Source organism: Acomys minous, assembly GCF_964271855.1.
Source record: "Acomys minous genome assembly, chromosome: 20".
NCBI lineage: Eukaryota > Metazoa > Chordata > Mammalia > Rodentia > Muridae > Acomys > Acomys minous.
The window spans coordinates 18,252,044-18,515,827 of record NC_140502.1 but is presented as its reverse complement, the minus strand read 5'-3'; the positions used below and the strand labels follow the sequence as shown (position 1 = coordinate 18,515,827).

Genomic DNA, 263,784 nt, shown 5'->3' with positions numbered 1-263,784 from the left:
TGTTCTCAGACAATAGAAACTGAGCAGGGTCTTGGGAGAGAGTTCCAGGTTAGTAGGGACAGCATGGATACCAGTCTCCTAGGTAAGGTCATGGCTCAGGAAAACAAATTTTCTGAGTGTTGAGTGTGTGTCATGATATTGCCTCCTGGCGATCAATGGGAGAACTGAAACCTCATGTCTATGCCAACAGCAGCAATGGTCCACAAGTGAAATGTGACCTGCCCTGGCCCTTTCAGCACAGGTTGGATGTATATCCTGTCATCCTGCCTACTGTGCACTCCAGAACTCCTGTTTCCATCGACTGTAGGGTTGATTTAGATAAGTTTCCAGATTTTTCTTGGAAGCCCTGGACTAAAGGTAGAATAAGAGTTCATACAGAGGAGGAGCCTTTTGCTCAGATAATTTCAGAGAAAACTTCTAGAACATTGACTCTGTATTAAAAGGATAGCAGACTTACAGAGGGTCTGTACCCTCACTTGCTGGCTCATCCCTACTTTCTAAATCATTCCTAGTTTTTGCCTACTTGGTGCTTAGGGATCTGCTCTTGACTACAGAAAACATTGATTCAAATGGATGTGTCTTCTGCTCTTCCTTACACACTGATCTAGGTCTCTTTTTGTTGCTGTGATAAAAAGCCCTGAGGAACAGCACCTAAAGAGAGAGGAAAGACCACATTTCCCTTCTGAGTCTGGGTCAATTTGTAGTACTGAAAGCAGTCAAGACAGAAAACAGGATACTGGCTGGCTCATCCACTGGCTGGATCTCTGGCTCATGATTAGCTAGCTAGTTTTCTTACATAACTAGGGACAATCTTCCTAAGGATAGTGCTGCCCACAGTGGCTTGGTCCCTCTTTCATCATTAAGACATTCCCTCACAAACATGTCCACAGCCCAACCTCCTACGCGAGTCAAAACTCTTCTCCCAAGGCAACTCTGGGATGTGTCAACTAGGCTAACTATAAGACTGTTTCAGACTGTTAAGTCATCCTTGTCCACTGGGAGACTCCAAAAGAAGGTCCCCATTCTCCAAGTAAATGTCCCTTTCTGTTTCCTGAAGTCATCACAAGCACTGGTGTCGACATCCTTCACAGCTCCACTCTCAGAGTTAGGACCCAGCTCACAGCATCTCTCCTGGGTTTCACTTTTCCCATTTCCATACTGCTAAGCTCAAAGTACCCTGATGCCCTTCACTGACATTGTGAGGAATAGTTGAAACAGCATCACCAAAACCCTGCTTTCATCCTGACTCAGGACAAGCTTCCCAGGAACATACATCACCTCACTCTTCAAGCTCCAATTGAATCAGGGCAGAAGCTGTAAGCATTTGGGGTAAAAGAGCATGAGCAAGGTTCAAGGCTCTGATTGGTCCTTCTGTGTCTTCAAGAATGAAATTGTGAATGCAAATAGAGGGCAGGGGAGGCATTAATGAGTGACTGAAAGAAAAACCTGCTTGAGCTAAAGTACATGGTTCACAAACGGTGGGTCTTCCTACTTGGAAAAATACCCCCACTCATATTTAAGACCAATAGAAGGTTAACCAGAAGAAATTAGAGATACAGTGAGAGATGAAAGAAATGGGGCTGGAGTTTCATGAGAGTATTTGGAATTTTTTTTGCCCATGAGAATCAGTTGGTAATTTACTTTTCTATTCATAAGGCTTTGCCTCAAAGCTCAGTTCTAATATTTTAGAGTTCCACTTACCAGGACTACATTTCTTGGCTGTGGTCCCATTGAGAGCAGTGACTGAGTTAGAGACTAGGCAGATATAGGTTTCTCTATTATTAGGAGAGCTGTTCGGGATAAAGAACTCTTAGGACTATGACAGGGACTCGCCATTGGTAAGCTAAGTGTACTGTGTAGCTGGATGAGAGACTGCAGGTCAGGAGAGGTTGAAGTTTGCCCGTAGATGGAAATGAATATCTGAGGAGGATATAACCAGGGTCTCTGGATCATCTAGAGCAAACAGAATAAAGCCACATTGGAGTCAGAATGGTGAAGGCGAAATCCTGGTGTGTAGAAGGCTATGGTATCTGTGCTACAACCTCCGTTCAGTATAGTTATTTATTGATACATATATATCTGTACACCACAAGCATACCTGGTATCCACAGAAGTCAGATGGGATCATTGTATAGATCCCCTGAATCTCAAGTTAAAGATGGTGGTGAGCTGCTGTGTGTGTACTGGGAACTGAACTTGGGTCTTATATAAGAACATCCAGTACTCTTAATCATTGAGCCTTCACACCAGCCCTCCAAGGTAGATGTTTTCAGAGGCAGATATGACTGGTAACGGGTACAGAGAAAGAATTTGGTAGAACTATGGCAAGAAGGGACATGTGAGTTTGGCATATCTGGGGTAAGGATTTAGGACACTAACTTCCTCCATATGAGACCATTGCTTCTAATACTCAAGGTCTAAGGCCAATCCATGCAGGATTACCTCTCCAAAATGCACAAAATTGTGAGATGAGAGGCAGACAGTAAAGTTGTTTGAAATCAGTGACTCCCTAGGCAGAGAGTCCCTGTGTTAGAGACAGGATCTCCTGAAGGAGGAGGACTAAGCAAAGCACTGACCCTTACTTTCCAGGAGTAGAGACATCAGCACACCAGAGAACACATGATTTCCTGTCTAGTATATGACCTTTGGATTTCTGGAATTCTGCTGAAATATTCCATACTGAGGTGGCTTAGTTCTGGAGTCAAATCTCATCGCGTGTTTGTTCTCATTTCTGGACCAAATGTCCTGTCAATCTGCTGACCACCATGATTAACATCAGCTTCTCTCCATTCCAGACATGTGAGAAGGCCTCCAGGGTGGAAACACTGAATACGTGACAGCAGACAGACAGCTTCTGCTTTTTCACAGGTACCACTGTGACCAATCAAGCCTGATGTGTTCACTGTATTGGCTGTATCTCATTTCCCTAATGATATTACATGGCTGGGGTGTGTGAAGAAAGGAGACTTCCTCTCCACTAAGTGTCACTTCTCTTTTTAAATTTTGTTTAATTATTTTATTCAGATTATATCTCAATTGTTCTCCCATCCATTCCTCCCTCCCTCCTGCTTTCACCCTATTCCCCTCCCCCATGTCTGTGACCAAAGGGGACTTCTGCCGCCAGTATATGGTTGTAGGCCATCATGTCTCATCTTGGTAGTCTGCTTATTCTTTCTCTGAGTGCCACCAGGCCTCCCCTCTATGAGGAAGTGGTCAAGTATGGGACATCAGAGTTAATATCTAAGCCTGTCGCCATTCTCCACTCAACTGTGGAGAATGTCCTGTCCATTGGCGAGATCTGAGTATGGGTTTGATATTTACTCCATGTATTGTTCTTTGTTGTTGCAGTAGTTTGAGCAGACCTCCTAGTCCCAGATCTGCCCATCAAGATGTTCTTCTTGTAGACTGGGACTTATCATTGAAAAGACGTAGGTTAGAGGCTGTGTGGTAGGGGAGATGGAAGTTTGCCACCAGATGAAAATGGATATCTGAGGAGGACATAACCAGAGTCGCTGGACCATCTGGAGCCAACAGAATAAAGCTACACATGATGTCAGAAGGGAGAAGGGGAAATGCTGGTCTGTAGAAGGCTACATCCTTTGGTAAGTAGAGTTATTCTTGGCTGCATAGGTAACTGTCCATCACTTGCTGGCCTGGTGTCAACAGATGACAAATAGGGACATTGGATCCCCTGAACCTCAACTTGAAGATAGTGGTTGCCTGCTATGTGTGTGCTGGGAACTGAACTTGAGTCTTCTATAAGAGCATCTAGTGCTCTTAACCTCTTTGCCATCTAGCCAGCCCTCCCAGGTAGATCTTTTCAAAGACAGATCTCACTGGTAAAGGGCAGAGAGCTATAACTTGCTCGAACAATGGTAGGAAAGGACATATGAGTTTGGCAACTCTGGGATAAGGATTTAGGACACTAACGTTTTACACATGAGACCATTGTTTTCAATACCCAGGATCTAAGGCCAATCCATGCAGGATTACCTCTCCAAAATACACAGTAGGGTAAGATGAGAGGCAGACAGTTAAGTTGTTTGAAATCATCACCTCCTTGAAAAGAGAGTCCCTGGATAGATACAGGATCTATTAAGGAGGAGGACAAAGCAAAAGCAAAGCCCTATAACCTACTCTCCAGGAGTAGTGACATCAGCACACAGAGAACACATGATTTCGTGTCTAGACCATGACTTTTGGATTCTTGGAATTCTGCAGAAGTGCTCCATACTGAGCTGTCTTATTTCTGGCGTCAAATCTAACTCTGTTTTTCTCACTTCCGGGACCAGATGTACCCTCAAGCTGCTGATTAACACCAGCTTCTCTCCACTCCAGACCCCTAGAAGGCATCAAATGTGGAAACAATGAATACCTGACTGCAGACAGACAGCTTGTTCTCTTTTTCACATCTGCTACTGTAGCCTGTCAAGTCTGATGTGATCCCTGTTTTGGCTGTATCTCCATTCCCCAATGATACTACACAGCTGTGGTGTATGAGGAAAGTAGATTTTCTCTGCAATAAGTGTTAATGCTTTTTTTTAAAGAAGCTACCCTGCCTGTATCAAACCAGGTGGCAGTGGGGAGATCAGAGCACTAGGACATAGTCTGGTGGCTACAAGGCACCTGCCAAGAGCAGACAGCTCACTCCCACAGAACAATTCAGTTGGCAGTGATAGACATCAGATGTGTATGTACCCAGGTATACTCTAGTGGTGACCATGGAGATTCTGTGGTAACTGCCTTGCCAGAAGTCAAATCCTGAACCTTTCTCATGCTCTTTTACCCCAAATGTTCGCAGCTCCTGACTTGTCTCAGTTTGTGATTGGCCTACACTCTGATTCAATTGTTATCAGAAGGCGGTGGTGATATATGTGCCTGGGAATCTTGTGCTGAGTTAGGATGAAAGCAGGTTTTGGTGATGCTGTTTCAGTTACTGCTCACAAAGTCAGTGGTGGACATCAGGGTGTCCATGAGCTTAGGACCGAGGCAGTGGAAAAAGTGAAACCCAGGGTAGATGCCATGAACTGTGTCTTAATTCTGAGGGTCCATCTGTGAAGTGCTGTCGACAGCAGTGCTTGTGATGAGTGCTAGGAACAGAGAGTGATATTTCTTTTGCAGTCTAGCAGTAGACAAAGAGAACTTAACAGAATGAAACAGTGTGGTAGGGAGCCAAGTCGACACATCCCAGAGTTGCTTAGGGGAAAAGTGTTTCAACTGAATAACTTCTTTATGCTGTTGGGCTGTGGACACATCTGTGAGGGATTGTCTTAATTGATGCAGGAAGGGCAAGGCCACTAGAAACAGCACTATCCATAGTAGATTGTCCCTGTTTATGTAAGAAAGATAGCTAGGTAATCATGAGCCTGAGATCAAGCCAGTGGATGAGCCAGTCAGACTCCCATTTACTGTCTTGATTGCTTTCAGTGGTACAAAATGACTCTGACCCAGACCCAGAAGGGAAAAGGATTCTTTACTTTCACCTGGCGTGCTGTTCCTTAGGGTGTTTTTTTTAAATCACAGCAACAAAAAGAGACCTAGAACAGTGTGTGTGGAAGTGCAGAGGACACATACATTTAAATCAATGGTCTATGTAGTCATGAGCAGACTCCCTAAGAATCCTGTGGGCAAAGAAAAGGAACTATTTAGACACTAGAGCTATGCGAGCAAGTGAAGGTATAGACCTGCTCTGTTGAATACCTAGTCAATGTCCTAGAACTTTTCTTTGAAATTTTCTGAGCAAAAAGCTCCTCCTCTGTATGAACTCCTACTCTACCTTTAGTCCAGGACTTCCCAGGAAAAATCTGGAACCTTGTCTCTATCCACCCTACACTAGATGGAAACAGGAACTCTGGAGTGCTGTCTATAGGGAAGAGCAGTGGACACAGCCATTTGAATCAATACTCTATGTAGTCATGACCAAATCCCCTAAGGAGATGGTGGGCAAACAGAAGGAATGATTTAGACACTAGCAATGAGCCAGCAAGTACAGACTTTCTCTTAGACACCTATTGTTTGAATACATACTGAATGTTCTAGAAAATCTCCTTGAAATTTTCTGAGCACAAGGCTCCTCCTCTGGATCAAGTCTTATTTCACCTTTAGTCCAGGGATTCCCAGGAAAAACCTGGAATCTTGTCTAGATGCACCCAACATTAGATGGAAACAGGAGCTCTGGAGTGCACAGTAGGCTGGATGACAGGCCATACCTCCAACCTGTGAAGAAAGGATCATGGCAGGACACATTTGACTTGTGGGCCATCTCTGCTGTTGGACTAGACATGAGGTTGCTGTTTTCCCATTGATCTTCAGGAGGCAATATCAGGACACACACTCAACACTCAGAACATTGTTTCCCTGAGCCATGTCCTTGCCTAGGAGACTGGTATCCATCCTTTCCCTGCTTATGTAGAGCTCCTTCCCAAGATACTGCTCAATTCATTTTGTTTGAGAACACCACTGTCTGGCGAATCTTAATGTTCCCCTTCCCTGCATCTTCCATAGGGAAATACAGGATTTATGCAGAAATATGATTTATACCAAGGCCAGAGGTGACCCAGAAAGATTAGAAACAACCTTAGCTCTCGCAACACACCGGTCAGCATACACAAAATGATGGATGACTGCTTTGAAACACTCCATAGGAAGAAGGAGCCCACAGTCCTTTCCAGGACACACTGACAACTTTTTCCTCAACACTAAGGATGTGAAACTCCTCACACAAACGCTCCTGGGTTTCTCTCCTGGATCAGGAGATTGGGGACATTAGTGTTAAAGGATTGATAATCATCCCTGGTCATCACTCAGCTGGTCTCTTTCAAGCCCTCGGAGGCATGTTTCATCTTCCTGCTGGGAAATCCCACATTCCCAGAGCAATGGGGACCCAAGGCAGACTGGGTGCTCTGCTTTGTCTGTGTGTCACAGTGACACACAGACATGACAGAGTCTCCCTCTTTGATATTGACAGACCCAAGTCCAGAACTTGGCAGATGTCAGCCCCGGGATGAGCTGTTGTTCTCTGAGGTCACAGGGATGCTTATCAGCCTTGTTGCTCAATGTGTTGCTTGGGGGGAAAAGGTAAAGAGAAAATATGAGAAGCATGCCGAGGCAGCACCAAAAGTAGAAGGGACATAGCAGCTCCTTAGACATAGGCCCCACCCCTCGCAGTCGGTTGGATTCTGTGAAGTGCTCCTTCCTGAGAAGACAAATAGCTCAGAGAGAAGACAGACATCAGAGACTGCGAGCCTTGCTGGAGCTGAAGCTCTTCTCCCCAGAGTACGTCACAATGAGAAGTCAGATGATGGTGTCCCCAATGCTTTCATTCAAAGAGTGGCAGGGGCTCCTTCTCATGGGTAAGTGTCGCCAGTCGCTGACTTTGTGTCAGTGGAGGGGAACTTAGAGTGAAGCTTGAATCTTCTTAAGAGGACAGGACTCAGGGTTTCTGCTTGAAATAATAGGACAAAAAGAGAACGATTGAATCAGCCTCCTGAAGCTTTCTGGTGACAGGCAGGGATGAGTAGAGAAGAGCCCCAATGTTCCCTACTCAAACCAAATCACAGTAGCTGCTCTTTTCCGTAGACCAATGCTCCCAACCATGACCAGGTGACTCTTCAAATAGAAATCAGACAGGAGTGTTGAGCAAAACGTCTCAGTGTGTGGAGGCCATGACAACCTGAATTCAGTCTTCAGCTCCCACACATTAGATGAGTGAACAGACTCACAGATTCTTTTCTCTGTCCTTTACACTGTTGCTGTGGTATGCACTCTCATGTGCATGTGCTGAGACATGAGCGAGCCTTCACAAATCCACACATACAATACATAAGTAATATGAAAATATTTATATTCCCTTTGAGTATAACTGTTTGTTCTTAGCTACAAACCTGGGAACTTTGTAGATTAACACATGGGCACATCCTTCCTTCCTTTCTTCCTTTCTTCCTTCCTTCTGTCCTTCCTTCCTTGCTTCCTACCCTCCTTCTGCCATTCATGTCCCAGTCTTTTCCAGGAAGTTAACCATCTTAATATGGCAGACTAACCCCTGTCCTCTCATAGCCCTGGTCATAGTGGACCAGAAATTAGAGAACCTGCAAGATGATATTAGGGGTTTCCTGGTACCACAAATGGAAAATAAAAAAGTCAGAAAGTGAAGACCGTCTAGGAAAAGAGATTGGAGAAGCATCCTCACACCAAATATAGGGACAGTGAAGGTGAGCCAGGCAGACACTTGAGAAGAGAATTTCTAAGAGAGGTAAGTACATACTGAGAGACTCTGAAGGAATGGAGGTGATATTCCTGACTTCCATTAAGGTGGGTAGGTACACCACTACCCACACACTTGCATGTTGATCACACCCACTCAATAGTAATTGTTTCTCTCTCTTTCCTTCTAGCCTCCCTGGTAACATGCTGGCACCTGTCTACCACTACCTACGTCAACATTGAATTACTGCCACGCAAAGTGTTTGAGGGAGAAAACGTCCTTCTACTTCCTAAAAATCTGCCAAACAATCTTAAATCCTTTGTCTGGTTCAAAGGAATGGTAGAAAGGGGCCATGAGATTGCACTGTATGTGGTGAATGATAAAGGAAGTGTCACAGGGCCTGAACACAGTGGCAGAGAGACAATCTACAGTGATGGATCCCTGCAGATCCGCAAGGTCACCCAGAAGGACATAGGATTCTACATTCTACAAACATATAATATGCAAGAAAAAATTGTATCAACATCATCTGTATACCTCTACATGTACAGTAAGTGATTCACCCTGGATGCTGGGTGGGGTTTATTTTACCAGATACCCACATTGCCAAGGGAATCATGTTCATTTCTCTCCTTTATGTCTTTCCTTTGGGAAAGACCTAGACCGAGGTCCAAGGCATTTCAGAAAGGCCCAGGAACCAAATGGGCAGACACATCACACAGCTGAGAAAGTGGTAGCATCATCTGGAAGCCCTGCATGGGATGGTGGAAGCCAGAGCCCTCTTGCAGGGACTCAGGTCACCTCCTCACACACACCCACGGTGTGAGAGGCTCCTAATGCATCTGCTCCTGGGCCTTTTTTCTGTGTCATAACGCTGACTGGTGCTTGTAGTGAGAATGGGCCAGTCTTCTCCCCCACTCATTACTCAGCTGGTTCTTTTGGATCCCTCACAGGCATTTATGAAACATGCTTGTGGAAAGCAAACTCCAGGTTTCCAGAGCATTGAGAACCCAGGTCAGACTTGGTTCACAGCTGGTTTTCTGTGTCACACAGCAAATGCTGAGGGTCCCTCGTTGTTGTTGCTGACAGACCAAGGCCAGGACACACCAGGCAGATGGATTCTCAGCAGTTTGTAGCTCATTGTGTGGACTCTACGACTGAATAGTAAAGACAGAAGGGAGAGAAAAGGCAAGAAGTATGGAGAGTGTTGCATGGTCTGAGACTTCATTCATTCACTCATTCTTTCATTCATTTGTTTGTTTTCCACAGGTGTTGAAATTTGTTTTGAGAAGTGATTTTTAATTAATTTGTTTATTTAATCTCTTTACAGCCAGATCCCAGCCCCATTCCTACTCACCTCCCAGTCACACCCTCATTTCCCTACACTCCCCTCTTTCCTATTTATTTATTATGTATACAATGTTATATCTGCATGTACAACTGTGTACCAGAGGAGGTCACCTGATCTTATTATAGATGGTTGTGAGCTACAATGTGGTTGCTAGGATTGAACTCCTGACCTTTGGAAGAGCATCCAGTGCCATTAGCCTCAGAGCCATCTCTCCATCCCCTCTTTTCCTTTTTGTCAGAAAATGGGAGGACCCCACAGGGGAATAATCCACTCAAGCACTTTAAATGGCAGCCAGATTAAACACATCCTCTCCAAATTTTGTTTCACAAGGCAACACCGCTAGGGGAATGGGATGGAAAGGCAAGCCACAGAGTCAGAGACTGCCTCTATACTCACTGTTAAGGAAATCAAATGTCCACACTGCACATCAGCCATATGGGCTCAGAGTGCATCCATTTTTATGTTGAGGTCTTTGATCCACTTGGACTTGAGTTTTGTGCATGGTGATAGATTTGGCTCCATTTGCAGTCTTCCGCATTCTAACATACAGTTAGAACAGCACCATTTGTTGAAGATTCTTCCTTTTTTCCATTGTATGTTTTTTGGCTTCTTTGTCAAAAGTGAGGTGTCAATTGGTGTGTGGGTTTTTTTCTGGGTCTTTGATTTAATTCAATTGATAGATGTGTCTGTTTTCATGCCAGTAACATGCAGTTTTTATTATTACCCCTTTTTCAAACCACTTGATATCAAGGATGGTAATATCTTCTAAAGAACTTTTATTGTGCAGGATTGTTCTAGCTATCCTGGGGTTTTTTTTCCATGTGAAGTTGAGAATTTCTCTTTTGAGGTTACAAAGAATTGTGTTGGTATTTTGATGGGAATTGGACTGAATATATAGATTGCCCTTGGTTAGAAGACCATTTTTACTATGTTAATCCTACCAGTACATGAGCATCAGAGATGTTTTCATTTTCTGATATCTTCTTCAAATTCTTTCTTCTACGATTTCAAGGTATTGTCATACAGATTTGTCACTTGCTTAGTTTGAGTTACACTAAGATATTTAATATTTTTCCTTTCTATTGTGAAGGGGTTTTCCAAGTTTCTTTCTCAGATATTTGTCATTTATATACAAGAGGGCTACCGATTTTTTGAGTTAAGTTTGCATCCAGCCACTTTGCTGAAGGTGTTTATCAGCTGTAGGGGTTCTGTGGTAAAATTGTGGGGGTCACTTATGTACACTTTCATATCATCTGTGAATAGTGATACATTGACTTTTTATCTTTCCCTATCCCCTTGATCTCCTTTAGTTATCTACATCTCTAGCTAAAACATTCAGTGCTACATTGAATAGATATGGAGAGTGTGGGCAGACTTGTCTTGTCCCTGCTTATAGTGGGATTGCTTTGAGTTTCTCTCCATTTAATTTAGTGTTAGTTATTAGCTTGTTGTATATTTTCTTTATTGTGTTTATGTGTGCTCTTTGTATCTCTGATCTTTTTAAAACTTTTATCGTGAAGCTGTGTTGGATTTTGTCAAAGGTTTTTCAACATCTAATGAGATGACTATGTGATTTTTACTTTTAGTTTGTTTATATAGTGGATGGCATTGATAGATTTTCATATGTTAAATCCCCCTGCCTCCCTGGGATGAAGCTTTATTGATCATGGTAGATAATATCTTTGGTGTGTTCTTGGGTTTGTTTTGTGAATATTTTATTGAGTAGTTTTGCATCAATGGTCATGGAAGATATTGGTCTGGAATTTTCTGTCTTATTTGAATCCTTGTGTGGTTCTAACTTCATAGAATGAACTTGGAAATGTTCCATCTGTTTCTATCTTGTGCAATATTTTGAGGATTAATTTTTTGAAAATCTGAAAGAATTCTGCTCTTAAAACATCTGGCCCTGCCCTTTTATTTTGGTTAGGAGATATTTTAAACACTACTTCTATTACTTTAGGTGTTATAGGACTATTTAAATATTTTACCTGATCTTTATTTCACTTTGGTAAGTGGTATCCATCTAAAAATGTGTCCATTTTGTTCAGATTTTCCAATTTTGTGAATTATGGGTTTGTCACATATGACCTAAGGATTCTCTGTATTTCCTCCGTGTCTGTTGTATGTCCCTTTCATTTCTTTCTTAATTACATTTTTAATTAATTTGTTCATATTACATCTCGATTGTTAGCCTTCCCATTTCCTCCCATTCTTCCCTCCCTCCCACTTCCCCCTTCTCCCCTCCCCCATGTCTTTGATTGAGGGAGACCTCCTCCCCCTGTATATGCTCTTAGAATATTGAGTCTCTTCTTGGTAACTTGCTATTCCTTCCTCTGAGGGCCGCCAGACCTCATCCCCTTTCATTTCTGATTTTATTCATTTAGATGCTGTCTCTTTGCCTCTTAATCAGTTGGGCTAAGTGCCTATCTATCTTGTTGAAATTATCAAGGAAACATCTCTTTTTATTGTTGATTCTTTGCATTGTTCTCTTTGATTCTATTTTACTGAATCAGCCATGAGTTTGATTATTTGCTTCCATCTACCCCTCTTGGTTGTGGTTTTTCTTTTGTTTTTTTCTGGAGCTTCAGGTGGGATGTTAAGTCACTAGTGTGGGATCTCTCCACTGACTTTATGAAGGTGCTTAGTGCTATGAGCTTTCCTGTTATGGCTCCATTTACTGTATCCCATAGATTTGGGTGTGCTACGCCCTCATTTTCATTGAATTCTAGAACTTCTTTAATTTCTTTCTTTTTTCTTTCCCAACTAATGGTTGTTGAGCATACACTTATACAGTTTCCATGGTCTTTTAGGCTTTTTGTTGTTTCTGTTGTTGTTAAAGTCCAGATTTTTATCCATGATGGTCTGAGAAGATGCACGGAGTTATTTCAAGTTTTTGTATCAGTTGAAGTTTGTTTTGTGATCATGTATATTCTGAATTTTGATGAAGGTTCCAGGGGCTGCTGAAATGAGTGTTGAAGTCTCCTACTATTAATGAGTGGGGTTCATTGTGTGATTTAGGATTTAATAATGTTTCTTTTGAGAGTGTGTGTGCCCTTGCATTTGGGGCATAGATGTTCAGAACTGAGACATTATCTTGGTGGATTTTTTCTTTGACAAGTATGAAGTGTCCTTTCCTATCTCTTTGATTAATATTGATTGAATGTCTATTACGTTATATAGGAGAATGGGTATTCCATCTTCCTTCTTGGGTAAATTTGCTTGGAAATTTTTCCCAGCCCTTTACCCTGATATAATGTTTATTTTTGTAGCTGAGGTGTGTTTCTAATATGCAGAGCAAAGATGAATCTGGTTTTCTCACCCATTCTCTTAGCCCATGTCTTTTTATTGGGGAATTGAATCCAGTGATGTTGAGAGGTATTAATGACCAATGATTGTTAATTCATGTTACTTTGATGTTGCTGGTGTGAGTGTGAGTGTCTTTGTGTGCCCCCCTTATTTTGTTTTTGCTGATATAAAATTATATTCTTTCTGTGTTTTCTTGAGTACAGTTAATCTCCTTAGATTGGTTTTGTTGTTGTTGTTGGTGGTGGTGGTGGTGGTGGTGGTGGTGGTGGTGGTTTTGTTTTCTTGTTTTTTGGAGTTTTTTGTTGTTGTCTTGTTTTGTTCTGGTTATTTTTGGAGGGGTTGTTTTTGGTTTTGTGGGTTTTTTTGTTTTTGTTTTTATTTTTGTTTTTGCTTCTAGTATTTTCTGTAGGGCTGTATTTGTGGTAGATATTTTTTAAATTTGGTTTTCCCATGGACTATCTTGGTTCTCCATCTACGGTGAATAAAAGGTTTACTGGATATAGTACTCTGGGCTATGATCTGTGTTTGTTAGGGTCTACATGATATCTGAGCAGGCCCTCCTGGCTCTTAGAGTCTCTGTTGAGAAGTCTGGTGCAATTCTAATAGTCTGCCTATGCGTGTTATTTTTGCCCTTATCCCGTGTGGCTTTTAATCTTCATTCTTTGTTATGTATATTTAGTGTTTTGATAATTAAGTGTTGAGGAATTTGATTTTTTCATTTTCTTTTTGCTTTTTGGTTTTTTGTTTTTTCAAGATAGGGTTTCTCTGTGTGGCCTTGGCTGTCCAGTGCTCACTTTGTAAAGCAGGCTGTCCTTGAACTCACATGATCCACCTGACTCTGCTTCTCCGAGTGATGAGACTGCAGGCATGTGCCACCACACCCAGTGAGGATTGTATTTTTGGTCCAATATCTTTAGTGATATGTAAGCTTTTTGTATGTTAATAAGTATTTCTTCTTTAGGTTATGAAATTTTCCATCTGTGATTTTGTTGAAGACGTTTACTGGGCCTTTTTGCTGGCCATCTCATTCATTTATTTGTATTATTCTTATGTTTGGTCTTTTCATGTGTCCAACATTTCTGCATGTTTTCTAATAGAAACTTTATAGACCTAGCATTTTCTTTTACTGATGTATCAATTTCTTCTATCAAATCTTCTGTGCCTAATATTCTCTCTCCCATCTCTTGTATTCTGTTGGTGATGCTTGTCTCTGTAGTTCTTGTTCTCTTTCCCAGGTTTCCACTTCTACGATTGCCTCAGTTTGTGTGTGTGGTTTTGTTATTGTTGTTGTTGTTTGGTTTTTCTGTTTGTTCATTTTTTGGTTTTTGTTTTTGCTTTTATGTTCATTTTCATGTTTTAGAGAGATATATTCATTTCCTTCTCCTGTTTGATTATAATTTCCTGAATTTCTTAAAGGGTTTTATTCATTTCCTGCTTAAAGGCCTCCATCATTTTCTTTTTTATGTAAAAACAAAGAGCCTTTATTCCAGCATGCTGAGGTTGACCACTCAAACAAAATGGCAATGGCCCCGAGGGAAATGTATCATTTTCATAAGATTAGATTGAAGGAGGTTTTCTTGCTCTTTTGTTGTCTTAGAATATCCATCGCTTGTTTTAGTAGGATAACTGGGTACAGGTGATGACATACTGCAGTGAATTTTCTTGAGTGTGATCTTATTCTGGCCTTTAGCCATTCGGCTTTCACTGGTGTTGGCAGGCTTGGTGGAACCTGATGACAGGAGGCCTCTGGGATTGCAGGTAGATCTGGAAATCTGTGATGGATGCAGGCCTCTGGTAGTCCCACAAGACAGTGGCTATGGTTTTGGGAATACCTAATGACTGCCACCCTTGGAAATGAAGGCTGAGCTGGGTCTTGGTAAAATGGCATGCTGATACTTATTTGTATTGCAAGACACCATGATTTGTTCCTTTTCATCTACTTAATGGTCAGTAGAATGCCTGACTTTTTAAGAGCAGCACTTATAAAAGGTATACAGGTCAGTTCTCATAATAACCTAGTCATAGTTGGCTTAAAGTAAATGAAGGTAAAAGGTGAAGTGCTGTGTTGATAAAAACACAAGAGGAACAGAAAAACAATAAGAGTTAGAGAGTGAAGTTCCAGATCTTGTAGGGAGGGAAGTTTTGGAGGAATCACCTAATATCAATCTACATAGAGTATAAGCAGGGAAATGAGAGCACTAAGGTAGAGCTATATTGATACACAAGTGAGCTCTATGTACATGAAACACCAAGTGCAGGGACACTGAGTTAATGGAAGTAATTTGCAGACCTCCATGAAGTAGGGTAGGTAGATGATCACCCACACAGCCTGGCTAAGCAATGAACACATCTCAGGACACAGAGCTCGATCTTAACCAAATACAAAAGTTCTAAGATCAATCTCTAATTTTTCCTTCTAGATAACATTTTGACACTTGGATGCCCTCTCACCTCTGCTCAGCCCAGCATTGAATTAGTGCCTCCCTATGTTGCTAAAGGAGGAAATGTTCTTCTACGCGTTCACAACCTCCCAGAGAAGATTCTAGAAATGTCCTGGTACAGGGGGATAGCTGTGTTGCTCCACAAAGAGGTTTCTCGATACATGATAGCCAAGAATTCAAGTGTGGAGGGACCTGCATGCAGTGGTAGAGAGACCATGTACAGCAATGGATCCTTACTAATCCACAATGTTACTGGGAATGACACTGGATACTATACCCTACAAACTTTGAATGCAGATGTGAAACATGAAGTGACACATGTACAACTCCTGGTGGGTGGTAAGTGATTGTCTGTGATCAGTCAGTGATGGGTGGCATGTAGACAAATAGAACTGTCACACATGCCAAGTGAGCTCTCTTCCCTCTGCACTTTTCTGATGCAACTTTCATAGATTACAGAGAGAGAGAGAGAGAGAGAGAGAGAGAGAGAGGTAGGAAATGGTTTCTTAGTCAAGGAGCATCAGATTCATTCTAGTTTCTTGAGGTTCTCACCATGAACATCGTATTGAAGAAGACCCTGTTGGCTACAGGCAGATTTTGTGTTCTATCAAAGAAGTGAGCACCAGCAAGCTCTGGCTCCAGATCTCTGTTCTAGCTGGGACTACAAGTGATCCTGAAATGTGTTTTGCCAGGGGTGGAGTCTTACTTTTGCACTCGACAGGGAACAATGATTTGCAGCCATCCATATTTCATGGGAAACGAAATAGTGCACTGAATTGAGAGCCTTTACTGAGCAAGAAAACCTGGACACCTCCTGAGACTTGGCATGAACAGCAGAGGTGACCAGGCCACCAGGCCATTAGTCAATTGTTTATATCAGCTTATGAGACCTCACAGGAAGTTCAGGGTACCCAATGGGAAGAACAGAGGACATAGGTCCTGCTGACAAGTGCTTGTTCTCTGACATTCAGCCATGGAAATTCTCTCCTGTAGCCAAAGAGTAAGAGGGACTACTAGTCTTGACAGCTCCCAGAGATAAGTGTCAGTCATCCTATTGATCAACAGGGAGCAGAATTAGCTCACGGTCAAACACTGAGAATCTCATTTACTGGAGAAGATGAAAGAAATGTTTTCCATTTCTGTCCCAACAGACATGGAACTCTCTCCCAGAAGGACAGTTTGACCTACTTGCGGTTTCCTATAGCACAGAAAACTACTAGGGGACCCTGTTCAAGATTACTCCCCTGTAGCATCTTGAGTTGGGAACAGAGTGATGACAGTGGAATTGCCAATCTAAGGACAGAGGCATGCCTAAAAATTAGGGTGGGTGTGTACAGATCTAAACAATGTCTCAGCCAACAAAGGATGCTGGAATTCAGGGTCCTCACTGAAATCCTTCACTGCAGAGTGAGCTCACTCTTCTCCAGGCCTCAGGTGACCTTCTGCTGTACACGCAGAACAAGAATCTCCTGATACAAAAACTGATACTGAATGTTTGTCCTGGAGCAGACCCTGAATGGTACCACTAGTGATAATAGATAAGTGTCCCATCCCTGGTGTCACCCAGCTGGTCTATTTCTAGCCCTCACAGATATCTCTGCCACCTTCTGGCTATGGATATATTTCAACTTCCGAGATTTGAGGACATGGGGATTATTTGGTGCCCAATGGAGTTTCTGTGTCACCAAGGATGCATAGGGAGCACGAAGTGCCCTTCTTGGTTGTGATAGAGCCAAGGCCAGCCAAAGCAGGGGTCAGCACTGGGGGGGAGTTGCTGGATTCTAGCTCACATTGGTGCTTGTCAGGCTATTGCTCACTGTTTAGACTGGAGATTGAAATATGAAGAGAGTGAGAGATGCACCTGACAACACTGAGGGGAGAAGACAGCAGTGCCTCATCCAAGCACCCTACCCACAGCTATGTGACTCTCTGAGGGACTTTTGCCTCAGTGCAGACTTGGGTCAGAAGGAGGCAGGACCACAGAGATGCTGAAGCAGAAGCTCCTCTATATTGTGTGAGGTTGGCAAATGCAACAGAGACTGTGGGGATGTCACTCTTACACCATAAATGGGGTACTATGGGCAAGGGCTAGTACCCTAAGTGAAGAGAGAATTCCCTGACAGTGTGTGGTAAGGCACCGCTCAGGCCCTGGCTAGAGTCTCCAGGGAGGGCAAGAGTCTGAAGGAATTCAAAGTGTCTGCCTGCCCCTGAGTGGAGTTGACAAAGAGGTTGACAGATGTTCAGCAGCATCAAGATCTCAGTGGAAAGGAAATGGTAAATGGGTCCACAAAAGCTAGATTGTTCTATACTCAAAGTCAATCACATGGTCCACTATATTCTCAAGAGTGCTGTTGCCATGTTGAAGTGGCTCAGGAAAAAAAAATTGGCCTGGATAGGACAGTGAAGTGTCTCAAAAAGGAAAGGCATATCTGCCAGGCCAGAGGATCTGAGGTAAGTGCTCAGCTCCTTCATCTTCAGAGAGAACTCTCTGCCTCCTCAAGGTTGTTCCTTGCAACACACAGAACTACTATGGCATGCACCCACCCATATACACATCTATGCAGAAATGCATGTGGTTCACTCCTGCATGTATTCATATACATTTGTAATAGATATCAATGTAAAAGAATTCACAAAGCTGAGTCTTTTCATAAGTAAAATCCTGCACAAACTGGACCTTAGGACCATCAGTTTCTCATTAATTTCGTTCATTCTCTCATTCATTCCTCAGGAGTATCTGAGATTTTTCTAGGCAACATTTTTTTCCCACAAAAATATTTAAGAATAAGAATGTTCCTCACAAGACTCTATTCTGTGTAGACTGGAAGATAAACCTGTGGAGGAAGCTAGAAGATGAAGTCATGTGGGTACTGTAGCCAATAAAGGAAAACAACTACTACTACTACTACTACTACTACTACTACTACTACTACTACTACTACTACTATTACTATTACTACACGATTCAGAGAGCCCAGGGACAAAGTCTATGGGGAAGGAAGTCAGGGAGGCATCACCCCACCACCAATTTACACTGAGTGTGAACAGGGATCAAAATGCAGTAGGCCAGGGCCATATTGACACCTGAGGAGAGAGTGCCATACAGATTAAAGGACAAGTGCAGGTATTTTGCTGACGTCCACTGGGTAGGACAGGACCCTCACCTACGCACCTCTGCAGACCAGTGGAAACGTCTGCTCAGATCACAGGGCCCTATCTTTGCTGAATAAAAACATCCCAATATTGATGGATGTATCTGTTCCCTCCTAGCCTCCTTTTTGCCTTGTGGACACTCTCCCACCTCTACTCAGTTAAGCATTGAAGCGGTGCCACCCAGTGTTGGTGAAGGGGGAAGTGTTCTTCTACTTGTTCATAATCTCCCAAGGAATCTTCAAATGCTTTTCTGGTACAAAGGGGTGGTTGTGTCCAAGAACCAAGAGCTTTCTCGGTATATAATATCCAATGATTCATGTATGGAGGGACCTGCACACAGCGGTAGAGAGACATTGTACAGCAATGGGTCCCTGCTGATCCACAATGTCACCGGGATTGACACTGGATTCTACACCCTGCGCACTCTGGGCACAGATCTGAAAGAGCAAGTGAGGCATGTGCAACTCCATGTGGATGGTAAGTGATTGTCTGTGATCAGTCAATGCTGGGTGGGGCTCTGAAACACAGGGCTGTGTCTTCTGGCCTTGGAATGCTGTCTCATGTTAAGATGTGAGGACTTAGAGCCAGACACACATGATGGAAGCAAATGGGCATAGATCAGACTCCATTGTCTGGTTCTCTCCTGCATCAATTAATATCTTCAAGGAAAGGAACTCAGCCTAGAATTTCAGACACCATCCAGGCTTTTGGGAATCTCAATGCACGTTTTGCTATGAAAGACCCTGTTGGCATCAGGCAGGGACTGGTTGGAGAAAATTACGGCATACTAAGAGTATAGTGACTAGGAAACCCTGCTTGACTCATCCACCCTAGGTTCAATTTCTAGTAACTATAGAAGGGCATTTTTCCAGGGCTGGACTATTAGTTATTTCTTCTCGGTGCTGACAGTGGACAATGGTGTTGGCTATCCATGTCAGACTGCTGTGTTTATGTCTCCAAACGTGACGGTCATAAATAAAACCTATGAATTGTCTCAGAGAGCATGGAGGAGTGCTGTTTATTGTCTTGCTCCTCGTTATATACTTAACCTTGATTCCTATAGCCCCAGCAACCTTTAGGATAGGAGTGGAACTTCTTGCACTGAACTGGACCCTCCCATATCAATTAGTGGTGGCATTATTAATTGATGCTCCATCTTTCTTTTTTTTCCTTTTTTTCTCCTTTATTAATTTATTCTTGTTACATTTCAATGGTGATCCCATCCTTTGTATCCTCCCATTCTTCTCTCCCTCCCATTTTCCCCTATTCCCCTCCCCTATGACTGTTCCTGAGGGGTATTGTCTCCCCCTGTGTATGCTCATAGGTTATTAAGTCTCTTCTTGGTAACCTGCTGTCCTTCCTCTGAGTGCCACCAGGTCTCCCCCTCCAGGGGACATGGTCAAAGGTGAGGCACCAGAGTATGTGAGAAAGTAATATCCCACTCTCCACTCTACTGTGGAGAGTGTTCTGTCCATTGTCTAGATCTGTGTAGGGGTTTAAGGTTTACCGCCTGTATTGTCCTTGGCTGTTGCCTTAGTTTGAGCGGGACCCCTGAGCCCAAATCTGCCTATCATAATGTTCTACTTGTAGGCTTCTAGGACCCTCTGGATCCTTCTAGTTTGCTTCATCTTTCAAATCTACTCTTTTTCTTTCAAATTTTGGTATTTCTAGACATATTCTCTGTGTACCCTTGGGTTTACTTCACTCACTTTGTAGAGCAGTCTGGCCTCAAACTCTCAGAGTTCTACCTCGCTTTGCCTCCCTGAGTGCTGGCATTAAAATGGGTGTCTCTTTGCCTCACTTCAGATCTTCTCTTGCTTGTGTGAAGCCCTCATAATGCCCTGTCAGAATAGTTCCTGAGCTTTTTCCAAGACTTGAGCCTGCCACACAAACCAGACTGCTCCCTGCACTCACCCATCCCGATCTGTGTTCTGTAGTGCAGAGCAGCCAGAACACCTAGAAAGTGGAGTCACGGATTGACTGGATGCACAAAACAAACCAAACAAAAGTGAGAGAATGAACATGGGTCTATGGAGGAAAATTCTAGGGAGTCATAATCTCAACCTACAGTGTGCATGAATGTGTGCAGTGTCTGGCAGCCATGGAGACACCTGAGGAGAGAAATCAATGCAGAAGAGATGACACATTCCAGGTCACTCAGGGAATGAAGGATGTCATGTTGCTGACTTCCTCCATGGGAGATAGATTCATCTACACTTGTATCTCTAGGCTGAGTAATGAGTCAATCCATCAGGTCAGGATGGAGCTTGCCATCTTTCCACCAAATGCAATGATTCCATGTGATTTGTTTTTCTCCTTTCCCTTCCAGCCTCGCTTTCTACTTGCTGTAACCCTCTCACCTCTGCCCCACTTGTGATCAATCAAGTGCCACAGAGTGTTGATAAAGGAGGAAGCGTTCTCCTTCAGGTTCATAATCTGCCAGAAGATCTGCATGCATTTTCCTGGTACAAATCTGCATATAGAAGCCCGCTTTTAAAAATTGTACTATACACTTCATCCATGAAATCCATCATGAGGGGCCCTGCACATGGCAGAAGAATGACAGTGTACACCAACGGATCGCTGCTCTTCCAGGATGTCACTGAGAATGATGCAGGATTCTACACACTAGAAATTGTAAACAAAGGGTTCAAAGTTACAACAACACATGCACAACTTCATATAAGTAAGTGGTTTCTAGGGTATGGGTAAGCTGTATCCACTTTTATACAGTGAACTCTAAGGTCTCAGCACTGCCTGTTCTCTCTCTCTCTCTCTCTCTCTCTCTCTCTCTCTCTCTCTCTCTCTCTTTCTCTCTCTCCCTCTCTGCACCACATCTCCACACTGAGGACTGGGCACGTACTGCAGGACACACATGAGGTGGACCAACAGCATTAGATCAACACCCCTTACCTGTCCTGGGGAAAACCTAGGCCAAGAATGTCAGGCTCAGCCCACACACTTGGGTCCTTCACTGTGCCCATGGACTTGAAAAAGTCTTTGGGAGTCAGGCAGGCCCTAGCTGAGGAAGGCCCAGGGTCCTTGCAAAGAGCAAATCTCTATACCTGGCTTGACTTCAGATGACAGTGAAGCTTTATCTCACTGCTTGGTCTTGCTTCCTATCGGAGCTGACATAGGACAAGCCTTTATTGACTTGTGGAACCAGCCAGCACACTTCCATGAGAGCCATGGTAACAGTAGGTCCTCTGGTCATATTCTCCTGTGACTCAGTAGGGAGATTAGGTGGACAGGTGCCCACGCTATTAACTTACTGTTTTGACGGACTCATGAGACTGCACAGGAGGGTCAGGTTCTCCAAGGGCTGAGATAAAAGGCAAAAGTCCACCTTGCAAGTGATTGTTTTAGGGGCCAGCTCTGGAAATCTCTCTTGCAGGCAGCTGGTAACAGAGGTGCTGATCCAGACAGCTCCCTGACACAAGGTGCAGTCCCCCCTGTAATCACTAGGGGGCTATAGAAGGACACACAATCACCACCTAGAAAATTATTGCCAGGATCCAGGAGATTAATTGTAGCCTGGCTTCCACTCCCATACCTACAAACCTGACCCAAACTTCTCAGACTTATTGGCTGCTCTTGGGATTCTAAACAGTACTACCCTGTCAGAGAATCCTGTGTAGTCACACTTCTCTCCTAGCATCTCCCATGGGGAAATGTAGATAGAGGACATCTGCATCCCAGGAGGGGAATGGGCTGACCCAATGCATGGCTCAGCAAGAACAAGAAGATGGAGGGTTCCCATGAAAGTATTTCAAGGCAGATACAGTCAGTGTCCTCTCTTCAGGACTCAGGTCACCTCCTGCTTCACACCCACAAGCACAATTCCTGGACTCATGAAGCTCCTGGGCTTCATGACAATGCACTCTGACTGGTAAGAACAGCTTTTTCCCTTTGTCATTGCATCACTTGGCTGGTCTCTTTCCAGCCATGTCACCTTCCTGCAGGTCCCTCAGAATGCAGGGCAGACTAGGTGCCCTCTCAGGTTTCTGTGTTATAAAGGACATGTTAGAAGAACACAGAGATGGCAGCCCTCTGGTGAGCTGTTGTTTTCCTAGGGCACAGAGATGGCTATCAGCCTTCTTGCTTGTGTGTGATCCTGAAGATTGAAAGATCTCTCTCTCTCTCTCTCTCTCTCTCTCTCTCTCTCTCTCTCTCTCTCTCTCTCTCTCTCTCTCTCTCTCTCCATCATCAACTTAATTATCCATTCTATTTATCTATCTATCTACCTATCATTTATTTATCCATCTGTCAAATGGGACAACAGACAGAAATATGTGTAGCAGGGACAGAGATGGGTCTAGGACACCAGCCTTGACAACTGTCAGCATTACCCTAGTAAGGGCTCCTGCCTGGCAGGAGGCTCATAGCAGGGATAGGAAGACAGTAGAGCTTTGGAATAGGGGTAGGTCAAATGCTGTTCTTCACAGATGGGGGGTGCAGAGCAATCAATAGGTGCCTAAACGATGCATTATGTACTTCTTTGCAAAGGGCATTGCTTCTGGTAGTGGATTCTGTTGACCCACCCAACCCGGACAACATTGCCAAATGGTAGGAGAGGAGGGAGGGAGCTCAGAGATTGGGAGAATGATAGAAAACTCTTTTAAGCTGTTCTCTGAAAACCACCTAGGTGCCATGATAAGCACCCACACATCACGCAGGATTGCATAAACATTTTTTTAATTTTTAAATTTTATTTTATTAATTTACTCTTATTACATCTCAATGGTTATCTGATTCCTTGTATTTTCCCATTCCTCCTTCCCTCCTATTTTCCCCTGACTCCCCTCCACTATGACTGTGACTGAGGGGGACTTCCTCCCCCTTTATATGCTCATAGGGTATCAAGTCTCTCCTTGGTAGCCTGCTATCCTTCCAAACCTTAAAAAACACATATATTCATACACACACACACACACACACACACACACACACACACACACACACACACACAAACACTACCCACAAATTAAATAGTGAATGTGAGCTGGAAGTTTAAGCAGTGTCAGTATTTCCAGATATGAGAACTTCATTAATACCTGGACTTGCAAAAACAGGGACTTTTATACACCACCCACTTTTTTGTGTGTTTTGAGGCAGGGAATTCTCTTTGTAGCCCTGGCTGTCCATGATAGCCTTGAACTTGCAAAGACCTGCCTGCCTCTGCCTCCTGAGTGTTGTGATTACAGGTGTGTGCCACCATGCCCTCTGACCACCCACATGTATCTGAGCCTGTCCAAGCTCTGGACCATCCAGAAACATCGAACTAGTTTTTCCTAACAAGCCACTAGCTTTAGTGGACTGGAAGACAGAGAATAAATCCCTCAATGAAGTGACGTCAGAGTTGGTTGGAACAAGGAAAGCAGAAGGTTGAAGAGATCAAAAGGTGAAGCCTGGGGGTCTGTAGAGGAATAAGAGGTCAGGGAAGGCGCACCTCCCACAATTCCCTAGTGTGAGCAGGCATGTGAAGACACTGAAGGTAGACACTTCATGAGGAGAGATTTCAATATAGAGGAAAGTGACAGGATCAGCTGCATCAAAATGTTATTTGTTTACTTCATCTTATTAGACAGACAGTCCCAACCACTTCCTCTGAGTGACGGATCTAGGCTTTCAGGACCCAGGGCCCATCTTTTCACCAACGATAAAAGTCTCAATATTGATAAAAATCTATGTCTTTTCCCTTCTATCCTCCTTTCAGACTGCATTCACCCTTCCACCACTGGCCAGCTCATTATCGAACTGGTGCCTCTCAACATTGTTGATGGGAGCAACGCTCTCCTGATTGTTCATAATATGCCAGAGAAAATTCGAGCCTTTTACTGGTACAAATGGGTAGGAACTCTCTACAAAAATTTAATTTCAGGGGATGAAATAACCACAAGTAAGAGAATATTGGGACCTGCATATAGCAGTAGAGAGACGGTGTACCCCAATGGTTCACTGCTACTGCAAAATGTAACCCAGGAGGACACTGGATTCTACACCCTACGAACCTTAAATATGCAGTATGAAGATGAAGAGACACATGCGCAAATCCACATATACAGTAAGTGATTCTCTGTGGCAACTGTGTGCTGGTGGGGTTGATTTCCCTTTGCACAAACACGACTGTCAAGTATGGATTATGCCTTCCTCCTCTCTACTTTGTGTCTCTACATTGGTGTTTGAGCACTCATTACAGGACTCACAATGAGTAGAAATATTGAAATAGATAAGAATACCTCACCTGACTCCATCTGCAGAAGAGGGTGTGTGTTGGGTAACTCATCCAAAGGGTTCCAGTTAGCCTCATACTCTATGGGCTCTCACCACAAACATGGCCCTGGGAAAGCTTCTATAGGAGTCAGGAAGGGACTAGAGGTGAGAACCATGGTTTCATTATTATTAAGTAACTATCAGGAAGTCATGGGGCCAGGTCTCTGTCCCAGTCTCAACTCTAATTGTGCCTAGTGATCGCCACTTAAGAGCTAGAATTGGACTTCCTGTTAGAGCTGACAGGGAACAAGGCTTTATTGACTGTCCTAGTCCCATAGAGTGTGGTTGCAGTTGTGGACTGCCCAGACAGCTGTAGTTAGGTAGGTCACCTGGGTATCTCTTTTTCTTTACTCTCAGTGGAGAGGTAACAGGTAGTAAGCTGACTGATCTGATGGGCTTAGGAGACTTATAGGAAAGACATGTTCTCAAGGAGAGGGACAGAGGAGACCGTTCTCCAGGAAGCTCCTTGTACTTACAGGTTCAGCCAAGGGAATTCATTTCTGCAGGTAAATGGTAATGGATGTTGCTAATTTGAGCAGCCGCCCCCATTCCAAGGTCAGGCTTTTGCTCATATCTAAGTATAACTCATGGACACAGCAATGATTGTGTACCATGTGTCCAAGTACAGGGAACTGGGGCACATCACTCTCTGTGTCAGAATCAGGGTCACATAGGCTGTGGGAGGCAGGTCCAAGGCATAAGAAATTTGTCTGTTGTCAGAGTCCCAAAGTCTCCACCCTGGAAGCTCTTTTAGGTGTCTGTTTACTATAGAGCGGCTGGTTGACCTCTCTGAAGGATAACTGTCATTTGGTCCCCTCCTCTGTTTCTTCACAGAGCCTGTGACACAGCCCTTTATTCAAGTCACCAACACCACAGTCAGAGTACAGAGCTCTGTCGTACTCACTTGTGTCTCACTCGATACTGGAATCTCCATCCAGTGGTTCTTCAATGACCAGAATCTTCAGCTCACAGAGAGGATGACGCTGTCCCCGACAAAGTGCCAGCTCACCATAGATCCTGTGAAGATGGAGGATGCTGGAGAGTATCAGTGTGAGGCCTCGAACCCAGTCAGTTTTATGACCAGTTTCCGAGTCACCCTGGATGTTGTGAATGAGTGATTCCTCCTCTAATCCTACAGCAGATTTGGGGTGTTTCTTTGTCAATTAGACACAACAATTGGAAAAAAAACGTACATCGTAGAAATTGTTAGGTACAAATCAGATATAGTCAGCATGTTAAGTAACACCTGTAATGCTGGGATAAACACGTACAACAACCAGCCAGGACATAAAGAAAGATTCAGTTTCCTAAGGGGGAAAATACATCAATATAGTAGAGACTTGCAAAGGCATTAAGAATCTAGCTTGTCGAACAAACATATAGCCAACCCTCAGAATTTATGAGAACTCATTTCAGGAGCTCCAAATTTCTGTTTGTTCTGAGTCCCCTGTTAACATGCTACAATGTTTTCATAGAGATAAACACACTTTATATACTTAAGCATATTCTGTGAATAACTGATTCACACAGGACTGATGCTCCAAAGACACCAGTCATCCGTGTGAGGTGAGGAAGAGTGACACTGGGAAGGTACTGTTCATCTTTTCCACTGGACATAACTAGAACCTAAGTGGTTTGGATGCACAGTTTGTTTGACTCACAGATATAAAATCGATCACGAACGCAGGACTGGACTCTATTTATTCTGGCGGTGGCTTTCACAATGTGAAGTTGTACAAAATTCTTTCCCCTGTTAACAATTTTTGAGACACATATGGGATTTTCCCCTTTGGTCATATCTATCTGGGCAATTAAGTGGCACAAAGTACACTCATATTGTCACTTGCCATCCACATTGTCCACTCTCAAATCCTTTTTAAACCCATCACTGTGTAAATCCATCTACTTCCATCTCTACGTATGTAACAAAACAGGGCTTCTAATTGTGGTCAATATAAGTTTACTGAAGTACAACTCAGAAGGGTGTGTTTGCTCATGAGTTCCAGAAACTTCTGTAGAATCTTTAAGACAGTCTACAAAAAAGTTCATGTCATATATACATATATTTTACAGCTCATCAACTGGCTGCCTTACATTTCTTTAAGTTGCCTAATAGTTCTGTCTAATACTCATAAGGGAATACTAAAAAGAAGTGGCAACAGTAGCATCCAAGTGTCAATCCTCTCTTAGAAAGAATACAGTCACTTGTCCCCACCAAGTACTGAGTTGGATGTAGGTTTCAATGTGCACTCCTACTGAACTGGAATATTCTTCTATCCCTCATTATTGCTTTAATCATTAAAATATTCACTTTACCTGGTGGTAGTGGCACACAACTTTAACTTCAGCATTCTTGAGGCAGAGGCAGGCAGATCACTGAGTTTGAGGTTAGGCTGCTCTACAAGCAAACTGCAGGACAGACAGCACTACAAGGGAAAAACCCTGTCTTGGAAAACCAACGAACCAATGAAACGAACAAACAAAAAGATAATATAATAATGACACTGATTTGTTGCACCTGGACTGATGAGCCAGGAGTTTGATAGGTGCGATAGCCACCACACCTGGATTTTGCCCCTATTTTCTACAGGTTACATTAGCAGTATTCATCTGAACCTCAAGAAATCTCTCTACAAAATCCACAGATACAAGAGAAGGAATGTTAAAACCATGGCCACAAAGTGTCTCTGGTGAAAGCCTGACCTGACACTTAACATTTGTAGATCATTTCTAGGTTCATGTTTTATCCTTAAGGAATCAGTGGTTCATGTCAGTTATCATGAACCACATGAACAGAATGGCTCATTTTATTATTCAGTTGGAGAACTGAACTGAAAGAAGAGGTTTATGGTCACACGTCAAGTCCTGAGGACGGGCTCTGAGAACAGGCTTCTCAGTGAGGCGATACGTTAACTCTCAGCACCATCTATTTGTAATATCCACCGAGGGTGCTTTCTAATATTGAGCAGTCGAGGTCAGTGCATCTTGAAGGGACACAACACTCTTTGCTGCAATGTGGTCCTAGGTCTATTTACCATCAACAAGCTCTGTAGCTCAGCTCACACATGACAAAGTCTGTGTTTCTCCCATGTGGCACTTGAAGTCTGAGTATCTCTGAACACACAGGTCCCCTGCATCTATCTGAGATTTGCCTCCTTGGACATTTACTGTGGACTCAGTTTGGCAAGGCCAGAGTTCAACACTAGTGAAAAGAACCTTACAAGTATCAGAGGTACCATACAGGGCAATCACTACTGTGTTGTCTGTACAGCATTGTTACATAGAACCATAAGCAACAACTTCTGTCCAGTGGAAAGTGAGCATTTGGTAGCATTAATAGGTGAACATGAGAGTCATGAGATAATCTATGCTGTGGTAAATAAGAGCTTCTCAGAAGGTGATAGACTGAGTATGTCTGAGAGAAACAGGACTCTGCCTTTCCTCAGTATCATTAGGACTGACTCAGATCATTACAAGTATGTAATCCAGAATCCAATGAGCACAACACAGCATGATCTAGTCAACAAATGATAGTTTAGGTTCCACCATGGGTACAACGTTGTAAGTTCTCAGGGCCAGAGACAGTCTGCTCTGTTCCTTTTAGTTTCAAGACAGAGAACAACCTATATGAACACCAATGTTAGCCATGTGAAGGGAACTTGCTCACACACATCCAGCAAAGTGCATCTTGGAGTGAAGATTGACATAGAGGGAATTTTCTTGTCTGAATAAGCTGAGAGTTAGCTACTGTGATGGAGAACTGTGACATCTCAGGTTCAGTTAATACACGTGAGTATAGTTGAGGGTTGTCAGTATGTATGATGTTCTAGCACTGGAATCCATCTGTGTGCTTGGCACAGAAGCACCTGTTTATTCAGTAGACCCTAAGCCATGGTTGGATGGTATTTTTAGAGTTCTACACGGCTTTAATATCAACTGTAGCCTTTGAAGTACAGTAACATTGTCTCTGGTGGGTCCACATTTGGTTTTTTTCTGTTTACTCCATTAATATAACCCTAACTCTTCTTATATGAGCCCCCTGTGAATTTAGCTTATTTTTATACTGCAGTGATAAAACACCATGGTCACGCCAACCTACAGTGAAAATAATTTATTAGGTTTTATGGTTTACCAGGGCAGGGCAGCATGGCAGTAAAATACAAGCATTGTGGTATGAGCAGCAAGGTAGGGTTGTCAGCTCTTGAACTACAGGCACAATGCAGATAGACTGATTTGGAAAGGCTTCATAGGTTTTTAGTCTCAAGGCTTGTCCAAGTGGCCATCTTCTTGCAGAAGTCATCCTAAAACTCACCAAACATCACCACCAGCTATGGACCTAGTGTAAATATGGCCAAGACCTACGGGGTACATTTCTCATTTGAACCACCACAAGGAAAAATATCATCCAGTTTCTATGCAGTCTCTAACTGATCTGCCAAACTGTCTTGCCTTGTCAATGTGAACCTTCATCCAGCCTCACCAGGACTCTTTATCCTCAACATCATTTCTAAAAATGGCACCTAATGCATAACTCTGCCACTGGTCACAGTAAGATGATAGACAAGAAAATCATAGTCCTTTTTTTTCTAATAGAATCCTGAAGTGTCAGCACCAATATTGGATTTTAAAATATTTTGAACTTCTGAAAGATAAAGTGGTTAGTTCTTAGCTTGTTTCTGAGTATCAGCAAATCCCCAGTCTCTCCAACCTTGCTTCCCTGATTTCTACTGTCCAACTATGAACCCAGCCTGGAATGTGACTACAATGTCTGCCAGCCTTGTCCAGTCTCATGTAGTCCAAAGGACTTTCCACAGGGGACAAAGCGTCTTTAAGGGAAAGTTGATTTCTTTTTCTCTCAAATTCATGACTTCTTGACTCCATCATTAGATTTCTACAACAGTCCCTATATAGCGGAGCTACCAGGGTTTTAAAACATACTCACATTTCCTGTATCTCACATGAGAGGAGAAAACACCCCATGAATACGGACTAGCATTTCAGAGCTCTTCTCCCTCCCAGATCTGTCTCACATGGTGACTGGCTCTATGCAGTGGGTGAAGAATGTCTCTGACAGGTCTATTATAGGTCAAATTAAGACCCATCCCCAATGACTTGATAATACTATTTAATTGATTCATTTTCTTCTTCCTTTAAAACTATTTACTTGTTTTAACATTTAATTGTTTCGTTGTGAGTTACACATTGTGATTCCCAGCCCACCTCACCTCTGCAACTATTCATATCTTCCTTCCACCCTTGCAACATCCACACAAATATAAAACAAAACAAAATTACTGCTTCTGCTGTTTTCCTGGAGGCCATGCCAGCAGCAGGGATTCAAGGTATGACCCTGCCCCAAGTCTTCCAACTCTTCTTAAAAGCAGACATAACCACCCCAAACTGAACCCTTTCTTTGGGCGCCAAATGCTGGCCCATATCTTGGACAGAAATACTCTGTTTTTGTGGAGGCCACTCTGGTTCTAGGGACCAGAAAAGCAGCATTGCCATGCTAAGCCCCAGACGTCACACAGGCCACAAAAAGCCCAATGTATAAACTCTACATGAAGTTAAGATTAGTTTATGACCCGAAGCACAGTCCACTTATGCCAGAAAATCATAGAAAAAACCAAAACCAAGGGAAAATACCCAAACTCCAGCCATCCAATAAAGAGAAACTCAGCTATCAGCACCTAGACATATAATAACCCCAAAATGATATGACTAGAAGCCAGCCTAAGAACACAATAAACAGCAGCCAGAGCAAAATGGCACCATTAGACTCCAGCTACAGCAAGAGCTGGATATTCAAACTCAGCTGAAACACAAAGAATGGCATTAAGCCAAACATTATGAAGATGATAAAGGCCTTTAAAGAGGAAATTGTGAATCCCTTAAAAATACAGGAAAACACAAGCAGGTGAAATAAATGAATAACTGTCCAAGCCCTAAAAACAGAAATAGAAACAATAAAAATGCACAAACTGAGGGAACCCTGAAGATGAAAAATCTAGGCAAGTGAACTGGGACTACAGACACATGTGTCAATAACAGAGAGATGGAAGAGAATCTCAAGCATAGAAGATATAATAGAAGAAAATGATACTCTGGTCAAAGAGAATATTATTGTTAAAATGTTCCTGACATGAAACATCCAGGATATCCAGGGCACTATGAAAAGCCCAAACCTAAGAATAATAGGAATATGAGAAGATTTCCAGCACAAAGGCCCAAAATAATTTCAACAAAATCATATAAGAAAATGTCCCTAACTTAAATATATGTCTATAAATGTAAAAGATGCTTACATAACAAAAGTAGATTGGACCAAAAAAGAAACTCCCCATACCACACAATAACTGAAACAATAAACACACAACTAAGAAAGAATATTAAAAACAGCAAGGCAAATGGGCAAGTAAAAATAAGATTCATACCTGACTTCTCAGAAGAGACTCTAAAAGACAGAAGTTCCTGGGCAAATGTCTTGCAGACTCCAAGGAGCCATAGATGACACCCCATACTACTGTATCCGGAGACTTTTTCAATCACCACAGATGGAGAAAACAGGATATTCTAACAAAAAAAATAAACGATATCTATCCGCAAATCCAGCCACACAGAAGACACTAGAAGGAAAATTCCACCCAAGGAGGTTAACTACAACCAAGAAAACACAGGAAATATGTAATTTCACAGCAGATAAATGAACAGAATAAAACACACACACACACACACACACACACACACACCACCACCACCACCACCACCACCACCACCACCACCACTACCCATATCAAAGTAACAGGAATTAACAATCAGTGGTCATTACTATCTCTGAATATCAGTGGACTCAATTCCCTAATAAAAAGGCATAGTCTAACAGAAGGGATGAAGAAATAGGATCCCTCCTTCTGCAGCACACAAGAAAAACACTTCAGTAACAAAGATAACATTACCTCAGAAAAAAAGCTAGAAAGTTGTTTTCCCATCAATTGAACCTAAGAAGCAAGATGGTGTAGTTATTATGATATCTAATAAAATATATTGTCACCCAATATTAATCAAAAGAGATGAAGATAAAACTACTTACTCATCAAAGGAAAATCTCCTCAAATTGACATCTCAATTCTTACTATCCCTAGAAATGGTCATAATGAATGAATTAACTGAGAATCAGAAAGACTCAAATGGTATATACTCACTTATAACTGGACACTAGCCCAAGGGACATGTCCCATGAAATTTTTCACCTACCAGGAAAATGGAATAGATGTGAAGACATCTTATTGGGACTCTAGGTGAGAAAAGTATGGGAGAATGGTGAAATATAAGGATCCAGAGGGTCCTAGAAACCTACAAGAAGAACCTTATGACAGGCAGATCTAGGTCCAGTGGTTCTGCTCAAACTATGGCACCAACCAAGGACAATATGTGCAGTAAACATCGAACCCCTACCCAAATCTAGCCAATGGGCAGGACATTCTCCACAGTAGTGTAAAGAATGGGGTCTGACTTTCACATGAACTCTGATGCCCCATATTTGACCACGTCCCCTTGATGTGTAGGCCGGGAGGCACTCAGAGGAAGGATAGCAGGCTACCAAGAAGAGACTTGATACTCTATGATCATATACAGTGGGAGGAGGTCCCCTCAGTCACAGTCATAGGGGAAGGGAATAGGGTGAAAGCAGAAGGGAGGGAGGAACGGGAGGATACAAGGGATGGGATAACAATTGAGAGGTAACATGAATGAATTGATTTCATCAACCCTTTGCTTCATACACTTTTTATACCTTTATGTGTTTTAGTAGGGGTTTTGTTCATTTATTTATGCTCTGACATTATTCTTTCCTCTAAGCTTGCATTTCTACAAGGCCTTAAGATACATTAGGTTACTTGTTTTAGAATCTCCCTTCCTTGCTAACATAGGCATATGGAATTGTAAATGTACCTCTTAGGATGGCCTTCATTATATCCCATAGCTCTTGACTTTTTGTGTTCATTTCACCCAATTATAGGACCTTTTAAATTTTATCTTAATTTTTTCTGAGCAATTGAGTACTCATGAATGTGATGTGTACTTTCCATGTGTCTTTATGCTTTCTGTTGCCTCTCTGGCTATTGATTTCTGTCTTTACTCCTTTATACTACAATAGGATACAAGACATTATATCTAATTACTCATATTTGTTGATGCTTCATGAGTGCTCTAATGTTAGGCCTACACCAAGACCTATGGTCAGCTTTGAAGAATATGTACCCCATACTTTTGGGTAAAATGTCCTGGAGATTTATGTTATCTGTTTTGTCTATCTTTCCATTTAACTCCAATGCAACATCATTACCTTTTTGACTGTGTGACTACTCTTTTGGTCAGAGTATCAAAAGAGATCGTCTCAACAACTCACACATATTTCTAGAAAAGGGGTAAGTGAACCTAAATTTTGGAAGCAGAATCAGCAACCATACATCATCTCTCCACCACCTGTCTGCATTGCTAATTGTAGGGTCCATCATAACCCCTGAAAATGTGGGGATAATGTGGAAAAATGTGATATCTGGGTTAGAGAAGTAGAAATCAAGCATCACTGACTATGGGAGTATTGCGAGCACAGCAAGAAAGGCTGATCCTCAGAGACGCTTATAAACACCTGTGCTGTATCCATAGTATCAAAGATTCTGGTGTAACAGGTTTTTCTGACAGAAATTACAGTTTGATATGTTTTGTTGAGGTTTATTTATTTATATTTTAAATTGTGAATATTTTTTCTACGTGTATACCTATGCATTATAATCCTGCCTAGAGGAAAACTTTTTCCCACTGCCCAGGAGAGGTACAAGCAGCCCTCCCCTGAGTATTGCAGCCACTGAGGGATATAGACAGCTCCACCATTCTCAAGTCCCTGGGGCTAGATCTTTCAACTGCCATAAATGGGATGAGGATGTCTCACCCTCATCTGTGAAACCACAGGTCCAACTTTCCTTCACTCACACCCCTGAGGCCACCTTACTTGCAACTCCCACATCCAGTTCCAGCTCTACTGTACTTCCCAATCAAGAAGCATGTCTATCTCTCCTCTGTGCTGTACCTGGTGGGAGTCATTCACAGCTCTCATGCTCTGATGACCACACCAGCTTTCCCACCTGCCACTGGTGGTGAAGATAAAAGGGAAGAAAGAGGATCTCTTTGTTGCCAATACTACAACAGATGGGAGGCAGAACTGGTGGTCCCATACTCATTCTCTAGGGACACCTCACCACCAACACACACATACAGCACCAGCTCTACTGCGCTGCCAAGATGCAGAGCAGGACCCGCTTTCCTGAGTGCTGAAGGAAGTGCAAGGCAGGGAAAGCTCTTCTGCTCTATTATCTCCAGGCCGGCTCTTCTGCCTGTCATAAGTGACAAAGGAAAAGGAGGGCATCTCTCCCTCATCCATGTCACCACACAACAGCTGAGTTGCAGTGGTAGCTCTCCCCTATTCTTGGGTCAAGCTCACACATGCCACTGCCACCAGGGTCAGCTCTATACTGCTGCCCAGGTAAGGCTTAGGGCTTGAAATCCAGCATGCTGCAGCAGGTGAGGGCCAGGACCAGCTCTCTTGCTCTCTTGACTCCAGGACCCCAGGGTTTCCCACCTACCACAGGTCATGAGGGGTGAAGGAGAAAGTGGATATCTCTCCTCACCCATACCACCACACAGGAAATAAGTGGTAGCCCCAGCTGGTCTATGCTAGTATCCTTAGGGTCGACTCACCTGCAAACCCCACAAAGTGCAGGGTCCATTCTCCCAAGTACTGCACCTGGCTACACACAGGAACAACTCTCCTGAAATTTTGCCCCTAGAGTACACCACTTCTGCACAGCCCTCAAAAACCAACATAATTCTTGGTGGCAGACCAGACCAGGGACATCTGCCTTCCTTTTCTTTGTAACAGCCCCCTGCTGCTGCAGGATCAGGGACCAAGACATGACCCCCATGTGCAGTACAGGCCAGGACCCAAACACGGTCCCAGGTGACACCACTAGATACTCACATCAGGCTGTTTCTCTCTATCTAAGTCTCTAGTTTTGCCTCTCTTAATTGTGTCTTCATCCTTCTGTTTCTCTGTCTCTTCCATTTCTCCACCGTTTCTCCACTAAGTGGATCCAGGGTCTCTGAGTGTCTGGGATCATATCAGGAGTGGCCTTAGTAGTGTTATGTCCCACTGCATGGGCAGCAGGTAAGGGTCATCTCAGACAACATTTTCCCGGCCTCAAGGTCTATGGGCCACTGGACTGATGGTCATATTAGGCTAGAACCTTGCTCAGCCAACCCAAGTCACACAATGCAAAGATATTCTGTCTCAGGCTCACTCTATCTGGGCACAAAGTCCTAGATAGGGTTCTTCTAGTCTCCAGCCTTCCCCCTATCCTGGGAACTTTCCAGGGCCTGAAAAGTAATGGACTTGGCTGCCTCAGGCTACTTTCCTATCTGGGGCCCAGCATAGAACTGGTGATCATCTCAGGCTTGCTTCTTCATGGAATGTTAGGCTACAAATCTTTCAGATGTTAACAGGTCAGAGCACTGAGCATAGAGATAGCCTCACTGCTCTCTGCTTTACTTTGTCTTCTTCCTTTCCAGTTTGCGTCCCCTTTATCTCCTTTAGTTGCCCTAAAACTACAAATACTATACTAAATAGACATGAACAGAGTAGACAGCTTTGTCTTGTTCTTGAATAAATTGAATTCCTTCAAGTTTCTCTTCTTTGAAATTGATGGTGGCTATTGGCTTGCTATAACTTGCTTTTATTATGTTTTGGTATGCCCCTTGTATTCCTGATCTCTCAAACACTTTTATCATGAAGAGGGGTTGAATTTTTCTTAAAGAGTTTTTAGTTTGCTTGCTTGCTTTTTGGTTTTGTGTCTGTTTGTTTGTTTGTTTGTTTGTTTGTTTTAGCATCTAAGATGATCGTGTGGGTTTTCCCTGTCAGTTTGTTTATTTTGTGGGTTACACTGATGGATTTTCATATATTTAGTCATGCCTGCATCTCTGGAAGGAAGTCTACTTGATCATGGTGGGTGATGTTTACGATTATATTCTTTTATTTTGTTTGCTAGTGTTTCATTGAATATTATTGTATCAATGTTTATAAAGAAATGAGTTTGAAATTCTCCTTCATTACTCCATCTTTGTATGGTTTAGTGACAGTCACATCGTGACTGTGGCCTCATAAAATGAATTTAGCAATGGGCCTTCTGTTTCTAATTTGTGGGGTAATTTGAGGAACATTATTATAGGCTCTTGTATGAAACTATGTAGAATTTTGTTCTAAAACCATGTGGCCCAGGGTTTTGGCAGGAGATTTAAATGACTGCTTCTGATCCTGGGGGCTTATTTGACTACGTAAATAGTTTATATGATCTTGATATAACTTTGGTAAGTGGTATCTATCAAGAAAATTTAGATTTTCTAATTTTGTGGAGTACATGTTTTTGAAGGAAGACCTAATGATTCTTTGGATTTCCTTGGCGTCCTGCTGTTATGCTCCCCTTTTCATTTCTGCCTTTGTTCATTTGGATACTGTCTCTCTGCCTTTTATTTAGCTTGCCTAAGGGTTTGTCAATCTTGGTTATTTTCTCAAAGAAGCAGCTCTTGGTTTTGTTGATTCTTTGTATTGTATTCTTTTTGTTCCCATTTTATAGATTTCAGCCCTAAGTTTGATTATTTTCTGCCACCTATGCCTCTAGGGTATGTCTGATTCTTTATGTTCTATAGCTATCAGGTGTGCCGTTTAGTCAGTAGAATGTGATCTCGCTTATTTCTTTATGAAGGCACTTAGTCCAATGAACTTTCCTATTATTACTGCTTTCACTGTACCCACAAGCTTGTGTATATTGTGCCTTTGTTTTCCCTGAATTCTAGAAAGTCATTAATTTCATTTTTATTTCCCCATTGATCTGGTGATCATTTGTTAGAGAATTGTTCAGTTTCCATGAGCTTATAGGCTTTCTGTTCTTTCTGTTGCTATTGAAGTCCAGGTTTACTCCATGGTGGTCTGATAAGATACAGGGGATTATTTTCATTTCCTTGTATCATTTGCTTTGAGACAAGAGTATAATCAAGGTTGGAGAAGGGTCCATGAGGTGCTGAGAAGGTGTATTCTTTTGCGTTTGGGTGAAATGATCTGTAGGTAGCTGTTAGGTCCTATTTGAGTCATCAGATCCATTAGTTCCATCGTATCCCTGTTTGATATCTGTCTTGATAACCCGTCAATTGGCGAGAGTGAGGTGTTGAAGTCTTCCACTATTAATGAGTAGGGATTGATATGTAATTTAAGCTTTACTAATGTTTCTTTTGTGAATGTTAGTACCCTTGTACTTGGGGCAGGGATATTCAGAATTGAGATGTCATATGGAGGAGAATTTCCTTTGATGAGTATGTAGTTTTCTCCTTCATCTCTTTTGGTTAATTTTGGTTGACAGCATATTTTATTAGATATCATAATAACTACACCATCTTGCTTCTAAGGGACATTTGCTGGGAAAATCATTTTCCAGCCTTTTTTTCCTAAGGTAATGTTACCTTTGTTACTGAGGTGTTTTACTTGTGTGCTGCAGAAGGATGGATTCTACTACTTCATTGCTTCTATTACCTGTGCCTTTTTATTGGGGAATTGAGCCCACTGACAAAGAGAAATAGTAATGACCACTGATTGCTTCTTCATGTTACTTTGATAGTGGTGGGGGGTGGGGGGTGGGGGGTGTGTGTGTGTTTCTGTGTGTGTGTGTGTTTCCATTTTTTGTTTATCTGCTGTGAAATTACTTATTTTTTGTGTATTCTTGGTTGTAGCTCACCTCCTTGGGTGGAGTTTTCTTTCTACTGTCTTCTGTGGGGTTGGATTTGTGGATAGATCTGTTTAATTTTGGTTTTGCCTTGGAATATCCTGTTTTCTCCAACTGTAGTGATTGAAAGTGACACTCAGTATAGAAGTCTGGGGTGTATCTGTGGTTCCTTAGAGTCTGCAAGACATTTGCCCAGGAACTTCTGGTATTTAGAGTCTCTTCTGAGAAGTCAGGTATAATTCTTATAGCTCACCTTAATTTTACTTGCCCTTCTGCCTTGCTGCTTTTAATATTCTTTCTTAGATGTGTGTTTATTGTTTCAGTTATTGTGTGGTATGGGGAGTTTCTTTTTTGGTCCAATCTACTTTTTGTTCTGTGAGCATCTTTTACATTTATAGGCATATATTTAAGTTAGGGACATTTTCTTATATGATTTTGTTGAAATTATTTTGGGCCTTTGTGCTGAAAATCTTCTCATATTCCTATTATTCTTAGGTTTGGGCTTTTCATAGTGCCATGAATATCCTGGATGTTTCATGTCAGGAACATTTTAACAATAATATTCTCTTTGACCAGAGTATCTTTTCTTCTATTATATCTTCTATGCCTGAGATTCTCTTCCATCTCTCTGTTATTGACACATGTGTCTGTAGTCCCAGTTCACTTGCCTAGATTTTTCATCTTCAGAGTTCCCTCAGTTTGTGCATTTTTATTGTTTCTATTTCTGCTTTTAGGGCTTGGACAGCTATTCGTTTATTTCACCTGTCTGTGTGTTCCTGTATTTTTAAGGGATTCACCATTTGCTCTTTAAAGGCCTCTATCATCTTCATAATGTTTGGCTTAAGGCCATTCTTTGTGTTTCAGCTGAGTTTGAATATCCAGCTCTTGCTGTAGCTGGAGTCTAATGGTGCCATTTTGCTCTGGCTGTTGTTTATTGTGTTCTCAGGCTGGCCTCTAGTCATATCATTTTGGGGTTATTATATCTCTAGGTGCTGATATCTGAGTTTCTCTTTATTGGATGGGTGGAGTTTGGGTATTTTCCCTTGGTCTCGGTTTTTTCTATGGTCTTCTGGCCTACATGGACTGTGTTTCTGGTCATCATCTAATCTTAACTTCAAGTAGAGTATACACATTGGGCTTTTTATGGCCTGTGTGACCTCTGAGGCTTAGCATGACATTTTTTGCTTTTCTGGTGCCTAGAACCAGAGTGGCCTCCACAAAAACAGTATTTCTGCCCAAGATATGGGACATAAATTGGACCCCAATAAAAGGGTGCAGTTTGGAGCTGGTTGGGTCTGCTTTTAAGAAGAGTTGGAAGGCTTGGGGCAGGTTCATACCTGGAATCCCTGGTGCTAGCATGGCCTCTGGGAAAGTAGCAGAGGGTGGGATTTTGTTTTGTTTTGTGTTTTTGTGGATGTTGCAAGGGTGGAAGGAAGATATGGATAGTTGGAGAAGGAAGTTGGGCTGAGGATCACAATATGTAATTCACAAGAACAAATTAAAAGTTAAAACAAGTAAATAGTTTTAAAGGAAGAAGAAAATGAATCAATTAAGTAGTATTATCAAGTCATTGGGGGTGGGTCTTAGTCTGACCTATAATAGACCTGTCAGAGACATTCTTCACCCACTGCATGAAGCCAGTCACCATGTGAGACTGATCTGGGAGGGAGAAGAGCTCTGAAATGCTAGTCCCTATCCATGGGGTGTTTTCTCCTCTCATGTGAGATACAGGAAATGTGAGTATGTTTTAAAACCCTGGTAGCTCCGCTATATAGGGACTGTTGTAAAAATCTAATGATGGAGGCAAGAAGTCATGAATTTGAGAGAAAAAGAAATTAACTTTCCCTTAAAGACGCTTTGTCCCCTGTGGAAAGTCCTTTGGACTACATGAGACTGGACAAGGCTGGCAGACATTGTAGTCACATTGCAGGCTGGGTTCATAGTTGGACAGTAGAAATCAGGGAAGCAAGGTTGGAGAGACTGGGGATTTGCTGATACTCAGAAACAAGCTAAGAACTAACCACTTTATCTTTCAGAAGTTCAAAATATTTTAAAATCCAATATTGGTGCTGACACTTCAGGATTCTATTAGAAAAAAAAAAGGACTATGATTTTCTTGTCTATCATCTTACTGTGACCAGTGGCAGAGTTATGCATTAGGTGCCATTTTTAGAAATGATGTTGAGGATAAAGAGTCCTGGTGAGGCTGGATGAGGGTTCACATTGGCAAGGCAAGACAGTTTGGCAGATCAGTTAGAGACTTCATAGAAACTGGATGATATTTTCCCTTGTGGTGGTTCAAATGAGAAATGTACCCCGTAGGTCTTGGTCATATTTACACTAGGTCCATAGCTGGTGGTGATGTTTGGTGAGTTTTAGGATGACTTCTGCAAGAAGATGGCCACTTGGACAAGCCTTGAGACTAAAAAACTATGAAGCCTTTCCAAATCAGTCTATCTGCATTGTGCCTGTAGTTCAAGAGCTGACAACCCCACCTTCCTGCTCATAGCACAATGCTTGTATCTTACTGCCATGCTGCCCTGCCCTGGTGGACCATAAACCCTAATAAATTAATTTCTCTGTAGGTTGGCGTGACCATGGTGTTTTATCACTGCAGTATAAAAATAAGCTAAATTCACAGGGGGCTCATATAAAAAGAGTTAGGGTTATGTTAATGGAGTAAACAGAAAAAAAAACTAAATGTGGACTCACCAGAGACAATGTTACTGTACTTCAAAGGCTACAGTTGATATTAAAGCCGTGTAGAACTCTAAAAATACCATCCAACCAGCTACTGAATAAACAGGTGCTTCTGTGCCAAGCACTCAGCTGGATTCCAGTGCTAGAACATCATACATACTGACAACTCTCAACTCTACTCACGTGTGTTAACTGAACATGAGATGTCACATTTCTCCATCACAGCAGCTAACTTTGAGCTTATTTAGACAAGAAAATTCTCTCTATGTCATTCTTGGCTCCAAGATGCACTTTGCTGGATGTGTGTGAGCAAGTGCCCTTCACATGGCTAACATTGGTGTTCATATAGGTTGTTCTCTGTCATGAAACTAAAAGGAACAGATCAGACTGTCTCTGGCCCTGAGAACTTACAACGTTGTACCTATGATGGAACCTAAACTACTATTTTTTAACTAGATCATGCTGTGTTGTGCTCATTGGATTCTGGATTACATACTTGAAATGATCTGAGTCAGTCCTAATGATACTGAGGAAAGGCAGACTCCTGTTTCTCTCAGACATACTCAGTCTATCACCTTCTGAGAAGCTCTTATTTACCACAGCATAGATTATCTCATGACTCTCACGTTCACCTATTAATGCTACCAAATGCTCACTTTCCACTGGACAGAAGTTGTTGCTTACGGTTGTATGTAACAATGCTGTACAGACAACACAGTGGTGATTGCCCTGTATGGTACCTCTGATACTTGTAAGGGTCTTTTCACTAGTGTTGAACTCTGGCCTTGCCAAACTGAGTCCACAGTAAATGTCCAAGGAGGCAAATCTCAGATAGATGCAGGGGACCTGTGTGTTCAGAGATACTCAGACTTCAAGTGCCACATGGGAGAAACACAGACTTTGTCATGTGTGAGCTGAGCTACAGAGTTCGTTGATGGTAAATAGACCTAGGATCACATTGCAGCAAAGAGTGTTGTGTCCCTTCAAGATGCACTGACCTTGACTGCTCAATATTAGAAAGCACCCTCCGTTGATATTACAAATAGATGGTGCTGAAAGTTAACATATCGCATCATTGTGAAGCCTCAGAGCCAGTCCTCAGGACTTGATGTGTGACTAGGAACCTCTTCTTTCCGTTCAGTTCTCCAACTGAATAATAAAATGAGCCATTCTATTCATGTGGTTCATGATGACTGACATGACCCACTGATTCCTTAAGGATAAAACATGAACCTAGGAATGATCTACAAGTGTTAAATGACAGGTCAGGCTTTCACCAGAGCCGCTTTGTGGCCATGGTTTTAACATTCCTTCTCTTGTATCTGTGGATCTTGTAGAGAGATTTCTTGAGGTTCAGATAAATGCTGCTAATGTAACCTGTAGAAAATAGGGGCAAAATCCAGGTGTGGTGGCTATCGCACCTATCAAACACCTGGCTCACCAGTCCAGGTGCAACAAATTATTATCTTTTTTGTTTTTTTGTTTGTGTGTTTGATTGGTTGCTTGGTTCATTGGTTTTTCAGACAGGGTTTCCCTCTTGTAGCCCTGGCTGTCCTGCAGTTTGCTTGTAGAGCAGCCTAACCTCAAACTCACAGTGATCTACCTGCCTCTGCCTCAAGAATGGCTGACGTTAAAGTTGTGTGCCGCTACGACCAGGTAAAGTGAATATTTTAATGATGAAAGCAGTAACTAGGGATAGAAGTCTATGCCAGTTCGGTAGGAGTGCACATGGAAACCAACATGCAATTTGGTTGGTGGGGACAAGTGACTGTATTCTCTCTAAGAGAGGATTGACACTTGGATGCTGCTGTGGCCGTATCTGTTCAGTATTCCTTTATGAATGTTAGACAGAACTAATAGGCAACTTAAAGAAATGTAAGGCAGCCAGTTGATCAGCTGTAAAATATATGTATATATGACATGAACTTCTTTGTAGACAGTCTTAAAGATTCTACAGAAGTTTCTGGAACTCATGAACAAACACACCCTTCTGAGTTGTACTTCAGTAAACTTATATTGACCACAATTAGAAGTCCTGTTTTGTTACATACGTAGAGACGGAAGTAGATGGATTTACACAGTGATGGGTTTAAAAAGGATTTGAGAGTGGACAACGTGGATGGCAAGTGACAATATGAGTGTACTTTGTGCCACTTAATTGCCCAGATAGATATGACCAAAGGGGAAAATCCCATATGTGTCTCAAAAATTGTTAACAGGAAAAAGAATTTTGTACAACTTCACATTGTGAAAGCCACCGCCAGAATAAATAGAGTCCAGTCCTGCGTTCGTGATCGATTTTATATCTGTGAATCAAACAAACTGTGCATCCAAACCACTTAGGTTCTAGTTATGTCCAGTGGAAAGGATGAACAGTACCTTCCCCGTGTCACTCTTCCTCACCTCACATGGATGACTGGTGGCTTGCCAGCATCAGTCCTGTGTGAATAAGTTATTCACAGAAAATGCTTAAGCATATAAAATGTGTTTATCTCTATGAAAACATTGCACCATGTTAACAGGGGACTCAGAATGAACAGAAGTTTGGAGCTCCTGAAATGAGTTCTCATAGATTCTGAGGGTTGGCTGTATGTTTGATTGACAAGCTAAGTCCTTAATGCCTTTGCAAGTCTCTTTACTATGTTGATGTATTTTCCCCTTTGGAAACTGAATCTGTCTTTGTGTCCTGGCTGGTTGTTGAACATGTTTATCCCAGGATTACATGTGTTACTCAACATGCTGACTATATCTGAGTTGTACCTAACAATTTCTACGATGTAACTTTTTTCCAATTTTTGTACCAAATTGACAAAGAAACACCCCCAATCTGCTGTAGGATTAGAGGAGGAATCACTCATTCACAACATCCAGGGTGACTCGGAAACTGGTCATAAAACTGACTGGGTTGGAGACCTCACACTGATAGTTGCCAGCATCCTCCATCCTCACAGGATCTATGGTGAGCTGGCACTTTGTCGGGGACAGTGTCATCCTCTCTGTGAGCTGAAGATTCTGGTCATTGAAGAACCACTGGATGGAGATTCCAGTATCGAGTGAGACACAAGTGAGGACGACAGAGCTATGTACTCTGACTGTGGTGTTGGTGATCTGAATAAAAGGCTGTATCACAGGCCCTGTGAAGAAACAGAGGAGGGGACCAAATGACATTATTCCTTCAGAGAGCTCAACCAGCCTTCTGTAGTATACAGACACCTAAAAAAAGCCTCCAGGGTGGAGACATTGAGACTGTGACAACAGACACATTTCTTCTGCTTTGGATTTGCCACCCATGACCTGTGGGACTCTGACACAGTCTGATGTGCCTTAGTTTTCCTATACTTGGACTTGTGGTACATAATCACCACTGTGTCTATGAATTGCACTTAGATATGAGCAAGAGGCTGACCTTGGATGGGGGAAGATGCTCAAATAAGGAACATCTGTTACCCTCTAGCTGCAGAAGAGTGTTACCTGGGCTGGACCCATGAGGACAAGGAGCTTCCTGGAGAAGTGTCTCCTCTGTCCCTCTCCTTGAGAACATGTCCTTCCTATAAGTCTCCTAATTCCATCAGAGCAGTTGGCTTATGACCCTGTTACCTCTCCACTGAGAACCAAGAAAAAAGAGATACCCAGGTGATCTACATAACTACAGCTGTCTTGGCACTCCTCAGCTACTCCCACACTCTATGGGATTTGGGCAGTCAACAAAGCCCTTTTCCCTGACAGCTGTAACATGAACTCCAATTCTAGCCCTGAGGAGAGATGCTCCTTTGGGACATCTAGGATTGAGTCTGGGACAGAGACCTGGACTCTTGACTTCCTGATATTCACCTCATAATGACACCATGGTTCTCTCATCGAGTCCCTGCCTGACGTCTGTAGAATACTTCTCAGAGCCACCTTTATTGTGAGAGCCCCAAAGTTCTGAGGTTAACTGGCACCCTTAAGATGAGTTACCCAACATACATCCTCCTATGCAGATGGAGTCAGGTGAGGGATTCTTATCTATTTCTGTATTTCTACTCAATGTGAGTCCTGCAATGAGTGCTCAAACTCCTATGTAGAGACACAAAGTAGAGGTGAGGTATGCATAGTCCACACTTGGGAGTCCTCTGTGTATAAAAGGAAATCAACCCCACCAGCACCCAGATGTCACAGAGAATCACTTACTGTATATGTGGAGCCGTGCGTGTGTCTCCTGAATGTATGACTTCGAATTTAAAATTATTAGGGTGTAGAATTCAGGATCTTCCTTTGTAACATTGCGCAGTAGCAGCGACCCATTGGGGTACACAGTCTCTCTACGGTCATATGTACGGCCCAGCATATTTGTATTCATGGTTACTTCATGCCGTGAAAGTAAATTTTTTTTGAGAGTGGTTTCTCCTTTGTACCAGTAAAAAGATTGAAGTTTCTCTGGCATATTATGAACAAGCAGGAGAGAGTTGCTCCCATCAACAATGTTGGGAGGCACCGGTTCGATAATGAGCTGGCCAGTAGTGGAAGGGTGAATGCAGTCTAAAGGGAGGACAGAAGGAAAAAGCATAGGTTTTATCAATATTGAGACTTTTATCGTTGGTGAAAAGATGGGCCCTGTGTCCTGAATGCCTAGATTCATCACTCAGAGGAGGTGGTTGGGAGTGTCTGTACAATTAGAGGAAGTAAGAAAATAAAAATTTGATGCAACTGATCATGTCATTTCCTCTATGTTGAAATCTATCCTCTTGAAGTTTCTGCCCTCAATGTCCTCACATTCCTGTTCACACTAGGAAAATGTGGGAGAGGGCGCCTTCCCTGACCTCTTATTCTTCTACAGACCCCCAGGCTTCACCTTTTGATCTCTTCAATCTTCTGCTTTCCTTGTTCCAACCAACCCCGGACTTCACTTCAATGAGGGATTTATTCTCTGTCTTCCAGTCCACTAAAGCTAGGGTCTTGTTAGAAAAAAACTAGTTTGATATTTCTGGAAGGTCCAGAGCTTGGATGGGCTCAGATACATGTGGGTGGTGAGGGGGAATGGTGGTGCACACCTTTAATCCCAGCACTCAGGAGGCAGAGGCAGGTAGGTCTCTGTGAGTTCAAGTCCATCATGGATAGATAGGGCTACAAAGAGAATCCCTGCCTCAAAACACACAAAAAAGTGGGTGGTGAATGAAAGTCCCTTGGCCATGCAAGTCCAGGTGTTAATGAAATTCTCGTATCTGGAAATACTGACACTGCTTAAACTTCCAGCTCACATTAACTATTTCATTTGTGGGGAGTGGGTGTGTGGGTGTGAGCAAATAGGAGTATATGTCTTTGGAAAGGTTTATGCAATCCTGAGTGATGTGTGGGTGCTCATCACGGCACCTAGGTGGAGGTCAGAGAACAATTTAAAAGAGATTTTTCTATCCATCCCCCAGGCTCTGAGATCCCCTCCTCCTCTCCTATCATCTGGCAATGTTGTTCGGGTTGGGGGGGGTCAACAGAATCCACTACCATAATCTGTGCCCTTTGCAAATAAGTACATAATAAGTCCTTTAAGCACTTATTGCTTGCTCTTCCCTCCCTCTGTGAAGAATAGCGTTTGACCTAACCCTATCCCCAAGCTCTACTGTCTTCCTCTTTCTGAGATGAGCCTCTTGCCAGGCAGGAGCCATTCCCATGGTAATGTTGACTGTTGTCGAGGATGGTGTCCTAGACCCTTCTCCGTCCCTTCCACATATATTTCTTCCTGGTGTCCCATTTGGCAGATAGTTAGATAAGTGATAGATAGATAGATAGATAGATAGATAGATAGATAGATGATAGATAGATAGATAAATAGATAGATAGATAGATAGATAAGCAGATAGATACAATAGATAGTTAAGTAGATGAGTGAGTGAGAGAGAGAGAGAGAGAGAGAGAGAGAGAGAGAGAGAGAGAGATGTTTCAGTCCTCCAGATCACACACAAGCAAGAAGGCTGATGGCCATAGAAAAACAACAGCTCAGCAGAGGGCTGCCATCTCTGTGTTCTTCTAACATGTCCTTTATAACACAGAAACCTGAGAGGGCACCTAGTCTGCCCTGTGTTCTGCGGGGCCTGCAGGAAGGTGACATGGCTGGAAAGAGACCAGCCAAGTGATGCAATAGCAAAGGGAAAAAGCTGTTCTTACCAGTCAGAGTGCATTGTCATGAAGCCCAGGAGCTTCATGAGTCCAGGAATTGTGCTTGTGGGTGTGAAGCAGGGAGTGATCTGAGTCCTGAAGAGAGGACACTGACTGTATCTGCCTTGAAATACTTTCATGGGGACCCTCCATCTTCCTGTGCTTGCTAAGCCATGCATTGGGTCAGCGCATGCCCCTCCTGGGATGTAGATGTTCTCTGTCTACATTTCTCCATGGGAGGTGCCAGGAGAGACGTGTGACTACACAGGAACCTCTGGTAGGTTAGTACTGTCTGGAATCCCAGGAGCAGCCAGTAGGTCTGAGAATACTGAGCCTGAGACGTCAGGTCTGTAGGTGTAAGAGTGGAAGCCAGGCTACAATTAATCTCCTGGCTTCTGAAAATAATTTTCTAGATGGTGATTGTGTGTCCTTCTAAGGCCACCTGGTGATTACAGGTGGAACTGCACCTCTGTTACCAGCTGCCTGCAGGAGAGATTTCCAGAGCTGGCCCCTAAAACAATCACTTGCAAGGAGGACTTTTGCCTTTTATCACACCCCTTGGAGAACCTGACCTTCCTGTGGGTCTCAAAAGTCCGTCAAGACTGTAAATTATGGCCTGGGTCCCTGAGCACCTGTCCACCTAATCTCCCTGCTGAGTCCCTGGAGAAGGTGACCAGACTGCCTACTGTTACCATGGCTCTCATGACAGTGTTCTGGCTGGTTCCACAGGCCAATAAAGGCTTGTCCTATGTCATCTCTAATAGGAAGCAGGACCAAGCAGTGAGATAAAGCTTCATTGTCATCTGGAGTCAAGCCAGGTATAGAGATTTGCTCTTTGTGAGGTACCCGAGGCTTCCACAGCTAGGGTCTGCCTGTCTCCCATAGACTTTTTCAAGTCCATGGGAACAGTGAGGGACTAAAATGTGTGGTTTGAATCTGATATTCTTGCCCTGAGTGTACCACAGGACAGGTGAGGGGTCTTTATCTAATGCTGTTGGTCTACCCCATGTGTGTCCTGTAGTAAGTGCCAAATTCCCAGTGAGGAGAAGCGGTGCAGAGAGAGAGAGAGACAGAGAGAGAGAGAGAGACACAGAGAGAGAGAGAGACAGACAGAGACAGAGAGACTGAGACAGAGAGACGAGGGTAAAAGAGACAGACAGAGAGAAACAGAGAGAGAGCAGGCAGTGCCAAGACCTCACAGTTCACTGTATAAAACAGGATACAACATACCCATACCCTAGAAGCTACTTACTTATATGAAGTTGTGCATGTATTATTGTAACTTTGAACCCTCTGTCTACAATTTCTAGTGTGTAGAATCCTGCATCATTCTCAGTGACATCCTGGAAGAGCAGGGATCCGTTAGCGTACACTGTCATTCCTTTGCTTTGCGCAGGGCCTCTCATGATGGAATTCATGGATGAGGTGTATAGCACAATTTTTAAAAGCGGGCTTCTATATGCAGATTTGTACCAGGAAAATGCATGCAGGTCTTGTGGCAGATTATGAACCTGGAGGAGAACGCTTTCCCCTTTAGCAACATTCTGTGGCACTTGGTTGATCACAAGTGGGGCAGAGGTGAGAGGGTTACAGCAAGTAGAAAGCGAGGCTGGAAGGGAAAGGAGAAAAACACATCATATGGAATCATTGCATTTGGTGGAAAGATGGCAAGCTCCATCCTGACCTGATAGATTGACTGATCACTCAGCCTAGAGATACAAGTGTGGATGAATCTATCTCACATGGAGAAAGTCAGCAACATGACATCCTTCATTCCCTGAGTGACCTGAAATGTGTCATCTCTTCTGCATGGATCTCTCTCCTCAGGTGTCTCCATGGCTGCCAGATACTGCACACATTCATGCACACTGTAGTCATGCACCCTGTAGGTTGTGATTATGAGTCCTCTGAATTTTCCTCCACAAACCCATCGTCATTCTCTGACTTTTGTTTGGTTTCCTTTGTGCCTCCAGTCAGCCCCTGACTCAACCTTCTAGGTGTTCTGGCTGCTCTGCTCTATATCACATAGGGCAGGATGGGTGAATACAGGGAGCAGTCTCGTTTGCATGGCAGGCTCAAGTCTTGGAAAAGGCTCAGGAACTATTCTGACTGGTTTAATGGGAGCTTCACACAAGCAAGAGTGGATCTGAAGCTAGGCAAAGTGACACACACTTGTAATGCCAGCACTCAGGGAGGCAAAGCCAGGCAGATCTCTGTGAGTTTGAGGCCAGCCTACTCTACAAAGTAAGAGAAGGAAAGCCAAGGCTACACAGAAAAATTGTCTAGAAATACCAAAATTTAAAAGAAACACAGTAGATTTGAAAGATGGAGCATCAATTAAAATTGCCACTGTGGACTGATATGGGAGGGTCCAGTCCACTGCAAGAAGTTCCACTCCTATCCTAAGGGATGCTGGGGCTACAAGAATCAAGGCTAAGCATGTAATGAGGAGTAAACCAGTAAGCAGCACTCCTCCATGCTCTCTGAAACACTTCATAGATTTTAGTTATGACCCTCATGTTTGGAGAATATAAACACAACAGTCTGACATGAACAGCCAACACCACTGTCCTCTGTCAGTACCAAGAGGTGTTAACTAATAGTCCAGCCCTGGCAAAATGCTCCCTAGACTCACTAGAAATTGAACCTAGGGTGGATGAGTACAGCCAAGGTTTCATAGTCACTACCATTATTAGGATGCCATAGTTTTCTCCAACCAGCCCCTGCCTAATGCCCACAGGGCTTTCTTAGCAAAACATGCATTGAGATTCCCACAAGCCTGGATGGTGTCTGAAATTCTAGGCTGAGTTCATTTCCTTGAAGATATTAATTGATGGAGGAGAGAGCCAGACAATGGAGTCTGATCTATGCCCATTTGTCTCCATCATGTGTGTCTTGCTCTAAGTCCTCACATCTTAACATGAAAACAGTATTCCAAGGCCAGAAGACACACCACTGTGCTTCAGAGCCTCACCCACCATTGGCTTATCATAGACAATCACTTACCATCCACATGGAGTTGCACATGCCTCACTTGCTCTTTCAGATCTGTGTCCAGAGTGCGAAGGGTGTAGAATCCAGTGTCATTCCAGATGACATTGTGGATCAGCAGGGACCCATTGCTGTACAATGTCTCTCTACCACTGTGCGCAGGTCCCTCCATACATGAATTATTGGCTATTACATACCAAGAAACCTCTTGGTTCTTGAACACAACCACCCCTTTGTACCAGAAAAGCATTTGAAGATTCCTTGGGAGATTGTGAACGAGTAGAAGAACACTTCGCCCTTCAGCAACATGGGGTGGCACTGATTCAATGCTGAACGGAGTAGAGGTGGGAGACTGTCCACAGGGCAAGAAGGAGGCTAGAAGGAAACAGATCCATCCATCAATATTGGGACGTTTTTATTCAGCAAAGATGGGGCCCTGTGTCCTGTACAGATGTGTCCATTGCTCTGCAGAGGTGCGTAGGTGAGGGTCCTGTCCTACCCGGTGGAGGTCAGCACAATACCTGCATTTGTCATTTAATCTGTATGGCGCTCTCTCGTCAGGTGTCAACATGGCCCTGGCTCACTGCATTTTGATCCCTGTTCACACGCAGTGTAAATTGGTAGTGGGGTGATGCCTCACTGACTTCCTTCCCCATAGACTTTGTCCCCGGGCTCTCTGAATCTTGTAGTAGTAGTAGAAGTAGTAGTAGTAGTAGTAGTAGAAGTAGTAGAAGTGGTTGTTGTTTTCATTTAATGGCTACAGTACCCACATGACTTCATCTTCTAGCTTCCTCCACAGGTTTATCTTCCAGTCTACACAGAATAGAGTCTTGTGAGGGACATTCTCATTCTTAAATATTTTTGTGGGAAAAAATATTGCCTAGAAAAAACTCAGATACTCCTGAGGAATGAATGTGAGAATGAACGAAAATTAATGAGAAACTGATGGTCCTAAGGTCCAGCTTGTGCAGGATTTTACTTATGAAAAGACTCAGCTTTGAGATTTATTTGATTTAATTCTTTAACTTAATTCTTTTACATTGATATCTATTACAAATGTATATGAATACATGCAGGAGTGAACCACATGCATTTCTGCATAGATGTGTATATGGGTGGGTGCATGCCATAGTAGTTCTGTGTGTTGCAAGGAACAACCTTGAGGAGGCAGAGAGTTCTCTCTGAACATGAAGGAGCTGAGCATTTACCTCAGGCCCTCTGGCCTGGCAGATATGCCTTTCCTTTTTGAGACACTTCACTGTCCTATCCAGGCCAAATTTTTTTCCTGAGCCACTCCAACATAGCAACAGCACTCTTGAGAATATAATGGACCATGTGATTGACTTTGAGTATAGAACAATCTAGCTTTTGTGGACACCTTTTACCATTTCCTTTCCACTGAGATCTTGCTGCTGCTGAACATCTGTCAACCTCTTTGTCAACTCCACTCAGGGGCAAGCAGACACTTCGAATTCCTTCAGACTCTTGCCCTCCCTGGAGACTCTAGCCAGGGCGTGAGCGTTGCCTTACCACACACTGTGAGGGAATTCTCTCTTCACTTAGAGTACTAGCCCTTCCCCTAGTTCCCAATTTATGGAGGAACAGTGACACCCCAACAGCCTCGGGTGTATGTGCCAACTTCACACAATATAGGGGAGCTTCTGCTTCAGCATCTCTGTGGTCTTCCCTCCTGACCTGAGTCTACACTGAGGCAAAAGTCCCTCACAGAGTCACATAGCTTTGGGTGTGGTGCTTGGTTGAGACACTGCTGTCTTCTCCCCTCAGTGTTGCCAGGTGCATCTCTCACTCTCACTCTCTTTATGTTTCAGTCTCCAGTCTAAACAGTGAGCAATAGGCTGATAAGCACCACTATGAGCTAGAATCCAACATCTCACCCCAGGGCTGACCCCTGCTTTGGCTGGCCTTGACTCTCTCACAACCAAGAAGGGCACTTCGTGCTCCCTATGCATCCTTGGTGACACAGAAACTCCATTGGGTACCAAGTAATCCCCATGTCCTCAAATCTGGGAAGGTGAAATTTATCCATCGTCAGAAGGTGGCAGAGATGTCTGTGAGGGCTCAAAAGGGACCAACAGGGTGACAACGGGGATAGGACATTTATCTTTTATCACTAGTGTTACCATTCAGGGTCTGCTCCAGGACAAACATTCAGGAACAGTTTTTGTATCAGGAGATCCATGTTCTGTGTGTGCAGCAGGTCCCCTAAGGCATGGAGAGCAGTGAGCTCACTCTGCAGTGGAGCAGTTCAGTGAGGACCATGAATTCCAGCCTTCTTTTTTGGCCGAGACATTGTTTAGGTCTGCTCATACCAATCCTGACTTTTTAGGGATGCCTCTGTCCTTAGATTGGCAATTCAACTGTCCTCACTCTGTCCCCAACTCAAGATGCTAGAGGGGAAAAATGTAGAACAGGGTCGCCTAGTAGTTTTCTGGGCTAAAGGAAAGAGCAAGTACATCAAACTGTCCTTCTGGGAGACACTTCTATGTCTGTTGGGATAGAAAGGGAAACCATTTCTTTCATCTTCTCCAGTAAATGAGATTCTCAGTGTTTGACCGTGAGCTACTACTACTCCCTCTTGATCAATAGGATGACTGACACTTATGTCTGGGAGCTGTCAAGACTAGCAGAGCCTGTTACTCTTTGACTACAAGAGAGAATTTCCATGGCTGGACGTCAGAGGACAAGCACTTGTCAGCAGGACCTATGTCATCTGTTCTTCCCCTTGGGTACGCTGAACTTCCTGTGAGGTTCCATAAGCTGATATGGACAATTGGCTCATGGCCTGGTGACCTGGTCAGCTCTGTTGTTCATGCCAAGTCTCAGGCCGTGCCCAGGTGATATTGCTCAGTGAATGCTCTCTAATTAGTGCACTATTTGGTTTCCCATGAAATATGGATGGCTGCAAACCATTGTTCCCTGTCGACTGAAACAGTAAAACTCCAGCCCTGGCAAAATACATTTCAGGATCACTTATAGTCCAAGCTAGAACAGAGATCTGGAGCCAGTGCATCCTGGTGCTCACTTCTCTGTTAGGACACAAAATCTGCCTGTAGCCAACAGGGTCTTTCTCAATACCATGTTCACAGTGAGAACATAAAGAAACTGGAATGAATCTGATGCTCCTTGAATAAGTAACCATTTCCTATCATACTTTCTCTCTCTCTCTCTCTCTCTCTCTCTCTCTCTCTCTCTCTCTCTCTCTCTGTAATCTATGATAGTTGGATCAGAAAAGTAGTCTAATCTATGTCACCTTTCTCCACCATGCGTGTACAGCACTAAGTGCTCAAACTCCAACATGGACACAGTATAGAGGAAGAGAGGTCATTTGCCAGCTGTGACAGCCCTGTGTGTCTAAGCCCCACGCAGCACTGACTGATCACAGACAATCACTTACCACCCACAAGGAGTTGTACATGCACCACTTCCTCTTTCTGATCTGTACTCAGAGTTCGTAGGGTATAGTATCCAGTGTCATTCCCAATAACATTTTGGATTAGCAAGGATCCATTGCTGTACATGGTCTCTCTACCACGATGTGCAGGTCCCTTCACACTTAAATTCTTGGCTATTATGTATCGAGAAACCACTCTGCCACTCAACACAGCTACCCCCCTGTACCAGAATATTACTTGAATCTTCTCTGGGAGGTTGTGAACGCGTAGAAGAACATTTCCTCCTTTAGCAACATAGGGAGGCACTAATTCAATGCTGGGCTGAGCAGAGGTGGGAGGGCATACAAGTGTCAAATTGAAACCTGGAAGGCAAGAAAGAGATTGATCTTAGAACTTTGTATTTGGTTAAGAGGGGCGCTGTATCCTGAGATATGTTCATTCCTCAGGCAAGCTGTGTGGGTGATAGGCTCCCTACCATACTTTATGGAGGTCTCCAAATTACTTCCATAAACTCAGTGTCCCTGCACTTCGTGTTTCATGTACATAAAGCTCTCACTTGTATATCAGTATAGCTCTAGCTTAATACTCTCATTTCCCTGCTTATACTCTATGTAGATTGATATTGGGTGATTCCTGCACTACTTCCCTCCCTACCAGATCTGGAACTTCATTCTCTAACTCTTATTGTTGTTTTATCCTCTTGTAGTTTTTATCAATACTACACTTCACCTTTTACCTTCATTATTTTAAGCCAACTATGATTAGGTTATTATGAGAATGGAGATCTCTATACATTTTTTAAATGCTGCTCTTAAAAAGCCAGGCATTCTACCGACCATTAAGTAGATGAAAAGGAACAGAACATGATATCTTACAATACAAAAAATTATCAGCATGCCATTTTACCAAGACACAGCTCAACCTTCATTTCCAGGGGTGGCAGCCATTAGGTACTACCAAGGCCATAGACACTGCCACTACCAGAGGCCTGCATCCATCACAGACTTCCAGATCTACCTGCAATTCCAGAGGCCTACTGCCATCAGGTTCCACCAAGCCTGCCAACACCAGTGAAAGCCAGATGGCTAAAGGCCAGAATAAGATCACACTCAACAAAATTCAGTGCAATATGTCATCACTATAACCCAGTTATCCTACTAAAACAAGCAATGGGTATCATAACACAACAAAAGAGCAAGAAAACCTCCTTAATTCTAATCTTATGAAAAATATGGAGGCCTTTAAACAGGAAGTAAATAAATCCCTCAAAATTTTTCAGAAAAATATAATCAAACAGATAAAAGAAATGAATGAATCCTTTAAAGAAATACAGGAAAAATACAAGTAAACAGAAGAAAGAAATGAATATATCTCTCTAAAGCATGAAAATTAACATAGAAGCAAAAAAATGCACACACACAAACTGAGGCAACCCTAGAAATGGAAACCTAGAAAAGAAAACAAGAACTACAGACACAAGCATCACCAACAGAATACAAGAGATGGGAGAGAGAATATTAGGCATAGAAGAAATTGATACATCAGTAAAAGAAAATGCTAGGTCTATAAAGTTTCTATAAGAAAACATGCAGGAAATGTTGGACACCATGAAAAGACCAAACATAAGAATAATACAAATAGATGAATGAGATGGCCAGCAAAAAGGCCCAATAAACATCTTCAACAAAATCACAGATGAAAATTGTCATGACCTAAAGAAAGATATACTTACAAACATGCAAGAAGCTTACATATCACCAAAGATATTGGCCCAAAAATACAATACTCAGTGGGTGTGGTGGCACATGCCTGCAATCTCAGCACTCAGAGATGCAAAGGCAGGTGGATCACTGTGAGTTCAAGGACAGCCTGCTCTACAAAGTGAGCCCAGGACAGCCATGGCTAAACAGAGAAACCCTCTCTTGAAAAAACCAGAAACCAAAACCAAAAAGAAAATGAAAAAATAAAATCCCTCAACACATAATTATCAAAACACTAAATATGCATAACAAAGAATGAAGATTAAAAGCCACACGGGATAAGGGCAAAAATAACACACAAAGACAGACTATTAGAATTGCACCAGACTTCTCAATAGAGGCTCTAAGAGCCAGAAGGGCCTTCTCAGATATCATGTGGACCCTAACAGAACACAGATAATAGCCCAGACTACTATATCCAGTAAACCTTTCATTCACCATAGATGGAGAACCAAGATATTCCATGGCAAAACCAAATTGAAAAAAATCTTTCCACAAATACAGCCCTATAGAAAATATTAGAAGCAAAAAAAAACCCTACCACTACCACCAACACCACCAAAAAAAACCAATCTAAGGAGATTAACTGTACTCAAGAAAATGCAGGAAAAATATAATTTTATATCAGCAAAAACAAAAGAAGGGGGCACACAAAGACACTCACACTCACACCAGCAACATCAAAATAACATGAATTAACAATCATTGATCATTAATACCTCTCAACATCACTGGATTCAATTCCCCAATAAAAAGACATGGGCTAAGAGAATGACTTAGAAAACAAGATCCATCCTTTTTCTGCATAGAAGAAACACACCTCAGCAACAAAGATAAACATTACATCAGAATAAAGGGCTGGGAAAATTTTCCAAGCAAATTTACACAAGACGCAAGATGGAATAGCCATTCTACTATATAACATAATAGACTTTCAATCAATATTAATCAAAATAGATGGGAAAGGACACTTCATACTCACCAAAGGTAAAATCTACCAAGATAATGTCTCAATTCTGAACATCTATCCCCCAAATGCAAGGGCACACACATTCTCAAAAGGAACATTATTAAAGCCTAAGTCACACAATGAACGTCATATCTCATTAGATGTTGAAAAATCTAAGACAAAATCCAACACACCTTCATGATAAAAGCCTTAACGAGATCAGAGATACAAAGAGCATACCTAAACACAATAAAGAAAACATACAACAAGCTAATAACTAACACTAAATTAAATGGAGAGAAACTCAAACCAATCCCACTATAAGCAGGGACACGACACATCTGCCCACACTCTCCATATCTATTAAACATAGCACTGAATGTTTTAGCTAGAGCTGTAGACAACTAAAGAAGATCAAGGGGACAGAATTTGGAAAGAAAAAAGTCAACGTATCACTATTCACAGATGATATGAAAGTATACATAAGTGACCCCCAAAATTTTACCACAGAACCCCTACAGCTGATAAACACCTTCAGCAAAGTGACTGGATGCAAATTTGACTAAAAAAATCAGTAGCCACCCTGTGTATAAATGACAAATATCTGAGAAAGAAACAAAAAAAATCCTTCACAATAGAAAGGAAAAATATTAAATATCTTAGTGTAACTCAAACCAAGCAAGTGACAAATCTGTATGACAATACCTTGAAATCCTGGAAAAAAGAAATTGAAGAAGATATAAGAGAATGCAAAAATACTCATGTACTGGTAGTATTAAAATAGTAAAAATGGTCTTCTAACCAAAGGCAATCTATATATTTAATATAATTGCCATCAAAATACCAACACAATTCTTTGTAGACCTCAAAAGAGAAATTCTCAACTTCATATAAAAAAAATAAAAAAAACTCAGGATAGCTAAAACAATCCTGCACAATAAAAGATCTTTAGGAGATATCACTATCCTTGATTTCAAGTGGTTTGACAAAGGAAAAATAATAAAAACTGCATGTTACTGGCATGAAAACAGACACATCTATCAATTGAATTAAATCAAAGACCCAGAAAAAAACCCACGCACCAATTGACACCTCACTTTTGACAAAGTAACAAAAAACATACAATGGAAAAAAGAAAGAATCTTCACACAGGGTGCCGTTCTAACTGGATGTTGGCATTTGGAGACTGCAAATAGAGCCATATCTATCACTGTGCACAAAACTCCAGTATGAGTGGATCAAACACCTCAACATAAAAACAAATGCACGAAATGTATTATAAGAAGAAATGGAGGTTAGCATCGAACTCCTTAGCACAAGAGACAACAGTCTGAACAGAACACGAACAGCTTAGGCACTAATATCAACAATAAATAAATGGAACCTCTTAAAACTGAAAAGATTCTGCATTGCAAAGGACATTGTCAATAGGAAAAACTGACAGCCTACACAATCAAAAAACATCTTTACCAACCCTACAGAAGGCTAATATCTAAAATATATAAATAATTCAAGAAATTAAACACCAACATACAAAAAACCCCAATTTAAGAATGGGGTACAAAGGCCAGGCACCTTTAATCCCAGTATTCAGGAGGCATATGCCATTGGATTGTGGTGAGTTTGAGGCCAGCCTGGTCTACATAGGGAATGCAGGACAGCCAGAGCTCCATAGACAAACCCATTCCCGAAAAACTGGGTAGGGCAGGATAGTGTAGGCTCACAGGAATCTATGGCCCTTGCTGATAATTCTACCACTGAGGGCTAAGGAGTCTAAAGTGGCCACCTGCTGTAGCCAGGTGGGACTTACAATGGAGGGAGGGGGACACCAGCCCATTCATAAAATCTTTGACCCAAAATTTGTCTTACCTTCACGAAGTGTAGGGGTAAAGGTGTAGAGATTGAGGGAATGGCAAACCAATGACTGGCCCATTTTGCAATCTACCCTATGGGAGAGAACCAACCCCTGACACTATTAATGACACCCTCCTATGTTTGCAGACAGGAGACTAGAATAAGTGTCTTCTGAGAGGCTTCATCCAACTTCTGATGGGAACATATGCAGAGACTCACAGACAAAGAATTTGCACAGCTCAAGGAGTTTTGTGGAAGAGTGGGAAGAAGGATGGAGTGAGCTGGATGGGAAATGGACACCACAAAAAGACCTACAGAGTCAACTACTGTGGGCCCATGGGAGCTCAGAGAGACTGAACCACCAAACATAGAGCATGCATGGGCTGGAGCTAGACCCCTTACATATATATGGCTGATGTGCAGCATGGTCAACATGTGGCTTCTCTAGAGTGAGTGTGGAGGCAGTCTCTGACTCTGTGACTTGCCATTGCATCCCATTCCCCTCGCTGTATAGCCTTGTGAAACAAAATTTGAAGAGGATGTGCTTAATCTGGCTAAAACTTGAAGTGCCTGAGTGGGTTATTCCCCCTTTGGGGTCCTCCCATTTTCTGATAAAAAGGAAAGAGGGGATGGAGAGATAGCTCTGAGGTTAAGAGCACTGGCTGCTCTTCCAAAGGTCCTGAGTTCAATTCCTAGCAACCACATGGTAGCTCACAACCATCTATAATATGATCAGGTGCCCTCCTATGGCACACAGTTGTACATGCAGACATAACATTGTATACATAATAAATAGTAAAGGGGGGATTGTAGTGTGTGACTGGGAGGTGAGGAGGAAAGCAGATAGGATCTTGCTGTAAAGAGATTAAATAAACACATTAATGAAAAATATCACTTCTCAAAACAAATTGCAACACCTGTGGAAAATAAATGAATGAATGAAAGAATGAGTGAATGAATGAAGTCTCAGACCATGCAACACTCCCCATGCTTCCTGCTGTTCCTCTCCCTTCTGTCTTTACTATTCAGTCATAGAGTCCACACAATGAGCTACAAACTGCTGATTATCAATGTGCCCTCTGGTGTGTCCTGGCCTTAGTCTGTCAGCAACAATGAGGGACCCTCAGCATTTGCTGTGTGACACAGAAAACCAGCTGTGAACTAAGTCTGACCTGTGTTCTCAATGCTCTGGAAACAGGGAATTTGCTTTCAGCAAGCATGTTTCATAAATGCCTGTGAGGTATCCAAAACAACCAGCTGAGTGATGAGTGGGGGAGAAGACTGTCCCATTCGCGCTACAAGCACCAGTCAGTGTTATGACAGAGAATAAACGCCCAGGAGCAGATGTATCAGGAGTCTCTTCCACCCTGGGTGTGTGTGAGGAGGTGACCTGAATCCCTGAAAGAGGGCTCTGGCCTCCACCATCCCATGCATGGAATCAAGATGATGCTACCACTTTCTCAGCTGTGTGATGTGTCTGCCCACGTGGTTCTTAGGCCTTTCTGAGATGCCTTGGACCTCTGTCTAGGTCTTACAAAAGGAAATACATAAAGGGGAGGAATGAACACGATTCCCTTGGCAATGTGTGTGCCTGGTAGAATAAACCTCACCCAGCATCCAGGGTGAATCACTTACTGTACACGTAGAGGTATATGCGTGATACTGTTTCAATTTTTTCTCTCATATTATACGTTCGTAGATAGTAGAATCCTGTGTCCCTCTGGGTGACGTTGCAGATCTGCAGAGATCCATCACTGTAGATTGTCTCTCTGCCACTGTGTTCAGGCCCTGTCACAGTTTCTTTATCACTCACTGCATACAGTGCAATCTCATGGCTCTTTTCTGCTATCCCTCTGAACCAGACAAAGGATTTAAGATTCTTTCGCATATATTTAGCAAGTAGAAGGACATTTTCTCCCTCAAACACTTTGTGTGGCACTAATTCGATCTTGGTATGGGCAGTGGTAGACAGGTGCCAGCATGTTACAAAGGAGGCTAGAAGGAAAGAAAGAGAAACAATTACTATTGAGCAGGTGTGATCATCACTCAAGTGTGTGGATAGTGGTGTACCTACCCACCTTAATGGAAGTCAGGAATATCACCACCATTCCCACAGAGCCTCTCGGTATGCATTTACCTCTCTTAGAAATTCTCTGCTCTGGTGTCTGCCTGGTTCACCCACCCTTCACTATCCCTATATTTGGTGTGAGGATGCTTCACCAACCTCTTTCTCTAGAAAGTCCTCACTTTCTGACTTTTTCTTTATCCATTTGTGATACCAGGAAATCCATTATATCATCTTGCAGATACTCTAATTTCTGGTCCACTATGACCAGGGCTATGAGAGGACAGGGGTTAGTCTGCCATATTAGGATGGTTAACTTCCTGGAAAAGACCTGAACATGAATGGCAGAAGGAAAGAAGGAAGCAAGGAAACAAAGAAGGAAGGAAGGAAGGTAGGAAGGAAGGAAGGAAGGGTGTGCCTATGGATTAATCTACTAAGTTCCCAGGTTTGTAGCAAAAAGCAAATAGTTATACTCAATGAGAATTTAAATATTCTTACATTACTTATGTATTGTATGTGTGGGTTTGTCAAGGCTCGCTCATGTCTCAGCATGTGCACATGAGAGTGCATACCACAGCAACAGTGTAAAGGACAGAGAAAAGAATCTGTGAGTCTGTTCACTCATCTAATGTGTGGAAGCTGAAGACTGAATTCAGGTTGTCATGGCCTCCACACACTGAGACGTTTTGCTCAACACTCCTGTTTGATTTCTAATTGATCATGGTTGGGAGCTTCGGTCTACAGGAAAGAGCAGCCACTGTGACTTGGTTTGAATAGAGAACATTGGGGCTCTTCTCTACTCATCACTACTTGTCCCCAAAGAGCTTCAGGAGGCTGAATCGATTGCTCTCTTTTTGTCCTATTATTTCACAGAAACCCTGAGTCCTGTCCTCTTGAGAAGACTCACGCCTCACTCTAAGTTCCCTTCCACAGACACAAATTCAGCGATTGGTGACACTTACCCATCAGCAGGAGCCCCTGCCACTCTTTGAATGAAAGCATTGGGGACACCATCATCTGACTTCTCACTATGACGTACTCTGGGGAGAAGAGCTTCAGCTCCAGCAAGGCGACCAGCCTCTGCTGTCTGTCTTCTCTCTGAGCTGTTTGTCTTCTCAGGAAGGAGCACTTCACAGAATCCAACAGACTGTGAGGAGTGGGGTCTATGTCTAAGGAGCTCCTATATCCCTTCCACTTTCAGTGCTGCCTCCGCATCCTTCTCATATTTTCTCTTTACCTTTTTCCCCCAAGCAACACATTGAGCAACAAGGCTGATAAGCATCCCTGTGACCTCAGAGAACAACAGCTCATCCCGGGGCTGACATCTGCCAAGTTCTGGACTTGGGTCTGTCAATATCAAAGAGGGAGACTCTGTCATGTCTGTGTGTCACTGTGACACACAGTGTGTCTGTGTGTCACTGTGACACACACTGTGACACACAGACAAAGCAGAGCACCCAGTCTGCCTTGGGTCCCCATTGCTCTGGGAATGTGGGATTTCCCAGCAGGAAGATGAAACATGCCTCCGAGGGCTTGAAAGAGACCAGCTGAGTGATGACCAGGGATGATTATCAATCCTTTAACACTAATGTCCCCAATCTCCTGATCCAGGAGAGAAACCCAGGAGCATTTGTGTGAGGAGTTTCACATCCTTAGTGTTGAGGAAAAAGTTGTCAGTGTGTCCTGGAAAGGACTGTGGGTTCCTTCTTCCTATGGAGTGTTTCAAAGCAGTCATCCATCATTTTGTGTATGCTGACCGGTGTGTTGTGAGAGCTAAGGTTGTTTCTAATCTTTCTGGGTCACCTCTGGCCTTGGTATAAATCATATTTCTGCATAAATCCTGTATTTCCCTATGGAAGATGCAGGGAAGGGGAACATTAAGATTCGCCAGACAGTGGTGTTCTCAAACAAAATGAATTGAGCAGTATCTTGGGAAGGAGCTCTACATAAGCAGGGAAAGGATGGATACCAGTCTCCTAGGCAAGGACATGGCTCAGGGAAACAATGTTCTGAGTGTTGAGTGTGTGTCCTGATATTGCCTCCTGAAGATCAATGGGAAAACAGCAACCTCATGTCTAGTCCAACAGCAGAGATGGCCCACAAGTCAAATGTGTCCTGCCATGATCCTTTCTTCACAGGTTGGAGGTATGGCCTGTCATCCGGCCTACTGTGCACTCCAGAGCTCCTGCTTCCATCTAATGTTGGGTGCATCTAGACAAGATTCCAGGTTTTTCCTGGGAATCCCTGGACTAAAGGTGAAATAAGACTTGATCCAGAGGAGGAGCCTTGTGCTCAGAAAATTTCAAGGAGATTTTCTAGAACATTCAGTATGTATTCAAACGATAGGTGTCTAAGAGAAAGTCTTTACTTGCTGGCTCATCGCTAGTGTCTAAATCATTCCTTCTGTTTGCCCACCATCTCCTTAGGGGATTTGGTCTTGACTACATAGAGTATTGATTCAAATGGCTGTGTCCACTGCTCTTCCCTACAGACTGTTCTACGTCTCTTTTTATTGCTGTGATTAAAAACAACCCTAAGGATCAGCACCTCAAGAGAGAGTAAATGACATAAGAGACTCAGTGAAATCTCTTTTCCCCGAAAACAACTCTGGGATGTGTGAACAAGGCTAACTATAAGGCTGTTTCAGAATGTTAGTCATCCTTGTCCAGTAGGAAATGCCAAAAGAAGGTCCCCATTCTCCAAGTAAATATCCTCTCTGTTTCCTGCAGTAATCACAAGCATTGGTGTCCACCACCCTTCACAGATGAACACTCAGCGATAGGACACACTTCATGGAATCTCTCCAGGGTTTCCCTTCTCCCACTTCCCTGGTGCTGAGCTCATGGACAACATGATGTCCACCACTGACATTGTGAAAAGTAACTGAAACAGCATAACTGAAGCCCTGCTTTCATCCTGACTCAGGAGAAGCTTCCCAGGCACGTACATCACCTCCTTTTTCCAGCACCAATTGAATCAGAGAAGAAGCCAATGCCCAGCCGAGACAAGTCAGGACCTGTGAGCATTGTGGTAAAAGAGCGTGAGCAAGGTTCAAGGCTCTAATTGGTCCTTCTGTGTCTTGAAGAACAAAAATCAGGAAATCAAATAGATGGGACAGGAAAACATGAATGAGTGACTGAAAGAAAAACCTACTTGAGCTAAATTACATTGTTCCAAAAGGGTGGGTCCTCCTACTTGGAAAAATGCATGCACTCATACTGAAGACCAATCCAATTTTAACCAGAAGAAATCAGAGATGGAGAGAAGAAAGAAATGGAGCTGAAATCTCACAAGAGTATTTGGAATTTTTTTTTTTTGCCTGTGAGCATGAGTTGGTAATTTGCTTCTATACTCATAAGGCATCTCCCCAAAGCTCAGTGCGAGTATTTCAGAGATCCATATACCAGAATTTTGACTGTGGTCCCATTGAGGACAGGGACAGAATTAGAGACTAGGCAGATATAGGTTCTGCTGCTGTTATTAGAGATGTTTGCGATAAAGAACCCTAGGGAGCATGACTGGGACTTTCACTGGGTAAGCCAAGAGTAATGTGGAGGTGAGTGAGAGGCTGCATGTCAGGAGACATTGAAGTTTGGCCCGAGATGGAAATGGATATCTGAGGAGGATATAAGTAGGGTCTCTAGACCATCTGGAATAAACAGAATTAAGCCACATGTGATGTCAGATTGGGAAGGGGAAATACTGGTCTCTAGAAGGCTATATTAACTGTACTTCAACCTGAGGTAAGTATAGTTATTCTTGGACGCATACAAAACTGTCCACCACAAGCATGCCTGGTATCCACAGAAGCCAGAAGGGGGCATTGGATCCCCTGAACCTCAAGTTAAAGATGGTGGTGAACTGCTTTGTGTGTGTGCTGGGAATTGAACTTGGGTCTTCTATAAGAGCACACAGTGGTCCTAATCATTGAACCATGTCACCAGCCCTCCTGGGTAGATGTTTTAGAGGCAGCTCTGACTGGTAAGGGGAAAGAGCAAGAATTTGCTGGAACTATGCCAGTAAGGGACATGTTAATTTGGCAGATCTGGGCTAGGGATTTAGGGCACTAACTTTCTCCATATGAGACCACTGTTTCTAATACCCAGGATTAAGGCCAATGCATGCAGTATTACCTCTCCAAAATATACAGTAGTATAAAAAGAGAGGCAGACAGCAAATTTGTTTGAAGTAAGTGACTCGCTGTGCAGTCAATCCCTGTGATAGATACAGGATCTCTCTATAGGAGGAGGACAAAAGAAAGGCCTGTCACTTACTCTGCAGGGGTAGTTACATCAGCACACAGGAGAACACATGGTTTTCTGTCTACTAAATGACCTTTGGATTCATAGAATTCTGCAGAAATGCCTCATACTAAGGTGGCTTGGTTCTGTAGTCAAATCTAACTGTTTGTTCTCCCTTCCTGGACCAGATGTCGTGACAAGCTGCTGATCACCAAGATTAACATCAGCTTCTCTCCATTCCAGACGCTTGAGAAGGCCTCCAGGGGGGAGACACTGATTACCTGACTGCAGACAGACAGCTTGTTCTTCTTCACATCTGCTGACTGTGGTGGACTGATGAACCTCATGTCATCACTGTTTTGACTATATCTCAGTTCCCCAAGGATACTACACAGCTGTGGGTGTGAGGAAAGTTGATTTTTACCTGGCCTGCCAGTACCAACGCAGGTGGCAATGGGGAGATCAGGGCACCTATCCCTAGTCAGGTGGCTACAGAGGCACCTGAAAACACCAGGCAGCTCACTCTCTCAGATCAACACTACAGTAGGCAGAGATAAACAGCACAAGTCTAAGGCACCTACGCAGGCTCTAGTGGTACCCATGGAGATTCTGTGGTGACTCCCTGGCCAGAAGTCTAATACTGGAGTCTAGAAATGGATTCTTTATGGAGTAAGGAGGTCCTTTTTTCCACACTTCTACAGATCAGTGTAAAGAGCCTTTCTGAGATATCTGTAGGTGAAGTAGATGGTGCTCACAGCAATATTTCTTGAGAAACAAGGACTTAAGCACCTTCGGCAGTACGGAGGGGTTTTGAGGATGAATGTGTCTCATTAGCTGAGAGTTAGGACACTGACAACCTTATATTCACAGGGGGGTAATAACTGGTGGCAAGATTACACCTGGGGGTTGTGTCATGTGTTCCTGAGTAAGTCATGGGAACAAGGAGAGACATGGCCCTACTTCTTCTGTTCTCAGGAGGAGATTTTAAATCTCATATTTCAGATTGCCAGGGCCAATCATGTGAAGACATGAATCCAACAGACAAGTATAAGCAACAGAATCCAAAAGAAGGAGGAGAGAATCTCGGGGCATGAAGATACAATAAAAGAAACTGATATATCTCTCAAAGAAAATAGTAAAACAGAAAATTTTGTGACTCAAACCATCCAAGAAATCAAGGACACCATGAGAAGACTTAACCTCAGGATTTTAGGAGGAGAAGAAGAGGAGAATGCAATGTTCCAAGGACCAGAAAATGTTTTCAAGAATATCATAGAGGAAAATTTCCATGTCTAAAGAAAGAGATACCCTTTGAGGAAAGTTTATTTCTGCTTACTCAAATTCATGACTTCTCATCTCTTTCATTAATTTTTACCACAGTCCCTATATAGAGGAGCCACCAGGGTTTTTGAAACATACTTACATTTCCTGTATCTCACATGAGAGGAGAAAACACCCCATGGATAGGGACTAGCATTTCAGAGCTCTTCTCCCTCCCAGGTCAGTCTCACATGGTGACCAGCTCTATGCTGTGGGTGAAGAATGTCTTTGACAGGTCTATTATATGTCGGGAAAGATCCTTCCCCAATGACTTTATAATACTACTTAATTGATTATTTTTCTTCTTCTTTTTAAACTATTGATTTATTTTAACTTTTTATTGAGTTTTTGTGAATTTCACATTGTAAACCCCAACCCAACTCATCTCTCCAACTATTCATATCTTCCTTCCACCCTTGCAGCATCCAAATAAAAACAAAACAAAACAACCTCAACTCCTGCTGCTTCCATGCAGGCTATGCCAGCACCAGGGATTCCAGGGATGACCTGTCCCAAGCCTTCCAACTCTTCTTAAATGCACAAACAACCAGCACCAAATTGTACCCCTTTCTTAGGCTACAAATTGTGGCCCATATCTCTCGCAAGATCACTCTGCTTTTATGGAGGCTACTCTGGTTCTAGGGACCACAAAGGCAACTTTACCACCCTCAGCCCCCAGACATCACACTGGCCACAATAAGCCCAGTACATACACTGTACTGGAACTGAAGACTACTTGATGACCAGAACCAGAGTCTACTTAGGCCAGAAGACCAGAGAAAAAACAGAAACCAAGGGAAAATATCCAAAAGCCATACATCCAATAAAGAGAAACTCAGAAATCAGCACCTAAAGCTACAACTCCAAACTGTCATGACTAGAGGCCAGCATAAGAACACTATGAACAACAGCCAGGGCAAAATGGCACCATTAGCCTCCAGCTACAGCAAGACCTGGATATTCCAACTCAGCTGAAACACAAAGAATGACCTTAAACATTATGAAGATGATAGAAACCATTAAAGAGGAAATGATAAATCCCTTAAAATTCCAAGAAAATACAAACAAGTGAAATAAATGAATAACTATTCAAGACCTGAAAATGGAAAGAGAAACAATAAGAAAGCACAAACTGAGGGAAGCCTGAAGATGAAAAATCTAGGAAAGGGAACTGAAACTACAGACACATAAGTCGCCAACAGAGAGACGGAAGGGAGAACCTCAGTCATAGAAGATATAATGGAAGAAAATGATAGACTGGCCAAAGAAAATATTATTGTTAAAATATTCCTGACATGAAACATCCAGGATATCCAGGGAACTATGAAATGACCAAACCTAAGAATAATAGGAATATGAGAAGATTTGCAGCTCAAAGGCTCAAAAGTATTTTCAACAAAATGATATAAGAAAATGTCCTTAACTTAAATTTATACCTATAAATGTAAAGGATGCTTACAGAATACTAAGTAGATTGGACCAAAAAAGAAACTCCCCATGCCACACAATAACTGAATCACTAAACACACACAACTAAGAAAGAATACTAAAAGCAGCAAGGGAAAAAGTAAGTAAAATAAAGGTGAGCTATATGAGTCATACCTGACTTCTCAGCAGAGACTCTAAAAGCCAAAAGTGCCTGGGCAGATGTCTTGCAGCCTCCAAGAAACCACAGATGGCACTCAGACTAGTATACCTAGAAGCATTTTCAATCACCATAGGTAAAGAAAACAGGATTTTCCAAGACAAAACCAAAATTAAACAATATCTATCCACAAATCCAGCACCACAGAAAACACTAGAAGGAAAACTCCACCCAAGGAGGTTAAGTTAACCCAGAAGCAGAAAGACTCAAATGGTATATACTCACTTATAACTGCACACTAGCCTGAGGGGCATGTCCCATGAAAGTCTTCACTTACCAGGAAAGTGAGATTGAGGTGAGAACATCCTATTGGGACTCTAGGTGAGAGAAGTATGGCATAACGTGAAAAATAGAAGGATACAGAGGGCCCTAAAAACCTACAAGAAGAACACTATGATAGGCAGATCTAGGCCCAAGGGTTCTGCTCAAACTATGGCACCAACCAAGGACAATATGTGCAGTAAACATCGAACCCCTACCCAGATCGAGCCAAGAGACAGGACATTCTATACAGTTGAGTGGAGAGTGGAGATTGACTTTCACACAAACTCTGGTGCCCTGTATTTGACCATATCCCCTTCATCGGTACGCCCGGTGGTACTCAGAGGAAAGATAGCAGACTACCAAGAAGAGACTTGATAACCTAGGATCATATACAGTGGGAGGAGGTCCCCCTCAGTCACAGTCATAGGGGAGGGGAATAGGGTAAAAGTGAGAGGGAGGGAGGAATGGGAGGATGCATGGGATGGGATAGAAAATGAGATGTAATAGGAATTATTTTTAATTTTCAATAAAAATGTGTTTAAAAAAAGTGAGAGGGATGGAGAAATGGGAGGATACAAGGGAAGGGATAACAATTGAGATGTATTATGTAATGAGCAACCTCTTGCCTCTCGAACACAACCACCCATTTGTACCAGAAAATTACTCGAAGATTGCTTGGGAGATTGTGAACAAGCAGATGAGCACTTCCACCTTCAGAAACATGGGGTTGGCACTGACTCAATGCTGAGCTGAGTAGAGGTGGGAAGGGGTCCACATGTCAAAAAGGAAGCTAGAAGGGAAGAGAGACATCCATCAATATTGGGACTTTTGTATTTGGTTAAGATGGAGCCGTCTGTCCTGGGCGAATATGCACTATGCTCTGCAAAGGTGTGTGAGCGAGGGTCTTCCAGTCCTACATGGTGAAGATGAGCACAATACCTACACTTGTCATTTTATCTAGGTGACACTCTATCCTCAAGTGTCAATATGGCCCTAGCCACAGCACTTTCATCCCTGTTCACGATCAGTGTAAATTGGTGGTGGGGTGATGCCTCATTGACTTTTTTGCCCATAGACTTTGTGTCTGGGCTCTCTGAATTTTGCTGTTGTTGGTGGTGGTGATGCTGTTGCTGTTGTTGTTGTTGTGTTTCTTTAGTGGCTAAAGACCTCACCTGACTTCATTTTCTAGCTTCTCTTCCACTCTATTTGGAATAGGGTGTATTGAGGATCAGTATCTGTTTTAAATTTCTTGTGGAAAAAAGTGGTGCCTAGAAAAAAACTCAGATACCTCTGAGGAATGAATGAGAGAATGAATGGAAATTCATGAGAAACTGATGTTCCTAAATGCCAGCTTGTCAAGGGCTTTATTTATGAAAAGACTCAGCTGTGGGATGGGTGAATACCCCACTTTGACTTAATTCTTTTCCTTTTATATCTATTACATATGTGTGTGAATGTATGCAGGTGTGAACCACATGCATTTCTGCAAATATGTGTACATGGGGGTGCATGCCATAGTATCTATGTGTGTGGCAAAGGACAACCTTGAGGAGTAAGAGGGCTCTCACCTTCTATCGTGAGGGAGCTGAGGATTTACCTCAGGTCCTCTGGCCAGGCAGAAATTGCCTTCACTTATTGTGACACCTCACTGGCCTATCCAGGCCAATTTTTTTTCTGAGTCACTCCATTATAGTTGGGAACAGCACTCTCCAGTATGTAGTGGCCAATGTGATTGACTTTGAGTAGAGAACAATCTGATTTTTTGTGTACACCCCTTACCATTGTCTGTTTACAGAGAACTTCCTGCTGCTGAACCCTTGTCTACCTCTGTGTCAACTCCACTCATAGGCAAGCAAACACCTTGAACTTTTTCAGATTCTTTTCCTCCCTGTAGACTCCATCCAGGGCCTGATTTCTGCCCTGCCACATACTATCATGAAATTCTCTCCTCAATTACGGTACCAACCATTGCCCTTGGAGAGAGTAACAGTGGAGTTTCCATAGACTCTGATACAAGTATCATCCTCACATAATATGGAGGAGCATCTGTGTCAGCATCTCTCTGGTCCTAACTCCCTGTGAGCTGTGTTTGCAGTGAGGTACAAGCACCTCACTCAGTCACTTGGGCTGTGGGAAAGGTGCTTGTCTGAGGCACTGCTGTCTTCTCCCCTCAGTGTTGCCAGGTACTTCTCTTCTTCTCATTCCCCTTATGATTCAGATTCTAAAATACACAGGGAGCAACAGGCTGATAAGCACCACTGTGCCAGAGCCTAATGCCTCGCCTCTGAGTGGACCTCTGCCTCGTGCTGACCTCAGCTCTCTCACCACCAAGAAGGGGACCCTGTGCTCCCTATGCATTCTTAGTGACACAGAAATTTCACTGGACAAGTGATCCCCATGTCCTCAATTCTGGGAAGGTAGAATGTATGCACAGACAGAAGGTGGCAGAGATGTCTGTGAGGGCTGAAAAGAGACCAGCTGGGTGACAGCAGAAATAGAACACTCATCAGTAATCACTAGTGTTAGCATTCAGGGTCTGCTAAAAGACAAACATTCTGGATCAGTTAGTTGTATCGGGAGATCCATGTTCTGCATATGCAACAGAAGGTCACCTCAGCCCTGGAGAAGTTTGGGCTCACTCTGCTGTAGAGGATTTCAGTAAGGAACTTGAGTTGCAGCCTCCTGTGTTGGCTGAGATATTGTTCAGATCTGCTCCCATTCACCCTGCCTTTTTAGTGAAGACTCCTTCCTTTGCTCAGCAGTTACCCTGTCATCACTCTATCCCCAACGCAAGATGATAGAGGGGAGAATGTTGAATAGGGTCCACTAGTGCTTTTCTGGGCTACCAGAAACAGCCAGTGGATCAAACTGACCTTGTGGGAGGGACCTCCAGGATTGTTGGGACAGAAATACAAACAATTTCTTTCATCTTCTCCAGGAAACCAGCATCTCAGTGTCTGATTGTGAGATAATACTGCCACCTGGTGATCAATAGGATGGCTGACTGATGCTTAGGTTGGAGAGCTGTCACCAACAGCAGAGCCTGTTACTGTTTGGCTACCAATGAGAATTCCCTGGCCTGGACCTCCGAGGACAAGCACTTGCCAGGAAGACCTTTGCCCTTTGTTCCTCCCTTTGGGTACCTTGAACTTCCTATGAGGTCTCATAAGCCGATGTGGACGGTTGGCTCATGGCCTGGTGACCTGCTCAGCTCTGCTGTCCGTGCTGCATCTCAGGAGATGCCCAGGTGACCTTGCTCAGCTGAGGCTCTCAAATCAGTGCACTGGTTGGTTTCCTGTGAAATATGGATGGCCAAAAAACCATTGTTCCTTTCAGCTGCAACATTAATTCTCCAGCCCTTGCAAAAATACTTTTCAGGATCACTTGTAGTCCAAGCTAGAACAGAAGTCTGGAGCCATGAATTCCTGGTGCTCACTTCTCTGTGAAGATACAAAATCTGTCTGATGCCAATAGGGTCTTTCTCATGCCATGTTCATGGTGAGAACCTCAAGAAACTAGACTGAGTCCAATGCCCCTTGACTAAGAGCCCCTTTCCTACCCCGCCCCCCTCTAATCTCTGAAAGGGGAATCAGGGCAGGAGTCTAATGTGTTACCTATCTTCAGAATGTGTGGCCAGCACTAAGACCTCAAACTCCAACATGGAAACACAGTACAGAGGAATGGAAGTCACTTGTCAGGCATTATTGTACTGTGTGTCTAAGCCCCACCCAACACTGACTGATTACACACAATTACTTACCATCAACTATGGTTTGGACATGTACCACTTCCTATTTCAGATCTGTGCTCAGAGTTCATAGAGTATAGAATCCAGTGTCCTTTCTGGTAATATTGTGGATCAGCAAGGATCCATCGCTGTACACAGTCTCTCTACCACTGTATGCAGGTCCCTCCACACTTGCCTTCTTGGCTATTACATACTGAGAAATCTCTTCATTCTTGAACACAGCTACCCCCTTGTACCAGAAAAGAGCTTGAAGCTTCTCTGGGAGATTGTGAACACGTAGAAGAACGTTCCCTACTTTAGCACCATAGGGAATCACTAATTCAATACTGGGCTGAACAGAGGTGGGAGGGCATCCACACTTCAAAGGGGAAGCTAGAAGGAAAGATATTCGGTTAAGATGGAGCCCTGTGTCCTGAGATGTGTTCATTCCTCACACAAACTGTGTGAGTGAGCATCTCCGTGCCCTACTTTATGGTGGTCAGCAAATTACCTCCATAAACTCAGTTTTCCTGCACGTGGCGTTTCGTGTCCATGGAGCTCTCACTTGGGTATCACTATAGCTCTAGCTCAGTGTCCTCATTTCCCTGCTCACACTCCATGTAGATTGATAATTGGTGATTCCTCCACTACTTCATCCCTACGAGATCTGGAACTTCACTCTCTAACTCTTTTTGTTCTTTGTCTGTTCCACTTGTACTGCCTGTCAACACCTGACTTCACCTTTTAGGTTCATTTTTCTTCAAGTCCACTATGACTAGGTTATTGTGAGAACGTGGATCTGTATAATTTTTAATGGTGCCCTTAAAACTTCAGGCTTTCTACAGGGCTTTAAAGAGATGAAAAGGAAAAACAGATCATCTCTTGCAGAACTTTCATTGTTGGCATGCCATTTTACCAGGACCCAGCTCTACTTTCAATCCCAGGGGTGGCAGCCATTAAGGCCTACCAAGACAGTAGCCACCAGGGAACACCAGAGGCCTGAAGCCAACACAGAATCTCAGATCTACCTGCAATCCAGAGGCATACTGCCATCAGGTTCCACCACACTAACACCAGTGAAAGCCACACAGCTAAAGGCCAGTGTAAGAACACACTCAACAAAATCCAGAGCATGTCACCACCAGTTATCCTAATAACAAGTCGTGAATATCCAAAAACAGCAAAACAGTTAGAAAAATTGCTTAAACATAATCTTATGAAGAAAATAGAAGCCTTTAAACAAGAAAAAAATAAACCCCTCAAAGGAATTCAGGAAAATATAGTCAAACAGGTGAAGGAAATGAAAGAATTCCTGAAAGATATAAAGGAAAAATACAAACAGGAGAATGAAATGAATACAACTGACAAACATGAAAATGAAAGTAAAAGCAATAAAGAAAACACAAACTGGGGCAATCCTAGAAATGGAAACCTAGGAAAGAGAACTAGAACCACAGACACAAGCATCACCAACAGAATACAAGAGATGGGAGAGAAAATATTAGGCATAGAAGATTTGATAGAAGAAAGTGATATATTGTTCAAAGAAATGGCTAGGTCTAAAAATTTTTAATGCAAAACATTTGGACATTTTGGACACCATGGAAAGACCAAACATAAGAATAATACAAATAACCTAGAATAACTATCTTCTGAAAGGCTTCATCCAGTACTGGAAGGAAACATATGCAGAGACCCACAGACAAACAATAGGCTCAGCTCGGGGAGTTTTGTGGAATAGTGGGAAGAGAAACAGAGTGAAATGGATGGGTCAAGGACACCACAAGAAGACCTACAGAGTCAATTAATCTAGACTCATGGAGACTCACATAGACTGAACCACCAACCAAAGAGTATGCATGGGATAGACCTAGACCCCTTACACATATGCAGCTGATATGCAGTGCAGTCAACATGTGAGTTCCCTAACAGTGAGTGTAGGGCTGTCTCTGACTCAGTTGCTTCTCTTTGGATCCCATTTCTCTAGCTGTGCTGCCTTGTCAGGATACAATGGGATAGGATGTTCTTAGTCAGGCTGCCATTTGAAGTGCCTGGGTGTGTTATTGCCCCGTGAGGTCCTGTCCTTTTCTGATAAAAAGAAAATGAGATGCTGGAGAGATGGCTCAGAGGGTAAGTGCACTGGCTGCTCTACCAAACGTTCTGAGTTCAATTCCCAGCAACCCTGTGGTGGCTCACATCCATCTGTAATAAGATCTGGTGCCCACCCCTGGTGTACAGGGGTACATGCAAACACAACATTGTATACACAATAAATAAATAAATAAATAGGAGGATCCAAGATGGCGGCGAGCAGTGTGGACCATGTTTGAAAGCTCCAGTGAACAATTCAGGGAATTGCACAGATTTCTGAGCCAGGAACACCAAGGTCCCCACACCACAGCAGAAGAAGTGCTCCAAGGTTCGGAGGGACCAGGGTGCGGAGGGCCTGCCTGCCCCTGCACACGGGAGGAGCAAGAACTTTCACAGATCAGAGCGGCGGCGGTGGGGGACGCAGTGCCATCAGCGGTTCCAGCAGCGTCACCAGCTCCAGCGGCGCCAGCGGCAGTGGCTGAGGTTTGCAGCTCAGAGCCTTCCAGTGGAGGCGATTAGCGTGGTGGAAGGTGGGAGTTGCTGCGGGAGAGGGGACTCTGGACAGGATTTGGGTCGCGTGGTGCCTTGAGATCCAGGCTGGACTCAGCGGATGGTTCGGCCCCGGAGTCCTGGGTTCACTCAGTGAGCTGTGCTGTGAAGAGGCTGGCTCCGCTCGGCGGGCAATTCTGCCTAAGGCGCAGCTCCCCTGCTGTGACACAGGCTAGGCAGAGTGCCTGCTTCCACCCTGGGCTCCGGCTCAGCGCAGACTCAGTTTTCCTGCTGTGACACGAGCAGAGCGGAGCACTCAGTTATACTCTGGGTGCTTGCCCAGCGCAGACGCAGTTTTCCTGCTGAGGCACGAGCGGGGCAGAGCGCTCAGTTATACTCTGGGTGCTTGCCCAGCTCGGTCTCAGTTCTCCTGCTGTGGCAGACGGTTCAGGCCCTGAGAAACTAGCTGAGCCCGACGCGTGGCTCGGGCCCAGTATCCCTGCCTGGGCTTGGCAGGGGACCCAAAAGGTTGTGGATACCTTGGCCTGACCCAACGATCATTCAGAGACCCAGAACGATTGCAGGACCCACGTCAAAGGGGAGCTGAGGATCACTGGCGGTGAGAGCACAAAGCTACAGGGCTAACCTCCTGCCATCCACACCAGTGAAGTTTCAGGGCTTACAGCCTATGGAAATCGTGAGAAAACAAGTGAATCTTTCATCAGACTCCCTCCACTCAACGCGGGAAGTCACCCAACAAAAACAGATGGCAAGATGTCTAAGGGACAGCGTAAAAGCATTCGCAAAAATCCCCAAAACAATATGGCGTCTCCAGTTCCCAGCTATCCCAAAGAAAACAACCCAGAGAACTCAAATACAACGGAAACACAAGAAAATGACCTCAAATCCTTGGTAATGAGGATGTTAGTGGAGGAAACTAATAAAATTCGAAATCAGATGCAGGAAGAAGCAGCGAAGCAGGTATGAGACATAAAAGAAGCACATAGAGTGGAACTGGAAAATTTTCAGGAAAATATAAACAACCAGATGATAGAAATTAAAAAATCTGTTCAAGATATTAAAATGAAAATGGATTCAATGATAAATACACAGACAGAAGAAAAACGAGAACGCGAGGCCTCAGAGAAGAAGGCGAATGACACAGTGCTGAGCTTTTCCAACAGAATCCAAGAGATGGAAGAACGAATCTCAAGTCTAGAAGATAGAATATCAGATCTTGAAGCATCCAATAAAGAAAATGCCAAATCTGGAAAACTCCTGACACAAAACATCCAAGAAATTAAGGACACCATGAAAAGAAGAAATCTGAGGATAATAGGCATTGAAGAAAGAGAAGATATCAGACTCCAAGACCCAGAAACTCTTCTCAGCAAAATCATAGAAGAAAATTTCCCCAATCTAAAGAAAGAGATGCCTATAAACATACAAGAGGCATACAGAACACCAAATAGAATTGACCAGAAAAGAAAAACTGCCCGTCACATAATAATCAAAACACAAAACATACAGAACAAAGAAAAATATTAAAAGCTGCAAGGGAAAAGGGCCAAATAACATTTAATGGCAAACCTATCAGAATTACACCCGACTTCTCCGCAGAGACCATCAAAGCCAGAAGGGCCTGGACAGAGATCCTGCAAAGCCTAAGAGACCACAGATGCCAGGCCAGACTACTTTACCCAGCAAAACTATCAATAACCATTGATGGAGAAAACAAAATATTCCATGACAAAACCAAATTCAAACAGTACCTATCCACAAATCCAGCTTCACAGAAGGTACTAGAAGGAAAACTCCATCCCAAAGGGTCAAGCTACAACCAAAACTACTCAGGAAATAGATAACTATACCATGGCAAAAACACAACTACACAAACGCTCGACTGCAACCAACATCAAAATTAAGACTCTTAAAAGTAACTGGTCGTTAATATCTCTCAATATCAATGGTCTCAATTCTCCAATAAAAAGACACAGACTAACTGAATGGATGCATAAACAGGATCCAACATTCTTCTGCATTCAAGAAACACATCTCACCCATAATGATAGGCATTACCTCAGGATAAAAGGTTGGAAAAAATATTCCAAGCAAATGGACACAAGAAGCAAGCAGGCGTAGCCATTTTAATATCGAACAAAATAGATTTTCAACCAAGATTAATCAAAAGGGATGAGGATGGACACTTCTTACTCATCAAAGGTAAAGTCAACCGAGATGACATCACAATTCTGAACATCTATGCTCCCAATATTAGGGCTCCCACATTTGTAAAAGATCTGCTAAAAAGGCTTAAACCACACATCGATCCCCACACAATAATAGTGGGAGACTTCAACACCCCACTCTCACTGAAGGACAAGTCATCGAAACAGAAACTAAGCCGAGAAATAACATCAGTAACCAATGCCATGGGTCAAATGGATCTAACAGATATCTATAGAACCTTTCACCCAAACAAGAAAGAATATACCTTCTTCTCTGCACCCCATGGAACCTTCTCCAAAATTGATCATATCGTAGTTCACAAAGAAAGCCTCAACAGATACAAGAGGATTGAAATCATACCTTGTATCCTATCAGATCATCATGGGCTTAGGCTGCAATTCAACAACAACAGAAATAACAAAAAGCCTACACGTATGTGGAAACTAAACAACTCTCTGCTAAATGACACCGGGGTCAGGGAAGAAATAAAGAAAGAAATCAAGGGGTTTCTGAAATTCAATGAAAATGAAGGAACAACATACCCAAACTTGTGGGATACATTGAAAGCAGTGCTAAGAGGAAAATTCATAGCACTAAGTGCCTTTAAAAAGAAATTGGAAGCATCGCACATAAACACCTTAACGACACAACTGGAAGCCCTAGAAAAAAAAGAAGCAGAAACACCCAAAAGGAGTAGACGTCTGGAAAAATCAAACTCAAGGGTGAAATTAACAAATTAGAAACTAAGAAAATGGTCCAAAGAATCAACAATACCAAGAGCTGGTTCTTTGAGAAAGTCAACAAGATAGACAGACCATTAGCCAAACTAACTAAAAGGCAGAGAGACAGTATTGAAATCAACAAAATCAGAAATGAAAAGGGAGACATAACAACAGACACTGAAGAAATACAAAGAATCATAATATCCTACTTTGAAGGCATATATGCCACAAAATTTGAAAATCTAAGGGAAATGGATGATTTTCTTGATCAATTTCACTTGCCAAAGTTGAGTGAAGAACAGATAAACAAACTAAATAGTCCCATTTCCCCTACAGAAATTGAAGTAATCATTGATAGTCTCCCAACCAAAAAAAGCCCAGGGCCAGATGGCTTCAGTGCAGAATTCTACCACACCTTCAAAGGCGAGCTAATACCAATACTCTTCAAGCTATTCCAAAAGATAGAAAGGGATGGAACATTACCAAACTCATTCTATGAGGCCATAGTCTCATTGATACCTAAACCACACAAAGACTCAACAAAGAAAGAGAATCTCAGACCAATTTCTCTGATGAACATCGATGCAAAAATACTAAATAAAATACTAGCAAAACGAATACAAGAGCACATCAAAGATATCATTCATCATGACCAAGTAGGCTTCATTCCAGGCATGCAGGGATGGTTTAATATACGGAAATCCATCAATGTAATCCACCACATAAACAAACTGAAAATAAAAAACCACATGATCATCTCTTTGGATGCAGAGAAAGCATTTGTAAAATCCAACACCCATTCATGTTTAAAGTTTTAGAGAGATCGGGAATACAAGGCACTTTCCTCAACATAATAAAGGCTATATATAGGAAGCCAATAGCCAAAATCAAAGTAAATGGTGAGATACTCAAGGAAATTCCTCTAAAATCAGGAACAAGACAAGGCTGCCCACTCTCTCCATATCTCTTCAATATAGTACTCGAAGTTCTAGCCAGAGCAATAAGACAACATAAGGAGATCAAGGGTATTCAAATGGGAAAGGAGGAAGTCAAATTATCCCTATTTGCAGATGATATGATAGTCTACATAAGTGACCCTCAAAATTCCACCAGAGAACTCCTACAGCTGATAAACACCTTCAGCAAATTGGCTGGATACAAAATTAACTCCAAAAAGTCTGTAGCCTTCCTATACACAAATGACAAGCTTGCAGAGGAAGAAATTAGGAAAACTACACCCTTCACATTAGCCACAAGCAATATAAAGTACTTAGGAGTTACTCTTACTAAGCAAGTGAAGGACTTGTTTGAAAAAAATTTCATAATCCTAAAGAAAGAGATTGAAGATGACATGAGAAGATGGAAGGATCTACCTTGCTCATGGATAGGGAGAATTAACATAATAAAAATGGCCATCCTACCAAAAGCAATCTACAGATTCAATGCAATCCCTATCAAATTACATACACAATTTTTTAAAGACATTGAAAGTTCAATTCTGAACTTCATATGGAAAAACAAAAAACCCAGAATAGCTAAAACAATCTTGTACAATAAAAGGTGCTCTGGAGGAGTCTCCATACCTGATCTCAAACTGTACTATAAAGCAATAGTAATTAAAACAGCATGGTACTGGCACAGCAACAGGCTGGTTGATCAGTGGAATCGAATCGAAGACCCAGATATGAATCCACACACTTATGGTCATTTGATTTTTGACAAAGAAGCCAAATCCATTCGATGGAAAAGGGATAGCATCTTCAACAAATGGTACTGGTCTAATTGGATGTCTATGTGTAAAAAATGCAACTGGACCCATATTTGTCACCTTGTACAAAACTCAAATCCAAGTGGATTAAAGACCTTAACATAAAACCAGAGACACTAAGTCACTTAGAAGAAAAAGTGGGGAAGAGCCTGGAACATATTGGCACAGGAGACAACTTCCTGAACAGAACACCAACAGCCCAGCCATTAATGTCAACAATTAATACATGGGACCTCATGAGGCTGAGAAGCTTCTGTAAGGCAGGTGACACTGTAAAGAGAACAAAGCGACAGTCTACAGACTGGGAAAAGATCTTCACCAACCCCACATCTGACAAAGGTCTAATATCCAAAATATATAAAGAACTCAAGAAATTAAATACCACCAAACCAAATATTCCAATTGAGAAATGGGGCATGGAACTAAAAAGAGAATTCTCAACAGAGGAATATCAAATGGCTGAGAAACACTTAAAGAAATGCTCAACCTCCCTAATCATCAGGGAAATGCAAATCAAAACAACGCTGAGATTCCATCTTACACCCATCAGGATGGCTAAGATCAAAAATTCAAGCGGCACCACATGCTGGCGAGGATGTGGGGAGAGAGGAACACTCCTTCATTGCTGGTGGGAATGCAAACTAGTACAACCACTTTGGAAATCTATCTGGTGCTATCTCAGAAAAATGGGAATAGGGCTTCCTCAAGACCCAGCTATTCCACTCCTTGGAATATATCCAGAAGATGCTCCAGCACACAACAAGAAAATTTGCTCAACCATGTTCATAGCAGCCTTATTCATAATAGCCAGAACATGGAAACAGCCTAAGTGTCCCTCAATAGAAGAATGGATAAAGAAACTGTGGTACATATACACTATGGAATACTATTCAGCTATTAAAAACAAGGAATTCCCAAAATTTGTGGATAAATGGATTGAGCTAGAAATGATCATAATGAGTGAGTTAACCCAGAAGCAGAAAGACTCAAATGGTATATACTCACTTATATCTGCATATTAGCCCAAGGGGCATGTCCCACGAAAGCCTTCACTTACCAGGAAACTGAGACAGAGGAGAGGACATTCTAGTGGGACTCTAGATGAGAGAATCATGGGAGAATGGCAAAGTAGAAGGATCCAGAGGGTCCTAGAAGCCTACAAGTAGAACATTATGATAGGCAGATTTGGGCATAGGGGTCCCGCTCAAACTAAGGCACCAGCCAAGGACAATACAGGCGGTAAACCTTAAACTCCTACCCAGATCTAGCCAATGGACGGAACACTCTCCACAGTAGAGTGGAGAGTGGGATATTACTTTCTCACATACTCTGGTGCCTCACCTTTGACCATGTCCCCTGGACGGGGAGACCTGGTGGCACTCAGAGGAAGGACAGCAGGTTACCAAGAAGAGACTTGATACCCTATGAACATATAGAGGGGGAGGTAATCCCCCTCAGGAACAGTCATAGGGAAGGGGAGTAAGGGGAAAATGGGAGGGAGGGAAGAACGGGAGGATACAAGGGAGGGGATAACCATTGAGATGTAACAAGAATAAATTAATAAAAAAAAGAATTAATGGATGGTGGGCTTATGTCAAATATAAAAGAAAAATAAAGGGAGGAAAGGAAGAATTAAACAAGTGTCAGAAAGATTGACTTCCATAGAAAGGTAAGTTTGACATAGCAGGTAGAAAGAAGTAACTTCTGATCTATTAATTCTATGACAAACTGAAACAGAATCAAGCTCAAACAGAGTCATCCTGTCTAGCATTTCTGTAACCGCAAGGCTTTACCACGCCAATCTCAAGGAAAAGACACTGAGTTAAAAGAAAACTTATTTTAGTGTTTTTGTTTGTTTGTTTTTAGTTCTCATGAGATTTGCTGTTTGCTTGCTTTGTTTCTTTTAGTTCAGTATACTTATGCAATCAAGGAAGACTTTAGAAAAATGTCCTTTAAAAGCCTGTGTAATTGGGGACTGGAGAGATGGCTCAGAGGTTAAGAGCACTGTCTGCTCTTCCAGAGGTCCTGAGTTCAATTCCCAGCACCCACATGGTGGCTCACAACCATCTATAATGAGATCTGGTTCTCTCTTCTGGCCTGCAGGCATACACGCAGGCAAAACACTGTATACATAATAAATCTTAAGAAAGAAAAAAAGGTCTGTGTAATCAATAATTAAAGTTTTTGAGGAAATGATTCTGTGTATAAATAAAGCCTGTGAGAGACCCAGGTTGTCAGAGTTAAGTCAAGCCATAAAAAAAAAAAAAGAAAAAAAAAGAAAAATGGGAATAGGGCTTCCTCAAGACCCAGCTATTCCACTCCTTGGAATATACCCAGAAGATGCTCCAGCACACAGCAAGAAAATTTGCTCAACCATGTTCATAGCAGCCTTATTCATAATAGCCAGAACATGGAAACAGCCTAAGTGTCCCTCAATAGAAGAATGGATAAAGAAACTGTGGTACGTATACACTATGGAGTACTATTCAGCTATTAAAAACAAGGAATTCCCGAAATTTGTGGATAAATGGATTGAGCTAGAAATGATCATAATGAGTGAGTTAACCCAGAAGCAGAAAGACTCAAATGGTATATATTCACTTATATCTGCATATTAGCCCAAGGGGCAGGTCCCACGAAAGACTTCACTTACCAGAAAACTGAGACAGAGGGGAGGACATTCTAGTGGGACTCTAGATGAGAGAATCATGGGAGAATGGCAAAGTAGAAGGATCCAGAGGGTCCTAGAAGCCTACAAGTAAAACATTATGATAGGCAGATTTGGGCACAGGGGTCCCGCTCTAACTAAGGCACCAGCCAAGGACAATACAGGCGGTAAACCTTAAACCCCTACCCAGATCTAGCCAATGGACAGAATATTCTTTACAGTAGAGTGGAGAGTGGGATATTACTTTCTCACATACTCTGGTGCCTCACCTTTGACCATGTCCCCTGGACGGGGAGACCTGGTGGCACTCAGAGGAAGGACAGCAGGTTACCAAGAAGAGACTTGATACCCTATGATCATATAGAGGGGGAGGTAATCCCCTTCAGGAACAGTCATAGGGAAGGGGAATAAGGAGAAATTGGGAGGGAGGGAAGAATGGGAGGATACAAGGGATGGGATGACCATTGAGATGTAACAAGAATAAATTAATAAAGGAGGAAAAATAAATAAATAAATAAATAAATAAATAAATAAATAAATAAATAAATAAATAAAAAAAAAGGAAAGGGTGATTGAAGTGGCCATAAGAGTGGGACTGGAAGGAGAGGAGGAAGGGAGCTAGGATCTGGCTGTAGAGATTAAATAAACAGATTAATGAAAAATATCACCTTTCAAAACAATTTTCAATACCTGTGGACAATGAATGAATGAATGCATGGATGGATGAATGAGTGAGTGACATCTCAGGAACATGCAGCACTCTCAACGCTACATGCTGTACCTCTCCCTTCTGTCTTTACTTTCCCGTCCTAGAGACCACACAATGAGCTACCAACTGATGAGCATCCATGATCCCTGAGATAATAGCCATTAAACCTGGGATTCCTTCTGCTGTGTACTGGACTTGGTTTGATAGCAACAGTGAGGGAGCCTCTGAATTCCCTTTGTGACACAGAAACCCAGCTGTGCACTCAGTCTGACCTGTATTCTCAATGCCCTGGAAACACGGAGTTTGTTCTCAACAAGCATGTGGGAAAATGCCTATGAGGGACCCAAAAGAACCAGCTGAGTGCTGAGTACAGAAAAGGACAAACTCATTCTCACTGCAGTCACCAGTCAGGGTTCTGCACAGAAGAAATGCCCAGAAACACATGTGTCTGGAGCCTCTAACCCTCTGGGTATGCTAGAGGAGGTGACCTGAGTCCCTTAAAGAGGGCTCAGGGCTCCACCATCCCATGCAGGGCTTCAAGACGGTGACCTCACATTCACAGTTGTGTGATGGGTCTGTCTATGTGCTCCCTGGGACTTTATGAGATGTCTTGGACCTCTCTCTAGGTAATTCCCTTAGGTTAACCCCTCTTCTCCAAAGGAAATACACAAAGAGGGGAAATGAACATGATTCCTTGCCAATATGTGTGTCTAGTGGAATCAACGCCACCCACCAGCCATGGTGAATCACTTAGAGTAGACGAGGAGGTATATGGGTGCTACTGATACAAGTTCTGCTTGCCTATTATAGCCTTCTAGAATATAGTATCCTGTGTCCTTCCGGGTGACCTTGTGGATCTGCAAAGATCCATCACTGTAGATTGTCTCTCTGTCACTGTGTGCACGCCCTGTCATATTTCCTTTAGCATTCGCTGCATGCAGTGAAATCTCATGACTCTTTCCTGTTATCTCTTTGAAGCAGCCAAAGGATGTATGAGTGTCTGCAAAATTTTTAACATGGAAAATGACATTTGCTCCTTCAAAAGAAGGAAATGGAATGAAAGTAATGGTCATGTGGGTAGTGGTTGTTGGGTGCCAAGAGCTTAAAAGGGAGGCTAAAAGGGAGGAGAGAGAAACAATCAATATTGAGTGGGTGTGAACATCATTCAAGTGTGTGGGTAGAGGTGTAACTGCCCACCTTAATGGAAGTGAGCAATATCACCACCATTCCCTCAGAGTCTCTCACTGTGTACTTACCTCTCTTAGAAATTCTCTGCTCAAGTGTCTGCCTGGCCTGCCCTTCAGTGTCCCTATATTTGATGTAAGGGTGATTCACCAACCTCGTTCTCTAGGAAGTCTTCAATATATGAATTTTTTTCTTTTTCCTTTGGGGTACCAGGCAACCCCTGATATCACCTTGCAGGTACTCTGAAATCTGGCCCACTATGACCAGGGCTATGTGAGGACAAGGCTTAGTCTGCCATATTAGGATGATTATATTCCTGGAAAAGACTTGGACATGAATGGATGGAGGGAGGAAGGAAGAAAGTAACAAACAAAAAATGAAATTAAGGAAGGAACAAAGGAACGAAGGTAGGAAATAAGTGTGTGTCCATGGGTTAATCTACATAGTTGCCAGGTTTGTAGCTAACAACAAAAATTATATTCAAGGGTAAATTAAATATTCTCATATTTCTTATGTATTGTATGTGTGGGTTTGTGAAGGCTCACATCTCAGTATATCACATGGGAGTACATGCCACAGCAAATATGTAAAGGGCTAAAAGGAGCCTGCATGAGTCTGTTCTCTCATCTAAAGTGTGGGAGCTGAAGACTGAATTCAGGTTGGCATAATCTCCACACACTGAGCCATTTCGCTGGACATTGCAGTTTGATTTTGATTTGGAGGGTCGCCCAGTCATGATTGGGAACATCAGTCTTCAGAAAAGAGCAGCCAACATGATTTGGTTTGAGTAAAGAACATTGGGGCTCTTTTCTCCTCATCACTACCTGTCCCTAGAGAGCTTTAGGAATCTGAATCGATTCCCTCACTGTATCTTTTGCCCTATAATGTCAAGAAGAAATCCCAAATCTCATCTTGGGCTCCTGTCCTCTTTAGACAACTCAAGACTGACTTGTAATTCCACTCCACCCACACACAGTCAGGGATTGGGGACACTTACCCGTGAGCAGGAGCCCCTGCCAGTTCTCTTTGAAAGAAAGCATGGAGGAAACTGCCACGGACTACTCACTGTGACGTCCTCTGAGGAGAAGAGCTTCAGCTTCTGCAAGGCCCACAGACTCTGCTGTCCTTCTGATCCCTGAAATGATTGATTTTTCAGGCAGAAGCACTTCACAGAAATCCACTGACTGTGAGTGGTGGAGTCTGTGTCTAAGGAGCTATTCTTTCCTTTCCACTCTCAGTGCTGCTTCTGCATCCCTCTCCACTTTTCTCTTTGCCTTTCTCCCCTAAGCAACACGTTGTACACAAAGTTGATAAGCATCCCCCTGACCCCAGGGAACAACAGCTCATCCCAGACCAAACATCTACTGTTTCCTGGCCTTGGGTCTGTCAGTATCAATGTGGGAGACTTTATAATGTCTCTGGGTCTCTGTGACACAAAGACAAAGCCAAGAACCCAGTCTTCCCTGTGTCCCCATTTCTCTGGGAATGTGGTATTTCCCAGGAAGAAGGTGACATAAATGCCTCTGAGGGCTTGGAAGAGATGAGCTCAGTGATGACCAAAATTGAAGAACAATTCTTTTTCACTAATGTCACCAGGCAAATTCCTGATCCAGGAGAGAGGCACAGCAACATTTTTGTGAGGAGTTTCACTTCCTCAGTCTTGGAGAAGAGGTTGTCAGTGTGTCATGGAAAGGACAGTGAGATTCTTCTTCCTATGTAGGGTTTCAGGGCAGCCTTGCAGCACTGTGTTGGCTGAGCTGTGTGTTGGGAGACCCCAGGTTCTCTCTAATATTTCGGAGTCTAAATCATCTACATGATTCCCCTGAATAAATCATGTATTGCCCTTGGAAGATGCCAGGAAGAGAGGACTTTAATGTTCCTCAGACAGGGGTATTCTCAGAAAAAAGAAAGTGAACTGGATCTTGGGCGGGAGCTCCACATTAGGAGGGACAGGATGGATACTAGTCTCCTAGGCAAGGTCATGGCTCAGGGAAAAAATTTTCTCAGTGTTGAGTGTGTGTCCTGATATTTCCCTCTGGAAATCCCTGGGAGAACTGCAATCTCATGTCTAGGCCAACAGCAGGGATGGCCCACAAGTCCAATGTGACCTGCCCTTGTCCTTTCAGCACAGGTGGAATGTACAACCTCTCATCCTGTCTACTGTGCACTCCAGAGTTCCTGTTTCCATCTAGTGTAGGGTGGATAGAGACAAGGTTCCAGATTTTTCCTGGGAAGTCCAGGACTAAAGGTAGAGTAGGAGTTTATACAGAGGAGGAGCTTTTTGCTCAGAAAATTTCAAAGAAAAGTTCTAGGATATTGACTAGGTATTCAACAGAGCGGGTCTATACCTTCACTTGCTGGCATAGCTCTAGTGTCTACATAGTTCCTTTTCTTTGCCCACAGGATTCTTAGGGATTCTGCTCTTGACTACATAGACCATTGATTCAAATGTATGTGTCCTCTGCACTTCCACACACACTGTTCTAGGTCTCTTTTTGTTGCTGTGATTTTTAAAAAACACCCTAAAGAACAGCTCGCCAGGTGAAAGCAAAGAATCCATTTCCCTTCTGGGTCTGGGTCAGAGTCATTTTGTACCACTGAAAGCAATCAAGACAGTAAATGGGAGTCTGACTGGTTCATCCACTGGCTGGATCTCAGGCTAATTATTACCTAGCTATCTTTCTTATAAACAGGGACAATCTACTATGGATAGTGCTGTTTCTAGTGGCCTTGCCCTTCCTGCATCAATTAAGACAATCCCTCACAGCCCAACAGCATAAAGAAGTTATTCAGTTGAAACTCTTTTGCCCTAAGCAACTCTGGGATGTGTCGACTTGGCTCCCTACCACACTGTTTCATACTGTTAAGTTCTCTTTGTCCACTGCAAGACTGCAAAAGAAATATCACTCTCTGTTCCTAGCACTCCTCACAAGCACTGCTGTCCACAGCACTTCACAGATGGACCCTCAGAATTAAGACACAGTTCATGGCATCTACCCCGGGTTTCACTTTTTCCACTGCCTCGATCCAAAGCTCATGGACACCCTGATGTCCACCACTGACTTCATGAGCAGTACCTGAAACAGCATCACCAAAACCTGCTTTCATCCTGACTCAGCACAAGATTCCCAGGCACAAATATCATCTCCGCCTTCTGATAACATTTGAATCAGAGTGTAAGCCAATCACAAACTGAGACAAGTCAGGAGCTGTGAACTTTTGGGGTAAAAGAGCATGAGAAAGGTTCAGGATTTGACTTCTGGAAAGGCAGTTACCACAGAATCTCCATGGTCACCACTAGAGTATACCTGGGTGCATACGCATCTGCTGTCTATCACTGCCAACTGAATTGTTCTGTGGGAGTGAGCTGTCTGCTCTTGGCAGGTGCCTTGTAGCCACCAGACTATGTCCTAGTGCTCTGATCTCCCCACTGCCACCTGGTTTGATACAGGCAGGCTAGCTTCTTTTTTAAAAAAGCATTAACACTTATTGCAGAGAAAATCTACTTTCCTCATACCCCACAGCTGTGTAGTATCATTGGGGAATGGAGATACAATCAAAACAGGGATCACATCAGACTTGACAGGCTACAGTAGCAGATGTGAAAAAGAGAACAAGCTGTCTGTCTTCAGTCAGGTATTCATTGTCTCCACATTTGATGCCTTCTAGGGGTCTGGAGTGGAGAGAAGCTGGTGTTAATCAGCAGCTTGAGGGTACATCTGGTCCCGGAAGTGAGAAAAACAGAGTTAGATTTGACGCCAGAAATAAGACAGCTCAGTATTGAGCACTTCTGCAGAATTCCAAGAATCCAAAAGTCATGGTCTAGACACGAAATCATGTGTTCTCTGTGTGCTGATGTCACTACTCCTGAAGAGTAGGTTATAGGACTTTGCTTTTGCTTTGTCCTCCTCCTTAATAGATCCTGTATCTATCCAGGGACTCTCTTTTCAAGGAGGTGATGGTTTCAAACAACTTAACTGTCTGCCTCTCATCTTACCCTACTGTGTATTTTGGAGAGGTAATCCTGCATGGATTGGCCTTAGATCCTGGGTATTGAAAACAATGGTCTCATATGTAAAACGTTAGTGTCCTAAATCCTTATCCCAGAGCTGCCAAACTCATATGTCCTTTCCTACCATTGTTCCAGCAAGTTATAGCTCTGTGCCCTTTACCAGTGAGATCTGTCTTTGAAAAGATCTACCTGGGAGGGCTGGAGAGATGGCAAAGAGGTTAAGAGCACTAGATGCTCTTATAGAAGACTCAAGTTCAGTTCCCAGCACACACATAGCAGGTAACCACTATCTTTAAGTTGAGGTTCAGGGGATCCAATGTCCCTATTTGTCATCTGTTGACACCAGGCCGGTAAGTGATGGACAGTTACCTATGCAGCCAAGAATAACTCTACTTACCGAAGGATGTAGCCTTCTACCATAGCCTTCTACAGACCAGCATTTCCCCTTCTCCCTTCTGACATCATCTGTAGCTTTATTCTGTTGGCTCCAGATGACCCTGAGACCCTGGTTATGTCCTCCTCAGATATCCATTTTCATCTAGTGGCAAACTTCCATCTCCCCTACCACACAGCCTCTAACCTACCTCTTTTCAATGATAAGTCCCAGTCTACAAGAAGAACAGCATGATGGGCATATCTGGGACAAGGAGGTCTGCTCAAACTACTGCAACAACAAAGAACAATACATGGAGTAAATATCAAACCCATACTCAGATGTCGCCAATGGACAGGACATTCTCCACAGTTGAGTGGAGAATGGCGACAGGCTTAGATATTAACTCTGCTGTCCCATACTTGACCACTTCCTCATAGAGGGGAGGCCTCGTTGCACTCAGAGAAAGAATTAGCAGACTACCAAGATGAGACATGATGGCCTACAACCATATACTGACGGCAGAAGTCCCCTTTGGTCACAGACATGGGGGAGGGGAATAGGGTGAAAGCAGGAGCGAGGGAGGAATGGATGGGAGAACAATTGAGATATAATCTGAATAAAATAATTAAACAAAATTTAAAAAGAGAAGTAACACTTAGTGGAGAGGAAGTCTCCTTTCTTCACACACCCCAGCCATGTAATATCATTAGGGAAATGAGATACAGCCAATACAGTGAACACATCAGGCTTGAATGGTCACAGTGGTACATGTGAAAAAGCAGAAGCTGTCTGTCTGCAGTCACGTATTCAGTGTCTCCACCCTGGAGGCCTTCTCACATGTCTGGAATGGAGAGAAGCTGATGTTAATCGCGGTGGTCAGCAGATTGACAGGACATCTGGTCCAGAAATGAGAACAAACACGCGATTAGGTTTGACTCCAGAACTAAGCCACCTCAGTATGGAATATTTCAGCAGAATTCCAGAAATCCAAAGGTCATATACTAGACAGGATATCATGTGTTCTCTGGTGTGCTGATGTCTCTACTTCTGGAAAGTAAGGGTCAGTGCTTTGCTTAGTCCTCCTCCTTCAGTAGATCCTGTCTCTAACACAGGGACTCTCTGCCTAGGGAGTCACTGATTTCTGCCTCTTTACTGTCTGCCTCTCATGTCACAATATTGTGCATTTTGGAGAGGTAATCCTGCATGGATTGGCCTTAGACCTTGAGTATTAGAAGCAATGGTCTCATATGGAGGAAGTTAGTGTCCTAAATCCTTACCCCAGATATGCCAAACTCACATGTCCCTTCTTGCCATAGTTCTACCAAATTCTTTCTCTGTACCCGTTACCAGTCATATCTGCCTCTGAAAACATCTACCTTGGAGGGCTGGTGTGAAGGCTCAATGATTAAGAGTACTGGATGTTCTTATATAAGACCCAAGTTCAGTTCCCAGTACACACACAGCAGCTCAACACCATCTTTAACTTGAGATTCAGGGGATCTATACAATGGTCACAGCTGACTTCTGTGGATACCAGGTATGCTTGTGGTGTACAGATACATATGTATCAATAAATAACTATACTTAACGGAGGTTGTAGCACAGATACCATAGCCTTCTACACACCAGAATTTCCCCTTCACCATTCTGACTCCACATGTGGCTTTATTCTGTTTGCTCTAGATGATCCAGAGACCCTGGTTATATCGTCCTCAGATATTCATTTCCATCTACGGGCAAACTTCAACCTCTCCTGACATGCAGTCTCTCATCCAGCTACACAGTACACTTAGCTTACCAATGGCGACTCCCTGTCATAGTCCTAAGAGTTCTTTATCCCGAACAGCTCTCCTAATAATAGAGAAACCTATATCTGCCTAGTCTCTAACTCAGTCACTGCTCTCCATGGGACCACAGCCAAGAAATGTAGTCCTGGTAAGTGGAACTCTAAAATATTAGAACTGACCTTTGAGGCAAAGCCTTATGAATAGAAAAGTAAATTACCAACTGATGCTCATGGGCAAAAAAAAATTCCAAATACTCTCATGAAACTCCAGCCCCATTTCTTTCATCTCTCACTGTATCTCTAATTTCTTCTGGTTAACCTTCTATTGGTCTTAAATATGAGTGGGGGTATTTTTCCAAGTAGGAAGACCCACCGTTTGTGAACCATGTACTTTAGCTCAAGTAGGTTTTTCTTTCAGTCACTCATTAATGCCTTCCTGTCCCCTCTATTTGCGTTCACAATTTCATTCTTGAAGACACAGAAGGACCAATCAGAGCCTTGAACCTTGCTCATGCTCTTTTACCCCAAATGCTTACAGCTTCTGCCCTGATTCAATTGGAGCCTGAAGAGTGAGGTGATGTATGTTCCTGGGAAGCTTGTCCTGAGTCAGGATGAAAGCAGGGTTTTGGTGATGCTGTTTCAACTACTCCTCACAATGTCAGTGAAGGGCATCAGGGTTCTTTGAGCTTAGCAGTATGGAAATGGGAAAAGTGAAACCCAGGAGAGATGCTGTGAGCTGGGTCCTAACTCTGAGAGTGGAGCTGTGAAGGGTGTGGACACCAGTGCTTGTGATGACTTCAGGAAACAGAAAGGGACATTTACTTGGAGAATGGGGACCTTCTTTTGGAGTCTCCCAGTGGACAAGGATGACTTAACAGTCTGAAACAGTCTTATAGTTAGCCTACTTGACACATCCCAGAGTTGCCTTGGGAGAAAAGAGTTTTGACACGCTTAGGAGGTTGGGCCGTGGACATGTTTGTGAGGGATTATCTTAATTGATGAAGGAGGGACCAAGCCACTGTGGGCAGCACTATCCTTAGGAAGATTGTCCATAGTTATGTCAGAAAATTAGCTAGCTAATCATGAGCCAGAGATCCAGCCAGTGGATGAGCCAGCCAGTATCCTGTTTTCTTTCTTGACTGCTTTCAGTACTACAAATTGACCCAGACCCAGAAGGGAAATGTAGTCTTTGCTCTCTCTTTAGGTGCTGTTCCTCAGGGATTTTTATCACAGCAACAAAAAGAGACCTAGATCAGTGTGTAAGGAAGAGCAGAGGACACATCCATTTGAATCAATGTTTTCTGTAGTCAAGAGCAGATCCCTAAGCACCAAGTAGGCAAAAACTAGGAATGATTTAGAAAGTAGGGATGAGCCAGCAAGTGAAGGTACAGACCCTCTGTAAGTCTGCTATCCTTTTAATACAGAGTCAATGTTCTAGAACTTTTCTCTGAAATTATCTGAGCAAAAGGCTCCTCCTCTGTATCAACTCTTATTCTACCTTTAGTCCAGGGCTTCCAAGAAAATTCTGGAAACTTGTCTAAATCAACTCTACAGTAGATGGAAACAGGAGTTCTGGAGAGCACAGTAGGCAGGATGACAGGATATACATCCAACCTGTGCTGAAAGGACCAGGGCAGGTCACATTTCACCTGTGGACCATTGCTGCTGTTGGCATAGACATGAGGTTTCAGTTCTCCCATTGATCACCAGGAGGCAATATCATGACACACACTCAACACTCAGAAACATTGTTTCCCTGAGCCATGACCTTACCTAGGAGACTGGTATCCATGCTGTCCCTACTAACCTGGAACTCTCTCCCTAGACCCTGCTCAGTTTCTATTGTCTGAGAACACCCCTGTCTCAGGAGCCCTGAAGTCCCCTCTTTCCCAGTATCTTACATAGGGGAATACAGGATTAATGCAGGGAAATAATTTAGACCAGGACAGAGTTGATCAAGAAAATTAGAGAGAACGTAGGCACTCTCAACACATATCCTCACCCAACACAATGTGGGAAGGCTGCCTTGACACCCTCTATAGGAAGAGGGAGCCCACAGTCCTTTCAAGGACACACTGACGACTTCTTCCCCAACACTGAGGAAGTGAAACTCCTCACACAAACGATCCTGGGCTTCTCTCCTGGATCAGGAATTTGACTGGTGACATCAGTGATAAAGGATTGATCTTCATCCTTGGCCATCACTCATCTGGTCTCTTCCAAGCCCTCAGAGGCATCTCTGTCACCGTCCTGATGGGAAATCCCATATTACCAGAGAAATGGGACCCACGGCAGACTGTTTGCTCCGCTTTCTCTCTGCGTCACAAGGACACAAAAACATGATAGAGTCTCACTTTTTTGGTTGACAGACCCAAGGCCAGGACATGGCAGATATCAGGCCTGGGATGAGCTGTTGTTTTCTGAGGTCACAGGGATGCTTATCAGCCTTGTTGCTCAATGTGTTGCTTGGGGGAGAAACTTAAAGAGAAAAGTTGAGAAGGATGCTGGGGCAGCACTGAGAGTGGAAGGGACAGAGCAGCTCCCTGGACAAAGACCCCACCACTCACAGTCCCAGTCTGTGGGATTCTGTGAAGTGCTCCTGCCTGAGAAGACAATCAGCTCAGAGGGAGGAAAGACAGCAGAGCCTGGGAGCCTTGCTGGATCTTAAGCTCTTCTCCTCAGAGGGCATCACAGTGAGAAGTCTGATGGCAGTGTCCTCTGTGCTTTCCTTCAAAGAGTGTAACCCCTGGCACGGACTCCTACTTACTGGTAAGTGTCCCCAATCCCTGACTGTGTGTGGGTGGAAGAGAATTTAGAGTCAGGCTTGAGTCTTCTAAAGATGACAGGAACCCTAGATGAGACTCAGGGCTTCTCCTTCAAGTTATAGGGCAAAAAGTGCAGATTCAGCCTCCTGAAGCTCTCCAGGGACAGGTAGTGATGAGGAGAGAAGAGCCCCAATGTTCCCTACTCAAACCAAGTCACGGTGGCTGCTCTGTTCTGAAGACTGATGTTCCAAACCATGACTGGGTGACTCTTCAAATAGAAATCAAACAGGAGTGTCCATCAAAATGGCTCAGTGTGTGGAGCCCATGACAACCTGAATTCAGTTGTCTTCAGCTCCCACGAGGCAGATGAGAGAACAGATTCATGCAGGCTCTTCTCTTCCCTTTACACTCTTGTAGTGGCATATACTTTCATGTGCACACACTAAGACATGAGCCTTCACAAACCCACACATACAATAAATAAGAAATACAGGAATATTTAAATTGCCATTGAGTATAATTGTTTGTTGTTTGCTACAAACATGGGACTATGTAGATTAACCCATGAACACACCCTTCCTTCCTTCCTTTCTTTCTCCCTTCTTTCCTTCCTCCCTTTCTTCCTTCCTTCCTTCCTTTCTCCATTCATGCCCAAGTCTTTTTCAGGAAGTTAATCATCTTAATATGGCAGACTAACCCCTGTCCTCACATAGCCCTGGTCATAGTGGACCAGAAGTCAGAGTATCTGCAAGATGATGTAAGGGGCTGCCTGGTACCTCAAAGGGAAAGGAGAAAGTCAGAACGTGAGGACATTCTAGAGAAAGAGGTCAGTGAAGCATCCTCACACCAAATATAAAGACACTGTAGGGCGAGCCAGGCAAACACTTGAGCAGAGAATTTCTAAGAGAGGTAAGTACACAGTGAGAGACTCTGAGGGAATGGTGGTCATACTGCTCACTTCTATTAAGGTGGGTAGGTGCACCCCTACCCAAACACTTGAGTGATGATCACACCCACACAATATTGATTGATTTTTCTCTCTCTTTCCCTTTAGCCTCCCTTTTAACATGTTGGCACCTGTCTACCACTACCAATGTCACCATTAAATTAGTGCCACAGCACGTATTTGAAGGAGAAGATGTCCTTCTCCTTCCTAAAAATCTGCCAGACAATCTTCTAGCCTTTGTCTGGTTCAAAGAGATAATAAAAAAGAGCCACGTGATTGCACTATATGCAGGGAACGTTGAAGGAAATATGACAGGACGTGCAGACAGTGGCAGAGAAACAATCTACACTGATGGATCTCTGCAGATCCGCAATGTCACCCAGAAGGACACAGGATTCTACATTCTTAAAACCTATAATTGTCAAGTAGAAACTGCATCAACAACATCCGTATACCTCCAAGTGTACAGTAAGTGATTCACTCTAGCTGCTGGGGCGGGGGAATTGATTCCATCAGACACACACATTGCCAAGGTATCATGTTCACTTCCTCCCTTTATGTATTTTCTTTGGGAACGAGGAAATTCCTAAGGGAATTACCTAGACAGAGGTCCAAGGCACTTCCGAAAGGCTCAGTGAACATATGTGCAGACCCATCACACAGCTGAGAGAGTGGTAGCATCGTCTTGAAGCCCTGCATGCGATGGTGGAGCTCAGAGACCTCTTTCAGGGACTCAGGTCACCTCCTCTCACACACCCGGGGTATGAGAGGCTCCTGATACATCTGCTTCTGGGCCTCTGTTCTGTGTCAGAACCCTGACTGGTGATTGCAGTGAGAATGGGTCAGTCCTCTCCCCTACTCATCACTCAGCTGGTTCTTTTGGATCCCTCACAGGCATTTTTGCCACATGCTTGCTGAGAGCAAACTCCATGTTTCCAGACCGTTGAAACACAGGTCAGACTGGATGCACAGCTGGTTTTCTGTTTCACACAGGAAATGCTGAGGGTCTCTAATTGTTGCTGACAGACCAAGCCCAGGACACAGCAGAGGGCAGTCCTGCATTGAACGGGGGTTCTCTCAGGGCACATGGATGCTCAGCAGTTTGTAGCTCACCATGTGGACTCAAGGACTGAAGAGTAAAGAAAGAAGGGAGAGGGACAGCAGGAAGCATGGAAAGTGCTGCATGGTCTGAGATTTCATTCATTCATTCATTCATTTTCCATAGGTGTTGAAATTTGTTTTGAGAGGTGATACTTTTCATTAATTTGTTTATTTAACCTCTTTACAGCCGGATCACAGTCCCCTTTCTCCTCACCTCCCAGTCCCACCCTCATGCCCCCCCTAGATTCCCCTTTCCTATTTATTTATGTATTTATTTATTATGTATACAATGTTATGTCTGCATATACAACTGTGTACCAGAAGAGGGCACCTGATCTTATTATACATGGTAGTGAGCCACCATGTCGTTGCTGGGAATTGAACTCAGAACCTTTGGAAGAGCAGCCAGTGCTCTTAACCTCTGAGCTATCTCTCCATCCCCTTTTTCCTTCTTATCAGAAAACAGGAGGACCCCAAAAGGGAATAACCAACTCAGGCACTTCAAATGGCAACCAGATTAAGCACATCCTCTCCCACTTTCACCTCACAAAGCTGCACAGCTAGGGGAATGGGATCCAAAGGCAAGCCACAGAGTCAGAGACAGCCTCCACGTTCATTGTTAGGGAAGCCACATGTTGACCACACTGCACATTGACCACGTATGTGTAAGGGGCCTAGTTCCAGCCCATGCATGCTCTATGGTTGGTGGTTCAGTCTCTCTGAGACCCCACGGACTCAGATCATTGACTCTGTAGGTCTTCTTGTGGTGTAGTTGAACCAACCAGCTCTATTCTTCTTCCCATTCTTCCCCCCCCCCAAATCTCACTGAGCTCTGCCTATTGTTTATCTGTGAGTCTCTGCATATGTTTCCATCAGAGGCTGGATGAAGCCTCTCAGAAGACATGTATTCTAGGTGCCTGCCTGCCAGCATAGGAGGGTGTCATTAATAGTGTCAGGGGTTGGCTCTTTCCTACAGGGTGGATCTCACATTGGGCCAGTCATTGGTTTGCCATTCCTTCGATCTCTACTCCTTTACCCCTGCACTTCATGTAGGTAAGAAAAATTTTGTGTCAAAGGTTTTATGGGTGGGCTGGTGTCCCCCTCTCTCCACTGTAAGTCCCACCTGGCTACAGGAGATGGCCACTTTAGGCTCTATAATCCTCAGTGCTAGTAGTCTCAGCAAAGGCCATAGATACCTGGGACATCCCATGTCCCAGGAAGCCCCCATTTCTGCTCTCTCTCCCAGTCCTCCTCCTACTCTCTGAACACATTATTCCCCTCCATTACACTTCTCACCCCCTCATCCACACAGTTCCCTCCCCTATATACTTCAGATGTTTATTTTATTGCATGTTCTGAGTGAAATTCAGCATCTTCCCTAGGGATCATCATGCTTTTTTCTGTCTGTGGATAGTATCATGGTTATCCTGTACTTTATGGCTAATATCCACTTACAAGTGAGCACATTCCATGCACTTCTTTCTGGATTTGGGTGACCTCACTCAGGATGATCGTTTCTAGTTTCATGAATTCACCTCCAAATAGCATGATATCTTTCTTTTGAATAGGTGGGTGGTATTGCATTGTGTAAGTATACATTTTCTTTATACATTCTTCAGTGGAGAAACATCTAGGTTGTTTCCAGTTTCTGGTTATTATCAATAAATCTGTTATGAATGTAGTTCAGCAAGTGCACTTGTGGTATGGTGGAGCAGCTTTTGGTATATACCCAGGAATAGGGTAGCTGGGTCTTGGTGTAGACCTATTCCCAATTTTCTGAGAAAATGCCTTATTGATTTTCACCATGATTGTATAAGTTAGCACTTGCACTAACAATGCAGGAGTGTACCCCTTGTTCAACGTCTTCACCAGCATGTCCTGTCCCTTGAATTTTTATCCTGGCTGTTCTGACAGGTGTAAGATGGATTCTTGGAATTGTTTTGATTTGTGTTTCCCTGATAACTGAAGATATTGAACCATTTTTTAAAAAGTGCTTCTCATCCATTAGGGATCCCTCTGTTTAGAAACTTCTGTTTAGCTGTGTAACACCCCCTTTTTTGGCTTTTTGAGACATTGTTTCTCTATGGAGCTCTGGCTGTTCTTTATAAACCAGGCCGGTCTTGAACTCACAGTGATCCACCAGCCTATGCCTCCTGAATACTGGGATTACAGGGGTGTTTCATTATGCCTGGCCTTTGTACTCCATTTTTAAATTGGGTTTTTTGGTTTCTTGGTGTTTAATTTCTTGAATTCTTTATATATTTTGGATATTAGACTTCTGTCAGATGTAGGGTTGGGGAAAAGCTTTTCTCTTTCTGTAGGCTGCCATTTTTTTCTATTGACAGTGTCCTTTGCCTGTAAAAGATTTACAGTTTCATGAAGTTCCATTTATTAATTGTTGCTCTTGGTGCCTAAGCTATTGATGTTCTGTTGAGATAGCTGTCTCTTCTACTATAAGTTCAATGATATTGCCCACTTCCTCTTGCAATAGATTTAGTGTACCTGTTCTTATGTTGAGGTCTTTGATCCCCTTGGAAGTGAGTTTTTTGCAGGGTGATAGGTATAGGTCAATCTGCAGTCTTCTGCATGAAGACATCCAGTTAGAACAGCACCATTTGTTGAAGATTCTTTCTTTTTTCCATTGTATGATTTTGGCTTCTTGGTAAAAAGTTAGGTGTCAATTGGTGTCTGGGTTTACCTCTGGGTTTCCTTGTGACCATCTCTATTCTCAATTTTGAAGAAGGTTTTTGAGATGCTGTGCTGAGTGTTGAGGTTTCCTTCTATTAAAGTGTGGGGTTCCTTGTGTGATTTAAGCTTTATTAATGTTTGTTTTAAGAATGTGTGTGCCTTTGCGTTTGGGGTATAGATGTTCAGAATTGTGACATTTTCTTGGTGAGTTTTTCCTTTGATGAGTAAGAAATGTCCCTTCCTATCTCTTTTGATTAATATTGCCTGAAAGTATATTATCTTATATAGTAGAATGGCTATTCAAGCTTGCTTCTTGGGTACATTTGCTTTGAAAACTTTTTTCAAGCCCTTTATTCTGAGATAATGTTTATGTTTGTTGCTGAGGTGCTGTTTTTGTACTCAGAAAAAGGATGGATCCTGTTTTCTAAGCCACACTGCTACCCATGTCTTCTTATTGGGAAATTGAATCCATTGATGTTAGGTGGTATTAATGACCAATGATTTTTAATTCCAGATACTTTGATGTTGGTGGTGTGAATGTGTATGTTTTTCTTTGCTCTTCTTATTCTGTTTTTGCTGGTGTGGAATTATTTATTTCCTGTGGGGATTTTCTTGGTGTAGTTAATCTACTTAGATTGGATTTTTTTTGCCTCTAGTATTTTTTGTAGGGCTGTATTTGTGGATAGATATTTTTAAATTTGATTTTGCCATGGAATATCTTGTTTTCTCCATCTATAGTAAATTAAGGTTGTGCTGGATATAGTAGTCTGGGCTAGTATCTGGGCTCTGTTAGTGTCTTCATGGTATCTGAGCAGGCCCTGCTGGCTCTTAGAGTCTCTGTTGAGAAGTCTGGTATAATTCTAATACTCTGCCTTTATGTGTCACTTTGCTTTTATCCCTTGTGGCTTTTAACATTTATTCTTTTTATGTAGATTTAGTGTTTGGATTATTATGTGTTGAGGGATTTTATTTATTCATTAATTTATTTTTGTTTTTGGTTTTTCATTTTTTCAAGACAGGGTTTCTCTGTGTAGCATTGACTTTCCTGGGCTTGCTTTGTAGAGCAGGCTGGCCTCAAACTCACTGTAATGCACCTTCCTCTGCTTCCCTGAGTACTGACTGCAGGCACGCATCACCACACCCAATGGGGATGTTATTTGTAGTCCAATATGTCTCATGATCTATAAGCTTCTTGTATGTTTATAGGTATTTCTTTCTTTAGGTTAGGAAATTTTTCTTCTGTGATTTTGTTGAAGATGATTTCTGGGCTTTTAAGCTGGGAATGTCATTCTTCTCTTTGTATTATTCTTACGTTTGGTCTTTTCATGGTGTCCCAAATTCCCTGCATGTTTTCTATTAGAATTTTATAGACTTAGCACTTTCTTCGACTGATGTATCAGTTTCTTCTATCATATATTCTAATCCGAATATCCTATCTCCCATCTCTTGTATTCAGTTGGTGATGCTTGTGTCTGTAGTTCTTGTTCTCTTTCCTAGGTTTCGATTTCTAGGATTGCCTCAGTTTGTGTTTCCTTTATTGCTTCTATGTTCATTTTCATGTTTTTGACAGTTTTATTCATTTCCTTCTCCTGTTTGCTTGTTTTTTTAATTTCTTTAAGGGATTTATTCATTTCCTTCACCTGTTTGATTATATTTCCTGAGTTTCTTTGAGGGATTTATTCATTTCCTATTTAAAGGCCTCTATCATTTTCACAAGATTAGATTTAAGGAAGTTTTCTTGCTCTTTTACTGTGTTAGGATATCCATGGCTTGTTTTCATAGGATAAAAGGGTTCTGTTGGTGACATATTGCTCTCGTTTTGTTGAGTGTGTTCTTACACTGACCTTTCATCATCTGGCTTTCTCTAGTGTTGGCAGCTCTGGTGGATCATGATAGCAGTAGGCCTCTGGGTTTGCAGGTAGGTCTGTGAGTCTGTGATGGCTGCAGGCCTCTGGTAGTCCATTGTGGCTACTGTCTTTGTAGTCAATAATGGCTGCCATGCCTGGAATTGAAGGTACTGATGGGGCCAGGAAAATTGAATGTTGATAATTGAAACTTCTGCAAGAAATTATGTTTTCCTTCCTTTTCATCTCCTTAATGGCAGGTAGAATGCCTGAATTTTTAAGAGCAGTATTTTTTAAAGTATACAGATCTCAGTTCTCACAATAACCTAGTCATAGTTAGCTTAACGTAAATGAAGCTAAACGTAAAGTAGGTGTTGAAGAAACTACAAGTGGAACAGAACAACAACAAAAAAAATTAGAGAGTGACGTTCCTGATCTTGTAGGGAAGGGAATAGTGGAGTAATCACCCAATATCAATCTACATGGAGTGTGACCAGGGAAATGAGGGCACTGAGCTAGAGCTATACTAATACCCAAGTGAGAGCTCCATGTTCACAAAATGCCAAGTGCAGCCACACTGAATTTATGGAAGTAATTTGCTGACCTCCATAATGTAGGGTAGGAAGACGCTCACCCACACAGCTTGGCTGAGGAATGAACACATCTCAGGACACAGGGATCCATCTTAACCAAATACAAAAGATCTAAATGGATCTCTATCTTTCCTTCTAGCTTCCCTTTCGACATGTGGACGCCCTCCCACCTCTGCTCAGCCCACCATTGAATTAGTGCCTCCTAATGTTGCTAAAGGAGGAAACGTTCTTCTACTGGTTCACAACCTCCCAGAGAAGCTTCAAGCCCTTTTCTGGTACAAGGGGGTAGCGGTGTTCAAGAACGAAGAGGTTTCTCGGTATGTAATAGCAAAGAATGAAAGTGTGGATGGACCTGCACACAGCGGTAGAGAGACCATGTACAGCAATGGATCCTTGCTGATCCATAATGTCACCCAGAAGGACACTGGATACTATACTCTACGAACTCTGAGCACAGATATGAAAGACGAAGTGGTACATGTACAACTCCTGGTGGGTGGTAAGTGATTGTTTATGATTAGTCAAAAATGCTGGGTGGGGCTTAGACACACAGGACTGTCATGCATGGCATGTGACCTCTCTGCCTCTGTACTGTGTCCCTTTGTTAGATTTTGAGCACTTAGTGCTGTACATGCATGGTATAGAAATTAGACATAGATTAGACTCTTTTTCTAATTCCAATTTCATAGATGACAGAGAAAGAGAGACAGACAGACAGAGACAGAGAGAGATAGGTACAGGGGGAGAGAGAGATGAGAGAGAAAGGATGATAGGAAAGGATTGCTTAGTCAATTAGCATTGGACTCAGTCTAGTTTCTAGAGGTTCTCATCATGAACATGGTATTGAGAAAGACCCTATTGACAACAGGCAGATTTGTGTTCTAACAGAGAAGTGAACACCAGGAAGTCCTGGCTCCAAACCTCTGTTCTAGCTTGGACTACAAGTGATCCTGAAAATATTTTGCAAGTGCTGGAGTCTTGCTGTTGCAGCTGACAGAGAACCATGGTTGTTGTCCATCCATATTACTTGGGACACCAGCAGGTGCACTGAATTGAGAGACTCAGATAAGCAAAGTCAACTGGGCACCTCCTGAGACTTGGCATGAACAGCAGGCCATGAGCCAACTGTCCGCATCGACTTATGAGACCTCATAGGAAGTTCAAAATACCCAAAGGGAGGAACAAAGGACAAAGGTCTTCCTGGCAAGTACTTGTCCTCTGAGCTGCAGCCAAGGGAATTCTCTCCTGTCACCAAATATTAACAGGCTCTGTTAGTCATGACAGATCCCAGACATGAGCTTCAGGCATCCTATTAATCACTGGGGACAGTAAGAGTGCACAGTCAAACACTGAGAAGCTGGCTTCCTGGAGAAGATGAAAGAAATGGTTTCCATTTCTGTCCCAACAGACATGGAGGTCCCTCTCATAACGAATGTTTAAGTTACTGGCTGTTTCCTGTATTCCAGAAAAGTACTAGGGGACCCTGTTTAACATCGCTCCCCTCTAGCATCTAGAGTTGGGGAGAGAGTGATGACAAGGGAATTGCCAAAGGACTGAGGCATCCCTAAAAAGTCAGGGTGGATATAGGCAGACCTGAACAACATCTCAGACAACACAGGAGGCTGCAACTCAGGTTCTTCACTGAAATCTTCCACAGCAAAATGAGCTCACTCCTCTCCAGGCCTCAGGTGACCTTCTGGCGAACACAGAACATGAATCTCTTGGTACAACTAACTGATTCTGAATGTCTGTCCTGGGTCACACCCTGAATGGTTAAACTAGTGATAATTGGTAACTGTCCTATTCCTGGTGTCATCCTCCTGGTCCATTCCCAGCCCTCACAGACATCTCTGCCATCTTTTGGCTATGTACAAATCCCACATTGCCAGACCTGAGGACATGGGGGTCACTTTGTGCCCAATGGAGTTTCTGTGTCACCAAGGATGCATAGGGAGCACAGGGTCCCCTTCTTGAATGTGAGAGAGACAAGGCTAGTACAAACCAGAGGTCAGTCCTGGAGCGAGATGTTGGATTCTGGCTCACAGGGGTGCTTAGCAGCCAATTGCTCACTGTGCAGTCTGGAGACTGAAACATAAAGAGAAGGAAAGGGAGAGAATCATCTGGCAACACTGAAGGGTGGAGACAACAGTGCCTCAGACAAGCACCCCATCTACAGCCATGTGACTCTGGGAGAGATTTTGGTCTCAGTGCAGATTCATCTGAGAAAGAGGCAGGACCACAGAGATGCTGAAGCAGAAGCTCCTCTACATTGTGCAAGGATGGCACGTGCACCAGACTGTGGAGCCTCCAATGTTCCACCATACAAGGGGCACGGTGGCCAAGGGCTGGTACCCTAAGTGAGGAGAAAAACTCCATGAGAGTGTGTGGCAGGGCACAGCTCAGACTCGGCCAGAGTCTCCAGGGAGGACAAGAGTCTGAAGGACTTCAAAGTGTCTGCTTACCCCTGAATGGGGTTGACACAGAGGTGGACAGAGGTTCAGCAGCAGGAAGTTCTCAGTGAACAGGAAACGGTAAAGGGTGTGCACAAAAGCCAGATTGTTCTCTACTCAAAGTCAATCACATTGGCCACTATATTTTACAGAGTGCTATTCCCAACTATGATGGAGTGACTCAGAAAAAAATTGACCATTATAGGCCAGTGGGATGTTTCAAATAGTGAAGGCAAATCTGCCAGGCCAGAGGACCTGAGGTAAATTCTCAGCTCCCATGTGATAGGACGACAGAACTCTCTGACTCCTCAAGGTTGTCCTCTGCCACACAGAGAGGTACTATGGTATACACCCACCAATATGTAGGTCTATGCAGAAATGCATGTAGTTCATTCCTGCATGTATCCACACACATATGTAATAGATATAAAAGTAAAAGAATTAAGTGAAAGTGAGGTATTCACTCATCCCAAAGCTGAGTCCTTTCATAAGTAAAACCCTTGACCAGCTGGACTTTAGGACCATCAGTCTCTCATTAATTTTCATTCATTCTCTCATTCATTCCTCAGAGGTATCTGAGTTTTTTTCTAGGCACAATTTTTTTCACAAGAATATTTAAGTCAGAAAATGATTCTCACAAGACTCTATTCCAAGCAGACTGGAAGAGAAGCCAGTGGTGGATGATAAACTATGAAGTCATGTGGCTGCCATTAAAGGAAAACAACAAGATTCAGAGTGCACAGGCACAAAGTCCAAGGGGAAGGAAGTCAGTGAGGCATCCCCCTTCCACCAATGTACACTGAGTGTGAACAGGGATCAAAGCACAGTGAGCCAGGGCTGTGTTGACACCTGAGGAGAGAGCACCATACAGATTAAATGACAAGTGCGAGTATTTTGCTGACCTCCACGAAGTAGGACAGGACCCTCACCCACACACCTCTGCAGAGCAATGGACACAACTGCTCAGGACCCTGGGCCCCATCTTAGTGGAATTAAAAGGTCCCAATATTGATGGATGTCGCATTTCCTTCCTAGCCTCCTTTTTGCCCTGTGGAAGCTCGCCCACCTCTGCTCAGTTCAGTATTGAATCGGTGCCACCCCGTGTTGCTGAAGGGCGAAGTGTTCTTCTACTTGTTCACAATCTCCCAAGCAATCTTAGAATGCTTTTCTGGTACAAAGGGGTGGTTGTGTTCAAGGACCAAGAGGTTTCTCGGTATGTAACAGCCAATAATTCAAGTGTGGTGGGACCTGCACACAGTGGTAGAGAGACAGTGTACAGCAATGGGTCTCTGCTGATCCAAAATGTCACCTGGAATGACACTGGATTTTACACCCTGCGCACACTGAGCACAGATCTGGAAGTTCAAGTGAGGCATGTGCAACTCCGTGTGGATGGTAAGTGATTGTCTGTGGTCAGTCAGTGGTGGGTGGGGCTGTGAAACACAGTGCTGTGATTTCTGGTCTTGGAATGCTGTCTCATGTTTAGATGTAAGGACTTAGAGGAAGACACACATGGTGGAGACAAATGGGCATAGATCAGACTCTACTAATGTATCATGTAAGGTTTTATGGAAAGTAACTCAGCCTAGGATGTCAGACACCACCCAGTCTTGTGGGGATCTCCAGGCTGCTTTGCTAAGAAAGATCCAGTGGGCATAAGGTAGGGGCTGGTTGGGGGAAACTATGGCATCCTAAGAGAGGTGGCCACCAGGAAACCTTGGCTGTACTCAAACACCATAGTTTCAATTTCTAGTTATTCTGGGGAGCGTTTTGTCAGGGCTGGACTATTAGTTAATATCGCTAATCACTGACAGAGGACAATAGTTTTGGTTGTCCATGTCAGACTGGTGTGGTTATAGTCTCCAAAAGTGAGAGTCATAAATCAAATCTATGAACTGTTGCAGAGAGTGTGGAGTGCTGCTTACTGGCTTGCTCCTCATTACTTGTTTAGCCTTGTTTCTTGTAGTCCCAGCATCTCTTAGGACTGGAGTGGAACTCCTTGCAATGAACTGCACCCTCCCATATCAATCAGTAGTGGCATTTTTAAAATTTGTGTTCCATCTTTCATATCTACTCCTTGTCTTTTAAATTTGGGTATTTCTAGACAGGTTCTCTGTGTAGCCTTGGAGTTCCTGCCCTCACTTTATAGACCAGGCAGACCTCAAACTCATAGATATCTGCCTGGTTCTGCCTTCCTTAGGGTTGGGATTACAAGTGTGGTGTATGTCACTTTGCCTAGTTTCAGATCTACCGTTGCTTGTGTGAAGCTCTCAAAAAGCCAGCCAGAATAGTTTCTTAGCATTTTCCAAGACTTGAGTCAGCTGGGAAAGCCAGACTGCTCCCTGCCTTCACTGATTCCTAGACCTGTGAGCTGCAAGGCAGAGCAGCAAGAACACCTAGAAGGTTGAGTCAGGGGTTGACTGAAGCCACAAAGGAAACTGAACAAAAGTCAGAGAATAAAAATGGGTCTGTGGAGAAAGAAATTAAAAGTAGGCAGAATCTCAACGTACAGTGTGCATGAATGTGTGCAGTGTCTGCCAGCCATGGAGAAACGTCAGGAGAGAGATTCATGCAGTGGAGATGACACATTGCAGGGCACTGAGGGAATGGAAGATGTCATGTTGCTGATCTCCACCATGTGAGATAGACTCATCCACACTTGTATCTCTTGGCTGAGTGATGAGACAACCCATCTGGTCAGTATGGGGGTCGCCATCTTTCCACCAAATACAAAGATCACATCTAATGTATTTCTCTCCTTTCTCTTCCAGCCTCCCTTTCTACATGCTGTAACACTCTCACCTCTTCCCCACTCATGATTCGTCAAGTGCCACAGACTGTTGGTAAAGGGGAAAATGTTCTTCTCCACATTCATAATCTGCCACAAGATCTGCGAGCCTTTTCCTGGTACAAAGCTGCCTATAGAAACCAGCATTTAAAAATTGCACAATACAGCACAGCCACAAATTACATCATCAGGGGGCCTGCACACAGCAGAAAAATGACAGTGTACACCAATGGATCCCTGCTACTCCAGAATGTCACTGAGAAAGATACAGGATTCTACACACTAGAAACTGTAAACAGTGGATTCAAAATTGCAACAACACACACGCAACTTCAAATAAGTAAGTGATTTCTAGGGTATGGGTATGTTGTATCCTGCTTTATCCAGTGAACTGTGAGGTCTGGACACTGCCTGCTCTTGATAGATAGATAGATAGATAGATAGATAGATAGATAGATAGATAGATAGATACATAGATAGATAGATACATAGATAGATAGATACATAGATACATAGATACATAGATACATAGATACATAGATACATAGATACATAGATATAGATACAGATAATATAGATATAGATATATAGATATGGATAGATAGATAGATAGATACATAGATACATAGATACATAGATACATAGATACATAGATACATAGGTAATGTTGTTATTGTGTCTCCACACTAGGAATTGGGCACTTACGACAGGACACACATGGGGTAGACCAACAGCATTAGATCAGGACCCGTAACTTGTCCTGGGGTAAACTGAGCTCCAGGATGTTAGACTCAGCCCACACACTTGGCTCCCTCACTGGGCCCATGGACCTGAGGAAGTCTCTGGGAGTCAGGCAGGCCCTGGCTGAGGAAGCCCTGGGTTCCTCACAGAGACCAAATCTCTATCCCTGGCAGAACTCCAGATGATATTAGAAGCTTTATGTCACTGCTTGGTCTTGCCTTCTTATTCGAGCTGACAGGGGAAAAGGATTTGTTGGCCTCTGGAACCAGCCAGCACACTGCCATGAGAACCATGGGTATGGTAGGTCCTCTGGTCATCTTCTCCAGTGACTCATCAGGGAGAATAGCTGGAAAGGAGTTCCCACCATTAGCTATCTATCCTGATGGACTCAGGAGACCCCACAGGAAGGTCGGGGTCCCCAAGAGCCAGAGTAAAAGTGACAAGTCCTCCTTGCAAGTACTTCTTCTAGGGGTACGGCTCTGGAATTCTCTCCTGCAAGCACTTTGTAACAGAGGTGTTCATCTGGACAGCTCCCAGACCCAAGGTGCAGTTCCCCCCAGTAATCACTAGAGGGCTATAGAAGGACACATACTCACCACCCAGAAAATAATTTCCAGGAGCCAGGAGATTAACTATAGCCTGGTTTCCACTCCCATCCCTACCATCTCACAAAAAGGGGCTGCTCCTGGGTTTCTAAGCAGCACTACCCTGCCAGAGGATCCTGTGTAGTCACATGTCTCTCCTGGCACCTTCCATGGGAATATCTAGACAAAGGACATGTGCTTCCCAGGAAGGGCATGGGCTGACCCAACGCATGGCTCAGCAAGCACAGGAAGATGGAGGGTCCCCCTCAAAGTCTCCCTAGGCACATAGAGTCAGTGTTCTCTCTTCAGGACTCAGGTCACCTCCTGCTTCACACGCACAAGCACAATTCCTGGACTCAGGAAGCTCCTGAGATTCATGACAATGCACTCTGAATGGTTCCTCCAGTGATAATGGCTCTGTCCCTTTCCCATGGCATCACTTGGCTGGTCTCTTTCCAGTCATGTCACCTTCTGAAAGGACCCTACAGATCCTTGAGAACAAAGGACAAACTAAGTGCTCAGGTAGGATTCTGTTATAAAGGACATATTAGAACACAGAAAGGGCAGCCCTCAGGTGAGCTGTTGCTGTCAAAAGGCACAGAGATGACCATCAGCCTTGTTGTATGCGTGTGTTCTGGAGGACTGAAATCTCTCTCTCTCTCTCTCTCTCTCTCTCTCTCTCTCTCTCTCTCTCTCTCTCTCTCTCTCTCTCTCTCTCTCCTTACCTATCTTATCTATCTCTATATCATCTATCTGTCTGTCATCTATCTATTATCTATCTGTCTTTGTATCTATCTATCTATCTATCTATTTATCTATCTATCTATCTATTATCTATCTATCTTCCAGATTTGAACCAGGAAGAAATATGTGTGGAAGGTACAGAGATGGGTCTAGGACATCATCCTTGACAACAGTCAGCATTACCCTGGGAAGGCCTCCTGTGTGTGAAGAGGCTGAGCTCAGAGGGAGGAAGAGACAGAGCTTGGTGATAGGGCTAGATCAAATGTTGTTCTCCAAAGATGGAGGGCACAGCAAGCATCAGGGGACATGAATCCCCATTCTGTAATTCCTTGCAAAGGGTACAGTGTCTGGTAGTGTCTCCTGCTGAACCACCCCACTGACAACACTGCTGGATGTTAGGAGAGGAGGAAGAGGTGAGCTCAGAGCCTGGGGGAAGGATAGGGAAAGCTCACGTAAGTTGTACTCTGATATCAATATAGGGGCTGTGACAAGCACACCGGTTTCATACACATTCACAAACACATATACTAATACACACCTGCCCCCACACAGCCACACCCCTGAAATGAATAGGTTAATGTGAGATGGAGGTTTAAGCAGTATTTATACTTCCAGATATGAGAATTTCATTAACATCTGGACTTGCAAGGCCCAGGGACGTTCATTCACCACTCACTTTTTTTGGTTTTTTGAGGCACAGTTTCTCTTTGTAGCCTTGGCTATCCGTGATGGCCTTGATATTACAGAGACCAACCTGACTCTCCCTCCTGAGTGCTGGGATTAAAGGTGTGCACCACCATGCCTTCTCACCACCCACATGTATCTGAGCCCATTCAACCTCTGGACCTTCCAGAACCATAAAACTAGTTTTCCTAACAAGACCCTAGCTCTAGTGGACTGTAAGACAGAGAATAAATCCCTCACTGACATGAAGGGAGTGGTTGGTTGGAACAAGGAAAGGAGAATATTTAAGAGGTCAAAAGAAGAAGCCTGGGGGACCGAAGAGGAATAAGACATCAGGGAAGGAACCCCTTTCAGTATTTTCCTAGAGTAAGCAGGCATGTGAGGACACTGAGGGTAGAAACAACAGGAGGAGCAATATCCACATAGAGGAAGTGATATGATCAGGTACATCAAATTGTTATTTGCTTACTTCCTCTGAGTGGACAGACACTCCCAACCTCCTCTGAGTGATAGATTTAGGCTTTCAGGGCCATCTTTTCACCAATGATAAAAGACTCAATATTAATAAAATCTCTGTCTTTTCCCTTCTACCCTCCCTTTTAGCCTGCATTCACCCTTCCTTCACTGGGCAGCTCATTATCGAACCGGTGCCTCTCAACATTGTTGATGGGAGCAACGCTCTCCTACTTGTTCATAATATCCCAGAGAAACTTCGATCCTTTTCCTGGTACAAAGGGGTAGCCATTCTCCACAAAAATTTAATTTCATGGAATGAAATAACCACCAATAGAAGTATGCTGGGGCCTGCATACAGTGGTAGAGAGACAGTGTACCCCAATGGGTCACTGCTACTACACAATGTCACCCAGAAGGACATTGGATTATACACCCTACGGACCTTAAATGTTCAGCTTGAAACTCAGGACACATACGGACAGCTCCACATATACAGTAAGTGACCCTCAGTGATGTCTGGTTGCGGGTGGGGTTGATTTCCTTGTACACACACAGGGCTGTCAAGTGTGGACTATGCCTGCCTCCCTTCTACTTTGTGTCTCTACATTGCAGTTTGAGCACTCATTGTAGGGCACACACTGAGTAGAAATACTGAAATATATAAGAATACCTCACCTGACTCCATCTACAGAGGAAGATCTGTGTTGGGTAATTCAGCCCAAGAGTGCCAGTTAGCCTCAGACACTTGGGGCTCTCACCATAAACTTGGCCCTGAGAAAAAGTCTGCAGATGTCAGGTAGCAACCAGATAAGAGAACTATGGCTGCCTTATTGTGAGGTGAACATCAGGAAGTCAAGGGTCCAGGTCTCTGTCACAGATTCAACTCTACTTGTCCCAAGTAAACATCTCTTCAGAGCTAGAATTGAACTTCCTGTTAGAGATGATAGGGAACAGGGCTTTACTGACTGTCCAAGTCTCATAGAGTGTGGGAGCAGATGTGCACCACCATGGCAGCTGCAGTAATGTAGGCCATCTGGGCATCTCTGTTTCTTGAGTCCCAGTGGAAAGGTAACAGATCATAAGCCAACTGTTCTGATGGGCTTAAGTGACTTTGGAAAGGACATGTTCTCAAGGAGAGGGACAGAGAAGATGGTTCTTCAGAAGCTCACTGCCCTCATGGGTCGAGCCCAGTGAACTCTCTTCTGCAGCTAAATGGTAACAGATGTTGCTTGTTTGAGCAGCTGCTCCCATCCCAAGGTCAGGCTGTTGCTCATATCTAACTGTGATTCATGTACACAGCAATGATTATGAACCATGTGTTCAAGTATAGGAAAATTGAGACACATCAGACATTGTCAGAATCAGAGTCACACAGGCTGTGGGTGGAAAGCTCAAAGCAGAAGAAATTTGTCTGTTGTCACAGTCCCAATGTCTCCACCATGGAGGCTCTTTGAGGTGTCTGTGGACTACAGAGGGTCTGATGAGCTCTCTGAAGGATGATTGTCATTTGCTCCCCTCCTCTCTTTCTCCATAGAGCCCGTGACACAGCCCTGTGTTCATGTCACCAACACAACAATCAGAGTCCAGAGCTCTGTCACCCTCACTTGTCTCTCAGTCGACACTGGAATCTCCACTCAGTGGTTCTTCAATAACCAGAATCTGCAGCTCACAGAGAGGATGGCGCTGTCCCCGACAAAGTGCCAGCTCACCATAGATCCTGTGAGGATGGAGGATGCTGGAGAGTATCAGTGTGAGGTCTCCAACCCAGTCAGTTTGCAGACCAGTCTCCCACTCAGCCTGGCTGTTATAAACGAGTGACCCCTCTGCTCATCCCATAGCAGATTGTGGACATTTCTTTATCAATTGGATACAAAAATTGGAAAAGGTTACATATATAAGCCATCCCTGAAGGCCTGGAATGAAGGCTACCTGGTCATCTTGAATGATATCTTTGATATATTCTTATATTCATTTTGCAAGTATTTTTGTGTCTATGTTCATAAGAGAAATTGGTCTGAAGTTCTCCTTTTTGGTTGGGTCTTTGTGAGGTTTAAGTATCAATGTGATTGTGGCCTCAAAGAAAGAATTTGGTAATGTTCCATTCATTTCTCTCTTTTGGAGTAGTTTGAAGAGTATTGGTATTAGCTCCTCTTTGAAGGTTTGGTAGAATTCGTTAGTCATCAGAGAAATGCAAATCAAAATGACTCTGAGATTCCATCTTACACCCATCAGATTGACTAAGATCAAAAATTCAAATGACATGAAACAGAAACTAAGTTGTATTTTTGTGATTAATTGCCTTATTGACTATGAGATAATTCCTTTTCTGATATAAAGAGCTTTGTCTCATACAGGCGGTAAACCTTAAACCCCTACACAGATCTAGACAATGGACAGAACACTCTCCACAGTAAAGTGGAGAGTGTGATATTGCTTTCTCACATACTCTGGTGCCTCACCTTTGACCATGTCCCCTGGAGGGGGAGACCTGGTGCCACTCAGAGGAAAGACAGCAGGTTACCAAGAAGAGACTTGATACCCTATGAACATATACAGGGGGAGGTAATCCCCCTCAGGAACCGTCATAGGGGAGGGGAATAAGGGGAAAATGGGAGGGAGGGAAGAATGGGAGGATACAAGGGATGGGATAACCATTGAGATGTAACAAGAATAAATTAATAAAGGAGAAAAAATGAAAAAAATTCAAATGACATCACATGCTGGCAAGGATGTGGAGAAAGAAGAACACTCCTTCATTGATGGTGGCAATACAAACTAGTACAACCACTTTGGAAATCTATCTGGTGCTATCTCAGAAAACTGGGAATAAGGCTTCCTAAAGATCCAGCTATTCCACTCCTTGGAATGTACCGAGAAGATGCTCAAGTACACAACAAAGACATATGCTCAACCATGTTCGTAGCGGCCTTATTCATAATAGCCAGAACATGGAAACAGCCTAAGTGTCCCTCAGTAGAAGACTGGATAAAGAAACTGTGGTACTTTTACACTATGGAATACTACTCAGTTCTTAAAAACCGGTGTCACTCAGAGGAAAGATAGCAAGCTACCAAGAAGGTTCTTGATATGCTAGAATCATATACAGTGGGAGGAGGTCCCCCTCAATCACAGTCATAGGGGAGGGGAATAGGCTAAAAGTGGGAGGGATGGAAAAATGGGAGGATATAAGGGATGGGATAACAATTGAGATGTAATATGAATGAATTAATAAGGAAATGCTAAAAAATGAAAAAAATCTATAATTTTCTTTTTTACTGTGTATCGTTCTGGGTTTGCTATCAATATGATGCTAGCTTTGGAGAAAGGTTGTGTAAGTTACAGAATAACTGGAGAATAATTGAGTTTTGTTCTTTTCAAAGATATGCTAGAGGACCAACGAGATGGCATAGTAGTTAAGAGCAAGGGCAGTATAATTTGATTCCCAACAGACAAATGGTGGTTCACAACTATCTGTAACTCTAGATCCAGAACACAAAACACCCTTTTCTGATATCTACAAGCTCCAGCCATGAAAGTGGTACAAGACATAAATGCAAGCCCAAGACATGTATAGGTCAAGAAAACAAATTTTTTTAAACTAAGTAAAAATATGGAAAAATTCTGTATGATTCCACTATCTTGTACTTTGTTCTCCGATTTTCTTCAGAAATTTTTATATTCTATGTGTACTGTAGTTTATATGTGTGCACCACATATATGTAGATCAGAATATGGTCTCAGATTCATTTGGAACTGAAGTTACAGATGATTTGTCAGCTGCCACGTAAACCCTGGGAATGAAACTCAGGTGTTCTTGAAGAGCACCAAGTGCTCTTAAATGTTGAGCCATCTCTCCAGAAGCTGAAACATTTTATTACTGTTTCAATCTCATTTCTTGTCATGTACATGCCCAATCATGTACCATAACAGGGTTTTTGGAAATCCATCCATTTATTTCATATGTCCTGAATTGATGAAATGTGAATTTCTTAGGTATGACCTCTTGGGTTTCAGGATTTGATGATGTACCTTTTCACCTCTAATCTCAATATTTTGCATCTACTAGCACTTCCTTTTGGTTAATTTAGTTAAGAATTTGTTAGTCTTATCCATTTTAAAAACCACTTACTTCATATGCTCTTTATATCATTATGTATTGTATTGGTGTCCATTTATTTATGCCCTGACGTTGTTCTTTCCTGTACTAGTTTGCATTTCTACAAGGTCTTAAGAGACATTAAGTTACTTGTTTAGAATCGCACTTTCTTTGTAACATAGGCATTGGGAGTTGCAAACGTACCTCTTAGGATAGCTTTCATTATATCCCATAGCTTTTGACATTTTGTGATTCACTTCGTCCAATTAAAGGACCTTTTACATTGTATCTTAATTTTCTTCTGAGCTATTGAGTACTCATGGATGTGCTGTTTACTCTCCGTGTGTCTTTATATTTTCTGCTGTTTCTCTTGCTGTTAATTTCTGTCTTTACTCCATTGCACTACAATAGGATATGAGATTTTATATCAAATTACTCATAATTGTTGAAGCTTGCTCTGTCCTCTAATGTTATACCTAGACAAGACGTATGTATGCTTTGAAGATTATGTACCCCATACTGTTTGAGTAAAATATCCTGGAGATGCATGTTATCTATTTCATCTATGTTTCCATTTAACTCTATTGGAACCTCATTAACTTTTTATGTGTGTGACCACTAAAAGAGCACTAAAAGAGATCATCTCAAAAACTCACAGACATTTCTAGACAAGGGATAAAGGAACCTAAAGTTGGGAAGTGGAATGAGCACCATACATTGTTTCTCCACCATGAATCTGCATTGCTAATTGTAGGGTCCTTCATAACCCATGAAAATGTGGGTAGAATATGAAAAACAATATGACATCTGGATTAGAGAAGTAGAAATCAAGCATCCCTGGCGATGGGAGAATTGAAAGCACAGCAAAAAAGGCTGAACTTCAGAGATGCTCATAAACTCCTGTGCTACCTCCATAGTATGAAGAATCTCTGTGGAACAGGTTTTCTGTCAGAAATTACTGTTTGACACGTTTTGTTGAGATTTATTTTTATTTTTTTTAAGATTTATTTCTTTATTATTCATGCAGTGTTCTGCCTACATGTGAACTTGCATACCAGAAGAGGGCACCAGATCTCAGTATAGGTGGTTGTGAGCCAACTTGTGATTGCTGGGAATTGAACTTAGGACCTTTGGAAGAGCAGACAGGGCTCTTAACCACTGAGCCATCTCTCCAGCCCTATTTATTTATATTTTAAAAGTGAAGATGTTTTTTCTATATCTATACCTATGTATTACAAGCATTCCTAGGGGAAAGCTCTACACTACTGCCCAGGAGAGGTATAAGGACCGCTCTCCTGAGTATTGTAGCCTGTGAGGGACATGGACAGTTCTCCCACTCTCATATCCCTGGAGCCATAAATTTCACCTGACATAAATGGGATGAGATATCTCTCCCTCATCTGTGCCACCACAGGTCCAGCTCTCCTTCACTCACATCCCTGAGGCTAGCTTACCTGCAACTCCCACATCCAGGTCCAACTCTATTGTGCTTCCCAAACAAAAGACAGGGCTAGCTCTCCCTAGTGATGCAGCAGGTGAGGGGCAGGGACATCTCTCCTGTTCTGATGACCAGGCCACCTGTCCTGCCTACCACTGGCGGTGAAGACAAATAGGAGGTGAGAGGATCTCTCTATTACTAATACCACCACACAGCAGACAAGAAGCTGTATTAGTTCTCCCACATTCATGATCTTGGGGCAGCTCACCCACAACCCACACACTTATGGCACCAGCTCTATTGTGCTCCCAAGATTAAGACAGGGCCTGCTCTTCTCAGTGCTCCAAAAGGTGAGTGAAAGGGACAGTGCTCCTTCTCTGATGACGTAGGGTATAGCTCCTATGCCTGCCATAGGTTGCAAGGGGCAAGGAGGGAATATCTTGCTTACACATGTCACCATTCAACAGAAAGGTTGCAGGGCCCCCTCTCCCATGTTCTTGGGGCAGTCTCAAACATGCCACTAGGTGAGGTGCAGGGCTTGCTCTCCAGATTGCTGCAGCTGGTGAGGTGCAGAACCAGCTCTCCTCCTCTCTTGACTCCAGGGCCCCAGGGTCTCCCACCTGCCACAGGTCATGAGGGATGAGAAGGGAAGATAGTATCTCTCTCTCACCTACAGCACTGCACAGGAGACAAGTGGTAACCCCAGCTGGTCTATGCTACTATTCTTAGGGTCAGCTCACCTGCAAACCCACAATGTGCAGTGCCCATTTTCCCAAGTACTGCACCTGACTACAGACAGGAACAGCTCTCTTGAGATCATGCCCCGGAACCAGATCTCCCAAACTGCCAATGGGAGGGGTGGGCCACTTCTGCACAGCCTTCAAACATCAACATGTTTCTGGGTAGCAGCCCAAACCAGGAAAATCTGCCTGGGATTTGTTTGTAACAGACCCCTGCTGCTGTGGGGCCAAGGACCCAGACATGATCCCCAATGACAGTACAGGTGAGGACCCCACCTTGGTCCCAGGTGGCATCACTGGATACTCATATCAGGCTGTTTCTCACTACCCAAGTCTCTAGTTTTGCCTCTCTTCATTGTGTAACATCCCTCTCTTTCTCTATCTCTTCCATTTCTCCACCACTTCTCTATTAAGTGGAGCTATGGTCTCTGCATGTCTGGGGTCATCTCAGGTGTGGTCTTAGCAGTGCTATGCCCCACTGCTATGGCACTAGGTAGAGGTCATCTCAGGGAAGATCTGCCCTGCGCCCAGGTCTGCAGGGCACTGGACTTGTGGTCAACTTAGTGTAGCTCCATGTCCAGGCCTGCTAGCAATGGTGTGGTGGTCATCTAGTGCTTGTTCCTTCCTCAGCCCACCCAAGTGACCCCATACGAGGATATTCTGTCTCAGGCTCACTCCTACCTGGGCCCGACATCATAGGTGGGGTTTCTCTAGTCTCCAACATTCTCCCTATCCTGGGAGCTTGCCTGGGCCTGTGAAGTAATGGAATTGGTTGCCTCAGGCTAGTTTCCTATCTGGGGCCCCTGGCATAGAACTGTTGATCATCTTACACTTGCTTCTTCATGGAATGTTAGGCTACTGATCATTCAGATGTTCACAGGTCAGAGCACTCAGCACAGAGATAGCCTCGATGCTCTGTTTTACTTTGACTTCTTCCTTTCCAGCTTGCATCTCCATTATCTCCTTTAGCTGTCTTACTGCTTCACCTCAAACTACAAGGACTATATGAAATAGATAGGAAGAGAGTGGACAGCTTTGTCTTGTTCCTGATTTCAATTGAATTCCTTCAAGTGTCTCTCCAAGCTATTGGCTTGCTCTAACTTGTTTTTATTATGTTTAGATATGCACCATGTATCTCTGATCTCTCCAAAACTTTTTATCATGAAGAGGTGTTTGGTTTTGTCAAAAGTTTTTTCAGCATCTAATGAGATGCTTATATGAGTTTTCCCAGCCAGTTTGTTTATATTGTGGGTTACAGTGATGGGTTTTCATATACTTAACCATGTCTGCATCTCTAGGAGGAAGCCTACATAATCATGGTGAGTGATGTTTATGATTATATTCTTTTACTTGATTTGTAAGTATTTTATTGAATATTGTTGCATCAGTGTTTATAAGGAAATGGGTCTGAAATTCTCTTTCATTACTCATTCTTTATATGGTTTAATGACAGCTACATATGTGGCCACATAAAATGAATTTAGCAATGTTCCTTCTCTTTCTATTTTGTGGAATAATTTGAGTTGCCTTTGAGATGGATTTTACATCTGTGCATCAAACAAACTGTGCATTGAAACCATTTAGATGCAAGTTATGTCCAGTGGAAAAGATGGACAATACCTTCCGCTGTCAGTCTTCCTCCTCTCACATAGATGATTGGTGTCTAGGCAGCATCACTCTTATGTGAATCAGTTATTCACAGAATATATTTAATCACATAAAATGTGTTTATCTCTATTAAAACATTGCAGTATGTTAACAGGGGACTCAGAAAATCCAGAAATTTGGAACTCCTGTAATGAATTCTAATAGATTCTGAGAGATGGATATATGTTTGTCTCACAATCTTAGTTCTTAATGCCTTTGCATGTCTGCTTACTATGTTGATGTATTTATCTCCCTTTGGAAACTGAATCTCTTTATCCTGGCTGATTGTTGTACATGTTTATCCCAGAATTACACTTGTGACTCAACATGCTGACTGTACCTGAGTGGTATCTAAAGTTTTCTACCATGTAATTTTTTCCTTTTTTTGTATCCAATTGATAAACAAGTGACCCCACTTTGCTGTAAGATGAGAGAACGGGTCACTCATTCATAACAGACAGGCTGACAGGGAGACTGGCCTTCAAACTGACTGGGTTGGAGATCTCACACTTATATTTTCCAGAATCTTCCATCGTGACAGGATCAATGCTAAGCCGGCACTTTGTTGGGGACAGTGTCATCCTCTCTGTGAGCTGTAGCTCCTGGTTATTGAAGAACCACTGAGTTGAGACTCCAGGGTCAGCTGAGAGACAAGTCAAGACCACGGAGCTCGGTACTCTGACTGTGGTGTTGGTGACATGAATAAAGGGCTGTGTCACAGGCTCTGTGAAGAAACAGAGGAGAGGAACAAATGACAGTCTTCAGAGAATCAGCCAACCCCTCAGTAGTCAACAGACACCTCTACGGTGGAGACATTGGGACTATGACAACAGACAAATTTCCTCTGCTTTGAACCTGCCACCCACGGCCTGTTGGACCCTGATTCTGACACAGAGTCTGATGTGTCTTAATTTCCCTATACTTGGGCATGTGGTGCATAATCATTGATGTGTCCATGAGTTATACCTAAATATGAGCAATAGCCTGACCTTGGGATGGGGGGAGGTGCTCAAATCAGCAATATTTATTACCATTTACCTTCAGAACAGAGTTTCCTGGGCAGAGTTTCCAGGAAGGACAAGGAGCTTCCTGGAGAACTGTCTCCTCTGTCCCTCTCTTTGAGAACATGTCCTTCCTGTAAGTGTCCTAAGCCCATCACAACAGTTGGCTTATGACCTGTTACCACTCCACTGACACTCAAGAAAAAGAGATACCCAGCTGACCTACATAACTACAGCTGTCTGGACAGTGCACATCTGCTCCCACAACTTTATGGGACTTGGACAGTCAACAAAGCACTGTTCCCTGTCAGCTCTAACATGAAGTCCAATTTTAGCCCTGAGAAGGTGCTTGCTAGGGACAACTAGACTTGAGTCTGGAACAGAGACCCAGACCCTTGACTTCATGATATTCACATCACAATAATGAAACCAGGGTTCTCTCAGCTTGTCCCTGCCTGACATCTGCAGTTTCTTTCTCAGGTCCGTGTTTATTGTGAGAGCCTCACCCATGGGCTGAGTTACCCAACACACATCCTCCTCTGCATATGGATTCAGGTGAGGGTTTCTTTTCTGTTTTAGTATTTCTACTCAGTATGTATCCTACAGTGAGTGGTCAAACTCCAATGTAGAGACATAAAGTAGAGGGGAGGCAGGCACAGTCCACACTTGACAGTCCTGTGTGTATAAAGGAAAATCAACCCCACCAGCACCCAGATGACACAGAGAATCACTTACTGTATGTGTGAAGCTGCACGTGTGCCTCCTGAGTTTCAAACTGCATATTTAAGGTTCGTAGGGTGTAGAATCCAGTGTCCTCATGTGTGACATTGTGCAGTAACAGTGACCCGTTGGGGTACACTGTCTCTCTACCACTGTGTGCAGGTCCCAGCATACTTCTATTCGTGGTTATTTCATTCCATGAAATTTTATGTTTGTTGACAATGGCTACCCCTTTGTACCAGGAAAAGGATCGAAGTTTCTCTGGCATATTATGAACAAGTAGGAGAGCGTTGCTCCCTTCAATAATGTTGAGAGGCACCAGTTCAATAATGAGTTGGCCAGTAGTGGAAGGGTGAATACAGGCTGAAAGGGAGTCTAAAAGAGAAAAGGATTAGATTTTTATCAATATTGAGACATTTATCATTGGTGCGAAGATGGGCACTAGGTCCTGAAAGCCTAAATCCATCACTCAGAGGAGGTGGGTGGGGGTTTCTGTCCAATCAGAGGAAGTAAGCAGATAACAATTTGGTGCACCTGATCATGTCACTTCCGCTATGTTGAAATCTCTCCTTATGTTGTTTCTACCCTCAGTGTCCTCACATGCCTGCTCACATTAGTAAAATGTGGGAGGGGTTCCTTCACTGTCCTCTAATTCCTCTAGAGACCCCCCAGCTTCTCCTTTTGACCTCTTTAAACTTCTCCTTTCCTTGTGACAACCAACCCCTGACTTCACTTCAATGAGAGATTTTATTATCTGTCTTCCAGCCCATGAGAACTAGGGTCTGTTAGGAAAAAACCAGTTTTATGTTTCTGGAAGGTCCAGAGCTCAAATGGGTTCATATACATGTGGATGGTGAGCCAGACACAGTTGTGCATATCTTTCATTCCAGCACTCAATAAGCATAGGCAGGTGGGTCTCTGTGACTACAAGGCCAGCATGGACAGCCAAGGATACAAAGACAATCCCTGTCTCAAAAAAAAGTGAGTGGTGAGTGAATGTTCCTGGCCTTGCAAGATCAGATGTTAATGAAATTCTCATATGGGAGCTACCAACACTGGATAAACCTCCACCTTGCATTAACTTATGCATCTGTAAGGAATAAGTGTGAGTATGAGTACGTGTGTCTGTGCAGGTGTGCGCCATCCTCTGTGTATTGGTGGGTGCTTGTCACAGCACCTAGACTGAGGTCAGAGCACAACTTAAGGGAGATTTCCTTACCTTTCCCCCCCCTTAGGAGACTCGAGCCAAACCCTGAACACCCTCCCCGTCTGCCACAGTCAGGCAGTATTGTCCTGGAATGTGTGTTCAGCAGAAGCCACTACTGGAAGCTTCACCCTTTGCAAGAAAATATATAATGGGGCTCCATGGTCCCTGCTGCAGGCTCTGCCCTCCCTCTGTGGAGAACAGCATTTGATCCAGCCTTATCCCCGAGCCCTGCTATCTTCCTCCCTCTGAACTGACCCTCTTAACAGCAGGAGCCATTCCCAGGCTAATGCTGACTGTTGCCAGGTATGGTATCCTAGACCCTCTTCTGCCCTTCCACACATATTTCTGCCTGGTGTCCCATTTGATTGATAGATACATAGATAGATAGATAGATAGATAGATAGATAGATAGATAGATGAGAGAGAGAGAGAGAGAGAGAGAGAGAGAGAGAGAGAGAGAGGGATGTTTCAGTCCTCTGGACCACAAAAACCAAAAAGGCTGATTGTCATCTTTGTGCCATAGGACAACAGCAGCTCATCCAAGGGCTTCCCTGTGTGTGTTCTCCTAACATGTCCCTTATAACACAGAATCCTACATAAGCACCTAGTCTTCCCTGTGTTATCAAGGGTCAGAGAAGGTAGAATTCAGTACCTGCAGGAAGGTGACATGCAGCAAAGTGATGCCTTTGGAAAGGGACAGAGATGTTCACACTGAGGTCCCCAGGCAGACTGCATTGCCTTGAAGCCCAGGAGCTTCATAAGTCCAGGAATTGAGGATGTGGGTGTGAAGCAGGAGATGGCCTGAGTCCTCAAGAGAGGACACTGACTCTATCTGTCTAGGGAGACATTCAGGGGGACCCTCCATTTTCCTGTGCAGCATGAGCCATGCATTGGTTCTGCCCATACCCTTCCCAGGATTCAGATGTCCTCCGTCTACATTTCCAAATGAGAGTGGCCAGGAGACAAGTGTGACTACACAGGATCCTCTGGCATGGTAGTACTGCTTAGAAACCCAGGAGCAGCCAGTAGGTCAGATCTGTAGGGATGGGAGTGAAAGCCAGGTTGCAGTTAATCTCCTGGCTTCTGGAAATAATTTTCTAGGTTGTGAGTGTGTGTCCTTCTATAGCCACCTAGTGATTACTGTGGGAATTGCACCTAGGGTCTGAGAGTTGCCCAGATCAGCATCTCTGCTACCAGCTGCCTGCAGGAGATATTTGCAGAGATAGACCCCAGGGAACAATCGCTTGCAGGGAGGACGTGTGACTTTGATGCCTCTTCTTAGAAACCCTGACCTTCCTATAGGCTTTCATGAGTCCATCAGGACAGTTAGTTGATGGTCTGGGCACCTGTCCAGCTATTCTCCCTGCTGAGTCACTGGAGAAGATTACCAGAGGACCAACCCTAACCATGGCTCTCACGGCAGTACATTGGCTCTTTTTATAAGCCAATAAAGCTGTGTCCTATGTCAGCTCTAATAGGAAGTCAAGACCAAATAGTGACATAAAGCATCTAATGTCATCTGAAGTCAAGCCAGGGACAGAAATTTGATCCTTGTGAGAACAACAAGGCTTCTTCAGCCTGGGCTTGCCTGACTCCCAGAGACTTTCTCAGGTCCATGGGCATAATGAGGGATCCAAATGTGCAAGTTGTGCATAATATCCTTGGGCTAAGTTTACCCCAGGACAAGTGAGGGGTCCTGATATAATGTGGTTGGTCTGCCCCATGTGTGTCCTATAGTAAGTGCCCAATCCTCAGTGTGGAGACACAGTGGGGATGGAGAGAGAGAGGGAGAGAGAGAGAGAGAGAGAGAGAGAGAGAGAGAGAGAGAGAGAGAGAGAGAGAGCACGCACAGCCCAGACCTCAGAGTTCAGTGTATAATGCAGGATACACATATCTATACTATGGAAGCCACTTACTTATATGAAGTCGTGCATGTGTTTTTGCAATTTTGAACCCTCTGTTTAAAGTTTCTAGTGTGTAGAATCCTGCATCATTCTCAGTAGCATTCTGGAGCAGGAGGGATCCGTTGGTGTACACCGTCATTCTTCTGCTGAGTGCAGGGCCCCTGATGATGGAATTCGTGAAAATGCTGTATTCTGCAATTTTTCGAAGCTGGCTTCTATATGCAGATTTGTACCAGTAAAAGGCTTGCAGATCTCGTGGCAGATTATGAACGTGGAAAAGAATGCTTTCCCCTTTAGCAACATTCTGTGGCACTTGATCAATCATGAGTGGGGCAGAGGTGAGATGGTTACAGCAGGTAGAAAGGGAGCCTGGAAGGAAAAGGAGAAAAACACATCACATGGGATCATTGTGTTTGGTGGAAAGATGGTGACCTGTGTCCAGAGCAGATGAATTGAGTCATCACTCATCCTAGTGTGGATGTGTCTGTCTCACATGGGGGAGGTCAGCAACATGACATCCTACATCCTTTATTCCCTCAGTGCCCTGGAATGTGTCATCTCCCCTGCAAGGAGGTCTATGCTCAGGTGTCTCTATGGCTGCCAGACACTTTACACATTCATGCACACTGTAGGTTGAGGTTATGCCTCCTCAGAATATTCCCTGCAGACCCCACATCTTCATTCTCTAACCATTTATTCATTTTCCACTGAGGCTCCAGTCAACCCCTGACACCACCTTCTAGATGTTCTTGCTGCTCTGCCCTGCACCCCACAGGTCTAAGGGGGAGGTAAGGGCAGAAAGCATTCTGGTCTTCTTGGAAGGCTCGATTCTTGGAAAAGGCTCAGGACCTATGCTGGCTGGCTTTACGAGAGCTTCACACAAGCTGGGTGAAGTGGTGCATGCCTGTAATCCAGCACTCATGGAAGCAGAGTCAGGCAGAAATTTGAGGCAAATCTGGACCACAAAGCGAGTCCTTGACAGCCAGGGATACACAGAGAAATCCTGTCTAGGAAAACCAAAATTTAAAAGAAAAACAGTAGATTTGAAAGATGGACCTTCAATTAAAAATGCCACTACTGATTGATATGGGAGGGTCCAGTCCACTGCAAGAAGTTTCACTCCTATCCTAAGGGATGCTGGGACTACAAGAATCAAGAATCAAAGTTAAACATGTAATGAGGAGCAAGCCAGTAAGCAGCACTCCTCCATGCTCTCTGCAACAGTTCCTAGATTTGATTTATGACTCTCACGTTTGGAGAATATAAGCACACCATTCCGACATGGACAGCCAAAACCGTTGTCCACCATCAGCACTGAGAGGTATTAACTAATAGTCCAGCCCTGGCAAAATTCTCCCTAGAGTCACTAGTAATTGAACTTAGGGTGGATTAGTACAGTCAGAACTTCCTGGTGCCCACCTCTCTTTGTTTCCCCCAACCAGCCCTTGCCTGATGCCCAAAGGGTCATTCTTAGAAAAATAGGCATTGAGATCCCCACAAAACTAGACAGTGTCTGACATCCTAGGCTGGGTTACTTTCCATGAAAACCTTATCTGATGCAGGAGGGAGCCAGACAATGGAGTCTGACCTGTGTCCATTTGTCTCCACCATGTGTGTCTTGCTCTAAGTGCTCAAATCTCACAATGTGGACAATATTCAAAGAGCAGAAGACACAGTACTGTGTGTCTGATCACCATCCAGCACGGAACGATCACAGACAATCACTTACCATCCACATGGAGTTGCACATGTGCCACTTCATCTTTCAGATCTGTTCTCAGAGTGCGCAGGGTGTAGAATCCAGTGTCATTCCAGGTGACATTGTGGATCAGCAGGGACCCATTGCTGTACACTGTCTCCCTACCGCTGTGTGCAGGTCCCTCCACACTTGAATTCATGGCTATTATATACTTAGAAACCTCTTGGTTCTTGAACACAACCACCCCTTTGTACCAGAAAAGCATTCGAAGATTCTTTGGGAGATTGTGAACAAGTAGAAGAACACTTCCCCCTTCAGCAACACGGGGTGGCACTGATTCAATGCTGAGCTGAGTAGAGGTGAGATGTCCACAGGGCGAAAACGAGGCTAGAAGGGAAGAGAGACACCCATCACTACTAGGACCTTTGTATTTGGCTATGATAGGGCCCTGTGTCTTGACCACCTGTGCCCATTGCTCTGCCGAGGTGTGTGAGTGAGAGTACTGTCCTACATGGTAGGGGCCAGCACAATACCTGCATTTTATCTGTATGATACTCCTCAGGTGTCAACATGGCCCTGGCTCACTGCACTTTGATTCCTGTTCACACTCAGTGTAAATTGATGCCTTACTGACTTCGTTCCCCACAGACTGTGTATCTTGGCTCTCTGGATCCTTTAGTGGCTCCAGTTCTGACCTGACCTCATCTTCTAGCTTCCTCCACTGGATTCTCTTCCAAACTACCTGGAATAGGGTCTTGTGAGAATCAGTATCTGTCTTAAAATTTTTTGTGGAAAAAAATGGTGTCTAGGAAAACTCAGATACCTCTGAGGAATGAATGAAGGAATGAGGCAAATTAATGAGAAACTGATGGTCCTGAGGTCCAGCTTGTCCAGGGTTTTATTTATGAAAAGACCCAGCTTTCAGATGGATGAATACCTCACTTTGACCTAATTCTTTTACTTTTAGATCTATTACATATGTATGTGAATGCATAATACTGGCATTTCTGCTTAGATGTATATATAGGCAGGTGCATGGCACAGTATCTATGTGTGTGGCAAAGGAAACCCTTGAGGATTAAGAGGGCTCTCTCCTTCTACCATAGGGGAGCTGAGGATTTATCTCAGGTCCTCTGACCTGGCAGAAATTGCCTTCACTTATTGAGACACCTCACTGGCCTATCCCATCCAAATTGTTTATTTTCTGAGTTGCTCCTGTCTACATTATAGTACATCACTGTCTAGATTATAGTAACCAATGTGATTGACTTTGAGGAGAGAATAATCTGGCTTTTGTGTCCACCTCTTGCTGTTTCCTGTTCACTGAGAACTTCCTGCTACTGAATTGCTGTCTACCTCAGTGTCAACTTCACCCAGGGTCAAGCAGACACCTTGAACTCCTTCAGACTCTTGTCCTCCCTGGAGACTCCAGCCAGGGTCTGACACCACCCTCCCACACACTCTCAGGAAATTCTCTATTCGCTTATGGGACCATCCCTTACCCATGGTGCCCCTTGGAAGGAGGAGCAGTGGGAGTTCCACAGTCTCTGATGCATGTGCCATCATCACACAATATAAAGGAGCTTCTGCTTCACCATCTCTGTGCTCCTACCTCCCTCTGCTCTGAGTCTACACTGAGGCAAAAGTCTCTCCAAGAATCACATGGCTGTGGGTGGCGTGCCTGTCTGAGGCACTGCTTTATCCTACCCTTCGTGTTGCCAAGTACTTCTCTCCCTCACACTCTCTTGATCTTTCAGTCTTTAGACTACACAGTGAATAACATGCTGATAAGCACCCCTGTGACCCGGAGTACAATAGCCCGCCCCAAGTCTGATCTCTGCTTCATCCTGTCCTAGGCTCTGTCACCATCAAAGAAGGGTACCCTGTGCTCCATATGCATCCGTGGTGACACAGAAACTTCACTGGGCACCAAGTTTCCCCATGACCTCAATTCTGTGAAGGTAGAATTAATGCATAGCCAGGAGATGACAGAGATGTTTGTCAAGGCTACAAAGAGACCAGCTGGGTGACACCAGGGATAAGACACTCATCTATTATCACTAATGTTGCCATTCAGAGTCTGATCTAGAAAAACATTCAGGAGCAGTAAAGTTGTATCAGGAGATCCATGTTGTGCGTGTGCAGCAGAAGGTCATCTGAGGCCTGGAGAGGAGTGAGCTCACTCTGAGGTGGAGGAGTTCAGTGAGGAACCTGAATTCCAGCCTCATTTGTTGGCTGAGATGTTGTTCAGGTCTTCACACATCCACCCTGACTTTGTAAGGATGACTCTTTCCTTTGTTTGGCAATTCCCCTGTCATCACTCTATCCCCAACTCAAGATGCTAGAGGGGAGAATGTTGAACATGGTCCCCTAGTACTTTTCTGGGCTACAGGAAACAGCAAGTAGGTCAAACTGACCTCGAGGGAGGGATTTCCAGGTTTGTTGGGACACAAATGGAAACCATTTCTTTCATCTACTCCAGAAAACCAGAAACTCAGTGTTTGACTATGAGATAATACTGCCCACTGGTGACTAATAGGATGACTGATGCTTATGTCTGGGAGGTGTTAAGACCAGCAGAGCCTGTTACCATTTTGATACAGAAAAGAATTCCTTGGGCTGGACCTCAGAGGACAAGCACTTGCCAGGAGAACCTATACCCTCTATTCCTCCCCTTGTGTGCCATGAAATTCCTTCAGGTCTCATAAGCCTATGTGGACGTTTGGCTTATGGCCTGGTGACCTGGTTAGCTCTGCAGTCCATGTTGAGTCTTGGGAGGTACCCAGGTGACCTTGCTCAGCTGAGGCTCTCAAATTAGTGCACTAGTTGGTTTCCCATGAAAGATGGGTGGGCCAAAAACCATTGTTCTCTGTCAGCTGCAATAGTAAGACTCCAGCCCTGGCTAAATATTTTCAGGATCATTTATACTGCAATCAGGAACAGAGATCTGCAGCCAGGGCATCCTAGTTCTCACTTCTCTGTGAGGATACAAAATCTGCCTGTAGCCAACAGGGTCTTTCTCATACCATGTTCATGGTGAGAACCTCAAGAAACTAGACTGAGTCCAATGCTCCTTGACTAAGAACCCCTTTCCTATCATACTTTCCCTCTCTCTCTCTCTCTCTCTCTCTCTCTCTCTCTCTCTCTCTCTCTAATCTATATCACCTTTTCCACCATATGTATATAGCACTAAGTGCTCAAACTCCAACATGGAGACACAGTACAGAAAAAGGGGGGTCACTTGCCAGGCATGACAGTCATGTGTGTCTAAGCTCCACCCAGCACTGACTGATCACAGACAATCACTTACCGTCCACCAGAAGTTGCACATGCACCACTTCCTCTTTCATATCTGTGCTCAGAGTTCGTAGGGTATAGAATCCAGTGTCCTTCAAGGTAACTCTGTGTATCAACAAGGATCCATTGCTGTACATGGTCTCTCTACCACTGTGTGCAGGTCCCTCCACACTTGAATTTCTGGCTATTATGTACCGAGAAACCTCTTTGTCCTTGAACACAGCTACACCTTTATACCAGAAAAGGGCTTGAAGCTTCTCTGGGAGGTTGTGAACACGTAAAAGAACACTTCCTCCTTTAGCAACATTGGGAGGCATTAATTCAATACTGGGCTGAGCAGAGGTGGGAGGGCATCCACACGTCAAAGGGGAAGCTAGAAGGAAAGAGAGAGATCCATCTTAGAACTTTATTATTTGGTTAAGATGTAGCTCTGTGTCCTGAGTTTTGTTCATTCCTCAGTGATGTTGTGTGGGTGAGCATCTCCCTATCCACTTTAGGGAGGTCAACAAACTACCTCCATAAACTCAGTGTCCCTGCACTTCTCATTTCATGTACATGGAGATCTCACTAGGGTATCAATATACCTCTAGCTCAGTGTCCTCATGGTGAAGGAAATGAATAAATCCCTTAAAGAAATACAGGAAAAAATACAAGCAAACAGGAGAAGGAAATAAATAAAACTGTCAAAAAAAACCTTGAAAATGAACATAGAAGCAATAATGAGAACACAAACTGAGGCAATCCTAGAAATGGAAAGCTAGGAAAGAGAACAAGAACTACAGACACAAGCATCACCAACAGAATACAAGAGATGGGAGAGAGAATGTTAGGATTAGAAGATACAGAAGAAAGTGATACATTGTTCAAAGAAAATGCTAGGTCTAAAAATTTCTAAGATAAAACATCCAGGAAATATTGGGCACCATGAAAAGAACAAACAAAAGAATAATACAAATAAAAGAATGAGATTTCAAGCTCAAAGGACCAGAAAATATTTTCAACAAAATTACAGAAAAAAATTCCTAACCTAAAAAAAGAGATACCTATAAACATACAAGAAGCTTATAGATCACCAAACACATTAGATCAAAAAATAAAATCCCCCCTAAGTGTGGCGGCACATGGCTGCAATCTCAGCACTCACAGAGGCAGCAGCAGGTGGATCACAATGAGTTCAAGGCCACCCTGCTCTACAAAGCGAGCCCAGGAAAGCCAATGCTACACAAAGAAACCCTGTCTTGGAAAAAACAAAAACCAAAACCAAAAACTAAGTAAATAAATAAAATTCCCCCAACACATATTAATTAAAACTCTAACTCTACATAACAAAGAATGTATATTAAAGGCCACAAGGGATAAGGACAAAGTAACATATAAAGGCAGACTATTAGAATTATGCCAGACTTCTCAACAGAGACTCCAAGAGCAAGAAGATATCATGTAGACCCTAAGAGAGCACAGATACTAGCCCAGACTACTATATCCAGAAAAAACTTCATTCACCATAGATGGAGAAACAAGATATTCCATTGCAAAACCAAATTTCGAAAAAAAATCTATTCGCAAATCCAGCCCTACAGAAAATACTAGAGGAAAAAAAAGCTATCTAAACAGATTAACTACACTCAAGAAACACAGGAAATAAATAATTCCACACCAGTAAAATTTAAAAAAAGAGAGGCACATAAAAACATACACACTCACACCACCAACATCAAAGTAACATGAACTAATAATCATTGGTCATTAATACCTCTCAACATCACTGCATTCAATTCCCCAATAAAAAGACATGGGCTAACAGATGGCTAAGAAAACAGGATTCATCCTTTTTTGAATATGAGAAAATCACTTCAGCAACAAAAATAAATAATACCTAAGAATAAAGGGCTGGAAAAAATGTTTTCCAAGCAAATGCACCCAAGAACCAAGCTGAAGTAGTCATTCTACTATACAACATAACAGACTTTCAAGCAATATTAATCAAAAGAGATAGGAAAGGACACTTCATATTCATCAAAGGAAAATCCACCAAGATGATGTTTCAATTCCAAACATCTATGCCCCAAATGCAAGGGGATCCATATTGTTAAAAGAAATATATTACAGCTAAATTGCACATTGAACCCCACACATTAATAGCAGGAGACTACAACATTCTTCATAGCATCTCAAAAACCTTCTCGAAAATTGAGGCTATAGATATGGTCACAAAGCAACTCCTTGCATCTTATCAGACCACCGTGGATTAAAGCTGGACTTCAACAAGAGAAGGCCTAAAAACCCATGGAAACTAGGCAACTGTCTGCTCAATAATCACTGAGTGTGGCAAGAAAGAAAGTAAGAAGTTAAGGAACTTCGAGAATTCAATGAAAAATAGGACACAGCATGCTGAAAATTCTTTGACAAAATCCAATATTCCTAAATGATAAAAGGCTTAGAGAGATGAGGGATACAAGGAGCATACCTAAACAACAAGCCAATAACTAACATCAAATTTTTTTGTTTTTTGTTTTAAAATAATAAGGTATATGTGTGGATGAACAGGTACCCAGTGCCCTAAAGTCACAGCCACTTTGTCTTTCTAGTTTTATAATCTTTTTTAAAATTCTTGCCTCTTTTTTAATACTTTTATTTTTAACACATGTATAAAACAAACTACATATAGCAGGGAGAACCATGTGACAATCACGAGAATAATGAGTTCTATACAACTAACATCAAATTAAATGGAGAAAAACTTAAAGCAATCCCACTGTAACCAGGGACAAGTCTGCCCACACTCTCCATATCTATTCAACATAGCACGTAAAGTTCTAACTAGAGCAATAAACAACTAATGGACATTGAAGGGATACAAATTGAAAATGAAGAAGTCAAAGTATCACTATTCACAGATGATATGAAAGTCTACATGCGTGACTCCAAAAATTCTACCACAGAACTCCTACAGCTAATAGACACCTTCACCAAAGTGGCTGGATACAAACTTAACTCAAAAAATCAGTAGCCCTCCTTATACAAATGATAAATGGGCTGAGAAAGGAGCTGGGCAAAGAACACCTTTCACAATAGCTAGGGAAATATATAAAATATATTGGTGTAACTCTAAACATATGGGAGTGAAAAACCCATATGACAAAACCTTCTAGTCTTGGAAGAAAGAAATTGAAGAAGATGTCAGAAAAATGCAAAAATCTTATGTAAAAATTGCCATCTTACCAAAAGCACAATATATATAATACACTACCCACCAAAATACCAACACAATTCTTTGTAGACCTGAAAAGGGAAATTCTCAACTTCGTATGGAAAAAAAACCAAGATAGCTAAAACAATCCTGTACAATAAAAGATCTTCTGAAGGTGTCACCATCCTTGATTTCAAGTGGTTTGACAAAGGAATAGTAAAAAAAAAAAACCAATATGGTATTGGCATGATAAGAGACACGTATATCAATTGAATCATATCAAAGACCCAGAAGTAAACCCACACACCAACTGACACCTGACTTTTTACAAAGAACACCGAAAACATACAATGGAAAAAAGAATCTTCAACAAATGATGCTATTCTAACTGGATGTCAGCATATAGAAGACTGTAAATTAGACCCATATCTATCACCTTGCATAAAACTCAAGTCCAAGTTGATCAAAGACCTCAACATGAAAACAGCTACACTAAATCTATTAGAAAAGGAAGTGGGTCATATCATTGAACTCATGACTACAAGAGACAACTAACTGTCTGGACAGAACATCAACAGCTTAGGCACTAAGATCAACAATTAATAAATGGGACCTCACGAAACTGAACAGGTTCTGCAAGGCAAAGGACACTGTCAATAGGGAAAAAAATGACAGCCTGCAGGATGAGAAATGATCTTCACCAACCCTACGTCTGACAGATGGCTAATATCCAAATACAAAAAAAGAAATCAAGAAATTAAACACCAACAAACCAAAAAAAACACATTTAAAAGTGGGATACAAAGCAAAACAGGACTTTCAACAGAGGAATACCTAATGCTTGAGAAGCACTCTAAGTCCCACCTGGCTACAGGAGCTGGCCCCTTCAGGCACCTTAACCCTCAGTTGTAGAAGTTTCAGCAAGGACCAGAGATTCCTGGGAGCCTTCCCTGACCCAGAGATGCCCTCGTTTCTGTTCTCTCTCCCACTCCTCCTCCCACTCTCTGCACACCTGATTACCACCCAGTTACCCTCCTGACCCATTCTTCCACACAGTTTCCTCCCGTATCTACTTCAGATGTCAATTTTATTGCCTGTTCTGAGTGAGATTCAGCATCTTCTCTAGGGCCCTTCATGTTTTTTGGGTCTGTGGATACTATCATGGTTATCCTGAACTTTATGGCTAATATCCGCTTACAAGTGAGCACATTCCATGCATATCTTTCTGGATGTGGGTTACCACACACAGGATGATCTTTTCTAGTTCCATGTATTTGCCCACAAATAGCATGACATCTTTGTTTTGTAATAGCTGAGTAGTATTACACTGTGTAAATGTACTACATTTTCTTTATCCATTCTTCAGTGGAGAAATATCTAGGTTGTTTACTGTTTCTGACTATTATGAATAAAGCTGTTGTGAACATAGTTGAGCAAGTGAACTTGTGGTATGGTGGAGCATCTTTTGGGTATATGCCCAGGAATTGCATAGCTAGGTCTTGATGTAAACCTATTCCCACTTTTCTGAGAAAGTGGCATATGATTTCCATAGTGGTTGTACAGTTTGCACTTGTACTAACAGTGGAGGAATGCCCCTTGCTCCACATCATGCATGTCCATGGATTTATTTAAGAAATGCATCCATTTGAGGTCATCAGACAATGAAGCAAATGCCTATCAGCTGAGCTATCTCACTCATAAGCACCAGCTTGGTTCTTGTTTGGGATGTCACAGCTGAGAGCATCAGTCTTCAGAATATTGTGCTCAGCTGATTAACTTTGGGTAGGAACACTCTCTCCCTCCACCTAACTTTTTCCCCTGACTTTCATGGACTTTGGTAGGTCTCTAGTCAAAACACTGCTCCTCACCATCACACCTATCCATGCTGCCAGCTGTCCCTCTCACTTCTACCTTTACTCCTTAGTCCTAGAGACCACATGATAAGCTACAAACTGATGAGCATCCATAAGCCCAGAGATAACAGCAGTTCAACCTGGGACAGCTCTCTACTGTGTCCTGGACTTGGTCTGTAATCAACAATGAGGGAGCCTCAGCATTCCCTGTGTGACACAGAAAAAAAGCTGTGCACTGAGTCTGACCTGTGTTCTCAGTGCTCTGAAAATATGCAGTTTGCTCTCAGCAAGCATGTGGCAAAATTTCCTGTGATGTATCAAAAAGAACCAATGAGTTATGAGTAGGGAAGAGGACAGACCCATTCTCACGGCAAGCACCAGTCAGGATTCTGACACAGAACAAAGGCCCAGAAGCAGATGTATCAGGAGCCTCTCACACCCTCGGTGTGTGGGAGGAGGTGATCTGAGTCCCTGAATGAGAGATCTGGGCTCCATCATCCCATGCAGGGCTTCTAGACAATGCTACCACTTTCTCAGTTGTGTGTTGGGTCTGCCCATGTGTTCCCTGGGCATTCCTGAAATGCCTTGGACCTCTGTCTAGGTAATTCCCTTAGGATAACCCCTCTTTCCAAAGGAAAAACATAAAGGGGGAAATGAAATCATCCCTTGGCAATGTGTGTGTCTAGTGGATTCAACCCCACCTAGCAGCCACTTACTGTACACGTGGAGGTATATGGATGTTGTTGATACTGGTTCTGCTTGCCTATTATAGGTTTTAAGAATGTAGGATCCTATATCCTTCTGGGTGACATTGCAGATCTGCAGAGATCCATCACTGTAGATTGTTTCTCTGCCACTGTGTGCACGCCCCATCACACTTCTTTTAGTGTTCACTGCATACACTGCAATCATGTGGCTCTTTTCTGTCATCCCTTTGAACCAGACAAAGGCGAGAAGATTGTCTGGCAGATTGTTAGCAAAGAGAAGGACATTTTCTCCTTCAAAAACGTACGGAGGCACTACTTTAATGGTGACGTTGGTAGTGGTAGACAGGTGCCAGCAGGTTAAAAGTGACGCTAAAAGGAAAGAGAGAAACAATCAATATTGAGCCAGTGTGAACACCACTCAAATGTGTGGTTAGGGGTGTACCTACCCACCTTAATGGAAGTCATCATTCTCACCACTATTCCCTCAGAGTCTCTCACTGCGTACTTACCTCTCTTAGAAATTCTCTGTTCAACTGTGTTTCTGGCTCGCCCTTCAGTGTCCCTATATTTGGTGTGAGGATTCCTCACTGACCTCTTTCTCTTGAAGTTCTTCACTTTCTGACTTTTATCTTTTCCCTTTGAGGTACCAGGCAACCCCTGACATCATCTTGCAGGTACTCTGACTTCTGGTCCACTATGACCAGGGCTATGTGAGGACAGGGGTTAGTCTGCCATATTAGGATGATTAACTTCCTGGAATAGACTTGGAGATGAATGGAGGAAGGAAGGAAGGAAGGAAGGAAGGAAGAAAGGAAGGAAGAAAGGAAAGAAGGAAGAAGGAAGGAAGAGTGTGTCCATGGATTAACCTACAAAGTTCCCAGGTTTGTAGATAACAACAAATAGTAATACTCAATGGTAATTTAAATATTCTTATATTTCTTATTTATTGTATGTGTGGGTTTCTGAAGGCTCATGTCTCAGTGTGTGCACATGAGAGTGCATACCACAGCAACAGGGTAAAGGGCAGAGAAAAGAATCTGTGAGTCTATTCACGAATCTAATATGTGGGAGCTGAAAACTGGATTCAGGTTGTCATGGCCTCCACACACTGAGCCATTTTGCTGGACACTCCTGCTTGATTTCTTTTTGGAGAGTCACCTGGTCATGCATGGGAACATCAGTCTTCAGAACAGAGCAGCCACTGTGGTGTGGTTTGAGTAGAAAACATTGGGGCTCTTCTCTCCTCATCACTACTTGTCCCCAGAGAGCTTCCGGAGGCTGAATGGATTCCCTCTCTGTACCTTTTCCCTATAACATCAAGCAGAAACCTGGAGTCTCAACCTGGGCTCCTGTCATCATTTGAAGAGTCAAGCCTCCCTCTGAGTTCCCACAAACCCACACACAGTCAGGGAGTGGGGACACTTACCCATGAGCAGGAGCCTCTTCCAGGAGTTACACTCTTTGAAGGGAAGCACAGAGGACTCCACCATTGCTCTTCTCACTGTGACGTCTTCTGAGGAGAAGAGCTTCAGCTCCAGCAAGACTCCCAACCTCTGCTGTCCTTCTGCCCTCTGAGCTGTTTGTCTTCTCAGGCAGGAGCACTTCACAGACTGTGAGTGGTGGAGTCTGTGTCCAAGGAGCCGCTCTGTCCCTTCAACTCTCAGTGCTGCCCCTGCATCCCTCTCCACTTTTCTCTTAGCCTTTCTCCCCCAAGCAATACATTGTACACAAAGTTGATAAGCATCCCCCTGACCTCAGGGAACAACAGCCCATCCCAGACCTGACATCTACTGTTTCCTGGCCTTGGGTGTGTCAGCATCAATGTGGGAGACTTTATAATGCCTGTGGGTCTCTGTGACACAAAGACAAAGCCAAGAGCCCACTCTTCCCTGTGTCCCTATTTCTCTGGGAATGTGGGATTTCCCAGCAAGAAGGTGACATAAATGCCTCTGAGGGCTTGGAAGAGATGAGCTCAGTGATGACCAAAGATGAAGAACAATTCTTTATCACTAATGTCACTAGGTAAATTCCTGATCCAGGAGAGAGGCCCAGCAGCATTTTTGTGAGGAATTTCAATTCCTCAGTCTTGGAGAAGAGGTTGTCAGTGTGTCATGGAAAGGACAGTGAGATTCTTCTTCCTATGTAGGGTTTCAAGGCAGCATTGCAGCACTGTGTTGGCTGAGCTGTGTGTTGGGAGACCCCAGGTTCTCCCTAATCTTTCGGAGTCTAAATCATCTAAATGATTCCCCTGAATAAATCCTGTATTACCCTTGAAAGATGCCAGGAAGGGAGGACTTTAATGTTCCTCAGACAGGTGTATTCTCAGAAAAAAGAAACTGAGCAAGATCTTGGGAGGGATATCCACGTTAGGAGGGACAGGATGGATACTAGTCTCCTAGGCAAGGTCATGCCTCAGAAAAACAATTTTCTGAGTGTTGAGTGTGTGTCCTGATATTGCCCCCTGGAGAGCCCTGGGAGAACTGCAATCTCATGTCTAGGCCAACAGCAGGGATGGCCCACGAGTCAAATGTGACCTGCCCTGGTCCTTTAAGCACAGCTGGGCTGTACGACGTGTCATACTGCCTACTGTGCACTCCAGAGCTCCAGTTTCCATCTACTGTAGGGTGGATATAGACAAAGTTCCAGATTTATCCTGGGAAGTCCTGGACTAAAGATAGAGTAAGAGTTCATACAGAGGAGAAGCTTTTTGCTCAGAAATTTTCAAAGAAAAGTTCTAGGGCATTAACTATGTATTCAAAGGAGTGGGTTCACTTCACTTGCTGACACATCGCTAGTGTCTAAATAGTTACTTCTCTTTGCCCACAGGATTCTTAGGGAGTCTGCTCTTGACTACATAGACAATTGATTCAAATGTATGTGTCCTCTGCACTTCCACACACACTGTTTGAGGTCTCTTTAAAAAACACCCTAAGGAACAGCACACCAAGTGAAAGTAAAGAATCCATTTCCCTTCTGGGTCTGGGTCATTTTGTACCACTGAAAACAATCAAGACAGTAAATGGGATTCTGACTGGCTCATCCACTGGCTGGATCTTGGGCTCATGATTACCTAGCTATCTTTCTTAAATAAACAGGGACAATCTACTGTGGATAGTGCTGTTTCTAGTGTCCTTGCTCTTCCTGCATCAAGTAAAACAATCCCTCACAGAAGTGTCCACAGTGCAACATCATAAGGAAGTTATTCAGTTGAAAGTCTTTTCCCCCAAGCAACTTTGGGATGTGTCAACATGGCTCCCTACCACACAGTTTCATACTGTTAAGTCCTCTTTGTCCACTGCAAGACTACAAAAGAAATATCACTCTCTGTTCCTAGCACTCATCACAAGCACTGCTGTCCACAGCACTTCACAGATGGACCCTCAGAATTAAGACACAGTTCATGGCATCTACCCTGGGTTTCACTTTTTCCACTGCCACGATCCTAAGCTCATGGACACCCTGATGTCCACCACTGACTTTGGGAGCAGTAACTGAAACAGCATCACCAAAACCTGCTTTCATTCTGACTCAGCACAGGATTCCCAGGCATATACATCACCTCCGCCTTCTGATAACAATTGAATCAGAGTGTAAGCCAATCACCAACTGAGACAAGTCAGGAGCTGCGAACATTTGGGGTAAAAGAGCATGAGCAAGGTTCACGTCTCGAATTAGTCCTTCTGTGTCTTGAAGAGCAAAAAATCATGAAAGCAAATAGAAAGAATAGGAAGTCATGAATGAATGACTGAAAGAAAAACCTACTTGACCTAAAGCACATTCCTCCCACTGGGTGGATCATCCTGCTTGGAAAAATGCCCCGACTCATATTGAAAACCAAGGTTAACCATGAGATATCAGAGATACAGGGAGAGAAGAAATAAATGGAGCTGGAATCTCATGAGAGTATTTGGAATTTTATATGCCTATGAGCATGGATTGGTAATTTAGTTCTTTATCTATTCATAAGGCTTCACACCAAAGCTCAGTGATGGTATTTCAGAGATCCACTTACCAGGACTGTAATTTCATGACTGTGGTCCCATTGAGGCTCGTGACAGAGTTAGAGACGAGGTAGATATAGGGTCTGCTATTATTAGTAGAGATGACTGGGATAAAGAGACTGGCTGGAGAACTGTGGAAAGAAGAACCTCCTTTCTCCATGAAGAATGCATCGCTGGGCTTCAGGATTTGACTTCTGGCAAGGCAGTTACCACAGAATCTCCATGGTCACCACTAGAGCATACCTGGGTGCATACGCATCTGCTGTCTATCACTGCCAACAGAATTGTTGATCTGTGGGAGTGAGCTGTCTGCTCTTGGCAGGTGCCTCTGTAACCACCTGACCAGGTCCTAGTGCTCTGATCTCCCCACTGCCACCTGGTTTGATACAGGAAGGCTAGCTTTGTTTTTTAAAAAAGCATTAACACTTATTGCAGAGAAAATCTACTTTCCTCATACCCACAGCTGTGTAGTATCATTGGGGAATGGAGATACAGCCAAAACAGGGATCATATCAGACTTGACAGGCCACAGTAGCAGATGTGAAAAAAAGAATAAGCTGTCTGTCTGCAGTCAGGTATTCATTGTCTCCACCCTGGATGCCTTCTAGGGGTCTGGAGTGGAGAGAAGCTGGTGTTAATCCGCAGCTTGAGGGTACATCTGGTCCTGGAAGTGAGAAAAAACAGAGTTAGATTTGACGCCAGAAATAAGATAGATCAGTACGGGCATTTCTGCAGAATTCCAGGAATGTAAAAGTCATGGTCTAGACACGAAATCATGTGTTCTCTGTGTGCTGATGTCACTACTCCTGGAGAGTAGGTTATAGGGCTTTGCTTTTGCTTTGTCCTCCTCCTACAGTAGATCCTGTATCTATCCAGGGACTCTCTTTTTAAGGAGTCACTGATTTCAAACAACTTAACTGTCTGCCTCTCATCTTACCCTACTGTGTATTTTGGAGAGGTAATCCAGCATGGATTGGCCTTAGATCCTGGGAATTGAAAACAATGGTCTCATATGTAAAACGTTAGTGTCCTAAATCCTTATCCCAGAGCTGCCAAACTCACATGTCCTTTCCTACCAAAGTTCCAGCAAGTTATGGCTCTGTGCCCTTTACCAGTGAGATCTGCCTTTGAAAAGATCTACCTGGGAGGGCTGGAGAGATGGCAAAGAGATTAGGAGCACTAGATGCTCATATAGAAGACCCAAGTTCAGTTCCCAGCACACACATAGAAGGTAACCACGATCTTTAACTTGAGGTTCAGGGGATCCAATGTCCCTATTTGTCATCTGTACACACAAGGCATGCTTGTGGACATATACCTATGCAGCCAAGAATAACTCTACTTACCTAAGGATGTAGCACAGATACCATAGCCTTGTACAGACCAGGATTTCCCCTTCTCCCCTCTGACATCATGTGTAGCTTTATTCTGTTGGCTCCAGATGGCCCAGCGACCCTGGTTATGTCCTCCTCAGATATCCATTTTCATCTAGTGGCAAACTTCCATCTCCCCTACCACACAGCCTCTAACCTACGTCTTTTCAATGGTAAGTCCCAGTCTACAAGAAGAACATCATGATGGGCAGATCTGAGACCAGGGGTTCTGATCAAACTACTGCACCACCAAGAACAATGCATGGAGTAAATATGGAACCCATACTCAGATCTAGCCAATGGACAGGACATTCTCCACAGTTGAGGGGAGAATGGGGACTGACTTGGATATGAACTCTAGGCCCCATACTTGACCACTTCCTCATGGAGGGGAGGCCTGGTGGCACTCAGAGAAAGAATAATCAGACTACCAAGATGAGACTTGATGGCCTACAGCCATATACTGGGGGCAGAAGTCCCCCTTGGTCACACACATACGGGAGGGGAATAGGGTGAAAGCAGGGGGGAGGGAGGAATAGAAGGATACAAGGGATGGGATAACAATTTAGATATAATTTGAATTAATTAATTAAATAAATTTCAAAAAGAGAAGTAACACTTACTGGAGAAGAAGTCTCCTTTTTCTTCACACACCCCAGCCATGTAATACCACTAGGGAAAAGAGACAGCCAATACAGTGACCACATCAGGCTTGATTGATTCTGTTTGCTCTAGATGATCCAGAGACCCTGGTTATACCCTCCTCAGATATTCATTTCCATCCACAGGCACACTTCAACCTCTCCTGACATGCAGTCTCTCATCCAGCTACACAGTACTCTTAGCTTACCAATGGTGAGTCCCTGTCATACTCCGAAGAGTTCTTTATCCCGAACTGCTCTCCTAATAATAGAGAAACCTATATCTGCCTAGTCTCTAACTCAGTCACTCCTCTCAATAGGACCACAGTCAAGAAATATAGTCCTAGTAAGTGGAACTCTAAAATATTAGAAATGAGTTTTGAGGCAAAGCCTTACGAATAGAAAAGTAAATTACCAACTGATGCTCATGGACAAAAAAAAATTCCAAATACTCTCATGAAACTCCAGCCCCATTTCTTTCATCTCTCACTGTATCTCTAATTTCTTCTGGTTAACCTTCTATTGGTCTTTAATATGAGTGGGGGTATTTTTCCAAGTAGGAAGACTCACCCTTTAAGAACAATGTACTTTAGCTCAAGTAGGTTTTTCTTTCAGTCACTCATTCATGCCTTCCTGTCCCCTCCATTTGCATTCACAATTTCATTCTTGAAGACACAGAAGGACCAATCAGAGCCTTGAACCTTGCTCATGCTCTTTTACCCCCAAATGCTTACAGCTCCTGACTCATCTCAGGTGTTGATTGGCTTCTGCCCTGATTCAATTGGAGCCTGAAGAGGGAGGTGATGTATGTGCCTGAGAAGTTTGTCCTGAGTCAGGATGAAAGCAGGGTTTTGGTGATGCTGTTTCAGCTACTTCTCACAATGTTAGTGACAGGCATCAGGCTATCTATGAGCTTAGCAGTAGGGAAGTGGGAAAAGTGAAACCCAGGAGAGATACCGTGAGCTGAGTCCTCACTCTGAGAGTGCAGCTGTGAAGGGCTGTGGACACCAGTGCTTGTGATGACTTCAGGGAACAGAGAGGGACATTTACTTGGAGAATGGGGACCTTCTTTTGAAGTCTCCCAGTGGACAAGGATGACTTAACAGTCTGAAACAGTCTTATAGTTAGCCTAGTTGACACATCCCAGAGTCACCTTGGGAGAAAAGAGTTTCAACTCGCGTAGGAGGTTGGGCCGTGGACATATTTGTGAGGGATTGTCTGAATTGATGAAGGAAGGACCAAGCCACTGTGGGCAGCACTATCCTTAGGAAGATTGTCCCTAGTTATGTAAGAAAACTAGCTAGCTAATCATGAGCCAGAGATCCAGCCAGTGGATGAGCCAGCCAGTATCCTGTTTTCTGTCGTGATTGCTTTCAGTGCTACAAATTGACCCAGACCCAGAAGGGAAATGGAGCCTTTCCTCTCTCTTTAGGTGCTGTTCCTCAAGGTTTTTTATCACAGCAACAAAAAGAGACCTAGAACAGTGTGTAAGGAAGAGCAGAGGACACATCCATTTGAATCAATGTTCTCTGTAGTCAAGAGCAGACCCCTAAGCACCTGGTAGGCAAAAAGTAGGAATGATTTAGAAAGTAGGGATGAGCCAGCAAATGAAGGTACAGACCCTCTGTAAGTCTGCTATCCTTTTTTTTTCTTTTCTTTTTTTTTACATTTATTTTTTTTATTAATTTATTCTTATTACATCTCAGTTGTTAGCCCATCCCATGTATCCTCCCATTCCTCCCTTCTTCCCACTTCCCCCCTACTCCCCCCCTCCCCTAATTCTGTGTCTGAGGGGGACCTCCTCCCCCTGAATATGCTCATACGGTATCAAGTCTCTCCTTGGTGACCTATTATCTTTCCTCTGAGTGCCACCAGGCATCTCCATCCAAGGGATGTTCAAATATGGGGCACCAGAGTTTGTGTGAAAGTTAGATCTCCTTCTCCACTCAACAGTGGAGAATGTCCATCGGCTAGTCTGGGTAAGGGTTCAAAGTTTACTGCCTATTTTTTCCTTGGCTGTTGCACAGTTTGCGGAGGACCCCAGGGCCCAGACTCGCCTGTAGTTTTCCAGGACCCGCTGGATCCTTCTATTTCCTCTTTCTTCCAGGCTTCTCACACCTAAAGTTTCAATAGGATGTCCTCCCTTCTTACCCACTATCCTGGTAGGTACAGTTTTTCATGGGGGCGTACACCTTGGACTAGTGTCTCGATATAAGTGAGTATATACCATTTAGCTCTTTTTGCTTCTGTGTGAACTCACTCATTATGACAATTTCTAGTACAATCCATTTGTCCACAAATTTTGGAAATTCCTTGTTTTTAATAGCTGAGTAGTATTCCATAGTGTAAATGTACCACAGTTTCTTTATCCATTCTTCTATTGAGGGACACGTAGGTTGTTTCCAAGTTCTGGCTATTATGAATAAGGCAGCTAGGAACATGGTTGAGCATATGTCCCTGTTGTGTGGTAGTGCATCCTCTGGGTATATTCCAAGGAGTGGAATAGCTGGGTCTTGAGGAAGCCCTATTCCCATTTTTCTGAGAAAGCACCAGATAGATTTCCAAAGTGGTTGTACTAGTTTGCATTCCCACCAGCAATGCAGGAGTGTTCCTCTTTCTCCACACCCTCGCCAGCATGAGGTGTCAGTTGAGTTATTGATCTTAGCCATTCTGATGGGTGTAAGATGGAATCTCAGTGTCGTTTTGATTTGCATTTCTCTGATGACTAAGGAGGTCGAGCATTTCTTTAAGTGTTTCTCAGCCATTTCATATTCCTCTGTTGAGAATTCTCTGTTTAGCTCTGCGCCCCATTTCTCTATTGGGTTATTTGGTTTGGTGGTGTTTAATTTCTTGAGTTCTTTATATATTTTGGATATTAGACCTTTGTCAGATGAAGAGTTGGTGAAGATCTTTTCCCAGTAGGCTGTCACGTTGTTCCCTTGACAGTGTCACCTGCCTTACAGAAGCTTCTCAGCCTCATGAGGTCCTATTTATTAATTGTTGATGTTAAGGCCTGGGCTGTTAGTGTTCTGTTCAGGAAGTTGTCTCCTGTGCCTATGAGTTCCAGACTCTTCCCCACTTTTTCCTCTAACTGGGTTAATGTCTGTGGTTTTAGGTTGAGGTCTTTAATCCACTTGGACTTGAGTTTTGTTCATGGTGACAAAGAGGGGTCTAATTTCATTTTTCTACATGTAGACATCCAGTTAGACCAGCACCATTTGTTGAAGATGCTGTCGTTTTTCCATTGAATGGATTTGGCTTCTTTGTCGAAAATCAAGTGAGCAAATGTGTGTGGATTCATCTCTGGGTCTTCAGTTCGATTCCATTGATCCACTAGCCTATTGCTGTGCCAGTACCATGCTGTTTTAATTACTATTGCTCTATAGTACAACTTGAGATCAGGTATGGAGATTCCTCCAGAGGATTTTTTATTGTATAGGATTGTTTTTGCTATTCTGGGCTTTTTGTTTCTCCATATGAAGTTGAGAATTGTTCTTTCAATATCTTCAAAATATTTAGTAGGTATTCTGATAGGGATTGCATTGAATCTGTAAATTGCTTTTGGTAAGATGGCCATTTTTACTATGTTGATTCTTCCAATCCACGAACAAGGTAGATCCCGCCATCTTCTGATGTCATTTTCTATCTCTTTCTTCAGAGGTTTAAAGTTTTTTTCAAATAAATCCTTCACTTGCTTGGTTAGGGTTATTCCTAGATATTTTATATTGCTTGTGGCTATCGTGAAGGGAGTAATTTTTCTAATTTCTTCCTCTGCCTGTTTGTCATTTGTATATAGGAAAGCTACTGACTTTTTTGAGTTTATTTTGTATCCTGCCAATTTGCTGAAGGTGTTTATCAGCTGTAGGAGTTCTCTGGTGGAATTTTGGGGGTCACTTATATACACTATCATATCATCTGCAAATAGGGATAATTTTACTTCTTCCTTTCCCATTTGGATCCCCTTGATCTCCTTTTGATGTCTTATTGCTCTGGCTAGAACTTCAAGAACTATATTAAAGAGATATGGGGAAAGTGGGCAGCCTTGTCTGGTCCCCGATTTTAGAGGGATTTCCTTGAGTATCTCTCCATTTAATTTAATGTTGGCTATTGGTTTGCTGTATATAGCCTTTATTGTGTTTAGAAAAGTGCCTTGTATTCCCGATCTCTCCAGAACTTTAAACATAAATGGGTGTTGGATTTTTTCAAATGCTTTTTCTGCATCTAAAGAGATGATCATATGGTTTTTCTCTTTCAGTTTGTTTATATGGTGGATTACATTGATGGATTTCCGTATGTTAAACCATCCCTGCCTTCCTGGAATGAAGCCTACCTGGTCATGGTGAATGATGTCTTTGATATGCTGTTGTATTCGCTTTGCGAGTATTTTGTTGAGTATTTTTGCATCAATGTTCATAAGAGAAATTGGTCTGAAATTCTCTTTTTTGTTGGGTCTTTGTGGGGTTTAGGTATCAATGTGACTGTGGCCTCATAGAAGGAGTTTGGTAATATTCCGTCCATTTCTATCTTTCGGAATAGCTTGAATAGTATCTGTATTAGCTCCTTTTTTAAGGACTGGTAGAATTCTGCGCTGAAACCATCTGGCCCTGGGCTTTTTTTTGGTTGGAAGACTATCAATGGTTGCTTCTATTTCTATAGATGAAATAGGGCTATTTAATTTGTTTATCTGGTCTTGGTTCAATTTTGGTAAATGGAATCGGTCAAGAAATTTGTCCATTTCCCTTAAATTTTCAAATTTTGTGGCATAAATGTCTTTGAAGTAGGTCCTTACGATTCTTTGTATTTCTTCGGTGTCTGTTGTTATGTCTCCCTTTTCATTTCTGATTTTGTTAATTTGGATAGCGTTTCTTTGTCTTTTAGTTAGATTGGCTAACGGTTTGTCTATCTTGTTAATTTTCTCAAAGAACCAGCTCTTGGCTTTGTTGATTCTTTGGATTGTTCTCTTTGTTTCTAATTTATTGATTTCAGCCCTGAGTTTGATTATTTCCAGGCGTCTACTCCTCTTGGGTGTTTCTGCTTCTTTTTTTTCTAGGGCTTCCAGATGTGTTGTTAAGTTGTTTATGTGGGATGATTCCATTTTCTTTTTAAAGGCACTTAGTGCTATGAATTTTCCTCTTAGCACTGCTTTCAATGTGTCCCACAAATTTGGGTATGTTGTTCCATTATTTTCATTGAATTTCAGGAAGTCTTTTATTTCTTCCCTTATTTCTTCCGTGATCCATGTGTCATTAAGTAGAAAGTTGTTTAGTTTCCACGTGTTGGTATGCTTTTTGTTATTTCTATTGTTGTTGAAGTCCAGCCTTAGACCATGGTGATCTGATAAGATACAAGGTATTATTTCAATCTTCTTGTATCTGTTGAGGTTTGCTTCGTGACCAACTATGTGATCAATTTTAGAGAACATTCCATGGGGTGCTGAGAAAAAGGTATACTCCTTTGCATTTGGGTGGAAAGTTCTGTAGATATCTGTTAGATCCATTTGATTCATGACATTGGTTAATGAGGTTATTTCCCGGCTTAGTTTTGAAATCAAAGCCCTATCCTTGAGCGAAAGTGGGGTGTTGAAGTCTCCCACTATTAATGTGTGGGTATCGATGAATGGGGCAAGCTTTGTTAATAACTCTTTTACAAATGTCGGAGCCCTTGTATTCGGAGCATAGATGTTCAAAATCGTGATGTCTTCCTGGTTGACTTTACCTTTGACAAGTATGAAGTGACCATCCTTGTCTCTTTTGACTAATTTTGGTTGAAAGTCTATTTTATTAGATATTAGAATAGCTACCCCAGCTTGTTTCTTGTGACCATTTGCTTGGAATATTTTTCCCCAACCTTTTACTCTGAGGCAATGTCTGTCCTTGTGGTTGAGATGTGTTTCTTGAATGCAGAAGAATGTTGGGTTGTGTTTATGCATCCACTCTGTTAGTCTGTGTCTTTTTATTGGAGAGTTGAGACCATTGATGTTGAGAGATATTAATGACCAGTGATTGGTAAGTCCCTTCATCTTTGGTATTTATAACAATCGAGTTTTTGTGAAGTTGTGATTTTGCAATGGTGTAGTTATTTATTTCTTATGTATTTTTGGTTGTAGTTTGACCAGTTGGGGTGGAGTTTTCCTTCTAGTAACTCCTGTAAAGCCGGATTTGTTGCTAGGTACTGTGTGAATTTGTTTTTGTCATGGAATATCTTGTCTTCACCTCCAATGGTTATTGATAATTTTGCTGGATATAGTAGTCTTGCCTGGTATCTGTGTTCTCTTAGGGTTTACAGAACCTCTGTCCAGGCCCTTCTGGCTTTCATGGTCTCTGCTGAGAAGTCAGGAGTGATTCTGATAGGTTTGCCTTCATATGTTGCTCGTCCTTTTTCTCTTGCCACTTTTAATATTTTTTCCTTGTTCTATATATTTTGTGTTGTTATTATTATGTGGCAGGAAGATTTTCTTTTTGGGTCTATTCTATTTGGTGTTCTGTAGGCCTCTTGTATGCTCGTATGCATCTCCTTCTGCAAATTGGGGAAATTTTCCTCTATTATTCGATCAAAGATATTTTCTGGGCTGTGGAGTCAGTTGCCTTCTCTTTCCTCTATCCCTATTATTCTCAAGTTTCATCTTTTCATGTTGTCTTTTATTTCATGAACGCTTTGTGTCAGGAACTTTTCAGATTTAGCATTATCCTGGATGATTGTTTCCAATTGTGCGATTGTATCTTCAAGTCCTGATATTCGTTCTTCCATTTCTTGCAATCTGTTAGATAAGGCCACCTCTGAGATGTTTGCTTTCTTTTCTGATGCTTCTCGATCACGTTTTTCTTCCGTGTGTTCTTTGATGATATCTTCCATTTTTATCTTCAGGTCTTGAACTGTTTTAATAATTTCCTTCATCTGGTTATTTGTGTTTTTCTGAAATTCTTCAAATGCCTCTTTATATGACTCTTTTAAGTCATCAGCCCTCTTGCTTGCTTCCTCCTGCATTTGCTTACAGATTTTATTTGTTTCTTCCATTATCATCTTACTTACTAAGGATTTGAGGTGGTTTTCATGTATATCCATTGTTGTTGGGTTCTCCAGGTTGTTTTCATTAGGATTGCTGGGATCTGGAGATGCCATCCTGTTTTGGTTTTTGTTAGCATTCTTTCGTTGTCCCCTTGTCATTTTGGTGACTCTAATGTTGGGAGGTGGTTTGTAGTGACCTTCCCTGTTTGGGAGTGGATAGTTGATGTCTGATTATAGGTAGGGTGCCCTTACCTGTGGGGAACAGGGAGTACTTCCCTGGACCAGGCTGGTGATTCAGATTCTACTCCTGGAGATTTTTCTCAACACTTTAGGCTCCAGGCTGAGTCATGCAAAGTAGGTTTCTGTTTGGGCCTTTTCCCCTTACTGCTGTATCTCAAGTCAGAAGTATTGGGATCTAGAGTAAGGTCAGCACACAAGCTCTCTGGTTGTGTAGGTTGATCCCAGCTGTCTGTCTTTCCTGTTGCTTTGTAGCCAAGACCCCAGGTGGATCAGATCTTCTGGGTTGTAGCTGTTTTTAGCTCTGCCTCTACACTCTGTAGGAGCGTCCAGCCTTTCCCATGAATTTGGGAGTTCTTGCTGGGTCTGCAGGAGCTGACACAGCTAGGATCTGCCTGTTGGAGATTACAGGATCTGTGCCTGGTGGGCCTGAAACCATATGGTTTCAGGCCACTGGCAGTATCTGAGGAGGTAGCAGTTTCCACACCCCTGTATGCCAGGCCACTCCCAGCTTGCTATAAATTAGCAGTTACACCCTGCACGCATGAGCCACAGCTCCCTATATTGTGTGACACAGCTAGGTTCCGTTGTTCGGGGAGTGCCCAGTCAGAGCCAGCAGCTCGTCCCCGTGACTGGCGACAAAGGACGCTTAGACCGCTCCCAGACGCTTTAAGGCAGCAGTTATTCCCTGCCAGCAAGACCCACAGCTCCCGATAACGTGGGCGGTCCTAACGAGGGTGCGCAAGAATGACTCCTGCTAGTTCTGTTGTTCGGGGAGAGCCCAGTCAGAGCCAGCAGCTCGTCCCCGCGGCTGGCGACAAATCTCCTGTATTTTCCCTTTCTGCTAGAGAAAGGCAGAGTGTGTCGCCTTAGGGCAGCAGTTATTCCCTGCCAGCAAGACCCACGGCTCCTGATAACCTGGGTGGATCTGTCGCAGGCCCACAGAGATGGACCCAGTTAGTTCAGTTGTTTGGGGAGTGCCGGCAGCCGGGCCACGCAGCTGGTGCCAAAGGCGGTTCAGACCGCTGGCGGGAATCTCCTGCCAGAATACTGCCAGTTCCCTTTAGGGCAGTAGTTAGTCCCTGCAAGCGTAACCCTCGGCTCCCTATAACGTGGGCGGACCCACTGGGCTGTGGGAGCAGACCGTAACGGTTTCTAACTGCCCCAGTTTGCAGGGTCAATCCTTTGGGTCTGGCTTCAGCTTCAGTGCAGGACGCAGACGCGGTCCATGAGCTATAAGCCAGTTCTAGTTGTTTTTGGTGAGACTCGCCACCTGTGTTTCCACCCAGGTTAGGCAGGTGCCCTCTACAGTTTGGCGTGGTGTGGATGTAGAGGTTCAATGGTAGTTTCACCCTATTCGCTGAGACTCCTCAGGCTTGGGGCCCCGGAAAATCTCCTCCCCAAATGGTGAATTTGGGTTTTATGTGCTGGCTACAGCTTGATTGTGGATTCCATTTCAGAGTTTGGGGAGTGCGTTTAGCCCTTGGGGCTGTTGCTTGTCCCAGGGTTGGACCCCCTGGTGGTCTGTGGAGTTTGGGGCCCCACTCACCTACAGTTCTCAAAATCCAGCAGTCTGTGGTTCCATTCAAGTTCCTGGTCTCCTCGGAGAAGATCAGCTATGGTGCCTACTGGTCGATGCCATCTTGGAATCCTGCTATCCTTTTAATACAGAGTCAATGTTCTAGAACTTTTCTCTGAAATTATCTCCTCTGTATCAACTCTTATTCCACCTTTAGTCCAGGGCTTCCAAGAAAAACCTGGAAGCTTGTCTAACTCTGCCATACGGTAGATGGAAACAAGAGTTCTGGAGTGCACAGTAGGCAGGATGACAGGCCGTACATCCAACCTGTGCTGAAAGGACCACGGCAGGTCACATTTGACTTGTGGGCCAACCCTGCTGTTGGCATAGACATGAGGGTTCAGTTCTCCCATTGATCTCCAGGAGTCAATATCAGGACACACACTGAACTCTCAGAAAAATTGTTTCCCTGAGCCCTGTCTTGCCTAAGAGACTGGTATCCATGCTGTCCCGACTAAGCTGGACCTACTTCCCAAGATCCTGCTCAGTTTCTGTTGTCTGAGAACACCCCTGTCTCAGGAATTTAAAGTCCCCTCTTTCCCAGTATCTTCCATAGGGGAATACAGGATTAATTCAGGAAAATAATTTAGACCAGGAAAGAGTTGACCAGAAAAAAAAGGGAACCTATGCACCCTCAACACACAGCTCACCCAACAAAATGCTGGAAAACTGCCTTGACACCCTCCATAGGAAGAGGGAGCCCACAGTCCCTTCAAGGACACACTAACAACTTCTTCCCCAACACTGAGGAAGTGAAATACACACAGAGAGAGAAAGAGAGAGATACATAGATACATAGATAATCTTAGCATTGTGTCTCCACACTAGGATTTGGGCACTTACGACAGGACACACACGGGGTAGACCAACAGCATTAGATCAGGACCCCTCACTTGTCCTGGGGTAAACTGAGCTCCAGGATGTTAGACTCAGCCCACACACTTGGCTCCCTCACTGTGCCCATGGACCTGAGGAAGTCTCTGGGAGTCAGGCAGGCCCTGGTTGAGGAAGCCCTGGGTTCCAGATGGCATTAGAAGCTTATCTCACTGCTTGGTCTTGCGTTCTCATTAAAGATGACATGGGACAAGGATTTATTGGCCTCTGGAACCGGCCAGCACACAGCCATGAGAACCATGGTTAGGGTTGGTCCTCTGGTCATCTTCTTCAGTGACTCAGCAGGGAGAATAGCTGGAAAGGTGTTCCCACCATTAGCTATCTGTCCTGATGGACTCAGGAGATCCCACAGGAAGGTCGGAGTCCCTAAGGGCTGGAATAAAAGTCACAAGTCCTCCTTGCAAGTACTTGTTCTAGGGGTCCAGCTCTGGAATTCTCTCCTGCAAGCACCTTGTAACAGAGGTGCTCATCTGGACAGCTCCCAGACCCAAGGTGCAGTTTCCCCAGCAATCACTAGGTGGCTATAGAAGGACACACACTCACCACCCAGAAAATTATTTCCAGGAGCCAGGAGATTAACTGTAGCCTGACTTCCACTCCCATCCCTACAGACCTGAGGTCTCTGGCCCAACCTTCTCAGATCTACCGGCTGCTCCTGGGTTTCTAAGCAGCACTACCCTGCCAGAGAATCCTGTGTAGATACACCTCTCTCCTGGCACCTTCCATGAGGAAATGTAGACAGAGGACATCTGCATCCCAGGAAGGGCATGGGCTGACCCAACGCATGGCTCAGCAAGCACAGGAAGATGGAGGGTCCCCCTCAAAGTCTCCCTAGGCAGATAGAGTCAGTGTTCTCTCTTCAGGACTCAGGACACCTTCTGCTTCACACGCACAAGCACAATTCCTGGACTCATGAAGCTCCTGGGATTCATGACAATGCACTCTGACTGGTTCCTCCAGTGATAATGGCTCTGTCCCTTTCCCATGGCATCACTTGGCTTGTCTCTTTCCAGTCATGTCACCATCTGGCAAGACCCTGCAGATCCTTGAGAACACAGGACAAACTAAGTGCTCAGGTAGGATTCTTTTATAAAGGACATGTTAGAACACAGAAAGGGTAGCCCTCAGGTGAACTGTTGCTGTCAAAAGGCACAGAGATGACCATCAGCCTTGTTGCATGCATGTGGTCTGAAGGACTGAAACATTTCTCTCTCTCTCTCTCTCTCTCTCTCTCTCTCTCTCTCTCTCTCTCCTTACCTATCTTATCTATCTCTATATCATCTATCTGTTATCTATCTATCTATGTATCTATCTATCTATCTTCCAAATTGGAACCAGGCAGAAATATGAGAGGAAGGTACAGAGATGGGTCTAGGACATCATCCTTGACAACAGTCAGCATTACCCTGGGAAGGCCTCCTGTGTGTGAGGAGGCTGAGCTCAGAGGGAGGAAGACAGCAGAGCTTGGGGATAGGGCTAGATAAAATGCTCTTCAACACAAATGGAGGGCTGAGCAAGCATCAGGGCCCATGGGGACCCATTCTGTATTTCCTTGCAAAGGGTACAGTGTCTGGTAGTGTCTCCTGCTAAACCACCCACTGACAACACTGCTGGATGGTAGGGGAGCAGGGGGGAGCTCAGAGCCTGGGGGAAGGATAAGGAAAGCTCGCTTAAGTTGTACTCTGATATCAATATAGGTGCTGTGACAAGCACACAGGTTTGCATACACATTCACCAACACATATACTCACACACCTGCCCCCACACACCTACTCCCCTGAAATGAATAGGTTAATGTGAGATGGAGGTTTAAGCAGTATTTATACTTCCAGATATGAGAATTTCATTAACATCTGGACTTGCAAGGCCCAGGGACGTTCATTCACCACTCCCTTTTTTTGGTTTTTTGAGGCACAGTTTCTCTTTGTAGCCTTGGCTATCTGTGATGGCCTTGATCTTACAGAGACCTACCTGCCTCTGCCCCCTGAGTGCTGGGATTAAAGGTGTGCACCACCATGCCTTCTCACTACCCACAAGTATCTGAGCCTATCCAACCTCTGGACCTTCCAGAACCATAAAACTAGTTTTTCCTAACAACACCCTAGCTCTAGTGGACTGTAAGACAGAGAATAAAACCCTCACTGACATGAAGTGAGTGGTTGGTTGGAACAAGGAAAGGAGAATATTTAAGAGGTCAAAAGAAGAAGCCTGGGGGACTGTAGAGGAATAAGAGGTCAGGGAAGGCACCCACTCCTGTATTTTCCTACAGTAAGCAGGCATGTGAGGACACTGAGGGTAGAAACAAGAGGAGGAGCAGTTTCAACATAGAGGAAGTTATATGATCAGGTGCATCTTACTTCCTCTGAGCTGACAGACACTTCCAACCTCCTCTGAGCGATAGATTTAGGCTTTCAGGGCCATCTTTTCACCAATGATAAAAGTCTCAATATTGATAAAACTCTGTCTTTTCCCTTCTACCCTCCCTTTTAGCCTGCATTCACCCTTCCGTCACTGGGCAGCTCATTATCGAACCGGTGCCTCTCAACATTGTTGATGGAAGCAACACGCTCCTACTTGTTCATACTATGCCAGAGAAACTTCGATCCTTTTCCTGGTACAAAGGGGTAGCCATTCTCCACAAAAATTTAATTTCATGGAGTGAAATAACCACGAATAGAAGTATGCTGGGGCCTGCATACAGTGGTAGAGAGACAGTGTACCCCAATGGGTCACTGCTACTACACAATGTCACCCAGAAGGACATTGGATTATACACCCTATGGACCTTAAATATGCAGCTTGATAATCAGGATACTTACGGACAGCTCCACATATACAGTAAGTGACTCTCAGTGATGTCTGGGTGCTGGTGGGGATGATTTTTCTGTACACACACAGGGCTGTCAAGTGTGGACTATGCCTGCCTCCCCTTTACTTTCTGTCTCTACATTGCAGTTTGAGCACTCATTCTAGGGCACACACTGAGGAGAAATATTGAAATATATAAGTATATCTCACCTGACTCCATCTACAGTGGAAGATCTGTGTTAGGTAATTCAGCCCAAGAGTGCCAGTTAGCCTCAGACACTTAGGGCTATCACCATAAACTTGGCCCTGAGAAAAAGTCTGCAGATGTCAGGTAGCAACTAGATGAGAGAACTATGGCTTCCTTATTGTGAGGTGAACATCAGGAAGTCAAGGGTCCAGGTCTCTGTCACAGATTCAACTCTACTTGTCCCAAGTAAACATCTCTTCCGAGCTACAATTGAACTTCCTGTTAGAGATGATAGGGAACAGGGCTTTACGGACTGTCCATGTCTCATAGAGTGTGGGAGAAGATGTGCACCACCATGACAGGTGCAGTGATGTAGGCCATCTGAGCATCTTTGTTTCTTGAGTCTCAGTGGAGAGGTAACAGGTCATAAGCCAACTGTTCTGATGGGCTTAAGAGACTTATGGGAAGGACATGTTCTCAAGGAGAGGGACAGAGAAGATGGTTCTCCGGAAGCTCACTGTCCTCATGGCTCCAGCCCAGTGAACTCTCTTCTGCAGGTAAATGGTAACAGATGTTGCTTATTTGAGCAGCTGCTCCCATCCCAAGGTCAGGCTGTTGCTCATATCTAAGTGTGACTCATGGACACAGCAATGATTATGTGCCATGTGTTCAAGTATAGGAAAATGGAGACACATCAGACTCTGTCAGAATCAGAGTCACACCGGCTGTGAGTGGAAAGTTCAAAGCAGAAGAAACTTGTCTGTTGTCACAGTCCCAATGTCTCCACCATGGAGGCTCGTTGAGGTGTCTGTTGGCTACAGAGGGTCTGGTGGAGCTCTCTGAAGGATGATTGTCATTTGCTCCCCTCCTCTGTTTCTTCATAGAGCCCGTGACACAACCCTGTGTTCATGTCATCAACACCACAATCAGAGTCCAGAGCTCTGTCATCCTCACTTGTCTCTCAGTCGACACTGGAATCAACACTCAGTGGTTCTTCAATAACCAGAATCTGCAGCTCACAGAGAGGATGGCACTGTCCCCGACAAAGTGCCAGCTCACCATAGATCCTGTGAGGATGGAGGATGCTGGAGATTATCAGTGTGAGGTCTCCAACCCAGTCAGTTTGCAGACCAGTGTCCCACTCACCCTGGCTGTTATGAATGAGTGACCCCTCTTCTCATCCCATAGCAGATTGTGGACATTTCTTTATCAATTGGATACAAAAATTGGAAAAGGTTACATATATAAACCATCCCTGAATGCCTGGAATGAAGCCTACCTGGTCATTTTGAATGATATCTTTGATATGTCTTTTGTTCATTTTGCAGCTATTTTTGTGTCTATGTTCATAAGAGAAATTGGTCTGAAGTTCTCCTTTTTTGTTGGGTCTTTGTGAGGTTTAAGTATCAACGTGATTGTGGCCTCAAAGAAAGAATTTGGTAATGTTCCATTCATTTCTCTCTTTTGGAGTAGTTTGAAGAGTATTGAGATTAGCTCCTCTTTGAAGGTCTGTTAGAATTCGTTAGTCATCAGAGAAATGCAAATAAAAATGGCTCTGAGATTCCATCTTACACCCCTCAGATTGGCTAAGATCAAAAATTCAAATGACATCACATGCGGAAAGGATGTGGAGAAAGAGGAACACTCCTTCATTGATGGTGGTAATGCAAACTAGTACAACTGCTTTGGAAATCTGTCTGGTGCTATCTCAGAAAACTGGGAATAAGGCTTCCTCAAGATCCAACTATTCCACTCCTTGGAATGTACCCAGAAGATGCTCAAGTACACAACAAAGACATATGCTCAACCATGTTCATAGCGGCCTTATTCATAATAGCCAGAACATGGAAACAGCCTAACTGTCCCTCAGTAGAAGACTGGATAAAGAAACTGTGGTACATTTACACTATGGAATACTACTCAGTTCTTAAAAACCGGTGGCACTGAGAGGAAAGATAGCAGGCTACCAAGAAGAGACTTGATACCCTAGGATCATATACAGTGGAAGGAGGTCCCCCTCAGTCACAGTCATAGGGGAGGGGAATAGGGTAAAAGTGGGAGGGATGGAGAAATGGCAGGATGCAAGGGATGGGAGAACAATTGAGATGAAATATGAATGAATTAATAAAGAAATGCTAAAAAATGAAAAAATCTATAATTTTCTTTTTTACTGTGTATCTTTCTGGATTTGCTATCAGTATGATGCTAGCTTTGGAGAAAGGTTGTCTAAGTTATAGAATAACTGGAGAATAATTGGATTTTGTTCTTTTCAAATATATAATAGAGGACCAATGAGATGGCTAAGTAATTAAGAGCAAGGGCAGTATAATTTGATTCCCAACAGACAAATGGTGGCTCACAACTATCTGTAACTCTAGATACAGAACACAAAACACCCTTTTCTGATATCTACAAGCTCCAGACATGAAAGTGGTACAAGATATAAATGCAAGGCCAAGACAAGTATGGGTCAAGAACACAAATTTTGTTAAACTAAGTAAAGATAGGGAAAAATTCTGTGATGATTCCATTGTCTTGTACTTTGTTCTCTGATTTCTTTCAGAAATTTTTATATTTTATGTGTCTGTAGTTTATATGTGTGCACCACATATATGTAGGTCAGAATATGGTCTCAGATTCATTTGGAACTGAAGTTACAGATGATTTGTCAGCTGCCACGTAAACCCTGGGAATCAAACCCAGGTGTTCTTGAAGAGCACCAAGTGCTCTTAAGTGTTGAGCCATCTCTCCAGAAGCTGAAACATTTTATTACTGTTTCAATCTCATTTCTTGTTGTGTATATGCCCAATCATGTACCGTAACATGGTTTTTGAAAATCCATCCATTTATTTCATATGTCCTGAATTGATGAAATGTGAATTTCTTAGGTATGACCTCTTGGGTTTCAGGATTTGATGATGTATCTTTTCACCTCTAATCTCAATATTTTGCATCTACTAGCACTTCCTTTTGGTTAATTTAGTTAAGAATTTGTTAATCTTATCCATTTTAAAAACCACTTACTTCATATGCTCTTTATATCATTATGTATTGTAGTAGGTGTCCATTTATTTATGCCCTGATGTTGTTCTTTCCTGTACTAGTTTGCATTTCTACAAGGTCTTAAGAGACATTAAGTTACTTGTTTAGAATCGCACTTTCTTTGTAACATAGGCATTGGGAGTTGCAAACGTACCTCTTAGGATGCCCTTCATTATATCCCATAGCTTTTGACATTTTGTGATTCACTTCATCCAATTAAAGGACCTTTTACATTGTATCTTAATTTTCTTCTGAGCTATTGAGTACTCATAAATGTGCTCTTTACTCTCCGTATTTTCTTTATATTTTCTGTTGTTTCTCTTGCTGTTAATTTCTGTCTTTACCCCCATTGCACTACAATAGAATATGAGATTTTATATAAAATTACTCATAATTGTTGAAGCTTTCTCTGTCCTCTAATGTTATACCTAGACAAGACGTATGGTATGCTTTGAAGATTATGTACCCCATACTGTTTGAGTAAAATATCCTGGAGGTACATGTCATCTATTTCATCTGTGTTTCCATTTAACTCTATTGGAACCTCATTAACTTTTTGTCTGTGTGACTACTCTATTGGTCAGAGCACTAAAAGAGATCATCTCAAAAACTCACAGACATTTCTAGACAAGGGGTAAAGGAACCTAAAGTTGGGAAGTGGAATCAGCACCATATATTATTGCTCCACCATGAATCTGCATTGCTAATCGTAGGGTTCTTCATAACCCATGAAAATGTCGGTAGAATATGAAAACAATATGATATCTGGATTAGAGAAGTAGAAATCAAGCATCCTTGGCGATGGGAGAATTGAAAGCACAGCAAAAGAGGCTGAACTTCAGAGATGCTCATAAACTCCTGTGCTGCCTCCATAGTATGAAGAATCCCTGTGGAACAGGTTTTCTGTCAGAAATGACTGTTTGACATGTTTTGTTGAGATTTATTTATATTTTATTTTTTAAGATTCATTTCTTTATTATTAATACAGTGTTCTGCCTACATGTGAACTTGCACACCAGAAGAGGGCACCAGATCTCAGGATAGGTGGTTGTCAGCTAACATGTGATTGCTGGGAACTGAATTTAGGACGTTTGGAAGAGCAGACAGGGCTCTTAACCATTGAGCCATCTCTCCAGCCCTATTTATTTATATTTTAAAGGTGAAGATGTTTTTCTATATCTATACCTATGTATTACAAGCATTCCTAGGGGAAAGCTCTACACTACTGCCCAGGAGAAGTATAAGGACCGCTCTCCTGAGTATTGTAGCCAGTGAGGGATCTCTCTCTCTCACCCACAGCACTGCACAGGAGACAAGTTGTAACCCCAGCTGGTCTATGCTACTATTCTTAGGATCAGCTCACCTGTAAACCCACAATGTGCATGGCCCATTTTCCCAAGTACTGCACCTGACTACAGACAGGAACAGCTCTCTTGAGATCATGCCCCGGAACCAGATCTCCCAAACTGCCAATGGGAGGGGTGGGCCCCTTTGCACAGCCTTCAAACATCAACATGTTTCTGGGTAGCAGACCAGACCAGGAAAATCTGCCTGGGATTTGTTTGTAACAGACCCCTACTGCTGCAGGGCCAAGGACCCAGACATGATCCCCACTCACAGTACAGGTGAGGACCCCACCATGGTCCCAGGTAGCATCACTGGATACTCACATCAGGCTGTTTCTCACTACCCAAGTCTCTAGTTTTGCCTCTCTTCATTGTGTCAACGTCCTTCTCTTTCTCTATCTCTTCCATTTCTCCACCACTTCTCCATTAAGTGGAGCTATGGTCTCTGCATGTCTGGGGTCATCTCAGGTGTGGTCTTAGCAGTGCTATGCCCCACTGCTATGGCACCAGGTAGAGGTCATCTCAGGCAAGATCTGCCCTGCTTCCAGGTCTGCAGGGCACTGGACTTGTGATCAACTTAGTGTAGCTCCATGTCCAGGCCTGCTAGCAATGGTGTGGTGGTCATCTAGTGCTTGTTCCTTCCTCGGCCCACCCAAGTGACACCATGCGAGGATATTCTGTCTCAGACTCACTCCTACCTCCGCCCAACATCATAGGTGGGGTTTGTCTAGTCTCCACCTTCTCCCTATCGTGGGAGCTTGCCTGGGCCTGGGAAGTAATGGACTTGGTTGCCTCAGGCTAGTTTCCTATCTGGGGCCCCTGACATAAAACTGGTGATCATCTCACACTTGCTTCCTTATGGAATGCTAGGCTACTAACGTTCAGATGTTCACAGGTCAGAGCACTCAGCACAGAGATAGCCTCGATGCTCTCTGTTTTACTTTGACTTCTTCCTTTCCAAGCTGCATCTCCGTTATCTCCTTTAGCTGTCTTATTGCTTCACATCAAACTACAAGGACTATATGAAATAGATAGGAAGAGAGTGGACAGCTTTATCTTGTTCCTGAATTTAATTGAATTCCTTCAATTTGATGTTGGCTATTGGCTCCCTGTGGCTAGCTTTTACTATGTTTAGGTATGCCCCATGTATCCCTGATTTCTCCAACACTTTTTATCATGAAGAGGTGTTGGATTTTTGTCAAAGGCATATTTGTCATCTAACAAGATGATCATGTAGGTTTTCTTTGTCAGTTTATTTATATTACATTAATGGATTTGCATATATTTACCATGCCTACCTCTCTAGTAGGAAGCCTATGTGATCATGGGGGGTGATGTTTATGATTGTGCTCTTTTAATTATTTTGGAAGTATTTTACTGAGTATTATTGCATCAGTATTTATAAGGAAATTGGTCTGTAATTCTCTTTCATTACTTATTATTTCGGTGGTTTGGTCACAGTCACATACTGTCTATGGCCTCATAAAAATCATTTAGCGGGGCTGGAGATATGGCTCAGTGGTTAAGAGCACTGGTTGCTCTTCCAAAGATCCTGAGTTCAAACCCCAGCACCCACATGTTTGGCTCACAACCATCTGTATTATGATCCAATGCCCTCTTCTGATGTACATGAAGACAGTGTACTCATATACATAATATATATATAAATATTTTTAAAATAAAAAATAAAAATTTCTCAATGTTCCTTCTGTTTCTACTATATGTGATAATTTGGGGGACCTTTGCGACAGATTTTACGTCTGTGCCTCAAACAAACTGTGCATCAAAACCACTTAGATGCAAGTTATGTCCAGTGGGAAAGATGGACAGTACCCTCCCCTGTCACTCTTCCTCACTTCACATGGATGACTGGTGTCTAAAAACCATCAGTCTTATGTGAATCAGTTATACACAGAATATATTTAATCATATAAAACGTGTTTATCTCTTTGAAAATATTACACCATGTTAACAGGGGACTCAGAACATCCAGAAGTTTGTAGCTCCTGAATTGAGTTCATATACATTCTGAAGGTTGGTTATATGTGTGTCCAACAACCTTAGTCCTTGAGGCCTTTGCATGTCTCTATACTATATTGATGTATTTGTCTCCCTTTGGAAATGGCTTCTCTCTTTACTTCCTGGCTGGTTGTTGTACATGTTTGTGCCAGTATTGCACCTGTGAATCAACATGCTGGCTGTACCTGAGTGGTACATAACAATTTCTACCACGTAACTTTTTCCCATTTTTTATATCAAATGATAAAGAAATGCCCCCACTCTGCTGTAGGATGAGAGGAGGGGTCATGATCTGATGACAGCCAGGAAGATTGGAGGACTGCTCCTCGAAAAGATTGGGTTGGAGATCTCGCACATATATTTTCCAGAATCCTCCATCCTGACAGGATCAATCTTGAGCCAGCACCTTCTTGGGGACAGTGTCATCCTCTCTGTGAGGTGTAGCTCCTGGTCGTTGAAGAACCACTCAGTGGAGACTTCATTGTGAGCTGAGAGACAAGTGAGGACCACGGAGCTCTGTACTCTGACTATGGAATTTGGAACCCAAAGATAGGGCTGTATCAGAGGCTCTGAAAGGAAACAAAGGAGGGGACCAAATGACAGTCGTCCTTCAGAGGGCTCAACCAGCCACTCTGTAGTCAACAGACACCTTTAAAAAGCCTCCATGGTGGAGACTTTGGGACTGTGAGAACAGACAAATTTCTTCTGGTTTGAACCTGCCACCCATGGCTTGTGCAGGCCTGAATCTGACAAAGCCTGATGTGCCTCAGTTTCCCTATACTTGGACATACAATGCATAATTATTGCTGTGTCCGTGAGTTACACTTAGATATGAACAACAGCCTGACCTTTGGATGGGGCAGCTGTTAACATCAACAATATCTGTTACCATTTACCTGCAGAAGACAGTTCCCTGGGCTGGATCCATGAGGACAGTGAGCTTCCTGGAGAACTGTCTCCTCTGTGCCTCCCCCGGAGAACATGTCCTTCCTGTAAGTCTCCTAAGCTCATCAGAACAGTTGGCTTATGACCTGTAAACTGTCCACTGAGACTCAAGAAAAAGAAATGCCCAGGTGACCCACATAACTGTACCTGTCATGGTGGTGCACAGCTGCTCCCACACTCTATGGGACTTGGACAGTCAATAATGCCCTGTTCCCCATCAGCTCTAACAGGAAGTCCAATTCTAGCTCTGAGGAGATGCTCACTGGGGACAACTAGAGTTCAGTCTGGGACAGAGACCTGAACTCTTGACTTCCTGAGGTTCAACTCACAATACTGAAACCATGGTTTTATCAGCCAGTCCCTGCCTGAAGCCCACAGAATCTTTCTCGGGACCATGTTTATGGCATGAGCACCAAGAGTCTGAGGCTAACTGGCACCCTTGGCCTGAGTTACCCAACACACATCCTCCTCTGCAGATGGACTCAGGTGAGAGAGTCTTCTCTATTTCAGTATTTCTACTCGATGTGTGTCCTACAATTAGTGCTCAAACTCCAATGTAGAGAGGAGGCAGGCATAGTCTACACTTCACAGTCCTGTGTGTGTAAAGGGAAATGAACCCCACCAACACCCAGATGACACAGAAAATCACTTACTGTATATGTGGAGTTGCGCATGTGTCTCCTGAGTTTCAAGCTGCATATTTGAGGTTCGTAGGGTGTATAATCTAGTGTCCTCCTGGGTGACATTGTGCAGTAGCAGTGACCCGTTGGGGTACAGTGTCTCTCTGCCGCTGTATGCAGGTCCCAGCATTCTTCTATTTGTGGTGATTTCACTCCCGTAAATTAAACTTTTGTAGAGAGTGCCTACCCATTTGTACCAGTAAAAGGCTTGAAGTTTCTCTGGCATATTATGAACAATCAGGAGAACATTGCTCCCATCAACAATGTTGGAAGGCATCGGTTCGATAATGAATTGGCCAGTGGTGGAAGGGTGAATGCAACCTAAAATGGAGAATAGAAGGGAAAAGACAGATTTGATCAATATTGAGACATTTATCATTGGTGAAAAAATGGGCCCTGGGTCCTGAAAGCCTAGATCCGTCACTTGGAGGATGTGGGTGTGAATGTTTATCCAGTCAGAGGAAGTAAGCAAATGACAATTTGATGCACCTGATTATGTCATTTCCTTTATTTTGAAATCTTTCCCCATGTTGTTTCTTCCCTCAGTGTCCTCACATGCCTGCTCACACTAGGAAAATGGGGGAATAGGTGACTTCCCTGCCCTCTAATTCCTCTGCACAACCCTAGGCTTCACCTTTTGACCTCTTAAATATTATCCTTTCCTTGGTCCAACAAATCCCCAACTTCAATTCAATGAAAATTTTGTTATCTGTCTTCTAGTCCACTAGAGAAACGGTCTAGTTAGGAAAAACTAATCTTATGTTTCCAGAGATTGAATGGGCTCAGATATATGTGAGTAGTGAGAGGGCATGGTGTTGCATATCTTTAATCTTAGCACTCAGTAAGCAGAGGCAGGTGGGTCTCTGTGAGTTCGAGGCCATCATGGACAGCCAGGGCTACAAAGAGAAACCATGCCAAAAAAGGGGGCGTGGAAAGTGGTGGTGAATGAAAGTCCATGGGCATTGCAAGTCCAGGTGTTAATGAAATTCTCATATTTGGAGCTACCAACACTGGTTAAACCTCCATCTCACATGAACTTATATATTTGTAGGGAGTGGGTGGGTGGGTATAAGTATGTGTGTTTGTGCAAGTGTGTACCATCCTGTGTGTATTGGTGGGCGCATGTCACAGCACCTAGATGGAGGTCAGAGAACAACTTAAGGGATCTTTCCCTATTCTTCCCCCTTAGGAGACTCCAGCCAGATTTTGAGCCACCTCCCCCTCCAACACAGTCATGCAGTGTTCTCCAGGGACACAAGGGGTCATCAAGAGCTCTACCCTTTGCAAGGATGTACACAATGGGGCTCCTGTTGCCTGTTCTGCCCTCCCTCTGTGGGGAAAAACATTTGAGCCAGCCCTGCCCACAAGCTCTCGCTCCCTCTGAGTTCAGCCTCCTCACAGGCAGGAGCCTTTTCTATTGTAATACGGACTGTTGTCAACGATGGGGTCCTAGGCCTTCCTCTGTCCCTTCCACACATATTTCAGCCTGTGCCCCATTTAGCAGATAGATAGGTAGATAGATAGATAGATAGATAGATAGATAGATAGATAGATAGATAAACAGATAAATAGACAGATAAATAGACAGACAGATAAATAGGAGAGAGAAGGAGAGAGAGAGAGAGAGAGAGAGAGAGAGAGAGAGAGAGAGAGAGAGAGAGAGAGAGAGAAGGCACAGCCCAGACCTCAGAGTTCAGTGTATAATGCAAGATACAACATACCCATACTATGGAAGCCACTTACTTATATCAAGTCGTGTATGTATTGTGGTAATTTTGAACTCTCTGTTTAAAGTTTCTAGTGTGTAGAATCCTGCATCTTTCTCACTGATACGATGGAGAAACAGGGATCCGTTATTGTACACAGTCATTCTTGTACTATGTTTAGGGCCCCTGATGATGGAATTCGTGGCTCTGCTGTATTCTGCAATTTTTTGAAGTTGGTTTCCATGTATATATTTGTACCAGGAAAAGGCTCGCAGATCTTGTGGCAGATTATAAACGTGAAGAACAACGTTTTCCCCTTCAGCAACATTCTGTGGCACTTGATCAATCATGATTGGGGCAGAGGTGAGATGGTTACAGCAGGTAGAAAGAGGCTGGAAGGGAAAGGAGAAAAACACATCACATGGGATCATTGTATTTGGTGGAAAGATGGCCACCTCCATCCTGACCAGATGGATTGACTCATCACTCAGCCTGGAGATACAAGTGTGGATGAGTCGATCTCACATGGTGGAGGTCAGCAACATGAAGTCCTCCATTCCCTCAGTGCCGTGAATGTGTCATCTCCACTGCATGAATCTCTCTCCTCAGGTGTCTCCATGGCTGCCAGACACTGCACACATTCATGCACACTGTAGGTTGGGGTTATGCCTCCTCTGAATTTTTCTCTACAGACCCATCTTCATTCTCTGAAATTTTTTTCCTGTTTCCCTTGTGCCTCCGGTAACCCCTGATTCCACCTTCTAGATGTTATTGCTGCTCTGCCCTGCAGCTCACAGTTTGGGATGGGTGAAGGCAGAGAGTAGTCTCATTTGTGGCAGGTTTGTCTTTAAAAAGGCTCAGGAACTACGGTGGCTGGACTTCCGGAAGCTTCACACAAGCAAGAGTAGCTCTGAAGCTGGGCAAATTGACACACACCTGTAATCCCAGCACTCAGGGAGGCAGAGCCAAGCAGATCTCTGGGAGTTCGAGGCCAGCCTCGTCCACCAAGTGAGTCCAGGACATCCAGGGATACACAGAGAAACCCTCTTAGAGAAAACAAAGTTTAAAAGAAAAAGAGTAGATTTGAAAGATGGTGCATCAATTAAAAATGCAACTACTGATTGATATGGGTGGGTACAGTTCACTGCAAGGAGTTCCACTCTTATCCTGAGGGATGTTGGGGGCTATAAAAAACAAGTCCAATCATGTAATGAGGAGCAAGCCACTAAGCACCATTCCTCCACGCTCTCTGAAACAGTTCATAGATTCTATTATGTCCAACCTCAGTGGAGTAAATAAACACAACACTCTGATATGGAGAGCCAACACCATTGTTCTCTGTCAGCACCAAGAGGTAATAACTAACAGTCCAGCCCTGGCAAAATGCTCCCCTACTCCCTAGACTCACTAGAAGTTGAACCTAGGGTGGGTTAGTACAGCCAGGGATTCATGGTGCTCATCTCTCTCTCTCTCTGTTTTGCACAACCAGGCCTGGCCTGATGCTCACAAGGTCTTTCTTAACAAAACATGCATTGAGATCACCACAGGACTGGATTGTGTCTGACATCATAAGCTGAGTTACTTTCCATGAAGATCTTACCTCATGCTGGAGGGATCCAGACAACGGAGTCAGATCTATGGCCATTTGTCTCCACCATGTGTATCTTGCACTCCGTGATCAAACCTCACCATAGGGACAATATTAAATGACCAGAAGACACATTACTGTATTTCCTAGCCCATCCCTTGCACTGACTGATCACATACAATCACTTACCATCCATCTGGAGTTGCACAGACGCCACTTGTTCTCTCAGATTTCTGCTGTGAAGGCGTAGGGTGTAGAATCCGATGTGATTCCAGGTGACATTGTGGATCAGCAGGGACCCATTGCTGTACAGTGTCTCTCTGCCGCTGTGTGCAGGTCCTCTCTTACTTGAATTGCTGTTTATTGTGTAATGAGCAACCTCTTGCCTCTGGAACACAACCACCCCTTTGTACCAGAAAATTACTCGAACATTCCTTGGGAGATTGTGAACAAGTAGGAGAGCACTTCCACCTTCAGAAACACGAGGTGGCACTGATTCAATGCTGAGTTGAGTAGAGGGGGGAAGGGGTCCACATGTCAGATAGGAAGCTAGAAGGGAAGAGAGACAGCCATCAATATTGGGACTTTAGTATTTGGTTAAGATGAAGCCGTCTGTCCTGGGCAGATATGTCCATTGCTCAGCAAAGGTGTGTGAGCGAGGGTCTTCTTGTCCTACATGGTGGAGGTCAGCACAATACCTGTACTTGTCATTTTATCTGGGTGACACTCTCTCCTCAGGTGTCAACATGGCCCTGGCCACAGCATTTTGATCCCTGTTCACACTCACTGTATATTGGTGGTGGCGTGATGACTCATTGACTTCTTTGCCACTAGACCTTGTGTCTGGGCTCTCTGAATCATGTTGTTGTTGTTGTTGTTGTTGCTGTTGTTGTTGTTGTTGCTGTTGTTGTTGTTGTGGTTGTTGTGTTTCTTTAGTGGCTAAAGACCTCACCTGACTTCATTTTCTAGCTTCTCTTCCACTCTATTTGGAATAGGGTGTATTGAGGATCAGTATCTGTCTTAAATTTCTTGTGGAAAAAAGTGGTGCCTAGAAATAACTCAGATACCTCTGAGGAATGAATGAGAGAATGAATGGAAATTCATGAGAAACTGAACTCCAGCTTGTCAAGGGCTTTACTTATGAAAAGACTCAGCTTTGGGATGGGTGAATACCCTAGCTTGATTTAATTCTTTTAATTTTATATCTATTACATATGTGTCTGAATGCATGCAAGTGTGAACCACATGCATTTCTGCAGAGATGTGTATATGGGGGTGCATGCCATGGTATCTATGTGTGTGGCAAAGGACAACCTTGAGGAGTCAGAGGGCTCTCTCCTTCTATCATGAGGGAGCTGAGGATTGACCTCAGGTCCTCTGGCCTGGCAGAAATTGCCTTCACTTACAGAGACACCTCACTGGCTTATCCAGACCAATTTTTTTTCTGAGTCACTCCACCATAGTTAGGAACAGCACTCTCCAGTATATAGTGGCCAATGTGATTGACTTTGAGTAGAGAACAATCTGGCTTTTGTGCACACCCCTTACAATGGTCTGTTCATGGAGAACTTCGTGCTGCTGAACCCTTGTCTATTTCTGTGTCAACTCCACTCATGGGCAAGCAAACACCTTGAACTCTTTCAGACTCCTTTCCTCCCTGTAGACTCCAGTCAGGGCCTGATTTCGGCACTGCCACACACTATCATGAAATTCTCTCTTCATTTAGGGGACCAACCATTGCCCTTGAAGAGAGTAACAGTGGGGTATCCATGGACTCTGATACAAGTACCATCCTCCAAAATATGGAGGAGTATCTGCGTCAGCATCTCTCTGGTCCTTACTCCCTCTGAGCTGTGTTTGCACTGAGGTAAAAGCACCTCAGTGAGTCACTTGGGCTGTGGGCAAGGTGCTTGTCTGAGGCTCTGCTGTCTTCTCTCCTCAGTGTTGCCAGGTTCTTCTCTTCTTCTCATTCCCCTTATGATTCAGATTCTAAAATACACATGGAGCAACAGGCGGATAAGCACCACTGTGAGCCAGAGCCCAATACCTCCCCTCTGAGTGGACCTCTGCCTCGTGCTGACCTTGGCTCTCTCACCATTGAGAAGGGGACCCTGTGCTCCCTATGCATCCTTAGTGACACAGAAACTTCATTGGACACCAAGTGATCCCCATGTCCTCAATTCTGGGAAGGTAGAATGTATGCACAGCCAGAAGGTGGCAGAGATGTCTGTGAGGGCTAGAAAGGGACCAGCTGGGTGACACCAGGAATAGAACACTCTTCAGTAATCACTAGTGTTAGCATTCAGGGTCTGCTCCAAGACAAACATTCAGGATCAGTTACTTGTATCGGGAGATCCATGTTCTGCGTGTGCAACAGAAGGTCACCTCAGCCCTGGAGAAGTTTGGGCTCACTCTGCTGTGGCGGATTTCACTGAGGAACCTGAGTTGAAGCCTCCTGTGTGGGCTGAGATGTTCAGATCTGCTCCCATCCACCCTGCCTTTTTAGGGAAGACTCCTTCCTTTGCTCAGCAATTTCCCTGTCATCACTCTATCCCCAACTCAAGATGATAGAGAGGAGAATGTTGAATAGGGTCCACTAGTACTTTTCTGGGTTACCAGAAACAGACAGGTCAAACTGACCTTCTGGGAGGGACCTCCAGGACTGTGGTGACAGAAATGGAAACAGTTTCTTTCATCTTCTCTGGGAAACTAGCATCTCAGTGTCTGATTGTGAGATAATACTGCCACCTGGTGATCAATAGGATGGCTGACTAATGCTTATGTTAGACAGCTGTCATGGCCAGCAGAGCCTGTTACTGTATGGCCACCAATGAGAATTCCCTGGCCTGGACATCCGAGGACAAGCACTTGCCAGAAAGACCTTTGCCCTTTGTTCCTCCTTTTGGGTAAGTTGAACTTCCTATGAGGTCTCATAAGCTGATGTGGACAGTTGGCTCATGGCCTGGTGACCTGCTCAGCTCTGCTGTTCATGCCATGTCTCAGGAGATGCCCAGGTGACCTTGCTCAGCTGAGGCTCTCAAATCAGTGCACTGGTTGATTTCCCATGAAATATAGATGGCCAAAAAAACATTGATCTTTGTCAGCTGCAACATTATCTCGCCAGGCCTTGCAAAAATACTTTTCAAGATCACTTTCAGTCCAAGCTAAAACAGAGGGCTGGAGTCACGGATTCATGGAGCTCACATCTCTGTGAAGATACAAAATCTGTCTGATGCCAATAGGGTCTTTCTCAAACCATGTTCATGGTGAGAACCTCAAGAAACTAGACTGAGTCCAATACTCCTTGACTAAGTTACCCTTTCCTAACAAATTATCTCTATCTCCCTCTCTCTCACTCTCTCTCTCTCTGTCTCTCTGTCTCTCTGTCTCTCTGTCTCTGTCTGTCTCTCTATCTATCTATCTATCTCTCATCTGTGAAAGGGGAATTAGGGCAGTAGTCTAATTTGTGTCACCAATCTTGAGTGTGTCCAGCACTAAGACCTCTGACGCCAACATGGAAAAACAATACAGAGGAACGGAGGTCACTTGTCAGGCGTTACAGTCCTGTGTGTCTAAGCCCCCCGCCCCAGTGCTGACGGGTTACACAAAATCACTTACCATCCACTAACAGTTGGACATGTGCCACTTCCTCTTTCTGATCTGTGCTCAAAGTTCGTAGAGTATAGAATCCAGTGTCCTTCCTGGTAACATTGTGGATCAGCAAGGACCCATCGCTGTACACAGTCTCTCTACCACTGTGTGCAGGTCCCTCCACACTTTCCTTCTCGGCTATTACATACTGAGAAATCTCTTCATTCTTGAACACAGCTACCCCCTTGTACCAGAAAACGGCTCGAAGCTTCTCTGGGAGGTTGTCAACACGTAGAAGAACGTTTCCTCCTTTAGCACCGTAGGGAGGCACTAATTCAATACTAGGCTTAACAGAGGTGGGAGGGCGTCCACACATCGAAGGGGAAGCTAGAAGGAAAGATAGAGATCCATCTTCATGCCTTGGTATTTGTTTAAGATGGAGACCTGTGTCCTGAGATGTGTTCATTCCTCAAGCAAACTGTGTGAGTGAGCATCTCCATGCCCTACATTAGGGTGGTCAGCAAATTACCTCTATAAACTCAATGTCCCTGTGCTTGGAGTTTTGTGTACATGAAGCTCTCACTTGGGCATTACTATAGCTCTAGCTCAGTGCCCTCATTCCCTGCTCACATACCATGTAGATTGATAATTGGTGATTCTTCCACTACTTCCCTCCCTACGAGATCTGGAACTTCACTCTCTAACTCTTTTTGTTCTTTGTCTGTTCCACTTGTACTTCCTGTCAACACCTGACTTCACCTTTTAGATTCATTTTACTTCAAGTCCACTATGACTAGGTTATTTTGAGAACTTGGATCTGTATAATTTTTTAATGGTGCCCTTAAAACTTCAGGCATTCTACAGGGCTTTAAGGAGATGAAAATGAAAAACAGATCATCTCTTGCAGAACTTTCATTATTGGCATGCCATTTTACCCAGCTCTACCTTCAATCCAAGGGGTGGCAACCATTAAGGACAACCAAGACAGTAGCCACCAGGGAACACCAGAGGCCTGAAGCCAACACAGAATCTCAGATCTACCTGCAATCCAGAGGCATACTGCCATCAGGTTCCAACATGCCAACACGAGTGAAAGCCACACAGCTAAAGGCCAGTGTAAGAACACACTCAACAAATTCCAGAGCATGTCACCACCAGTTATCCTACTAAAACAAGTTGTGGATATCCAAAAACAGCAAAACAGTAAGAACACTTGCTTAAACATAATCTTATGAAGAAAATAGAAGCCTTTAAAAAAGAAATAAATAGATCCCTCAAAGAAATTCAGGAAAATATAGTCAAACAGGTGAAGGGAATGAATAAATTCCTTGAAGAAATAAAGGAAAAATACAAATAGGAGAATGAAATGAATAAAACTGACAAACATGAAAATGAAAATAGAAACAATAAAGAAAATACAAACTGAGGCAATCCAAAAAAACAGAAACCTAGGAAAGAGAACAAGTACAACAGACACAAGCATCACCAACAGAATACAAGAGATGGGAGAGAGAATATTAGGCATAGAAGATTTGAAAGGAAAAAGTGATATGTTGGTCAAAGAAATGGCTAGGTCTAAAATTTTTTTAATGCAGAACATTTGGGAATTTTGGACACCATGAAAAGACCAGGTGGAAGGTGGAGCGTCTGATGTGAGGTTGGAAGAGCTGGTAACTTAAGAGTTTAGGAAATAAGCCACCCCAGAAGTCATCAGATTGGCAAGTTATTGATCTCCTTCAGTGTTGTCTCATAGCCAGAGCATGCAAACTACAGCATCGTCCAGAAGAGGTTTAGAGTCTTGATTGTGAACTGTGTCGATGCTTCAGTGTTTCTGGTGAAGTTCATAATTGGGTCTTTATCTCAGTTACTCTCTAATGCTGTAATAAAACACCATGGCCAAATAACGAAGATGGCGGCAAGCAGTGCGGACCGTGTTTGGGAGCTCCAGTGAACAAGTCAGGGAATTGCACAGATTTCTGAGCCAGGAACACCAAGGTCCCCACAACACGGCAGCAGGAGTGATCCACGGTTCGGAGGGATAAGGGTGCGGAGGACCTGTGTGCCCCTGCACACGGGCAGAGCACGGATTTTCTTGGATCAGAGCAGCAGTGGCAGAGACAGCAGTGTCACCAGGGGCACCAACGGCGGTGGCTGAGGTTTGCAGCTCAGAGCCTTCCAATGGAGGCGATTGGTGTGGTGGATGGTGGGAGTTGCTTCAGGAGAGGGGACTCTGGACAGGATTTGGGTCGCGTGGTGCCTTGACAGTTCAGTCCCAGAGTCCCGGATTCACTCAGTGTGCTGAGCTGTGGAGACACTGGCTCAGCACAGCAAGCAATTCTGCCCAAGGCACTACCTCAGTGCAGCCACAGCTCCCCTGCTATGACACAGGCTGAGCTGAGTGCTCAGTTCCACTCTAGGCATCAGCTCAGCGCAGCCGCAGTTCCCCTGCTGTGATGCAGGCTGCGCCGAGCATTCAGTTCCACCCTAGGCACCAGCTCAGCACAGCCGCAGTACTCCTGCTATGACGCAGGCTGGGCAGAGCACTCAATTCCACCCTAGGCGCTAACTCAGTGCAGCTGCAGTTCTCCTGCTGTGACGCAGGCTAGGTGGAGCACTCAGTTCCACCCTAGGCACCAGCTCAGTGCAGCCACAGTTCTCCTGCTGTGATGCAGGCTGGGCGGTGTGCTCAGTTCCACCGGGGGCAACAGCTCAGCGCTGCTGTGGCAGACGGTTCAGGACCTGAGAATCTAGCTGACCTCAATGTGTGGTTCAGGCCCAGTGTCCCTGGCTGGACATGGCAAGGGACCCGGAAGGCTGTGGATACCTTGGCCTGACGCAATGCTCATTCAGAGACCCAGAACAATTGCAGGATCCACAGCAAAGGGGAGCTGAGGATCACTGGCTGTGAGAGCCCAAAACGATGGGGTTAACCTCCTGCCACACAACAGTGAAGTATCAGAGCTTCCAGCCTAAGGAAATCATGAGAAAACAAGTGAATCTATCATCAGACTCCCTCCAACCAACTCTGGAACCAAACAAAAACAGAGATGGCAAGATGTCTAAAGGACAGCATAAAAGCATACGCAAAAAAACACAAAACAACATGGCATCTCCAGTTTCCAGCTATCCCAAAGAAAAAACGCAGAGAATGCAAATACAGTAGAAACACAAGAAAATGACCTCAAATCCTTGGTAATGAGGATGTTAGTGGAGGAAACAAATAAAATTCAAAATCAGATGCAGGAAGACACAGCCAAACAGATGCGAGACATAAAAGAAGCACATAGAGTGGAACTGGAAAATTTTCAGGAAAATGTAAATGACCAGATGAAAGAAATAAATAAAACGGTTCAAGATCTGAAGCGACAATAGAAGAAACTCAGGAATGTACAAAAAATCAGATGAAAGACATCAAAAAATCTGTTCAAGATATGAAGATGAAAATGGATTCAATGATAAACACACAGACAGAAGAAAAACAAGAATGTGAGATCTCAGAGAAGAAGGCAAATGACACAGTGCGGAGCTTTTCTAACAGAATCCAAGAGATGGAAGAACGAATCTCAGGTCTAGAAGATACAATCACAGATCTTGAAGCAACTATTAAAGAAAATACTAAATCTGAAAAACTCCAGACACAAAACATCCAAGAAATTAAGGACACCATGAAAAGAAGAAATCTGAGGATAATAGGCATTGAAGAAAGAGAAGATATCAGACTCCAAGGCCCAGAATATATTCTCAACAAAATCATAGAAGAAAATTACTCCAATCTAAAGAAAGAGATGCCTATAAACATACAAGAGGCATACAGAACACCAAATAGAATTGACCAGAAAAGAAAAACTGCCCGTCACATAATAATCAAAACACAAAACATACAGAACAAAGAAAAAATATTAAAAGCAGCACGGGAAAAGGGCCAAATAACATTTAATAGCAAACCTATCAGAATTACACCCGACTTCTCAGCAAAGACCATCAAAGCCAGAAGGGCCTGGACAGACATCCTGCAAACCCTAAAAGACCACAGATGCTAGGCCAGACTACTTTACCCAGCAAAACTATCAATAACCATTGATGGAGAAAACAAAATATTCCATGACAAAACCAAATTCAAACAGTACCTATCCACAAATCCAGCTTTACAGAAGGTACTAGAAGGAAGACTCCATCCCAAAGCTACAACCAAAACTACTCAGGAAATAGAAAACTATACCATGGCAAAAACACAACTACACAAACACTCGATTGGAACCAACATCAAAATTAAGACTCTTAACAGTCACTGGTCATTAATATCTCTCAACATCAATGGTCTCATTTCTTCAATAAATAGACACAGACTAACTGAATGGGTGCATAAACAAGATCCAATATTCTTCTGCATTCAAGAAACACATCTCACCCATAAGGATAGGCATTACCTCAGGATAAAAGGTTGGAAAAAATATTCCAAGCAAATGGACACAAGAAGCAAGCAGGTGTAACCATTTTAATATCAAACAAAATAGACTTTCAACCAAAATTAATCAAAAGGGATGAGGACGGACACTTCATACTCATCAAAGGTAAAATCAACCAAGATGACATCACAATTCTGAACATCTATGCTCCCAAGACAAGGACACCCACATTTGTAAAAGATCTGCTAAAAAGGCTTAAACCACACATCGATCCCCACACAAGAATAGTGGGAGACTTCAACACCCCACTCTCACTGAAGGACAAGTCATTGAAACAGAAACAAAGCCAAGAAATAACATCATTAACCAATGCCATGGGTCATATGGATCTAACAGATATCTATAGAACCTTGCACCCAAGCAAGAAAGAATATACCTTCTTCTCTGTACCCCATGGAACCTTCTCCAAAATTGATCACATCGTAGTTCACAAAGAAAGCCTCAACAGATGCAAGAGGATTGAAATAATACCTTGTATCCTATCAGATCACCATGGGGTTAGGCTGCAATTCAACAACAACAGAAATAACAAAAAGCCTACACGTATGTGGAAACTAAATGACACCTGGGCCAGGGAAGAAATAAAGAAAAAAATCAAGGAGTTTCTGAAATTCAATGAAAATGAAGGAACAACATACCCAAATTTGTGGGATACATTGAAAGCAGTGCTAAGAGGAAAAATTCATAGCACTAAATGCCTTTAAAAAGAAATTGGAAGCATCGCACATAAGCACCTTAAGGACACAACTGGAAGCCCTAGAAAAAAAAGAAGCAGAAACAGCCAAGAGGAGAAGACATCTGGAAATAATCAAACTCAGGGGTGAAATTAACAAATTAAAAACTAAGAAAACAGTCCAAAGAATCAACAAAACCAAGAGCTGGTTCTTTGAGAAAATCAACAAGATAGACAGACCATTAGCCAAACTAAAAGGCAGAGAGACAGTATTAAAATCAACAAAATCAGAAATGAAAAGGGAGACATAACAACAGACACTGAAGAAATACAAAGAATCATAAGATCCTACTTTGAAGACATATATGCCACAAAATTTGAAAATCTAAGGGAAATGGACGATTTTCTTGATCAATTTCACTTGCCAAAGTTGAGTGAAGAACAGATAAACAAGCTAAACAGTCCCTTTTCCCCTACAGAAATAGAACCAATCATTGATAGTCTCCCAAACAAAAAAAAGCCCAGGGCCAGATGGTTTCAGTGCAGAATTCTACCAGACCTTCAAGGGTGAGCTAATACCGATACTTTTCAAGCTACTCCAAAAGATAGAAAGGGATGGAACATTACCAAATTCATTCTATGAGGCCATAGTCTCATTGATACCTAAACCTCACAAAGACTCAACAAAGAAAGAGAATTTCAGACCAATTTCTCTTATAAACATCAATGCAAAAATACTAAATAAAATACTTGCAAAACGAATACAAAAACACATCAAAGATATTATTCCTCATGACCAAGTAGGCTTCATTCCAGACATGCAGGGATGGTTTACTATATGGAAATCCATCAATGTAATCCACCATATAAACAAACTGAAAATAAAAAACCACATGATCATCTCTTTAGATGCAGAGAAAGCATTTGATAAAATCCAACACCCATTCATGTTTAAAGTTTTAGACAGATCGGGGATACAAGGCACTTTCCTCAACATAATAAAGTCTATATACAGCAAGCCAATAGCCAAAATCAAAGTAAATGGTGAGATACTCAAGGAAATTCCTCTAAAATCGGGAACAAGGCAAGGCTGCCCACTCTCTCCATATCTCTTCAATATAGTACTCGAAGTTCTAGCCAAAGCAATAAGACAACAAAAGGAGATCAAGAGTGTCCAAATGGGAAGGGAAAAAGTCAAATTATCCCTAATTGCAGATGATATGATAGTCTACATAAGTGACCCTCAAAATTCCACCAGAGAACTCCTACAGCTGATAAACACCTTCAGCAAATTAGCTGGATACAAAATTAACTCAAAAAAGTCTGTACCCTTCCTATACACAAATGACAAGCTTGTAGGGGAAGAAATTAGGAAAACCACATCCCTCACATTAGCCACAAGAAATATAAAATATTTAGGAGTTATTCTAACTAAGCAAGTGAAGGACGTGTTTGAAAAAAATTTCAAAACCCTGAAGAAAGAGATTGAAGATGACATGAGAAGATGGAATGATCTTCCTTGCTCATGGATCAGGAGAATTAACATTGTAAAAATGGCCATCCTACCAAAAGCAATCAACAGATTCAATGCAATCCCTATCAAAATATCTACACAATTTTTTAAAGACATTGAAAGTTCAATTCTGAACTTCATATGGAAAAACAAAAAAACCAGAATAGCTAAAACAATCTAGCATCTTCAACAAATGGTGCTGGTCGAACTGGATGTCTATGTGTAAAAAAATGCATGTGGACCTATATTTGTCACCTTGTACAAAACTCAAATCCAAGTGGATTAAAGGCCTTAACATAAAACCAGAGACACTAAGTCACTTAGAAGAAAAAGTGGGGAAGAGCCTGGAACATATTGGCACAGGAGACAACTTCCTGAACAGAACACCAACAGCCCAGCCATTAATGTCAACAATTAATACATGGGACCTCATGAGGCTGAGAAGCTTCTGTAAGGCAGGTGACACTGTCAAGAGAACAAAGCGACAGCCTACAGACTGGGAAAAGATCTTCACCAAACCTACATCTGACAAAGGTCTAATATCCAAAGTATATAAAGAACTCAAGAAATTAAACACCACCAAACCAAATAACCCAATTGAGAAATGGGGCTTGCAACGAAACAGAATTCTCAATAGAGGAATATCAAATGGCTGAGAAACACTTAAAGAAATGCTCAACCTCCTTAGTCGTCAGGGAAATGAAAATCAAAACAACTCTGAGATTCCATCTTACACCCATCAGAATGGCTAAGATCAAAAATTCAAGCGACACCACATGCTGGCGAAGATGTGGAGAGAGAGGAACACTCCTTCATTGCTGGTGGGAATGCAAACTAGTACAACCACTTTGGAAATCTATCTGGTGCTATCTCAGAAAAATGGGAATAGGGCTTCCACAAGACCCAGCTATTCCACTCCTTGGAATATACTCAGAAGATGCTCCAGCACACAACAAGAAAATTTGCTCAACCATGTTCATAGCAGCCTTATTCATAATAGCCAGAACATGGAAACAGCCTAAGTGTCCATCACTAGCTGTGCTGCCCTGTCAAGATACAAAGCGATAGGATATTCTTAGTCAGGCTGCCGTTTGAATTGCCTGGGTGTGTTATTGCTCCGTGGGGTCCTGCCGTTTTCTGATAAAAAGGAAATGAGGTGTTGGAGAGATGGTTCAGAGGATAAGAGCACTGACTGCTCTACCAAACTTCTGAGTTCAATTCCCTGCAACCCTGTGGTGGCTCACATCCATCTGTAATGAGATCTGGTGCACTTTGCTGGTGTACATGTGTACATGGAAACACAACATTGTATACACAATAAATAAATAAATAAATAAATAAATAAATAAATAAATAAAAAGGAAAAGGTGATTGAAGGGGCCATGTGGGTGGGACTGGGAGGAGAGGAGGAACGGAGCTAGGATCTGGCTGTAGAGATTAAATAAACACATTAATGAAAAATATCACCTTTCAAAACAAATTGCAATGCCTGTTGAAAATGAATGAATGCATGCATGGATGGATGAATGAGTGAGTGACGTCTCAGGATCATGCAGCACTCCCCACTCTACATGCTGTACCTCTCCCTTCTGTCCTTACTTTCTCGTCCTAGAGACCACACAATGAGCTACCAACTGATGAGCATCCATGATCCCTGAGAGAACAGCCATTCAACCTGGGATTCCCTCTGCTGTGTCCTGGACTTGGTCTGTCAGCAACAGTGAGGGAGCCTCTGAATTCCCTTTGTGACACAGAAACCCAGCTGGGCGCTCAGTCTGACCTGTGTTCTCAATGCTCTGGAAACACGGAGTTTGCTCTCATCAAGCATGTGGGAAAATGCCTGTGAGGGATCCAAAAGAACCAGCTGAGTGCTGAGTACAGAAAAGGACAAACTCATTCTCACTACAGTCACCAGTCAAGGTTCTGACACAGAACAAAGGCCCAGGAACAGATGTATCGGGAGCCTCCATAAGAGGGCTCTGGGCTCCACCATCCCATGCAGGGCCTCAAGACGGTGACCTCACATTCCCAGTTGTGTGATGGGTCTGCCTATGGCCTTTATGAAATGTCTCTGACCTCTCTCTAGGTAATTCCCTTAGGTTAACCCCTCTTCTCCAAAGGAAATACATAGAGAGGGGAAATATGTGTGTCTAGTGGAATCAACCCCACCCACCAACCATGCTGAATCACTTACAGTAGACGAGTAGGTATATCGGTGCTACTGATACAAGTTCTGCTTGCTTATTATAGCCTTCTAGAATATAGTGTCCTGTGTCCTTCTGGGTGACATTGCAGATCTGCAGAGATCCATCTCTGTAGATTGTCTCTCTGCCACTATATGCACGCCCCGTCATATTTCCTTTAGCATTCACTGCATACATTGCAATCTCATGACTCTTTTCTGTTATCTCTTTGAACCAGGCAAAGGATGTATGAGTGTCTGGAAGATTTATAACTTGGAGAATGACGTTTGCTCCTTCAAACACAGGAAATGGCTCAAAAGTAATGCCCATGTGGGTAGTGGTTGTTGGGTGCCAGCAACTTAAAAGGGAGGCTAAAAGGGAAGAGAGAGAAAAAAATCAATATTGAGTGGGTGTGAACAGCACTCAAGTGTGTGGGTAGAGGTATAACTGCCCACCTTAATGGAAGTGAGCAATATCACCACCATTCCCTCAGAGCCTCTCAGTGTGAACTTACCTCTCTTAGAAATTCTCAGCTCAAGTGTCTGCCTGGCTCACCCTTCAGTGTCCCTATATTTGATGTAAAGGTGCTTCACTGACCTCTCTCTCTAGGAGGTCTTCACTCTCTGAATTTATTTTCTTTTTCCTTTCTATTACCAGGCAATCCCTGATATCACCTTGCAGGTACTCTGACATTTGGCCCACTATGACCAGGGCTATGTAAGGACAAGGCTTAGTCTGCCACATTAAGATTATTATATTTCTGGGAAAGACTTGGACATGAATGGAGGGAGGGAGGAAGGAAGGAACAAACAAAAAATGAAATTAAGGAACAAATGAACAAAGGTAGGAAAGAAGGGTGTGTCCATGGGTTAATCTACATAGTTGCCAGGTTTGTAGCTAACAACAAATAATTATACTCAAGGGTAAATTAAATATTCTCATATTACTTATGTATTGTATGTGTGGGTTTGTGAAGGCTCACATCTCAGTATATGCCCATGGGAGTGCATGCCACAGCAAATGTGTAAAGGGCTGAGAGGAGCCTGCATGAGTCTGTTCTCTCATCTTATGTGTAGAAGCTGAAGACTGAATTCAGGTTGCCATGGTCTCCACACATTGAGCCATTTCACTGGACACTGCAGTTTGATTTCTATTTGGAGGGTTCCCCAGTCATGATTGGGAACATCAGTCTTCAGAAAAGAGCAGCCAACATGATTTGGTTTGAGTAGAGAGCATTGGGGCTCATTTCTCCTCATCACTACCTGTCCCCAGAGAGCTTTAGGAAGCTGAATCGATTCCCTCACTGTATCTTTTGCCCTATAATGTCAAGAAGAAATCACAAATCTCATCTTGGGCTCCTGTCCTCTTTAGACAACTCAAGACTGACTTGTAATTCCCCTCCACCCACACACAGTCAGGGATTGGGGACACTTACCCGTGAGCAGGAACCCCTGCCAGAAGTTCTCTTTGAAGGAAAGCATGGAGGAAACCGCCATCAGACTTCTCACTGTGACGTCCTCTGAGGAGAAGAGCTTCAGCTTCTGCAAGGCCCACAGCCTCTTCTGTCCTTCTGATCCCTGAACTGATTGTCTTTTCAGGCAGAAGCACTTCACAGAATCCCACGGACTGTGAGTGGTGGGGTCTGTGTCCAAGGAGCTACTCTGTCCCTTCCACTCTCAGTGCTGCCTCTGCATCCTTCTCAACTTTTCTCTTTGCCTTTCACCCCCAAGCAACACATTGAGCAACAAGGCTAATGAGCATCCCCGTGACTTCAGAGAACAACAGCTCATCCCAGGGCTGCTATCTGCCATGTTCTGGCCTTGGGTCTGTCAATATCAAAGAAGGAAATGCTATCATGTCTGTGTGTCCCTGTGACACAGAGACAAAGCAGAGCACCCAGTCTGTCCTGGGTCTCCATTGCTCTTGGAATGTGAGATTTCCCAGCAGGAAAATGACAGAGATACCTCTGAGGTCTTGGCAGACACCAGCTAAGTAATGACCAGGGATGAAGATCAACTTTTTATTACTAATGTCACTAGCCAAATTCCTGAGCCAGGAGAGAAGCCCAGGAGCATTTGTGTGAGGAGTTTCACTTGCTCAGTGTTAGGGAAGAGGTTATCAGTGTGTCCTGGAAAGAATTGTGGGCTCCCTCTTCCTATAGAGGGTTTCAAGGCAACCTTCCCACATTGTATGTTAGCTGAGCTGTGTGTTGGGAGAGCCTAGGTTCTTTCTAATCTTTCTAGGTCACCACTGTCCTCATTCTAAGTGATTCCACTGAATCAATCCTGTATTGCCCTTGGAAGATGCTGGGAAGGGGGCACTTTAATGTTCCTCAGACAGGGTTGTACTCAGATGAAAGAAACTGAGCAAGGACTTGGGAGGGAGCTCCAGGTTAGTAGGGACAAGATGGATACCAGTCTCCTAGGCAAGGTCATGGCTCAGGGAAACAATTTTCTGAGTGTTGAGTGTGTGTCCTGATATTGTTCCCTGGATATCACTGTGAGAACTGCAATGTCTAGGCCAACAGTGGGTGTGGTCCTCAAGTCAAATATGACCAGCCCTGGTCCTTTCAGCACAGGTGTGAGATATGCCCTGTCATCTTGCCTACTGTGCACTCCAGAGCTTCAATTTCTATCTAATATAGTGTGGATCTAGACAAAGTTCCATATTTTTCCTGGAAAGTCCTAGACTAAAGGTGGAATAAGAGTTCATGCAGAGGATGGAGACCCTTGGGAGGAGCCTTATGCTCAGAAAATTTCAAAGAAAATTTCTAGGACATTGGCTATGTTTTTGAAGGTGAGGGGACTAACAGAGGGACTGTACCTTCACTTGCAGGCTCATCTTTAGCACCCAAATCCTTCCTTTTCTTTGCCCACAGTGTGTTTAGGGGCATCTGCTCATGACTACATAGAACATTGATTCAAGTGTTTATGTCCTCTGCTCTTCTGTCACACTGTTCTAGGTATCTGGGTCTGGATCATTTCGTAGCACTGAAAGAAATCAAGACAGAAAACAGGATTCTGGCTGGCTCATCCACTGGCTGGCTGGCTGGCTCATACCTAGATAGCTATCTCTTATGTAACCAGGGACAATCTGCATAGGGACAGTGCTGTCCACAGAGGCCTGGCCCCTCCTGCATCAATTAAGACAACCCCTCCCAGACCTGTCCACAGCCCAACCTCATTAGGAAGTTATCCAATCGAAACACTTTTTCCCCCAAAGCAACTCTGCGCTGTGTCAAGTTGGCTAACTACAGCATTGTTTCAGACTGTTAAAGCCTCGTTGTCCACTGGAAGGCTGCAAAAGTAGTTCCCCATTCTCCAAGTAAATGTCGCTCTCTGTTCCCTGCAGCGATCACAAGCACTGGTGTCCACAGCCCTTCACAGCCAGACCCTCATAGTTAGGACACAGATGACAGCATCTACAACAGGGTTTCACTAGTCCCACTTCCCAGTGATGTCCACCACTGACATTGTGAGAAGTAACTGAAACAGCATCACCAAAACCCTGCTTTCGTCCTGACTCAGGACAAGCTTCCCAGGCACATACATCACCTCCCTCTTCAGGCTCCAATTGAATCAGCCAGAAGCCAATCACCACCTGAGACAAGTCAGGAGCTGTGAGCATGTGTGGTAAAAGAGTGTGAGCAAGGTTCAAGGCTCTGATTGGTCCTTCTGTGTCTTCAAGAACAAAAATCATGAAAGCAAATAAAGGGAACAGGAAGGCATGAATGAGTGACTGAAAGAAAACCCTACTTGAGCTAAAGTACATTGTTCCCAGTGGATGGGTCTTCCTACTTGGAAAAATACCCCCACTCATATTGAAGACCAATCCGAGGTTAACCAGGAGAAATCAGAGATAAAGGGAGAGAAGAAAGAAATGAAGAAATGGAGCTGGAATCTCATGAGAGTTTTTGTAAATTTTTTTTCCGTGAGCGTCAGTTGGTAATTTACTTCTCAATTCATAAGGATTCACCCCGAAGCTCAGTGCTGTTATTTCAGAGATCCACTTTCCAGGACTGTATTTCTTGACTGCGGCCCCATTAAGGTCACTGGCAGAGTTAGAGCCTAGGCAGATATAGGTTCCACCATTATTAGTAGAGATGTTTAGGATAAAGAGCTCTTGGGAGTATGACTGGGACTTACCATAGGTAACCAAGAGTACTGTGCAGGTGGGTGGGAGGCTGCATGTCAGGAGAGGTTGAAGTTTGCCCCTAGATGGAAATGAATATTTGAGGAGGATATAACCAGGGTCTCTGGACCATCTGGAACAAACAGAATTAAGCCATATGTGATGTCAGAATGGTGAAGGGGAAATCCTGGTCTGTGGAAGGCTATGAAGTCTGTACAACAACCTCAGTTAAGTAGTTATTCTTAGCTGCATAGGTATCTGTACACCACAAGCATGTCTGATATCCACAGTAACCAGAATGGGGCACTGGATCCCCTGAACCTCATGTTACAGATGGTTGAGCTGCTGTGTGTGTGCTGAGAATTGAACTCGGGTCTTCTATAAGAGCATCCTTATAGAGCAAGCCTTATAGAAGGCTCTTAATCATTGAGCCATCACACCAGCCTTCCCAGGTAGGTGTTTTCAGAGGCAGATCTGACTGGTAAAGAGTACAGAGAAAGAACATGCTGGAACGATGGCAGGAAGGGATCTGTGAGTTTGGCAGATCTGGGCTAGGGATTTAGGACACTAACTTTCTCCATATGAGACCATTGCTTCTAATACCCAGGATTAAGGCCAATCCATGCAGGATTACCTCTCCAAAATGCACCATAGGGTGAGATTAGAGGCAGACAGTAAAGTTGTTTGAAATCAGTGACTCCCTAGGCAGAGAGTCCCTGTGTTAGAGACAGGATCTACTGAAGGAGGAGGACTAAGCAAAGCCCTGACCCTTACTTTCCAGGACTAGAGACATCAGCCCACCAGAGAACACATGATATCCTGTCTAGTATATGACCTTTGGATTCCTGGAATTCTGCTGAAACGTTCCATCCTGAGGTGGCTTCGTTCTGGAGTCAAATCTAACTGTCTGTTTGTTCTCACTTCCTGGACCAGATGTCGTGACAAGCTGCTGACCACCAAGATTAACATCAGCTTCTCTCCATTCCAGACACCTGAGAAGGCCTCCAGGGTGGAGACACTGAATACGTGACTGCAGACAGACAGCTTATGCTTTCTCACATCTGCCACTGAGACTGTTCAAGCCTGATGTGGTCAGTGTATTGGCTGTTCCTCACTACCCCAATGATACTACACGATTTGGGGTGTGAAGAAAGGAGATTTCCTCTGCAATCCATGTTACTGCTCTTTTTAAATTTTATTTAAGTAATTTGTTCAGATTACAACTCAATTGTTATCCCATACCTTGTACCCTTCTGTTCCTCCCTCCCTCCTACTTTCACCCTATAGCCCTCCACTGTGTTTGTGACTGAGGGGGAACTCCACCCCAATTATAGGGTCATGGCTATCAAGACCCATGTTTATAGTCTGTTTATTATTTCTCTTAGTGCCACCAGGTCTTCCCCCCACGGAGAAGTGGTCATATATGGGACACCAGAGTTTATGTCAGAGTCAGTCGCCACTCTCCACTCAACTGTGGAGAATGTCCTGTCCATTGGCTAGATCTGAGTAGTAATTTGATGTTTACTACATGTATTGTCCTTGGTTGGTGAAGTAGTTTGAGCAGGTCCCCTGAGCCCAGATCTGCCCATCATGATGTTATTCCTGTAGGTTTCTAGGTCCCTCTGGATCCTTCTATTTCTCCATTCTCCCATTATTCTCTCACCTACAGCCTTTCAGGAGGTCCCCACATCTATCTATCCCAATCTCCTGGTAGGTGAAGACTTTCGTGGGACACGACTTTTGGGCTAGTGTCCAATTATAAATGAGTATATACCATGTGAATCTTTCTGCTTCTGGGTTAACTCATTCACTATGATCATTTCTAGTTCCACCCATTTGTCCACAAATTTCAGGAATTTATTGTTTTTAATAGCTGAGTAGTATTCCATAATGCAAATGTAACACAGTTTCTTTATCCATTCTAACTACTGAGGGACATTTAGGTTGTTTCCAGGTTCTGGCTATTATGAATAAGACAGCTGTGACCATGGCTGAGAATCTTCTGAGTATGTTCCATGGAGTGGAATAGCTGGGTCTTGAGGAAGCTCCATTCCCAGTTTTCTCAGAAAGCACCAGATAGATTTCCAAAGTGATTGTACAAGTCTGCATTCCCACCAGTAATGAAGGAGTGTTCCCCCTTTCTCCACATCCTCGCCAGCATGTGCTTTCACATGAATTTTTTTTAATCTTAGCCAATCTGATGTGTGTAAAATGGAATCTAAGATCGTTTTGATTTACATTTCTCTGATGACTAAAGACGTTGACCATTTATCTAAGTGTTTTTCCACCATTCACTATTCCTCTGTTGAGAATTCTGTTTAGTTATGAGCCCCAATTTTCAATTGGGTTATTTGGTTTGATGGTGTTTAATTTCTTGAATTCTTTATATATTCTAAATTATAGACATTTGTCAGATGTAGGGTTGGTGAAGATATTTTCCCAGTCTGTGGACTGTTACTTTGTTCTGTTGATAGTGTTTCTGTCTTACAGAAGCTTCTCAGCCTCATGAGGTCCCATTTATTAATTGTTGACTTTAAGGCCTGGGCTGTTGGTGTTCTGTTCAGGAAGCTATCTCCTGTGCGAATGTGTTCTATTGGCTCTTCCACACTTTTTCTTCTAACTGATTTAGTATCTCTGGTTTTGTGCTGAGATCTTTAATCCATCTGGACTTGAGTTTTGTGCATGGTGATAAATATCAATCTAAATGGATTTTTCTCCATGTAGACATCCAGTTCAACCAGCACCATTTATTGAAGATGCTATCCTTTTTCCATTGAATAGATTTGGCTTCTTTGTCAAAAATCAAGTGACCGTATGAGTGTGGATTCATTTCTGGGTCTTCAATTTGATTCCATTGATCAACCAGCCTATTGCTCTGCCAGTACCATTCGGTTTTATACTGTTGCTCTATAGTACAGCTTGTGATCATGTATGGAGATTCCTCACAGGATCTTTTGTTGTACAGAATTCTTTGAGATATTATGGGGTTTTTTTGTTTTTCCATATGAAGTTGAGAATTTATTTTTCAATGTCTTCAAAAATTATGTATTTTGATAGGGATTGCAGTGAATCTGTAAATTGATTTTGGTAAGATGGCCATTTTTACTATGTTAATTCTCCCAATCCACAAACAAGGGAGAACTTTCCATCATCTGATGTCATCTTCAATCTCATTCCTCAACTGTGTTCTCCCTGCTGAGACTCAGAAACGGGAAATGTCCAAGTGACCTCACCTAACTGTGGCTCTAATGGCAGTGCTCTGGCTGGTTCCATTATCCAGGTGATTCACATATCCAATTAAAAAATAATAAAGCTATATAAAGTCAATGCTGTATTTAGCAGGGAAAAAATCTAACCTCCCTAGCCATATAAATGTGGACACACATCTGAACTTGAACATAGACATACACCCAAAGTAGCTTTAAGTCAATCTATGCACAACAAATTCATGATTATGTGTACCTATGTATCTGTGTGTATATGTACATTTGTATACATGTGTCTGTGCGTGTATTTATAAAGTACTGCTTGAAATTCTAATATCTGTTATCTCATCATTGCAAAGGCTGCAACCAGTTATCTCAAAGCGATCATCGCTGGAAAGTAAAACACAAGAAAATGTCCTCAAATCCTTACAAATGAAGATGGTAATGGATGAAACAAATAAAACCCATAAACAAATGCAGGAAGATACAGTCAAACAAATTGGGAACCTTAGAGAGGCCATGATAGAGGCTGATAGATAGGAAATGAAGAAATCACTCAAAGAACTTCAGGTATAAGCAAGTAATCAGGTGAAGGAAATCAATAAAATGGTTCAAGATCTGAAGATGAAAATGGTAACAATGATAAATGCAGAAACTGAGGAAAGACTGGAAAGAGAGAACTTAGAAAAGAAAACGGGAACTGCAGAGGTAAGCATCACCAACAGAATACAAGAGATAGAGGAAAGAATAGCAGGTAGAGAAGAGACATTGGAATAATTTAATGCAAGCATCAAAGAAAATGTTAAATCTAAAAAATTCATGACATGAAACATTAAGAAATCAAGGACAACATGAAAAGAGAAAACCTAAGGATAATAAGAAGCAGTCATCAAAAGTCTCCCAATCAAAAAAATCCCAGGGCCAGACACTTTCAACACAGAATCCTACTAGATGTTAAAAGAAGGGGTAATAACAATGCTCTTCAAACTACTCCACAAAATAGAAATGGAAGGAACAATACCGAACTGTTCTATGGAGCCATAGCGACATTGATACCTAAACAAAAGACCCAACAAAGAAAGAGAACTTCAGGCCAATTTCTATTATGAACATTGATGCAAAAATACTCACTTAAATACTGACAAACTGAATCAAAAAACACATCAAAGATGGAACTCACCATGACCAAGTAGGCTTGGAGTCTTCTTCTTTTATCCTATTACGGTTGGTCTTTTCATAGTGTCCCAGATTTCTTGCATGTTTTATATCATAAACTTTTCAGTTTTAACACTTTTTGACCGGTGTATTGATAACTTAAACCACGTCTTCTAACTTGAGATTCCAGCTTCCATCTTTTGTATTCTGTTGCTGTTGCTTGTGTCTGCAGTTCCTGTGCTCTTCCCTAAGTTTTCCAAGGGCCACCTCTGCTGTTCTGCTATTTCGCTGGCTGTGTCCCAGTCACTAATGGTATTTTATCAAGCTGAATTTTATACATATCTAAAGAATCAATCAAATGAGAAAAAATGAAGGCCCACAGACTGGCAGAGAATCTTTTCCAGCTATATATCCAGTGTATAAAAGGACTCAAGAGTCAATGAGTCAAAATAAAAATGATCTATTCAATGAAGTGGGCCTGGGACCTGTACTGAGCATTATAAAAAAGAAGAAAGAAATTGCTTTAAAAATCTCTAAAATAAAATCATCATCCTTAGCTAGTAGTAAAATGCAATTCAAACGAATTTTGTTAATTCATTTTACCTAAGGTAGAATGTCAAAAATTCACCAAAAAAATGGACAACTGTTAGGGGTGATGTCATCCTATTCAAGCTATTCTGAACCCAGGGAGTGCAGGTAGGGTGGGAGGAGGAAATTCTGCACCCAGACCGTTAAGCTAGAGTAGCACAGAAAGACTAGTGAAATTGACCTGTGTCCAAGACCAGTAATGTTGATTCATTGCTACCTAAGAGAAGCCATTAATGCACAGTGATTCACACTCTGTGTTGGACATAGCTTCCACTGTGGGCACCTTTGCATTAATATGCAGAACGGAACCATGCCTGAAACATTAGAGCCATGATTAAACACATCCCTGTGCTTTTGGAATCAGAGCCCTTCTCTCCTGAAAGCATTCCTCAGACACACATACACATGTACACACACACACACACACACACACACACACACACACACACACACACACTTAGACACATGGTTAGATTTCTTAAGGACACTATGTGCTCAGGATATTAGTGGGTAGACCCAATGTTTTAGGATTAGGCATCTCATGACAAAATGTCAATTCATTGATTCATGTGGATAAAAGAGTATTACAGAAATTCAGACTTCAGATTTACACAGGAAACCTGATTTCCACAATAACATTAAGCAGATCATTTTGGAAATCAAATTCACAGAACTATTAGGTACATTACAAAGAGGCACAAACTGTTCAGAGCAGAGATGGACATAATATTGGCATTCAGACATCCATCTGTAGGAAAAGGAACATTCTATGACTCATGGAGACCCAGGAAAGCAAGGCTGAGGTTGATAGTGTCCAGTTCTACAGAGCATGGTGTCTGCTGTTGAGACTTGGTCAGGCCTGGCATAGGCCTTTTTTGGCCTTCTTCCCTTTCATCTACCATGACGTCATCTGGTGTGACATGTTTGTAATATCATAAATGGCTTTTCCCTGAGTTGTCCCTTGGTTCACATTTGTGGATGTATCCACCAAGGATTTCATGCCCTGGAGCTGGATCTCTGTAGTCTCAGATGAAATCATACTGCCTGTGGCAGAAGAAGATCCTAAAATATTTTTTAATAAAAAAAATTTGTTATTCTGAATGCAAGGCCTCAGAATCAAAACTTGTGGGAATAAAGCATTGGACAATTCCATGGAGGAATGAGGAGTCTTGTCAGAAAAATCAGGGCATGATTCAAGGGATATCTTTAGTCACCAATAAAATTACAAACAAACATGCACACACACATGTGTGCTGGGCACTGCAGAGTTCACCTTATCATGCTCACAGATGGGCAGATACTTTGTTAGCATGCTGTTCTCATGGCTTTTTGTCTCTTGCTTTCTGCAGGTTCCAATTCTTGTGTGCTCCTACAGCAGCAGTGAGTGCTTGGTCAGAATAAATTACCATTTAAACAGTAAAGGAGATGTGGTGATCGCTGGATTTTTCCCTACTTTTACTGCCTACCCACTCAACAGAACAATTGATTGGAGAATCACTAAATTTACCAGAGATTTTATGATCGAGTAAGTCTTTTATCCATGTACTCCTTTTCAAGATTTGGCATTCATGTGCCCCTGGGAAAGCACAGATTGAAGCATCATTATCCCAAGTCTTTACCCCATTAACTCATCTCCTCTCTCCCATTCCGGGATCTTTATGCAGTGCTGTGGCTCATCTGTTACTTTCAAAGGACAAGAAGAATTCTGGGTTTTATTCATTTTATTTTCCACTAGAGACTGGGCATTTCCCCATATTCTTTCCCATGCCTATAACTCCTCAGAGTTTTGATGTTTTCAGTGTTAGCTTTACAGGAGAAAGATTATATAATAGAAGATTGATGGGATTCTAGAAGTCTAGCTGTGCTCCTGGAAAGAGACATAATGCCACTGAGTTAGTGACCAGTGATATCTTTGTGTGAGGCTGAAGTGACAAATAATGTCTGTGTTTGCTTAGGAGCAGGCATGTCAGAAGTAGGAATTGGGACCTTTTTTATGCTTCAAAAATACCTTCATCTGTCTCTGATTATTTTATCTGATTTTTAATATTTATATTCTCTGATAACTTCTTTGATAACTTGCCATTTTTACCTGTTTTCCTGAATATATATCCAGTTGTTGTTGTTCACTGTCATGAATGTGTTCCCGTGCACACAGTGACTGTGATGCTGCCTCTCAAAGATGTTTCTGGGCATTCTCAATGACACAAGATTGAGACATAGTGTCAGACAAGTCTATTTGAGTTTCTTAGGTCCTACCAATGTGAAACAATCATGTATGTTAGTGCTTAAAGGATGTAAGGTGTATTTTATCTCAGGCAGATATGCCCACAGCTGCTGTAGGCAACTGCATAATAAGTATCTGAAAAAGAGAAATGCAGCTTGGACTCAAGTCTGAACTCAAAACAGAACACGGTAATGCACATCCTGGCATTAGGTTGGAAACAATGGATGGAAAGTCACCTAAAATAAGCATAGGAGGGGGAATGGATCACTGTCAGTGTGGTGTTACTGTGTCTGCTGAAAAGTGGCTGTGGAGTAAGTAATCAGTTCAGAAGTGGAAGAGGAAAAATGTTCCAGTTAGAATGTCATTTGACATTAAGGATATTGTAACAGGTTTAGTCTAAAATGGACCTACAAAGGCAGCACGGGAAATTTAAAATTTGGTATCCAGATAAAATAGTCTACTGGCCTCAGGGATCATTGCTTACTTTAGATAAGATTGCAAAGCTGTTTGGTCTACCAGACATTTGCACCTTGTATGCTAAGGAGACTGGTCTGCTTCACAGCAGATACTGTCCTTGTCCCTCACCTCCTCTCCTTTCCAACAGCCCAGGAACCGCTGTGCATCAGCCTGAGTCCCTCTTCAGGGTGTACAGCAGCATCCCCGTGTCTGCTAAGATCACACTTGTAATGACATGATCTCTCTGGGGCTGGCTTGTCTAATATGTACAGGAAGAGAGTGCTGTGCAAGTGTGACTTAATAACTTATGAAGTTAGAGATGAAGCTAAAATAGTTAACATTATAAAAGCAATCAACAATTAACATATCTGATTAAGGCAACACATTTCAAATCATACTTTTTGTAGAAAGTGGGACACATTCAAGGATATTATACTCTTCAAGGCTCACAAATGATTTCACACTTTTGATAAAGTTTTTCACACAAATGTAAGAGACATTACCTGTAATTTGAAAGAGGAACTGTTCTTTCATCGGTTAAATTTCCTCAGATTCTAATTATAACTTCATAAGTATATTTATCTTAATTACCATAAATGTAAAATATCATAAGAAGTAGTACATCTAACATTATATTCTCTGACATTAATTTTGTGTTGTCTAATTTTCTAATTGGATTTTACTTTCTTGTTGTCAAAATACGAAGACGGTAAGTGAATATTTGATAGGCTCAGAATATGCAAACTATGTCTACCTTCTGATTAAAGCAGATTAATTTACAAGAGCACATGTATCCGCACTATAGGATCTTTATGCATGGTGGTTAACTTCCTTGCAAAATAATAATGACAGGCACTTCTCTCCCTGTGTAGGAGAGTGATTTTCCTTCAAGTTAACTTAAAAATAGGACTGACTTAGTCATTTTACCAATTATGTGTCTATTTGTATATTAATAACGAAATTATTTTTGTATTAAAAGAATATAAAAGGTGAGATTTTAATATTTTTTCTTTTTCTGTGTGTATTTTTCCATTATTCGTTGTTTTTTAAAGATTTAATTATTTATTATTAGTAATCAGAGTTCTGGCTACATGTACACTAGCAAGCCAAAAAAAGAGAATCCAATCACATTATAGATGGTTGTGAGCCACCATGTGGCTGCTGGGAACTGAACTCAGGACCTCTGGAAGAGTAGTCAGTGCTCTTAACCGATGAGCCATCTGTCTAGCCACCATTTTTCACTATTTTTCAAATTAAAGGACATAGTGTCTGTTTATTGGTTATTTGAAAACAATTTATGATGCGATATTTGTTGTAAATATTTATTATAGTTCATGCTGAATATATAAAATAACATAAACTTTTAGTTGTACAAGGTATATTTATCAGTTATCAAAGCCATATTTTTTTCAAAGCCATATTTTCAAAAATGGCACCTCTTTTCAGTTTTGTACAAAAAATATTTGCACTACTTACTTTAAGTTTTGCATTGCCATATCAGTAATACTATCAGTAATATTTGTACACATTCATTTATGATCATGACATCAATATCTGTTTGTGAGGTAGAAGATGATAATTCATCCTTTGTGGATTGTGCAATGATTGATTACATTAACATACCCTTCTTTTCAACTTTAATCCTATTAATTGTACATCTTATAACAAACCCTGTGCTACCAAACCCAAATGTCTTGCTGGGCATCATGGTGGTGCATGCCTTTAATGGGAGAATTTCTGAGGCACAGAATTTCATTTTGGTTTGTTTGTTTGTTTGTTTGTTTTTGTTGTTTGAGACAGGGTCTCTCTGTGTAGCCTTGGCTGTCCTGGACTCACTTTGTAGACCAGGCTGACCTCAAACTCACAGCGATCCACCTGCCTCTGCCTCCTGAGTGCTGACATTAAAGGTGTGCGCCACCACCACCCAGTATAAACCACTCTTGAGTTGCCCACAGTGTGTTTCTGTCTTGGCGTCCAGGAGGACAAAATGTCAAGCTCTAAGCCTGTGTGCTCACAGTGAGATGAACAACCATTGTCCTGTTAAGTTTTGCATTGCTGTGTGTGTAGTGTGTAGAAACATAAAGGAGTCTTTATTTACTTCATCTTGTCTCTAGAAGTGTAAAAAAAATCTTTGAAACTAATATATTTTGTGTTTCAAAAATTCTCAATCTTTAGAACATCATAGAAACAAAATACTTATATTTTGAAGATACCTTTAAAGTATTGTTCTATGTGGGGGGTCATTGAAAACAGCTGAGTATATAGTAGACAAACAATACTTTCTGTACACATGTTTTCTACCTAGAGATTCACAAGACCACAAGGTGCGTTAAATGTAGTGATAGAACAGACTAATGATGTCATTTCACTTCAGAATTTCCTTTAATTCATTTGTTTCCTGTATTAGAGGTCTATTGCTGAAAGAGGGGTGATAAAATCACAAACTATCTCTGTGCTGGACTTGATCTGTGCTTTTAAATCTAGTATTGTTTCAATGGTGAAGTTGGATGATCCCGTGTTTGACATGAATGTGATTAGGATTGTCATGCCCTGTTTTTCCTTTAGTGAGTATAAAGCACACTTAGCCAGCTCTGCTGGGTAGGTTCTGTTTGATGTTGATTTTGTTGCATCACTTTTGGGGAGCTAGGGGATCTTTTAAGACAGGTTTTCTCTGTGTAGCCTTGGCTGTTATGGATTTGCTTTATAGACCAGGCTGGCCTTGAAATCACAGAGATCCACTTGCCTCTGCCTTTCCGAGTACTAGGACTACAGGCATGTGCCACCACACCTGGTTTATTTTGCTATAACTTAAGATAGCTATGCCTTCTTAGATTAGTTTTTCTTATTTTTATTATTTTCAATATATTGAACTCAGCTTTCCATCCCTCCACTTCTACCATCGCTACTCCAATTTCTTCTCCATCCAATCCACACCTCCACTTTCCTTCAGAAAAAAGCAGGCTTCTCAGGATTATCAACCAAACACTACATGGCAAGATACAACAGGACTAGGCACAATTACTCATATCAAGGGTGGGTAAGGCAACCCAGTAGGAGAAAAGGGGTCCTAAGAGCAGATGAAAGAGTCAGAGATACCCCCACTCCCACCATTAGTAGTCCCACAAAAGCATGAGCCAAAAACCCATAACATATGCAAAGGACCTAGTGCAGACCAATATACACTCAGCCATTGCTGCTTTAATCTCTGTGAGCCCCTGTGAGCCCTGCTTATTTGATGCTGTGGACTGTGTTCTCCTGGTGTTCTTAACCCCTCTGTCTCCAAAAATTCTTCCTCCCCTTCTTCCATGTAGTTCCCAGATCTCCAAGAGGAGTGACCCAATGGAGATCTCCAAATTGGGCTCTCTGTACACCTAATGTTTGGCTGTGGGTCTATGCATCTGCTCCCAACAGCTGCCATCAGAGGCCTCTGTGATGATGACTGGGCTCAACACTAATCAGTGGGTATAGCAGAATATCATTAGGATTCAGTTTATTGATTTTTTTCTGCCTATGTCTCTAAGCTATCAAGCCTCTGTTTCCTGGTCATCCAGGCAGTGTCCAGCATGGGTTCCCTCTCCTGGTGTGGGCCTCAAATCAGACCAGTCATTGGTTGCCCAAGTTCTGCTTCTCCATAGCCTCTGCACAGTTTTCAGGCAGGATATATTGTAGGTGGAAGGTTTTATGTCATTGGTGTCCCGGTCCTAACACTGGAATGTTTGCCTGGTTACAGAAGATGGACGGTTCAGGCTCCATGTCCTCATTTACTAGAAACCCTCACTAGGATCACATTTGTAGAATCCTGGAAGCTTCTATTGCACTGTTTCCACATCGCTCCCCAAATGCCCCCCAATTCCAGGCATCTCTCCACATATTCTCCCCCTTCCTCCCATCCTCCACATATGCCTGACGACTCCTATTCTCATCCCCACCATCCACAATCCATCCATAAAACCTATTCTATTTCCCCTTCCCAGGGACATCCATGCATTCCACTTTAGAGGCCTCCTTGTTATTTAGCCATTTTGGGTCTTTGGGTTGTAGCATAATTATCATTTACTTAACAATTGATATCCATTTATATATGAATACATATCATGTATGTCTTTCTGGGTCTGAGTTCCCTCATTTGGGATGACTTTTTTCTAGGTCCATCTATTTGCCTGAAAATTCCATAATGTCCTTTTTCTAAAAGCTGAATAATACTCCACTGTATAAATATAAAACATATTCTTTACCCATTCTTCAGTTGAGAGACATCTACATTGTTTGCAGTTCCTGGATATTATGAATAAAGCTGCTATGAACATAGTAGAGCAAGTGTCCTTGTGACAGGATGGAGGATCCTTTGAATATATGCCCAAGAGTGGTACAGTTGGGTCTGAGGTACTTCAATTCCCAGTTTTCTAGGGAACTGCCACATTGGTACCCAAAGTGGCTGTACAAGTTTGCACTCCCACCAGCAATGGAGGAGTGTTCCCCTTGCTCCACATCCTTAATGACATGAGCAGTCACTTGCATTATTAACCTTAGTCCTTCTGACAGGCATTTGATGGAATCTCAAAGTCATTTTGATTTGTGTTATCCTGAGGGCTAAGGATGTTAAACCTTCCTTTAAGTGCTTCTCAGCCATTTGAGTTTCCTATTTTGAGTATTCTCCATTTATCTCTGTGCCCCTTTATTTTAACTGGAATATTTTGTCTGCTGATGTCTAGATTCTTGAGTTCTTTATATATTTTGGATATTAGCCCTCTATCAGATGAGGAGTTGGCAAAAATCTTTTCCTGTATTGACAATTTCCTTTGCCTTACAGAAACCTTTCAGTTTCATGAGTTCCATTTATCGATTGTTGGCCTTAGAGCCAGAGCTGGCCCACCCAAGTTCTGTTCAGGAAGCCATCTCCTCTGCTAATACATCCAAGGCTACTCTCCAATTTCTCTTCTGTTAACGTCTGTATCTGGTTTTGTCTTGAGAGCTTTGAACCATTTGGACTTGAGTTTTGCTCAGGATAATAAATATGGATCTATTTGCATTCTTCTACATGCAGACATCTAGTCAGACCAACACCATTTGTTGAAGATGATTTTTTCATTGTATATTTCTGGGTTCTTATTCAAAAATCAGGTGTCCATAGGTGTGTGGATTTATGTCTCGGTGTTCAATTCACTTACATTGTTCAACATGTCTGTTTTTGTGCCAATACCATGCAAGTTTGATTGCTATTGCTCTGTAGTACCGCTTGAAATCAGAATGGTGATAGCTCCAAAATAGCTATTGGGACTAGAATAGCTCTCCTGAGTTTATCTTTTTCATATAACACTGAGTTTTGTTCTTTTGATGTCTGAGAAGAATTTTCATTGGGTTGGAATTTTGATGGGGATTGCATTGAATCTATAGATTATATTTGGTAGGATGGCCAATTTTACTGTTAATCTTACAGTCTATCAGCATGGAATATCTTTTTCCATCTTCTGATATCTTCTTCAGTATTTTCTTCAGTAACTTGAAGATCTTGACATACAGGTCTTTCACTTGTTTTGGTAGTAGCACCAAGTTATTTTATATTATTTGAGTATACTGTGAAGGGAGTGTTTCCCCAATTTCTTTCTCAGTCCACTTGTCCTTTGTACAAACAAGGACTGCTTTTTTTTTCTTTTTTTTTTTTTGTTTTGTTTTTTTTAAATACATTTTTATTAATTTATACATATTACATCTCAGTTGTTAGCCCATCCCATGTATCCTCCCATTCCTCCCTTCCTCCCACTTCCCCCCTACTCCCCTCCCCTCCCCTAAGTCTGTGTCTGAGGGGGACCTCCTCCCCCTGAATATGCTCATACGGTATCAAGTCTCTCCTTGGTGACCTCTTATCTTTCCTCTGAGTGCCACCAGGCATCTCCGAAGGACTGCTATTTTTACTTATTTTGTATCCATCCACTTCACTGAAGGTGTTTAGTGGCTGTAGGAGTTCCCTGCTAGGGCTCTGGCCTTCACCCATGTATATTATCATATCAGATGCAAATGGAGATACTTTGAATTCTTTATTTCAAATTAAATCTGCTTGATCACTTTCAGTGTCTTATTGCTCTAGCTAAAACTTCAAGTACTATATTGACTGGATAGAGAGAGAACAGACAGATTTGACTTGAACCTGATTATAGTGGAATTTCTTTACATTGCTCTCTATTTAATTTGAAGTTGGCTACTGGCTTGCTATAAGTTGCCTTTATTATGTTGAGGTATGTTCCTTGTGTCTTACTCTCTCTAGCCTGCTTACCTTTATTTACATTTCCTTGGATACCTGAAATGAAGCCTACATGGTCATGGTGAATTATATCTTTGATATGTTCTTGTATTCGGTGTGCAGGTATTTTATTGAGTATTTTTGCATCAATGTTCATTAGAGAAATTGTTCAGAAATCTCTTTTTATGTTGGGTCTCTGTGCATTTTAGGTATCAATGTGACTGTGTCCTCATAGAATGAATTTGGTAATGTTCCACTCATTTCTATCTTTTGGAGTAGCTTGAAGAGTATCGGTATTAGCTCTACCTTAAAGGTCTGCTAGAATTCTTCACTGAAACCATCTGGCCCTGGGCTTTTTTTGGTTGGGAGACTATTAACAACTGCTTCTATATCTGCAGGAGAAATAGGACTATTTAATTTGTTTATCTGATCTTGATTCAAATTTTGCAAGTGGAATTGATCAAGAAAATTGTCCATTTCACTTAGATTTTCAAATTTTGTGGCATATATGCCTTTAAAGTAGGATCTTATGATTCTTTGTATTTCTTCAGTGTATGTTGTTATGTCTCCCTTTTCATTTCTGATTTTGTTGATTTGGATAGTGTCTCTCTGCCTTTTAGTTAGTTTGACTAACAGTTTGTCTATCTTGTTGATTTTCTCAAAGAACCAGCTCCCGGTTTTGTTGATTCTTAGAATTGTTCTTTTTGTTGTAATTTATTGATTTCAACCCTGAGTTTGATTATTTGCAGACGTCTACTCCTCTTGGGGGTTTCTGCTTTTTTTTTCTAGAACTTCCAGATGTGTTCTTAAGTTGCTTACATGGGATGTTTCCAATTTCTTTATAAAGGTACTTAGTGCTATGAATTTCCCTCTTTCACTGCTTTCAATGTGTCCCACAGATTTGGGTATGTTGTTCTTTTATTTTTTGTTGAATTTCAGGAAGTCCTTAATTTCTTCTCTGGCCCAGGTGTCATTAAGTAAAGAGTTGTTTAGTTTCCATGTGTATGTGTAGGCTTTTTGGTATTTCTGGTCTTCTTGAAGTCCAGGATTAGGCCATGATAATCTGACAGTATACAAAATATTATTTCAATCTCTTTGAATCTGTTGAGGCTTGCTTTGTGACCTACTATATGATCAATTTTGGAGAAGGGTCCATGGGGTTCTGAAAAGAACGTATAATCTTGTGTTTAGGTGAAAAATTCTGTATATATCTGTTATATCCATTTGATTCATGACATTGGTTAGTGTCCTTATTTCTCAGTTTAGTTTCTGTTTTGCTGACCTATTCTTTGGTGAAAGTGGGGTGTTGAAGTCTCCCACTATTAATGTGTGGGGATCGATGTGTGGTTTAAGCTTTGTTAATAGTTCTTTTACAAATGTGGATGCCCTTGAATTGGGGGCATTGATGTTTAGAATTGTGAGGTCCTCTTGGTTGAGGTTACCTGTGATGAGTATGAAGTGGCTATCTTCATCTCTTTTGATTCATTTTGGTTGGAAGTCTATTTTATTAGATATTAAAATGGCTACAGCAGTTTGCTGCTTCTGTCCATTTGCTTGGAATATCTTTTCCAGCCCTGAGGTAATGTGTATCCCTGTGACTGAGGTGCATTTCTTGAATGCAGAAAAATGTTGGGTCTTGTTTATGAATCCATTCAGTTAGTCTTTACCTTTTTATTGGAGAATTGACACCATTGATGTTGAGGGATATTAAGGACCTGTGAGTGTTGAGTCCCTTGTTTTTGACATTGTTTGCAATAGAGTGTTTGTGTGGTTATGTTTTTGTGACAGTGTAGTTATCTATTTCCCACGTAATTTTGGTTTTAGCTTTTCACTTTAGGTTTGAAATTTCCTTCTAGTATCTTCAGTAAGGTCACAAAACAAGGATGCCCAACCATATTTACAGCAGCCTTATTCATAATAGCCAGAATCTGGAAACAACCTAAATGTCCCTCAGTTAAAGAATAGTTAAAGAAACTGTGGTACATTTACACTATGGAATACGACTCAGGTATTAACGAAATGCTGTGGACAAATCAATAGAACTAGAAATGATCATACTGAGTGATTTACCCCAGAAGCAGAAAGACTCGTATGGTATGTACTCACTTATAATTGGACACTAGCACAAAAGGGATGTCCCATGAAAGTCGTCACTTACCAAAACATTGGGATAGATGTGAGGGCATCCTATTGGGACTCTCAGTAAGAGAAATATAGGCGAATGGGGAAATAGAATGATCCAGAGGGACCTAGAAACTGACAAGAGGAACATCATGATGGGTGGATCTGCCCCCAGGGTTGGGTAGTCTGATCAAACCAACCAAGGACAATACAAGCAATAAACATCAAACCCCTACTCTGATCTAGTCAATGGACAGGACATTCTCCACAGTTGTGTGGAGAGCAAGGACTGACTCTGACATGGAATCTGATGCCCCATATTTGACCACTTCCCCTTGGTGGGGAGACCTGGTGGCACTCAGAGAAAGAATAGGCAGGCTATCAAGATGAGACTTGATAGCCTATGACCATATAGTGGGGGAGGAAGTCCCCCTCGGTCATAGACCTAGAGGAGAGGAATAGGGTGAAAGTAGGAGGGAGCTAGGAATGGGAGGATACAAGTGATGGGATAACAATTTAAATATAATCTGAATAAATTAATAAAAGAGAAAAAGATGTTATTCATCTCCCTTTCCACATATCCTACCAAAACGGAGAAAATAACATTGTATTCTTATGAATTGCTAAAAAGGAGAAAATAACATTGCATTTTTATGAATCATTAAAAGTATGTCAATATGGGAATGAACTTTGACACCCAAATCAACTAACTATTTACAAAATACTACCCTAATGAAATGAATATTTATGAATATTATGTTTTTTCTCATAAAAGTCATAATATTCCTCCATGTGTGTGTAGACTTGGCTGTTAAAGAGTGGAAGTTATTTTCTTCCCTAATGACTATTAAATGAGTGAGTAACTAGATCAGAATACATGCTGAAGATGGTGTCACCAAACATGCATGGTATCTGATCTGCAGGATAGAGATTAGGGACAGCTGGGAGAAACAAACCCCAAGACCAGGAGAGCCCTAGGGGAGAGGGATCTGCACAGTGGGTCCAGCCTTGGGCCATCCAACTGGCCCACGGAGAATAGGTTCCCAGTCCCCAGAATCTGGACTCGTACCTGCCTGTGATCTGCAGCTGTGCTCTATATCACAGACTTGGTATCTGGGACTGAACTGTAAGCAGTGATACACCAGAGTCTGAAGCTGCTGGCCTGGGGAAAACTTAAGAACAGGTGGATCTGACATCATACTGCCCAGAAGCTAGCAATCACATGGGCACAACGTCCAAAGCCCAGCACAACCTAGAGTGCCATACCTGTGGTCCTTCTCTCCCCCTCTCTGAATGCTCTGTGGGCCATACAGAAACAGTGTCAGTGTCTGCTAGCCAAGAGGGAGCCAAGTGTGTGGATCTGGGATAGAACTGACCTTAGATCATCTAAGGTCCATGGAGGGACTCCTCTATATGGGGCCCAGGCATCTGTGGACATGTTTCTCCAGATACAGCTCTATAGCTGTAATCTCGGGTTGATTGATCTCAGGTGGCATTTTCTTAATGGATCGAGAAAAAAACCTAGCCAGCTGCCCCCAGGGGACTGTTCCTGAACAGTTGGGTGGAACTGAACCAATATGAATGCTTCAGGCAGAAGCCTAACCAGCTCCCCCAGCCCAGCAGGGCTCTCACGCTCACGGGAGGGACTAAACTGCCCAAAGGGATAAGGCTGAAACCTAGCCAGCCACCGGAAACCAGGAAGAGCCAGCCCTTGGCACCATTAGTGATACTCTGCAGACAGGAGCATAGCATAGTGTCCTCTGAGAGGCTACACCCAGTAGCAGAACCAAACAGATGTGAAGACTCACAACCAAACATGGGCAAAGCATAGGAAGTCTTATGGAAAACTGGGGAGGATAGAAAACCTGGATGTGGCAGGAGTTCCACAACAAGATCAACCAAGCCAATTAACCAGGGCCCAGAGGGGCTTGTAGAGCCTGAAGTACCAACCAAAGACCAGGCATAGACAGGTGAAGCTGATGAGGAGCTCAAGCTTCATGTGAGGCCCCTACTAAGTGGAACGTGTGCTATATCTAACCTGGGCTCAGTTGTCTGCTTTTTGGTCACTCAACCCAGTGGGGCTGCCTTGCCAGGCCACAGGGGAATGATCATGTCAGTCCTAATGGAACGTGATGAGCTGGGGTGGGAGGATAAAGGGTCTCTTCTTTTCTAAGGAGTAGGGAAGGGAGGATAGAGAGAAAGGGAAAGAGTGTGGTACTGAGAAGAAGGAAAGGGCTACAAAAAGGAAGTAAAGTGAATAAATAAGTAAATAAATTTGTTTTTTAGATTATTTTCAATTAAAAGTAGAAAAATAAATATCACTCCTATTCTAATTCCAGCAAATACTGGAGAGATACTTAAACATGGATTTTTGGAAACAGAATCATTTAAACTATAAAAGCCATTGCACTAAACTTGTACAAATGTTATGTGGTGTGAGTCTTCCTCCTAAATATTGTTCTACCTTCTTCCAGGTTTAAGTTGAGGAACTACCAATGTATTTTGGCCATGATGTTTGCCATTGAGGAGATCAACAGCAACCCCTATCTTTTACCTAACACATCCCTGGGGTTTGAGGTTCTAAATATCCCACATGGTCAAAGAAACACTCTGGCCCATCTTTTTGGCTCACTTTCAGGGTCTGGTCATGCCGTTCCTAACTACAGGTATGCAAGAGAGAGCAATTCAGCTGCTGTGCTTACAGGACCATCATGGGAAATATCTGAACACATAGGTACACTGCTAAGTCTCTACAGATTTCCACAGGTGAGAGGAATTTATGGGGGACAATATGGTGGCAGCTCTACTCGACTACATTTTAGGTGGCTGTGAGGGAAAAGAGGGAAACTTAAGTCACTCTTCATTGATAGGAAACTTATGCAGATAGTTGATGATACATCTTTGTCTCTGTAGCTTAGAATAGAGAGAAGGGAAAAGATAGAGTAGACACAGCACACTGTTGAACCTCTAAATATTTTCTGTGCTTTTCTGGAAAAATCTATGGGAGTGCAGATTTGACCCCAAAGTTTGATTGCCCAAGAGGCTTTAAACCATTGCTATAGAATTAAGTTTAATTTTATGACTCTATACTTGTTTTTTATTGTGTTTTTCTCTACAGCTTACTTTTGGGCCTTTTGATAGCATCCTGAGTGAACAAAGACAGTTTTCTTCTCTGTACCAGGTGGCCCCCAAGGACACATCTCTGACACTCGGCATTGTATCTTTGATGCTTCATTTCCACTGGATCTGGGTGGGGCTTTTCATCATAGATGATCACAAAGGTGCCCAGACTTTATCAGATTTGAGAAGAGAAATGGATAAAAATGAAATCTGCATAGCATTTGTGGAAATGATCCTAGTCAGCAGGGGTTCATTTCTGACCAAACCCTGGAAAAATCAGGTTCAAATCCTGGAATCCTCAGCAAATGTGATTATTATTTATGGGGACTCTGACTCTCTGTTAAGCTTAATAGTAAATATAAAACAGAAGTTACTTACATGGAAAGTCTGGGTCCTGAACTCACACTGGGATGGTTCAAGATTTGATACATATTTCATGGTAGATTCATTGCATGGGGCCCTTATTTTTTCACACCATAATGAAGAGATTGTTAGTTTTACAGATTTTATCCAGACAGCCAATCCCTCCAAATACCCAGAAGACATTTATCTTCATGTATTATGGCACTCATTTTTCAATTGCTCACTTTTTAGGAAAGATTGTAAAATTGTGGACAACTGTCTGCCTAATGCTTCCTTGGGATTCTTGCCTGGGAACATGTTTGACATGGCCATGAGTGAGGAGAGTTACAATGTGTACAATGCTGTGTATGCCGTGGCCCACAGTCTGCATGAGATGACTCTCAACCAAGTACAATTTCAAACTCATGGGAAAGGAAGGGAGATGGTATTCTCTCCCTGGCAGGTAATGTCAATTCAGTTGTATTGCGGCCTTAGCAGCACAACACTCTAAGGGTTTGTAAATGCATTCAAACTAGGCAATACGTATTTCAGATTATTTTGTCAAAAATCTGCAAGAGAGACTGTGTAAGGAGACATCATTTTTTCAGCCAATACATAGTTGCATTACAAAGGGTCATACAGTATTTTCAGTGTAAAAATTTCAATATGAAAAGTCCATTTACCTCCCACCAGAGATTTCACACAACAGAAAAGAGACAGATAATTATCACCATGTGCCTGAACACTTCTAAGTGCTATTTTGTGTAAATGATCATTCATAAAATCATTAGTTTTACAGAGCAAAACTCTGAATCTTTTTAATTTTTAATTGGGTATGACTACATTTTAAACAAAAGTACAAGTTTCCTCCATGGACATCTGTGACTTAGGAGTGCTTGGTTCCAAGTTTTCTAATGAAATTGATTGAAACACATTAGAAGCAGAGTGATGCTGGCATTATCCCTGAGTATCATTTGTTCAATGCGATTTACACCTATATTTAAAGGGGCTTTTCACATCAGGGATTAAAATCAACAAGAGATGTTCCTTGAATCTGCCTCTGTTGCCCTTCTCTGGAGGTTGGTTATGTAAAATGAGTGCATTGCATCTCTTTTAGCTTCACCCTTTTCTAAAGAACACACAACTCATCAACTCTGCTGGAGACCATGTGGTCCTGGATTGGAAAAGAAAATCACATACAAAGTATGACATTCTCAACTTTTGGGATTTCCCAAAAGGTCTTAGGCTAAATGTGAAAGTAGGAACATTTTCTCCAAATGCTCCAGAGGGACAGAAATTGTCCTTATCTTATCACATGATACAGTGGGCCACAGGATTGACAGAGGTGAGTTGCAGTGTTCTGACCAGAATGTAAATCTCAATGATACGTTTCCACTTTGCTCACACACAGGGCCAATTCACAGGCATATAATGACCACCTATATAGAGAATTGTCCTAATACCTATTTTGCAGGATCAACCACTTAATTTCCAATGTGCTCATTTCCTTAATATCATAAGTACAGTATGTTTTTTCATCATTATCACAGATCATCCAACGGAAGATTTATTTTTGATCCCAGCTTGGAAAGTTTCAGTCAATGGTCAGAGTGCCTTTTGTTTCTAGGCACCTGTCAAGACAGAAGAGCATGGTGTACATGTTTGTTTGGCTGTTGCAAAAAAATGCTACTTAACAAACAATACAGGAAGATTTTTCTTGGCTCACAGCTTGAGAGTATATTCTTTCACTGTAAGAAATGGTGTGTTTAGGGAGTAGAGGCAACTGTTCACATTGCATCAACAGTCAGAGGGCAGAGAGTGCTGAATGCTGCTGCTGTCATTCATTCCTGACTTTCCTTCATCCAGGGACCATGGCCAATAAAGTGGGACCACCCACTTTTATAGGTGGTTTTTAAATCTCAAGTAACTTAATCTAAAAAAGATCTTTCACAATACTTCTCTTAGATGGGTTTCCACAGTGATTCTAAAATCTATCAAATTGACAAGATGAAACAATACTATCGAAGAAAACTATATTTTCCTTTGTATCCAAGGGTCAAGATACAGTAGGTTTATAGTCACAACAAGACATGATACCAAGAACTTAAATTTTTACTTCTACACTTTGCCTTATAATCTTTCAACATTTTTCCAAGGAAGCAATGTTTTAAAGTCAAGCATTGACCACATGGACTGGTGAATGACTCACACTAGTAGTAAAACACACACACACACACACACACACACACACACACACACACACACACAAATTAAACTATCTGCATTTAGAGATATTAACATAAACAAATTAGTGGTTCTACATTCAAAAACACTCTGTTGAAGATTCCATAAAAATCTTACCATTCCCTATCACTCATTTTATCCTCAGATTCCTCAGTCTCTATGTAGTGAGAGCTGTCATGCTGGATTCAGGAAAACCCACCAGGAGGGCAAGGCTGCCTGCTGCTTTGACTGCACTCCTTGCCCAGAGAATGAGATTTCCAATGAGACAGGTAATTGTCGGTCATGCGGAAAACATCCCCACCTGTCCATCATCTGCACTGTCTAAGCAAATGGAAAACATCTGTAAGAGAACTGCAGCCAGTTCACATCAGATGAGTTAATCCTCTTCCTTCCAGCTGTTAGAAAATTACCAGTATACCACTGAAATAACACACTCTTGACATTGAAATTCATATCTGCTTTGTATTCTTGAACTATTGTGCAAGTGACTGCCTACAGAAAACCACTGTAGACCACCAGGGTAATATGCTTCACTTCACCATGCATTTTGTTTTAGTTTCTTTCCTAAAGCTATGACAAAGCACCATGACCAAGAAACTTATTGTATTTATCTTTTTAATATATTTTATTTAATTTATTCACATTACCTCTCAATTGTCATCCCATCCCTTGTATCCTCCCATTCCTCCCTCCCTCCCATTTTCCCCTTACTCCCTTTCCCTATGACTGTGTCTGAGGGGGACTTCTTCCCCCTGTATATGTATTTTAAAAAGCATTTGATTCGCTTACGCTTTCAGATGGTTGGATTCCATGAAAGCAGATCAGAGACATGTATGGTAGTTTGAATGAGAAGGAACCCCATATGCTCATATTGGCTGAATATTGGTCTATAGTTGTGGAATTGTTTGGGAAGAATTAGGAAGTGCGGTCTTGTTGAAAGAGGTCTGTCACTAACGGTGGGATTTCAGGTTTCAAAAGCCCACTTCATTTCTATTTACTGCCCCTCGTCTCCTCTCTCTGTGCCTTATGCTTGTAGATCAAAAGTAAACCAACTCTCTCTCTCTCTCTTTCTCTCTCTCTCTCTCTCTCTCTCTCTCTCTCTCTCTCTCTCTCTCTCTCTCCCTCCCTCCCTCCCTCCCTCCCTCCCTTCCTCCCTCCTCCCCCCTTTCTCTCTCCCTCGTCTTGGCCTCATTGATTGGCCACTCCTAAGAGCTATGAGCCACTATTGGTGGCAGAACATGTTGTAAGCCAAATGTTTGTGGCTAGGCTACTGTCCTAGTTCCAAACCTGGATCCTAGCCTAATACAGAACATGGACACTTTAGGTTCCATATCCTCATTACTACAAGCCCTCTCTAAGGTCACCATCATAGGCTCCAGGAAGTGTCCACTTCACAGGGTTTCTACATAGCTCCTTGAATGCCCGCCTATTCTCTCCCCACATGCGATCCCTCTGTCCTTATCCTATGTACTCTCCTCCACCTTATCCTTCCTGTCCCTAGCTCCATCCACCCACAGTCCACCCACAAAACTGATTCTATTTCTCTTTCTGAGGGAGATCCTGAATCCCTCTAGAGCCTTTGTTGTTACTTAGACTCTCTGGGTCTGTGGATTGTAGTATGATCATCATGTGCTTACCAGATAAATTTCATTTATAAGTGAATACACACCATGTTTGTCTTTCTGAGTCTGAGTTGCCTCACTCAGTTCCACCTATTTGACTGAGATTTTTGAATATCATTTTTCCTAAAATCTGAGTAACACTCCATTAGGTAAATATACCACACTTTCTTAATCCATTCTTCAGTTGAAGGGGATGTAGACGATTTGCAATTTTGGACTATTATGCATAAAGCCACTGTGAACATAGTTGAGCAAGTGTCCATGTGGTAGGATGGAGCATCCTTTGGGTATATGCCCAAGGGTGGTATATTTGGGCCTTGATGTAGGTCAATTTCCAATTTTCTAAGGAACTGCCATATTGATTTCGATAGTGGTTGTTCACGTTTGTACTCCCACCAGCCATGGAGGAGTGTTCCCCTTGCTCCACATCCTTACCAACATGAGCAGTCCTTTGTGTTATTGATCTTAGTCATTCTGACAGCTATAAAATGGAATCTCAAAGTCATTTTGATTTGCACTATCCTGAGGGCTAAGGATGTTAAATATTCCTTTAAATGTTTCTCACCATTTGAGCTTCCTATTTTTAAGAACTCTCTGTTTTGCTCTGTCCCTTGCCTTTGAATTGGAATATTTCATTTGTTGATATCTTGTTTAAGTTCTTTACTTATTTTAAATATCAACCTTCTATTGGGTGAAGAGTTGGTGAAAAAATTTCCCATTCTGTAGGCTACCATTTTCTCCTCTTAATGGTGCCCTTTGCCTTACAGAAACCTTTTCATTTCATGAGTTCCCACTTATTAATTCTCTGTCTTGGTTCCATTGCTAGCTATCAGTGTTCTGTTGAAAAAGTCATCTCCTATGCTAATGAGTTCAAGGCTACTTGCCAATTTCTTTTCTATTATATCTACCATATGTGATTTTATATTGGTGTCTTTGATCAACTCGGACTTGAGTTTTGTGCAGAGGGATCCATGTGGATCTATTTGCATTCCTCTATGTGAAAGCAACTAGTTTGACCAACACCATTTGTTGAAGATGCTTTCTTTTTTCCATTGTGTATTTCTGGCTTTGATACAAAACTCAGGTGTCCATAGGTGTGTGGATTTATGTGTGGATCCTCACTGGATAATACTGACCAACATTTCTGTTTTTATGCCAATATCATGGATGTTTTTATTCCTGAACTTCTGTGGCATGCCTTAAAATCAGGGATGGTGATACCTCCAGAAGTTCTTTTATTGTTTAGGATTGTAGTAGCTTTCCTGGTATTTCTGTTTTCCATGTGAAATTGAGTATTGTCCTTTCAAGGTCTATTGTTATTTCTCCCTTTTTGTTTCTGCTTTCATTGATTTGCATACTGTCCCTTTGTGTTTTAGCTAGTTTGGCTAAGGGTTTGTCTATCGTTTTAACTTTCTCAAGGAACCAACAAGTTTCATTGATTCTTTGTATTGTTCTCTTTGTTTCTGGCTTATTGATTTCAGCCCTCAGTTTTATTATTTCCTTCATCTACTCTTATGTGTATTTGCTTCCTCTTGTTCTAGAATTTTCAAGTGTACTGTTAAGTTGCTAGTGTGAGAACTCTCCAATTTCTTCATGAAGCATTTGTGCTATGAATTTTCCTCTTAACGCCACTTTCATTATGTCCCATAAGTTTGGGTATGTTATGCATTCATCTTCATTTTTATTCTTTTTTCTTTATTTCTGCACTGCTCCCATAGTTGTTCAGTAGGGAATTATTCAGATTCCATGAGTTTATAGATTTGCTTTGGTTTCTGTTATTTTTGAAGTCAAGCTTTAATCTATGGTGGTTTGATAGGATACAGGGAGTTATTTCAATTTTCTTGTATCTGTAGAGACTCCCTTTGTGACCAAGTATATGGTCAATTTTCGAGAAAATGCCATAAGGTGCTGAGACAAAAGTGTATTGTTTTATGGTTGAGTAAAATGTTCTGGTATCAATTAGGTCCATTTGATTCATAACATCTGTTATTTTCATTATTTCTTTCTTTAGTTTTTGTCTACATGACCTGTCCATTGGTGAGAGCACAGTATTGAAGTCTCCACTATTAGTGTATGTGAGGTTAGATGTGTGGTTGCAGCTTTAGTAATGTTTCTTTTACAAAAATGGGTGCCCTTACATTTGGGGCATAGATGTTCAGAATTGAGATATCATATTGGTGGATTTTTCTTCTGATGAGTATGAAATGTCCTCAATCTCTTTGATTGAATTTGGTTTGAAGCCTATTTTGTTAGATATTAGGATAACTACACCAGCTTGCTTCTTGGGTACATTTGCTTGAAAAATATTTTTCCTATCCTTTACTCTGAAATAGTGTCTATCTTTGATGTTGAGGTGTGTTTCTTGTATTGTATGCAGAAGAATAGATCCTGTTTTATATCCAGTCTGATAGCCTGTGTCTTTTTGTTTGGAAGTCCAGACCATTGATATTGATATTGATATTGATATTGATATTGATATTGATATTGATATTGATACTGATAGATTTTAGTGACCTGTAATTGTTAATTCCTGTTCTTTGGTTGATGATTTTGATGGTGCTGGTAGTGGCAGGGGTGTGTGTGTGTGTGTGTGTGTGTGTGTGTTTCCCTTTGGCTTTTGCTAGGATAAAATTTATTTCTTGTGATTTTATGGATAGGGTTAATCTCCTTGGGTTACATCTTTTCTTCTAGTACTTTCTGCAGAACTGGATTTGTAGGTAGATATTGTTCACATTAGACTTTTTCATGAAATATCTTGTTTTCTCAGCCTATGCTGCTTGAAATTTTGGGAGGGTACAAATGTCTGGCCTGGCATATGTGGTCATTCAGAATCTGCAAGACATCTGTCTAGGCCTTTCTGGCTTTTAGAATCTCTGTTGAGAACTTGAGTGTAATTCTAATAGGTCTGCCTTCATATGTTACTTGTCCTTTTTCCCTTGTCTATTTTAATATTTGTTTCTTTGCTCTGTACATTTAGTGTTTTGATTCTTATGTGACATGGGGGGCTTCTTTTCTGGTCCAATCTATTTTGTGTTGTAAACTTCTTGTACCTTTATAAGCAGATCCTTCTTTAGGTTAGGTATATTTCCTTCTATGATTTTGTTAAATGTATTTTCTGCATTTTGAACTGGGAATCTTCTCCTTCTATTTCTATTATTCTTTGTTTTGCTGTGTTCAGAATGTCTCAGAATCTCTGGACATTTTTGTTAGAACAAAAATGGTGATGCTTACTTCTATGGTTCCTGTTCACTTACCTAGATATTTTTTATTTCCAGAATCCCCTCAGCTTCTATTTCCACTTTCGAGCCTAAAACAGTTTCATTTGCCTCTTTGTTTTTCTTGGCTTTCCTCAGGGGATTTATTAATTTCCTCAATTTTTTGTTTCTCTTTCTTTGACTTCAGGATTATTTTCATTTCTTCCTAAAGTACCTCTGTCATCTTTGTAAAGTTGGTTTTAAGGTCCTTTTCTTGTGCTTCAGTTGCACTAAAATATTCCTGTCTTGGTGGCTGGGCTCTAGCAGTGGCATACTGACCAGCCTATTGTTCATTGTGTTTTTGCCCTGGCACTTAGGAATCTGAGTTTAGAGTGGTTATTTCTGAGTTTGCTTTCTGAGTTTGTCTTTATTGGATGGGTGTTTTGTGCCTTGATTCCTATTTCTTCTTTGATCTTCTGGTCTTTGTGGCCTCATTTTCTGGCAGCTGGCTTCACCTCTGGTCCAGTTGGAGAGTCTCTGTCAAATTTGGGGTCTGGGCATCTGGTGACTAGTTTGCCCTTTGATGTAGCAGGGGGTCTTTGTTCTTCTGACTGGTGTGGCCTGCACCTGTTCCTCTGACAATTTTTTTGATCTTATTAAACTTTTTCTTTATACTTTGGCTTACAACTTTGTGGTTTTTATAATTTAAGTGTGCACATGTGAGAAAGAGAGCTTTTTTTAATTGTTATTTTGTTTGGTTTGTTGGGATTTTGTTTGTTTCTCTTTTAAAGATAGGGAAAGAAAGGGTGTAGAATTGGGTGAGCATGGAAGTGGGGAGGATCTAAAAGAAGTTGAGGGGGCTAAAGTTATAATGTATTATATAGGGAATATGGATGATATATAAAGAGAATTAACTATATATTAAAATTAAAATGCATATAGAGATATGGATAGTATTGATAAATTGAAAATCTGGGGGGGAAGCCATAACTGTACATCATAATCTAGGAGTAAATTGACAACCTGCCAGGAAAAAAAACTGTTGAAATATTGTTCCATGAAGACATGAGACTATATGAGTACTTCTGTATCTATAATTATGCCAATGCTGTTGTTTTGATAACTGTGTCACTGATGAAACATTTCAAGGCTCCAAAATTTCAGAATACCAATTCACCCAGGTTCCTTCATAGAATGGGGAAACTTAGAGAACACCATGGATTTCTTGAATGTAGGTACATGTGTGGGATACATATAGGAAAACATCATTATAAGATTAGGATGTCACAGGGCATCCTCTCTATTGCACTGAAGCCCCTTGCCCTCTGATGAATAGAGATGTATTAATAAAGAGGTAATGCATGCCAGTGCTTTAATGACTTCTAAAAACAGATACAACAGGGTCACTAAAAGCAAGGATACTGTGTGAATAATAATAACAGGAAAAAGAAGCATTGGGTCTGTTTAATTTGTATCTGCATTAAGTAGAAGGGAAACTGAGTTTGGAATTATTATCTGAAAGTGCTTTTATATTTGTATTGGAAACAAAGCGAGGTAGTACAATATGTTGGGGCTTGGAAGCTGCTTAGAATAAAAGCAGAAACCTAAGACTATGCTTGTGATCGCCTGCATTTCTTCCAGATATGGATCAGTGTATGAAATGTCCAGAAACTCACTATGCAAACACAGAGAGGAGCCACTGCCTAGAGAAAACTGTGACATTTCTATCCTATGATGACCCCTTGGGGAAGACATTCAGCTTCATATCCCTGACCTTCTCCTCACTCACAGCTGTTGTTCTTGGGGTGTTTCTGAAGCACAGAGAAACTCCCATTGTCAAGGCCAATAACCGAGATCTCAGTTACGTACTTCTCATCACTCTGACCCTCTGTTTTCTCTGTCCCTTCCTCTTCATCGGCCATCCTACCACAGCAACCTGTGTCCTCCAGCAAAACATTTTTGGACTCCTCTTCAGTGTGGCTCTTTCTGCTGTGTTGGCCAAAACTATCACTGTAGTTATGGCCTTCAAGATCACTGCTCCAGGAAGAGTTTGGAGATGGTTGCTGATCTCAGGTGCCCCTAACTTCATTGTTCCTATCTGCACCCTGATACAACTTGTTCTTTGTGGAATCTGGCTGGCAACCTCTCCTCCCTTCATTGATAAAGATGCTCACTCAGAACATAAACACATCATCATCATTTGCAACAAGGGATCAGCTATTGCCTTCCACTGCATCCTGGGATACCTAGGAGCCCTGGCCCTAGGGAGTTACCTCATGGCTTTCTTGTCCAGAAATCTGCCTGACACATTCAATGAAGCCAAGTTCCTGGCTTTCAGCATGCTGGTGTTCTGCAGTGTCTGGGTCACCTTCCTCCCTGTCTACCACAGCACCAAAGGGAAGGTCATGGTGGCTATGGAAGTCTTCTCTATCTTGGCTTCCAGTACATCCCTCTTGGGCATCATCTTTGCCCCCAAGTGTTACTTCATATTATTAAGGCCAGAAATAAACTCACTTGATCACATCAGGGACAAAACATATGGAAGGAAGAAAAATCTTATTTAAAACCTAGCTCCTGTGTTTGTTAAATAATGTCTTTGAAGGCTGATGGCTCTTCGCCATCTGAACACTCACGTATAAAATTAGAATTTGGCATTTTGTACCATGGGCTATTACTTCTTTAGGTGATCATTTTAGGCTTGGGCTTATGGGGCTCAGCAGCCATTCTCTCTTTAATGTTGAAATATATGTCACTCACTGAGACAAACTGGAAACATGTAACAGGGTAGGCTACAGAGAGAATATGGGGATGTCTCTACCTAAGACTACTAGCATGGTGGTACACGGACTCAGGAAGTTATTATCTAGCCAGGCAGGACCTATAGTAGTAGGAGGGGAACACCAATCCACCTACAAAACCTTCAAACCAAAATGTATCCTACATAAAAGATGTGCAGAGATAAAGATAGAGACGGAAGAAATGACCAACCAATGAAATGACCCACCCCATGGGAAAGAACTAACCCCTGACACCATTAATAATACGTTTATAGACAAGATCCTAGCTTAACCATTCTTGAGAGGCACCACAATCTCAAAGCCAAGAGTTAGGCAGGTTTTGGGGAGTTCTGTGAAGGATGGGGGGAGTATAGTAGGACCTAGAGGAGACAAGAATGCTGCAGGAAGTCTAACGTAGTCAACTAATCTAGACCCATGAGGGAGTACAGAGATATAAACACCAGTCAAAGGGAATGCATGGACTGGAACTAGTCCCCCTATAAATATGTAATTTATGGGCAATTTGATCTTCATGTGGGTTCCCTACTAAGGTGAGCAGGTGATATCTATGACAGGGACTCTGTTGTCTGCTTTCAATCACTTTGCCCTAACTGGGCTGCCTTGCCTGGCCTCAGTGGTTGAGAAGGAGCTCAGTCCTGATGCAACTTGATGTGCTGAGGTGGGTTAGTTGGGGAACTACCCTTTTCTGAGGAAAAGGAGAGGGGAGACAGGCTAGGAAGGAGTGGCCAGCAGGAGAAGAGGGAGGGAGCTATGATCAGGATGTGAAGTGATTATATAAATTTAAAAGAAATTTTAAAAAGAAATGTATGTTGCATTTTGAGTCCTCCTCTTGCACTCACTATTACCTTTGTATTGTTGATATATTTTGATAATGAAATCCTAATTTGTGAGTTTTTCCACTTGGATCACTCAGATGTTTCATCAATTTGAAGACTAGATTCCAAGAAGATTTATTTCCTCTATCAATTATGTGTGCTGATGAACAGATTCAAGAGTCATATGTGCACATGTTAAGGTTTTCTTAAATGTTTTGTAATTTTGATGTTCAATAGAACAAATTTGTGTCAATGTATCATCTTCTTTCTGAAGCCCTTAAACTTTCACAAACATGTCATGCGTTCTTTTTATATTTATTTTTATGCGGAAGAAATCTAATTACTTTGCATTTCACATAACTTTTTCTGAAGATTATTCAACACCAGGTCACTGCATAATGAGCTACATACTAAGTTATTGAGAATTTAGGATTTCCTTTTATAACCAAATGTCAACCAGAAAAAAAAACAAATTTCAGTCAGTATATGAAATCACACTTTGAATTATGTGCAGATTTAACTACTTCTGCTGACTTTGTACTCAGTCCTCTGTTTTACTCTAAACATCTAAGCAGTCTTTATCCTATTATTTCTTCACAGTCTGCCACCTTTTGTAAAACTGGCACATATTGATGTTGTGCTAAAATACATTTTAAAAAGTGTTTTACTGTAATTATTTGCCTATGCTCATCAGGAAATTATTTTTAGAAATGATGTTGAGGCTAAAGAGCCCTGGTGAGGGTGGATGAGGCTTCGCATTGACAAGGCAAGACAGTTTGGCAGATCAGTTAGAGACTGCATAGAAACTGGATGGTGTTTTTCCCTTGTGGTGGTTTAAATGAGAAATGTACCCCATAGGTCTCAGCCATATAAACTCTAGGTCCATAGTTGGTGGTGATGTTTGGTGAGGTTTAGGATGACCTGTGTAGGAAGATGGCCCCTGAGGCAAACCATGAGTCTAAAAAACCCTGCAGTATTTTCAGTTCAGTCTCTCTGAGTTGTAGCTGTAGTTCAAGAGGTGAAGACCCTGGCTTCCTGCTCACACCATATGAAGACCCTGGCTTCTTGCTCACACCACATGAAGACCCTGGCTTCCTGCTCACACCACATGAAGACCCTGGTTTCCTGCTCACACCACATGAAGACCCTGGCTTCCTGCTCACCCCACAATGCTTGTAGCTTACTGCCATGCTGCCCTGCCTAATAAATTAATTTCTCTGTAGGTTGGCGTGATCATGGTGTTTTATCACAGCCAACAGAAAATTAAACTAAATTCATAATTGCCTCATATCAGAGGAGGTGGGGTTATGTTTATGGAGTAAACAGAACAAATCTAAATGTGGACTCACCAGAGACAATGTTTCTGTCTTTAAAAGGCTGCAGTGGATCTTAAAGCTATGTCAACCTCTAAAAATACTGAATAAACAGGTGGTTCTGTGCCAAGCACACAGCTGGATTTCAGCCCCAGAACATCCTACATACTGAAAACTCCCAAGTATACTCACATGTATTAACTGAACCTGAGATGCCACCTTTCTGCATCACAGTTACTAACCCTGAGATTATCCAGACAGAAAAAGTCCCTCTATGTCATCCTTGGCCCCAAGATGCACCTTGCTGGATGTCTGTGAGGAAGCCCATGATAACATGGCCAATCTAGGTGTTCATATAGGTTGTTCTCTGTCATGAAACTAACAGGAACAGAGTCTCTGGCCCTGAGTCTTTACACAGTTGTAGCTATGGTGGAACCTAACCTATCATTTATTCACTAGATCACGCTGTGTTGTGCTCATTGGATTCTGGATTACACACTCATAGTGATCTGAGTCAGTCCTAACGAAACTGAAAACAAGGGAGAGTCCTGTTGCTCTCAGGCATCCTCAGTCTGTCGCCTTCTGAGAGGCTCTTCTTCGCCACAGTACAGATCATCTCATGAGTCTCAAGTTCGCCTACCAATGCTACCAAATCCTCACTTTCCACTGGATTGGAGTTGTGTCTTATGGCTGTATGAAACAGTGCTGTGCAGACAACACAGAAGAGATTGCCCCGTGTGAGACCTCTGATAAGCACAAGGGTCTTTCTCACTAGTGTTGAGATCTCACCTCCTTGCCAACCAGATTCCAAAGAAAATGCATGAGGAGGCAAATCTCAGGCAGATGCAGGGGATCCGTGTGTTCAGAGATACTCAGGCTTCATGCGCTGTATGGGAGAAACACAGGCTTTGTCATGTGTGGGCTGAGCTACAGAGCTTGATGATGGTAAATAGACCTTGGACCACACTGTAGCACAGAGTGCTGTGTCCCTCCAGGTGCACTGACCTCTACTGCTCAGTATAAGAAAGCACCCTCCAAGGCTAATACAGATAGGTAGTGCTGAGAGTTCCCATGTCACTTTACTGAGAAGCCTCACAACTTGTTCTCAGGACTTGATGTGTGACAAGAAACCTCTCCTTTCAGTTCATTTGTTCAAATAAATAATAATATGAGCTGTTCTGTTCATTTGGTTCATGGTGACTGACACAAGCCACTGGTTCCCTAAGGTTAAAACATGAGGAATGATCTACGAATGTTAAGTGTCAGGGCGGGCTTTCAGCAGAGCCACCTTTTGGCCATGAGTTTTAACATTCCTTCTCTCATATCTGTGGCCCTTGTAGAGATTTATTGAGGTTACTGCTTATGTAACATGTAGAAAATAGGGGCAAAAGCCAGGTGTGGTAGCTAGCACACCTACCAAACAACTGGCTCCTCATTCCATGTTCAACAAGTTGTTGCCCCTATCATCTGTTTGTTTGTTTGTTTGTTTGTTTGTTTGGCTGGTTTGTTGGTTGGTTGGTCGGTTGGTTTTTCAAGACAGTGTTTCTCCTTGTAGCCCTGGCTGTCCTGGACCTTGCTTGTAGACCAGCCTAGCATCAAACTCACAGTGATCTGCCTGTCTCTGCCTCAAGAATGCTGAAAGTAAAGGTGTGTGTGAGCCACCACCAGGTAATGCAAGCATGTTTTTTAAGTGAACATTGTTTAATGCTGAAAGCAGTAACTAGGGATAGAAGAATATGCCAGTTCAGTAGGGGCACACATGAAAACCTACATCCAACTCAGCACTTGGTGAGGACAAGTGACCGTATTCTCTCTAAGAGCAGATTGACACAAGGATGCTGCCGTGGCCACTTCTTTTCAGTCATCCCTTAGGAATCCTAGACAGAAATATTAGGCAACTTAAAGAGATGAAAGGCAGCCAGTTGGTAAGTAGTAAAATATGTCAATATATGACATGAACTTATTTTTAAGCAATCTTAAAGATTCCACAGAAGTTTCTGGAAACTCTTGGGCATACACACCCACCTGAGTCGTACTTCAGTAAACTTCTATTGACCACAATGAGAAGCCCTGTTTTGTTACGTGCATAGAGATGGAAGTAGATGAAGTTACACAGTGATGGGTTTAAAAATGACTTGAGAGTGCACAATGTTGATGGCCACACGACAATGTGACTGTGCTTCATGCCACTTAATCGCCCAAATCAAAAGGACCAAAGTGGGAAATCCCATACATGTCTCAAAATTTGTTAACAGGAAAAAGAATTTTGTACAACTTCACATTGTGAAAGCCACGGCCTGAATAAGCAGAGTTCAGTCCTGCCTCTGTGATCAATTTTATACCTGTGCATCAAACAAACTGTGCACAAAAACCATTTAGATTCAAGTTATGTCCAGTGGAAAAGATGGACAGTACCTTCCCATGTCACCCTCCCTCACCTCACATGGATGACTGGTATGAATGACTTACGTGAATCAGTTATTCACAGAATATGCTTAGGCGTATAAAAGTGTGCTTATCTCTGTGAAAACATTGCACCATGTTAACAGGGGACTCAGAACACCTAGAAGTTTGGAGCTCCTGAAATGAGTTTTCATAGATTCTGAGGGTTGGCTATATGTTTGGTCCACAACCTAAGTTATTAATGCCTTTTCAAGTCTCTTTACTATATTGATGTATTTCTCCCCCTTTGGAAACTGAGTCTCTCTTTATGTCCTGGCTGGTTGTTGCACATGATTATCCCAACATTACAGGTGTAACTCGACATGCTGCCTGTACCTAACAGGTACCTAACAATTTTAACCATGTAACTTTTTCCAATTTTTGTGTCGAATTGACAAAGAATTGCCCCCAATCTGCTGTAGGATGGGAGGAGGGATCACTCATTCATAACAGTCAGGCTGAGTGGGACACTGGTCTTTGAACTGACTGGGTTGGAGACCTCACACCGGTACTCTCCAGCATCCTCCATCCTCACAGGATCTATGGTGAGCTGGCACTTTGTCGGAGACAGCATCATCTTCTCTGTGAGCAGAATCTGGTTATTGAAGAACCACTGGATGGAGATTCCAGTGTCGGATGAGAGACAAGTGAGGACCACAGAGCTCTGGATTCTGACTCTGGTGCCAGTGGCCTGAATAATGGGCTGTGTCACAGGCTCTGAGAAGAAACAGAGAAGGCCACCAAATGACAGTCATCCTTCAGAGAGTTCAACCAGCCCCAGTGTAGTCAAGAGACACCTCAAAGAGCCTCCAGGGTAGAGACATTGGGACTGTGACAACAGACAAATTTCTTATTTGGACCTGCCACCCATGGCCTGTTGACTCTGATTTTGACACAGAGTCTGATGTGCCTCAGTTTCCCTGTAAATGGACATGTGGTACATAATCATTGCTGTGTCCATGAGTTACACTTAGGTATGAGCCAAACTTTGGAATGGCAGCAGCTGCTCAAATAAGCAACATCTGTTACCATTTACCTGCAGAAGAGAGTTCCCTGGGCTGGGCCCATGAAGACAGTGAGCTTCCTGGAGTACTGTCTCCTCTGTCCCTCTCCTTGAGAACATGTCCTTCCTATAAGTCTTCTAAGCCCATCAGATCAGTTGGCTTATGACCTGTTACCTCTCCACTGAGACTGAAGAAAAAGAGATACCCAGCTGACCTACATAACTGCAGCTGTCAGGGCAGTGCCTACCTGCTCCCACACTCTATGGGACTTGGACAGTCAATAAAGCCCTGTTCCCTGTCAGCCCTAACAGGAAGTCTGATTCTAGCTCTGAGGAGATGCTCACTGGGGACAACTAGAGTTGAGTCTGGGGCAGAGACCTGGACCCATGACTTCCTGATATTCACTTCATAATAATGAAACCATGGTTCTCTCATCTAGTCCCTGCCTGACTTCGGTAGATGCTTTCTCAGGGCCATGTTTGTGGTGAGAGCCCCCAAGAGTCTGAGGCTAACTAGTTCCCTAGCGCTGGGTTACCCAACACACATCCTCCTCTGCAGATGGTGTCAGGTGAGGGATTCTTATCTATTTCAGTATTTCTACTCGTTGTGGGTCCTGCAATGAGTGCTCAAACTCCAATGTAGAGACACAAAGCAGAAGAGAGGCAGGCATAGTCCACACTTGACAGTCCTGTGTATATAAAGGGAAATCAACCCCACCAGGTCCCAGATGACACAGAGAATCACTTACTGTATATATGGAGCTGCACATATGTCTCCTGAGTTTCAAACTGCATGTTTAAGGTCCGTAGGGTGTAGAATCCAGTGTCTTCCTCCTTGACATTGTGTAGTAGCAGTGACCCATTGGGGTACACTGTCTCTCTCCCACTGTATGCAGGCCCCAGCATACTTCTATTCGTGGTTATTACATTCCGTGAAATTTCATGTTTGTAGAGAATGGCTACCCCTTTGTACCAGGAAAAGGACCAAAGTTTCTCTGGCATATTATGAACAAGTAGGAGAGCATCACTCCCTTCAACAATGTTGAGGGGCACCGGTTCAATAATGAGCTGGCCAGCAGTTGAAGGGTGAATGCAGGCTGAAAAGGAGGATAAAAGGGAAAACACATAGATTTTGGTCAATATTGAGACTTTTATCATTGGTGAAAAGATGGGCCCTGGGTCCTGAAAGCCTAGATCCATCAGTCAGAGGAGGTGGTTGGGAGTGGCTGTCCACTCAGAGGAAGTAAGCAAATAACATTTTGATGCAGCTGATCATGTCACTTCCTCTATGTCAAAATCTTTCCTCATGTTGTTTCTGCCCTCAGTGTCCTCACTAGGAAAATGGGGGGGGGGGGATAGGTAACTTCCCTGACCTCTAATTCCTCTATAGAGCCCCCAGGCTTCTCCTTTTAACCTCTTAAATATTCTCCTTTCCTTGTTCCAACCAACCCCTGACTTCACTTCAATGAGGGATTTATTCTCTGTCTTCCAGTCCACTAGAGCTAGGGTCTTGTTAGGATAAACTATTTTGATGTTTCTGGGTGGTCCAGAGCTTGGACGGGTACAGATACTTAGGGGTGGTGAGCAGGCATGGTGGTGCACACCTTTAATCCCAGCACTCAGCAGGCAGAGGTAGGTAGGTCTCTGTGAGTTCAAAGCCATCGTGGACAGCCAGGGCTACAAAGAGAAACCCTGTCTCAAAAAAAACCAAAAGTAAAAAAGATGGGTGGTGAATGAAAGTCCCTGGGCCTTGCAAGTGTTAATGAAATTCTCATATTTGGAGGTATTGACACTGCTTAAACCTCCAGATAACATTAACTTATTCACTTCTGCAGAGTGTGGGGGATATGGTTGGGTATGAGTATATGAGTTTGTGAAGGTGTAGGCAATGCTGTGTGATGCGTGGGTGCTTGTAACAGCACCTAGATGGAGGTCTGAGTGCAACTTAAGGGAGCTTTCCCTATCCTTCCTCCTGGCTCTGAGCTCCCCTCTTCCTCCCCCACCCGTCTGGCAGTGTTGTCTTCGGAGAGTCATCAGGAGCCACTACCAGAAGCTGTACCCTTTGAAAGGAAATACACAATGGTGCCCCATGGCCCCTGCTGCCTGTTCTGCCCTCCCTCTGTGGAGAACAGCATTTTATCCATTCCTATCCCAAGCTCTGCTGTCTTCCTCCCTCTGAGCTCAGCCTCCTCCCAGATAGGAGCCCTTCCCAGGGTAATGCTTTCTGTTGCAAAGGATGGTGTCTTAGGTACATCTCTGTCCCTTCCACATATATTTCTGCCTGGTGTCCTATTTGGTAGATTAGATAGATAGATAGATAGATAGATAGATAGATAGATAGATAGAATAGGTAAGTAGATAAGAGAGAGAGAGAGAGAGAGAGAGAGAGAGAGAGAGAGAGAGAGAGAGATGTTTCACTCCTCTGCACCACAAAAAACAACAAGGCTGATGGCCTTCTCTGTGCCATAGGAAAACAACAGCTCACCTGAGGGCTGCCCTCTCTATGTTCTCCTAACATGTCCTTTATAACACAGAATCCTACCTGAGCACCTAGTCTGCCCTGAACTCTCAAGGATGTGAGAAGGTAGAATTTACTCCCTACAGGAAGGTGACATGGCTGGAAAGATACCGGCCAAGTGAAGCAATGGCAAAGGGAAAGAGCTGTTCTCACCGAAGTGCCCAGTCAGAGTGCACTCTAATGAAGCCCAGGAGCTTCCTGAGACCAGGACTTGTGCATGTGCGTGTGAAACAGGACATGGCCTGAGTCCTGAAGAGAGGACACTGACTCTAACTGCCTAGGGAGACTTTCAAGGGGACCTTCCATCTTTCTGTGCTTGCTGAGCCATGCGTTGGGTCTGCCCATGCCCTTACTGGGATATGGATGACATGTGTCTAGATTTCCCCATGGGAGGTACCAGGAGAGAGGTGTGACTACACAGGCTCCTCTGGCAGGGTAGTGCTGCTTAGAATCCCAGGAGGAGCCAGTAGGTCTGAGAAGTTTGGGCCAGAGACCTCAGGTCTGTAGGGATGGGAGTGGAAGCCAGGCTACAGTTAATCTCCTGGCTTCTGGAAATCATTTTCTAGGTGGTGATTGTGTGTCCTTCTGTAGCCACCTAGTGATTAGCGGGAGAACTGCACCTCAGGTCCGGATCAGCACTTCTGTTACTAGCTACCTGCAGGAGAGAATTCCAGAGCTGAACTCCAGAGAAAAACCACTTGAAAGGAGGACTTGTACCTTTTTTCCGGCCTCTTGAGGAACCTGACCTTCCTGTGGGGTCTCATGAGTCCTTCAGGACAGTCAGTTAATGGCCTGGGCACCTGTCCAGCTATTCTCCCTGATGAGTCACTGGAGGAGATGACCAGAGCACCAACCCTAACCATGGCTCTCATGGCAGTGCTCTGGCTAGTTCCACAAGCCAACAAAGCCTTGTCTCATGTCAGTTCTAATAGAATGGCAAGACCAAGCAGTGAGATAAAGCTGCTAATGTCATCTGGAGTCCATCCAGGCATAGAAATTTGCTCTCTGTGAGGGCCCCAGGGATTCCTCAACCAGGGCCTGCCTAACTCCCAGAGACTTTCTCAGATCCATGGGCACAGTGAGGGACCCAAGTGTGTGGGCTGAGTCTGACATCCTTGGGCTGGATTTACTCTAGGACAGGTAAAGGGGTCCTGATCTAATGCTGTTGGTCTACCCCATGTGTGTCCTGTAGTAAGTGCCCTATCCCCAATGTGGAGACATGGTTCAGAGAGAGAGAGAGAGAGAGAGAGAGAGAGAGAGAGAGAGAGAAAGAGAGAGAGAACGCAGGCACAATCCAGACCTCACAGTTCAGTGTATAAAGGAGGATGCAACATACCCATATGATGGAAGCCAGTTAATTATATGAAGTTGTGCATGTGTTGTTGCAATTTTGAGCTCTCTGTTTAAAGTTACTAATGTGTAGAATCCTGCCTTCCCTCACTGGCCTATCCCGGCCAATTTTTTTTTTCTGAGTCACTCCATCATAGTTGGGAACAGCTCCAGAATATAGTGACCAATGTGATTGACTTTGAGTAGAGAACAATCTGGCTTTTGTGCACATCCCTTTACCACTTCCTGTTCACTGAGAACTTCCTGCTGCTGAATCTCTGTCCCCACCTCTGTGTCAACTCCACTCAGGGGCAAGCAGACATCTTGAATTCCTTCAGACTCTTGTCCTCCCTGGAGACTCCAGTCAGGGCCTGAGCTCCACCCTGCCACACAATATCAGGGAATTCTCTCTTCACTTAGGGTATCAGCCCTTGCCCATAGTGCCCCTTGTGTGGATGAACAATGGGGCCTCCACGGTCTCTGGTGCATGTGCCATATTCGCACATTCTGCTTCAGTGTCTCTGTGGTCCTGCCTCCTTCTGAGCTGAGTCTGCACTGAGGCAAAAGCCACTCCTAGAGTCACATGGCTGTGGGTGGGGTGCTTGTGTCCCTCTCCTTCTCTTTATGTTTCAGTCTCCAGACTACACAGTGAGCAACAGGCTGAAAAGCACCCCTGTGAGCCAGAATCCAACAGCTCTCCCCATGGATGACCTCTGCTTCATCCTGGCCTTGACTCTGTCACCACCAAAGGAGGGGACCCTGTGCTCCTTATGCATCCTTGGTGACACAGAAACTCCATTGGACACCTAGTTATTCCCATGTCCTCAATTCTGGAAAGGCAGAATTTATGCATAGCTGGAAGGTGACAGAGATGTCTGTGAGGGCTGGAAAGGGACCAGCTGGGTGATACCAGGGATAGGACACTCATCTATTATCACTAGTGTTACCATTCAGAGTCTGACCAGGACAAACATTCAGCATCAGTTAGTTGTATCAGGAGATCCATGTTCTGGGTGTGCAACAGAGGGTCACCTCAGCCCTAGAGAGAAGTGAGCTCACTCTGCGGTGGAGGATTTCAGTGACAAACCTGAGTTCCAGCCTCCTGTGGTGGCTGAGATGTTGCTCAGTTCTGCCCACATCCACCCGGACATTTTAGGGATGCCTCAGTCCTTTGACTGGCAATTACCCTGTTCATCATTCTCTCCCCAACTCAAGATGCTAGAGGGGAGAATGTGGGACAGGGTCCCCTAGTACTGTCCTGGGCTACAGCAAACAGCCAGTAGGCCAAACTGTCCTTGTGGGAGGGATCTCCAGATCTGTTGGGACAGAAATGGAAACGATTCTTCTCATCTTATCCAGGAAACTAGCTTCTCAGTGTTTGACTGTAAGATAATACTGTCCCCTGGTGATTAATAGGATGACTGGTGCATATGGCTTGGAGCTGTCAAGATGAGCAGAGCCTGCTACTATTTGCCTACAGCAGAGAACTTCCTTGGCTGGGCCTCAGAGGACAAGTACTTGCCAGGAGGACCTATGTCCATTGTTCCTCCCCTTGGGTACTCTGAACTTGTGAGGTCTCATAAGCTGATGTGGACAGTTGGCTCATAGTCTGATGACCTGCTCAGCTCTGCTGTTCATACCGAGTATCAGGAGGTTCCTAGGTGACCTTGCTTAGCTGAGGCTCTCAAATCACTGCACTGGTTGGTTTCCCATGAAATATGGATGGCCAAAATCCATTGATCCCTATCAGCTGGTACAGTAAGACACCAGCCCTGGCAAAATACTTTTCAGGAACACTTGTAGTCCAAGCTAGAACAGAGGGCTGGAGCCAAGACTTCCTGCTGCTCACTTCTCCGGGTGGACACAAAATCTGCCTGTTGCCAACAGTGTCTTTCTCATACCATGTTCATGGTGAGAAAATAGAGACTGGACTGAGTCCAATGTTCCTTGACTAAGAGCCCCTTTCATATATATATATATATATAATCTATGAAAGGAGAATCAGAAAAGGAGTCTAATCTATGTCACCTTTCTCCACCTTGTGTGTCCAGTACTAAGTGCTCAAACACCAACATGGAGACACAGTACAGAGGAAAAGAGGTCACATGCCAGGTGTGACAGTCCTGTGTGTCTAAGCCCCACCCTGCACTGACTGATAATACACAATCACTTACCATCCACCAGGAGTTGCACATGCACCACCTCCTCTTTCAGATCTGTGTCCAGAGTTCGTAGGGTATAGAATCCAGCATCCTTCCCAGTAACATTGTGGATCAGCAAGGACCCATTGCTGTACACAGTCTCTCTACCACTGTGTGCAGGTCCATCCACACTTGCATCCTTGGCTATTACATACCGAGAAACCTCTTCGTTCTTGAACACGCCAACCCCCTTGTACCAGAAAAGAGCTTGAAGCTTCTCTGGGAGGTTGTGAACACGCAGAAGAACGCTTCCTCCTTTAGCAACATTGGGAGGCACTAATTCAATGGTGGGCTGAGCAGAGGTGGGAGGGTGTCCACACGTCAAAAGGGAAGCTAGAAGGAAAGATAGAGATCCATTTAGATCTTTTGTATTTGGTTAAGATGGATCCCTGTGTCCTGAGATGTGTTCATTCCTCAGCCAAGCTGTGTGGGTGAATGTCTCCTTGCCCTATTTTATGGAGGTCAGCAAATCAGCTCCATAAGCTCAGTGTCCTTGCACTTGGCGTTGTATGTACATGGAGCTCTGACTTGGGTATCAGTATAGCTCTAGCTCAGTGCCCTCATTTCCCTGCTCACACTCCATGTAGATTGATATTGGGTGATTCCTCCACTACTTCCCTCCCTACGAGAACTGAAACTTCACTCTCTAACTCTTTTTGTTGTTGTTCTGTTCCTCTTCTAGTTTCTGTCAACACCTGACTTCACCTTTTATGTTCATTTTCTTCAAGCCCTCTACGACTAGGTTATTGTGAGAACCGGGCTCTGTATACATTTTTTTTAACTGTTGCCCTTAAAAATTCAGGCACTCTACTGGGCATTAAGGAGACCAAAAGGAAGAAAACCATACTGTCTTGCAGAACTTTCAATTGCTGGCATGGGATTTTACCGGGCCACAGCTTTACCTTCAATTCCAGAGGTGGCAGCCATTAGGTACTACCAAGACAGGAGCCACCATGGACCACCAGAAGCCTGCAGCCATCGCAGGCTCCCAGATCTACCTGCAATCCCAGAGGCCTACTGCCATCAGATTCTCCAGGCCTGCCAACACCAGTGAAAACCAGGGTGACAAAGACCAGTGTAAGAACACACTCAACAAGATCCACAGCAATATGTTACCACCAGAACTCAGCTATCCTACTGAAACAAGCCATGGATATCCTAACACAGCAAAAGAGCATGAAAACTTCCTTAAATCTAATCTTATGAAGATGATGGAGGCCTTTAAACAGGAAATGAATGCATCCCACCAAGAAACTCAGGAAAATATAATCAAGCAGGTGAAAGAAATGAGTAAATCACTTAAAGAAATACAGAAAAAAAATACAAGCAAACAGGAGAAGGAGATGATTAAATCTGTCCAAAATATGAAAATGAAAATACAAACAATAAAGGAAACACAAACTGAGGCAATCCTAGAAATGGAAACCTAGGGAAGAGAACAAGAACCACAGACACAAGCATCACCAACAGAATACAAGAGATGGGAGAGAGAATATTAGGCACAGAAAATATGACAGAAGAAAGTGATACATCAGTAAAAGAAAATGCTAGGTCTAAAATTTTCTAATACAAAACATCCAGGAAATATTGGACACCAAGAAAAGACCAAATAGAAGAATAATACAAATAGAAGAATGAGATTCCCAGCTTAAAGGCCCAGAAAACATCTTCAACAAAATCACAAAAGAAAAATTTCCTAACCTAACGAGATACCTGCAAACATACAAGAAACTTACAGAACACCAAACATATTGTACCAAAAAAAATAAAATCCCCACTGGGTGTGCTGGTACATTGCCTGCAATCTCAACACTCAGGGAAGCAGATGCAGGTGGATCACTGTGAGTTTAAGGACAGCCTGGTCTAGAAAACGAAGCCAGGACAGCCAAGGCGACACAGAGAAACCCTGTCTTTAAAAAAAAAACAAAAACAAAAACAAAAAAAATTAAATAAAATCTCCCAACACATAGTAATCAAAACACTAAATATGCATAACAAAGAATGAATATTAAGAACCATAAGGGATAAAGTCAAAGTAACATATAAAGGAAGGACTATGAGGATTACACCAGACTTTATCAACAGAGACTCTAAGGGCCAGAAGGGCCAGCTCAGATACCATGGAGACCCTAAGAGAACACAGATACTTGCCCAGACTACTATATCTAGCAAACTTTTCATTCACTGTAGATGGAGAAACAAGATATCCCATGGCAAAAACTAAATTTTAAAAAATATCTATCCACAAATACAGCCCCACAGAAAATACAAGAAGAAAAAAAAATCCAATCTAAGGAGATTAACTACACCCAAGAAAACACAGGAAATAAATAATTTCACACCGGGGAAAAAAAAATAAAAGAAGCACACACAGACATACACACTAACACCACCAACATCAAAGTAACAGGAACTAACAGTCATTAATATCTCTCAACATCACTGGATTCAATTCTCCAATAAAAAGACATAACTGAGAAAACAGGATCCATCCTTTTTCTGCATACAAGAAACACACCTCAGCAACAAAGATAAACTTTACCTCATAGTAAAGGGCTGGAAAGAAGTTTTCCAAGCAAATGTACCCAAGAAGCAAGATGGAATAGCCATTCTACTATATAACATAATAAACTTTCGCCGGGTGGTGGTGGCGCATGCCTTTAATCCCAGCACTCAGGAGGCAGAGGCAGGCGGATCGCTGTGAGTTCGAGGCCAGCCTGGTCTACAAAGCGAGTCTAGGACAGCCAAGGCTACCCAGAGAAACCCTGTCTCGAAAAAACAAAAACAAAAAAAACCATAATAGACTTTCAAGCAATAATAATCAAAAGAGATAGGAAAGGACACTTCATACTCATCAAACAAAACAATCCACCAAGATGATCTCTCAATTCTGAATATCTATGCCCCAAAAGCAAGGGCATTCACATCCTTTTTTTTCCCCTAGGTATTTGTCTTCTTATATTGATGTTAATTTATTCAGATTCCATCTCAATTGCTATCCCTTGTATCCTCCTGTCCCTCCCTCCCTCCTACTTTCACCCTATTCCCCTCCCCTAGGTCTATGACTAAGGGGGGCCTCCTCCCCCACTATATCATCATAGGCTATCAAGTCTCATCTTGGAAGCCTGCTTATTCTTTCTTTGGGTGCCACCAGGCCTCCCCACCAAGGGGAAGTGGTCAAATATGGAGCACCAGAGTTCATATTAGTGTCAGCCCCTGCTCTCCACATGACTGTGAAGAATGTACTGTCTATTGGCTAGATCAGATGGGGGTTTGGTGTTTACTACTTGGATTGTCCTTGGTTAGTGCCATAGTTTGAGTAGACCCCCCCCAGGCCCCAATCCACCCATCACGATGTTCTTCTTGTAGGTTTCTAGGACCCTCTGTATCCTTCTATTTCCCCATTCTCCTATATTTTTCTTACCTAGAGTCCCAGTTACCTAGAGTCCCAGTAGGATGTCCTCACATCTATCCCAATCTCCTGGTAAGTGAAGACTTTCATGGGACATGCTTTTTGGGCTGGTGCCCAATTATAAGTGAGGCACTCACATTCTTAAAAGAAACATTACAAAAAGCTTAAATCACACAATGAACGCCACACATTAATAGTAGGATACTTCAACACTCCTTCTTCAAAATTGAACATACAGATGGTCACAAAACAAACCTCAACTGATACAAAAAAAATTGAAATAACTCCTTGCATCTTATCAGATCACCATGGATTAAAGATGGACTTCAACAACAACAGAAAATCTAAAAGCCCATGGAAACTGGATAAATGTATCCTCAGTGATCATTGGGTCTGGCAAAAAAAAGAAAGAAATTAGATATCCTAGAATTCAATGAAAATGAGGACACAGCAAACCCACATCTATGGGATACAATGAAAGCAGCCATAACAGGAAAGCTCAGAGCACTAAGCTCCTTTATAAAGACAGTGGAGAAATCCAACACTAGTGACTTAACAGCACACCTGAAAACTCCAGAACAACAACAACAAACACAACCAAGAGGAGTAGATAGCAGCAAGTAATCAAACTCATGACTAATTCAATAAAATAGAAACAAAGAGAACAATACAAAGAATCAACAATAGCCAGAGATGGTTGTTTGAGAAAATCAACAAGATAGATAAACCCTTAGCCCAACTAATTAAGAGGCAAAGAGACAGTATCCAAATTAACAAAAACCAGAAATGACAAGGGGGACATAAAACAGACACTGAGGAAATCCAGGGAATCATTAGGTCTTATGTCAAAACTGTAATTCACAAAATTGGGAAATCTGAACAACATGGACAAATTTCTAGATAGAACCACTTACCAAAGTTAAATCAAGATCAGGTCAAATATTTAAACAGTCCTACAACACATAAGGAAATAGAAGTGGTTATTAAAATATCTCCCAAACAAAATAAGAGCCCAGGGCCAGAAATTTTTAGAGCAGAATTCTTCCAGATTTTAAAAACAAGAAACCTCAAAATAGTCCACAAGATAGACACATATGAAGTTACAGTCACCCTGATACACTATCTAAATAAACTAAAAGAAAAAAGCACATATGCTGAAAAATCTTTTGACAAATCCAACACCCCTTCATCATAAAAATCTTAAAGATATCAAAGACAGAAAGCGCATACCTAAACACAATAAAGACAATATACAACAAGCCAATAACTAACATCAAATTAAATGGAGAGAAACTTAAAGCCATCCAGCTATAACTAAGGACAAGACAAGTCTGCCCACACTCTCCATATCTATTCAACATAGTACTTAAACATCTAGCTAGAGCAGTAGACAACTAAAGGAGATCAAGGGGATACAAATTGGAAAGAAAGAAGTCAAAGCATCGCTATTCACAGACGATACGAAAGCATACATAAGTGACCACCCCCAAACTCTACCAGAGAACTCCTACAGCTAATAAACACCTTCAGCAAAGTGGTTGGATGCGAACTTAACTGAAAAAAATCAGTAGCCCTCCTTTATACAAATGATAAATGGGCTAAGACAGAAGCTGGGGAAACAACATCCTTGACAATAGCCAGGAAAAATATGAAATATCTTCGTGTAACTCTAACCAGTCAAGGTTATGACAAAATCTTCAAGTCTTGGAAGAAAGAAAATGAAGAAGATATCAGAAAATGCAAAACATCTCCCATGTTCATGGACTGGTAGGATTAACATAGTAAAAATGGTCATCTTACCAAAACGAATCTATATATTCAGTACAACTCCCATCAGTAGACCAAAACAATTCTTGGTAAACCTCAAAAGAGAAATTCCCAACTTCATATGGAAAAATAAATAACCCAGGATCGTTGAAACAATCCTTTACAATAAAATAACTTCTGGAGATATCACCATCCTTGATGTCAAGTGGTTTGACAAAGGAATAGTAATAAAAACTGCATGGTATTGGCCTTAAAATAGAAACAGATATCAATTGAATCAAATCAAAGACCCAGAAATAAACCCACACACCAATTGACACCTGACTTTTTACAAAGAATCAAAAAAAAATACAATGGATAAAAAGAAAGAATCTTCAGCAAATGGGGCTGTTCTAACTAGATGTCAGCATGTAGAAGACTGCAAATAGACCCATATCTATCACCCTGCACAAAACTCAAGTCCAAGTGGATCAAAGACCTCAACATAAAAACAGATACACTAAATCTATTAGAAGAGGAAGTGGGGGATAGCATTGAACTCATTAGTACAAGAGACAAATATATGAACAGAACACCAACAGCTTAGGCACTAAGATCACAATTAATAAATGGGACCTCATGAAACTGAAAAGCTTCTGCAAGGCAAAGGACACTGTGAGAGGAAAAATGGCAACCTACAGAAGGACTGAAAATCTTCACAAGGTCTTCATCTGACAGATGGGTAATATCCAAAATATATTTTAAAAAATTTCAAGAAATTAAACACTAACAATCCAAATAACCAAATTTGAAAATGGGATACAAAGCTAAACAGAGGATTTTCAAAAGAGGAATCCCTAATGACTGAGAAGCGCTTTTTTAAAATGTTCAATATCCTTAATTATCAGGGAAATGCAAATCAAAACTACTCCAAGAATCCATCTTACACCTGTTAGAATAGCCAAGATCAGAAACTCAAGGGACAGCACATGTTGGTGAAGATGTAGAGCAAAGGGTACACTCCTCCATTGTGAGTACAAGTGCAAACTTGTACAACCACTGTGGAAATTAGTATGGCTCTTTCTCAGAAAAGTGGGTATAGATCTACCTCAAGACCCAGCTATCCAGTTCCTGGGCATATAGCCAAAAGATGCTCCACCATACCACAAGTACCCTTGCTCAACTATGTTCATAACAGCTTTATTCATAATAGCCAGAAAATGGAAGCAACTTAGATGTTTCTCCACTGAAGAATGGATAAAGAAAATGTGATACATTTATACAATGCAGTAACACCCAGCCTTTCAAAACAAAGATATCATGCAATTTGTGGGCAAATACATGGAACTAGAAAAGATCATCCTGAGTGTGGTAACCCAAATCCAGAAAGACATGCATGGAAAGTGCTCACTTGTAAGTGGATATTAGCCATAAAGTATAGGATAACCATGATACTGACCCGACCTGCGGGGTTCGACTAAAACTCGGGAGGAAGGTCACCTGTTGAGAATGCAAGACACAAAGAAGGAGAGCAAGTCTGATTGATCAAACTCTCAAACTTTATTAGTCAGGCAGCCGCTTTTATAATTCAGAATGCAGGGAAGCATATTGCTATAGCAACCCAACTTGCAGGCCTTTCTCAAAACACAGGGAATTCCAGGCAGGGTCATAATGTCCTGCCACACAGGGTATCTTGCTTTGTCTTCATCTAGCTTTAATCTAACTGCTGACTCACAACAGCATCGCTCCATCCCTATCTGTCTTTAGCTACTGACTCACAACTGGGTCAGCTAGTGTCTGGTTAAAGGTAAGCTCTGGGAAAGACAGAGACTTAAAGGTGCAGACTTGGACAAGATGGCTGAACACTGGCCATATGGCCTATCGTCCCCAACATGATACTATCCACAGACTCAAAAAACCATGAAGAGCCCAGGGAAGATGCTGAATCTCACTCAGAACAGGCAATAAAATAAACATACAGAGACCTACAGACAAACAATAGGCGGAGCTCAGGGAGTTTTGTGGAAGAGTGGGAAGAAGAACAGTGTGAACTGGATGGGTCAAGGACACCACAAGAAGACCTACAAAGTCAACTACTCTGGGCCCATGGGAGCTCAGAGAGACTGAACCACCAACCAAAGAGCATGCATGGGCTGGACCTAGTCCCCTTACACATATGCAGCTGATTTGCAGTGTGGTCAACATGTGGGTTCCCAAACAGTAAGCATGGAGGCTGTCTCTGACTCTGTTACTTGCCTTTGGATCCCATTTCCCTAGCTGTGCTGCCTTGTCAGGCTAATGTGGGAGAGGATTTGCTTATTCTGGCTGCCCTTTAAAGTGCCTACGTGGGTTATTGCCCCTTGGCATCCTCCTCCTTTCTGATAAAAAGGAAAAAGGGTGCTGGAGAGATGGTTCACAGGTTAAGAGCACTGGCTGCTCTTCCAAAGGTCCTGAGTTGAATTCCCAGAAACCACGTGGTGGCTCACACCATCTGTAATAAGATCTGGTGCCCTCCTCTGATGTACAGGGTACATGCAGACACAACATTGTATACATAATAAATTAATTAATTAATAAGAAAGGGAGGGATATAGGGGGCATGAGGATGGGATAGGGAGGAGAGGAGGAAGGGGGCTGGGATCTGGTTGTAAAGAGATTAAATAAACAAATTAATAAAAAAAAATCACCTCTTGAACACGCCTTCATTGCTGGTGGGAATGCAGGCTAGTGCAGCCACTTTGGAAATTTGTCTGGCACTATCTCAGAAAACTGGGAATAGGGCTTCCACAAGACCCAGCTATTCCACTCCTTGGAATATACCCAGAAGATGCTCCAGCACACAACAAGGACATATGCTCAACCATGTTCATAGCAGCCTTATTCATAACAGCCAGAACATGGAAACAGCCTAAGTGTCCCTCAGTAGAAGAATGGATAAAGAAACTGTGGTACATTTACACTATGGAATACTACTCAGCTATTAAAAACAAGGAATTCCCAAAATTTGTGGACAAATGGATTGAACTAGAAGTGACCGTAATGAGTGAACTAACCCAGAAGCAGAGAGACTCAAATGGTTTATACTCACTTATAACTGGACACTAGCCCAAGGGGCGTGTCTCATGAAAGTCTTCACTTAACAGGAAGGTGGGATAGAGGTGAGGACATCCTATTGGGACTCTAGGTGAGAAAAATATAGGAGACAGGGAAATAGATGGATCCAGAGGGTCCTAGAAACCTACAAGAAGAACACTATGATGGGCGGATCTGGGCCCAGGGGTTCTGGTCATCTAAGGCACCAACCAAGGCTATTACGTGCAGTCATCATCAAACCCCTACCCAGATCTAGCCAAGGGACAGGACATTCTCCACAGTTAAATGGAGACTGGGGACTGACTTTCACATGAACTCTGGTACCTCATATTTGGCCGTGTTCCCTTGATGGGGAGGCCTGATGGCACTCAGAGGAAGGATAGCAGACTACCAAGAAGAGACTTGATACCCTAACATATTCAGGGGGAGGAGGTTCCCCCTCAGTCACAGTCATAGGGGAGGGGGAGGGGGTGAAAGTGGGAGGGAGGGAGTAACAGGAGAATGCATGAGATGGGATAGAAAATGAGATGTAATATGAATTATTTTATTTTTCAATTAAAAATGTGTAAAAAATTAAAATTAAAAAAGAAAAAAATCAACTCTTAAAACAAATTTCAATACCTTTGGAAAATGAATGAATGAATGAATGAATGAATGAAGTCTCAGACCATGCAACACTCCCCATGCTTCCTGCTGTCCCTCTCCCTTCTGTCTTTACTCTTCAGTCCTAGACCACATGGTGAGTTACAAACTGATGAGCATCCATGTGCCCTGCCTGAGAGAACAGCCGTTCAATGCACGACTGCCCTCTGCCCTGTCCTGGGCTTGGTCTATCAGCAACAGTGAGGGAGCCTCTGAATTCCTTGTGTGACACATAAAACCAGCTGTGCACTTGGTCTGACCTGTGTTCTCAAGGGTCTGGAAACACGGACTTTGCTCTCAGCAAGCATGTGGCAAAAATGCCTGTGAGGGATCCAAAAGAACCAATGAGTGATGAGTAGGGGAGAGGACTGACCCATTCTCACTGCAATCGCCAGTCAGGGTTCTGACACAGAACAGAGGCCCAGAAGCAGATGTATCAGGAGCCTCTCACACCCCAGGTGTGTGGGAGGAGGTGACCTGAGTCCCTGAAAAAAAGGGCTCTGGGCTCCACCATCCCATGCAAGGCTTCAAGACGATGCTACCACTTTCTCAGCTGTGTGATGGGTCTGCCCCTGTGGTCCCTGGGTCTTCCTGAAAATCCTTGGACCTCTGTCTAGGTAATTCCTTTAGGATAACTCCTCTTTCCCAAAGGAAATACATAAAGAGGGGAAATGAACATAATCCCTTGGCCATGTGTGTGTGTCTAGTGGAATAAACCCCACCCAGCAGCTGGAGCGGATGACTTACTGTACACATGGAGGTATATGGTTGATGTGGACACGATTTCTGTTTGTTTATTGAAGGTTTGTAGAGTGTAGAATCCTGTATCCTCCAAGGTGACACTGTGGATCTGCAGAGATCCGTCACTGTAGACGGTCTCTCTACCCCTGTATGCGCGTCCCTTCACGGTTCCTTTAGTGTTCACTGCATACAGCGCAATCACATGGTTCATTTCTGCCGTCCCTTCGAACCACACAAATGCTAGAAGATTTTCTGGCAGATTATTAGCCAGGAGAAGGACATCTTCTCCTTCAAACACGTGGTGTGGCACTGTTTTAATGGTGACATTGGTAGTAGTAGACAGGTGCCAGCAGGTTAAAAGGGAGGCTAAAAGGGAAGAGAGAGACAATCAATATTGAGCCAGTGTGATCATCGCTCAAGCGTGTGGGTAGGGGTGCGCCTACCCACCTTAATGGAAGTGAGCAATATCACCACCATTCCCTCAGAGTCTCTCACTGTGGACTTACCTCTCTTAGAAATTCTCTGCTCAATTATCTGCCTGGCTCGCCCTTCAGTGTCCCTATATTTGGTGTGAGGATGCTTCACTGACCTCTTTCTCTAGAAGGTCTTCACTGTCTGACTTTTTCTTTTCCTTCTGTGTTACCAGGCAACCCCTGATGTCATCTTGCAGATACTCTGACATCTGTCCCACTATGACCAGGGCTATGTGAGGACAGGGGTTAGTCTGCCATATTAGGATGATTCACTTACTTGAAAGGGCTTATACATGAATGGAGGAAGGAGGGAAGGGTGTGTTCATGGGTTAGTATACATAGTTCCCAGGTTAGTAGCTAACAACAAATAATTATACTCAATGGGAATTTAAATATTCTTATATAACTTATGTATTGTATGTGTGGGTTTGTGAAGGCTCATGTCTCAGTGTGTGCACATGAGAGTGCATGCCACAGCAAGTGTGTAAAGGGAAGAGAAGAGCCTGCATGAGTCTGTTCTCTCATCTGCCTTGTGGGAGCTGAAGACTGAATCCAGGTTGTCATGGCCTCCGCACATCAAGCCATTTTGCTGGACACTCCTGTTTGATTTCTATTTGGAGAGTCACCTGGTCATGGTTGGGAGCAACTGTCTTCAGAACAGAGCAGCAAACGTGACTTGGTTTCAGTAGAGAACATTGGGGCTTTTCTCTCCTCATCACTACCTACCCTGAATCGATTCCCTATCTGTACATTTTGCCCTATAACTTCAAGCAGAAATCCTGAGTCTCATCTGGGATTCCTGTCATCTTTAAAAGACTCAAGTAAGACTCTAAGTTCCCCTCAACAGTCAGTGGTTGGCGACACTTACCCATGAGCAGGAGCCCCTGCCGGGGGTTACACTCTTTGAAGAAAAGCATGGAGGACACCGCCATCTGACCTCTCACTGTGATGTCCTCTGAGGAGAAGAGCTTCAGCTCCAACAAGGCCCACAGCCTCTGCTGTCCTTCTGACCTCGGAGCTGTTTGTCTTCTCAGGCAGGAGCACTTCACAGAATCCCACGGACTGTGAGTAGTGAGGTCTATGTCTAAGGAGCTGCTCTGTCCCTTCCACTCTCAGTGCTGCCTCTGCATCCTTCTCAACTTTTTTCTCTACCTTTCTCCCCCCCCCCCAAGCAACACATTGAACAACAAGGCTGATAAGCATCCTCATGACGTCAGAAAACAGCAGCTGATCCCAGGGCTGACATCTGCCATGTTTTGGCCTTGGGTATGTCAACACCAAAGACATAGACTCTATCATGCCTGTGTGTCCCTGTGACACAGAGACAAAGCAGAGCACTCAGTCTTCCATGGGTTCCCATTGCTCTTGGAATGTGGGATTTCCCAGCAGGAAGGTGACAGGCATGTCTGAGGGCTTGGAAGAGACCAGCTGAGTAAAGACCAGGGATGGAGATCAATCATTTATCACTAATGTCACTAGCCAAATTCCTGATCCAGGAGAGAAGCTCAGGAGCACTTGTGTGAGGAGTCTCACTTCCTCAGGGTTGAGAAAAAGGTTGTCAGTGTATCCTGGAAAGGACTGTGGGCTCCCTCTTCCTACAGAGGGTTTCAAGGCAGCTTTCCAGCATTGTGTGTTGGCTGAGCTGTGTATTGGGAGATTCTAAGTTCACTCTAACTTTCTGGGTCACCTCTGGCCTTGGTCCAAATTATTCTCCTGAATAAATCCTGTATCACCCTTCAAAGGTGCTGGGAAGGAGGGGACTTTAATGTTCCCCAGATGGGTGTTCTCAGCCAAAAGGAACTGAGCAGGGTATTGGAGGGAGCTCCAGGTTAGTAGGGACAGGATGAATACCAGTCTCCTAGGCTCAGGGAAACAATTTTCTGAGTGTTGAGTGTGTGTCCTGATATTGTCCCCTGGAGATCCCTGGGAGAACTGCAACCTCGCGTCTAGGCCAGTAGCAGGGAGGGTTCACAAGTCAAATGTGACCTTCCCTGTTCCTTTCAGTACAGATGGGATGTACAGCCTGTCATGGTGCCTATCACACACTCCAGAGCTCCTGCTTTCATCTAGTGTAGGGTGGATCTAAACAAGCTTCCAGATTTTTCCTGGGAAGTCCTGGACTAAAGGTGGAATAAGAATTCATCCAGAGAAGGAGCCTTGTGCTCAGATAATTTCAAAGAAAAGTTCTAGAACAGTGACTATGTAGGGGTCTTACAGAGGATCTGTACCTTCACTTGCTGGCTCATCCCTACTGTCTTTCTCCATATGAGGACATTGTTTCTAATACTCAGGATTAAGGACTATCCATGCATGATTACCTCTGAAAAAAACACAGTAGGGTAAGAAGAGAAGCAGACAGCAAAGTTGTTTGAAATAAGTGACTCCATGAGCAGAGAGTCACTGTGATAGATACAGGATCTACTGAAGGAAGAGGACAAAACAAAGCCCTGTCACTTACTCTCCAGGGGTAGTGACATCAGCACACCAGAGAACACATGACTTCCTGTCTAGTATATAACCTTTGGATTCCTGGAAATCTGCAGAAATGCTCCATACTGACGTGGCTCAGTTCTCGAGTCAAATCTAACTATGTGTTTGTTCTCACTTCCTGGACCAGGTGTCCCGTCAATCTGCTGATCACCAAGATTAACATGAGCTTGTCTCCATTCCAGATGCTTGAGAAGGCCTCCAGGCAGAGACACTGATTACCTGACTGCAGACAGACAGCTTGTTCTTCTTCACATCTGCTGACTGTGGACTGTGTGAGCCTCATGCCATCACTGTTTTGAGTATCTCACAGTTCCTCAATAATACTGCACATTGAGGATGTGAGGAAAGTAGATTTTAGCTGGCCTGCCAGTACCAAACTGGGTGGCAATGGGGAGATCAGGACACCAAGACCTCGTCAGGTGGCTACAGAAGCACCTGCAAACAGCAGGCAGCTCACTTTCTTGGATCCACCCTGAAGAAGGCAGAGATAAACAGCAGAAGCCTAATGCATGCAGGTGAGCTCCAGTGGTGACCTTGGAGATTCTGTGTTGATTGTCTGGCCACAAGTCAAATACTGGAGTCCAGAAATGAATTCTTTAAAGAGAATGGAGGTCCTTCTATCCACAGTTCTACAGCTCAGAATAAACAACCAGTCTGACATGTCCTTAGGTGAAGTACACAATGCTCACAACAATATTTCATGAGAAACAATGAGTTACACACCTTTGGGAGTGGGGAGGGTTTTTGAGGATGAATGTGTCTCATTGGCTGAGAGTTAGGACACTGACAATCCTCTATTTACATAGGGGGGAGTAACAGGTGACAAGATCACACCTGTACCCACCTGGGGGTTGTGCCGTGTGCAGCTGAGGAAGGCATGGCAACAAGAAGAAAGCATGACCCCACTCTTTCTGTTCTCAGGAGGGCATTGTAAATCTCAAATTTGAGATTACCAGTGTTTGAGGACTCTTCAGCTCACTAGTCTCAGGCCAATCCCCTGGAGACAGGAATCCAACAGACAAGTATAAGCAACAGAATCCAAGATAAGGAGGAGAGAATCTCAGGGGCTGAAGATACAGTAGAAGAAATTGATACATATCTCAAATAAAATATTAAAACAGAAAAATTTGTGACACGAAGCATCCAAGAAATCAAGGACACCATGACAAGACATAACCTCAGGATTATAAGAGTAGAAGAAAAGGAGGATGCAAAGTTCCAAGGACCAGAAAATTTTTTCAAGAAAATCATAGAAGAAAATTTCCACAATCTAAAGAAAGAGATACCCTTGAACATATAAGATGCCTACAGAATACCAAATAGGCTAGACCAGAAAAGAAATGTCTCCTGCCACATAATAATCAAAACACTAAATCTGCAGAACAAGGAAAGATATTAAAGGCAGTATGGGAAAAGGCCAAGTACCATATAAAGGCAGACTCATCAGAATTATGCCTGTCTTCTCAACAGAGACCCTGAAAGCCAGAAGGCCCTGGGCTGAGGTCATCCAGACACCAAGAGACCACAGATGCCAACCCAGACTACTATATCCAGCAAAACTTTCAATCACTATAGATGGAGAAAACAAGATATTCCATGACAACACCAAATTTAAACAATATTTGAACACCAACCCAGCTCTATAGAAGATAGGAGAAGGAAAACTTCACCACAACAAGGTCAACCACACCCAAGAAAATACAGTATATAGATAAAGTCACAACAGCAAAACCAAAACAGACACTGCCACATGCAATCACCACCAACTCCACAATAAAGAGATCCCATAACTATTGGTCACTAACATTTGTCAACATCAATGGCCTCAACTCCCCCCAGTAAAAAGAGACACGCTAGCAAAATGGATGCAAAAACAAAGATTCATCATTCTGCTGCATTCAAGAAACACATCTTAGCAACAAAGACAGACATTACCTAAAGAGAAATGGGCTGGAAAAAGAGTTTCCAAGCAAATGGACCAGGGAATCAAGCAGGAATAGTTGTTCTAATATCTGATAAAGTAGACTTTCAATTAAAATTGATCACAAAAGATGAAGAAAGACACTTTGTTCCCATCAAAGGAAAAATCCACCAAGAGGACATCACTATCCCGAACATCTATGCCACAAATGCTAGGGCACCTGCATTCATAAAAGAAATACTTTTAAAGTTTAAATAATTCATAGATTCCAAGACAATAATAGTGGGAGATCTCAACACCCTGTGCTCACCAATAGACAGATCTTCAATGTAGAAACAAAATGGACAAATAATCAAGCTAACAGAGGACATGAATCAAATGAACATAACGGACATCCATAGAACTTTTTACCCAAGCAGAAAAGAATATACCTTCTTCTCCACTCCACAAGGAATCATTTCCAAAATCGACCATATAATTGGTCAGAAACAAGGCCCAACAGATACAAAAAAAAAATGAGATAATCCCCTGCGTCTTATCAGGCAACCATGGCCTAATGTTGAACATCAACAATAGAATTAACAAAAAGCCTATAAATACATGGAAACTGAAAAATGTTTTACTCAATGACAACTGGGTCAGGAATGAGATAAACAAAGAAATTAAATACTTGCTAGAATTCAATGAAAATGAAGGCACAACATATCCAAACTTTTGAGACACACTGAAATAACTAAGAGGAAAGTTCATAGCACTAGGTGCCTTCATAAAAAAAAATTGGAGGCATCATATAGAAACAAATTAATGGAACACCTGAGAACTCTACAAAAAAAGAAGTAAACACACTGAAGAGGAGTAGATGACTGCAAATCATCAAACTCAGGGCTAAAATCAATAAATTAGAAACAGAAAACAATGCAAAGAATCAGTGAAACCAAGAACTTGTTCTTTGAGAAAATCAACAAGGTAGACAAACCCTTAGCCAAACTAACTAAAATGCAAAAGGAGAGTCCACAAATTGACAATATCAGAAATGAAAAAGGAGAAACAACAATGGATAATGAGGAAATACAAAGAATCATTAGGTTTTACATAAAAAAATCTATATGCCACAAATTTGAAAATCTAAATGATATGGGAAATTTCCTTGATATATTCCACTTAACAAAGTTGAATTAAGATCAGGCAAACAAATTAAATATCCCTATATCCCCTAGGGTAATAGAAAAGGTCATCAAAAGTCTCCCAACAGAAAGAAAGCCTAGGGCCTGATGGATTCAGTGCAGAATTCTACCAGACCTTCAAAGAAGAACTAATACCAAACTATTCCACAAAACAGAAACAGAAAGATCACTCCCAAACTCATTCTATGAAGCCACAGTCACCTTAATACCTAAGTGACACAAACACCCAACAAAGATATAGAATCCCAGGCCAATTTCCTTTATGAACATACATGCATAAATACTTAATAAAATTCTGGCAAACCAAATGCAAGATCACATCAAAAATCTCATCCATCATGACCAAGTAGGCTTCATCCCAGCCTTTCATGGCTGGTTTAAATATATGGAAATCCATCAAGGTAATCAACCATATAAACAAAATAAAGGGGGAAAAAAACCACCTGATCATCTCTTTAGATGCTGAAAAGGCATTTGATAAAATCCAACACCCTTTCATGTTAAAAGTCTTAGAGAGATCTGGGATACAAGACACATATCTAAACATACTAAAGGCGATGTACAGCAAGCCTGTAGCCAACATCAAACTAAATGGAGAGAAACTTAAGTCAATCCCACTGAAATCAGGGACATGACAAGGCTGTCCACTCTCCATTTCTCTGCAATATAGTACTTGAAGTCATAACTAGAGCAATAAGACAGCTAAATGAGATCAAGGGGTTACAAACAGGAAAGGGGAAGTTAAATTTTCACTATTTTACATGATATGATAGTATACATCAGTGGCCCTCAAAATTCTACCAAAGAACTCCTACAGGTGATAAACAATTTCTGCCAATTGGCAGGATACAAATTTAACACAAAAAGTCAGTAGTAGTCCTCCAACAGATGACAAATGGGCTGAGAAAGAAATTAGGGAAACCACTCCATTCACAATTGCCTCAAATAATATGAAGTATCTTGGCGAAATTTAACCAAGCAAGTGAAAGACTTATATGAAAAAAAAATTCAAGGCTTTGCAGAAGGAAATTGAAGAAGATCTCACAAAATGGAAAGATCTCTCACGTTCATGGACTGGGAGAATCAACATAGTAAAAATGGCCATCCTACCAAAAGCAATCTACAGAATCAATGCAATCCCTATAAAATACAAGCACAATATTTTACAGAACTGGAAAGATCATTTCTCAACTTCATATATAAAAAAAAACCCAGGCTAGCTAAAATAATCCTGTACAATAAAAGATCTTCCAGAGAAATCTCCATCCCTGATCTCAAGTTGTACTATAGAGCAACAGTAATAATAACAGCATGGTACTGGCATAGAAATAGGCCAGTTGACCAATGGAATTGAATTGAAGTCCCAGAAATAAATGCACACACCTATGAAATTAAACGTAGGATCTTGAAAGTAGGAATTAAAAGGGAAAGCTTCTCTCTCTCTCTCTCTCTCTCTCTCTCTCTCTCTCTCTCTCTCTCTCTCTCTCTCTCTGTGTGTGTGTGTGTGTGTGTGTGTGTGTGTGTGTGTGTCTGTCTGTCTCTGTCTCTCTGTCTCTCTCTCTGTCTCTCTCTCTGTCTCTCTCTCTGTCTCTCTCTCTCTGTCTCTCTCTCTCTCTGTCTCTCTCTCTGTCTCTCTCTCTCGGTCTCTCTCTCTCTGTCTCTCTCTCTCTGTCTCTCTCTCTCTGTCTCTCTGTCTCTGTGTGTGTGTGTGTCTCTCTCTCTCTCTCTCTCTGTCTCTCTGTCTCTCTCTGTCTCTCTCTCTCTGTTTCTCTCTCTCTCTGTCTCTCTCTCTCTCCGAATCTTAGCTATCTTTCTTAGACATCCCACACCACCTGTATAGGGGTAGAACTGCCCTTAGTGGTCTCAACCCTTCTGCATTCATTAAAACAATCAAGGCAGTAAGCAGCAGCCTTGCTTAGTACTTGGGACTGAAATTGTGGTAGGCATGTTTCAAACATCCTAGACTTGGGAAATCTATGAGAAATGGGTGGATTGGAGCCTCAGACACCCCCACTCCCCCCACACAAGCACACAGAAAGTCTAGGTGCTATTCGGGCATCCAACCGGTGGTAGGTATGGTCCTCAGCTGCTGCTCATTCAGAGAAAGAAACGCAGCAGCCTTGCTTGGAAGGCAAACTCAGGATTTGGGACTGAAATTGTGCTCCAAACCTCCTGGACTGGTGAAATCTACAGGAAACAGGTGGATTGGGGCCTCAGATGCCCCCACTTGCCCCCACACAAGCCTACAGAAAGCCTAGGAGCCATTTCGGCACCTAGTTGGTTGTGGGTTCAGTCCTCAGCTGCTGTGTGCTCTGAGAAGGAGACTACAGAGGGCAATCTAGTCCCCAGAGCCTGCTCAGGACCCTGCCTTCAAGTTGAGATCTGCTGAAATCAGGGATACACAGCCACAGTGGTGTGATCTGAGCCAGAGATGCTGCCAGGAGTCAAGGACCATAGCAGCCCTCTGAGTAGGGCTGGGCAGAAGCCATACAGCTAGCCTCAGAGGACTACCCTGGCACAACAGGTCACAATGGAACCAGCCTAGCCAGGCTCCACAGCCTATCTTTGGATTCCCACACTATTGGGAGTGGCTGGGTAGGTCAGAGGAAAGAGAGTGAAAATCTTGCCAACCAACAACAATCAAAAGGCAGTAGCTGCTCTCTCCCTGGCAGGAAGTACCTAGTTGGAGCAGGCAGAAACCTAAACAACTTCTAGAAGCCAACAGGAGTCCAGGCACTCTAGGGTGATCTGAGCCTAGAACTCAAATCTCCAGGGACTGAGAGCAGGGTATTTATAGCCCAGACACAGGAAAGCTGGCTCTACATACACTACCTCAAACTGATACTGGAGCTGCAGAGCACCAACTCCTACCTCAGATGACCCAGTGGGGAACCCAGGGTGTGGAGCAAAGTCTTCAGGAGCCAAAACCAATTTAAAGAAGGAGATGTCTATAAACATATAAGAGGCCTTCAGAACACCAAATAGAATAGACCATTAAAAAACTTCATCACATAATAATCAAAACACAAGATATACAGAACAAAGAAAAATATTACAAGAGGCAAGAGAAAAGAGCCAAGTAACAATTAATTGCAAACTTATCAGAATTACACCCGACTTCTCAGCAGAGACCATAAAAGCCAGAAGGGCCTGGACAGAGATCCTACAAACCCTAAGAAACCACAGATGCCAGGCCAGACTACTATACCCAGTGAAACTGTCAACAACCATTGACAGAGAAAACAAGATATTCCATGACAAAATCATTTCAAACAGCACCTATCCATAAATCTGGCTTTACAGAAATTACTAGAAGGAAAACTCCACCCCAAAGGAAGAAGCTACAACCAAAACTACATGAGAAATAGATAACTACACCCTCAAAAAACCACACAACTGAACAAACTCCCTACTGTAACCAACATCAAAATTAAGGGACTTAACAGTCACTAATCATTAATATCTCCCAACAACAATGGGCTAAATTCTCCAATAAAAAGGCACAGACTGAATGGATGCATAAACAAGATACAACATTCTTCTGCACTCAAGAAACATATCTCACCCACAAGGACAGACATTACCTCAGGGTAAAAAGCTGGAAAAAATATTCCAAGCATATGGTCTCAAGAAGCAAGCTGGTGTAGCCATTCTAATATCTAATAAAATAGACTTTTCAAACTAAATTAATCAAAAGGGATGAGGAATGACACTTCATGCTGATCAAGAGTGAAATCAACCAAGATGATATCACCATTCTGAACATCTAAGCACCAAATACAAGGACACCCACATTTGTAAAAGCTTAAACCACTCATGGATCCCCACACATTAAGAGTGGAAGACTTCAACACCCCACTTTCACTGAAGGATAGGTCAGCGAAACAAAAACTAAGCTGAGAAATAGCATCATTAACCAACATCATGAATCAAATGGATCTAACAGATATTCACAGAACTTTTGACCCAAACACAAAGGTTTATACCTTCTTCTCAGCACTCCATGGAACCTTTTCTAAAATTGATCACATAGTAGGTCACAAAGAAAGCCTCAACAGATGCAAGAAGATTGAAATAATACCTTGTATACTGTCAGGATCACCATGGTCTAAGGCTGTACTTCTACAACAACAGAAATAACAAAAAGCCTACTCACACATGGAAACTAAACAACTCTCTACTTAATGACACCTGGGTCAGGGAAGAAATAAAGGAAGAAATAAAGGACTCCTGAAATTCAATGATAATGAAGGAACAACATACCCAAATTTGTGGGACACATTGAAATCGGTGCTAAGACAAAACCAGATACAGAATTTAACAGAAGAGAAATTGGAGAGAAGCCTCAGATGTATTAGGAGAGGAGATGACTTTCTGAACAGAACTCAGATACCTAGCTCTGGCTCTAAGATCAACAATCAATAAATGGTACTCACGAACCTGAAGGTTTCTGTAAGGCAAAGGGCATTATCAATATGGGAAATTATTTTTTGCCAACTCCTCATCTGATAGAGGGCTAATATCCAAAATATATAAAGAACTCAAGAATCTAGACATCAGCAGACAAAAGATTCCAGTTAAAATAAAAGGGGCACAGAGATAAATGGAGAATACTCAAAATAGGAAACTCAAATGGCTGAGAAGCACTTAAAGGAAGGCTTAACATCCTTAGCCCTCAGGATAACACAAATCAAAATGACTTTGAGATTCCATCAAATGCCTGTCAGAAGGACTAAGGTTAATAATGCAAGTGACTGCTCATGTCATTAAGGATGTGGAGCGAGGGGAACACTCCTCCATTGCTGGTGGGAGTACAAACTTGTACAGCCACTTTGGGTACCAATGTGGCAGTTCCTTAGAAAACTGGGAATTGAAGTACCTCAGACCCAACTGTACCACTCTTGGGCATATATTCAAAGGATCCTCCATCCTGTCACAAGGACACTTGCTCTACTATGTTCATAGCAGCTTTATTCATAATATCCAGGAACTGCAAACAATGTAGATGTCTCTCAACTGAAGAATGGGTAGAGAATATGTTTTATATTTATACAATGGAGTATTATTCAGCTTTTAGAAAAAAAGGACATTATGGAATTTTCAGGCAAATAGATGGACCTAGAAAAAAGTCATCCCAAGTGAGGGAACTCAGACCTAGAAAGACAAACATGATATGTATTCATACATAAATGGATATCAATTGTTAAGTAAATGATAATTATGCTACAACCCAAAGACCCAAAATGGCTAAATAACAAGGAGGCCTCTAAGTGGAATGCATGGGTGTCCCTGGGAAGGGGAAGTAGAATAGGTTTTATGGATGGATTGTGGATGGTGGGGATGAGAATAGAGTGGTCAGGCATATGTGGAGGATGGGAGGAAGGGGGAGAATATGTGGAGAGATCACTGGAATTGGGGGTCATTTGGGGAGTGATGTGGAAACAGTGCAATAGAAGCTTCCAGGATTCTACAAGTGTGATCCTAGTGAGGGTTTCTAGTAAATGAGGATATGGAGCCTGAACCGTCCATCTTCTGTAACCAGGCAAACATTCCAGTGTTAGGCCCGGGACACCAATGACATAAAACCTTCCACCTACAATATATCCTGCCTGAAAACTGTGCCTAGGCCATGGAGAGGCAGAACTTGGGCAACCAATGACTGGTCTGATTTGAGGCCCACACCAGGAGAGGGAACCCATGCTGAACACTGCCTGGATGACCAGGAAACGGAGGCTTGATAGCTTAGAGACATAGGCAGAAAAAAATCAATAAACTGAATCCTAATGATATTCTGCTATACTCACTGATTAATGTCGAGCCCAGTCATCATCACAGAGGCCTCTGATGGCAGCAGTTGGGAGCAGATGCATAGACCCACAGCCAAACATTAGGTGTAGAGAGAGCCCAATTTGGAGATCTACATTGGGTCACTCCTCTTGGAGATCTGGGAACTACATGGAAGAAGGGGAGGAAGAATTTTTGGAGACAGAGGGGTTAAGAACACCAGGAGAACACAGTCCACAGCATCAAATAAGCAGGGCTCACAGGGGCTCACAGAGATTAAAGCAGCAATGGCTGAGTGTATATTGGTCTGCACTAGGTCCTTTGCATATGTTATGTTTTTTGGCTCATGTTTTTGTGGGACTACTAATGGTGGGAGTGGGGGTATCTCTGACTCTTTCATCTTCTCTTAGGACCCCTTTTCTCCTACAGGGTTGCCTTACCCACCCTTGATATGAGTAATTGTGCCTAGTCTTGTTGTATCTTGCCATGTAGTGTTTGGTTGATAATCCTGAGAAGCCTGCTCTTTTTTAAGGAAAATGGAGGTGTGGATTGGATGGAGAAGAAATTGGGGTAGGGATGGTAGAAGTGGAGGGATGGAAAGCTGAGTTCAATATATTGAAAATAATAAAAATAAGAAAAACTAATCTAAGAAGGCATAGCTACCTTAAGCTATAGCAAAATGAGCCAGGTGTGGTGGCACATGCCTGTAGTCCTAGTACTCAGGAAGGCAGAGGCAAGTGGATCTCTGTGAGTTCAAGGCCAGTCTGGTCTATAAAGCAAATCCATAACAGCCAAGGCTACACAGAGAAAACCTGTCTTAAAAGATCCCCTAGCTCCCCAAAATAGATGCAACAAAATCAACATCAAACAGAACCTACCCAGCAGAGCTGGCTAAGTGTGCTTTATACTTACTAAAGGAAAAAGTCAACAATAGGGCATTGTAATCCTAATCATGTTCATGTCAAACACGGGATCACCCAACTTCACCATTGAAACAATACTAGATTTAAAAGCACAAATCCACCCCAGCACAGAGATAGTTTGTGGTTTTAACACCCCTCTTTCAGCAATAGACCTCTAATACAGGGAAAAAATGAATTAAAGGAAATTCTGAAGTTAAGTGACATCATTAGTCTGTTCTATGACTACATTTAACACACCTTGGGCTCTTATAAACTTCTAGGTAGAAAACATGTGTACAGAAAGTATAGTTTGTTCCTTATGTACTCAGCTTCCTTTAATGACCTCCACACACACACAGAACAATACTTTCAAAATATCTTCAAAATATGAGTATTTTGTCCCTATGATGTTATAAAAATTGAGAAGACAATTTTTAACACAAAATATATTAGTTTCAAAGCTTTTTTTTACATTTCTAGAGACAAGATGATGTAAATAAGGACTCCTTTATGTTTCTACACACTACACACACAGCAATGCAAAACTTAACAGGACAATGGTTGTTCATCTCACTGTGAACACACAGGCTTAGAGCTTGACATTTTGTCCTCCTCGACACCAAGACACAAACACACTGTGGGCAACTCAAGAGCGGGTTATACTGGGCGGTGGTGGTGCACGCCTTTAATCCCAGCACTCAGGAGGCAGATGCAGGTGGATCGCTGTGAGTTCGAGGCCAGCCTGGTCTACAAAAGCGAGTCCAGGACAGCCAGGACTACACAGAGAAACTCTGTCTCAAAAAATCAAAAAATAAAAAAGGAGCGGTTTATATCCTCCCCAGACAGTATTATATATGAATTTTCAGCAAAAGTATTTACAAACCATGCTATTTTACTAGTTCTATTTATAAAGTATCCCTGGCACTTAAGAGAAGGTAAAAAAGATAATTTCTTCAAAGAGTACCAGTATATTTGTTTGGGTGTTCAGAGTTTCTGTGTAGACCATGCTTGCCTTGAAATGCCTGTGCCTCTGGGCATGGTAGCGCAAGCCTTTAATCTCAGGACTCAGGAGTCAGAGGCAGGTGGATCACTGAGATTTCAAGTCCAGCCTGGTCTACAAAGTGAGTCTAGGACAGTCAAGACTCCACAGAGAAACCTTGTCTCAAAAAAAAAAAAAAGCCAAAAAACAAAAAAAAAACTAAACAGTACTGTTGGTCTTGGTTCTCTAAGTTCCATCCAGGTAGTTTTACCCTGTGTTGTGGTGCACACCTTTAATCCCAGCACTCAGGAGGCAGAGGCAGGCAGATTGCTATGAGTTTGAGGCCAGCCTGGTCTACAGAGTGAGTCCAGGAAAGCCAAGGCTACACAGAGAGGCCTTGTCTCGAACACCAAAAACAAACAAACAAAAACGTAATGTCTGTGCCTCAGAAATTCTCCCATTAAAGGCATGCACCACCATGATGCCCAGCAAGACATTTGGTTTTAGTAGTACAGGGTTTGTTATAAGATGTACAATTAATATGATTAAAGTTGAAATTCATTTTACAGCACATGCTGGAGAGGATGTGGAGAAAGGGGAACACTCCTTCATTGCTAGTGAGAATGCAAACTTGGAAAACTATCTTGTGTTATCTCAGAAAACTGGGAATAGGGCTTCCTCAAGATCCAGCTATTCCACTCCTTAGAATATACCCAGAAAATGATCAACCATGTTCATAGCTGTCTTATTCATAATAGCCAGAAGCTGGAAACAACCTAAATGTCCCTCAGTTGAAGAATGGATAAAGAAACTGTGGTACATTTACACTATGGAATACTACTCAGCTATTAAAAACAAGGAATTCCCAAAATTTCTGGACAAATGAGTGGAACTAGAAATGATCATAGCAATTGAGTTAGCCCAGAAGCAGAAAGACTGACATGATATATACTCACTTATAATTGGACACTAGCCCAAAAGTCATGTCCCATGAAAGTCTTAACTTACAAGGAGATTGGGATAGATGTGAGGACCTCCTAAGAGGACTCTAGGTGAGAGAAGTATGGGAGAATGGAGAAATAGAAGGATCCAGAGGGTGCTAGAAACCTACAAGAATAGCATCATGATGGGCAGATCTGAGCCCAGGGGTTCTGCTCAAACTACTGTACCAACCAAGGACAATACGTGCAGCAAACATTGAATTCCTACTCAGATCTAGCCAATGGGCAGGACATTCTCCACAGTTGAGTGGACAGTGGCGACTGACTCTGACATAAACTCTGGTGCCCCATATATGACCACTTCCCCGTGGAAGGAAGACCTGGTGGCACTCAGAGAAATAATAAACAGACTATAAACATGGGTCTTGATAGCCATGACCATATAATTAGGGTGGAGTTCCCCCTCAGTCACAAACACAGTGGAGGGCTATAGGGTGAAAGCAGGAGGGAGGGAGGAACAGAAGGGTACAAGGTATGGGATAACAATTGAGTTGTAATCTGAACAAATTACTTAAATAAATTTTTTAAAAGAACAGTAACATGGATTGCAGAGGAAATCTCCTTTCTTCACACCCCAAGTCATGTAGTATTGTTGGGGTACTGAGGAACAGCCAATACACTGACCACATCAGGCTTGAACAGTCTCAGTGGCAGATGTGAGAAAGCAGAAGCTGTCTGTCTGCAGTCACGTATTCAGTGTCTCCACCCCGGAGGCCTTCTCAGGTGTCTGGAATGAGGAGAAGCTGATGTTAACCTTTGCGGTCAGCAGATTGACAGGACACCTGGTCCAGGAAGTGAGAACAAACAGACAGTTAGATTTGACTCCAGAACGAAGCCACCTCAGGATGGAGCGTTTCTGCAGAATTCCAGGAATCCAAAGGTCATATACTAGACAGGATATCATGTGTTCTCTGGTGGGCTGACGTCTCTACTCCTGGAAAGTAAGGCTTTGCTTAGTGCTTCAGTAGATCCTGTCTCTAACGCAGGGATTCTCTGCCTAGGGAGTCACTGATTTCAAACAACTTTACTGTCTGCCTCTCAGTGGCATTTTGGAGAGGTAATCCTGCATGGATTGTCCTTAGACCTTGGGTATTAGAAGCAATGGTCTCATATGGAGAAAGTTAGTGTCCTAAATCCCTAGCCCAGATCTGCCAAAGTCACATGTCCCTTCCTGCCATCGTTTCACAAGTTGTAGCTCTGCATCCTTTACCAGTCAGATCCGCCTCTGAAAACATCTACCTGGGAGGGCTGGCATGATTGCTCAGTGATTAAGAGCCCTGGATGCTCTTATAGAAGACCCGAGTTCAGTTCCCAGCACACACACAGCAGCTCACCACCATCTGCAGCTTGAGGTTCAGGGGATCCAGTGCCCCCTTCTGGCTACTGTGGACACCAGGTATGTTTGTGGTAGACAGATACATTTGTAGCCAAGAATAACTATGCTTACCCGAGGTTGTAGCACAAATACCATAGCCTCCCACAGACCAGGATTTCCCCTTCTCTGTTCTGACATGGCATGTGGCTTTATTCTGTTCTCTCCAGATGGTGGATGCTCTGGTTATAGCCCCCTCAGATATCTACTTCCATCTAGGGGCAAACTTCAACCTCTCCTGCCACGCAGCCTCTAACCCACCTCCACAGTACTCTTGGCTTTTCAATGGGAAGTCCCAGTCATACTTTCGAGGTCTCTTTATCCCAAACATCTCTACTAATAATAGCAGAACCTATATCTGCCTCGTCTCTAACTCTGTCACTGGCCTCAATGGGACCACAGTCAAGAAATACAGTCCTGGTAAGTGGATCTCTGAAATACCAGCACTGAGCTTCAGGGTGAAGCCATGTGAATAGATAAAGAAGTAAATTACCAACCCATGCTCATGGGCATAAAAAGTTTCAAATACTCTCATGAGATTCCAGCTCCATTTCTTTCTTCTCTCCCTGTATCTCTGATTTCCTCTGGTTATCCTTTGATTGGACTTTAATATGAGTGGGGGTACTTTTCCAAGTAGGAGGACCCACCCACTGGGAACAATGTACTTTAGCTCAAGTAGGTTTTTCTTTCAGTCACTTATTCATGCCTTCCTGTCCCCTCTATTTGCTTTCATGATTTTTGTTCTTCAAGACACAAAAGACCAATCAGAACCTTGAACCTTGTGATGCTCTTTTATCCCAAATGTTCAGAGATCCTGGCTTGTCTCAGGTGGTGATTGCCTTCTGCTCTGATTCAATTGGAGCCGGAAGAAAGAGATGATGTATTTGCCTGGAAAGCTTGTCCTGAGACAGGAGGAAAGCAGGGCTTTGATGATGCTATTTCAGTTACTCCTCACAGTGTCAGTGGTGGACATCAGGGTGTCCATGAGCTCAGCATTAGGGAAGTGGGAAAAGGGAAACCCAGGAGAGATACCATGAGCTGGGTCCTAACTCTGAGAGTGCAGCTGTGAAGGGCTGTGGACACCAGTGCTTGTGATGACTGCAGGGAAGAGAGAAGGACATTTACTTGGAGAATGGGGCCCTTCTTTTGCAGTCTTCCAGTAGACAACGAGGCTTTAACAGTCTGAAACAATGTTACAACGAGGCTTTAACAGTCTGAAACAATGTTGTAGTTAGCCAACTTGACACAGCACAGAGTTGCCTTGGGGAAAAAGTGTTTCAATTGGATAACTTCCTAATGAGGTTGGTCTGTGGACAGGTCTGTGAGGGATTGGCTTAATTGATGCAGGAGGGACCAGGCCACTGTGGGCAGTACTATCCCTAGGCAGATTGTTTCTGGTTAAATAAGAAAGCTAGCTAGCTAAGTGTGAGCCAGGTAGCCAGCCAGCGGATGAGCCAGCCAGAATCCTGTTTTCTGTCTTGATTTCTTTCTGTGCTACAAAATGGCCCAGGCCCAGAAAGGAAACACACTCTTTACTCTCTCCTGAGGTGCTGTTCCTCAGGATGATTTTTAAACACAGCAACAAAAAGATACCTACAGTGTGAGAGGGAAGAGCAGAGGACACAGACACTTGAATCAATGTTCTATGTAGTCATGAGCAGATGCCCCTAAGCACACGGTGGGCAAAGAAAAGGAAGGATTTGGGTGCTAAAGATGGGCCTGCAAATGAAGGTACAGTCCCTCTGTTAGTCCCCTCGCCTTCAAAAGCATAGCCAATGTCCTAGAAATTTTCTTTGAAATTTTCTGAGCATAAGGGTCTCCATCCTCTGCATGAACTCTTATTCCACCTTTAGTCCAGGACTTTCCAGGAAAAATATGGAACTTTGTCTAGATCCACACCATATTAGATGGAAATTGAATGTCTGGAGTGCACAGTAGGCAGGATGACAGGGCATATCTCACACCTGTGCTGAAAGGACCAGCGCAGGTCACATTTGACTTGAGGACCACGCCCACTGTTGGCCTAGACATTGCAGTTCTCACAGTGATATCCAGGGGGCAATATCAGGACACACACTCAACACTCAGAAAATTGTTTCCCTGAGCCATGACCTTGCCTAGGAAACTGGTATCCGTCCTGTCCCTACTAACCTGGAGCTCCCTCCCAAGTCCTGGCTCAGTTTCTTTCATCTGAGAACAACCCTGTCTGAGGAACATTAAAGTGCCCCCTCCCCAGCATCTTCCAAGGGCAATACAGGATTTATTCAGTGGAATCACTTAGAATGAGGACAGTGATGACCTAGAAAGATTAGAAAGAACCTAGGCTCTCCCAACACACAGCTCAGCTAACACACAATGCGGGAAGGTTGCCTTGAAACCCTCTATAGGAAGAGGGAGCCCACAGTCCTTTCCAGGACACACTGACAACCGCTTCCCCAACACTGAGCAAGTGAAACTCCTCACACAAATGATTCTGGGCTTCTCTCCTGGCTCAGGAATTTGGCTAGTAACATTAGTGTCAAAAGGTTGATCTTCATCCCTGGTCATCACTCAGCTGGTGCCTGCCAAGACCTCAGAGGCATCTCTGTCACCTTCCTGCTGAGAAATCCCACATTTCCAGAGCAATGGGGACTCAGGGCAGACTGGGTGCTCTGCTTTGTCTCTGTGTCACAGGGACACACAGACATGATAGCGTTTCCCTCTTTGATATTGACAGACCCAAGGCCAGGACATGACAGATGTCAGCCCTGGGATGAGCTGTTGTTCTCTGAGGTCACAGGGATGCTCATCAGCCTTGTTGCTCAATATATTGCTTGGGGGAGAAAGGCAAAGAGAAAAGTTGAGAAGGATGCGGAGGTAGCACTGAGAGTGGAAGGGACAGAGCAGCTCCTTAGACACAGACCCCACCACTCACAGTCTGTGGGATTCTGTGAAGTGCTTCTGCCTGAAAAGACAATCAGTTCAGGGATCAGAAGGACAGCAGAGGCTGCAGGCCTTGCTGTAGCTGAAGCTCTTCTCCCCAAAGGACGTCACAGTAAGAAGACCAATGACGGAGTCCTCTGTGCTTTCCTTCAAAGAGAACTTTTGGCAGGGGCTCCTGCTCACAGGTAAGTGTCCCCAATCCCTGACTGTGTGTGGGTTGAGGGGACTCTAAGTCAGACTTGAGTTGTCTAAAGAGGACAGGAGCCCAAAATGAGATTTTGGGTTTCTTCTTGACATTATAGGGCAAAAGATACAGTGAGGGAATCGATTCAGCTTCCTAAAGCTCTCTGGGGACAGGTAGTGATGAGGAGAGAAGAGCCCCAATGCTCTCTACTCAAACCAAATCATGTTGGCTGCTCTTTTCTGAAGACTGATGTTCCCAGTCATGACTGGGGGACCCTCCAAATCAAAATCAAACTGCAGGGTCCAGCGAAATGGCTCAATGTGTGGAGACCATAGCAACCTGAATTCAGTCTTCGGCTTCTGCACAGAAGATGAGAGAACAGACTCATGCAGGCTCCTCTCAGCCCTTTACATATTTGCTGTGGCATGTACTCCCATGTGCATATGCTGAGATGTGAGCCTTCACAAACCCACACATACGATACATAAGTAATATGAGAATATTTAATTTACCGTTGAGTATAATTATTTGTTGTTAGCTACAAACCTGGCAACTATGTAGATTAATCCATGGACACACCCTTCTTTCCTACCTTTGTTCCTTTCTTCGGTCCTTCATTTCTTTTGTTTGTTTGTTTGTTCCTTCCTTCCTTCCTTCCTTCCTTCCTCCATTCATGTCCAAGTCTTTTCCAGGAACTTAATCACCTTAATATGGCAGACTAAGCCTTGTCCTCACATAGCCCTGGTCATAGTGGGCCAGATGTCAGAGTACCTGCAAGATGATGTCAGGGGTTGCCTGGTACCACAAAGGAAAAAGAAAAAATTCAGATAGTGAATACCTTCTAGAGAAAGAGGTCAGTGAAGCATCCTCACACCAAATATAGGGACACTGAAGGGCAAGCCAGGCAGACACTTGAGCAGAGAATTTCTAAGAGAAGTAAGTTCACAGTGAGAGACTCTGAGGGAATGGTGGTTATATTGCTCACTTCCATTAAGGTAGGAAGGTACTTCCCTACCCACACACTTGAGTGATGTTCACACCCACTTAATATTGATTATTTCTCTCTCTTCCCTTTTAGCCTCCCTTTTAAGCTGCTGGCACCCAACTACCACTATCCGCATGGCCAATAGATTTGTGCCATTCCCCATGTTTGAAGGAGAAAACTTCGTTCTCCATGTTACAAATCTGACAGACAATCTTACAGCCTTTGTCTGGTTCAAAGAGATAACAGAAAAGAGTCATGATATTGCACTGTATGCAGCGAATGCTAAAGGTAATGTGACGGGGCGTGCATACAGTGGCAGAGAGACAATCTACAGAGATGGATCTCTGCAGATCTACAATGTCACCCAGAAGGACACAGGATACTATATTCTAGAAGGCTATAATAGGCAAGCAGAACTTGTATCAATAGCACCCATATACCTCCTCGTCTACTGTAAGTGATTCAGCATGGTTGGTGGGTGGGGTTGATTCCACTAGACACACATATTGGCAAGGGCTCATGTTCACTTCCCTTCTCTATGTATTTCCTTTGGAAAAGAGGGGCTAACCTAAGGTAATTACCTAGAGAGAGGTCCAAGACATTTCATAAAGGCCCAGGGAGCACATAGGCAGACCCATCACACAACTGAGAAAGTGGTAGCACAGTCTTGAAGCCCTGCATGGGATGGTGGAGCCCAGAGCCCTTTCAGGGACTCAGGTCACCTCCTCCCACACACCCAGAGGGTGAGAGGCTCCCGATATGTCTGCTTCTGGGCCTTTGTTCTGTGTCAGAACCCTGACTGGTGATTGCAGTGAGAATGAGTTTGTCCTTTTCTGTACTCGGCATTCAGCTGGTTCTTTTGGATCCCTCATAGGCATTTTTGCCACATGCTTGATGAGAACAGACTCCATGTTTCCAGAGCATTGAGAACACAGGTCAGACTGAGTGCCCAGCTGGGTTTCTGTGTCACAAAGGGAATTCAGAGGCTCCCTCACTGTTGCTGACAGACCAAGTCCAGGAGAGGCAGAGGGAGTACCAGGTTGAATGGCTGTTCTCCCAGGGATCATGGATGCTCATCAGTTTGTAGCTCATTGTGTGGTCTCTACGACGGGAAAGTAAAGACAGAAGGGAGAGGTACAGCATGCAGCGTGGGGAGTGCTGCTTGATCCTGAGACGTCACTCACTCATTCATCCATCCATGCATTCATTCATTCATTTTCCACAGGCATTGCAATTTGTTTTGAAAGGTGATATTTTTCATTAATGTGTTTATTTAATCTCTACAGCCAGATCCTAGCTCCCTTCCTCCTCTCCTCCCAGTCCCACCCTCATGGCCCCTTCAATCACCCTTTCCTTTTTATTTATTTATTTATTGTGTATACAATGTCGTGTTTGCATGTACACCTGTACACCAGGGGAGGGCACCAGATCTTATTACAGATGGATGTGAGCCACCACAGGGTTGCTGGGAATTGAACCCAGAACTTTTGGTAGAGCAGCCAGTGCTCTTAACCTTGAGCCATCTCTCCAGCATCCCATTTCCTTTTTATCAGAAAAGGGCAGGACCCCACGGGGCAATAACCCACCCAGACACTTCAAATGGCAGCCTGACTAAGAACATCCTATCCCATTGTAGCCTGACAAGGCAGCGCAGCTAGGGAAATGGGATCCAAAGGGAAGCTACAGAGTCAGAGACAGCCCTACACTCACTGTTGGGAACCCACATGTTGACTGCACTGCATATCAGCTGCATATGTGTAAGGGGTCTAGGTCCAGCCCATGCATACTCTTTGGTTGGTGGTTCAGTCTATGTGAGCCCCCATGAGTCTAGATTAGTTGACTCTGTAGGTCTTCTTGTGGTGTCCTTGACCCATCCATTTCACTCTGTTCTTCTTCCCACTATTCCACAAAACTCCCCGAGCTCAGCCTATTGTTTGTCTGTGGGTCTCTGCATATGTTTCCTTCCAATACTGGATGAAGCCTTTCAGAAGATATTTATTCTAGGTTATTTGTGTTATTCTTATGTTTGGTCTTTCCATGGTGTCCAACATTTCCCGGATGTTTTGCATTAAAAAAAAATTTAGACCTAGCAATTTCTTTGACCAATGTATCACTTTCTTCTTTCAAATCTTCTATGCCTAATATTCTCTCTCCAATCTCTTGTATTCTGTTGGTGATGCTTGTGTCTGTAGTTCTTGTTCTCTTTCCTAGGTTTCCATTTCTAGAACTGTCTCAGTTTGTGTTTTCTTTATTGCTTTTATTTTCATTTTCATGGTTTGACAGTTTTATTCATTTCATTCTCCTGTTTGTATTTTTTTCCTTTATTTCTTTAAGGAATTTATTCATTTCCTTCACCTGTTTGATTATATTTTCCTGAATTTCTTTGAGGGATTTATTCATTTATTGTTTAAAGGCTTCTATTTTCTTCATAAGATTATGTTTAAGCAAGTTTTCTTACTGTTTTGCTGTGTTTAGATATCTGACTTGTTTTAGTAGGATAACTGGTGGTGACATGCTCTGGATTTTGTTGAGTGTGTTCTTACACCGGTCTTTAGCTGTCTGGCTTTCATTGGTGTTGGCGTGGTGGAACCTGATGGCAGTATGCCTCTGGATTGCAGGTAGATCTGGGATTCTGTGTTGGCTTCAGGCCTCTGGTGGTCTCTGGTGGCTATTGTCTTGGTTGTCCTTAATGGCTGCCACCCCTGGGATTAAAGGTAGAGCTAGTGGCTGGTAAAATGGCATGCCAATAATGAAAGTTCTGCAAGAGATGATCTGGTTTTCCTTTTCATCTCCTTAAAGCCCTGTAGAATGCCTGAAATTTTAAGGGCACCATTAAAAAAAGTATACAGATCCAAGTTCTCACAATAATCTAGTGTAGTGGGCTTGAAGTAAATGAACCTAAAAGGTGAAATCACGTGTTGACAAGCACTACAAGTGGAACAGACAAAGAACAAAAAGAGTTAGAGAGTAGACTTCGAGATGTTGTAGAGAGAAGTAGTGGAGGAATCACCAATTATCAATCTTCACGGAATGTGAACGGGGGAATGAGGGCACTGAGCTAGAGCTATAGTGATACCCAAGTGAGAGCTCCATGTACACGAAATGCCAAGTGCAGGGACATTGAGTTTATAGAGGTAATTTGCTGACCACCATAAAGTAGGGCATGGAGATGCTCACTCACACAGTTTGCCTGAGGAATGAACACATCTCAGGACACAGGGCTCCAGCTTAACCAAATACAAGAGTTCTAAGTTGGATCTCTATCTTTCCTTCTAGCTTCCCCTTTGACATGTGGACACCCTCCCACCTCTGCTCAGCCCAGCATTGAATTAGTGCCTCCCAATGTTGCTAAAGGAGGAAGCGTTCTTCTACGCGTTCACAACCTCCCAGAGAAGATTCAAGAAATTTTCTGGTACAAGGGGGTAGGCATGTCCAAGAACCAAGAGGTTTCTCAGTATGTAATAGCCAAGGATGAAAGTGTGGATGGACCTGCACACAGCGGTAGAGAGACCGTGTACAGCAATGGATCCTTGCTGATCCACAGCGTTACCAGGAAGGACACTGGATTCTATACCCTACGAACTCTGAACACAGATCTGAAAGAGGAAGTGGTGCATGTGCAACTCCTGGTGGATGGTAAGTGATTGTCTGTGATCAGTCAGTGCTGGGTAGACTTATGCACACAGGACTGTAACACCTGACAAGTGACCTCTGTTCCTCTGTATTGTGTCTCCATGTTGGAGTTTGAGGTCTTAGTTGCTGGACACACATTCTGAAGAGAGGTGACATAGGTTAGACTATTGCCCTGATTCCCCTTTCAGAGATGAGAGAGGGGGGTAGGAAAGGGGCTCTTAGTCAAGGGGCATTGGACTCAGTCTAGTTTCTTGAGGTTCTCACCATGAACATGGTATGAGAAAGACCCTATTGGCATCTGCCAGATTTTGTATCTTCACAGAGAAGTAAGCACCAGGAATCCCTAGCTCCAGACTTCTGTTCTAGCTTGGACTACAAGTGATCCTGAAAAGTATTTTTGCAAGGGCTGGAGACTTAATGTTGCAGCTGACAAGTAACAATGGTTTTCTGGCCATCCATATTTCATGGGAAACCAACCAGTGCACTGATTTGAGAGCCTCAGCTGAGCAAGGTCACCTGGGCATCTCCTGAGACATGGCATGAACAGCAGAGCTGAACAGGTCACCAGGCCATGAGCCAACTGTCCACACCGGCTTATGAGACCTCATAAAAAGTTCAAGGTACCCAAAGGAGGAACAAAGGGCAAAGGTCTTCCTGGCAAGTGCTTGTCCTCGGAGTTCCAGGCCAGGGAATTCTCATTGGTAGCCAAACAATAACAGGCTCTGCTGTTGGTGACAGCTCTCCAACATAAGCATTAGTCAGCCATCCTATTGATCACCAGGTGGCAGTATTATCTCACAATCAGACACTGAGATGCTAGTTTCCTGGAGAAGATGAAAGAAACTGTTTCCATTTCTGTCCCAACAGTCTTGGAGGTCCCTCCCACAGGTCATTTTGACCCACTGGCTGTTTCTGGTAGCCTAGAAAAGTACTAGTGGACCCTATTCAACATTCTCCCCTCTATCATCTTGAGTTGGAGATAGAGTGATGACAGGGGAATTGCTGAGCAAAGGAAGGAGTCTTCCCTAAAAAGGCAGGGTGGATGGGAGCAGACCCAAACAATATATCACCCAACACAGGAGGCTTCAACCCAGGTTCCTCAGTGAAATCCTCTACAGCAGAGTGAGCCCAAACTTCTCCAGGGCTGAAGTAACCGTCTGTTGCACACGCAGAACATGGATCTCCTGATACAACTAACTGATCCTGAATGTTTGTCCTGGATCAGACCCTGAATGGTAACACTAGTGATTATTGATGAGTGTCCTATTCCTGGTGCCACCCAGCTGGTCCCTTTTCAGCCCTCACAGACATCTGTGCCACCTTGTGGCTATGTACACATTCTACCTTCCCAGAATTGAGGACATGGGAATAACTAGGTGTCCAATGGAGTTTCTGTGTCACCAAGGATGCACAGGGAGCATAGAGTCCCCTTCTCAATGGTGAGAGAGCCAAGGCCAGCATGAAGCAGAGGTCAGCCCTGGGGTGAGATGTTGGATTCTGGCTCACAGGGGTGCTTATCAGCCTATTGCTCCCTGTGTAGTTTAGAATCTGAATCATAAGGGGAATGAGAAGAAGAGAAGTACCTGGCAACACTGAGGGGAGAAGACAGCAGTGCCTCAGACAAGCACCTTGCCCACAGCTATGTGACTCTGTGAGGTGCTTTTACCTCAGGGCAAACTCAGCTCACTGGGAGTCAGGACCAGAGAGATGCTGACGCAGATGGCTCCTCCATATTGTGCGAGGATGGTACTTGCATCAGAGGCCATGGAACCCCCACTGTTACTCTCTCCAAGAGCAATGGTTAGTACCCTAAATGAAGAGAGAATTTCATGATAGTATGTGGCAGGGCAGAAATCAGGTCCTGACTGGAGTCTACAGGGAGGAAAAGAGTCTGAAAGAGTTCAAGGTGTCTGCTTGCCCATGGTGTGGAGTTGACACAGAGGTAGGCAGGGGTTCACCAGCAGGAAGTTCCTCGTGAACAGACAATGGTAAGGGGTGTGCACAAAAGCCAGATTGTTCTCTACTCAAAGTCAATCACATTGGCCACTATATACTGGAGAGTGCTGTTCCTAACTATGATGGAGTGACTCGGAAAAAAAATTGGCCTGGATAGGCCAGTGAGGTGTCTCAATAAGTGAAGGCAATTTCTGCCAGGCCAGAGGACCTGAGGTAAATCCTCAGCTCCCACATGGTAGAAGGAGAGAACCCTCTGACTCCTCAAGGTTGTCATTTGTCACATACATAGATACCATGGCATGCACCCCCATATACACATCTCTGCAGAAATGCATGTGGTTCACACCTGCGTGCATTCACACACATATGTAATAGATATAAAAGTAAAAGAATTAAATCAAAGTGGGCTATTCACCCATCCCAAGGCTGAGTCTTTTCATAAGTAAAGCCCTTGACAAGCTGGGCTTTGGGACCCTCAGTTTCTCATGAATTTCCATTCGTTCTCTCATTCATTTCTCAGAGGTATCTGAGTTTTTTCTAGGCACCACTTTTTTCCACAAAAAAAAATTTAAGACAGACACTGATCCTCACTAGACCCTCACTAGATTCCAAATAGAGTGGAAGAGAAGCTAGAAGGTAAAGTAAGATAAGGACTGCAGCCACTAAACAAACACAACAACAACAACAACAACATGATTCAGAGAGCCCAGACACAAAGTCTATGGGCAAAGAAGTCAATGAGTCATCACCCCACCACCAATTTACAGTGAGTGTGAACAGGGATCAAAGTGCTGTGAGCCAGGGCCATGTTGACACCTGAGGAGAGAGTGTCACCCAGATAAAATGACAAGTGCAGGTATTGAGCTGACCTCCACCATGTAGGACAGGAAGACCCTCGCTCACACACCTTTGCAGAGCAATGGGCACATCTGTCCAGGACAGACGGCTCCATCTAAACCAAATACAAAAGTCCCAGTATTGATGGCTGTCTCTCTTCCCTTCTAGCTTCCTATCTGACATGTGGACCCCTTCCCACCTCTACTCAGCTCAGTATTGAATCAGTGCCGCCCCGTGTTTCTGAAGGTGGAAGTGCTCTCCTACTTGTTCACAATCTCCCAAGGAATCTTCGAGTCATTTTCTGGTACAAAGGGGTGGTTGTGTTCGAGAGGAAAGAGGTTGCTCATTACGTAATAGCCAGGAATTCAAGTAGGAGGGGACCTGCACACAGCGGCAGAGAGACACTGTACAGCAATGGGTCCCTGCTGATCCACAATGTCACCTGGAATCACATTGGATTCTACACCCTACGCATTCGGAGAACAAATATGAGAGAACAAGTAGCGTTTGTGCAACTCCAGATGGATGGTGAGTGATTGTATGTGGTCAGTCAGTGCAGGGATGGGCTAGGAAATACACTAATGTGTCTTCTGGCCATTTTATATTGTCCCTATGGTGAGGTTTGATCACGGAGAACAAAACACACATGGTGGAGACAAATGGGCATAGATCAGACTCCTTTGTCTGGCTCCCTCCTGCATCAGGTAAGATCTTCAGGAAAAGTAACTCAGCTTATGATGTCAGACACAATCCAGTCCTGTGGGGATCTCAATGCATGTTTTGCTACGAAAGACCCTGTGGGCAACAGGCAGGGCCTGGTTGGGGGAAACAGAGAGAGAGGTGAGCACCATGAAGCCCTGGCTGTACTAATCCACCCTTGGCTCAATTACTAGTGACTCTAGGGAGCATTTTGCCAGGGCTAGACTATTACTTAATACCTCTCAGTGCTGACAGGGAACAATGCTGTTAGGTGTCCACGTCAGACTGTTGTGTTTATATTTCCCAAACATGGGGGTCATAAATCAAATCTATGAACTGTTTCAGAAAGCGTGGAGGAATAGTGCTTACTGGCTTGCTCCTCATTACATGCTTAACCTTGTTTCTTATAGCCCCCAGCATCCCTCAGGATAAGAGTGGAACTCCTTGCAGTGAACTGTATCCACCCATATCAATCAGTAGTTGCATTTTTAATTGATGTTCCGTCTTTCAAATCTACTCTTTTTCTTTTAAACTTTGATTTCTCTAAACAGGGTTTCTCTGTGTCTCCCGGGCTGTCCTGGACTCACTTGGTGGACCAGGCTGGCCTCGAACTCACAGAGATCTGCCTGTCTCTGCCTCCCTGACTGCTGGGATTACAGGTGTATGCCAATTTGCCCAGCTTCAGATCTACTCTTGCTAGTGTGAAGCTCTCATAAAGCCAGCCAGCATAATTCCTGAGCCTTTTCAAAGACTTGAACCTGCCACAAACCAGACTGCTCCCTGCCTTCACCCATCCCAACCTGTGAGCTGCAGGGCAGAGCAGCAAGAACGTGTATATGATGGAGTCAGGGGTTGACTGGAGCCACAAAAGAAACAGGAAAAAAAAGTTCAGAGAATGAAGATGTGTCTGTAGAGAAAAATTCAGAGGAGGCATAATCCCAACCTAAAGTGTCCATGAATGTGTGCAGTGTCTGGCAGCCATGGAGACACTTGAGGAGAGATCTCCTTCAGAGAAGATGAAAACTTCCAGGTCACTGAGGGAATGGAGGACGTCCTGTTGCTGACCTCCACCATGTGAGATAGATTCATCCACACTTGTATCTCTAGGCTGAGTGATGAGTCAATCCATCTGGTCAGGATGGAGGTCGCCATCTTTCCACCAAATATTATGATCCCATGTTATGTGTTTTTCTCCTTTCCCTTCCAGCCTCCCTTTCTACCTGCTGTAACCATCTCACCTCTGCCCCACTCATGATCGATCAAGTGCCACCGAATGTTGCTAAAGGGGAAAATGTTGTTCTCCACGTCTATAATCTGCCACAAGATCTGCAAGCCTTTTACTGGTACAAATCTGCATATAGAAGCCAGCTTCGAAAAATTGCAGAATACAGCATTTTCACGAATTCCATCATCAGGGGGCCTAAATACAGCAGAAGAATGACAGTGTACACCAATGGATCCCTACTTCTCCATAGTGTCACTGAGAAAGATGCAGGATTCTACACACTAGAAACTTTAAACAGAGAGTTCAAAATTACAACAGCACATGCACGACTTGATATAAGTAAGTGGTTTCCATAGTATAGGTATGTTGTATCTTGCATTATACACTGAACTCTGAGGTCTGGGATGTGCCTTCTCTCTCTCTCTCTCTCTCTCTCTCTCTCTCTCTCTCTCTCTCTCTCTCCCTCCCTCCCTCCCTCCCTCCCTCTTTCCCCACTGTGTCTCCACACTGGGGATTGGTCCCTTACTACAGGACACACATAGTGTCCACCAACAGCATTAGATCAGGACCCCTCACTTGTCCTGGGGTAAAGTCAGCCCAAGGATGTCAGACTCAGCCCACACACTTGGGGCTCTCACTGTACCTATGGACCTGAGGAAGTCCCTGGGAGTCAGGCAGGCCCCGACTGAGGAATTCCTGGGGTCCTCACAGAGAGCAAATTTCTATCCCTAGCTGGACACCAGACGACATTATAGGCTTTACATCACTATTTGGTCTTGACTTCCTATTAGAGCTGACATGGGACTAGGATTTATTGGCCTGTGGAACCAGCCAGTGCACTGCCATGAGAGCCATGGTTAGGGTAGATCCCCTGGTCATCTTCTCCAGCAGAGAGAATAGTTGGACAGGTGCCCAGACCATTAACTAACTGTCCTGATGGACTCATGAGACCCCACAGGAAGATCAGGATTTCCAAGGGGAGGCATCAAAGTCACAAGTCCTCCTTGCAAGTGATAGTTCTAGGGGTCCAGCTCTGGAATTCTTTCCTACTGGCACCTACTAAGAGAGGTGTTGATCTGGACATCTCCCAGACTCAAGGTGCAGTTCCCCCAGTCATCACTAGGTGGCATTAGAAAGACACACAATCACCACCTAAAAAAGTATTTCCAGGAGCCAGGAGATTAACTGTAGCCTGGCTTCCACTCCCATCCCTACAGATCTGACCTACTGGCTGCTCCTAGATTTCTAAGCAGCACTACCCTGACAAAGAACCCTGTGTAGTCACACCTCTCTCCTGGCCCCTCCCATGGGGAAATCTAGGCAGAGAATGTCTGCAGTCCTGGAAGGGCATGAACAGAACCAGTGCATGCCTGAGCAAGCACAGGATGATGGGGGGACCCCTAAACATCTCCCTAGTCAGATAGAATCAGTGCCATCTCTTCAGGACTCAGGTCATCTCCTGCTTCACACCCACATGTAACTCTTCACACAATTCCTGCACACATGAAGCTCCCGGGCTTCAAGGCAATGCACTCTGACTGTTGATTCCAGTTTGAACAGCCCTGTCCCTTTCCCAAGGCATCACTTAGCAGCATGTCACCTTCCTGCAGGGAGTGAATTCTACCTTCTCAGATCATTGAAAATATAGGGCAGACTAGATGCTCAGGCAGGATTGTGTGTAATCAAGGACATGTTAGGAGAACACAGAGGGAAGCCCTTGGGAGAGCTGTGTTTGGCATATGGTGCCGAGATGGCCATCAGCCTTGTTGTTTGTGTGTGGTCCAGAGGAGTGAAACATCTCTCTCTCTCTCTCTCTCTCTCTCTCTCTCTCTCTCTCTCTCTCTCCTCTCTCTGCTTCTCTCTGTCTCTCTGTCTCTTTCTCATACACACACACACACACACACACACACACACACACACACACACACACACACACTATCTATCTGCCAAATGGGGCACCAGGCAGAAATATGTATGGAAGGGACAGAGGAGGGCCTAGGACACCATCCTTGACAACAGTCCGTATTACACTAGGAAAGGCTCCTGCCTGTGAGGAGGCTGAGCTCAGAGGGAGTGAGAGCTTGGGGGCAGGGCTAGTTCAAATATTGTTCTCCGCAGAGGGAGGGCAGAACAGGCAGCAGGAACCATGGAGCCCCATTGTGTACATCCTTGCCAAGGGTACAGTTCCTGATAACCCCTTTTGCCCCAGGACAACACTGCATGACTGTGACAGAGAAGGAAGGGGCTCAGAGTCTGGATGGAGTCTCCTAGGGGGGGAGAATAGGAAAAGATCCCTTAAGTTGTTCTCTGACCTCCATCTAGGTGCTGTGACAATGCACCCACCAGTACACACAGGATGGCACACACTTGCACAAACACACGTATTCATATCCACCCACCCACCCACTCTCTACAGACACATAAGTTCATGCGAGATGGAGGTTTAACCAGTGTTGGTAGACCCAAATACGAGAATTTCATTAACACCTGGACTTGCAAGGCCCAGGAATTTTCATTCACCACCCACTTCTTTCTTTTTTTTTTTTTTTTTTTTTTTGAGATAGGGTTTCTCTTTGTAGCCCTGGCTGTCCATGATGGCCTTGAACTCACAGGGACCCACCTGCCTCTGCTTCCTGAGTGCTAAGATTAAAGATATTCACAACCATACCTCTCACCACCCACATGTATCTGAGCCCATTCAAGCTCTGGACTTTCAAGAAATGGGTAGGCATTCTCTACAAAAGTTTAATTTCTGGGAATGAAACAACCACAAACAGAACACTAGGACCTGCATACAGTGGTAGAGAGACAGTGTACCCCCAACGGGTCGCTACTACTGCACAATGTCACCCAGGAGGACACTGGATTTTACACCCTACAAACTAGTTTTTCCTAACAAGACCCTAGCTCTGGTGGACTGGAAGACAGATAACAAATCCCTCATTGAAGTGAAGTCAGGGGTTGGTTGGAACAAGGAAAGGAGAATATTTAAGAGGTCAAAAGGAGAAGTCTGGGGCTCTGTAGAGGAATTAGAGGTCAGGGAAGTCACCTATTCCCCCCATTTCCCTAGTGTGAGCAGGCATGTGAGGACACTGAGGGTAGAAACAACATGAGGAAAGATTTCAACATAGATGAATTGACATGATCAGGTGCATCAAATTGTTATTTGCTTACTTCCTCTGGACCAACACTCACACTCACCTTCTCTGAGTGATAGATCTAGGTTTCTCAGGACCCAGGGCCCATCTTTTCACCAGTGATAAATGTCTCAATATTGATCAAATCTATGTCTTTTCCCTTCTATCCTCCGTTTTAGCCTGCATTCACCCTTCCACCACTGGCCAACTCAGTATCGAACTGGTGCCTCCCAACATTGTTAAAGGGAACAACGCTCTCCTGCTTGCTCACAATATGCCAAAGAAACTTAGAGCCTTTTGCTGGTACAAATGGGTAGGCATTCTCTACAAAAATTTAATTTCTGGGAATGAAACAACCACAAATAAAAGAACGCTAGGACCTGCATACAGTGGTAGAGAGACACTGTACCCCAACGGGTCGCTGCTACTGCACAATGTCACCCAGGAGGACACTGGATTCTACACCCTACGAACCTTAAACATGCAGTTTGAAACTCAGGAGACACACATGCAGCTCCACATATACAGTAAGTGATTCTCTGTGTCATCTGGGTGCTGATGGGGTTGATTTCCCTGTACACACACAGGACTGTGAAATGTAGACTATGCCTGCCTCCCCTCTGCTTTGTGTCTCTACATTGGAGTTTGAGCACTCACTGCAGGACTCACACCGTGTAGAAATACTGAAATAGATAAGAATCCCTCACCTGACTCCATCTGCAGAGGAGGATGTGTGTTGGGTAACTCAAGCCAAGGGTGCCAGTTAGCCTCAGACTCTTGAGGCTCATGCCATAAACATGGCCCCGAGAAAGATTCTGCGGACTTCAGGCAGGGACCGGCTGAGAAAACCATGGTTTCAGCATTGTGAGGTAAACATCAGGAAGTCAAGAGTTCAGGTCTCTGTCCCAGACTGAACTCTAGTTGTCCCCAGTGAGCATCTCCTCAGAGCTAGAATTGGACTTCCTGTTAGAGCTGATGCGAAACAGGGCTTTATTGACTGTCCAAGTCGCATAGAGTGTGGGAGCAGCTGTGCACCACCATGACAGGTGCAGTTATATGGGTCACCTGGGCATCTCTTTTTCTTGAGTCTCAGTGGACAGTTTACAGGTCATAAGCCAACTGTTCTGATGAGCTTAGGAGACTTACAGGAAGGACATGTTCTCAGGGGGAGGCACAGAGGAGACAGTACTCCAGGAAGCTCATTGTCCTCATGGATCCAGCCCAGGGAACTCTCTTCTGCAGGTAAATGGTAACAGATATTGCTGATTTTAGCAGCTGCCCCACCCAAAGGTCAGGCTGTTGCTCATATCTAAGTGTAACTCACGGACACAGCAATGATTATGCACTGCATGTCCAAGTATAGGGAAACTGAGGCACATCAGATTTTGTCAGAATCAGGGCTGCACAAGCCATGGGTGGCAGGTTCAAAGCAGAAGAAATTTGTCTGTTCTCACAGTCCCAAAGTCTCCACCATGGAGGCTTTTTAAGGTGTCTGTTGACTACAGAGGGGCTGGTTGAGCTCTCTGAAGGACGACAGTCATTTGGTCCCCTCCTTTGTTTCCTCACAGAGCCTCTGACACAGCCCCATCTTTGGGTCACAAATTCCACAGTCAGAGTACAGAGCTCCGTGGTCCTCACTTGTCTCTCAGCTCACAATGAAGTCTCCACCGAGTGGTTCTTCAATGACCGGGAGCTACAGCTCACAGAAAGGATGACACTGTCCCCGACAAGGTGCTGGCTCAGGATTGATCCTGTCAGGATGGAGGATTCTGGAAAATATTTGTGCGAGATCTCCAACCCAGTCAGTTCGAGGAGCAGTCCTCCAATCTTCCTGGCTGTCATCAGATCATGACCCCTCCTCTCATCCTACAGCAGAGTGGGGGCATTTCTTTATCATTTGATATAAAAAATGGGGAAAACGTTACATGGTAGAATGTGTTATGTACCACTCAGGTACAGCCAGCATGTTGATTCACAGGTGCAATACTGGCACAAACATGTACAACAACCAGCCAGGAAGTAAAGAGAGAAGCCATTTCCAAAGGGAGACAAATACATCAATATAGTATACAGACATGCAAAGTCCTTAAGAACTAAGGTTGTTGGACAAACATACAGCCAACCTTCAGAATGTATATGAACTCATTTCAGGAGCTACAAACTTCTGGATGTTCTGAGTCCCCTGTTAACATGGTGCAATATTTTCAAAGAGATAAACACATTTTATATGATTAAATATGTTCTCTGAATAACTGATTCACATAAGACTGATGGTTTCTAGACACCAATCATCCGTGTGAAGTGAGGAAGAGTGACAGGGGAGGGTACTGCCCATCTTTCCCACTGGACATAACTTGCATCTAGATGGTTTTGATGCACAGTTTGAGACACAGATGTGAAATCTGTCCCAAATGTCCCTCTAATTATCCCACATAATAGAAAAAGAAGGAACATTGCTAAATTCTTTTTAATTTTTATTTTTAAAAATAGTTATTTATTTATTTATTTATTTATTATGTCTATGAGTACACCGTTTTCATGTACACCAGAAGAGGGCATTGGATCATAATACAGATGGTTGTGAGCCACCCATGTGGGTGCTTGGGAATTGAACTCAGGATCTCTGGAAGAGCAGCAAGTGCTCTTAACCACTGAGCCGTCTCTCCAACACCGCTAAAATCATTTTTTATTAATTTATTCATATTACATCTCAATAGTTAGCCCATCCCTTATATCCTCCCATTCCTCCCTCCCTCCCACTTTCCCCCTACTCACCTCCCCTATGTCTGTGACTGAGGGGAACCTCCTCCCCCTGTATATGTTCATAGGGTATCAAGTCTCTTCTTGGTAGCTTGCTATCCTTCCTCTGAGTGCCACCAGGCCTCCCCATCAAGGGGGCGTGGTCAGAAATGGGGCACCAGAGTTCGCATGAAAGTCAGACCCCACTCTCCACTCAGTGGTGGAAAATGTCCTCTCCATTGGATAGATCTGAGTAAGAGTTTGAAGTTTACTGCCTATATTGTCCTTAGCTGGTGCCATAGTTTGAGCAGGACCCCTGGACCCAGATCTGCGCATCATAATGTTCTTCGTGTAGGTTTCTAGGACCCTCTGGATCCTTCTATTTCTCCATTCTCCCATGCTTCTTTCACCTAAAGTCCCAATAGGATGTCCTCACCTCTATCCCACTTTCCTGGTAAGAGAAGACTTTCATGGGACATGCGCCTTGGGCTAGTTATAAGTGAGTATATACCATTTGAGTCTTTCGGCTTCTGGGTTAACTCATTCATTATGATCATTTCTAGTTCAATCCATTTGTCCACAAATTTTGGAAATTCCTTGTTTTTAATAGCTGAATAGTATTCCATAGTGTAAATGTACCACAGTTTCTTTATCCATTCTTCTACTGCGGGACACTTAGGCTGTTTTTATGTTCTGGCTTATATGAATAAGGCCACTATGAACATGGCTGAGCATATGTCCTTGTTGTGTGCTGGTGCATCTTCTGGGTATATTCCAAGAAGTGGAATAGCTGGGCCTTGAGGAAGCCCTCTTCCCAGTTTTATGAGATGGCGTCAGATAGATTTCCAAAGTGGCTGTACTAATTTGCATTCCCACCAGTAATGAAGGAGTATTCCTCTTTCTCCTCATCCTTGCCAGCATGTAGTGTCTCTTGAATTTTTTATCTTAGCCATTTTATGAATGTAAGATGGAATCTCAGTGTCATTTTGATTTGCATTTCTCTGATGACTAAAGACGTTGAGCATTTCTTTAAGTGTTTTTCAGCCATTCAATATTCCTCTGTTGAAAATTCTCTGTTTAATTCTAGCCCCATTTCTCAGTTGGGTTATTTAGTTTGGTGGTGTTTAATTTCTTGAGTTCTTTATATATTTTGGATATTAGTCCTTTGTCAGATGCAGGGTTGGTGAAGATCTTTTCCCAGTCTGCAGACTGTTGCTTTGTTCTGTTGACAGTGTCTCCTGCCTTACAGAAGCTTCTCAGCCTCATGAAGTTCTAATTATTGATTGTTGACCTTAAGACATGGACTGTTGATGTTCTCTTCAGAAAGTTGTCTCCTGTGACAATGTGTTCCAGACCCTTCCCCATTTTTTCTTCTAACCAATTTAGTGTCTCTGGTTTTATGTTGAGATCTTTAATCCACTTGGACTTGAGTTTTGTGCATGGTGGCAAATATGGGTCCAATTGCACTTTTCTACGTGTAGACATACAGTTAGATCAGCACCATTTGTTGAATATGCTATCCTTTTTCCATTGAATAGATTTGGCTTTGTGACCTACTATGTGATCAGTTTTGGAGAAGGTTCCATGGGGTGCTGAGAAGAAGGTATAATCCTTTGTGTTCAGGTGAAAAGTTCTGTAAACATCTGTCAAATGCATTTGATTC

General features: G+C 43.1%; 9 protein-coding genes across 9 annotated transcripts; 5 read left to right on the top strand and 4 right to left on the bottom strand.

Moving 5' to 3' along the window:
- Positions 1-7,285: 7,285 nt before the first annotated feature.
- LOC311591129 (cell adhesion molecule CEACAM3-like) lies at positions 7,286-25,845 on the top strand (the record flags this gene model as incomplete). The annotated part of the gene is made up of 7 exons (XM_084770496.1): positions 7,286-7,352; positions 8,394-8,753; positions 15,281-15,640; positions 18,572-18,931; positions 20,784-21,140; positions 24,171-24,518; positions 25,562-25,845. The coding sequence occupies 7 exons, from the start codon at positions 7,286-7,288 to the stop codon at positions 25,843-25,845; spliced, it is 2,136 nt and encodes a 711-aa protein (XP_084626622.1).
- A 17,256-nt stretch (positions 25,846-43,101) lies between these two features.
- On the bottom strand, positions 43,102-64,000 carry LOC311591128 (cell adhesion molecule CEACAM3-like; the record flags this gene model as incomplete). Its single annotated transcript, XM_084770495.1, has 8 exons — positions 43,102-43,385; positions 44,422-44,769; positions 47,633-47,989; positions 49,387-49,746; positions 52,787-53,146; positions 58,983-59,342; positions 60,375-60,540; positions 63,935-64,000. 8 exons carry the CDS (start codon positions 63,998-64,000, stop codon positions 43,102-43,104), a joined length of 2,301 nt encoding a protein of 766 aa, XP_084626621.1.
- Positions 64,001-91,349: 27,349 nt separating this feature from the next.
- Positions 91,350-108,846, top strand: LOC311591127 (cell adhesion molecule CEACAM3-like; the record flags this gene model as incomplete). Its single annotated transcript, XM_084770494.1, has 7 exons — positions 91,350-91,413; positions 92,464-92,823; positions 98,721-99,080; positions 102,067-102,426; positions 103,803-104,159; positions 107,176-107,523; positions 108,563-108,846. 7 exons carry the CDS (start codon positions 91,350-91,352, stop codon positions 108,844-108,846), a joined length of 2,133 nt encoding a protein of 710 aa, XP_084626620.1.
- Positions 108,847-115,389: 6,543 nt separating this feature from the next.
- LOC311591125 (cell adhesion molecule CEACAM3-like) lies at positions 115,390-132,017 on the bottom strand (the record flags this gene model as incomplete). Its single annotated transcript, XM_084770493.1, has 7 exons — positions 115,390-115,673; positions 116,686-117,045; positions 119,794-120,150; positions 121,511-121,867; positions 124,791-125,150; positions 130,537-130,896; positions 131,954-132,017. 7 exons carry the CDS (start codon positions 132,015-132,017, stop codon positions 115,390-115,392), a joined length of 2,142 nt encoding a protein of 713 aa, XP_084626619.1.
- Positions 132,018-147,272: 15,255 nt separating this feature from the next.
- On the top strand, positions 147,273-150,420 carry LOC311591124 (cell adhesion molecule CEACAM3-like; the record flags this gene model as incomplete). The annotated part of the gene is made up of 3 exons (XM_084770492.1): positions 147,273-147,333; positions 148,748-149,095; positions 150,137-150,420. 3 exons carry the CDS (start codon positions 147,273-147,275, stop codon positions 150,418-150,420), a joined length of 693 nt encoding a protein of 230 aa, XP_084626618.1.
- A 5,524-nt stretch (positions 150,421-155,944) lies between these two features.
- On the bottom strand, positions 155,945-164,545 carry LOC311591123 (cell adhesion molecule CEACAM3-like; the record flags this gene model as incomplete). The annotated part of the gene is made up of 4 exons (XM_084770491.1): positions 155,945-156,228; positions 157,258-157,605; positions 160,768-161,127; positions 164,197-164,545. 4 exons carry the CDS (start codon positions 164,543-164,545, stop codon positions 155,945-155,947), a joined length of 1,341 nt encoding a protein of 446 aa, XP_084626617.1.
- A 1,533-nt stretch (positions 164,546-166,078) lies between these two features.
- Positions 166,079-206,209, top strand: LOC311591122 (vomeronasal type-2 receptor 116-like; the record flags this gene model as incomplete). Its single annotated transcript, XM_084770490.1, has 7 exons — positions 166,079-166,102; positions 183,434-183,609; positions 195,598-195,889; positions 196,242-197,048; positions 197,703-197,930; positions 198,975-199,098; positions 205,287-206,209. The coding sequence occupies 7 exons, from the start codon at positions 166,079-166,081 to the stop codon at positions 206,207-206,209; spliced, it is 2,574 nt and encodes an 857-aa protein (XP_084626616.1).
- Positions 206,210-211,383: 5,174 nt separating this feature from the next.
- Positions 211,384-228,302, bottom strand: LOC311591427 (cell adhesion molecule CEACAM3-like). The gene is made up of 5 exons (XM_084771007.1): positions 228,205-228,302; positions 227,705-228,064; positions 218,038-218,397; positions 212,766-213,113; positions 211,384-211,730 (listed from the first exon to the last, which is right to left on the bottom strand). Exons 2-5 carry the CDS (start codon positions 227,907-227,909, stop codon positions 211,450-211,452), a joined length of 1,194 nt encoding a protein of 397 aa, XP_084627133.1. The 5' UTR covers positions 227,910-228,064; positions 228,205-228,302; the 3' UTR covers positions 211,384-211,449.
- A 15,672-nt stretch (positions 228,303-243,974) lies between these two features.
- Positions 243,975-261,234, top strand: LOC311591121 (pregnancy-specific glycoprotein 22-like; the record flags this gene model as incomplete). Its single annotated transcript, XM_084770489.1, has 6 exons — positions 243,975-244,224; positions 247,989-248,183; positions 251,172-251,531; positions 254,490-254,849; positions 256,228-256,584; positions 261,032-261,234. The coding sequence occupies 6 exons, from the start codon at positions 243,975-243,977 to the stop codon at positions 261,232-261,234; spliced, it is 1,725 nt and encodes a 574-aa protein (XP_084626615.1).
- Positions 261,235-263,784: the final 2,550 nt, after the last annotated feature.

Coding starts and splice junctions, on each gene's coding strand:
- LOC311591427 (XM_084771007.1), bottom strand. CDS start 227,909: ATGAACCATGTGATTGCGCTGTATGCAGTGAACACTAAAGGAACCGTG. Junction 213,114..218,037: donor TGTGCAACTCCTGGTGGATG/GTAAGTGATTGT, acceptor CCTCCTTTTCAG/CCTGCATTCACCCTTCAACT. Junction 211,731..212,765: donor TGTGCAGCTCCATATATACA/GTAAGTGATTCT, acceptor GTTTCTTCTCAG/AGCCTGTGACACAGCCCATT.